Source organism: Neopsephotus bourkii, unplaced genomic scaffold (genome assembly GCF_033783945.1).
Source record: "Neopsephotus bourkii isolate Nb327-2 ecotype Australia unplaced genomic scaffold, CSIRO-AGI_Nbou_v1 NB_909, whole genome shotgun sequence".
Lineage (NCBI taxonomy): Eukaryota > Metazoa > Chordata > Aves > Psittaciformes > Psittacidae > Neopsephotus > Neopsephotus bourkii.
Window position 1 is genome coordinate 80341 of NW_026901403.1, and position 272435 is coordinate 352775.

Sequence of the window (272435 nt, forward strand, 5' to 3'; positions counted from 1 at the left end):
GATGGTTTGGAGCAGGGATATGGAATGATTGCAGCAGGGATATGGGGATGGTTTGGAGCAGGGATATGGAATGATTGCAGCAGGGATATGGGGATGGTTTGGAGCAGGGATATGGAATGATTGCAGCAGGGATATGGGGATGGTTTGGAGCAGGGATATGGAATGATTGCAGCAGGGATATGGGGATGGTTTGGAGCAGGGATATGGAATGATTGCAGCAGGGATATGGGGATGGTTTGGAGCAGGGATATGGAATGATTGCAGCAGGGATATGGGGATGGTTTGGAGCAGGGATATGGAATGATTGCAGCAGGGATATGGGGATGGTTTGGAGCAGGGATATGGAATGATTGCAGCAGGGATATGGGGATGGTTTGGAGCAGGGATATGGAATGATTGCAGCAGGGATATGGGGATGGTTTGGAGCAGGGATATGGAATGATTGCAGCAGGGATATGGGGATGGTTTGGTGTAGAATCATAGAATAGTTAGGGTTGGAAAGGACCTTAAGATCACCAAGTTCCAACCCCTCTGCCATGGGCAGGGACACCTCTCCCTAAACCATAGCAGGCGTATGAAACGATTGCAGCAGGGATATGGGGATGGTTTGGAGCAGGGAAGGTTTGCAATGGGGCAGATTTGCAGTAGAAATGCTAAAAGTTTGCAGCAGGGATGCAGGGCAGGATTGCAGCAAGCATGCTGGGCAGGATGTCAGCAGGACAGGGATGCAGGGCAGGAATGCAGCAGGATGCAGGGCAGGATGGCAACAGGGATGTAGGGCAGGGATGCAGGGCAGCGGGCATGCATGACAACAGGAAAGCAGGGCAGGAGGGCAGCAGGGATGCAGGGCAAGATTGCAGCAAGGCAGGGATGCAGCAGGGGTGCAGGACAGATTCGCAGCGCTGCTGCCGGTACCCAGCGAGTGGCGCTGCCGCCCCGGGGAAGCCGAGGCAACCGGGAGCAGCCGGGAGAGGTCGGGAACAGCAGAGAGCCGCCAGCCCCGGCTCTGCCCCCCCGGCTCTGCCAGCCCTGGCTGCATCAGCCCCGAGCCGGTCTTTGGAAAGACGCTCCCGGTCCGGGGCTGGGGAGGGCCGCTCGGGATGGAAATGAGATGAGAGGCCAAGGGCGAGGGGTCTGAGGTGCTGCGGAGCCGATTCCATCCCCTTCATCGCACGGGCAGGAGATGGGTACCCATGGAGGGGCTTGGTCCCCCGGCTGGTGCAGAGCTGGGGGTGCAGACGGCACCCCACAGCCGGGGCCAGGCTGGTGCCCAGAGCCTGCAGATCCCCCGGGATAAGCCCGATGTGTCCCCATCAAGGACGGTTTCCGGTGACAGCCGCATTGTTCCACTTCCATCCAAAGCAAACCGCCCTCAGAGGAGCAGAGGGTCGGGTGCTGATCCACCCTCACCCTGCCAAGATCCACCCCTTTGGGATGGAGCTGGGTTTGAAGGGGCTCATGGAGGCTCCTGGCGCCCCAAAGGTGCCCACCGCGGGGTGTAACCGGGTGCAGAGCTGCGTGGCTGGGTTAAACCTGGCTGTGACAGCAGAGACGGTACCAGCCCCGCAGCAGGACCTGGAGGCACGGGGAGGGTCACACGAGGCAGCAGCGCTGGCTCCAGCCGCAGGGATATTTCGGGCTCCATGGGCAGGACACATTCTGTTCCCATGAGCTAAGGCAGCAACAAGGGGCAGGTCCCTTCCCTCCCACCTCTCCACCCCACTGAACCCTCACTGGGGTGCCTCTGGGGCTCCAGTGTTGGGATGGGACTGGGAACACAGGGGCTCAGTGTTCAGCCAAGGGTGACGACGGCAGAGTGTTCCCCATGGGGAGATGTGTGATCCCATGGGGTAGAACCTCCACATCCACCTCACCCTCGAAGAGCTGCTTTGTTTCCAGCCCAAATTCACCCATCTCCAGCTGCTGGGCCCTGGGCACCCATGGGCTGATCCCTTGGGTCCATGGGCAGCTTTGTCTCTGCTTTAACACACACAGCCTGAACTAGAGCCTGGTCAGAGGAGAGGAGCAGCAGAGCAGCAAGGATGGGGGGGGATGAAGGGCATGGACCCTGCACATGAGGGATGAGCAGAAACAACAGCAAATAACACAGAAACACGTTGGTCCTTCCATGCGGATGGGTTCCTGGGGAGAAAACCTCGGGTTTGTGACCAGAAACAGCACCTTTAGGCTTCCAGTGGAACAAAACCACCTCCAAGAGAGCCAGAAGGCAGCAGGAGCAGGCCCTCCCCAGAGCTCATCTCCTTGCTGCTGCTTTTCCAACCATTGCCATTGATTTCATTTCCCCAAACGAGGCCATTTCGCCCCTTCCACACACACACACAGAGAACAGGGGGTTCTCTGGTGGCTCGTAAGCATTGTGCTCACCCTTACCTGTGCCTTGCTAAACCTGCCTGCAGCCACTGTACACCCACATCAAACCCTTCCCATGCTGCTGGGGTCTGAGCCACGTCCAGCCCCATGTCCCCATGCCAAGTCCTACCTGTCTGAAGGGGCTGGGATCCAGGTCCTCGGGCTGCAGGGATGGGGCTGGAACAGGGGCACAGGCTGCTCTCTCCTCAAGGATCTTATCGGCAGCTGTCAGGGGCTCCTGCCTGCACCCTGATAAGTGCTGAGCTCCCTGTCACAAGGCTGGGGTGCCCCCAAGTGCTGCTTCACACCCCCCTCCCCCCGCTCCATCCCAGCAGCAGGAATGGAGCATCCCATCGGACACCTACAGTGGGACAAGTGCAGGTACCCCAAACCCTGGTACCCCAACACCAAGGAGATAGGGATGGGCACTACAAGGAGGGGTGCAGGGGAGCCCAACCCCTGACGCAAATGGGACAAATGGGCCTCCCAGGACAGCCTCAGCCCATCATGTGAGGGGAAAAGGAAGCTGCATCTCCCCCCTCCTGCATGGCAGCACATTGGGAAAGAGGAATAAAGAAAACGACCATTTTATTCTCTCAAACAAGGTCTGTACCCGAGGCCCAAAGGCATCACCGTGCCCAGGCAGGAGTAAATCCACCCCAAACCACATAGAAATAACTTAACTGGAGTAAGAGGCCATGGGGCCAACCCAAGAGTGGCTGAGCCAGGAACTGGGATTCATCCCAACAGGCACCTCCCCAGCGACCCGCGCCCTGGGAAGTGCTCTGGATAAAGCTACAGCCACCCCATAGCCCACCCCAGCACCCTCAGAGCAGCCCATTCCCCACCTCAGGCAGAGGGGATGGCCCCAGGCCACAGCAGGGACAAGGCACAGAGGTGATCCCAGCTCGGACATGAACAGCACCAGGGGTGGCTGGATCCTTCCCAACGCTGCTGTGGTGCCTTCCTTGGATGGGGAGGGGGTGCCAGGGCAGCACCCCCATGGCTTCCAGCACAGGATGACCCCAAGAAGCAGGAACAAAGCCGGTGCTATCCATCCTCTGGTGCTCTCTGCCACCTCCTCCCCGGTGACAGTCTTGGTGCCAGGACATGGAACATGGACACCATGACCGTACGGAACACCAGCAGTATTTGATGAAGGCAGCACCCACAGCACCCTGGGTTGGCTTCATTGAGCACCCCCAAGCCCAGGGCAGCATTGCAGCGTCTTCCTAGCACTGATGGCTGTGGGTCCCCTCTCTTGGGATGAGGGATGGGGAAGCCCCAACTCTCCTTCCACAGCTCCTTAAGCAGGGAGACAACGTTCCAACAAAGTCCTTATGGTACCAGCTCCCCCCTTGGCTTCCCCCCAGAAGGAGGAGGAGGAGGAGGGAGCAGATGCTGGTCAGGTCATGTAGCGGGTGACGGCTCTCAGGGCATAGAGCAGAGCCGCCTGCATCCGAGCCTCCAGCAAGAGGAGGTTGATGTGCACCTACACAGGGAGAGCAGGGTCAGGCCATGGAGGGGCTCAGCACCCCCAGGATGAGGAGGGGAAGGGATGGGACAGCACCTTCTCCGAGTGCTTGAAGTGTCTCCAGAACTGTGTGTACACCTGCTTGGTTGTCTTCTCCGGGTAGCAAGCCACCGTCTTGATGTAGATCTTCAAGTTGCGCTCCAGGAGCTGATTCACCTCCCCATAGTCATAGTCATCATAGCTGGGACAAAGAGGAGAGCACGTTACTCCAGGCACAGCCATGGGACCCCCCAGCAGCATCACTTTGCCTTAGCCTAAACAGCAGCACCAAGACCAAGTCCGACCCCTCAGGCTGGAGCCGCACATGGGCTCTACCCAAGGTGGAGGCCAGGCTCATGGACCCACCGGATGCCAAAGACACAGTGGACGTAGTTCCAGATGGCCCTGCGCAGCATGGACGTGTCCACGCCGCAGTGCATGGCGATGGTGTTGTACGTCAGGTTGTAGACGACCTGGAACTTCTCATCCAGGAGCTGCCCCACGTCGGGGTAGAGGCGGTTGATGAGCGAGTAGCCGTGGTCCTCCCAGGTGTAATCCTGCCGGAGAAAGGATGCTGGGGTAGGGAGCTGATGGGGAATCGTGGGGCCATAGGTTCCCAACCTGGTCTGGGTTGGAAGGGACCTTAAAGCTCATTCAGCTCCACAGGCAGGGACCCCTTCCACTGGAGCAGCTTGCTCCAAGCCCCTGTGTCCAACCTGGCCTTGAGCACTGCCAGGGATGGGGCAGCCACAGCTTCTCCATTAGACCCATACCAATGTCCCAGCACCCTCACAGTGGTGGAAAAATTCCTTCCCAAGATCCCATCTCCATTTCCCTCGGGCAGGTTCAAGCCATTCCCCTTGGCCTGTCCCTACAGGCCCTTGTCCCAAGCCCCTCTCCAGGTTTCCTGTAGCCCCTTTGGGCACTGGAGCTGCTCTGGGGTCTCTCCTTAGAGGCTGAACCAGCCCAGCTCCCTTCAAAGCCAGGGACCAGCCCCCTGCATCCCTTCCCTTTGTGCAGGATGGGATGTGAGCACCCACCTGCGCACGGAAGGTGGGGGGTGCCTGCTCCCCCCTCCGGGTGAAGTCCTTGTAGCCGAACTCGGGGTCCTCCACGAAGCAGAGCACGTTGGACTGCAGGGAGTGATCCGCAAGGTCTACAAGACACCACCGCAGCGCCCATGGGTGATGTGGGGTCATCACAGAGTTCATCCTGCTCACCCCTGCACTGTTCCCAGCTCCTTCCCCCTCCCTGCCCCACTTCAGGCCAGCAGCACCCCTGCTCCTCCTCACCCGAGGGAGCCACCAGCAAGCTCTCCGTCTTCTCCATCTCAAAGCGCGTTTCCATCTCCTCCTGCGTGACGCCCTCCTCCTCCTGCTGGCTCTCCTGCAGCAGCTTCATCCTCTCCATCAGCACCTCCACCTCCTGCATGGCGTCTCTGGCCTGGGGAAGCAGAGCCCAGGGTCAAGGCTGCAGAGGGGTTGCAAAGGGGAGCATGGAGCTGCTTGCAGCTCTGAACCAGCCCCAGCCCCCAGGCCTTGCCCAGACCCTGGCTCTTCCCATGCCTCATCCCTGGCACTGGGAAGATGGCTCTAAAGCTGCTCCCAGTGGCAGCCCCATAGGGCACAGTCCATCACCCCACCATGCCCTCCCTCCCCACGCCAGCCCCTGCAGGGCAGAGCCCCCTCTTTTACCCCAGAGCCCCCCATGCTGTCCTCAAAGGCCGGGCTGCTGTCGCTGTGGGTCGGGGGGGGGCAGCAGCCCTGTACCCCCTCCGGATCCTCCTCGGGGTTGATGCCGCAGCCGAAGACGAAGGATGCGAGGGAGTGGTAATGGGTGAGGAGCACCAGGGCCTGCACCAGCTCTGCCAGGGACCAGCTGTTCTCCCCTGTCTTCAGCAGGGCCTGCAAGGGACATGGCATTGGAGAGACCCCCCCATCACACCAGAGCCATGGGGCTGGGAGGCATGAGCAGGTTTGGGATGTGCCTCCATAGACCAGCCATAGGGCACAAGCCACCCGTTCCCATGGCTTCAGGATGTGCCCCCCCCCCCCCCCCCCAGACTGGCTGTGGGGTTTGGGGTGCTCTCACCTCGATGTGCTCCTTGGTGATGAGCCAGGGCCGGTGTGCCAGCAGCTTGTTGATCTCATTGAGGTTCCTGAGCTTCAGGGGGGCACAGTGCAGCCCCTGCAGCCACAGGGGGTTCCCCCCCACCTGCAGGAACTCCCCCATATGCAAGCCCACCAGGTAGGAGCACTGGTGCCGAGCTGCTGCCTGTGGGGAGAGCCAGGGCAGTCAGCACCAACCCTGCGAGAAGGCCTTGGAGAAGCCACAGCAAGGAGCCACCACCTCCCTCCATCCCTCTTGGAGGGTTTTCCTTAGGGATGAGTGTCCAGACAGGAGTCTCTGCCCCCCCCCACCACCATCAGCGCCAGTCTCCACAGACTGGAGGGGAAGGGTGATGGGTACCCAGGGCACCAGTACCAGTACCCCAGGATGCCGGGTACCCAGGATAGGGACCATGCGACCAAGCCTCTGGGACTACAGCTCTGAGAAGGACCCATCACTGAGGTCCCAAAAGCCCAGGAGAGGAACCCAGAGCCCAAAGCAGCTCGATGCTCACCATGATGGCGATGTAGTGGCGCTTGTGGTAGGGCAGGGGCCCATCCATGCGCAGCAGGAGGCACTGGGTCTTCCAGAAGCTGCTGAGATACTGGGGGTGCAGCCCCATGACCATGGTGATGTTGTCCACCCGGCCTGCCGAGACGAAGGCCTCGATGAGGAGCTGGCGCAGGCGGCTCTCCATGCCCTCCTGCAGGATCTGTGGGCATGGGGAGAGGAGGACTTTGTGCTGCAGCCCCCCCTGTCCTATAGAAACTCCCCCTAAACCCAAGCATCAGGATCCAGCAGCCCCCATCCCAACCCCTGAGCACTCACCCCTGCCCGGTACGGACACCGCCTCTGCTCCCCACTGCTCCCAGCTCTGGGGGGCTCCATGGCGGACCCTGCACAGCCCCACCAGTGGGGTTGTTTGGTTGTTTGGGCCCTGGTATGCAATGGGGAGGAGGAGATGGGTCCCGCCCCCCCCCAGCCTCTCCGGGTGACGAAAGCACTCTGTTATCTCCAGTGCAGGAGGAACATCTGGGACACAGGCACCGGGTGCTGAGATAGGGCTGAGGGTGCCCTATGGGGACCACAGGGTGTTATTGGGGGTGGCAGCCCAGGGGGAAGGCGTTTGGATGAATGGGGAAGCTGAGGCACGGCAGGGTGGAACACAACTGCTCCCCCCCACTGCCACAAGGGGGACAGCAGAGTGGGGGCCCTTCCCATCGCACGCCAGCACCAGCAATAGGGGGTGGGAATCCTGCCCTGCTCCCCGCCAGCACCCACCCAGGACCATCGCCATCCTCTCACCTCCTGCAGGGGGATGAAGGCGCTGGGCCCCTTCTCCAGCTCCGGGGGGACCTGGATCCCTGTGTCCTAGGAAGGAAGGAACAACGGTGTCAGCCTGGCCACCGAGTGTCCCAGGGACATGGGTGTCAACGGCAGACAGGGGACACACAGCACCCATGGGTGCCAACTGCAGAGAGGGGACACGCAGCACCCATGGGTGTCAAACGCAGACAGGGAACACACAGCACCCATGGGTGCCAACTGCAGAGAGGGGACACACAGCACCCATGGGTGTCAGCCGCAGTCATGCAGCACCCATGGGTGTCAACTGCAGACAGGGCACATGCAGCACCCATGGGTGTCAACTCAGACCGGGGACACACAGCACCCATGGGTGCCAGCTGCAGTCATGCAGCACCCATGGGTGTCAACTGCAGACAGGGCACATGCAGCACCTCTGGGTGCCAACTGCAGACCGGGGACACACAGCACCCATGGGTGCCAGCTGCAGTCATGCAGCACCCATGGGTGTCAACTGCAGACAGGGCACATGCAGCACCTCTGGGTGCCAACTGCAGACCGGGGACACACAGCACCCATGGGTGCCAGCTGCAGTCATGCAGCACCCATGGGTGTCAACTGCAGACAGGGCACATGCAGCACCTCTGGGTGCCAACCGCAGACCAGGGACACACAGCACCCATGGGTGCCAACCGCAGTCATGCAGCAGCCATGGGTGTCAACTGCAGACAGGGCACATGCAGCACCTCTGGGTGCCAACCGCAGACCGGGGACACACAGCACCCATGGGTGCCAACCGCAGACCGCACACCCCGCTCTCCATGGTGCCCTGTTAAGGACTTTGCCATCACTCCCAGCAGGATGCTGCTGCCCTGAGTCACCACTGAAGAGCCTGGGGAGACACTGGGGTGACAGCGGGTGCTGAGCTGGCTCGGTGCTGACTCACGTCTGGGGGCAAAAGAGCTGCTTTGGTGCTCCAAGAAGCTTCCTTGGGACCCCAGCAATGCAAATCTATGGGGACAGACCGTAGGTTTCCAACCCCGGGTGTCAGGAAGGAGCCTGGAGCCCGGCAATGACAGCTCAGGGTGACCTTGCGAGGTGCGTTTTAATCATCCCTCCGAAGAGGCTCCTTCTGTCCGGCTGCATTAAGCGATGCTCAGCGGTTAACCCGCACTGCACCACCGCTGCCTCCTGCTTCCACTGCTGGGGACACTGAGGCACGGAGGCGAGGCGCTGGCCCAGACCTGCTCCCAACCTCCAGCCTGCCCTGGGGCTCTATGGAGGCGCTGGGGAAGGAGTTAATTCCTCGGGAGCAGGCGCGGGGTGTGCCAAGCAGCGCCGGAGTCAGTGCTTAGTCAGGTGTTGGAAAATCATTCCCGATAAGGGGAGGTTAAGCAAACACCCTGCAGGCAGAGCGGGTCTGCCCCTCGGAACCATCTCCTGCCTGGAATGGGGCTGGAAGCTGCCCCACGGCTGTGCTGGGGGGTGAGAGCAGCGCCAAGGGCACGGTGGATGGGACGGTTCCAGCCCATGGTACCAAGGTCTAGGGCATCCCCACCAGCACCGGCCTCCCCCAGCTGGCTCCAAAGCACCAGGACAACACGGGAGTGTTAAGACTTTACTGTCTTAAACGGATGCAATCCCCAGCTTCCCAGGGAAGTCGGAATGTTGGGGAACCGAAGTTGCAGACTGGCAACAGGGGTATCCCATAAAACCCCACAGGCACCTCAGGGACTCACATTCTACACATTAGCCTCCAAGTCCAAAAGCCATGGGTGATGCCAGGCATGGGGACATGGAAAGAGATCCCATTCCGAGTCGGGAACAGCAGCAATTGGATGAAACCCCCAGAGGCCCCTTGTCTCACCTCCCAGCCCACACCTCCAGGCACAACCTCAGCTCCACAGCATTAAGGACATCCCAAAATCTCCCCTTCCAACTATCCCAATGCCAGCACCCCTGGGTGGGCTCCCGGCAGCACTCTTATCCTTAGGCTGGAGCCGGCCCCGGCTCTTCCACCACATCCCCGCTCCCTACAACCAGTCCCTAAGGGGGAGGCAGCGGATGGATCACCGCATCCCACCCCGGGAGGGCGATGCCAAGCGGGATACCCCCGGCCCTTACCTCGCAGCCCCGCCGGCCCCCACAGCCCCGGTACTGCCGCAGCCCCGCGGGGCCGCACGGAGACCCGGCCACCAGCATGGCGGGGCCGGCCCCGGGGGGGGGGGACACGGGGGGTCCCGGGGTCCCCCCGGCCTCTTGAGCGCTGCAAGCTCCCGATGCCCCGGCGCCCGCCCGGCTTTCATAGCGCGGCGGCGGGCCGGCCACGCCCCTTCTGCGGCTCTGCCAATGGGCAAAGAAGAGGCGTGGCCAAGGCGCGGCCGTCAGCCAATGGGGAGCGGTGGCGGCGCGGGGAGTGCTGGGGGTTGTAGTTCGCGGTGGGTCCCCGCGGGAGGAGCCGGACCGTCACCCGCAGCATTCCCATCCCTGGATACAGGGAGCGGTGGGAAACGACTGCTGGGGCCAGGGGGGAAAGGAACCAGCTAGAATCCCCCTCCTGCCACCCGCAGTCCCCCATGCATCCCTGCAGGACACTGCGATTCACCCAGCGAGGAGGAGCCCCAAGAGTTGCAGCTCCCATCCTCTGGAATAACACCACCCAAAGCCAATAAAAACGGAAAGAAGTCAAAAAATACCCCCCTCATCCCCACCGTGGGCAGCCACCGACGGCTGCACTGATAACAACCTGCTGCTGCTTGACAGCCTGCACATGGCAAAGTCCAGCCGATGGGAACTGCTGCACAAACAACTCCGGATTTGCCTGGAAACAGCTTCCAGCAGCTCCGGGCCCAAGCTCCGGCCCATTAACCCAGCATGGCATGAACCCAATGTGGCGGCACAGCCAAGAGTGTCAGATGCCCCCTGGACGGCTGCTCCTTGTCCTCGTCCCCTTCCTGGCGTGGCTCAGACACCCAACACCCTACTGCTATTTATAGGGGTGTTTTGCTGCCTCTGTTCTCCCCTTTCTGCCCAAAAAGCTCTGGACACGAGGGTGACACGTTGACATGGCCACAGGGACCACGGGGCTGTGCTGAGAGGTGGGCTCACCTCTCCCGGCAGTGATCCAGCTGGAAATGCTGCCAAGTGTCCAATATAAAAATATCCCATCAGAAGACAGCAAAGGCTGTGCCAGGAGGATGTTTTCCCAGGAGCTGGCATGCTGGTGCAGGGAGCAAGAGCAGAGCAGCACACAATTTATCCCATCTGTTCCACAGCCCCAGGTCAGTCCATCCCAGCTGATGAGCACCAGGGTTTGTACCCTGCCATGCGGGTGCCAGAATCCTGGAATGGTTTGGGTTGAAAGGGACCTTAAAGCACACCCAGGGCAGGGACACCTTCCACTAGAGCAGGTTTCTCCAAGCCCCTGTGTCCAACCTGGCCTTGAGCACTTCCAAGGGACGGTGCCTGCAGCCCTGCCCTGAGCAGCCTGGTCCAATGCCTGAGCACCCTTTGGGGAAGGAATTGTCCCCAGTCTCCATCTAAACCTGCCCTGGTGCAGCTTGAGGCTGTTTCCTCTTGTCCCATTCCTTGTTCCTTGGGAGCAGAGACTGATCCCACCTCACTGCAGCCTCCTGTCAGGTACTTATAGAGAGCAATAACGTCCCCCTGAGCCTTCACCAGGTCCCTCAGCAATGCCTCCTCAGACTTGTGCTCCAGGCTCTGTTGCCCACTTGCTCCTCAAGGAAATACAACTGGAGGAGGGTTTCTCCATGCTGGTTGATCCCAGGCACACAGCAGCATTCCAGCGAGGCCCAATGCAACATTCCTTGGAAAAAGGGTGACAAAGGAGACACAACATTTCCTTGAGAGAGGAACCTGAGAGCTGAACCCAACCACCCTGTTCCCAGCACCACCAATCATGGGAAACAAGCGACAGCTCAGCAATTCCTTAGGGACTGACAGTGCTCAAGACGCTGACTGGACAACTCTTGCTTGGGTTGAAGAGCTGCAAGGAAGCTGAGCAGGGAGGCAATGTCTATTGCTCAACATAAGTCACCTTAGAGCAAACAGCAAGGTTGACTGGGGACAACTGTTTGGGACGTCACCAGGTTGGTGGTTTTGGCCAGCCTGGACTCTGAGGACAAAGGGAAGCAGCAGAGACCACGCAGGGACTGTCCATAGGGAGCCCCTGGAGCAGATAAGACACCCATCATTAAGTGTTTCCCTTCCTCACATGCCCCACTCCTGTAGGAAGTTGTAGGAGCTGGATCACCCCCATGGCTGCTCACCCCACACCTCCCCAGGTGAAAACCCACCAGCACCAAGCCTTGGGGAGCTGGAAGAAGGAAGCCCAGCCCATTTGTGGGGAGAAGAAGAGGATTCCTTTGCAGCTGCACCGTTTGGAGCCATAGAGGTCACTGCTAATGTGGTCCTTGGTACTGCAGCACCTCCGAGGCCAACAGGAGCATCCTGCTCCATCTATGTTTCTATACCAAAGGAGGACGCACATGTCTTCTGCAGCATAAATACCTTAGAAACAGTGGTTCCTACTGGCTTGTGATCCTCACTGCTCTGGAAGCTTTGGGAACAACAATAGGAGGGAGCTGCTATCCCCACGTGCTCTGGGAGCAGGGACTGAACACAGTGGAGCTGGTCCAGAACTGGTAAGGACGGGGGTTACAGCCAAAACACCTTTGGACTCCGGGAGCTCTGGAGGTTCCCTTTGGAAGAAGGCAAAGGGCAGCTGAGTTTTCTTCACGGAAATCTTGTGAAAAAGGGGAAAACTTCACCCCAAAGGCACAGGTCTCATTGCCAGTTTGCTCCCTTCATCTCCAGCCCAAGGCTGCTGCTCTCCCCTCCTGGCTCAGCTACAACACATCACTCACTACAGCTTGAAAGGATTTAAAGATCCTCAGTGTTGGGGTTCTTTAGAGCCCATTTTAAAGCCTGTTGCCCCCCCCGTGCTCCCAGGAAAGCCCAGCAATGAGGGAGGAATGGAAGGGAATGTGGTGCTGAGTAATTACAAGGCTGGTTAAGTCAGTTGACTTCTGCTTGAGCAGGTTTAGTTCTGCTGCAGGTACATGCTGCTATTAGGCTGCAAAAGAGTTTCAGATCCTTGCCAGGGGCCCTGCAAGATGGTAAAGGAGATATTCAGGCAAGTAATCACTTAAGACAAACCAGGTTAAAATCTAATCCTCTTGGTTAGGAAGTGCTTTGCAAACCCAAGCACCTTCAGCTCCCCAGCTCAGCACTGCAGAGGCCCTGAGCTTCAGGCAAGGCACAGCCAAAGATCAGCTCAGCTGAAAGGATTGGAATGGGGAAAAAAGCTGGAACTCAGTTTTTACCTGGATTTGGTTACTAGCAAGTGGCTGAGATCAGTGTGTCCTATTTAGGTGTGTTCAGTTACTATGAAAACTGTGTTTTCCTAAGGCTTTGGAATAAAGCAATCACAACCCAAAATGAACTGAATATATCTATATTCCTTCTGCAAGCACTGGATAAACCAGGTAAAGGCAGGAGCCAGCCATTTCTTACCCAATGCCTGGCTGGAAAGTGCAGCAATTCCCTGAATCCAGCTGGAATCTCCCTGCAGCTCCACAAGGCAGACACCAGGAGGTTCTTTGCCTGGCTCCAGCTCTCCCCGCTGCGTCGGAGCTCAGCCTTTGGCACATCAGCTCTCATCTATCTCCTGCCCTGCTGTAAAGCAGGATAATTGGGCCCATTCCCATTGCTGTGCTCAGCAGAGATAAAGCACGGCTGGCACACTCAGGCAGCAGCAGGAAGGTGCCAGCTCACCTTCTCAAGGGGCAGTTTGTCATCCAGGCACCTGAAAGCAAGCATAAGGAGGAGGAAGAGGAGGCATGAGGAGCTGCTGAAAGCTGCAGATTTAAGGCTCAGCTCAGTGACACGCTGTGAAGGACACATTGGATGAAGCACAGTGGTTTGGAACCCTCTCCCTGTGTATCCCCAGGGGGTTCTGCCCTGATCGAAGGCACTAAGCCCTGTTTTTTGGCACAGGTACTTGTAGAAGGCATCCCCCTGCACTGCAGAAACAATGGGAGGCTGCAGGGCTCGAAGCAGGAGAGCTAAGATTGGCCTTCCCCCACCCTGCAATGCAGGGAGCAGCCGTTCAAGGACACAGCAGGTAAACAGACAGGGAAAGCACTCAGTGCTGACCCGCAGCTCCCACAGGACAGAGACATTCCCAAATTGAACTCTCCAGGAGGTTTTCACTCCCGGATTCCTGTTGGGAAAGGAGCAGCTTTAAGAAACAAGCCCCAAAGCCCTGGTCTTCCTCCAGAGTTGGGGCTGGGATAAGGGGAAGACTTCACATGGTGTTTACTCACCTCCATTGCATCCCCCCTTCTCCCCCTGGCTTCTTGTTTCTATGCTCTGCCTTCATTCTTGGGGAAGAAAATACAGCCCAGATCCCGTGGGATGCAGCTGGATGGGTCCTGGGAAGCTGGATGTAACCAAGTAACAAGGAGCCTAGCAACAGCCTTCATCAGCAGGATTTAAAGGGGGAAATGAAAACAGCAAACAACAGAAACCCAGCATCTCAGTCCCACACGCAACCAGACCCCAAAGCAACACTATGGGTGCTGCGACCACCAGGAGCTAAAGCAGCTGTGGGCAGGGGAAAGTGCTTTGGTTTTCCTGCAGGTAAAGAGAAAGTCTGAGACACAGATGAGGCTTTTTGAAAACACTTTTACAGTCGCCAAAGAGTTTTGTACAAATCAAAGCATCCCGTTGAAAATCGCCATTAGTACAAACATACAAAGGAACGATGTTCTGACTACAAATCATCAGCTACTCGGGTGCATGATCCATTCAGCACAGTTAAAAAACCCCCATCGTATATACAACAGGGCCCTTCTCCCTCTTCTTTTACCCTGAGGGAGGTGAAAAAGCAAAGCCCCCAGTTAAAAAAGCCCCACCAATGCACCTCATATCCTAAGAAGGTGTGAAGTAGAAAATCTGGGGTAGTATTTCTCCGCTGGCAAAGGGCAACAGCTTCAGTTTTGTCTTCTTGTTTTCACCTCAAAATAAACCCATACAACCAAAACCAAGCCCATGGTGCTGGGTCGGATGCTCCAGCATGCTCCTACCATGCTGGGAGCCAACATCATCCCAAAAAGTGCCTTCAGTAAAATCATCTTTAATAGGGAAAACCCAATCATCACAAGCTCGAGTGAAGAGCTTCATAAAGCCCTGCATCACAAAGGTTTCTCCTCTCTCTATCCACCTTCAGCACCAGACCATGGTTCCATCTCCCACTCCTCCTCTCTGCATCCGGCCCCACACACCGCTCCTCATGCTCTGACTGGTGCTGGGATGCTGAGGAGCAGCCCTGCCCTCTGAGAGCTGCACCCCAAGAGGCAGAGCATGGGGAGTGCTCACCTCAGAGAGGTCTGTGGTCTCTGGGCTGCTTCTGAGAAGTATGTCCCTGTTCCAGGGAGCTTTCATAGCCCTTTGATTCCGCTGGCTTCTGCTCAGCAGTGAGGAACAGCCCTGGAGAGCCCCACAGAACACTTCCTGAGGAAGCACTGTCCTAATCCAAGCCCTGCTTCTGCAGCTGGAAGGGAGCTCTGGGGAGCTCAACCCATGGAGCAGAGGGAACAGCCAAGCCTTGGATGCTCCTTTTGTAAAGAAACAAAGTGAAAGATGCTTGATCACACCAAGCTGCAGAAGTCATCAGTGCCCCCCCGGTCACCAAGTAACCAGGAGGAAGGGGGGGTGTCTGTATCCTTACACTCTGGCTCCCAACCTGAAATCTATTGGAAGAAAACAAGAAAACACAACCCCAGGCAGTTTGGTTTTTCCATAGAAAAGAAGAAAAACCCCAGAAACAAACCCAAAACCTCCTTCCAAGAGAAATACAATGCCCCCATTTTGGGAGCATCTTCCAGAAAGGCTGGATCAAGCATTCTCAGCAGTGGCACAATGTTCCAGTAACATCTGTCGGGCTGGTGGTTTATCAGCTTCCTTTTGAAAAGGGAAGAGTTGAAGGGAAACCAAGCTCCCACCACATGCAGCTCCCGACTGGCCACGGCTATTGCCTCACAGCAGCAGGTTGGGAACCAAGCAAAGTCTCTAATGCAGCAGGTTCCTCTTTGCTAATAGAAAGGGTTGGCAGTGGTAGGAACTGAAAGAGATATTTAGGATGGCTGGGACCTCTCCCCATGGATCACCGTGGTACTAGGCTGGTATTCAACAGAGATGGACGGGGACCAGCCACGCTCAGGATGCTGTCGAAAGGCAACACACACACACCAGGCGTTTCCATCGAGTCCGCAGCAGGGGGAGAGGGACCACACTGAGGTTTTGGCTTCCAGCAATCAGGCAGGTCTCCCAGAGTCCTTGGCTAATGCTGGAGAAAGCTCCCACACTGGGGGTTTGGTTCTAAGGGGAGGTTATTGCTCCCGACTTCTCAGGCTTTTTGCCCTTCGATAGGGCAGCTGCTTGCTTCAGGAGTTCTCTGTTCTTGGCCTGGAAACACAGTGAAAATGGGGATTTAATGGATCATCATTAGTTCTTGGGCTCCTAGAACTGGCTGGCCACAAGCTGCTGGCTTCAAGCAGGCAGATGAAAAAGGAGGTGAATGTGGCTCTGTGGCACCACAGCACGAGCTCAAGTCTGGCATCTCATCTCTAAGCACCTAGAAAAGGCTCTTCCACCCTTTTCGCCTCATGGCCCACTGCTGCAAGGAAGAAGTGAGAGCCCTGCATTCCTACCAGCTTTCCAAACCCATGAGAGCACCACTGTGTAGTAACTTATTCTGGTTTGCAGTCAATTAAAACTCAGATCAACTTACAAACAAGGCTCTCCAGCCCCTTTTACCAGACTTTGGAGCTCACTCTTCTCTATTCTAGGAAATAAATCATTTTCTAGCCTATGATAAACCATGCTCCAGCTGTAGGATAAGGAGTAAAACCTGTGTGAAGACAGATACAGGTCCTCTGTGTTAGTTCCCAGTGAATGAATGACTGTGTAAAAAGGAATTAAACCATCTGCTCCAGTGCTGCATGCAGTAAAGCAGCTTCTTTTGCCTCCTGCAGATTGGAAGCATACAGGCAACTCCTGCTTCCCCCCATGGAAAGAAAAAGACAAAGCAACAGCATATTCTAACAGTGAATCATAGGAACTCTTCAAGGCACCTTCAGTACACCGAGAGGATGTGAACTTTTATTTGGCATCAGTGAAGAGAAGTTTCCAGAACCTCGGTCAACACCAGCTGAAGGAAAACACTGGGACACAACAAAGAGAATGTATTCCAGGCAGGAAAGCACTGCAAGGAGGGCTCATCTCCCTCTCAGCCCTTGACCTCCTGGCCAAGGCAAGCAAAAAGCGGAGGTCTGTGCTAATGGCAGTGTCTGTTCCAAACTGCAGTGTCTGGACACCCAAAGAAGAGGGAGAGAGCTCAGGGCTGACACAGGCAGTGCAGGATCGCTAAGAGCACGGCTCAGTGGCTCTGTCAGCCCCTCAAACACAACCCACCAGTGCTCACGAGGATGGAAACACATCCAGCCCTCCGCACAGTACACACACACACAGACAGAACCCGTCTTCCACTCTGATCAGTGACTTGGGTGTGTGCTGCTGGAGGAGGGGTTGTTTGCTCCAGGGGAATATGAGCCTTTGGTCTTAGCCCCTCCTATTTCTCATTGCTAGGGCTTGAGATCATTCCATCCCCCAGAGCAATTAAAGGGTGCAAAGTTCATTTCTGTGTCTGATTTCTTCCCTGTAACCAGCTCCCCTTTGACCTGATCTCTTTGGTGGCTCACAGGGTATTCATCCTGATTGTCTGCCTCCTGTTTCCATGGCCATGACAGGAATCCTGCTCTCCCTGTTCCCTCAAACCTGCTTGATTTGGACTCCAGAGATGCAATGCTAAGGAACTGCCAGTTGTTTCTTGAGCTTTTGTTCTCTCTGGTTGCTGGTCCCATAAATCACATTAAAAAGGGGGGGCAGACAAAGGTTCTACTGTCTGGAGAAACGGGTTCAAACCTGATTTTGGCAGTAGCTAAAATGAGTTTGATGGTTCCCCTCAACTTTACAATAGAGTAAGAGGAGAGAGCAGCAAGGTGAACATAAATAGGGGTTACAATGCACTGCAGTCTGCTACAGAACTGGCAGGACAGGGCTGAGGAGCATTAACAGAGCTGTGTGTGCAGCAGCTCACAACTGACTGCTCTCAGTTACTCCTGGGTCCAGCAGAGCTCAGCAAATGAGAACAAAAAAGCTGTCACCTGTAACTGCTCCATGACCTCCTTGTGTGTCTTCTCCATCTGGTTCATCTTTGCCCTCATCTGCGACTCCTGGTACTGCAGGTCAGCTTTCAGCTCGGTGATCTGCAAAGAAACCAGTCAGGAGCAAGTGAGCTGGAAGAAGAGATTAATGCCTTCACCCCCCATGCACCCTGCAGAAACTGTGTGAGACTGGATGAGTTCAGGAACATGCTGGGGGAGTGCAGCCAGAAACTCTCTTCCTCATTCCCAAGATAAAGCCAGACCCCATTGGAGTGTGATCTGTGTGAAGATGTCAGCATCTGACATGGGGGGAAGCAAGGCAAGGGCTGTACCTTCTTCTCCTTCTCCAAAATCATCTGGTCTTTCTGGTGCAGCATCTTCTTTAGAGTAGCCACTTCCTCCTTCAGCTGGGCAATGATAACAAAGTGGTCAGTGCCAGGAGAGTCCAGGGCGAGGTCTGGAGAAAAACTGCAGCAAGAACAGGGAGAGACTCTCATCACAACCCCTCCTCTTCACCAAGGCAGGAACCCCCCCCCCCAGAGGGTACTGAAGGAGAAAAGGAATCATTTAATGACACACTGTGTCCTCCAACTGCTCCTTGAACGCAGGTGGTACCTGTATCCCTGCTCTGGATGACACAGGAACACAAGGAACAGGGATTTCATGTGCTATATCAAGTTGTGTTGTTGCACAATCAGCAGGGATGCAGCACTGCTATGGGTGACCATCAACCAGTGTCTGCAGCAACCATTCCAAGAGTCCAGATCTTTATTCAAACCCAAGAGTTGAGACAGGAATGAAGCTAATGAACTTCCATGCAAACACAGAGGAACTCTCTTTGCTCTTGGATGTACAGCAAAACCTCACTGAGTTCAGAGCAGGAAAGGCTCTCTCCAGGAAGAGAAACAGCTGCACTTACACACCACCAGGCACTCCAACCCTAAGCAACCAGCTGAAAACTTACCTGGCCATGAGTCACCCACCTGCCCTGGTAATCCCTACATTCCCCTACAAGGCAGCCGGTGACCTGGGCAGCCACATAGAGCCTTGCAGTGTGCACTGTTTCACATTGTAAGGTATGATAAGCTGCAGCCACAGGCACAGAGAGCTCACCTGATCTTTGCCTGCTGCCTGCTCCTGACTGCTGTCATGGTAAAGCCAGTTTTTATCTCTTGGTGTGTTAAAAGGGCAGCACCCTCCCAGCCACACACACCTGAAACTGCTGAATTAAACTGGAACAGCAATAAAAGAACAAAGCTTTGCCTAGAAGATTACTTCAAGTCTGGCCCTTATCAGGCCTATATAGATAATATAAAGATCTGCTATAAAGATCAAGAGCCAGGGTTACCTGAAGGCCAGCTCCTTTTAAAGTCTCCAGAGTAAGTCAACACGTTCTAAAGCCTGCATTCAGCTCTAAAGCTGCAGTGGGCTGGGGAAGGCATGGTTTGAACCTCAATCACTGCCTCTGTCAAGACACCTCCAGGCCCCATGTGGCCACCAAGGCCGAGGGGACTGGCTGCTCATCATGTCTGGAAATCACCCATTCTCTGATTAGAAGCACATTGCCTGGACTCAGCAGCAAGGATGGGGCAGAAGGAAAGGCTCTTTCCACCTCTGTGCTGGGGAGCTACAGGGGGAAGCTAAGCAGGGACAGCATCACAGATGCTGAGAGATATGGCAGGTCTCTGGGTCCACCACTGTGCTGCTCACCCTGGGCAGCTCTCAAGTGCACAAGAGGCTCATACATGCAGGGAATCTTTCCATTTCAGAACTATTCCCGAGTTTCCCAAGTGCAGGCTGTGCACAATGACGGTGGGTGCTCCAGAACCTGCCTGTGTGCAAGTCTCTTACTAACAGTAGCTTTCATTTCCCACTCAGTGCAAATATGCTGAGGAGGAGAGAAAGAAAGGATAAATTAAACCCCCAGCCTCCACAGGGAGAAAGCTTCCTCACTGATTCCCTCTTGCTGACACCCAAGCAAGCTTCCCTCCCGCGTGTCCTGGCATGACAAAGAGTGCCAGGAGATGCTCCCATTCCCCTGAGCAGCTCCAGCAGGAAAAGCTCCCTCCTTGGCAGCTCCTGCTGCCAAGCTCCCTGTGGAGCAAGGAAGGGGAGACCCAGCCCTGCCACCCAGCGGGGAGAAGGGACAGGAGGGTCAGCAGCACTCAGGAGCTGTGGGCAGAGCTGGTGCCTGCCCCCAGGGTCTGCACCCATGAGTGGGTGACAGTGGGCTCAGGGTGCCCAGGCAGCATCCCCTCCTGTCACGTATGCGAGCACAGCCCCTTGGAACAGGTCAGGAGGCCACTGCTCTCCATGTCTGAGCAGGATAAAGTGCATGTCTCTGAAGCACATGGATGAACTCCTGTTGCTTCCAGTGGAGGCAGAGGGAAAACTGGAGCAATTCCAAAGACACCTGCGTCTCTATTGAACAAAAAGGGAACCGAATGACTGTTCCATCATGGAATGAGTTGGGCTGGAAGGGACCTTAAAGTTCCAACCCCCTGCCACAGCAGCGACACCTTCCCTAGAGCAGCTTGCTCCAAGCCCTATCCAACCTGCACTGGAAATCTGGCTGGAGCCAGTACGTGCTGTAATCTGATCTCAGCAGTGAAGAGGTGCTGGCTGTGTCTCACCCCACTCCAGGCTATGCTGTGCTGCAGCAGACCCTAACTCCACACACAGGCTGACTCTGGAGAGGACAATCTTCTACATAATGGGGCAAGAAGAGAGAGTTTTGGGGGGTCTCAACCTCACAACCCCCTAACCCAGCAACTCCAAAACACCTCATAATGAACCACCATTCTTGCTGCACTCCAGAAGCAGAGCCCTGGGTCTATTTGAGGCAGCTGCAGCCTGCCTTTCCTACAGCACATTGCTGGAGCTCTTCAGGAGTTGCTAAAATTACCCACAGTTTGTTGCTGGGAGTCATCAAACAGAGTGTGTGGCAAGGAGCAGAGCCTTGGCAGGAGCCAGGCTCACAAGAGCAAAGGAAGGCATTTGATTCCTCTCAGACAGGCTTCTGGTTTGCACATGAATGACTGAGCAATTGATGCCAGAGCTGGGGACCTTTTGCTTCTTGGCTATTTGCAGTAGGGTATTACACAAATGGGCTACTACAATGAGTAGTTAGCCCAGGCTTTAGTGAGCAGATGGCAATACCTGGTGCTGTCCTACAGCCTCAGAAGGCAAGCAGGAGCCCCTCGAGAGGGAAAGCTGCTGCAATACTAACGGGCTGCATGAGTTCTACCAGGGACTTAGCTCCAGTCTCTGCTCTGGCTCCACCAGCACTGAATTCAGATAAGTTCTACTACCCATTGGAGCATTTCAAACATGAACTGACAAGGTGTCAGTGGTATCTATAGGACAGATGCAATCATCTGTGATCTCAAAAAGATGACATTCAAGGCAGGTAGTGATTCATTCATTACCAGTGGTTCTAACAGACCCTTTGGCACTAATGAGCCTATGCTCTGTGCTCCCAAATCACTGCTGTTGGGACAGAGATCCATCAAGAGGGATGGTTTCCATTGATGAGGCAGTTCCCAGGAAAGGAGGGTGGGCAAGAGGGGAGAAAACAACTCATGCTCTCACTTCAGGATGTCAGTGCCTTGAGAAACAGGACAATGGTGGGCACCGAGACTCTGCTGGGAAGCAGCCCACGGCGCCAGCATGGACGGGGCGCTCTGGATAGGGGGACAAAGCATCTCGGGAGAGGAAGGAACGCTGAGAAGCAGAGAGGAAAGGCAGGAATGAAAATCTGCATGTACGAGACCATAAAAAGAAAAAAATCAATCAAAATCCATCTCAACCTTCCTGTTTCTGCTACCTCCCATTCTGCTGCACAGACAGGCAGCATCAATCCAGCACAAACTCTGACATCAGGATGGGATCTGATGCTTTCCAGCCAAGCTTCTTGCTTGGCAGCAGAGGAGGGATACAGGAGGTGAGTTTCCATCCTCTCCTCGAAGGCAGCCCCCCTGCAGACCAGGCTGATAGCCCCAAAAGCACAAAGGCTGCAGAGCTCAAGTCAAGAGCGTAGCCAAGACCCCCCTCTCCCTCTCACTGCGGGGAGAGGCTGGATCTGATCTGGCTCCAGGGAGCTCAGCCAAGGAGCAGGTTCTATTCTAGCAGGTCCAGGCACTAGGTATTAACTTCCTCTTCAAACCCATGTCTAAATGGCAAGGAGCACTGGGCTGCCAGGCTCTGGAGAGCTGCCAATGCAGCCCCTCAATGCCCCAAAACTCAAGCATGAAAGCTTCCTGCTATTCACACAGCACTCTGTCTCATATAAAACTCCACAAATAAGACAGCCCACCCCCAATTTCCCCATGTTCCAGGCTCACCTGTCACCATTGGCAGATATGGCATCAAACTTGGCTTTCTTCTTTGGGATTTCATTCTGAATAGAAGAGGTGGATAAGGTTTTCTGGCTGGAAAAGAAATGAGGAAATAGGATGTCAGAACCTGAATGACTTGCAGTCGAAGAGAGAGAAGCAGATAAATATTCCCACCCACTTTAAGCCCATTAAACCAGTATTTTCTAGCACAAGAATGGTAAAAAATGCTGGAGACTAAAAATAAGCAGGCACCAGTGCGTCAGTCAGAGCAGTAGGCAGGTGAAGAACTGCTGCGCCCAATCTCCATTTCAAATCACGGAATTCCACAAATGCAGTTGAGCTGGAATTCTGTACAAGTTCAGGAAGCTGAAGCACCGGTGGCCTACAGGTCTACTCCAGCACAGTGGGCTTTGCAACTAGCAAAGCCTCACTTAGGCAGAGCCTCCTGAACAACAGCCCAAAACCCATCGCTGCAGGTGGGTGCTTCTCCCAGTTCCTTTAGGAAGTGCACCTAAGGAGCATGGAGCAGCCAGGCCCCCCGGCTGCTCACCCTGTACATGCAGGTTACCTGTTGTAGTGGCTGCCACTGCTGAGCCTGCTGTACTGTTCCTTCTCCTGCAGGCCTGCCCGGGAGGAGCTGCTCAGGTGTTTGCACTGCTCTTTGGTCTTCTGTAGGACCCGTTTGTAGGACAGCGTGCACAACCAGCACAGCAGCTTCCCATCCACCTGCAACGTGAGAGTGGGACAATCTAGGGGCTTGTTTTCAGCCCACAAACCAAACAGGGTGAAGGCAAGAAGCAACTTCAGGCTTCAGATCACATATGAACAAGCAGTGACTCAGGAAGTGCCTGGAAAGGGTTAGCAGTGCATCTGGCATGGCTGGCACAATGCAGACAGGGTTCCTCAAAAGAAGCTTCTCCATCCTAACCACAGCCTCTGCCAGGCTTTGCTTACAGCCCATCTAACAGCACCCATTCACCAGGACAGGCTAACTCAAGTGGGATTTCAAAGCAATGCCAAGGAACAGTATGTGCAGGGTGCTCACCCAAACAGCAAGGGTCTCATCCTGAGGACAGGGATTACCAGTGCATTACCTCAAAGGACAAACAGATGGTTACAGCCTGCAGGAACAAGGCTTCAAGCCTCCTAAGAAGCACTTGTGTTGAAGCAAAGGGTGGCAGAAGCATGGAATGTTTCCTGGCAGAGGTATGACACTTTCAGCTCCTTCAGGCTATGTCCCAGATACTGAAGGAGGTGGACAGACAACCACTGTGAGCAACCCTTTTACCTTTTGGCCTCCTTTTACAGAGATACTGACCTTTTTCCTGTCATCCTTCCTGTCAAAGGCACACTGCTGCTTGCACTGCTCACAGGAGTGTGGAGGGCCATACTTCTTCTCCGAATTTGTGCATCGCTGGCACTTGTTTCCAATAAATGCTGCTATGATGTTGCAGTACTGGCAGGGTTTGGGCTTTAAGAAACAAGAACAGAGAGAAAATATAGCAGTGCTTTCTAATTACACCAATACATTGCCCTTTCTGCTTCTCCCCATCACTTCCAAGCTTGTATTTCCTTGCTCCAATCCAAGACATAATGCAGCTGGACCCCTGGTCTCCAGCTAAGTGTATTTAGCACCCAGACCATTTATCAAGTGCAATAAAATAACTGGAAAATCTATAATACAATCCAAATCTCTTTTTAGATTCCAGACAAGCATGAAAGAAAGATTTAGCACTGCTTCCTACAGCAATCTCAGCTTTGTGTAAGCACAGTCAAAGCTACCCAATAGTTCATTTCCTGGCCTCAAATGATGCAGAGCTGCTCTTTTCCTTGTGAAAGGAGAGAAAAGGTAAAAGCTTCACCCTTGAGGGACCTGCATGTTATTGATCAGTCATGCTATTACAACAGAGCAGCCCATAAACTGCTCTGGGAGGCAGCAGGATAGACGAGGAAGATGAAAGGAACAGAGGCTGCTGCTCACTTACTGTGCCGTAGAGCTTCACATTCTGAGCACACTTCTTGCATATTGTGTTGGTTTTGCTATTAAAAGAGAAGGACAGATCATTCCATTATCACTTCCCAAAAGAACATTAAACCTCCATGGTTTAGGATCCCAGTCTCCCCTATGCTCAGTCTCTAGTGGCGAGACTGTATTCATCTTCACTAGGGAATCAGATATCAAAGTGTATTTCTTATCCCCATCTGGTTGAGGATAATTTGCCCAAAAGTGCTATAACAAAAAGCAGCTTTTAGTTAAGGCATCCCCAGATGCCACCAGGTCCTCCCAAATACAGGAGTCTGAGCACTGTCTGATTGTCAGCAGGCGTGATTCAGCACTGGTGACTGGATGAGGAGGCTAAGGCAGGGCAGGGCAGAGGTGGTTTTGTCCAACACACATAGGAAAGAACATTTCACACAACTGGGGTTACCATTTCTTCCTCTGTAACTTGCACAGCTAAAGGAAACACATTAGGAAATTAGTTTTGGGTACCAGAAATCAGGTAAGAGGGAAGCTGGTGGGAAGGTGCACCCAGCTCCTTCACTGCAAGATGCACCTAAGCACTGGCCAAAAACCAAACCAAGCAAAAAGTGCCCATCTAAAGACACCATAGACGTGCTTAGAAGACCTCTGAAGAAGGCCAAGTCCTCCACAGCAACAACGTGGAGGTTAAGGCTCAGTCACTGAAGGGGTGGAATCATTCTGGTGTGCCTGCTCTATAGAAAACACTGGGCTCCCCCACTTCAGAGGGCGTTTACCTTTCCTGCTGGAATTCAGTCCTGCAGTAAGTGCATTTGACAATGGGATGTGCAATCCGGCATTCCTGCAGGAACAGCAGCATTGGGTGAGAGGCAGCGCTTCCCTCCCACACCAGCTCCCCACGTCCCAGCTCACCCGCTGACCCCATGCACACCCACCCATCAGGCAGGACATTTCCTCCCGGTACCCTCACGCTGCTGACAAGGGCTGAGAGCAGAGGCAGGGTGGCAGGAGCCACGTGTGTCACAGGTAAAGGGAGGATCGTAAGGAGGGCTTATCTGTGCCCAACGCCCACTGGCCTCACCTCCCGGGGCAGGCACAGAGTGCTGCCACACGTACCCACACCTCTGCTCTCCCAGCCAAACTTAGGGGTGCCCCTAAGCTCACCCCTCTCCTTCAACATACCAGAAGATCCCCCCTAAGCATCTCCAGTCCCTTCCAAACGTCCCTGGATCCCCCAATGCTCCAAGCCTCTACCCCGCCAACGCTCCAACCCTCCCTCCTGAAAAGACCTTCCCCCATGAACATCACCCACCTCCCTCCCACTTCCCCCCCAGTGGCCCCATAAATCCCTCTCCAGCACCCCCAAACACCCCTCAATGCCCTCAGCACCGCCTGGCAAACAAGCAGTCTCTCATTACTGCACGCTCCCAGCTCCCTCCACGCCATCAGCCCCTCAACACCTCCCCCATGCCCACCCCGTGCCCTAAGACCCCAAAGAGCCACCCCATTTCCCCTACAATCCCCCCCATAAGCAGACCCCGTCCCTCTATAATCCCCCAGGCCTCTTTAACGACCCTCCCGCCTCCCCTCCCTCACAAACAGCCCCAAGCCGGCGCTGCCCCCCCTCAGCCCGCCCGGCCCCCTCGCCCCGGCCCCGCCGGACCTTGCAGAGCTGCTGGCCCTGGCTGAGCGCCTCGAAGGGGAAGCGCTGGTGGCACTTGGTGCAGGCGTACAGCGCCGCCATCCCGCCGCCCCGCTGACAGGCGCGGCACGGCGCGGCCCGCCCCGCCCGCCGAGCACCGCCCTCTGCCCGCTCCTACTGGTCAACTCAGTCGTCACTCACGCCCATACCGCTTCTGATTGGCTGCTCCTCAGAAGTAGGCGGAGCGATATCGCGTCCGCCTCCCCCGCCCTCTTCCCTCCGCGGGCGGTAGAGAAGGGGCGGCGCTGACGTCACACGGTGACGCAAAGAGGCCACGCCCTGCCCTCCGCCGCGTGACGCGCTCTTCAAGGGGGGGGATGTCCCACAAGGCTTTGCGGGAGGGGACCCGGAAGTGGGGGTTGGTTTGAGGTAAACCGAGCCGAGCCGAGCCGAGCCGAGCCGAGCCGAGCCGAGCCGAGCCCAGCCCAGCCCAGCCCAGCCGGGCCGAACCGGGCCGAACCGAGCCGAGCCGAGCCGAGCCGGCCCTAGCCGAGCGTAGGGAAGGGGCTGGGCTGAACATGGAGAAGGGCCGGGTTGGGCATGGGGAGAGTAGGTGCTAAATCCTCTGAGCTCCCCGGGGGTGCAAAGCCTGCAGCTCTCCCCTGCGTCCCTTCTCCAAAGGGAGCCTCCAGGTGCCGGTTCCGTGGGTGTCAAAGCTCGTTTCATTGGCTGCAGTCAAGAGAAGCTAAGCCGTGGAGTCCCACAGAATAAAGCCCGTTATTCCTGCAGGTTGAGCGTGCCTCTCCCAGACACTGCCTTGGGGTCAGCAGCCCTGGTGAGGATGGTTAAAGCCATCAGTGCAGCAGGGGGTGGAGCAAGGGGAAGGAAACCGGAGGAGCTTTAGGGTCCCCTCCAACCCAAACCATCTATGGAAGGATTCGGACTTACTCCTGCTGCTGGGTGCCAGCACTGAAGCCTGTGCGGTTTGGCCACGTGTAACCCAAGGGGTGAGCACTGGGTGAAACTCCTCACACAGAGGGATGCAGGAGGCAGCCGTGGCAAGGGCTGTGTTTCACATAGGACAGGATAGGACTGGCAGCATGACAGGCAGGATCACTCCTACAGGCTTTTATTGCTGTAATGGTAAATTGCCTCTTCCAGAGGGCTGGGAGCATCCTCTGAGCTAATCCCTCTGCCTCCCAGGGCCCCACGTCCCTCTGCCAGCCCCCATCCCACAGGGACACGGAGGGGATGGGGCACGTGTGTCCCATCAGGCCAGGATGGGGAAGGAGGCAGCAGTGGCCACACCGCAGTTGTTGTCCTTCATGGCCATGAGGATGTAGCCGTCGTTGCCCCAGTAGGTGGACCAGGAGTTCTTGATGAGCCAGTAGCTCTTGCCGTGCAGGACCCCATAGCCCACAGCCAGCACCGCGTGGTCCAGCGCCATTGTCTCATTGCCTGGCCAGGAGAAGACAATGGAGCCACCTCATTCCCCATCCCTTGGAGCTGGAGCTCATTCTCCATCCCATATCCTCTGCCTGGATTCTCCATCCCCAGGGAGTGGGACATGGACATGGGGCTCACCACAGCGGGGCTCCTCATATACCCCATTGGCATAGAAGGCAAAGGACTTGTGTGAGGCATCGATGTTGACAGCCACGGGGCCGTGCTTGACCAGCGCAGCCTTCAGAGCCGTGGCGCTGCCCGGCTCCACGGTGACGTACGCGGCGAGTTGGGCCACCAGCTCCGACTGGTTGCAGTGGCAGTAGCCGTTCTGTGGGGAGGAGGCCGGGGTGGCACTGGGGTCCCTCAGCAGATGGGAGGGGGGCAGCACCCATAAGCCAAAGTGTAGCCTCCATCTGCTGCCAAAGGGATGGTCTGGGGGCGGAAGGCTTGGGAAGGGGGTGGCACTGCACCCTGCCACCCTCACCTGCCCCAGGTAGGGCCCATAGGACTCGGTGCTGGCGATGCCGCCGTGTTTCTTGATCCACTCGTAGGCTCTCCACTCCTCCCCCCCGTCACAGGCGTAGTTCCCGAAGCCCCAGGAGCAGTCGATGAGGACTTGTTGGGACAGGGGGGTCAGCACACCGGTCTGGGGAGGGGACACGCTGCAGGGATGGGGACAGGCACCGTCCCGGCGCCCCGGCCACCCCCATGGAGTGCGGCCCTGCTCCCACCTTGAGGAATAGGGCACCCTCCATCGCACCCGTGGTGGCAAAGCTCCAGCAGGACCCGCAGACGGCCTGGTCCTTCACGGGGGTCACAGCGCCTGGGGACACATTGAGCAGGGCATGATGGTGCTGTCCCCACGCACACCCCGGTGCGCAGAGCTGGGCTGTACCTGGGCACCCCCATGGCACCAGCACCCTCCTCACCGTAGAGCCGCCAGTCGAGGCTCTCGGGCAGGATGAGGCCGGTGTAGAGCTCGCTGGGGAAGCGCTGCCCGGTGTTGGGGGCCCGGCTGCGGCGGCGGCCCCGTAGTGCAGCCAGCTCCTGGGGCGTGCGGTCGGCCAAGTGGTTCAGGGCCAGCGTGTAGGAGAGCGCGGCGCGGTTCCTGGAGTGCACGAACCTGCCCCGTGCGGGGACGGCCTCAGCTGGCACCGGCACCGGCACCGGCACCCGGCCTCCATCCGCTGGGATGCTGCGGGAGGGAAGGAGCATCCCATCCCCTAGCCCCGCTCCCCGTCACCCTGTACCGCATGTTGTGGATGAAGGCGCGCTTGCGGTGCTCGTGCTCCTCCTCGCTGCTGTAGCTCTTGCTGAAGCGCTCCTTGTAGCGGTGGAAGAGGCGGTGGTGGATGTGGTCCATCTCCTGCGGGCGCCCCACGAACTCCTGCATGGGGTTGGCCACGATGCGGTGCTCCGGGCCGGCTGTGGGCCACTGCTTGCATTGCACCCCTGCCATGAGGACACAGCTCATGAGCCCCCCACTCTGAGTGGGGACCCCCAGCCAGAGGGCACAGCGTGAGCACCCCAAATCCAGTGGGGCTGTCCATCCCATATGCCCCACTTGAAGCACTTGAACCACTTGAAACTCTGCTTTTGCCCCTCTACCCTCTCCTGAGGCCCCACTTGGAGCACTGGGTGCAGTTCTGGTTTCTCCAGCATAAGGACTCGGAGCTGGCCAGGTTGGATGGGGCTTGGAGCAACCTGGGCTAGTGGAAGGTGTCCCTGCCTGTGGGACCATGAGCTTTAAGGTCCCTTCCAACCCAAACCGGGCTGGGATTCTCTGATTCTATATGGATGCACCTCCGCATCCACACCCTCTTCCAGAGCCATCTCACCCAGCACCATGCTAGGAAAGCACCCGCATCACCCCAGCTACCCAAGTAATCCCACTTGTCCCTGCTTTTTCCCCACCGAACTAATTCACCCAAATGATGAAGCTGTTGCATGAAGACGAGTGATAGAGCTGCTGCGTTGGCAGTGGATGGGGACACTCACCCTCGGGGAGCTGGAAGACGCTGGGGGGGAAGCAGTGGCTGAAGGAGGAGTAGGCGATCTCGTACTTGTCGTAGTGAGACCCCAGGAGGCTGTTGTAGCCCCGCACCTCGTAGTGCAGGGGCACGGGGCCATGGGCAGAGCTGCCCACCCGCAGCCTGTACACGTTCTTCTTGTGGCCCCAGTAGGAGATGTTCTGCCACACAGCGCAGGGCTGCCCCTGGCACCGCTCGTCCCGCACCCGCTGGGCACAGCACACGAGTTAGAGGCCAGGACCAGAGCAGCACCATGCCCCAGGGGGCACCCCAGCTGCATCCCTTTCACCTCCATCATCACCCGTGGGCCCATCCAGCCCTGTAGGTACCCTGTACTTACCTGCCCTCGGAGGGAGGCAGTCCCCAGACCCCCTGCACCCATGGACCGTGCCCAGGGCTCACCTTGAAGTTCTCCAGGCTGGGGAAGACGCTCTGCGGGGCGATGAGGTCCCCGTCGGTGCCGTTGATGCGGAAACACTTGCGGACGTTCACCTCCGTCTCGGTGGTCTCCGGAGTCACCTTGAAGCTGGCACCAAAGGGCTGGATGGAGCCCAGCTGGTAGGTGACCACTTGGCCTGGGGACAGGGACAGTGCGAAAGCCAAGCCAAACCCCCAGCTCCTGGCTCCCAGGAGGCACCAAAGGCCCTGGGGCAGATGGTGAAGGGTCAGGGGATGAATGGGCCCCTCTCTGCACCCACCACCATAGTACTGGATGCGGCTCTTCCCCCCGGTGAGGTTGTACCAGGCTTCGAAGGGCTCCCTGATCTCCGCATAGGGCAGGCTGATGACTCCTGTGGGGACAGAGGGGCTGAGACCAAGAGGCATCCCCTGTCCCCCTGCCCTGAGCCCTTGGCTGGGAGGAGAGCACTGGGTAAGGATGGAGCCCCCCGGGTGAAGGTGCAGACCCTCTGCTCCCATTGGGGTGCCCCTTCCCCAGGCGGTACCTGTGACATGGTAGATGTCCCCGAACGTGGGGGGCTCCAGGGGAGCTCTGCTTTCTGCTCCTGGAAGAAGAACACATCCATGCCCCAAAGCCCTTTATGCTGCTCATTAACCTCTCTTACAGCAGGGTCTGCTCCCTGGCTCCCTGTGCTGGTGGCAGGGAAGAGAGCAGAGCCCCCCATCCCTGCTGACCCAGAGCCCCCCATCCCTGCTCTCCCTGTGGTGCAGTTCAAGGCATCCTGGAGCCTCCCCCCCACACCATAGGGCATGAGGGGGATAAGTGTGCCCAGTGCCCGTGCCCTGCTCCGGGCATGGGGACAGGGACCGCACAGTGCCCAGGCTAAGGGGCATCACCCTGACCCGCCCCAGGGTGGGTGCTCACTCAGCAGCATGGCAGCACCCAGCACCAGCAGCCACCTCATCCTGCACCCCCCAGCCCAAGCTGCACACATGGGTGCCTTAAATACCACTGCTGGGTGGGCAGGGAGCTGCAGGAAACCAATGGGGAAAGCTTCTGCTGAGGCTAGACCAAGGGGAGGTGTGGCTTTAGGGGTGTGTGTCCCCCATGGGGACCCGTGCCTTTCCCACCCATGCCAGGGTCTCATGAGACTTGGGGTTGGGGCACCCAGACCCCTGTGGGGCTCTGTGGCAGGGTAAAGGTGGGTGCCCCATGGCTGGGTGCTGGGGGTTCCCTGTGCTCCTGCCCACTCTGGGCACTTGGCATCCAGGCATTGCTGCATGCAGGGTGCTGCAGCAACCAGGGGTAGCGAGGTGCAGGGAGACCCTGCCTGGCACCCCAGAGCCCCTCTGGGTGCTCCCTGCTCCCTGGGACATGTCCCCCAGTGTAGCTGTGGGCAGCCATGGGGAGGTGGGGGCTGTGTGCATCCCTGCATCCTTCCGGACACACCGTCAGGGTGGGCTAGGATTGCTCTTAGGGGAAAGGAGAAAGATGGACATGAAATGAAAGGAGCTGCTTGGAAGAACAGACCCGGGGAGGGAGCCATGAGCAGAGTGGCCTTCACCCCTCCTGCCTGCGTGCATCCCGCTGGCCACCAGCCCAGGGCGACAGCAGCCACCGCAGCCCAAAGCAGAGCTGATAAGGGCTCAGTTTAGACTGGCTGCATGTGCTGGCAGGGATGGGGCAGCCACAGCATCTCCATTCAACCCATCCTGGTGTCCCACTGCTCTCACAGGGAAGAATTCCTTCCTAAGATCCCATCCCCATCTCCCCTCGGGCAGGTTAAAGGCATCCCCTTTGTCCTGTGCTTGTGGCATCAGACGCTGCCGGCGCCACATCCGCACCCGTAGCCACAACAGGCAGTGGGGCAGAGGCTGATGCCTTCCCCCTTCCCAACATCCCACGCCAGGAATGTCCCAGCTCAGCAGAAATCCCTGGGCTTGTTTGTGCTCCACCTCAGGAGACAGGGCTGGAAAAGCCGCTCCCCTCGCCTGGGATGTCTGGGAATGGCTCTGCAAAGGGCACGGAGCTGCTGCTGCTGCAGCAGGACCTCTCCTGTAGAAGCAAACCACTGTTATTGCAGGGCCTTTATTGGCAAGTCCACAGCAAGGTCCCCTTGTCCCATGGCCCTGTCCCACCGTGTCCCACAGCGTCCTGCTGCGTGATGGGCTCACACCCAAGGGCTGATTGAGCGATGCTGATCCAGGGATGGGTGATCCAGGGATGCTCATCCAGGGATGAGTGCCAGGAGCATTGCTGAGGGCTCTCCCTGCAGCCCAAAGAGTGGCTCAGGCCAGGATGGGGTAGGTGGCTTCGGTGGCCACACCGCAGTTGTTGTCCTTCATGGCCATGAGGATGTAGCCATCGTTGCCCCAGTAGGTGGACCAGGAGTTCTTGATGAGCCAGTAGGTCTCTCCCTGCAGGACCCCGTAGCCCACGGCCAGCACCGCGTGGTCCAGCTCTCCTGTCTCGTTCGCTGCAGGGGGCAACACAGGAGGTGATGGTAGATGGGGAGAGCATCCTGGCCTGGGGGCATCGCTGCAGCACAGGGGAGGGATGTGGGGCCGGTCCCCTCCTAACCCAAGCTGGAACCGGAGTGTCCTGGCATCTCCTTGGGGACTCCCGTACCCTGGGTCCCCCCTGACTCACCGCACTTGGGCTCATAGTAGATGCCGTTGGAGTAGAAGGAGAAGGTCTTGTGCGAGGCATCGATGCTGACGGCCACAGGGCCGTGCTTGTAGATGGCAGCTTTCACTGCTGTGATGTTGCCCGAGGTGACGTTGACGTAGCCCGTGATCTTGCCCAGCATCTCAGACTGGTTGTAGTGGCACAGACCGTTCTGTGGTACCCAGGGAGGGGACACGGTGTCATCAGGAGCCCCCAGGAGCAGGGTGCACGGAGTGATGTGGGGCAGCATCCTGGCTCTGACCCCTCTGTGCCACCCTACCCCTGTTGTGGGGATGGGAGCTGACTCTGCACCCGAAGCCTGGGGGCAGTTGCATGTGTCCTGCAGCCACCTCCCTGTCCCCAGGCAGCCCTGCTCCATCCCTGCTTCATCCCTGCTCCATCCCTGCTCCATCCCTGCTCCATCCCTGCACCCCGGGGTATGCAGGGACCCACAGCACCACCCATGGGTGGAGAAGCCTTGTCCCTTATTTCACAAGAGGAGAAATCACGGCGTGCAATGATGAAACTGAGCCTGGGGGCTGGCTTTGGACTGCTCTTGGGTCTGCAGGGAGCCTGGGGACAAGGAGACATCCCCGCCTCCAGAGCCCGTTCAGCACCTCTGACCCATCCTGACCAGCCCCACCATGGCTTTACAGCACCCCAAAGGCCTGGGGAAGCCCTCACCTGCCCCTTGTAGGTGCCGTAGGACTCGGTGCTGGCGATGCCGCCGTGTTTCTTGATCCACTCGTAGGCTCTCCACTCCTCCCCCCCGTCGCAGGCGTAGTTCCCGAAGCCCCAGGAGCAGTCGATGAGGACTTGTTGGGACAGGGGGGTCAGCACACCGGTCTGGGGAGGGGACACGCTGCAGGGATGGGGACAGGCACCGTCCCGGCGCCCCGGCCACCCCCATGGAGCGCGGCCCCGCTCCCACCTTGAGGAATAGGGCACCCTCCATCGCACCCGTGGTGGCAAAGCTCCAGCAGGACCCGCAGACGGCCTGGTCCTTCACGGGGGTCACAGCGCCTGGGGACAGCGGGTTGGGGGGTGAGAGGCTGGGGGCACGCCAGGAGATGGGGATAAGTGGAAGGGAAACTGAGGCAGGAGGTGAGGACTTGGTGTACTCCCAGATGGGATGGGTTTAAACTGGAACAGGGGAAGTTCAGGTTGGATATAAGGAAGCTCATTCCTGTGAGGGTGCTGGGACACTGGAATGGGCTGAATGGAGAAGCTGTGACTGCCCCATCCCTGGCAGTGCTCAAGGCCAGGTTGGATGGGGATGGAGCACCAGTCTGGGATGCTGTGATTCTGTGTGAAGCCAGATGTGGCTTTGGATGACGTATTTGTCTGTGGGACACCGGGCTGGATGAGGGCTAAGTGCCAACTGAGCTGCCTTTATCAGATAACCATAGAACACCAGGCAGGTTTGGGTTGAAAGGGACCTTAAAGCTCCTCCAGCTCCAACCCCTGCCACAGGCAGGGACCCCTTCCACTGGAGCAGCTTGCTCCAAGCCCCTGTGTCCAACCTGGCCTTAGAGCACTGCCAGGGATGGGGCAGCCACAACTTCTTGGTTCAACCCATCCCAGTGCCCCTCATAGGGAAGAGCTTCTCCCCTGCTTCCATCTTCCATTTGCGGAACAGAGCCACAGGGAGCCATGGATCCCAAGGGATAACACAGCCCCACAGCACGGTGATGGGGAGCGCGGTGGCTCTCAGGACGCTGCCACCACCACCCCAGCACCGCACCTACCATACATGCGCCAGTCGAGGCTCTCGGGCAGGATGAGGCCGGTGTAGAGCTCGCTGGGGAAGCGCTGCCCGGTGTTGGGGGCCCGGCTGCGGCGGCGGCCCCGCAGTGCAGCCAGCTCCTGGGGCGTGCGGTCGGCCAAGTGGTTCAGGGCCAGCGTGTAGGAGAGCGCGGCGCGGTTCCTGGAGTGCACGAACCTGCCCCGTGCGGGGACGGCCTCAGCTGGCACCGGCACCGGCACCGGCACCGGCGCAGCCCTAACCCTAACCCAGACCCGAGGGCTTCTCCCCGTCCATCCATCCGTCCATCCATCCATCCATCCATCCATCCGTCCATCCGTCCATCCATCCATCCATCCATCCGTCCATCCGTCCATCCATCCATCCATCCATCCGTCCGTCCGTCCATCCATCCATCCATCCGTCCGTCCGTCCATCCATCCATCCGTCCGTCCGTCCGTCCGTCCATCCATCCATCCATCCATCCATCCATCCATCCATCCATCCATCCTCCCGTACCTCATGTTGTGCACGAAGATGCTCTGCCTGTGCTCCAGCTCCCGCACGGATCCGTACCGCCGGCCATGCTGCCTGCGGTAGTGGTGGAAGACCTCATGGGCCCAGGGTTGGTGCTGTCCCACGAGGTCCTCCATGGGGTTGGCCAGCACACGGTGCTCCACCGCGCTCCCCGGCAGGACCCCACACTTCTTCGTCTCTGCAGGGCAAGGAGAGGATGTCGTGAGCATATGGACATGATGGACACCCTATGGACACGATGGACACCCTGTGGACACGATGGACACTCTATGGACACGATGGACACTCTATGGACACGATGGACACCCTATGGACACGATGGATACCCTGTGAACACGATGGATACCCTGTGGACACGATGGACACTCTATGGACACGATGGACACCCTATGGACACGATGGACACCCTGTGGACACGATGGATACCCTATGGACATGATGGATACCCTGTGGACACGATGGATACCCTGTGGACACGATGGATACCCTGTGGACACGATGGACACTCTATGGACACGATGGACACTCTATGGACACGATGGACACCCTATGGACACGATGGATACCCTGTGGACACGATGGATACCCTATGGCAGATGAACCCATGACACATGGACACCCTTGATGGACACCCTATGGACACGATGGACACCCTATGGACACGATGGATACCCTGTGGACACGATGGATACCCTATGGACACGATGGATACCCTGTGAACACGATGGATACCCTATGGACACGATGGATACCCTATGGACACGATGGATACCCTGTGGACACGATGGATACCCTGTGAACACGACGGATACCCTATGGACACGATGGACACTCTATGGACACGATGGAACCTGTGACACATGACACCCTTGGACACATGGACCCTTGGACAGATGGACACCTATGACACATGGAACCCTTGACACATGGACCATATGGACACGATGGACACCCTATGAACACAATGGACACCCTATGGACACAATGGTCACCCTATGGACACGATGGACACCCTATGGACACAATGGACACCCTATGGACACAATGGTCACCATATGGACACAATGGACACCCTATGGACACGATGGACACCCTGTGGACATGATGGACACCCTATGAACACAGTGGACACCCTATGGACACGATGGACACCCTATGGACACGATGGACACCCTATGAACACAATGGACACCCTATGGACACAATGGTCACCCTATGGACACGATGGACACCCTATGGACACGATGGACACCCTGTGGACACGATGGACACTCTGTGGACACGATGGACACCCTATGGACACAATGGACACCCTATGGGCACAATGGACACCCTATGGACACGATGGACACCCTGTGGACACGATGGACACCCTATAGACACGATGGTGGGGTTCCGTCCCTGGCTCACCGTTGATGGGGAGGTCGAAGATGGAAGGTGGGAAGCTGTTGTCGAAGTCGGTGTAGGCGATCTCGTACTTGTCGTAGTGGGAGCCCAGCAGGCTGTTGTAGCCCCGCATCTCGTAGTGGACGGGGGCCACCCCGCAGCTGGAGTTGGTCACCCACAGTGTGTAGACGTTCTTCTTCTGTGCCCAGTGGGTGATGTTCTGCCACACGGCGCAGTACCGGCCCCGGTAGTACTCCTCCCGCAGGAACTGGTGGGGACACAGCATCAGCTCATGTGCCCTCGCCAAGCTCTTGGATCCAGCAGCTATGTGGCCATTAGCAAACAGCCGAGCATGGGGGGGGGAAGCAGGGCAAGGCAGCTCCAGTGCTGGAAACCTGGAGAGGGCCTTTGGACAAGGGATGTAGGGAGAGGACAAAGGGGCAAGGGTCCCTTCCAACCCAAACCAGGCTGGGATTCCATGATTATCCAGCTCAGCAGTGCCCTGGGGACACCCCGTTGCATACAGTGCTGTTTGTGCACACACAGAGGGGTGTCCCTGACTTCACACCCTCTCCTAAAGGGTTTTCCTGTGTGTTTCCAAGCTCTTTCCCTGTGGACACACAGCAGGAGCTGAGCCGCTGCCATGCAGGGACTTGCCCAAACCATCCCAAAACGCTGGCATCCGTGTGGGCTGCGACACGTCCCAACATGGTGTTGGGAAAGGAGGCGGGAGTCCGGCCCCAATCCAGGTGGGAAGTGACCCTCCCTGCGCCCTGGGGCACAGGAACGTGTCCCGGCCTGTCCCTGGGATGGAGGGGAGCAGCCCCGGCTGCCCTGAACCCCAGCCCAGAACGTGAGGATGCTCCGGGCAATGAGTGGGATCCAGGCTCTGGCATCACTCACCTTGAAGCCATCCATGGGGGGGAAGACGCTCTGAGCCTTGACCACGTCCTCCTCGGAGCCAGGCAGCTGGAAGCATTTCTTGGTGTTCACCTCCTTCTCGGTGGTCTCTGGGGTGATCTTGTACCGCATCCCATAGGGCTTCACCGCTGCCAGCTGGTACGTTATCACCTGCCCTGTGCCAGTGGGATGGGGAAACTGAGGCACGGTGCTCCTGACCCTTTGGACCGGGATGGGGCAGGGTGGGCACAGCCTGGAGCAGATGGATTCCTGCTTCCTTATTACCCCCATAATACTGGATGCGGCTCTTGTTCCCTGTCAGGTTGTACCAGGCTTCGAAGGGCTCCTCGATCTCAGCATAGGGCAGGTTAATGACACCTGTGAGAGACATGGCCTCAGCACCCCAACATCCCACCCTTCACCCATAGAGGATGCAGCCCCACAGCCAGCCAAGCTGCTGTCCCCGTGGCTCCTGGGTTAGGACAGCCTGGTCCTGTCGGGTGCTGAGCATCCTCCGCTCCCCCCAGCCAAGGGGTGCTGCAGGGTCCCATTACCTCGGACATGGTAGATGGAGCCGAAGTGAGGGGGTGAGCGGGAGAGCCCAGGGTCCTGTCCTGGAAGGAAGAAGAGGGGCAGGGCTCAGTGGGGCTGAGCCCCACCAAGGCCAAGCTGGGGATGGGGTGGACCAGACACCCAGCTCCAACTCCCTGCCATGGGCAGCAACACCTTCCGCTAGAGCAGCTTGCTCCAAACCCTATCCAACCTGATACAGGCAGCCCCCGCTGCCCCACTGGTGTCACCCAGCCTCTCCTATGGGTGCTCAGCACACCCTGGGTCTGGGCACCCACATCCACTGCCAGCTGCAGGAGGAGCAGTGATGGATGCAGCAACCACCCCAGCTCCCACCTCTGGGTGTCCCAATGGGACAGACTCACCCCGGGTGATGGCGCAGAGCACACAGGCTATGACCCAGTGGAGAGCACCCATCCTCGCCGCCCCGGCTCCCAGCACCACCTCTTCCCTTTAAGCAAGAGCTGGTGATGGTGAAATCAGGCAGGAGCCAATGCAGAAGCTGGGGCCCTCCCTGGAGGAGGGGATGAACCGGCCCTGTCTGGGGTGTGGGGCACCCAGGGGTGCAGGCAGGGCTCAGCATCACCAGGGGTGATGCCCCCCGTGGGGCTGGAGCCTGAGCAGCCCATGTCCCTGCTGTGCCTTGGCCCCTACACAGGGACACTGTGGCAAGGCTGGCTCCATCCCCAACGGGGTCTGAACCCACCTCAGCAAGTCCCGAGGATGGGATGAAGAGGAGCTGTGCTCCCAGGATGTGTGGGGTGGAAGGGACAGTGTGGATCAGTCCCCATCCTGTCCCCCCCATGAGAACAGGAAACACCGGCGCCAGGCTCACCTTCACACAGGAAAGAGGTCAGCCTGCGAGGGCTAACCACGGGCGAGGAGGAGGAGGAGGAGAGGGCAGAGGAAGGCCCTGGCGAGGTGGGGCAGGACCCCCATCCCTGCACCTGCAATCCAGCCTGGTGCTGCAGGGACATGGGGGCTGCAATGTGGCCACAATCCCCTGCCCTCACCGCGCTGGGACGTGGCCCCTGTTCGCAACCCGCTGTCCCTTTGCCACCCTCGGGGGGTGCCGGGGGTGATGGGTGCAGGCAGCCCCCAGCCTGGCGCATCGCTGGGAGCAGGGACGGGTCCCCCAGAGCTGGATCCCGGCGGGCGCTGGTACCGAGAGCCGGGGCTGGGAGCGCTGGGAGGAAGGGGTGGCGAGGGGAGGGGAAGCTCCTTGCTCTGCTGCGAGAGCTGCCGAAGAGACAGGGGAAGCGCTCGCACACGGACCTCGCTGCGCTCCCCACAGCACCCACAGCGCCTCGGCACCCCCCGGCCGGGGCTCGGGGCTCTGCGGTGGTTCCCCAGCCTGAGGTCCCATCCGGAGCAGCGCGGGAGCAGGGGTCCATGCGAGCCGGAGCAGCAGGGCTGGCGGTAGGTGGGATGGGCAGGACGGGGGTGCCTCTCAATCGGTCCCTTTGCTGTGTTCCCCCCCCCCCCGCCATGTGTGGGGCAGCTGTGGGTCTGGGGTGGGATGGGGCACTGAGCCATGGGGATGGAGCTCCACTGAGCCTTGGGGGATGCTATGGGTCCTGCTCTTACTGCTCCCCACTGGGCAACACCGGCTGCTGCAGTGAGACTTGGGGGGGTTGTGTGTGTGAACAGCGGACCCCCAACCTCCCTTGCTGGGGGCAGCAGGTCAGAGGGGGGACATTGCACGGGGCAGGCGCTCACTCTCCCGGCACTAATGGGTGGCAATGGGGAAGCTGTGGGGGGACAGATGGTGCCTTTTGCCTGTGCTGGACCTGGGAGGGGGTCACAGCACTCCAGGGTGCTGGGGGTGATGGGGGAACACCCCTCTGCTCTCCCCAGCCCCCATGATGCCTATGTTGTGGCAGCCCAGTGGGTGCCATGGTGGGATGCTGGGGCAGCTATAGGGGTGTCAGGCCATGGCCAGAGTGGGCGCTCCCCCCGCTCCCCATTGCTCTGCTTGTCCCTGGTCCTTTGGTGTGTCCCAAGGAGGGACAGGAACTCGCCGCTTCCTGCCCTGCACAATTCCCTCCCCACCCCGCTCCTCCCGGGACATTGTATTTGGAGCCCTCCCTCCGCCCCTGCAGCCCCTCGGATCCGGGAATTGCTCTTCTTCCAGCGGAAATCCTGCTTTCCCAGCCAGCGGTGGGGCTGGGAGGCCGGGGCAAGGCGGGGGGGGGAGCTCCTTCTTCCAGGTCAGAGCTGGTTTTGGGGGCCAGGAGCCCCCTTTGAGCCTTGTCCTGCTCATGTGCAGGCAGGGGAAGGGGTGTCCCTGTGGGCATCACTGCTGAAGAGTGGCCAGGAATAGCACTGGACCACCAGCACCCTGCCCATGGTGCTTCCTATCCATTCCACCCAACTAGGGTGGGATGCTCCGGTGGGAAACCCACTCTCAGGGGATCCTCTTATGGTTATCCCCATGCACCATCCTCTTCCTCCTCCTCTGCCATGCTGTGCTCCTGCTGCTTCCTCCTCCTGCTGTGTAGGTGTGGATGGGTTCCCCTGTCACCCAAATGCTTTCTGGGGAGCTGTTGGCACCCCTGAGTGCTGGGGTACCCACCTTCACCCTGCCTTGTCTCCATAGCACTGGGTGCAGGGTGATTCCATATCCCCCTCCATCACCATTATTCCCCAAAGGGGAATGGAGGCAGGGAATGGGGTGATCCCCATGGGGTGGGAGGCACTGGGTGGGCACTGAGCTCGGAGCTGGGGATGGGGCTGAACTGCCCCATATCCCATGGAGCAGATGGACAGACGGACAGGCCCCAGCCATGCCCGGTGGGGGGGTGGCAGTGGCAGGGGTGATGAGTTGGCTGGGGCTCAGTTGGCAGCTTGGCTGGGACCGGTGCCGGTGGAGCCGGTTGCCATCTGCTCCCGTTCCCAAGCAGCCCCTTCCTGGAAAGCCAAGGCCATTGGGTATGGGTCCATCTGCATCCCCCCCCTAAGGATGACACAAGGGGACAGTTTTGGTGCCGCTCTGCCCTGTTGGGAGGGTCAGGAACCAGTTTTATGGGTACCCATGGAAGGGGGATCATGCACGAGCATGGCCCAAGCAGCAGCTGAACCCCGTGGTGCTGCGGGATGTCAGCCTTGTGCCTGCCGGGAGGATGCTCCTCCCGATGTCAGCAACAGGGCGGGTGATTCCCACCGGAGGGGATGGGGTTTGGGAGCGCTGGGCCTGTTTGTCAGCTGAAATAGCCACTTATGGTCAGCAAAACTAGAACCTGAACCAGCCGAGCCGCTGGGGTTGGGCAATGGCTGCGGTGTTGCCACACTGCAGGTGTTGAAAGCAAAGGTGGGAGAGCTGTGAGAGAGGAAACTGAAACCAAGTGATGGGGAAAATGGCTCATCCAGCCCAAAGGCTCCATCTCCTGTGCTCTGGAGCTGGAGCTGGGGTGTCCTGAGGGAGACAGAGCAAAGGGAATGGGGACAGGAACACTGTGAGGGCTCCCTCCCACCCTTAAAGGGATGCATCTCCCCTTGGGGGGCAGTGATGGGGTCGCTGAGGACACAGCAGCAGGAAAACCTGGTTGAGGATGTGGTTTCAGCCTGCACAGGGCTATTGCAGCCCATACAGGGATGCTTTAGCTCATGCAGGGCTATTGCAGCCCATGCAGGGGTGTTGCAGTCTGTGCAGGGGTGTTTCAGCTCATCCAGGCATGCCTTAGCTCATGCAGTGGTGTTGCAGCTTGTGCAGGGCTATTGCAGCCCATGCAGGGATACTTTAGCTCCTGCAGGGCTATTGCAGCCCATACAGGGATGCTTTGGCTCATGCAGGGCTATTGCAGCCCATGCAGGGATACTTTAGCTCATGCAGGGCTATTGCAGCCCATGCAGGGATGCTTTGGCTCATGCAGGGCTATTGCAGCCCATGCAGGGATACTTTAGCTCCTGCAGGGCTATTGCAGCCCATGTAGGGCTGCTTTGGCTCATGCAGGGCTAATGCAGCCCATGCAGGGGTGTTGCAGCCTGTGGATGGGACGGTTTACTCCGTGCAGGGGTGTCTCATAGCCCACCTCAGGGTGTTTCAGCCCATCGAGGGGTGTTGCAGCCCATTGATTGCTGTTTTAGCCCGTGCCCTCCTCTCTGTCCACAGGAGCCTGTTCCCATCCCCGAGGTGACAATGGAGCAGCTGAAGTGACCTGAGGAGCTGTTGCAGTGAGTGGGGTCACCACAGACAGGAGCACCCATGGGTGCCAGGGTCCCTGTGTGCACACGGGTGTGCTGTGTCAGCGGGGCTCACGGTCCCTCTGTCCCGCAGGTCGTGCCCAGGATGGGCTGTGTGCACTGCAAAGAGAAGGGCACCAGCAAAGGGCAAGTGGGGGGTGAGCTGGGTGCCCCCCAGCCCCCTGTGTCCCAGTACGACCCCGACCCCACGCAGCCCGGTGCCATCTTCACCCGCATCCCTGACTTCAACAACTTCCACGGCGCAGGAGTCCCTGCAGCCCCATCCTTGCTGGGGCCAGGGGCCTTCACCTCCAACACGCTGCAGATGCGGAGCGGGGGCATCTCAGGTCAGTGGGGGGGTCGTGGTGCACCCTCGAGGTGATGGGGGTGCATGGGGGTCACTGTGGTCCCCGCCATGTGCTGCAGGGGGAGGTGTGACGCTCTTCATTGCCCTCTATGACTATGAGGCCAGGACGGAGGATGACCTGACCTTCCAGAAAGGGGAGAAATTCCACATCATCAACAACACGTGAGCCCCCCTGCACCCTCCTGCCACCCCCAGTGTCCCCACGCCATGGGTACCCCTGCAGACGCAGACTCAGCTCTATCACTGAGTACCTATGAGAGCCATGTGGGTCACGAGTTGTTGTGGTCTCAGCAGAGACAAGGGCCCCACGGTGGGGCAGAGCAGGACCTGGGGGTGCTGTGTGCAGGGCAGCCATGTCCAACCCTGTCCCTTCCTCTTCCCACAGGGAGGGTGACTGGTGGGAGGCCAGGTCGCTGAGCTCGGGTGCCACCGGCTACATCCCCAGCAACTACGTGGCCCCGGTGGACTCGATCCAGGCAGAAGAGTGAGTAGGTGGGGGGGGCCAGGGATGGAGGGAGGGCATGGGGTGCCCATGGGGTGCCCATGGGATGCTGAGCCCGGCCCCGTTGCAGGTGGTACTTTGGGAAGATCGGGCGCAAGGATGCGGAGCGGCAGCTCCTGTGTCATGGCAACTGCAGGGGCACTTTCCTCATCCGGGAGAGTGAGACAACCAAAGGTATGGGCACAGGGATGGGGACACCGGGGGGCGCACCCCACATCCCCCCCTGAGCCGTGCCCACACCTAGGTGCCTATTCCCTCTCCATCCGGGACTGGGATGAGGCCAAAGGAGACCACGTGAAGCACTATAAGATCCGGAAACTTGACAACGGGGGCTACTACATCACCACCCGTGCGCAGTTCGACACTGTCCAGCAGCTGGTCCAGCACTATATAGGTAGGGTGGGATGGCATTCCAGGAGGGGAAAGGCATGGAGGGGTGATGGCACAGGGTAGGAAAAGCCCAGGAGACCCAGTGGCAAGAGGCAGGCAGCGGGGTTGAGCTGGGGAAGGGGTGGCATTAGGGAGCACCCTGAGTGTCCCCTCTCTTCCATGTCCTCGGAGCAGGCAGCTCCGGGGTAAATAGCCCCTGGGTCTGGATGGGGGGTTTTGGGGTTCAAAAGAGAGGGTGCACCCCATTGCACCCCCTAACATCTCCCTATCCCATTGATGTGTGTGACGTTAAGGGGTGCCTGGGCCATGCGGGTGATGCCCGGGCTTAGGGCTGCGGGTGAGATGCTGTTGGGTGATGCGTGTCCCCTCGCCCGGTGCTGCAGAGCGGGCGGCCGGGCTGTGCTGCCGCCTGGCCGTGCCGTGCCCCAAGGGGACCCCCAGGCTGGCCGACCTCTCTGTTAAGACCAAGGACGTGTGGGAGATCCCCCGCGAGTCCCTCCAGCTCCTCAAGAAGCTGGGCAATGGGCAGTTCGGGGAAGTGTGGATGGGTAGGGCCCGGTGGGCAAGCGGGGGCAAGCGGTGGGGATGGGGTGACAAAGGGGCACCCCCAGGCCTGGTACCCACCCCAAGGGAAAGCGGCACCAATGTGTCCCGTGTCCTGCTCTAGGGTCACAACGGGGATGCCCCATCATGGGCGAGCAGCCCCCCCATTTCAAATGGGAGCACAAATCCAGGCCGGGGGGACCCCTCTCTGTCATCCTCTTCCCGCAGTGCCCCGTGCTCGCTCCGCTTGGCATGCATGCTGTATTCATCCCATCGCATTCCCTCCCTCCTTCCTCCCTTCCCTGCATCCCTCCGCCCCGCAGAGTGTAACGATGGGTTGTGCCATCTGCTCACCTGCGTGTGCCCCACTCTGAAGCCCCAGACCCTGGGATTAGCTAAGGACGCCTGGGAAATAGTGCGGGAATCCATCAGCCTGGACAAGAAACTCGGCATGGGATGCTTTGGAGACGTGTGGATGGGTAAGGCTGGCCTGGCCGGCCGGGGGGGGAGGCAGCAGCATCATGGGGTACCAGGTATAAGCTCCCCATGGAGGGACAGGGAATGGGGTAAGGTTGGTATGAGGAGCTCAGGGGTGTCTTGTCCCCATGAAATGGAATGAGGAGGGCTCCTTGGCCTGGGTGGGGTATGGTGGTGTCAGGCCCCTTCCTTGCCCTGCCCTGATTTCCTTGCTCCTCCATGCACACATCCTTCCCTCCACCCCTTTATCCAGCCATCATCCATCCACCCATCCATCCATCCATCCATCCATCCATCCATCCATCCATCCATCCATCCATCCCAGCCCTGCCAGGGCTGCCTGCCCCCTGTGCTGGTGCTGATGCTGTGATCCCTGGTGCAGGGACATGGAACGGCACCACGAAGGTGGCGGTGAAGACGTTGAAGCCTGGCACCATGTCCCCAGAGGCCTTCCTGGAGGAGGCTCAGATCATGAAGCGCCTGCGGCACGACAAGCTGGTGCAGCTCTATGCCGTGGTGTCGGAGGAGCCCATCTACATCGTCACCGAGTTCATGAGCCAGGGTGAGCAGGGGGCAAGGCTCACCCTGCATGGGCGCTGCTGGGCAGGGAGCAGGTCCTAGGGTGGGAGGTTTGGCCCTCGGATGGGCACTGATGGTTCTCGGATGCTTTGAATGGGACCCTCTGCTTGCAGGCAGCTTGCTGGACTTCCTGAAGGATGGGGATGGCCGCTACCTGAAGCTGCCCCAGCTGGTGGATATGGCTGCCCAGGTACTGGGGATGCTGAAAGGAGGTGGGGGTGCCCCCATGGGGTCCATCCTCACTGTGTCCCCCTCCGCAGATCGCGGCGGGCATGGCTTACATTGAACGGATGAACTACATCCATCGGGACCTTCGTGCTGCCAACATCCTGGTGGGAGACAACCTGGTGTGCAAGATCGCTGACTTTGGCCTCGCTCGCCTCATTGAGGACAACGAGTACACAGCGCGCCAGGGTGAGCTGCTGTGGTGCCACAGTGCTGCTGCAGCCACTGCCCTGTGCCCCGTGCTGCATCCCCACATGGGGCTGGAGCTAGTCACCACCAGTGATGGGTATCCTGGGGGATGGGTACTGCAGGTGATGGGGAAGCAAACTGAAAAGGCTAAAAGGGCTGCCAAGAAAGCTGGAGAGGGGCTTGGGACAAGGGCCTGTAGGGACAGGCCAAGGGGAATGGCTTGAACCTGCCCGAGGGGAGACTGAGCTGAGCTCTTAGGCAGAAGCTCTTCCCTGTGAGGGTGCTGAGGCGCTGGCACAGGGTGCCCAGAGAAGCTGTGGCTGCCCCATCCCTGGCAGTGCTCAAGGCCAGGTTGGACACAGGGGCTTGGAGCAAGCTGCTCCAGTGGAAGGGGTCCCTGCCCGTGGCAGGGTTTGGAACTGGAGGAGCTTTAAGGTCCCTTCAACACAAACCAGGCTGGGATTCTGTGGGTGTTGCAGGGGATGGGTGCCCCAGATGATGGGTATCCCAGATGCAGGATGCCTTGGGTGTCTCAGCGCAGCATCCTCCCACTGCAGGGTACCTTGGATGCAGAACGCCCTCAGTACAGGGTTGTCCCCAGTGCTGGCTGCCCCGATGTGGGGTACCCTGGGTGCAGAGGCCTGCCCCAGCTCACCTCCCTCTGCTTGCAGGTGCCAAGTTCCCCATCAAATGGACTGCTCCAGAGGCTGCTCTCTTTGGGAAATTCACCATCAAGTCGGATGTCTGGTCCTTTGGCATCCTCCTGACAGAGCTGGTGACCAAAGGCCGGGTGCCCTACCCAGGTATGGCTCCCTCGGGGCAGCAGGACCAGCAAGGCTTGCCCTGTGCCTCCCTGTCCGAGCCCCTGGCGGTGCCAATGGGTGTTCCTATCCCGTAGGGATGAACAACCGGGAGGTGCTGGAGCAGGTGGAGCGCGGGTACCGCATGCAGTGCCCCGGGAGCTGCCCCCCGTCCCTGCACGAGGTGATGGTGCAGTGCTGGAAGCGGGAGCCCGAGGAGCGCCCCACCTTCGAGTACCTCCAGTCCTTCCTCGAGGACTACTTCACCGCCACCGAGCCCCAGTACCAGCCGGGGGACAACCAGTGACCCCCGGCCTTGGGGCGGCCTTGGGGGCAGAGGGGGTGTTGCTCCCTTTGGCTGTGACCCCCCCAAAACTCACCCACTGAGAGGTGCTCGGGGTGCCCCATGGAGGACACGGGGCTTTGCACAAGGATACTGGCCCCAGAGAGGGGGCAAAGCAGTGCCCCCCATCCCTTGTTGCCTTCACAGGGAGCTCTGAACCGGAGGAGTGCTTCGGGGACCCCCCCCATAGCCCCCAGACACTCCTGTTATAGCAGTAGAGGCCTCGGGGTTCAGGGGCTCCATCTCTTCTTCCCCAAGCAGCTGGGAGGGGTTCAGCCCCCCCAAATCCTGGCTCTGACCTGGAGAAAGTCACCTCAACTCCCCTTTATATCATCTTTAATTTATAGGATTTCATACCCCTCACCCTCAGGGACCCCTGTATTTGGGGGGATCCCCTCGTGTCCATCCCCCCCCCCCCCCCAGTCTCCTCTCCTTAAAGCCATAAACCTCTGCTTGCTCTGGTGATGGTGATGGACACACACAAACAGGGAGTCTTGGGATCCCAGGGGTTGAGGCTGGGGGCTCAGATCTGCCCCTGGGGCTGTTTCCCATTGCTGGAGGGGGGGGGGGTACAGGATGGGGTCTGCCCCACAGCTCTCTGCAGGGGGTCCTGGCTGCAGCTTGGCTCCAACCCCTGTGGCAAGGCATGACCAGGGGCTGACGGGGGGATTTGGGGTGCAATGTGAATGTGATGGGGAGGGGGATGCCCTGGCTTGGCCCCATGGCCAGCACCCCCCTGCACCCGTAGGGCAGGGCTATGTCAAGGTGGGGGGGATGAGGGAATGGGGGGGTCTTCATTGTTGATGGTTTTATAAATGCAGTCTGTAAATAGAGAGAAATAAAACCTTTCTAACAAGTGTGGGGGGGAGCCTGGGTCCTTCTGCTGACCCCCCCTTTGGGAGAGGGGCTGCCCCATGGTAAGACCATGCAGGGTGGGTTTGGGTTTAAGGGTTTCACAGTGGGATGCAAGCAGGCTCTGCAGGGAGGGTGGCATTGATTTGATGTTAATGCTTGGGCTGCGTGGACCTGGGATGAAGCAACAGTGTCGGGGGGGGGGGGGCACAGCACCACTCAGCACCTAAGGGGAGGGGGTTCCTCCATCCAGAAGCAATGGGGAGGTGGGGAAAGAGCCTGCCCCCCCAAAAGGTGGGCGGGGGGGCGGCAGACCTCAGCATCCAGGCAGGGGGGCTCTGGCCCCTTCCCCTCCCGCCTGCGCGGTCCCTGCAGCACCCCAGAGGATGCAGAGCCGAGCCCTGGCTGCAGCATCTCCTGGGGAGGAGGCAAAGCAGCTCAGCATCACCTCCCCTGCTGCAGCCCAGGGATGGATCCAGCACGGGGATGAGGCATCGAGTCCAGCCCTGTTCCTCCCCAGGCTCCCCCCTCCCCATGATGCCAATCCCTGCCCATGCGGTCCCGCTCCGGCTGGCTGCTCTGCCAAGCCTCCATCCATGCGGGATGGAGGAGCAGGGGGGTTCTGGAGCCAGGATGCCCACCCAGTGCCAAGCACGCGGTGGGCGCAGGTGTGAGACCACTGCAGATGGCCGGCGCTGGCACGTGGTCATTGAGGGACATTTGGGCCCTCAATGGGACCAAAAAGGGGCCATCCCCACCCAAAACAGTGCCTGTCCCTGTCCCATTCAGCCCACACTCTCCAGGGCCTGGTAGAGCCCGTGGAGCTCCTGGGTTGTGGATCAGAGCCACATCCCTGCGGCAGGAATGGCCAAACAACAGTGGAAAGTGGCCAGAAATGGGGGTTTCGGCTTGACCAGGCTTAGGACTGATGGCCCAGGCCTGCAGGGATTGTGTCTCCAAAGGGGAAACTGAGGCAGGGAGGGGTCTATCTGCAGTCACCCAGCAGCTCAGCACCAGTCTCTGGGAGGGGATGCCCTTCACCATGGATAAGCAGCTGATCTTTGGGAAGAGCCATGCACCAGCCCCAGCAGCATCCAGGGAGCAGCAGGATTTGGGAATGGAAGGTTCTTGGCTGATGATGAGGACACCATGCAGACACACATGGACGGGGAGGAGGCACAGCCGGTGTGGTGCTGATGGTGGCTGCTCCGAAATGATTCCACTGAGGAGAAGTTTGGGATGGTTTTGCTGCTGCTCCGGGGCAGCACAGAGCAGGAATTCAGGGTTGGATGAGTCCCTTTACATTTACCAAGGCAAAACCCATCTGGTCCCAATGCCCCACCAATGTCAGAGGGGCAGGATCACCCCAAACCCAAGCGGGGGCCTCTGGACCTCGCTCTTCCCAAACTCCTGCATCCCACCAAAGCATCACTCTCCTTTCACTGTCCTCCTAGGTCCACTGTCCCTGTGCACCCCAGCTCTCCCCTGCTGCACCCCACTGTCCCCAAGCCCCATACACCCACCCCAGGGTGCTGGTGGCTTGCAGGCTGCTGACCACCACCGCTCATCCAAGCCAAGCCGAGCATCCCGGGCAGGTCTGATCCTGGGCAGGGTGCTGAGGAGCTCGTCCTTGCCTCTGGGATGGAGGGGATTGAGGCTGGAGCCCGCAGCGTGCGGGACACGGTGCTGTGAGCAGGGGACAGCGGTGGCCCCGGCTCGGCAAAGCAGCCACTAGATGGTAGCGTAAGTCCACGCCAGCGCTGCTGACACAGCACTGGGCTGGGAGAGGGGACGGGGTGCCCGGGTGACCCGGGTGGCCCTGGGGACCATCCTCCGTCACCCACCATTAAGAGAGCCCGGCGGGGCTGAGCACCCGCCGCGTTGTGACTCGGGTGGTGTTGGGCATGGTTCACCCATCCCAGTGCCCCCTACCCTGTCCCCGAACCCCCTGTGCCCATTGAGAACCAGGGGTGAGGGCAGAATCCACCCCCAGACCCACCACCCGCATCAAACCGAACCCCCTTCTCATCCCCATCTCCCCTTCTGCCCCCCAACACCAAAACACCCCCCGCAGCCGAGCTTGAGAAGGGAACAAGCCCAGGCCTGGGAATAAGTGGAGTGACCCCCATCGCACACAGCTCAGCTTAGGGGTGCTGAGCACCCATGGGAGCCCAGCAGGGCTGGAGGAGAGGTCCCCCTCCACAAGGACCCCACTGCAAAGAGCCTGCCTTTGCTCCTCGTCCCTGCTCCCAGCCCTGCCGAGGGCTCCATGCCAGACTGATATATATATTTTATGATAACTATAGAGATGCACTTCAAACCTGACAAAGGACTTTGACAGTTTTAAGCATCTCTTTGATTAATACATGACCTTTTAATGCTTTGGATTAAATGAATAAATCTTTTACATTCTAACCCATTCTGCTTGCAGCAGAAAGGGTTTCACACAACCTCTTTCTGTCCCTCTGTCCCTCTGTCCTGCTCTCCCACAGCTACACTCAGCCTTGCAGTACCCATTGGGTGCAGAGCCCTGCAAGGCGAGAAGGGAGGGATCCTCCTTGGGTGTTTTGAACCATCCCTAAAAATAGCAGGAAAATTCAAAGCTGACATTCAGGGCGAGGGGACGAGGGAGCAAAGTTGCTCACTCAGCCACCAGCAATTGCAGCGATCCTGTCTGCGTGTGCAGATTCCTCTGCTGACCGGGCTGCAGCCCAGGCCTCCTCTCTGCTCTGCTTCCTGAGTGATGCAGACTGATCCCCATCCTTACCCGGGGTGTGTGGAATCCAACTGGTTCCCAGTCCCTCCCTGCTAATCGCTACAGGGTGCATGGGATGGGATGAAGCTCATGGCTTTTCAGTAGGGCCCCAGTGGAAGACACCACCCCGCATGACCCCAGTTCATCCCAGGGTGGTGGTGAAACTGGGGGTGTCTGGATTCACGCCTTTCTGCCTGTTGATGCAGAAACAGGCACCAAACCCTGACCTGCCCCACGCAGGCGAAGGGGCTGCTGTAGAACCAGGTGCTGTGTCTCTCCCTGCACCCATGTGTTCTTTCATCGATGACTCACGTGTTATTAGCAGCCAAGCAATATTCCCAATTCCCTGGAGTTAACCCTTCAGTCGTCACTCACAAAAACACAATGTCATAACAAACATCACTGGTATTATCTACTTTAATTATATTGGATCTACCTGGCTCTGGGAACATTAACAGCAGCGGAGGCTTGGAGGGAAGGTGGTGGGGAGATGCTCAGGGGAGCCATGGGGTGCTCCAGGTGCTTGGGGAGCAGCTCCCTGCTCTGTCCCAAGGGGGTTTGGTCATTCCTTGGCCTCCTGGAAGACCTGGATAAGAGGGGATCCCAAGGGATGTGGAGGAGCAGGGTGTTAGTGAACAGTGGGGATGCTTCCAGGCACAAGACCTTAAGAAGAAATTCATTAAAAGTAGGAAAAAATAAACCAGAGGGTGCTCCGTAGGGTGCTGAGATGCAGAGGGTGCTGAAGTGATGATGCGCACCCCGGTTTGTGCCAAAGCGGGGGTGCACAGGCTGTGGTGTCCCCAAATCCCATATCCTTAGGGAGGGGGTGCGCAGTGCCCGGGAGAGGGCAGCAATGCCCCGCGCATCCCATTGGAATCACGGGAGGGGGGGGCATCCCGGGGCGGGGGGGCGGCAAACCACCTCCGGTTACCCCCCCCGTTAAAGTATCCCCCTCCCCAAGCAGCGCGCAACGCTTGCGCGCCCGCTTGCGCCCCTCCCTGCGCGCTTCGCAGCGGCGGGGAGGAGAAAGAAGGCGGAGGGGGGGAAGAGGAAAAGAAGGAGGGGAAAAAAAGGAGGGGGGGGGGGGTGGAAGGAAGGGAAAGGAAGGACTACAAGGCCCGGCATGCCCCGGCGGTGCTGCACGGCTCCCCGGGGTGCCGGATGCTGGCCGTGCCGCTGACAGCGGAGCGAAGCGGAGCCGCGGTCCCCGCCGCGCAACGGAGAGGAGCGAGGGGCTGGGCGCGCCGCGCCGCCGGCTGCGCTCCCCCCCTTTTATCCCAGCCCCCACAAAGCCGGGAGCGGCAGAAGGCAAGAGCGAGGGAGGAGGTGGAGGAGGAGGAGGAGGAGGAGGAGGGAAGAGGAGGAGGAGGAAGGGGGGAGGCAGCGGCAAGCCAGGGCTCTGCTGCGCTGTGTCTTTCTTTGCTTTCCGCAGGCGGCGAGCGGCGGAGGCGCAGAGGGGAGGTCGGTTCCCCTCCGCCTCCCGCTCCGCTGCCTTTTGTGTGTGTGAGAGGCGAAGGGGGGGGGGAAGAGGAGGAAAAAATAAAACCCATGGAAAAAAAAAAAGCCAGATGAGCGTTAGAGGGGAGAGAAAAGCCGGAAAAATCATAAAATAGAGGGGTGGGGGGGGGGGGGAGAGAGGGAAGGACGAGAGAGGAGAGGAAAGAGCAGGCAGGGGACGGAGGAGGGGGTGGGCTGGCAGGAGCGGAGTTGCCTGGGGAGAATGTGAGCAGGAGGCGCTGGAAATGCTCTCGTTGAAGGTGGCGAGCGGTGCCGAAGGCTCCGGGACCCCCGCGGCCGGCCAAGAGGCAGCCCCGCCGGACGGCAGGAGCCTCCCCAGGCGGGCGGGCTCCGAGGGGCTTGGAGCGCAGCAGCCGGCGGGTGAGTACCGGGGGACCCCCCGCCTTTGTGTGCGGGGCTGGGAGGCGGGAATGGGGTGGGAGGACGCATGGGATACCCCCTTCGGGAAGAGCTGGAGGGGGGGTATGGGGGGGGGGAGGGAGGAGGAGGCGGCGTGTCCCTGTGTGGTTCCCCCCCCCCCCGCCGTCCCCTCCGCCGAAGTTGCGCGGCGAGTTGGTGCCAAATTGCAGGAGTTTAATGGTACTTGGGGCGGGGAGGGGCGGGCGGGGGGGGGGGAGCTGCGGTCTCCACGAGTTCAGCCGCCGACCCCCCCCTTTTTCCCACCACCACCGCCCCCCCCGGGCTGCGAGCGGTGAGTGACAGCTGTCAGAGCCGGCTCGTCCGCTAGAAGGCAGGGCCGGCGCTGGAGCCTGTCAACAACGGGCTTCCCGGGGGACAGCGGGGACCCCCCCGGGGCTCAGCATCCCGCTCCCCCCCCTTTCCCTCGGCAGCCTGGCCCCGGGGAGCAGCGGGCTGGCGAAGGGAGGGGGGCAATGGGCAGCCCTGGAGATGGGGCGGGGGTGCTGGGGGGTGTTGGGGGCTTCACCCCATCGCCGCCGGTGAAGTTGCGTGGTCGCGGTGCGCGGTTGTCACTTCGGTGCCTGTCATCCCCCTTTGATTTGTTTTTATTGATCAGCTGATATAAATTCCTGCCCCCCAACCCTTTCTCCCCCGCTCTGGCGTGCTTGGGGACCATGGGGGGACTGGTGACTTTGGTTGGTGGCACCCCGCAGGGTCACGCTAACACTGGACCCTCTGGCCGCCCTATGGGGACGTGTTTGGTGTCCCCGAGGCAGGGGGACAGGCGGAGACCCCCGCGTGTTTAGGTGCTGGGGGAAGAGAGGACGTGGCCCAGGCTGCGACCGGGTGGCCTCGTGCCTCCAAGCCCTGGGCCCGTGGTTGCCAGAACGGCCACCGAAAGCCACGGGCTGAGCTCATTGTGTTCCGCCTCCAGCCCCGGCGCGTGGTGGAGTCGCTCCAGATTTATCCTGGCGTGACAGAGAGCAGAAGCGAACCCCCGGGGTGACGGGCACTGATCCTGCCCTCTCGCTTGCCAAGGGGGGGGCTTGTGGTCCGAATCGGGGGGCCCCCCACCCCAGGCCTCCCTTCTCTTCCTCACTCCCCCCCCCAGGTGTCCCCTTACACTGGCTTCTCCTGCTGGTCTGTGGAATTTGCAGGGGAGGGTGTTGGTGGGAAGGGGGGGAAAGAGGAGGGAAGGGGGGGCTGGAGAAGGGATGGCGTGGCGCCAAATTCCGCTCTGCCATGTCTCTGTAACCTGAATAGGCCAGCTCCATCCCCGGTGCGAGTCCCCCGGGGCTCCACCGCGCTCCGATGCAGGCAGGCGGGAGGTGGCCTTCACCCCCCCCCCATTCCCGTTCCATACACCCCATCAACCACGGTCCCGTTCCCTCCCTCCCACTGGGCAGAGCCACCACGCGCCCGCCGGGATCGGATCCGGCAGGAGGCGGCTGGAATGTGGGGAGCACAGGGAGCAGGGAAGGTTGGCACCGTGGCGGCAGGGACGGGGTGGCCAAGGACGTGCCAGGAGCAGGATGGCCGGTGCAGGAGAAGCGATGGAAGCCTATGGAAGGTTATGGGAAGCCTTGAGGAGGGGCCGGCACTGCCCTGGCCTCCTTAGAGGAGGCAGCAGAGACCCGGGCAGGCTATTTCTGCTGAGATCCCGAGGAAAGCTCTGGGAGAATTGTGGGCTGCTATAAATAGTGTGTGTCAGCCGAGTGGAAACAGGGCCTTGAAATGCTCCTGCTATTCTCCCGAGTGCTTGGAACCAGCTCTTGGTAAACAGGGCAGCGCTGGGGAGGGCTGTTTCCTTCTTCCGGGCTCGCTAATGGCAGTGTGGTGGGGGGGAGCGGGAGGGATACGGAGGGGGGGGATGGATTTTCGCCTGGCCATAGGGCAGGGCTCTCCCCATGGGGCCACCCAGTTGGATGCTGGGCTGTGGCCGGGCTGCCCGGATGCGGGATGGCCCCTGCATGCGTCGCAGATGTGCTGTGTCCTGTCACCCCCTCGGTCCCCTCCCCGGCCCTGCTGCTGCCGAGCTCCGGGGCTGGGATGTGCCACACGGGCTGGCTTCAGTCCTTGGGGAGCTGGGGATGCTGGGGTGGTGCTGGGGGTACCAAAGGGACCCCCACTCCCCGCCATGTGTCTGTCCGTCCATCCAGGCTAGGATTGTTGCTGCTCTGCCTCAGGGCACGTGCTGAGCCATGCCTTGGGCTGGTGCATGTGCTGGAGGGTGGATATTTGATGTGGTGGGACCTTCCTGAGGCACCCAGGGCACTGGGGACCTCATCTTTTAGGGTGCTTTGACCTCATGGTGACGAGTGCCCGGGGTGTTCGCTTGGCTCCTGATGGTCCCACACCGCAGGTGAGCGCTCAGCTTCATGTGAGGAGCCGGCATCGTGCGTGGCATCCCCTCCCCTTGCGCCCACCCCCAAAATTCACCTCCAAAGCTGCGTTATGGTGACCTTTCAGTCAAAATAACACAAGGGAAGGAACAAACAGGGTGCTGCTGAGGCCCCCACCATGCGTTTTTAAGGTGATGTACATCAGGCTGCATGGTGAGAGCGATCTGGCGCGCTCGCGGTGGGATTTGGCACAGCAAAGCGAAGCAGGCTGGAGTCCCCAGGGTGCCGCTTGGCTCCATGGGCTGCCTGACCTGCGGGGAGGTTGGGACACGCAGTGCTGCTCCGCATGGGAAGGGGCGAGCGCCACTCCGGGTTTGGGGCTTTTCCCCCCCTCTCCATCTTTTTCTTTCCCTTTCTTTCCTTTATTTTCCTGTTTCTTTTCCCTCCCTCTCTGTGGGTTGAGCGTTGGGGCGACAGACAGGGAAAGTCTGAGCAATGGTCTCCGTGCTGGTGCTGTCTTCAATCACCGTGTCCCAGAATCCCTCGCTCTGGGCCTTCTAGGCACAAGGGCTTACAGGGAAAATCGGCAGCTGCAGCTGCGAGTGAAAGCACAAGAGCCCGGCTGGGTCTTTGGCATCGGCAGGAGAGCAGAGAGCCGGGGGAGGCGAGGAGGGGAGCGGGAATGGAGCGGGGGGAACGTGCCCTGTGGTTTCTTTCCAGCCTTTGCCACCGAGGGTTGTGTTTCAGAGCGCGGGAAGAGGAGGGAGAGGAGAGGAGAGCAGAGCGGGGGGTGCAGAGTGATGCCTCCGGGGAGCTCATTAAAACCCGTCGGCTCCCCCCTTTTCGGCGGCTGGATGCAGGGAAGCGGCGATGGAGGGGAGGAAGGAGGGAGGTGCCGGGAAGGAACATGCCTGCGGAGCGGCTGCCCGGTGGGGACACTCGGGCCCGGGCAGGAACGCTGCCCCGGGGCTCACCTGCCGCAGCACGCCGGCCGCCTGCGCCAGCGAGCCCCGACGGGGCGGGCGCAAGGCACGGACCGGAGCCCCCCGGGACACAGCATGGGATGAGCTTACCCGGGCATGGGGGGACCGGTGGAGGGGGCATGGGGGGCAATGGATGGGGTGAAGGGTTTGTGTGCACAGGGTTCGGTGTGTACAGATAGGGTTTGGTGTGCACAGACAGGGTTTGGTGTGCACAGACAGGGTTTGGTGTGCACAGACAGGGTTTGGTGTACACAGGGTTTGGTGTGCACAGGCAGGATTTGGTGTGCACAGGCAGGATTTGGTGTGCACAGACAGGGTTTGGTGTGCACAGACAGGGTTTGGTGTGCACAGACAGGGTTTGGTGTGCACAGGCAGGATTTGGTGTGCACAGGCAGGATTTGGTGTGCACAGACAGGGTTTGGTGTGCACAGACAGGGTTTGGTGTGCACAGACAGGGTTTGGTGTGCACAGGCAGGATTTGGTGTGCACAGGCAGGATTTGGTGTGCACAGACAGGGTTTGGTGTGCACAGACAGGGTTTGGTGTGCACAGACAGGGTTTGGTGTGCACAGGCAGGATTTGGTGTGCACAGGCAGGATTTGGTGTGCACAGACAGGGTTTGGTGTGCACAGACAGGGTTTGGTGTGCACAGACAGGGTTTGGTGTGCACAGGCAGGATTTGGTGTGCACAGGCAGGATTTGGTGTGCACAGACAGGGTTTGGTGTGCACAGACAGGGTTTGGTGTGCACAGACAGGGTTTGGTGTGCAGACAGGGTTTGGTGTGCACAGACAGGGTTTGGTGTGCGCAGGGTTTGGTGTGCGCAGGGTTTGGTGTGCGCAGGGTTTGGTGTGCGCAGGGTTTGGTGTGCGCAGGGTTTGGTGTGCGCAGGGTTTGGTGTGCGCAGGGTTTGGTGTGCCCAGGATTTGGTGTGCGCAGGGTTTGGTGTGCACAGATAGGGTTTGCTGTGCATAGAGTTTGGTGTGCGCAGGGTTTGGTGTGCGCAGGGTTTGGTGTGCGCAGGGTTTGGTGTGCGCAGGGTTTGGTGTGCGCAGGGTTTGGTGTGCGCAGGATTTGGTGTGCCCAGGCAGGGTTTGGTGTGCCCAGGCAGGGTTTGGTGTGCGCAGGGTTTGGTGTGCGCAGGGTTTGGTGTGCCCAGGGTTTGGTGTGCATGGCAGCAGATCATGGTGAAGGGGACAGGGACAGGCAGCCCTGGGGACCCACTCTGGATGCCAAAGTCCACTTCTTGCCCAGTGCTGTTGATCCAGGCCTGGCTCTGTGCGGTGGGACGGGGGGAAGTGGCTCAATGTGGTATTGATCCTCTCGGAGGGAGAGCAGAGCTGTTCTGGCATCCGCCAGCTCCAACCTCTACCCTTCCCAGCGCTAAACGAGCTCCAGGCGGTGGGAGCCGCATCCCAGCTCCATCCCAGCCCCATCCCAGCCCCGTGCCACCGCCCCCGGGGCCCCGAGCCCCACGCACGGGCTTTGCTCTTCGCCTCCTGCTGACTTCAGCGCATGGGCTCGGGCTCAGCGCCTGAGCATTCCTCACCAAACCTGGGCCTGAAACGTCTGGAGGAGGATGGAGCGCCTTGGGCGAGGGGGATGAGCTCCTCGGCTGCGGGAGAGAGGCAGGCTGCTGGGCTGGAGGCGAGCAGGGCCTCCCCATGGGCCCCCGGGAATGGATCCTGCCTGGCTGACTCGGTGGCTGGGTTTGGGATGGATGTGGATGAGCAGGAGCAGTGGCAGGAGGGGAGCGTGGTCCTCAGTGCGTCACTGGATGGGTGGCATGGGGAGCAGGGTGGCATGAGGAAGGTGCCATGAGTAGGTGAGCATGGGGAGCAGGGTGGCAGGGAGCAATCTGGGGCTGGGTGCCTGAGGAGGGACAATGAGGGCTGGGAGGGAGGCGCTGGGCGGGAGCTGTGTGAGAACCAGTTTGCGAGGTCCAGATTGGCAGCAGATCCTGAACCAGGAGGAGCTGAGCATCCACACGGCCCCTGCCGAGATCAGACGAGACGACAGCGCCTGGGTTTGGGGGAAGAAATTGGAGGCGGGGGAAGCTTTTTTGCTGAGATGAAATTTGAACCCCAAAGTGGGAGGGAAGTGGAGGTGGGGGGCACGGCTCTCTCCACATGGTTATTACTGCTGTTTTCCACCCAGCTGAAAGGAGAATGTAGCTTAATATGGACCCACGGGGAGGAGAAGCGATCGGGAACGGGGATTTGTCAGGAGGGAGCTGGGAAACAGCGAGACAGACCTAGAGGTGAGAGTGGCCAGCACTGCCCAGGGAGGGGAGCCGGGCTGCAACAAGGAGCTATTGTTCTTGGCGAGCCCCCCCCCCGGACCCACAGAGCTGGCGCGGATGCGGGGAAGGGATTTGGGGACCGGTTTTCCCAGCGGATGGTTGGCTGGGGAGTGGGAAGAGCTGGCGGTGCTGAGGCTCACCCACAGGATGGGCTTGGCGGGGATGGGGAGGTGATGGCAGGTGAGCTGGGAGAGGATAGGGATGAGATGGGGGAGTTGGCTGGGGTGTGGGGATGTCACCCGGTGACCCCAGTCCTTGCTGTGAGCCCCTCTTGGCTGTTGGCATCTCCCATCCCATGTCCCCTCATTCAGTCCCTTTCCTCGTGGCTTCCATCAGCATCTTTCTGCCCCCAGCATTGCACATGGAGGTGTTGGCAATGAGCAGTGGCCCCGTCCCACTGCCCCCAGTGCCTGGGGACACCCCGGGGTGCTGACAGGAGGGAATGTGTGGGACCAGCGCGGCGTGCAGGGGGGGATGCGCAGCCCCATGGGATGCGGGGGCTGTGGCTGGGGAGGGGGCGGCGAGGCAAGGATCAGGCTTTGCATGGCTTGGGGTGATGCTGGCCTTGTCCCAGCCCTCCCCGAGCTCCCTGTGCTGCTGCTGGGGGCTGGGCAAGCTGGGAAACAGCCCGACACCCCCCCCCCCTCAGTGCAGCCCTGGCGTGTGCTCCCATCCCCCCCGGTTCCCACCTCCCCGGTGCTTCCAACGCAGCAGCGATGCCCTGAAGGCAGCAGAAGCACCTTAGCAAGTGCACACTCGGCATCAGAGCACGCATGGGTGGCTCTGGGTGCGCTGCTGCTCTCCCTCTCTGGAGCACCCCAGGTCTAGCGGGTACCAGGGGAGCTTCACCCCTCCAAGCCTCAGTCCCTGCTCGGAACGGTTTCCTCTGCTCGGTGCCACCTGGGGGGTGTCATCGCGTGTTGTCCCCCCAGCCCACCAGCCACACGTGGTGGTACCACAGCACCCACGCGACGCCTGCATCCCGCCTTCCCCGTCCTTCATCCCTGCACCCTTCCCTCCTCTTCCTGCCTTCCCCGTCCTTCATCCCTGCACCCTTCCCTCCTCTTCCTGCCTTCCCCATCCTTCATCCCTGCGCCCTTCCCTCCTCTTCCTCCCAGCCTCAGCACCCTGCAGCCGGGCCGGGTGCCCGTTGTTGGAGCAGGGGAAAGGGGGGGGGAATAGCGTTCCCCTCCCCTCCCCAGCATTCCTTGGGAGTGAAACACAAGAGCTGGCAGGGCACTCCTGCTTTCTCTGGCCTCCGCTGCTCCGGTGCCTGAACAAAGCCCTCCTGCCTCCACTGGGAACCCAGGGTTTGAAACAGGAGAGGCGGCTGGTGCGGCGTGGCAAGGGGGAATGTCCTTCATAGCCTGCTCTGGGGGCCTGGGGTGGGTAGGGGACAGCAATGGACATGGGCAGCAGCTCCAATGGGGTATCCAGGCTATCTGGGGACTGTGGGGACCATGCCCACCCCGTGGCATCATCCCCATCCAGGGCTTTGCGTCCCCACCATCTCACTGCCATCACATTGCTATGGAAACTGAGCCCTGGCGAGGCCTGCTTCGACCCCACTTTGCCCCCACTTTGGTCCCACTTTATGCCCAGCTCTCGCGCATGGCAATACAGGTCTGTGCATCCAACCCAGCTTCCCCCCCTTCATCCCAGGAGCTGGGATGATGCATCCCAAAGTGAGCATGCGCTCCAGGCCCCCCAAAGTGGGACCCCCTTTTCCTTGCAGAACAAAGCCCCCCCGCTCTTTTCCCTCCCCACCGCCCCCAGTGAAACAGGCCCCTCTCGGAGCGCAGTCCCCGACAGCGAAGGTTATTTTAATGGATGCATTACTTTAAACGAACCCTCCACCATCTGTTCCACCCCCTAATTACGCATGCAGGAAAAAAGCCCATCTCTCAGCCAGCGCAGGAGAAAGTAAAGATATAAGTGATTTAAATGCATGTTATCCGCAGCTCCGCCGGCAGCTGGGCTCCTCGCCTGCCTCCCGCCTGCCTGCCGATGGAGCCGGGCAACTTGTATGCAAGAAGGGATGGTTCTCCTGGGGCTGGATGCTGCCGACACCTCGGGGTGCTGGGTGCGGGATGCTGCGTGCAGCAGGGATGTGGTGGCTGCAGCTCCCCATGGGTCAGCTCTGCCCGCAGCATGATGGTGGTGGATAAGTGTGGGGCAGGGTTTAGGAGGGGAGCACCCCTGCCTTGGCCCTGATGGTGTTTGGGGGCTCACATGGGCTGGGGCTCCAACAGTGCTGGGGTGGGGTGTGTGCGGCCCCCCCATGGTGAGGGGATGGATGCGCTCAGCGGCCATGGGGCTGTTGCTCGAGCAGTAGCTGTGTTTCCAGGAGCCATCCCCAAAACCCAGGGATCCTGGACTGGGGGTGGATGATGTTCGACCGTGGGGATCTGTCCTTTGGGGCTGTGGAGGCTGAGAGCAGGGTTGGAACAAACCCCCCTTGGAGAGGCAGAGCCCACAAGTGTTTGAAAACCCTGTTTTTAAGTCAACCTCTTGGTATCTGGGGGGATGACAACACATCAGGGTGGGACTCAGTTTCCCCTGTCCCCAGCGCAACCCTTGGGACCGTGCTGGATGCTTTAGGTGACAACCACCATAACCTGTGCGGCGCCGGAGCGATGCTGGATGCCGGTGTCCCCCCCTTCCTTCCCTCCCTCCCTTCCTCCCATCTCCTTCCCCTCCTTGCCTGACTGCAGCAGATGCGCCAGCTCTGCAGGAAGAGGGAATTAAGTTGGGCTGGAGGAATGTGTAAAGAGCGCTGCAGGGCCGGAGGGTCCGGTCCCCCCGCGGGGACGGGCAGTCATGCAGAATTAATCCGCCTGCAGCCGCACCGAGCACCGGGGAGCGCGGGGGGCGCTGCGGGGGGCTGCGGGGCCGGGCCCCCTGCTCCGGTGCCACCGGGAAACTCATCAGGAACAATGGAAAGCCCCAAGTCAGCTCTTTTACCCCCAAATCCCGGCCCTGGGGCGGGGAAGGAGGTGGGAGGATCCTGCGAAGCTGAAGGAAAACCTGTTTGCTGTAGGAAAGGGAAGGACGGGTTCATCCTGCTCTTGGTGATGGTGCTGGGTGCAGTCGGGATTCATCCTGCTCTTGGTGATGGTGCTGGGTGCAGTCGGGATTCATCCTGCTCTTGGTACAGCCAGGATTCATCCTGCTCTTGGTGACAGTGCTGGGTACAGCCCGGGTTCATCCTGCTCTTGGTGATGATGCTGGGTACAGCCCGGGTTCATCCTGCTCTTGGTGATGATGCTGGGTACAGCCCGGGTTCATCCTGCTCTTGGTGATGATGCTGGGTACAGCCCGGGTTCATCCTGCTCTTGGTGATGGTGCTGGGTGCAGTCGGGATTCATCCTGCTCTTGGTACAGCCCGGGTTCATCCTGCTCCTGGTGATGGTGCTGGGTACAGCCCGGGTTCATCCTGCTCCTGGTGATGGTGCTGGGTGCAGCCCGGGTTCATCCTGCTCCTGGTGATGGTGCTGGGTGCAGCCCGGGTTCATCCTGCTATTGCTGATGGTGCTGGGTACAGCAGGGCTGTGCTGTGCGTCATACAGGGTGGGTGTTGGGTATGGGCAGCCCATTGCTGCCATCACCCAACCCCATCTGCAAAGGGCTGATGGCAGGAGGCAGCCTGGGGTGTTGTGCTGGATGTCCCCACGTGCTGCACCCTCCGCATGCCATGACCAAGAGGACACCGGGGTGGCATCAGGGCCCCACAACCCATGCTGCGCCCGACATGGTGCCATCTCCCAGCCCCACAAGCATCCTCATTGCCACGGTCCTGGCTGTGGGGCTGTGGTGCCCCCATGCCCAGTGGCTGCGTGACACGGGGCAGGGCTGCTCATTGAGGACACTGCAGCTGCAGCCGAGCCCTCTGCTCCTCTGGTGTATAAATAATGCAGCCCCGAGGCGCGTTGGCAGCGCCGCGCACGCCTGCAGCCCTGGCACAGCACCGGGTGCTGTCACCAAAGCCACCCCGAGGAGGCAAACCCCTGCACCCCATTGCTCCCCGTGTGCTGTCCATGCAGTGCTGGTGCTGGTGCTGGTGCTGGTGGGGTGCCTGCAGTGACCCCACACGCGGGGACATCCTCGTGGCGCTGGTGGCGCTGGTGGCAGTGCACAGCTTGCATGGTTGCCATGGCAATGTGCTGGCGCTAACGAACCCGAGTAAACATTAACGAGGGAGAGCCCCATGTGGGGCGGTGGGAGGGTGCGGGGACCCTGTGTGGGGCTGGGTGCTGCGGTGGGATCAGGTGCATGGGTTAGGATGCTTGCGTCCCCGTTAGGTGCTGTGTGAGGGTCAATGGTCAGACTGGGAGAGATGGGTGGCTTTGGGGGCAGGATGGCTGCGTTTCCTGGAAGATCCCATCTCTGAGGACCCAAGGGTTCCTGGGTCCATGCAGCACCCATGGGTGCAGGCATATGGGGGGTGACGCAGATCCCCGCATCCCCTGGCCTCACTGGGGTTTGGGTGGGGGTCAGCCCTCGCAGCGTACCCAATGTCCCCTCCAGCGCTGCATGGTACCATAGCTCATTAACCAGAGGTGCAGGTGCCCCGGCTCCCTTCCTCCTCCCCAAGGGCTCCTAATGAAGGGCTGCTAATGAGCGCCTGTGCTCCCTGCTCCATTCCCCGCCTTGGGGAGAGGCTGCCTGGCGAGCAGGCACCTGGGAGCGATGCTTTAAGGGGCTGAGTGAGCCCATGGGTGCTGGGCTGTCCGGGAGCTCGGTGGTGCCTCTCAGAGCCCTCACTGTGCCTCTGCAGCACAGCATCATACCTGGGCACAGGGCTCGGGGCTGTCACCATCCTGCCTGGTGCACAGGATGTGCTTTGTCCCCATGTCCTCGGTGCAGGGCCACTGTGGGCTATGTGCCATGGGGGCCATGTACCTCAGTTTCCCCTCCTGGGGGCTCGGGCTGGGCATGGGGACATGGGTTGGGTGATGCTCATGTTGGCCCCGCCAGCCTCACTCTTGTCCCTGTAGCCCCATCATACAAAGCCACCCAACCCCTGGAAACCCTCTTTGGGTCTGTCTGCATGGGGGTGCTCTGGAGGGGGTCATTCGAGGGTCTGTGGCTCCTCTGCACCCCAAAAGTAACCCAGTGCTACAGATGCAGTTCAGGGATGTGGGGACCCTGGCAGAGATGGGCTGGGGAGGGTCCTTAGGCTTGTCCCCCTATTTCGGAGGCTGCGGGGGGGGGCAGCCCATCCCATACAGAGCCATGGACCCACAGTGGGGCTGTAGGAGCCCTAATCCTTGGTGACACGGGGCCTGCTCCGCAGTGGCTGATTGCAGTGTCCCCAGATGAGGATTAGGGTTTAAAGCAGGGAAGGAGCAGCGGGAGCAGATGAGCTCCTGAGCAACAAAGCTCCCGTTTCCCTGCAAGGCCACTGTTATTCGGGTCTCATTAAAAGCTGACAGGAGACAGTCGGGGTGAGGGCTGTGGTAGGGGATGAAGCCACCCCAAGGCCCCTGTGTCCCTCCATGGTATCCGAACACCAGCCCCTGGCCCCGACCGCAGCGTTTCTGGCAGGGCAGAAGGCAGTGAGGTGCTGGGCTGGCAGAGGAAATCCAAACTGAGCCCCGATGAAAGGGGCTTTGTGTGCCCGGGAAGGAGCAGCCCTCCTCCTCCTCCTCCTCCTCCTCCTCCTCCTCCTCCTCCTCCTCTTCCCACTTGGCTGCCTGGGGGTGGCCTTGCCCTGGGTGCTGAAGGGAAACTGAGGCAGCCCCAGAGCCTCCTGACCTGCTCAGGGCTTTTCTCCATCGCTGGGGCCAAGAGCTGGTCCTTGGGAATGTGCTGGGCTCCTCCATAGGTGCCATCCCCTGTCTGTGGGACCAGCCAAGGAAGTGGGGAGGGAGCCACAGGGACAGAGGAACACGTCCCCCATGGCTCTTCATGCCACCAAGGACCACCCTCTCCCCCAGTGCCACTGCCTGCCTCTGTTTCCCTTTCACCCCTTGTGAGCACTGTGGCTGCCATCCAGCACGGATCACCCTTGAGGGGGGGTTCAACCCCCACTGGTGACCCCAATGGATGTGGCCCCTGGGAAGGGGGCACGTTGCTGTTGCGGGCGGAAGCTGATGGGAACACCGCTCCCATGGTCCCATTGCAGGGAGGAGCGTGGGTGCCCTGCCCCAGTGGGTGGCAGGGGCTTGTTCTCCGCCTGGACAGGAAGATGAATGAATTCCATTACGGGATCGCGGTTTTATTCCACGTGTCAGGGAGCCCGAGATTAACTTGCTCACCAGGCTGTGACAGACCCAGACACCCGCGTGCTCCGGGCATGGAGCTGCCGCAGACCCCACCGTGCCCCCCATGGCCATGCCCATCCTTGCTGCCATCATTGGGAGCCCTCCTAGCACCTAGGGAGGGAGGCATCGGCCAAAGCAGAGGTCCTTTGGCCACCCCAGGGTTCACGTCTTACAGGGCGAGGGGTGAAGCATCATGGAATCATGGAATGTTCTGGGTTGGAAGGGATCCTAAAGCTCATCCATTGGACCACTAAACCAGGCTGCTCCAAGCCCTGTCCAGCCTGGCCTTAAACACAGCACTGTGCTGGCTGCGAGGGAGCTGGGGAGGGGGACAGGGGGGTTTGGGGACCTGTTGTGATGGGGACACAAGAGGGTGACCCTCTCTTGTCTCAAGTGGCTGGGAGAGCGTGTTGGGGATGCATCCCTGTGCATGGAGGCGTGCGGTGCCATGGGGCTGGCTGCTCTCCCCTCGCCGCCCCCCTTGTGCAGGCAGCTGGCTCTGCTTGCTGGAGGCTTTGCACATTCCAGTTCGTGGGTCACTCGCCTTCCAAACCTCTCCAGGGATGGCGCCGGAACAAACAACCCCAGGGCTCCGATGGTGCCCAGCTCTGCCTGCCAGCACCATGGGGGATGCCCACCCCCGATGGCTTTGGGTGCTTTGGGGAGGTCCCAGTGAAGGTAACTGGGAAGGTGAGGATGCGCTGAGGGACGTCTCCATGCAGCGTGTGGAGGGATGGATGTTTGGGGAGCAGTGGGATGCTGTGGTCCCCTCTGCTCATGGGGTGCTGGAATCATCTCGGGAGAACAGTGCAGGCAATAGGGCAACACAGTGAGCTTGGGAAGGCTGGGATGGGGTTTGCTCAGGGTGTCCTGGAATGCGCCTCCGGCCATCCCAGGGAGATGAAGGTTCCATTGGAGCGCTGGGAGCACACCAGGGAGGCTGGGCGGCGTGGGGAAGGTCAGCCTTGGCCAGATGCAGCCACTCCACCCTCCTCCAGTGCTTTGCACATTAATGCAAATGCACTGGCCTGAGTGGTTCATTAGCAGCATGTGGAATGGAATAATGCATCCGCATCCCATTAGCCTAATGAAAAAAAGGGAGCCGGCACCTGGAACAAAGCTGCTGACTCTTGGCTAGTGCTCTGCCTCAGCCATGCTGGGCTGGGGGCCCTTCCTTTCCCCTCCCTTCCCGTCCTTTCCCATCCCTTCCCTCTCCCACCCTATTGCCTGCCCGTCCTCCGAGCATCCTCTCACCCGGTGCCACATCAGGGGGCACCATCATCGTGGCGGGGTGCATCCCCATGGGTCCCAGCACATCACGCCTCTGCATCCCGGGATTTGAGGGGAGGTGGGGGGGAGCCGAGCCGGGAATGCCGCAGAGGCACTGTGGGTGACGAGATGTCCCCGTGTCCCTGGGGCTGGGAGCTGGGAGCCTGAAGGATTAGAGGAAACATTGCCAAACAAACCAGGCTGTGCCGGAACCAATTAGCCTCCAGCAGGCAGAGTTTCAGATGCTGTTATTTCTGCCTCTTCTCTTTGCTCTCCCTCCCTTCTGTCTCCCCCTTTTCCCCCCTTTCCCCGGCCCTCCCCAGCCCCTCCTGCCCGCCCCCAGCATCTCGGCTCTCGCCATTCCTCTCCGTGTCGGAGCTTGTTTTGGGCACTGGCTCTGGAGTGACTCATGCCGCGCGTAGGGGATTTTAAAAGCTTTCTGCTGTCGCTGGGAAGCCGGTTTGGGCTGCTCCGACACTGGGGGTGGAGCGCGATGCCTCGCAGACAGCCCTTGTCTGGAGAGCCCAGCAGCAACCGTACCCCAGACCCCGACCCCTCCAAACCCACCCCCTGCACCGGGGCTCGGGCACCCCAAAGCCGGCGGTTGAGTCACAGCCGAAACTTTCTCGAGCCGTTGGAGCTTCCTCTGCTGGGGCCCCTCTCCGAGGAAGTGGTTCTATGGGGCGTCGCGCCCCAGCCCCGGTGGGTGCCGCACACGCCGCTGGAGGAGGTTGAAGCGTGGGAGATCTATTCTCTTCCCCTCCCCATTCTTCTTCCTTCCCTCCTTCTCCTTCCACCACCCTCAGCTGGCCATGGCTCCCCCCCCCTTCCTTCATCCTCCTCCTCCTCCTCCTCGCCTTGAGCTGTGCTGCTGAGGGACTGCAGCTCCCGTGGATCAGGAGGAGATTTAGGTCAAGCGCTCGACTGAGTCGAAACAGCCATCTGTGTGCGGAGGAGCCCGGGCACCCAGAGCCCCCGGCTTGGCACCGCGGGCACCCTCCGAGCCCCGCGACAGCGCCAACACCACCCAAAGGGTTAATGGATGGGGGGGGGGGAAATCCCCTCTGCCCACCCCCTGCATCGCCCCATTGGCACTGAACGGCTGCGGCACCGCGCCAAGGTCGCCCTGACACACCATGGTGGGTGCTGAGGGCAGAGCGGCGCAGGCAGGAGGCGCAGGCAGGAGGTGCAGGCAGGAGGGAAGCGCTGGCTGCCTGCCCGGAGCCGGGGCTCCTGGGTTCCTGCAGGAACAGGGTGGAGCAGGAGGAGGCCGGGAGCTGGTGTCATCCCGGCCGTGGTGGAGGGAAGCGTTTCCCTCCCCATCGGGGTGTGGGATGCGCACGGAGCCGTGCCTCAGTTTCCCCACAGGCGAGCGGGGAGCCGCGGGTGCCCCCCTGCGCCCCACAGCAGGGAGGGGATGGACGTGGCCCCTCCTGCTCCCCACCTGCAGCTTTTTCTCGCTCTCTCTGCTTCCTTCCGGAGCCTTTTCTCGCTCACGGGTGGCTGTGGCTGTGCAGGGGGAGGAAGCTGGTGCCGGACGGGACTTCCCGCAGTGCTCGCTTTGGTGCTCCCCTGCTGGTGCAGCGAGTTGTGCCTGGCCTCAGGCCGGAGCCTCACCGGGCGTAGGGATGCTCCCGGGTACCTGAGCCCATCCATGCTCTGCCCACGCCACACCAGGCCCCTGGGGACCCCGCGGATCTGCATGTTGTGTTTGGTAAGGAGCTTTGCCCGGCCGGGCAGCATGGTAATCCCGCCTTGGCTGGGGGGGGATTATGTGTGGGGAGCCTGGAGCACCCAGGAGCTGGCAGGCGGCTTTGGGAAGCTGGGGTTTCCCTCTGGTGTTGGCCAGGAGGGTGGCAGGGACGTCCTAACCCTAACCCAGGGACCCTGGTTTGCCCAGGCATGGGGGGAAGCCTGATGTCCCTGCAGCATCACCAGGCAGGGTGCTGGCAGCCCTATGCTGTGCCAGGAGGGACCGCAGCTGAACATCCCTGCATCCTTCCCCTGCATCCCTCCATCCCTGTGGCTGTTGTGGCAGCGTGCATCGAGGCAAGGTGGCTGCAAGCAGGGCCATGCAGGCAGCGTGTGCAGAGGGAACAGGGCTTGGGGACAGCCCCCTGTCAGGGGTCCTATCCTGGCTTCCCTGGTCCCCAAGCGGGCTTCGAGGGGGCTGGTGGATGCCGGGAGCTCGTCGGTTCTTTATGGTCTCAGAGGGCTCCATTAATTCTTTAAATATCCAGGCTTTCCAGGTGGGTTTTGTTGAAAATTAATTTCCGGAGCTATTTTAATTTTGCTGTATTTAATTTGCTGTTTATTTTAATTAATTAACATCGGAAAAATCTCTCCTCCCGAGCATCCTGCAGCCGTCTGGGGTGGCTGTGCATGGGAGGCGAGAGCAAGGGGGTGGCATGGGTGCCTCAGTGGGGAGGGTGCCCAGTGCCTGCAATGCCCTGCACAGACCTTCCTGATGCTGTGGTACCCGCTCCCTGGGATGCAGATTGAGAGGTGTGAGGCAGGGCTCATCCCAGCTCCATCCCTGGCTCCATGGGGTCTGCTGGGATGCTGGTGCATGTCCTGGGTGGGAGATGGCTCAGGTACCACTTGCAGCCACCTTCCTCCTCCTCTTCCCATTGCTGGCTGGGGAGCTGCGGGTCTGGCATCCATAGGGATGCAGTGCTTGCCACGGCAACCAGCAGAGCCCTGATGTAAAAGCCCAGCACGGAGGTATTTTGACCCATTAAGGGATGCAGGGCTGAGCTCAACCCCACACTCCCATCCCTGCATCCCCTCTGGAGCTGCAAGGGTGTCCCTGGGGGGTTAGACAGGAGAAGGGGGAAGGGATGTGGATGGAGCCGCCTTCCTCCAGATGAAGGCCTCTGGTCTCTTGCATGTCTAGACGCTGCCACACACCTAATGTGGTTCTTGGCAGGAGCCGTGCCTGCTCTCTCGAGGTTAATTGTGGTGTGCAGAGCTCTGCAGACAGATAGCCCTGCTCTGTGCTGCCCCCAGAGCCCTGCCTCGCCCAGCCCCTGCCTTGTCTGTGCCCCCCCCAATGATGCTGAGACCCCCTCGGGGATGCTTGGACCCCCTTCAGGGATGGGGATGCAGAAGGGATGCTGCTGTGCCCAGATGTGGTTTGGGGCACAGCACAGTAAGGGGGGCTCCCCTGTTCTGGGGAGCAGCCGTGGTGCTGGGGGTGTTTTGTGAGGGTTGCCAGCAGCTCTGAGGGATTTGGAGGTGGAGGAGAAGGGCCCCTCCGTCGCCAGCTTGTCCTCCTGCCCGCTCTTGGCAAGGCGGCTGGGCTAGATAAGGGGAAGCACAGCGGGGGGAGCCGGACAAAGGCAGAGCCTTATTCAGCCTGCGTGGCCGGATCCAGCCTCCGGAATGGAGCTGGGGTGGGAAGAGCCGGTTCATCCTCCAGACCCAACATCTGGTGGAAAGCAGGGCCAGGGATAGGGAACAACGGGGGTGCTGCAGGGTGAGCCCTGGGGCTCGCATGGATCCGAGCTGCCTGGGATGGGCTGGATGAGGCCATTCCCAGCGGCTGCTCTTGCAAAGGAGCCCAGAGGTGTCTAGGATCCACAGGGAGCAGCCAGAAACCAGCACCTTCCTGGGGACACCGTGAGCAAACACTGCCTCCAGCTCCATGAGCCTGGCCCCATGCACAGGAACCGGCTTTCCCATGGGCAAACCAGTGCCTTGCCAGGCCTGACGCTGGCTCCTGTGTCCCATCGTTGAGCGTGGCTGAGAGATCACGTATCCCAATGTGGGAATGACAGCAGCTTGCCACAGGGATCCCAAAGCATGATGTCCCCTTGCCTCACATGTGGCCATCACCAGTACTGGGGTCCAGGTTCTGTGTCCTGGAGCTGTGTGGGCCCCAGGACCTGCCCCACATGGCATCCCAGGGGAATGGGGCAGAGGCTTCAGTGCGAGCTCTGTTTTGGTTTGGGGTTTCATCATGTTTTCATGGCAGGGAATTTCCGTTCCTAACCAAAGACAAGGAAAAAAAAAAGAGAAAAAAAGAAGTAAAAAAACCAAAACCAAAGAAAAAACCCACCCTGCGCTGATTTTTTGCCAAAAAAATGGGATGTTTCCATTCTTGTTTTGGCTTTTGGCAGCCCCAAACTGCAGCCAATGGAAGAAAATATCTGTGTGGAAACGCTGCCGGCCTCCTCCGCGCAGCGCAATGGCTGGTGCAGGGCTGCGAGCTCCTGTCCCTGGAGCTGGGCGCCTTGGAGGGGGATGTGGGGAGCTTTCGGCACCAGGACCTTCCCCGCACCACGCGGAGGGCATTGCCATGAGAACGGGAGCGTTGGTTTAGTGGGGAGCATCCACACGGAGCAGTGAGCGGCTGCAAGGACACCGGTGGCGAGCGGAGCGGAGCGGAGCCTGCGCTTCCCACTTGTCCTTGCAGCGGGGTCGCTCTCTCCTCCTCCCCAGCTCCCAGCAGAGCCACGTTTGGCTTCCTCATCCTCCCTTCCTGGCATCACCCCAGCCTTCACCTTGCTTCACCCCGTGAGCTTTTGGGGGTCCCTGTGCTGCAGGCGGTGGGGTGGTGCCGCAGTGCTGAAAGGAGGTTGGGGGGTGTTTTTCCACACATCCCTGCTAAGGAAGCATTACAGTCGCCCAGGCATCTGTTCTGGCAGAGTGGAGCTAAAGAGCTTGTCCTGGGCTTGGCAAAGCAGCCGGCAGCTTTTCCAAGGGCAGCCTTGGCGGATGCGGAGCAGCAGGTTGACATTGCAGGGAGAGGAGCCTGGAGGAGGGGGGGTCCTGCAGGGAGGATGCTGCAAACCCGCTCCCCAAAGAGCTGTGTGCGCCCGCAGGTCTTTGTTGGGAGCAGGGAAGTGCTGGTGCCAGTGCATCCCAGGCAGGGAGGATGCTCCGCCATGGAAAGGAGCAGGATTAGCCCCTTGCCTGCCCATGGCAGTGGGTTGCAGTGCCCTGCAGAGGACAACCACCATTAGAACCACTGAGTTTTGAGCTGCTTCTCATGTGTGTGACCCAGAGGGACCCCTTGGTGTCCCCAAGCTGTGCAGCATTCCCTGCCACTGCCACCTCATCACAATGGGTGTTGTGTCCTGCTGTCACCCACCGTCACCGGGCTTGGCACTGCTGTTTGAAGGCACCATTGCTGCCACCCTCCTGTGGCACATCACCGTATCCGTGCCATAGCCCCACTGGTGGCACTGAGCACAGGCTGTATCCGTGCCTCAAGCCATCAGGACCAGGCAGGGGGATGTGATCAGCACGGATGGGCTGTGGGAGCCATGCCGGAGCATTGGGCTCGGAGCTGGAGCGTGTCAGGCACAGATGGGATCGTTAGTGCTGGGAAAAATTAGCCAGCCCCTTTTAAAAACCCAGACCTATGGTGGCAATTCCCCACGGAGCGCTCCATTAGCATCCATCCCGGGCCGGGATACAGACCCACAGCCGCTGTGATGTGCACCGGTCCCCACCGCTGGCTCCTTCCACAGGAACAAGCACCCGTCCCAGCGCTGGGTGACCCCGTCCCCACGGGTGATCCCATCCAATCCATGCCATTTCCTATTCATGCTCTCGAGCCTCCTCTTAGCTTTGTGAACTGCAGTAACCACCAGAGGGAAGTTTGGGAGCGGTACGAGCCCATCTCCAGCATGACAGCATCCCAGCATCGCACCGGGGGCTTCACCAGGGGGTGGTGGCACTTGTGCTCTCCGTCCCTCTACCCCTGCCCTTCATCCCCAGCTTCCGGAGGGATGGATGTGAGGCTGGTTCGGCGTCGCCAAAGGGGCTCGGCCCCCCCCCCCCCCCAGCACCGATCGATGCCTCTGCTCGCTCCCGCTTGCTTCTGTCTCTTTTTTCCCCTGTTTGTTTGCAGCCGCTTGAGGGCTCTTGTGATGAATCCAGCCTGGACACATTTCAACAGCAGCTGAAATGCAGCCCAGGGTGGGGGTGGGAGTGGGAGGGCAGCGGGGCCGGCCAGCACCAGAATGCAAAATGGTGCAGCGGGGCCACGGGGCCCATCAGCACGCAGAGAGGGGTGGGAGGGATGGATGTGATGCCTCGAGCTTCTGGGTTCTGTGGGTCGGCAGTGTGGGGCCTGAGTGGGGCTGAGGATATGGGGTGATGTGTGGGGAGTGGGTTCAGCCTCTGTGCGGGCATGCTGCTGGGAACTGTGGTGGGCTCCATCCAGCCCCTCGCTGCGCTGGTCCCACTGGGCTGTGCTGGGACTTGGGGTCACACATGCAATTGGTCGGGGGTATCTGTGCTGGCTTCACCACCACACTGGGTGCCATCCATCCCCTCATGGCCTTGTGGACCCGCCACCCATCCTTCCCTCACTGTAAAACATTGGCTTTTTGATGAGAAAGGCACCAAACCTGAGCACAAGGAAGAGGACGAGCATCACCTGCACCCAACCCTGGGGGGCGATGGCAGCAAAGCGGGGTGCGAAGGGGGGCAGGTGGAGAACTGGACCCTTGGAGAGCCCCTTGCAATGGGAGAGGTGGCAGCTCTGTGGTGCTGGGCTTGGCTGTGCTGTGGCAGCTGGGGCTGCGGGAAGGAGCGGGACGTGTCTGCGCGCAGATGCGTACGGGTGTGCGCGCAGGCGGGAGGAATAATTAGTTCCTACTCCAGCACTTCTCACTCAAAGTGCTTCTTAAAAGCCTCCATTCATTAGAGCTCACGGCTCCCCCGAGGTGCCGTGTCCTGGTTCTCTTCCCCCCACCGACTCCCCACCTTCCCCGGAGCAATTGGGGATGCTGCGCCAGGGATGGGGAGGGGGATGCTGCTGCAGATGCTGGGTCCTTGTGAGACTCGAGGGTGGCTTTGTGGGGTGTCCCCTGTGCCAATGGGGCTGCTGGGGTGTCATGAGCACCATGGCATGATGTGAGCTCCCACCGAGGCTGAGCCTGGAACACCAAGAGGGAGCGTGGGATGCTGGGAAAACCCGTGGGTGCAGTGGGTGCCACCGGCAGCTGCACCCTGGGGTGAGCAGTGCCCCTCTCTGGGGTGAATGGAGCGCCACAGCCTGTGGTTGCCAAGTACCCCATCATGTGCCAAGCCTGGGGGTCACCAGACGGCAGGACAGAGGATGCTGGCTGGTGCCGGTGCCGCTCAGACCCCAGCCCCAAGCAGGGTGCTGGGTGCCGGACTGGGTGATGGTGCGTGCCCCGCTGGGGCACGGAGCCGGGCAGGCGCTGGTTGAGGGCCTCCTCTGCAAACCCTAACCTTATTTTCCCAGGTCCGACGCCAGTTTCCATGGAAACCGCCAGGAGCAGAAACGGGAACCAGAATCCAGAAACGCGAAGCCTCAAGCTCCCGTTCGCCTTCCTGGATTCCTGCTCCCGGTGGGCCCCGCATGGTGGCTGGGCACAGGCCATGGAGCACCCATGCTCTTGGGGTGCAGGGCTGGGCACCCTGCGGGGTTTGGGTGCTCCTGTGTCCTGGCATGCTGCAGCACCCATGCGTGGTGCATGGTGTATGGGGATATGCATGGTGTGCAGTGCTGTGGGGTACTGCAGGCAGGGGTGCTGCAGGCAGAGCTATTGCAGGCAGCACCATGCACAGGCAGGTTCAGACAACAGCTGTGTCTCGGTGGTGCCCAGGGGTGGGTGTGATGTGACCATGTGCTCCTGCATGGACACACGTACTTTGGGGGTGTCAATAACGGGTGCTGGGGATGTTCAGTGTTAGCTCAGCACTGGGGTCCCGAGGTGTTCCCCACTCCCATCCATGTCCTTATGGCCCCATCCCTGCCCTAATGTGCTCAGGACACAGAGGGGATGCCAGCAGCCTGGAGAGGGGGACATGGGTGCTGGGTGCTGCTAACACAACCATGCTGTGTCCATCCAACCTGTGCCGTGCCGTGTCCATCCAGCCTGCGCCTTCCCCTCTGCCCGCTTGCATGTGCTCACCTTGCACACGCGTGTGCAAGCCTCCCCTTGCTGTCCCTTGAGTGTGCTGCGTCCTGCCTGAGCTTCTAGGACCCCACTGGGGTGGGACATCGCTGTGTCACCGCATCACTTGGTGCCATCCCCATCCTCCCCACAGCATCCCCACACAGACCTCCTCACGCTCCCACTGGGCCATGGCACAGCCAGAGCTGCTCAGGGCGATGGGATCCCAGCACCCGTCCCCACCCCACACCTCGGGGGTGACACCAGCACCGTCACGACGCGTTCCCCCCCCACCCCAGCGCCGCAGCCATTGTGTGCGCCTCCGTAATACATCATTTACAGACGGACAGGTATTAAGATACATTATGGATAACTCACAGAGAGAGACGCTATTAATAATACAGACACATACAGAGGGAAGAAAAGTGCACACTTGATTTCCATGTTGCTACCAGGAGTTGTGAGGCTGGCTCTGGCTGCCTCTTCCCACACGTGACTGCAACACAGTGGGTAGCTGACAGCCCAGAGAGCCTGGCTTAGGGCCAGGAAAAAGCAGAAAACACAATGTCTGTGCATATCCTCTCTCTTAAAATAACACTCCAACACCGTCTGAGACGAATTAAAATAAGATCAGGAGCGGTCTTGCGAAGAGAGGAAGACGAAGAGGGGAAGGCAGGCAGGGAACGGCCGGGGCCGGGCGGCTCCAGCCCTGTGTGCGGAGGGACGGGGCTCGTTGCGCAGCGTTAAGAGCTTGAAACCACAACGGTGGAAGGCGAAAGAGGAGGCGAAGCGAGGGAAAAGCAGCTTCCCAGCGGGAAGGGAGCGATGCCGGAGGTGCTTGGCTTGTCCAGCACATGGCTGTCCTTTGGAGGGGAGCCGCGGCAGGGCGGGGGATGCGAGCTCAGGCTGCAATGATGGAGAGCATCAGGAATTTCCTGCAGCTGAGGAACACACCAAATACCAGAGTGCGAGAGGGAGCGGAGGAGAGCAGGGTGCCGGGAGGGGAGGAGGAGGAGGAGGAGGACGAGGGGGGGGGGGATATGCACAAGGGCTTGAAATAACCCGCGAGGGCAGGGGGCAGCGGGGTGAGGGGCGCCGGGGGGGGTGGGGGGGTGGATTTGGCGCTTTGGGGCTTTTTCCATCTCTTTGGCTTGCTTTTAGTGCTGCCTTTTTGGAAGGAGGTGCCCCACGGTGCTGCCTCTGCCTGCTCCATGCCTGCTCTTTCCTCCCTTCCTTCCCCTGCTTGGGGATGTGGGGCATGGGGATGGATGGGGCTGTGTCCCGCAGCCCCCTGCCTCTCCCATGGGGCTGAGGGAGCCTGGAAAACAGGCACATCCCTGCGGGATGGTGCTGTAGGAGAGCGGGGGCCCTTTGGGGGGGTCCCACCGTGCAGGCAGCTGATGCCCAAGGAACCACGGCAGCGCATCCCACACATGGAACGAGTTTGCCAGGCGCCTTTTGGCCACGCTCCTGCTTCTCCCTGGGCCAGGCTGGGTTAAACACAACAGCCCAAAATCCCCGAGGCCACTTGCATCCAGGTGCAGCCCGACCTCTCCCTCCTCCTCCTCCTTCTCCTCCTCGGCCACCCCCCTGCATCCAGCTCCTGGCTGCATCCAGCCCTGGCTCCCCCGGGGATGCTGGGGGGCCGGAGGGGAGGGGAGATCAGAGGGGGCATCTTGCAGTGCCGGGATCCAGGTAGCCAGAAGGTCGCACTGAAAACCTGGAAATGGAGTTTGGAGCTCAGCAGAGCTGCTGAAATCCAGCTCGGAGGAGGATGGGGGAGAAAGGGGCAGTGGAGGGAGCAGCGGGGAGGGGACTGCGCCCCACACATCTCGGGGTGCTGGGTGTCCCCTCCTAGATGCTGTGTGCCACCGCTGAGCATCGCAGGGAGGCGCTGGGGGGAGCAGAGCGGGGTGAAGCGGAGGCAGCAAGTGCAGTGCCGAAGGCTTTGCAGCCCCCTCATCGGGTGCCTCCCGTTTTCCAGGGATTCCAGGCCGCGGCGTCCCTGCCATCCCACGCGAGCAGTGACCCTCACCTGGACCGGGATGCGGAGTTCATTAACAGGCTCCAGCCTCCCAGCGCAGGGGGTCAGGGAGCAGCAGCCCGAGGTGTGGGGAGCGGCTGGAGGGGCTTTGTTGGGCCCCCCCCCCCCCCCAGCCCTTCAGTCCCCACATCTGGGGATGCAGCATCACTGCACAGGGAGCCGGCAGGCATCGGTGGGGCTTCCAGCACTGCATCCCTGCTTCCCTTCCCTGCTGTAGGTGCAGGGGATGCCCTGGCCCTCCCCAGGCTGGATCTCTTGGGCCATTGCGTGCCAGGAATCCCTTTGATCTCCAGCACGGAGTGGGAAGAGGGGCCCAGAGGTTGCGGAGAGACAGGGCTGCAGCCTGGGGCAGGGGGGTCAGGGGCCCTTGGGCCCCTCCCTGGCTCATGGACGTGGGGCCAAGGGGCTGCCATGCACAGCATCACCCTGCCTGGGCTGGGGTGCTTCTCATTAAGCATCAACTAATTGCCACCTCTGAAAATAGGGGGGGAGGGGGGCTGTCCTTTTGCCTATATGTGTACCTCAGTGCCCGATAGCTGTACACCCCACTCGTGCCTGCCTGGCACGTGGGCAGGGTCCCCCACCGTTTTCAGGGATGCTGGAGCATTGGGGGAATACTGGAGTAATGGGGGAATTGCTCAATGAGGAGTGCTGGAGTATTTAGGGGGTCCTGGAGCATTGGGGGGTGCTGGAGTAATGAGGGGGTGCTGGAGCATTGGGGGGTGCTGGAGTAATGAAGGGGTGCTGGAGTAATGAGGGGGTGCTGGAGCATTGGGGGGTGCTGGAGTAATGAGGGGGTGCTGGAGCATTAGGGGAGTGCTGGAGCATTGGGGGGATGCTGTAGTATTAGTGATGCCTGGTGTAGGTGCCCCATGGGGCTGCTCATAAGGGTCGTGGTGGCACCCTTGCTTGCGCTGAGGGCTGCAGGCTTGTCCATCCTCCCCCCGGAGCACTGCCAGCTGGGGCATTTCACCCTACAGATACCCCCCAGCGGCTCCCACGCTCCCCATGCTCCCTTCCCACCCTGGACCCCCTTCCCTGCCTGCACATGCCTTTGCTCTGGGCCGTCAGAGAGGCCGGGGGGGGGCGATGCTGGCTGGAGCAAGTCTGAACCTGGCATCTGTCGAATGTCACCTTACCCAGACAGTCTGTGCTTCCCTGTCTCCATATCAACCGTTCTGCTCCAGCCACCTGCGGGGGGAGGCAGGGACGCCTTTGGGGAGGAGGAGAACTCAATGTGCTGCGCTCTTGCTGCTCTCTTTGCCTCCCGCACCCCTCCCGGTGCTCCCCGGTGCTCCCCCGTCCAGCGGGATACAGGGGGGAGATGGGAGTGAGCCCACACTGCAGCACCCGGCCCCGCCGTGCCTCAGTTTCCCCTCACGGCAGGCTCTGAGCCCAGGCGCAGCTGCGGTGCAGGAGGGACCCGGGGCCTCTTCCAGCAGCTCCAGCATTCCCGGCGCTGTCCCGCTTCCCTGCGACCAGATGTTCTCACCCTCCGTGCATCCCATGGATGCGGCGGGGAGCTGGGCTCAGCAGGGGGGTGTGGGGCTGCGCATCGGGGGGGGATTGCAGCAACAGGGCTGTGTGTCCGGGGGGGTGCTGCAACACTGAGGAGGTGCTGGAACATTGGGGGGATGCTGGAGTATTTCAGGGGATGCTGAAGTATTTGGGGGGATGCTGGAGCATTGGGGAGATGTTGGAGTATTTGGAGTGCTGCAGCATTTGGGGAGGACTGGACGACTTTGGGACACACTGGAGCATTAGGGAGGCTGATGGAGTATTAAGGAAGATGCTGGAGCATTGGGGGATATTGCTGGAGCTTTTGGGGTGGCGGTGCTGGGGCACTGAGGGGGTTCTGGCCCATCTGGGCGATGTCCGGTGCTCCTCCCCGCTTGACACCTGCAGCCGAATCCCATCTCCAGCGGTGCCCTGGGGGCGGGATGGGGCATGTTTGGGGATGCAGCTGCAAGCACGTGCGCTGCTCCTGCCATGGCGGGAGCACCTCGGGGCCGGCCGGACACACGGCTGGATGGGCTGGGTGCACAGCCAGGCAGGACAGGCACCAACCACATCCTCTCCCTCCTCTCCCAGCCCTGCGCAGCCAGTGTGTAATTTCACCACAGTGCCTAAAGGAGGGACAGAAGTAAATTGACCTTTTCACCCGTTTTCCTACCAGGGGGATTAGAGCCTGTTTCCTGTTAAACCTCTCCAAGAAACTGGCTCCATCCTGCTCCCAGAGCAGGGCGGGGGACACCCCCCAAAGCCGAGGTTCTCCTCTCCCTCCTCAGCCAGCACCAGCTCCCCCAGCCCATCCCGTCTCCCATGGATGGGAAGCACCTTCAGGGTGGTTTCTCCCAAGGCCAGGACAAAAACCCCGATGTGGAAAATCGCTGGGAGGAAGGAACCGAAGGCGGGGAGTGATAAATATTGAAAGGGTGGGATTTCGATGTAGGCTGCAACAGCTGTGCCGGTTCCAGTGTCACACTATCTCTCCACAGGTTTACTGACCCATTTCCATTCACACGGCTGCCAGTATCTTAGCAACTGCAACAGTCCCCCAAGAACAGGCATATTGCCTGCTATTAGTGACTGCTGCAACTGTGTCAAGGTTAGAGCTCTTCCCTCCGAGCCCTGCCGGGTTTGGGTTTGCGCCCAAAGCCATGCACAGGCTGCTCGGTGACATCTCCCCCCCACCTCAAGCAGTATTGGGTGTTGGGTGTGCATCCCTTCCATAGAACATGCTGGTGGGGATGGGGTTGTTGGTGAGGTGATGGTGGGATGCGGGGTTGGGTGATGGGATGGATGGAATGCAGGGTTTGATGGTGGGATGGATGGGATGCAGGAGAACACGGGGTTGGGTGCACCATGGGATGCTGCAGGGTGTTGGTACTGGCTGGGTAGGCGATAGGGATGCTGTCATCGGGATGGGTGGCACCGTCACCCCTCTGCAGCACTGGGGTGTCACAAGCAGGGCCAGACAAAGCTTGTGCCCTTGTGGGAGTGTGGAGCCATGGGCACAGCAAGAGAAGAGACTTGTGCTCCCTCGGAGTCCCTTAAAGCACAGTGATAGTCCTCAGAGCAGGGTGGTGGGATGCAGGGGAACGCAGCAATGGGCGCACCATGGGATGCTGCGGGGCACTGGTACTGGCTGGGTAGGTGATAGGGATGCTGTCATCTGGATGGGTGCACCATCACCCCTCTGCAGCACTGGGAAGGCATCTCAAGGTGGATGGGGCTGTGCTGATCCTGCCTGGGGCCAGGCAAAGCTTGTGCCCTTGAGGGAGCGTGGAGCCATGGGCACAGCAAGAGGAGGGACTTGTGTTGCCTTAAAGCACAGTGATACTGGGGGGGGGCGGACTTAAATCAGGGGGAGAGCAAGCAGGCCATGCAGGGAGGGAAACTGAGGCATGGGCAGGCAGAGCAGCCCATCACCTCTGTTGCTGGGCACAGGGCTGAGGAGCAGCCCGGGCGGTGCTGGGGTGGGCAGGAGGAGCCCCCCCGGGCAGTGCTGCAGACAGCAGGCTCCAGAGCAGAGCGGCCGCGGGGACGCTGCGAGGGAAGCCACAAACATGATTTAAGGGGCTGGAGGGATTGATTTATTAACAGCAATTAAAAGCACTAAATACGCTGAGCTCAGGCAGGGAGAGGGGGGGCAGAGCTGGCTGCTGGCTCCGGGGGGCGAGCCTGGCAGCAGGGGGGGTCTGGGGCGGCTGGGGAAGGAGATGGGTGCTGGGGATGAGAGGTGAGGTAATGGGGTGCAGCGCCCTGCGGCTGGGATCGCAGCCAGGGAGGGGGTTGTACCTGGGATGGGTCTGCACAAGGGGATGGGTTTGGAGTCAGGGGTGGGTTTGTACCAGGGATGGGTTTGGATTCAGGGATGGGTTTGGATTCAGGGATGAGCTTGTACCAGGGATGGGTTTGCATCCAGGGATGGGTTTGGATTAGGGATGAGTTTGTACCAGGGATGGGTTTGCATCCAGGGATGGGGTTGCATCCAGGGATGGGTTTGTACCAGGAATGGGTTTGGATTCAGGGATGGGTTTGTACCAGGGATGGGTTTGGATTCAGGGATGGGTTTGCACCCAGGGGTGGGTTTGTATCAGGGATGGGTTTGCATCTAGGGATGGGTTTGGATTAGGGATGAGTTTGTACCAGGGATGGGTTTGCATCCAGGGATGGGTTTGGATTCAGGGATGGGTTTGTGTCAGCAATGGGCTTGAATTCAGGGATAGGTTTGAATTCAGGAATGAGTTTGTACCAGGGTTGTGTTTGTAGCAGGGATGGGTTTGCATCCAGGGATGACTTTGCTAGCACAGATGGGTTTGGATACAGGGGTGGGTTTGCATCAGGGATGGGTTTGGATTCAGGGATGGGTTTGCACCCAGGGGTGGGTTTGTATCAGGGATGGGTTTGCACCCAGGGATTGGTTTCCATCCAGCGATGCATTTGGATTCAGGGATGAGTTTGCACCCAGCAATGGGTTTGGATTCAGGGATGTGTTTGCCTCCAGGGATGGGTTTCCATCCAGCGATGGGTTTCCATCCAGCGATGGGTTTGCATTCAGGGATGAGTTTGCATCAGAGATGGGTTTGTACCAGGGATAGGTTTGAATTCAGGGATGGGTTTGTAGCAGGGGTGTGTTTGCATCCAGGGACGGGTTTGTAGCACGATGGTTTGGATTCAGGGATGGGTTTGTAGCAGGGGTGTGTTTGCATCCAGGGATGGGTTTGTAGCACGATGGTTTGGATTCAGGGATGGGTTTGCATCCCCAGATGGGTTTGCACCTGGGGATGGGTTTTTGCATCCCTGGAGGAAGGATGGTGGGATGCTGGGGGACAGAAGGCAGCTCCCCATACCCTGGAGGCTCTTGCAGGCCCCAGCTTGGGGCTGGTGCTCACTGAGCACTGAGCAGAGGGACGAGGCTGGTGGCTGATGGGCACCCTCAAGGCTGATGTGTGCGTGGGTCTGAGGAGCTGCTGGAGCAGCAGTGATGGAGCCTTGCAACATCCAACCGGTTCCCGCTTGGGAAATCCCAGCTGAGAGCCCTTGGAGCTGGGGTTGTCCCTGACCTTGTACAGACCTGCCCAGCCCCAGCTCTTCCATGGGGACCTGCTGGGGTCCCCGGTGCTGTCACCCTGTGGGTGGCAGTTCTGTGTCACCAGCAGGGTGCTGGATGCTGGAATGGGGCAGCAGGTTGTGCCCTGTTTCCTCCTAGTCCCTGTGGCTGTCAGCACTGGGAGCACTGGTTCTGTTCCCGTTCCCCAGTGACGTGCAGCATCCATCTCCTCCCCTGGGCTGTGTGCTGGAGCTGGGGACACAGTGATGCTTGGGAACATGGGGGTGCTGCCTTTCTCCCCTCACCCTCTCCCTCCACAGCATCCCAACGCTATCAGGGGTGTTCAGGTTGCAGGTCAGATCCCCCATACAGAGCAGCAACCACACTGGGGAAGGATGCTCCCACATCCCCATCTCTGCACGGGTCCCCTGTGCCCTCATCCCACTGTACCTGGGGGACTGCCCCCCCCACAGAGGAGCCCTGGAGGCTGTGAATGGGAACAAAAGGTCTGTGGGGGCTGGCAGGGGCGAGTGGAGCCGGAGGCTTTGTGCTGACCCCTCTCCAGCGGCCCCGGCCCCAGCCTCCAGCTCCTGCAATGTCAGCGCTTCCCAGCAGCAATCCCAGGTACCGGAGCCAGCCGGAGCTGGGAAGGCCTCCAGCAGCCATGGCAAAACCTCCCGGGGCAGGGGGGGGCTTGTGTCTGGTCCCCAGCGTTCAGCATGGGGCCACGTGCTCTTGTCCATGGGGATGGAGCCGTGGGGAGGTGCAGAGCATGGCATGGGCTGGGTGGTGGCCATGGTGTGGGTGCTGCATCACCCTGTGCCTGCTGGTGGGGACAGTGGCTGTGGATGGAGGGACCAGGATGGAGGAGACCAGGGATGGAGGTGGCCAGGGATGGAGGTGACCAGGATGGAGGTGACCAGGATGGAGGAGACCAGGGATGGAGGTGGCCAGGATGGAGGTGGCCAGGATGGAGGTGACCAGGATGGAGGTGACCAGGATGGAGGTGGCCAGGATGGAGGTGGCCAGGGATGGAGGGGACCAGGGATGGAGGTGACCAGGATGGAGGTGACCAGGATGGAGGTGACCAGGATGGAGGTGGTCAGGGATGGAGGTGACCAGGATGGAGGTGGCCAGGATGGAGGTGACCAGGATGGAGGTGGCCAGGGATGGAGGTGGCCAGGATGGAGGTGGCCAGGATGGAGGTGGTCAGGGATGGAGGTGGCCAGGATGGAGGTGGCCAGGGATGGAGGTGGCCAGGATGGAGGTGGCCAGGGATGGAGGTGGCCAGGGATGGAGGTGGCCAGGATGGAGGTGACCAGGGATGGAGGTGGCCAGGATGGAGGTGACCAGGATGGAGGTGACCAGGATGGAGGTGGCCAGGATGGTGGTGGCCAGGATGGAGGTGGCCAGGATGGAGGTGGTCAGGGATGGAGGTGGCCAGGATGGAGGTGGTCAGGGATGGAGGTGGCCAGGATGGAGGTGGCCAGGGATGGAGGTGGCCAGGATGGAGGTGGCCAGGGATGGAGGTGGCCAGGGATGGAGGTGGCCAGGATGGAGGTGACCAGGGATGGAGGTGGCCAGGATGGAGGTGGCCAGGGATGGAGGTGGCCAGGATGGAGGTGACCAGGGATGGAGGTGGCCAGGATGGAGGTGACCAGGATGGAGGTGACCAGGATGGAGGTGGCCAGGATGGTGGTGGCCAGGATGGAGGTGACCAGGATGGAGGTGGCCAGGATGGAGGTGGTCAGGGATGGAGGTGGCCAGGATGGAGGTGACCAGGATGGAGGTGGTCAGGGATGGAGGTGGCCAGGATGGAGGTGGTCAGGGATGGAGGTGACCAGGATGGAGGTGGCCAGGATGGAGGTGGTCAGGGATGGAGGTGGCCAGGATGGAGGTGACCAGGATGGAGGTGGCCAGGATGGAGGTGGCCAGGATGGAGGTGGTCAGGGATGGAGGTGGCCAGGATGGAGGTGGCCAGGGATGGAGGTGGCCAGGATGGAGGTGGCCAGGGATGGAGGTGGTCAGGGATGGAGGTGGCCAGGATGGAGGTGACCAGGGATGGAGGTGGCCAGGATGGAGGTGACCAGGATGGAGGTGACCAGGATGGAGGTGGCCTGGAGGTGGTCAGGGATGGAGGTGGCCAGGGATGGAGGTGGCCAGGATGGAGGTGGCCAGGATGGAGGTGGTCAGGGATGGAGGTGGCCAGGGATGGAGGTGGCCAGGGATGGAGGTGGTCAGGGATGGAGGTGACCAGGATGGAGGGGACCAGGGATGGAGGTGGCCAGGATGGAGGTGGCCAGGATGGAGGTGGCCAGGATGGAGGTGGTCAGGATGGAGGTGACCAGGGATGGAGGTGGCCAGGATGGAGGTGGCCAGGGATGGAGGTGGCCAGGGATGGAGGTGGCCAGGATGGAGGTGACCAGGGATGGAGGTGGCCAGGATGGAGGTGACCAGGATGGAGGTGACCAGGATGGAGGTGGCCAGGATGGAGGTGGTCAGGGATGGAGGTGGCCAGGGATGGAGGTGGCCAGGATGGAGGTGGCCAGGATGGAGGTGGTCAGGGATGGAGGTGGCCAGGGATGGAGGTGGCCAGGGATGGAGGTGGTCAGGGATGGAGGTGACCAGGATGGAGGGGACCAGGGATGGAGGTGGCCAGGATGGAGGTGGCCAGGATGGAGGTGGCCAGGATGGAGGTGACCAGGGATGGAGGTGGCCAGGGATGGAGGTGGTCAGGGATGGAGGTGACCAGGATGGAGGTGACCAGGGATGGAGGTGGTCAGGGATGGAGGTGACCAGGATGGAGGTGACCAGGGATGGAGGTGGCCAGGGATGGAGGTGGTCAGGGATGGAGGTGGCCAGGGATGGAGGTGGTCAGGGATGGAGGTGACCAGGATGGAGGTGGCCAGGATGGAGGTGGCCAGGATGGAGGGGACCAGGGATGGAGGTGGCCAGGGATGGAGGTGGCCAGGGATGGAGGGGACCAGGGAAGGTGCCAGAAAAGGTTCCTGTGTCCCCTGCATCCTCATCCCCTCCCCTGGCGCCAGCTGCCCAAGGGTTAAGGAGAGTTTGCTGCTCCTGCAGACATCAGTGACATCTCTGCTGACAGCGCCACACTGAGCTGCTCTCTCCTCCCCGGCAGCACCAGCCTGGCCTCCCCCAGCCCCACGCGGCCGCTGCGGCCCCGGCACCTCGCCCCGGCAGCTTTGGCACATTCGCAATCCCGAGCGGAGCAGCCGGCTCCCCTCCTGCCCTCTGACCCGCTGTTGCTGTGGAAACTGCATCCCACACGTAGGATTATGGAGCTGGAAGCCGCAGGCTCCAAACTCCCCTTGCAAATCCAGGCGGCTCCTGGGGTCTCGCGGTGGTGCTGGCCATGGGGTGCTTGCCCCTGCTGGGTGCTCGGGGGGTGGCAGCAGCGCCGCTGGGCCCCCTGGTTTGCACCCACTGGCTGGTGGCACTGCCAAAAGTGGCCCCACGAGGCCACCGGTGCTGCCTGGCACGTCTGCTCCCCTGAGCATCGTTTCCCGCTGTGCCTGCATCCCTGCATCCTGAAGGGCTTGGGTACCACCAACACCCCCCCTTCACCAACCAGCACCCTGGGGAGCTGGGTCCATCCCAAGGACCCATTCCCAACCACATGCATGGGCAGCACCCCCGGCATCCCTAGGGACACGCAGCGTGGGTCCCCAGGCCTGGGTGGGTGCGGGGGAGAGCAGAGCGGTTTGGGGAGCTCTGTGGGCTGGATCTGTCTCGGCATCTCCTCTGCCTGCCACCCGGGGAGGTAGGAGCTGAATTAATCGCGATCAATTAATGCTGCTGCAATCCTCATCTTCCTCCCTGCACCAGCTTTGTGCCGTCGCACCCGGCGAGGGGGGCCTGGTGTGCCCAGCAGCATCCCTCCGGAACCACACAGGCCCCCAGGATGGGGACTGGGGACAAGCAGGGTGCCCCCCAGCCCACGTGGGCACCCGTGCCCATGGTGAGCAGCCGTGCCAGGCAATCTGATGAGTGGGGATGGGGAGGGGACCCAGGAGCCCCTTGAAGTCCCTGTGTGCCAGGGCTGGAGCGGGATGGTGGGGGGTCTGGATCCTGCAGTATACTGCAGCAAATGCCCTGCAATCAGCATCCGAATGAATCCCACCTTCCTTCCTTCCCCCACAACGTGCTGCCCTGGGCTACAGCTAATCTATTGTGCGCTGGGCTGCAGCCAGCACAAGCTGCAATACAGTAAATCCTTCTGCAGTATCCTGCAAGGGGACCGAGCCCAGCTGCAGCCGCTCGCCGCCTGCCACACAAAGCTGGGGGGCTGCAATGGGGATGGGGTGCAGGGGTTGGGGGCACGGGAGGGCAGCAGCGACCCAGGCTCTGTGCATGGAGCTCTGGAGCAAGGTGGGAAGTTCCCCAGGGATCCCCCTCGCCCCCCAGATCCCCACCATGGGGCAAGGGGATGCTCCATCCTCTGTCCCACTGAGCTTGGGGTTGGCCTTAAGCGCTGCCACCACCATGGTCCCCACGAAGGTCCTGGTGCAGGGGTTTGCATCCCCTCCTCTCCCTCCTCATGGTGCAACCTCCCTCGTGCCTCAGTTTCCCCACTGGTACCAGTCCCACCGATGCCTCCTCCCTGCTCCTGCAAGGCAACTCCATCACACGTGAGCCCTGCTGCCCTTCGCTGAGGGATCCCGCTCGGATCCTGTTATTATCCCTATTATTACTATTATTACTCTTATTATTGGGATGCTGGGGGGGGGGCTCTGCGGCTCTGCCGGACCCGTCTTTGGAGAGTGAAGCATCCTTCAAAGGGAAGGCTCTCTGTCACCGCCCCACAGCAGCTGCGTTCTCCTCAATTAGAAGAGGTAATGAAGCAATTTATGGGCATCTCCAAAGTGATGTGTGAGTGACAGGCTGTGCATGAGCCGCGCCGGGGCTCTGCTGCCAACTTGTGTTCTTCCAGTCCTAATGGGAAGCTCCCCGGTGAGGAGGGATGGGGGGGATAGGTGTGTCTATAGGTGTGTGCGCTCTGAGGTTCCTGCGTGGATCAGTGATGCTGGGAGAGCTGCGTGCCCTCGTCCCCCCATTCCTGGAGCCTGGCCCCCCGGGATGCGCCCTGTCACATGGATGTAACCAGAGCCTGGAGGGCAGCTGGGTGGGAGCAGAGTGGGGGGCTGGATGCTTGCATCCATGGGGAGACTTGGCTGCAGCTCCCTGTTTCCATCCACACCACAGGCACTGCCCGCCCTGCTCCCTGCCTCAGTTTCCCCCTCATCCCCACAACCCCAGTGCTTCAACCTTGCAGCTCCTTGGGGGCCACCACAGCCCCAAAACAGGGAAAAGGGTGTTTTGGGGCCATCTCTTCTGAACAGGGCAGAATCCAGTGAGCTGCCAATGGCCTCCTGCATGTACCCATAGGATGGGGGTCCTGGGGGCCTGTGGGTCCCTGGGTACATGGAAGGGAGGGTGCAGGAGCATGGTGGTGCACTGTACCCTGTGTTGGTGTGATCCTGCGTGTGCACATTGCATGTACCTGTGCACACCCGTGTGCACCCACCTGTGTGCACACCAGAGCCTGTGCATGTTCCTGTGGGGACACCCATGTAGGTGTGCGTGTACCTGTACCATGTGCACACATGTGCACCCCTCTGTGCACGCTGCATGTTCCAGTGGGTGCCCCTGCACCCATGTAGGTGTGTGTGTACCTGTACCATGCATGTTCCAGTGGGTGCCCCTGCACCCATGTAGGTGTGCATGTACCTGTACCATGCATGTTCCAGTGGGTGCCCCTGCACCCATGTAGGTGTGCATGTACCTGTACCATGAATGTTCCAGTGGGTGCCCCTGCACCCATGTAGGTGTGTGTGTACCTGTACCATGCATGTTCCAGTGGGTGCCCCTGCACCCATGTAGGTGTGCATGTACCTGTACCATGAATGTTCCAGTGGGTGCCCCTGCACCCATGTAGGTGTGTGTGTACCTGTACCATGCATGTTCCAGTGGGTGCCCCTGCACCCATATAGGTGTGTGTGTACCTGTACCATGCATGTTCCAGTGGGTGCCCCTGCACCCATGTAGGTGTGCGTGTACCTGTACCATGCATGTTCCAGTGGGTGCCCCTGCACCCATGTAGGTGTGCGTGTACCTGTGCACGCACATATGTGCACCCATCTCTGTGCATGCTGCATGCTGCTATACCCATGGGTGCCCCTGCACCCAGGTAGATGCACATGTACCTGTGTGCACACACATGTGCACCCTCTATGTGCATGCTGCATGCCCCTATGCCTACAGGTGCCCCTGCACCCAGGTAGGTGCACACGTGCACATGTACCTGTGCTTGTCTGCACCCATGTGTGTGCCATCCTCCCTCCATGCGTGTGCCTGTGCACACAGCCCGCACCAGTGGGTGCATCCCCTCCCTGCCCACCCCTGTACGCAGGGTGCCAGGGTGCTGCCCCCCCTTTCTTCCCCACACCCCTACCCTGGCGCACCAGCGCTGGCACCATCCCCAGTGGCTCCCACACCCCAGCTCGGCCCCAGCCGGCCCTGCACCACGCTGCATCTCCCAGGAAACAGGATCTGCAGCCAGGAGTTTCCGCTCAACTCGTGTGTGCCTCCCACAAAACGAAAAAACCAGGGGGAAAAGAGAGGAAAAAAGAAAAGGGAATAGAAAAGAACCCATCCACCCAGCCCCCCCGACACCAGTGAATCCTGCCCGGCCCCTTCTGCTCTTCTTGTCTAGCCAGTTACTAAAATTGGCCGAGGGAGGCAACCGGCTGCTCTCCCCCCGCCCAGACCCCCCGGTCCCACCTCGCCACCATCGGGGTGCACTGGGGATGCCGGCCCCCGCTGCGGTGGGGCTGCAAGCAAAGGGGTGCTGACGGGCGCAGGGTGGTCCGGGACCCCCGCTGGGCTCGTGGTCGGCATTCCCGCATCCCGCCGGGAGCCCCTTTGCCGGCCCGGGCAGCCCCCCAGCCCCAGCGCCGGGGGAGCGTGGCTGTGCCTTCGGCATGGGCACGGATCCATCTGGCGCCTTCCAAATGTTACTGGCCTCGCAGGATCCCGGCCCCGCTTGGCGTTAACCCGCACCTCACCGCGGCCCTGCAGCGCCCGCAGGCAGCGGGACCCCAGCACCGCCTCCCGGGGGTGCCCACAGGGTGCCGGGGGGCTGCGGAGCCGCCCTGGGTGCCGCAGGGCTCATCGCGGGTGGCGTTGGCAGCGGACGGAGCCCCCTCCGCGGTGTTCCATGACCCGGCATGGGCAGGGACACACCGGGGCTGTGACTCATGCTGTGGCTATAACAGGGAGCGCGGAGAGGGGGGCCGCGGCCATCTGCGCAGCCTCAGGCCTGCGGCGCGTTGAGGGGGGGGCCTGGGGCGTGCTGGGACCAAGCCACCCTGTGGCAACAGCGGGGAGATGTGGGTGCAGGAGTAGCCGGTCCCCCGAAGAGCGCCTGGTACCCCAAAAGGGGGGTGCTGGGTGTCCCCCCCACCCCTGGCAGGCCCAGGGCAGGGGAGGGGGCCAGGCCGGCTGCTCGCCGGGGCGGGGGAACAAAGCTGGCACCGAGGGAAGCAGCTAAATTTAGCCCTGAACCGCGGCTCCGGGCTCCAGCCGGACGAGGTGCCACCATCTCTGCAGTCCATCTGTCATCCATTCCCCTCCCACAGGCACCCCCCGGGCCCCACAACCACCCCCAGCCACGGAGTGGGGTCACACCGCTGTGGGGTGAAGGGCAGTGGGGTGGAGAGGGGCTGTGTGCGCGCTGGGGGGCATGGAGGGAAGCGCGGTCCCTTTTACCCTGGTAGCTGCAGCCAGGCGGGTCTGTGAGCAGGAGGAGAGGGTCCTGGCACAGGGAGATGGCTTCTTGCAGAGGGAGGTGATTGCAGGGGAGAATTATCACTGCAGGGGAGAGGCTTGTGGCAGGGGACATGGGCACTGCAGGGCAGATGGCTTCTTGCAGGGGAGATGGTCCTTGCCCAGGGATGATTCGTGCAGGGGAGATGGTTCCACTGCATCCCTGCCCACCTCGAGGGCACCGTGACACGTTAGAGGGCTGAGGGTTGGACCCATCCAGGGTCCCACCAGCTCCAGGACCCCCAGCATCCTGGCGGCAGCGGCATCATCCCCAGCAGCACGGGGGCATCAGCATTCCCAGGGATTCTGGAGCTGGTTTGGCACTGAGGTGACATCCCCCCCCCCCTTGTGGGGTGCCAAAACCCACAGGTACCCCCGGCTTTAAAGCCCAGCAGTCCCAGGACCCCCTCCTCAGTGCCAGAGCGGGTGCCTGAGCCCGCCCCTGGGACAATGGCACCCAGGGGTGCTGTGGGAGGGTGGATCCCAGCCCCAGCTCCCCCTGGGGCCATGTTTCCAGATGTGTTCCCCCTCACACCAGCCAAGCCCTTCCCAGCATCTCCATCTCCGCCCACAGCAGCGCCGCATCCCGGCACCACGCTGAGGGGGGAACTGTTCCCACATCAGCTCCTTGCTGGGGATGAGGAACCCCAAAAAGCCTCTGCTCCGGTGACTGGTGGCCCCATGAAGGGAGCTGGTGGCCAAGCAGCAAGGCTGGACCCGTTACCTAAGATGAAACCCAGGCACCATCTCCTCTGTCTCCTAATGACAAGCACAGCACAGGAGGCAGTGGGGGGACATGGTGACACTTGGGGTGGCAACCAAAGGAGGGGAGCTGTGCCCACCCCTCTGTGCAAGGCAGTGGGTGCCCTAGGTGGGATCCCAAATCACCCTGTTGCTGATGGGAGCCGGAGGAGGGCAGGAGCTGCCCAGTGCATGGGGAGGAAGAGGAGGGAGCAGGACACGCATGCACTGATGCTGAGGGCAGGGTGGTGGGGATGAAGGCGGGAGGGGTCCTCCTGCTGCCCGACCCCCCGCATTGGCTCGGGGGGAGGGGGGGCTGGCTGGGGAACACGGAAACCCTTGGAAACCTTGGGAAGCGCCTGCCAGGAAGCTGTCACTGGAGGGGATTTTCCATTGGTGTCAGCAGGACGGGGCCGGGAGGACTCGTGGGGGTGCGGGTGAGCGGGCGAGGGCACCGCGGGGACAGCGGCGGGCGGTGGGGACAGGGAGCCTGCCCCCGGTGCACCCCTTGGTGTGTGTGTGCAGGGGGGAGCCTCACCATGCCCCCGCTGTGTGCAGGGGAGAGGCACTGCCCGGCAGCAAGGGCACACACAAGGCTGGGACACCCCCGGTTGTGTGTGTGTGCGTGCGGGGGGGGCACCCCCGCACCACCCCAGATGTGCTGTGCACACACAGCGACCAGAACAGGGGTGATGGGGGTGTCCAGAGCCCCCCCCTCACACCTACATGGGGGTGTTTAGGGCCACCCCAACCCTTCCTGGCTGCGCTGGGTGATGGGGGGACCCCATCCCCGGTGCTGCGGGCGGGGTGGGAGGCAGCGGGCCAGCGTGTCCCCATCTGTGCGGCGTGTCCCCGCCGCCGGCCTGTCTCCCGATGGCATCTCCGGCTCCACCCCGACGTCTGGGTGGCCTCGGAGCCGGGCACCAAACCACGTCCGTGTCTTGCAGGGCTGTCCCTGCGCCGCCGCGCCGGTGCCAAGCGAGCCCGTCCATGTCCCCCCTCCTCTGTCACCAGCCCTGAGGGGCGCGGCGGGGTGCGGGCAGCCTCGGGGGATATGGGGGTGCCCCAAACCGTCACGGTGCCACCCAAGCAGGAGCCCTGTGCTGGATGGAAGGAGATGGGGGGGTTTGACCACGCTGCTCACCGCCATCAAGCCTGAAACCGTTCAACTAATTAAAGCTCTGCAGCAGCAGGATTAAGCCCGGGCAGGGGAGGGGGTGAGCCCAGGTAGTCGATTAGTTCACCAGGCGAGGATATTGGATTTCTGCGAGGCGAGTCAGCACTCTTTGGGGGCTGTTATCTTTGCAGGGCTGCGGGGTCAGGAGCTGGGAAGTGGAGGTGACTGCAATCTCACCAGCTTCCCCCCTCCTTATTCACCCCCCCAAAGGCCCGTTGCAGTGCCCATCTATCTCTCTCCTCCATCCCTCCTCGCTTGTGTGGTCTCGGCTGGTGTTTTGTAACCACGGAGGAGAGGGAGAAAAAAAAAGGGAAAAAAGGGAGAAAAAAAAAAGGGAAAAAAAAGAGAAGGGAAAAGGCCCTTCCCCTGGTGAACAAGCCAGGAATGGCGAGGGCCGGAGAGCCTAATGCGAAACATGTGGCGCCTGCCTGGGGCTGAGCAGGGAGGTGAAAGTGAGCGCCGTGGCATGGCCAGCATCCTGCCTCCCCCCTGCAGCCCCTATCCTGCACCCCATGGCTTGGGGCTGGGTGCTGGGGAGCGTGGGGATGGTGGGTGCTGCCCATCCCCATGGTGGGGTGCAGGTGGTCCCCAGTGGTGGTGGTTTATGGGGAGGGAGGAGCGTCCCCCGTCTTGGCACCGCACATGTGATGGGGATGGCAGCAGGGATGAGGGCAGGAGCTATTGTGGGGTAAGAGGTGGCTGGATGAGGAGGGCAGGGGGGACTTGCCCACCGCCTCCAGCACCCATGGATGCACGCTGAGGGGTGCCCACTGGAAACGCCATGGACATCCCGTAGGGTTTGCCAGTGCGTCCACATGGGCACATGGGAGGACACCAGCGCAGGGATGCGCCCCACAACGCCCCAGTCCTCCCCACGGAGCTGTGCGCAGCGTGTGCGGCAGGGACCAGCTCCCAGCTCCCAACGGCTGTGCTGGAAAAGCTCCCGTTTGCTTCCTTCCTGCCTTGCCTCCCCTCCAACAGCTCCCCGGGCACACCGAGCAGCTCCATCAGAGACCAGACCGGTCTTTCGAGCGCATATTTTCCTGCTCCACATTGCCCTCGGTGTAACTCTACCCTGCCGGAGAGGTGCCCGCATCTCCTCGGTGCCAGCGCTGCACCCAAGGGCTGGCGGGGAGGCGGGAAGGGGGGATGCGGATGGACTGACAGGTTTGAATTCTCTTTCCCTGCCTTGTTGATAAGTTGTCACGCTAATCCAGACACCGGGAAGAGCCTGGATCACGCCGAGCGGCTGCGTGTGTGTGTCTGCGGGTGTGTGCTGGGGGAGGGAGCCAACAGGCAGGCATTCACATGGCTCGGGGGGGGGGGGGGAGGAACAGGCGGCTGTGCTGGCATGGGGGGAGCTGCGATGGGTTGGGGGGGCTCCGCTGTGCGCCCCAGTTTTGGATGTGTGTGCCTGAGTGCCTGGGGCAGGCAGAGGTGCATGCACATATATGCATGCAGACGCATGGGGAGAAGACCTGCCTTGGATGGGCAGGGAGGAAAGGGGTGTCCTGCAGCAAAACGCCACCCTGTGAGTGGGCATCTCATGATGGTCCCCAAACCGTGGGGTGGAGGGCACAATGTGGTCTTCAGGTCCTTCCTAAGCCTGGTTCTGTGTGGGTCCCCATGGAGCCTTGCGGGCACCCACAGCAGCGCGGGGCAGCGGGTGCCGGGCTGATCCCCGGGGCTCTCTGTGCTTTGCTCAGCAGATGGGAGCTCGGTCGCACTGGAGAACGGTGCCAGCCCGGCAGCAGAGTGGTTCCCGTGCACCCAGGACTCGGGTCCCTGCCAGCCTGGCAGCGACGGCGACAGCAGGAGCTTCAGAGTGAACCTGCACTGCAAGCACCCGCGCACCAGGTACCCCGCAGGGATCCTGCCCCCGGGATCAGGGGCTATACTGGGGATGGAGGGGATTGGCACCAAACCCTGCTGCCCATCCCTGCCTTGATGCGAGTGGGGAGCTGCAGAGCATCCCTAGCGATGGCGGGGGGGTGCGAAGGCAAAGCCCTTGCCCCGCAGGGTGGGGCCGCCCTCTGTAGTGTGTTGGACCCTGTATTGGGTGCCAGGCATTGCTGCCCACCCATAGGACCTCACTTGTACCCCCATTGCCAGCAAGGGGAAACTGAGGCAGGGTGTTCCCGGGGGCTGCAGGCGCTGGGTTGGGTCCCCTCGGGGTTCCGGGGGTGTCACTGGGTGGGAGGGAAGGAGGGAACGAGGGGGGAGGAACGTGTTGAGCCACCTCCATAGGCAAAGACCCGAACCCCCCTATCTCCCCGTGTCCCTTGGCCGGGCGGGAGCGCGGCTCACCGGGGACATCTAGCGGCTGCGCGGCCGTAGGGCCCCCGCCTGTCCCCCCCTCCGGGCCCCCGGAGGGGTTCGTTGTGGTGGTGGAGGGGGGGGGGGGTGGGAAAGGGGATAAGGGGCGGGGTAAACCCGTGCCCTCTGTGCCCCACATCGGAGGCATTTCTCTTCCCCCGCCCGCCTCAACTCCCTTTTCCCCCGGCCCCGCCCCGACGCCGCGGTGATGGGCGGGCACTGCCCTCTGGGAATGCGGGAGGATCGGCCCCTCGCTGTGTCCCTGTGGGGATGGGTGCTGAGAAGGAGCCGTGGGCAGCCAGAGGTGCTGTGTGTGTGTCCCCACCCCGAATGCTCGGGGCTAACCCTCGGCACCCCTTCCTTTGCAGAGAGCTCAAGTGCAATAGGAGGAGCAGCAGCAAAGCCGAGGGTAAGTCCCAGTCCTGGACCCACAGTGATGCCCTCGGACCTCACATCCCTGCCCCATAGGGCAGGATGGGGCAGCCCAGACCCCCGCAGGCACTCCCCCACGTTGGAGGTGCCTGGAGCTGGGGCTGGCAGGGGTGGTCCTGATGCTGAGGAGGGTCCAGACCCCATTTCCCAGTGCTGGTAGGAGCCTGACAGGAGGTTGTAGTGAGGTGAGATCAGTCTCTGCTCCCAAGGAACAAGGGATGGGACAAGAGGAACCGGCCTCAAGCTGCACCAGGGCAGGTTTAGATGGAGCTGAGGAACAATTCCTGCCCCAGAGGGTGCTCAGGCATTGGAACAGGCTGCCCAGGGCAGGGCTGCAGGCACCGTCCCTGCAAGTGCTCACACAGTGTGGAGAGGAGGCCTCAGTGCCATGGGTTAGTGCTGGGGAGTGGTTGGACTGGATGAGCTTAAAGGCCTTTTCCTCCCTATGATGAGCCGGGGGTGAATGAGGGTGGCGGGGATGGACCCTCACTGTTCCCCCTCTCTCTGCCCCACAACAGGTCCCAGTGCCACCATCCCTGACCCCCATGTCAGCAACTGCTCGGCCAAGTGTCCCGCGGGGGAGGAGGAGGTCAGGATGCGTGTGAAGCCCCCGGGCCCAGTGGTAACGACCAGCGTTGTCCGTGGCTCCCCAGACTACGTCCGAGAGCCCAAGTTCTACCCGCCCGGGCACCCTGCGCCGCGGCCCCCGGCGTGCCTGGCGGAGAAGGCCTTATCCTGCAGCGTGCTGAGCTTCCCCGAGGGGTCGTGCCGGGAGCACCAGGCGGGCTCGCTGCTGCACGGAGACCCGGCCGACCGCTGCCAGGGCGTGCACGGAGGCACCAAGGCGGCAGAGGACTTGCTGGGCTGTGCCGGCGAGCCCCGGATCCTGGGAGGGAGCACGGAGGAAGCAGCCGCCCGGGACCAGGCGCCTAAAACCTTCCCCAACGTGACACTGGCCTCGGGCCGCTGCAACGTCGACAGCATCCTCGCCTTGCTGCGGAGCAAGTGCGGCAACGGGCACATCAACCTCCACCCCGTGGTGCAGCTCATCGACATCATGAAGGACCTCAACCGCCTCTCCGAGGACCTCAAGAGCAGCGGGGTGCACCTCGCCTGCGGCAGCATCCGCGGCGGTGGCGGCGGTGGCGGTGGTGGCCATGAGGACAACCGCTTGCTGCCCGCCGACCGCGACCTCCAGTACAGCTTCTTCTCCTCGCCCTCCCTGGCCAACAGCATCCGCAGCCCCGAGGAGCGGGGGGTGCTCTGCAAAACGGAGCCGCCGCGGCACCCCCGGCCCCCGGCCCGCGATGGAGACGCTGATGGTGGGGGGGGGAGCAGCTCGCAGCCCCCCGGTCACAGCGGAGCATCCAAAGCATCCACAGAGGAAGCCGGCTGCTCCCAGCCTGATGCTGGTGATTACTCGGACCTGGCCGAGGCGGACATCCTCAATGAACTGGCTTCCCTGGCGTGCCCGGGGACGCAGCTGCTGGAGGCACAAGCGATGGAGCCGCAGCCCCAGTTGCTGCCAGCCCAAGAGCTGGATTCCCAATCCCGGCTGCTGGATTCCCAGTCCCTGGAGTCGCAGCCGCAGCTGCTGGATTCGCAGAGCCTGGAGCCGCTGCCGGAGTCGCTGGAGCTGCAGAACCTGGAGCCGTTGGGGTTGCAGTCACTGGAGCCGCTCTCCGAGTCCCTGGAGCTGCAGTCACTGGAGCCTTTATCCGAGTCCCTGGAGCTGCAGTCACTGGAGCCGCTGGCGGAGCCGCTGGGGCTGCAGACGCTGGAGCCGCTGCCCGGGGCGCTGGAGCCGCCGCTGCTGGATGCTCGCGCACCGCTGCTGCCCGCGGAGCCCGCGCTGATGGAGACGCAGCCGCTGGGCTCCATGTCCGAGCTGCTGGAGGCGCAGCCGGGCGCCGGGGACCCGCTGCGGCTGCAGCCCCGGCTCGGGGGGTGCCCCCTGGGCAGCGTGGTGAAGCGGGGGCCCTGCGGGGGCCGGGGGGCCGGGCGCTGCGGTGAGGACCACCGCAAGTACGCCCTGCGCCGGACAGACAAGCCAAAGATGTTGTGCCGCCGGAGGAGGGCAGGGCGAGGGCGCCGCGTGGACGTCACCCCCGAGAGCCGCAGCTTGTCCCCGCTCACCCTGCCCGCCGAGGTGCCCCCCGGTGCCGAGGAACCCAGCGCCCCGTTGCTGGCCCCGCCGCCGCCCCCCGCTGCTCTGGACCCCGATGAGGTGCCCAAAGCCCCTGGGATGGGGAAGAAAAGCAAATGCCGGGGGGTGAGGAAGATGGTGGTGAAGATGGCCAAGATCCCCGTGTCCTTGGGGAGGAGGAACAAGACGACCTACAAGGTGTCATCGCTCAGCAGCAACTTGAACCTGGAGGGCAAGGAGCTGGCAGCCAGCAGCTCCATGGAGCCCACGCCGCTGCTCAAGATGAAGAACAACGGGCGCAACGTGGTGGTGGTCTTCCCGCCGGGCGAGATGCCCATCATCTTGAAGCGCAAGCGGGGCAGGCCTCCAAAGAACCTGCTGCTGGGCCAAGCCAAGCCTAAGGAGCCCACCCCGGAGGTGAAGAAGAGGAGGAGGAGGAAGCAGAAGCTCGCCTCCCCCCAGCCCTCCTACATCGCTGACACCAACGACAGCAAAGCCGACTACTCGGACGTGCTGGCCAAGCTGGCCTTCCTCAACCGGCAGAGCCAGTGCTCGGGGCGCTGCTCACCGCCGCGCTGCTGGACCCCGAGCGAGCCCGAGTCCATCCACCAGGCCCCCGACACCCAGAGCATCTCCCACTTCCTGCACCGCGTGCAGGGCTTCCGCCGGCGCGGCGGCAAAGCGGGGGGCTTCGGGGGGCGCGGGGGGGGCCACGCTGCCCGTGCCGCCCGCTGCTCCTTCAGCGATTTCTTTGAGGGCATCGGGAAGAAGAAGAAAGCCCCCAGCGCCCTCCACGCCGACGCCGTGCACCCGCGCAAGCGGGGCCGCCCGGAGCCCGACCCCGTGGGCAAACCCAAGCGGAAGCGCCGGGCTCGCAAGAACGGGGCTTTGTTCCCCGAGCCCAACCCCGGGCAGAGCTTCGGCGATGGCCCCGCTGAGTGGGGAGCCGGGGGGGACAAGGGCAGCCCATGGGCACCCCACCACGGGCACCCCAGCAGCCAGCCCGGCCGCAACGGTGGCTACCACGGGGCCGAGGCGAGACCGTTCCATGGTGCCGGGCTGGAGTCGGGCTCCTCCGGCCGGGCTGGCTTCTATGGTGGGAGCACGGTGTCCTCGCAGGCGGAGGCTGGTCCGGAGCGGCACAGCCTCTTCACCGGGTACTTCCGCTCCCTGCTGGACTCGGATGACTCCTCCGACCTCCTGGACTTCGCCCTCTCGGCTTCGCGCTCCGAGTCCCGCAAGTCCGCAGCTGCCTACACGTCCCCACCGGCGGCTCTGCCGGGGCAGCGGGGCCTGGCCGCGTACCCAGCACGCGGTGGCAAAGTGGCCGCGGCCGCCTCCGGTGCTGAGGCTGCCTTCCATGCGGCCATGCAGGGCCGGCCAGCGTTCCCACCCGGCCGTGCCGCTGCCAGCGCTGGCTATGGCGTAGCCCAAGGGTCATCGGAATGCCGGGGGGCCGAGGCATTCCCAAAGCTGGCGCCACCCTCGGCTGTATCCCGGTCACCCACCGCACACCCAGCGGCCAGCGGCGCTCCAGGTTATTCCCCATACAGCGGCTATGGCGCTGGGCAGAGCGTGGCGCCCGCCAGCGTGTTCCCACCGGGAAAGCAGTACCCGTCAGCGCAGGACTGCCCCAACAGCAAGGACTGCAGCTTCGCCTACGGCAGCGGCAGCAGCCTCCCGTCCTCGCCCAGCAGCGCCCATAGCGCCGGTTACGCGCCGCAGACAGCGGGTCCCAGCCTGCCGCTGGGCAAAGCCGCCTTCTTCAACAGCGCGGAGCAAGGGGGGCAGTTCTCGAGCGCGGCGCACACCCCGCTGCGCTGCGACAGCCGCGCCAGCACCGTGTCCCCCGGCGGCTACATGGTGCCCAAGGGTTCCGCTTCCTTCCAGCCTTCCCCCGAGAACTGCCGGCAGTTCCCCAGCGCCGCGCCGTGGGCTTTCCGGCAGGGCTATGGGGGGTTGGATTGGAGCTCGGAGGCCTTCAGCCAGCTCTACAACCCGGGCTTTGAGTGTCACCTCAACGAGCCCAACGTCATCCTGGACATCTCCAACTACACCCCGCAGAAAGCCAAGCAGCAGACGGTCTCGGAGACCTTCTCCGAGTCCTCCTCCGACAGCACCCAGTTCAACCAACCGGCCAGCTACCGGCGCGCCAACAGCGAGGCGTCCTCCAGCGAGGGCCAGTCCAGCCTCTCCAGCCTGGAGAAGCTGATGATGGACTGGAACGAGGCATCCTCTGCCCCGGGCTACAACTGGAACCAGAGCGTCCTCTTCCAGAGCAACTCCAAGCCCGGGCGAGGCCGGCGGAAGAAGGTGGACATGTTCGACACTTCCCACCTCAACTTCTCCTCCTCCTCCTCCTCCTCCTCCGTGTACCCCTCCAAGAGGAGCACGGGACCCCGGCAGCCCCGGGGCTCCCGGGGGGCTTGTGCCTCCAAGAAGGAGAGGGGCACGGGCAAAGCCAAGTTCCACACCAAGTCACAAGCGGTGAACCCCCTCTTCCAGGAGAGCACGGACCTGGGCTTGGACTACTACAGCGGGGACAGCAGCATGTCCCCCCTGCCCTCCCAGTCCCGCGGCTTCGGGGTGGGCGAGCGGGACCCCTGCGACTACGCCGGCCCCTATTCCATGAACCCCTCCACCCCCTCGGATGGGACCTTTGTGCAGGGGTTCCAGAGCGACTCCCCCGGGCTGGGGCAGCCGGATTTGGAGAGCAAGCACTTCCCTGCCCTGCCGCCCCAGCTGGCGGCCCCGGGCCAGCAGACGGTGTTCGAGGCCGGCTTGCAGAAAGCCTTCTCGCCCAACTGCTCGCCAACGCTGGCCTTCAAGGAGGACCTGCGGGCGGGCTCCCTGCGCAAGCTGCCCGCCTGCGACTCGCTCAAGCACAGCATGCAGGGGGGGGCCCTGCCGCAGGCCCCGCACTTGGCTTGCCGCGATCTCCCCATGCCTCAAGCGCACTACGAGTCCCCCAGTTGCAAAAACCCCCCGTACTGGTATTCGCCCAACGCCAGCACCCGCAGCCCCTCGTACGACGGCAAAGCGGGGGCCGGGATGCTGGTGGACTTCATGGGCAGGACGGACCCCCCGTGCCTGAACCCCCACTTGAGCAGCCCCAGCAGCACCCACCCCTCCAAGGGCGAGAAGGAGCCCTTGGAGATGTCGCGGGCCCATCACCGGGGTCCCTACGCTTGCCCCTTGATCAATGACTTGAACATCTCCCCCGTACCGAGAGACTCAATGCTGCAGCTGCAGGACAACTACAGGTACCCCAGTTTTGCACCCCAAGGGCACCCTGTCATGGCCCCTGCCCAGAAGAGCGGGTTTTTGGGACCCATGGTAGAGCAGCAGCACCCCGAGGACACTTTTACGGTCACCTCATTGTAGTGTCTGCAGACGTGCCAACCGGACGACGAGGTTTTGTTACAGGGTAGGTGGGGGAGAGCCTGGAGGTGATGGTGGGGAGGTGGTGCTGGGGGACACAGGGTCTCCTCATCGTGTGTCCCCCCCCTCCTCTCTCTGTGTTGTGTTTCTTTTGCAGAGGTAATTTAGCCAGCACTTTTTTTCTGGAACACTTTTCAAATTCTGTATTTAACTGGGATTGGAACTGTTTGTTTGTTTTCTATAAAAAAACACCCCAAAAAACACCAAAAAAAATTTAAAAAAAAGGAAAAAAAAAGAAAAAAAAAGAAAAATATTTAAAAAGATCAAAAATAAGTGAAATGAAAGGATAAAAAAACATTAATAACGGACGAAGAGCGAACCCCCCCCGTGTTCTCCCTGCTCCGCACTTAATCCCGCTCCGCCTGCCAACTGCCTGGCTCTGCTTCCCGGCCGTGCCGCCCTCCTCCCGCCCCGCAGCAGGACAATCGCATGGATGGACGGATGGACGGATGGACGGATGGATGGACGGACGGATGGATGGACGGATGGATGGACAGACGGATGGCGCAGCCCCACCGAGCCCAGCGGCGCAGGCAGGGTGCAGGCAGGAGGTGGCCATGGGGGTCAGCAGTGGGTGCCCCCTGCCCGCAGCCTGGCCAGGGGACAAGGGCAGCCCCTTGGCTGCCCCCGGGGGGGCCGCTTTGGGGATCTTCTGTTTCTTGTTTTCCCTCCCCGTCCGCTCCCTCGCCGGGTGCTTTCCGTGCCGGATGGATGCCAATGGGTGCTGGGGAGCGCTGACCCCCACCAGGCTCTGGCAGCTTCGCCAGCGGGGCTCAGAGATGCCACCATCGCCCGGTAAGTGCCAATGCATCCCTGCACCCCCGGAAGGTGGGGTGGGGATGGGTGCTGTGTGCTCGGTGCTTTCCAGTGGGGTTTCCAGTGAGGTTCACCCACTGAGTGCCCCCAACCCCTTTTTGGGCTGCAAGCACTTGACCCGGGTGTTACCCCATGGCCAAACATCAAACTGGGGACCCCGAATGCCCCAGTGTCTGTGGGTGGATGGAGCTGGGATGCAGGGTGCTGGACCATGGGTTGCGGGGTGCTGGGTGCTAGACTGGGATGTGGGGTGCCCCAGAGCCCTGGGTATATGGGTGCCAGATGGGTGGGCAGGACCTCAAACCTCTGTGTATTGTGGGTGCCTGATGAGGGGTGGACAGGACCCGAAATCCTTGGGTACCAGATGGAGGGTGAGCAGGGCCACATGCCCTTGTGTATGTGGGTGCCAAACCCTGGGTATGTGGGTACCAAACCTTTGGGTATGTGGGTGCTGGACAGAGGGTGGGCAGAACCCCATGGATACCTGGGTGCCAACCCCCTGGGTGCATGAATGGGCTCCCTTAACCCCCATTGTCCCCCATCCTCACCGAGCGGGTGCCCCATCACTGTGCCATCCCCATGGCACCCAGGGGGGCACTGACCCATCTCTTCCCTCTCCCCACCAGCCACAGCACCCATCCTGGCTGCCGGAGCAGAGAGGAGAGGAGGGCACTGCTGGGGGGGGTACCCTGGCCCCATCGCCCCCCGCTTGGCCCCCGCCTCGGCCGTGGCGCCGGCGCCGCGTTCTCTCTCGGAGGGGACTCTTTTAACCGTTTCCTTTTGGGGTTTTTATCGGAGGGAATTTTCATTTTCTGCACAAAACCAGCAATTGTAAATACTTTTGAAGAAAAGCTTAAAAAAAACCCACAAAAAAAATGTTTAAGGAGAAAAAAAAAATCCTAAAAAGCTGAAAAGTCACATTAAATACTAAAAGAGCCACGCACCGGAGGGAGAAGCAACGGAGCGGCCGAGAGGTGAATATGCAGGAGAGAAGAGCAAAAACCCACCCGTATGCACTGAGTAAAGATTTATTTACAGCTCAAATCGACCTAAAAAATGAGAAAGACAAAAAAAAAAAAAAGGAACAATAACCTATTTATTGTATATAATGTTTTATTATAAATCGTGTCTTGTATATTGCATTCTGTACCTCTGCTGTGGTTTTGTGGTGTGCAGCTCCCGCATGGGTCCCGTGGCTTTCCGTTGCCTTTTTTTAATGCCCAGGACTTGAGGTCTTATTTTTATGATGCTGATGCTGAAGAAGAAGGGGTTTGGGAGTGGGAGGGGGGGGTTGGGGGGGTTTTTTTGGCAGGATGCACCCAAAGACCCAAATTTGTATGAAAAAAGAAAAAAAAAAAGTTTAACAAAAAAATCATTAGAAAATTAAAAAAAAAAAAAAAGGGAGGAAAAATATCAGGAGAGAACTGGATTCCAGAGCCTTTGGTGGGGAGGTTGGGATGGGGCAATAGGGAGGGCACCGTGGTCCCCAGTGCAGTGATGAGCTCAGGGTGTGGGGGTGTGTGGGTGCCAATGGGGGACTTTGGCCTCCTCTGTCCCCCCTATGTGTGATGTATGTGTGTCCCCACCAAGGGTTTGGCTCTATAGAGCTTTGTGGACTGTGCAAAACCAACCCAACATGAGAAACAGAGGGGGAAATGGCCTTCAGGGCCAAAAATGGACAAAAAAACATGGGGAAAACACCCCAAATCTGGTCAAAAGAGCCCCTAAAACCCAAACCCAACCAAGAAGAGAGGAAAATACCCTGAAATAGCTAAAAGTTTGCAAAAAAACAGAGGTAAAACACCCCATATCCGGTCAAAACAGCCCCATGCTGCCCACCCCCAGCCAGAGAGAACCGCCCCGGTGGCCCCCCCCCGTCCCCTCGCCTGGTTTTTGTGTTCTTTAGGAAGGAATTTTTAATAGGCACTTTTTTTATATTAAAAAGAATCCTCTATATTGAGCCATGGCCGCTGCCTTCTTGCTTTGGGGGAGGGAGGGCAGGGGGCAGGAGGGGGCTGTTCCCACCGGGAATGCCGGAATCCAGCCTGGTTGCAGTGGAATGGGGAGTCCCACTGTGGGTGACCTCAGTGGGGTGGCTCAGGGCTGTGTGTGAACCAGTTACTGCTTGGCTGGGTGGGATGGGTGCCCACCCCCTTTGGCACCCATAGGGCAGCCAAGAGGGGGAGGAATGAGATTCTCCACCGTATGGAGGTGATGGATGGGAACTGTAATGGTGCAAAAATGAGGAAAATAAGCCCACAAAAAGAACACTCACAAATAAATCCAACTTCCAGGACTGGGAAGATGAAGGCTGCAGCATCCTTTGGGAGAGGAGGGGGGGGTTGGAGGGGGGGACCAGCTACCTGTGGGTGGGAGAGGTTGGTGATCCCGGCGGGGTCAGGGCTGCTGCAGTGAAGTGCTTGTGCAGCAATGGGGGGGCCGGGGGGAGGCAGGAGGTTGCTATGGAGAGGAACACACGGTGCATACTGATGGCGGGGGGGGGGCTGCCAGTGCTGCCGCAGCCCAGGGAGATGTCAGTGTTGTGCAAGGAGAGCACTGGGGGGGGGACACCCAATCTCAATGGTGGCCTCGGGGACCAGCAAAGAGAGCCTGGTGCTATGCAGCCCCCCTAAGACCCACTCTCAACGCAGGATGCGGGGTGTGGTGTGTGTGCCAATCCCGGTATCCCAGGTTAAGGTGGCTGGGAATGTGATGGAGGCTCTATTTCCACCCCCACACACACTCCCTCTAAGAGCTCTGTAAGTGCATGATGACACAGGGGCTTGCAGGGGGGCACGTGCACCCCTAATGCCCCATGCTGCAGCTTCACCCAGTGAGCTCCATTGCTCCCATGGGCAGCTTCCCAGCATCCAGGCTGGGATACTGCCCATGGGAGCAGGCACAGGAGCTGTCCCTAGGGATGCTGCTCATGTCTGGCACAAGCGGTGCCTCCCATCCTTTGGAGGGGTCACTTCAGTGTTGTGCTCTCACCCAGGTGGGCACCAAATATCAACCCCACCTTGACATTGCTTATTGGGGAAACTGAGGCAGGTGACTATGGTCCTCATGCCATGGCTGTGCCCATCTTGCACCCACCCTAAATGGTAATGCTACCCCTGGGGGGGGGTCTTCAGGGGTTCATGCCCATTCCCTTCTTGTCTCCAAATAGATGCTTCCCACAACCATCAAATTTAGTCTTTTCCCCCCATTTCAGGTCACAAAAAGCAGTACTAGAGGAGGACAAAACCCACTGCAGCTGCATTAACACCCAGGCAAGGCAGGAACAAACAAGTACTGCACTGGGGTGAACAGGGAAAGGAATCCCACTGAGAGATAGGCAAATCCCACTGGGAGGCATGACCTGGCATGGCCACAGCCTCACCAGGATGTCCAGTGCTTGAAGCACAGCTTGATTTCATTGACTTCATTTAGTTCTTATTCTTTAAGCTTCAGTTCTCCCTCTCGAGCAGTGAGCACCGCTTCAGAGGCTGAAAAGCCTCACGATGGGGCTGATTGCTGGGTTTGGCCAGCAAAGGTTGCTTGGGACAGTGGGAGAAAAGGAGAAAAGCTGTCAAAATCGAGGGGGAAAGTGGTTATTTGGTTATTTCTTTAGCAAAGGCCTCTGAGAGGTGTTTATGGGGACACCCAGGCATGGTGCCACACAGTGCCCAGGGGATATGGGATGAGCAGGACAAGGGAAGCCTGGTCCCCCACATGTGGCTCTACCTGTACACGATGGAGATTATGATGTTAATGAAGCAGGGAGGGGGTTTCTGGCCTCTCATGGTGGTAACAATGCTGGAGCAGACGATGGTGCTGCTCGGAGCCCAGGGGCTGCAAGGACAGTGAGATGAGGGATGCTCCATGTCCCAAGCAAGAGGGGTCCAGGGCTGACCCCAGAGCCATAGGGAACAGAGCTGGAAGGAGGCTCATTGTGCTGCTGCCATGAGCAGGAAGGGCTGCGCCACCATTCCGGCTTTTTCCATCCCCTTGGAAACGAGGCAGGAATTTGCCTGCCCATGGCATGGAGACGAATCCAAGGGTACAAGGCTGGGAAAATGCCCCTATCCTATGAGGAATGTGCCAGGGCAGGGGACGGTGCACATGAATGAACACCCAGACCTGGCTCCACCATCCCTTTGGCACATGGGATGTCATTGCCCATGCCAAACTCACCCCCGTACCAGCACCCAGCACCCAGCTCTGCTGCCATCCGCTGGTACATGGAGCAGGATGAGGGCTGTGCCACCCACCCTGGCCCTGCAGTGGGAGCTGGGGAGGGGGGCAGCAGCAGGACCCTGCCTTCATCCCGCTGCTTGGATCTGACCAGGAGATTTGGCCACCCCCTTCCTCTTCAAATTAATGGCTGTGCCGTGAAGGAAATTGAAGCCATTATTCTTAGCTTGCATCCTTTATACCCACCAACTTCAACCACTTGACATGCTAATCACAAGCTAACGAGGAAGGGAGGCGATTTCCCACGTCAGACCTGCAATCCAGTGCATCTGGCAGCAGGAGTGGGGAGCATCCTGAGCCGGGGGCCACCAGCACCTCAACACCAGCATCCCCAGCCCCTTCCACCCCGCTGTAGCCCCCCAAAGCTGCTGCCGCCCTACGCTGTCCGCATCCAGGACGCTTGTGGAGGGGTGTGGGGTGATGCCGTTGCTCCCCGGGGACATCCCGCGCATCCCTGCTTCACAAGCAGCCTCAGCGCCAGCAGCGCGGATCCCAGCTGGAGGAACCAGACCACCCCTGCTGCTCCCAGAGGAAGGGCAAGGCCCTTGGAAGAGATTTCCACGTCCCCTCCGCCCGCAGCAGCTCCCCTTGAGCCCCGGCGCACTCATCGCACCCGCCGCAGGGCTGCGTCTGCCCGGCCCCATCCATCCCAGCCTGGCCTGAGCCCAGCTGCCAGCCGGCCAGAGAGCTCTGGAGTCCATTAACATTCCCCCCAGAGCGATTTAATCCCCCCTCTCTGTGCCCTGGCTCTGGCTTTTAACTCGGGTTTAATCAAGCCCAGCCTGGCGCCTTCTAAATCACCGGGGCGGATGGCACCCAGCTCGCCGCATGGCACATGGGTGCTGTGGGTGCGCGCAGCAGCGGGAGGCGGGGGCAGCCCGGGGCAGAGCCATTCCAAGAGGTCTCCACTCTCCAGTGACTGGAAAAGGCGTTTTGGAGCCGGAGGAGCTGAGATCAGCAGAGCCGGGGCCAGCAAAGGCAGGGAATCAAAGCAAAGGCTATTGCAGGGGGTGCTGCTAATACCGGCTGCATGAGGATGGCCGCGGGGAGAGCTGGCACCGACGGGGTGGGCTGTGTCCACAGGGCAGGCTGGGGTCCACGGGGAAGGAGGAGGGTTTGGCTGCTGGATGCTTGGATTCCTTCCCAGCACCCATTGATGGGGGGCACAGGGTTTGGGGCCCCACTGGGGTGGGAGGTGATGCTGCCTGCACCCATGTTCCTAAACCGAAGCACTAAGGTGTTTGGGGAGGACCAGAGGGATGCAGGGGGATGCCCCCCCCCCCCCCGGGGTTTCACCACATCCCTGCTGTAAAGGGAGCAGAGTCCCTCCAGCGGTCCTGGATGGGGGCTCTGTGGGGTGATGGGGGCTTTTTCCATCCATGTCCTGTGGGATGGAGGTGGGAACGATGCTGGCTGTGGGGCTGGGTGAGGGGTCTGGGGGTGATGTGCAGGAGCCAAGGGGCAGGACATGACATTTTGGGGGGCAAAGCATGAGCCCAAATGTTTTTTGGGGGTCCCAGCTGTGTGGGTTATCAGCAGTGGCAGAAGCGTGGAGCTTCCCGGCTCCTGGGGGAGGGATTAAGGGGATTATATTATTATTTGTTATCGCTGAGGGGGGAAGAAATAAGGAAGAATCCTTCATCGCTGGGAATTGTGCCTAATCAGAGCTCCCTGCTTCCGCACAGACAGCCTGGGATGGATCCTGATGGATGGATGGATCCTGAGCATGTGCTGGGGCTGTGGGCGCCTGGGGGAGGGCCTTGCATCAGGATGAAGGGGACACCTATTGACAACCCAACATCTCTGCAGGATGGGGACAGACTGGGCTGTGGTCCCCCCTGCTTGCTGGGGCTATGTGCCATGAGGTGATGCGCTAAGGAGCATGCCCAGAGGTGCAGGGGTTAGAGGCATCCTGGCATGTGGGGACATGAATGAGATCAACACCAGCTCTGGTAAGGGGAGCAGGAGGATGAGGAGGGTCCAGCTGAGCCAGGCCCCCATGAACCCAGGTCTGGGGATGGAGATACTGAAGGACACCCATCACAGCTCTTCCTGCAGGGCCTGGGGAACCAAGGACAAGCACATTCGTTACACTGCCCCTTCCAAGTGCACACCTCGAGTTTTGCCTTCAAAGCCCCCCGTTTCCAGCCAAGCCCTGCTCAAATGTGGGGTACAAGCACAGGGCAGCTCCTCTCCAATCCTGCCTTGCCCGTAGCCAGGCTGAAGCCAGCACCACCACCACCACCAAAAGCTCATCATTAGAGCTGCTTCCCCACACCCTTCCTTTAGTCTTTTATTTAGACTTTCTGGCTCTTGTTTTTGCACCGGCGAGCGCTGCTGGAGCGCACAGAAATCCTTCAGATCTCGGCTGGCAGCAGAGCTCTGCCTAATCATAGTCATTATCTGGAAGCAGGTAATGGGCATCTTTCCCATGTTAATGTGAAAACAGAAGCAGCGAGAGCAGGACACTGGGGAGGATGGAGCTCACTCCTGCTCGCTGCTCCTGAGCATGTGTTGGGTGCTGGTGGCTTTCGGGTGGGTGCAGTGAGGGGTCCAATGGCTTGTGCTCAATGCATCAGGCAGGAAGGGGCTGTATCCTGCATGGGCAGAGCCCGTCCTTGCTGCCACCGCAGTGCAAGCACAGGGCCTGTGTTTTGGGCAGCGATGGTGACGTCTCCCTCCTCCCCGCGCCACCGTCGGAGCTTGCCCCCGGCTCGGCCCAGGGTGGCCGGGTCCTCTGCTAACAAGGACTCGTCCCTTTCATCGCCAGGGGCGGGAGGGGCCGGAGCTGGAGGTGAGAGGCGCGGGTGCCTGCCGGGGCCGGGAGGGGAAGGCTCCGTGGCGCTGGAGTTTCGTTTGCTGCGATACCATTAACGAGTGAGCAAAGGTTGCGGAGTCTCCATGGAGACAAGACAGCAAAGCGAGCCCGAGCGGCTCTGCGCCGGGGTTACAGCTGATTAGGAAATGTCAGCGCAACAGCAACTGCCCGGCGCCACGCTGGCCCGGGGACCTGTGCATCCCATCATCCCGGCGGTCCCAGTGCATCCCATCCATCCTGAGGGTCCCAGTGCATCCCATCCATCCTGAGGGTCCCAGTGCATCCCATCCATCCTGAGGGTCCCAGTGCATCCCATCATCCCGGGGGTCCCAGTGCATCCCATCATCCCGGCGGTCCCAGTGCATCCCATCATCCCGGCGGTCCCAGTGCATCCCATCATCCCGGCGGTCCCAGTGCATCCCATCCATCCTGAGGGTCCCAGTGCATCCCATCCATCCTGAGGGTCCCAGTGCATCCCATCATCCCGGGGGTCCCAGTGCATCCCATCATCCCGGCGGTCCCAGTGCATCCCATCATCCCGGCGGTCCCAGTGCATCCCATCATCCCGGCGGTCCCAGTGCATCCCATCCATCCTGAGGGTCCCAGTGCATCCCATCCATCCTGAGGGTCCCAGTGCATCCCATCATCCCGGGGGTCCCAGTGCATCCCATCATCCCGGGGGTCCCAGTGCATCCCATCATCCCGGGGGTCCCAGTGCATCCCATCATCACGGGGGTCCCAGTGCATCCCATCCATCCTGAGGGTCCCAGTGCATCCCGTCCATCCCGGGGCTCCAAGTGCATCCCATCCATCCCAGTGTGCCACTGGACCACCACATCCTGTGTGCATCCCACCCATCCCGGTGATCCCAGTGCATCCCAGGTACCTCATGTGCGTCCCACCCACCCCAGGGTCCCACTGCATTCCATCCGTCCCAGTGTCCCACTGCACCACGGGTACCTGGTGTGCATCCCACCCATCCCAGTGTCCCACTGCATCCCATCCATCCCAGTGTGCCACTGCACCCCAAGCACCTCATGCGTTCTGTGTGTCCCATGTGTCCTGTGCTCCCTGCCCATCCCTGATGCCTCACTGCATCCCAGCTACCTTGTGCATCCCATGCATGTCCCAGGCATACTGTACACCGTGTTCATCCCGTGTGCCCCATTGCATCGCCTGTGTAAGGCTGGCACATGAGCTCTGATAAGGTGCCATGGAGGATGACCCCTCTTCCCATCTCCAAAGGAGGCTGGACAAGCTGGATCCCACCTCATTTCTCCAGGAGCAAAGCCCAGGCTGAGGGAAAAGAATTGGGATGAACCTGGAGGGGGGGAAACAATTTGTGCCAGGGGGTATCAGGGGCTTGGATGTGGCTGGAGCCCCCTTAGGAGGGAGGCAGGAGCAGCCCAACTGCCCTTCCCCATCCCCTAGAGCATCCTTTACCTCCAGCAGGATGCAGGGAGGCACCAGGCAGGCGAGAGCATCCCTCTTGTACAGACACAAGTGTCAAGGGGTACAGGGAGGGGGCTGGCTCCTGCAATTTAGCAGGTATTATTTGGCAGCTATAAACAGAGCCTCTCGCACAGCCGGGGAGAGATAAAGGTTGCAGTGCAGATACAGATTAGGTGGCTCCCTTGAGGCTGTGACACCTTGAGATAGAAGCAGCTCTTCTTCAAGGGAACAGCTTGCTGGCAGCCTGGAAAACCTGGAGCTGAGCAGCCTCCAGCAGCACCTCACCTTTTGCTTTGCACCCATAGGATTGGGATGTGGGGTGCTGGGACAGGATGGGGACCCCGGGGGTGCTGGGAGCACCACGAGGGGCTCAGCATTGCACTGAAAGGGGGTAATGCAAAAAAAATGGGCAAGAAATGGGTGTTTGCAGCACATGTGTGTGCCCAGGAGAGACCAAAGGGAATGGAAGCAGTGATAGAGAGACCCAGGATGACTGTGCCCATCGGTGATGCCCATGGCAGTGATGACATGGATCTGTTGGCGTCTCAATGAGAGCAGCAGTGATTTAATCCCCATGGTTTGGTTTAGTGAGCTCTGAGCATCCAGAGCTTGGTGCCCTGGTAACCTTTATCCTGCTCTGCAGCCATGAGCATCACCTTGGCTCTGCTGAGGACCAGACTGAGCTGCAGGATGCTGCCAAGGACCCCTAAGTGATGCAGTGATGGAGGGATCAGGATGCATGCCCATGTGCAGTGAGTGGGACCCATCCCCATGTCCCACTGCCAGCCCCAGTCTTTAAACCAGGCTCATTTAAGCCATGTCCGTCCACCGCCCCCCCCCCCCCCCGGAAGTCTGGTTTGGGGGCTGGAATCAGATGGGGGTCTCGGGACCCCCTGCCCTGGTTTGGGGGCTGGAGGTGAATGGGGAACCCCCATCCCTTCACCTTCCCTCTTCCGGACCCCCATCCCCGTCCCTTAACCCCCACCCCACACTCCTGCCCCACAGCTCCCAGCCCTGATCCCCAAACTGCCCCCCCCCCGCCCCAGCTCCACTTGCCCCCTCCCACCCTGGAGTGACTCCCCCGTTCCCCCAGGTGGAACTTTCCTCTCAGGGTGTGAGACCATAGAGGCGAAAGGCAATACCAAAAGCGAGCTCTCCCGGGGAGGGCAGAAAAGACAAACTCCTTTCCTCCAAAGCCGCCTGGAAAGATATTCAGCTGTGTCCCCCCCAGAATTAGACGCGTGTTTTAAAGATGTTGTGGCTTTGAGTGGTGAAATTCCCCCTGGAATTTATCCCAAAGCCGCCCGAGGCTCCCCCCGCCTACCTTCCCTAATGGTACATTCCTCCCTGTTTACTCTCTTTGCGCGGCTGCCTTGGGTGGGGTTTTTCCGCTGCTCCGGTTTCGTACGCAAGTAGCGTAGGGCGGCTTTGATGGACAGCCACTGTAGCCAATGGTGTGACAGCATCCTTGGCCAGCTGGCCAATGGCCCGGCGGCCCTGCGGCCGGGCGGAGGCGGGGCCAGGCTCAGGCAGGGCAGGGAGGGGGAGCTGTGGAATGGCGGACGGCCGGGCTGGCCCGCCCTGGTGGTAACGAGTCGAGCGGGCCGAAGGGGACAAGCCGCGGCGAGGGGTGAGTGTGAGCGGGGCCCCCCCCGGGCCTCCCAGCCCTCCTGTTATTGCTGGGAGGTAGGTGGAGGTGCTGGAGGGGCCGCTAGGCCCTTGCCAAATAGTGAGTGCTGCGATAAGCCTGGCGGTGTTTCCTGCCACATAGGGAGCCACGGAGGTGCTGCACCCAGTGCTCCGGTGTGGGGCGGGCCGGGCCCCGGCCTGGGGCCTGGAGCAAGGGCACGGCCTCAGCCGCGGGTTGACACCGGCCCGGCCCCTTCCGGAGCCATGGCTCAGGGCTCCTGAGGGGAGCAGAGCCCGCTGCTGGGGTCATGGCTTGGGGGAGCTGGGGAGAAAGAGGGGTGCTGGGAAACGGGGGTCCCTCCCTGCCTTTGCTGTGTGGTGGGTTTGGTATCAGTGTGTGAGCACAGGCTCATGGCAGTGCCTTCTCCCTCCTCGCTTCCTGCCCTGCACCCTTCACTCTGTCTGGGTGCTCTAAGGAGTTGTGGAAGCCCCTTGGCTATCAACTAAACCCCACAACTACTTGGGGTAAGGCTGTGTGGGATGCTCCGGAAAGCCTTTTTCTCATTAAATCCCTAGGCACTCTGAAAAGAAGCTTTGGAGGGTGTAACGGGATAGGGTTGGGTGGTTTAGTCAAATTCACTGAGCTCCTGGTGTGCTCAGACCATAGAGTCATGGAGTGGTTTGGGTTGGAAGGGACCTGAAATATCACCTAGCTCCAAGCCCCTGCCACAGCATATGTAACAAGAAATAAGTTGTTAAGGAAAATAAGTTGTTAAGGAATGTTCCTGGGGTTGCACCTCATCAGTGATTAGGTTTGTGTTGGGGTTACTCCTTTGAGATACAAATAGCTGATGTCCTATGGAGAAAGGTAAGGGGTTGCAGCTTCTCCCTGTTAGCTGTTATTTGACCTTAAGGACCTTCCTGTTGGAGACGTATTCTTTTCCTGACACAGGTTTCCCATTTGGCATCACTGGTTTACTTCCGTGTGTAGCAACAACAGAATTGGGCGCTTCTGCCTAGATCAGATCAGATGGTGGTGGACATGAGATGATGTTAATGATGGAGTACACTGTGGCACACAGTGCTCCCATAACTGGTGGAACACTGCAGCCCTCACTCGTGTGTCCTTCCCCATGGCTTCTGAGCTGGAAAAGTTGAAAGTGGAAGATGTGAGAAGCCAGCACCATGTGTATGTGCTTCCCTGTGACAGAGCTGGTGTTGCTTTATGGGAAGTACCCGAGCCTCGAAGCTTGGTCACGCGCGGAAGGGGAATAGTTCTGCTTCCCACCATCTGCAGATTGCAGCACTGTGCGTTCTGATGTGCCCCTTAGTGACCTTGAGTGGGGTTTTGTCATAGGAACCCATACAGAGTTGAACCCAAAATTCAGTTATAACCAACCCAAACCTAAAATCTCCCCATTGATACCACCAGCAGTGTGCTGATAGAGTGCCTTTGGAAACCCACGGCGTTGAGAGCCAAGGACAAGCTTTTTCCAGGAGGCTGGGGAGGAGCAGGCCTCTGCTTGCATCTTCATTTAAGAATTCTGCTTGAAAACACCAAGTTTGAATGGGAGAACTTGACACAAGCTTTAAAGCTCCACTTAATGCTGATCTTCGCTCAAGCAGTGGTTGTCACTATTGTCCCTAGGCGGGTCGGGGATCAAACCATGGGCCTCTACCTTCCAAAGCATGTCTTTCTGTTTGGTTAAAAGCAGCCTTCTGTGTTGGGTGAGGAGCAGTTTTACCAGCTCTGGGTAGCCCAGCTGAAGGTGAAGCCTTGCTGGGAAGATCCACCCTTTCCAAGCTGGCTGCTCAGGCTTTTCCAATCCCTACAAAGTATCGGTGGTGTAAGCAGTGATGCCACTGCCTGAGCTTGGGCTCTGAGCTCTGGGCTCACTCCCAGTTCCTCACTTGAGCTTCTCTCTGGTCTGCACTCCTAAACCTTTCAAGCTCTGGTTTTACAAAGCTCTGTAGCTAGGAGGATGCTGGTTTAGAGAATCCTAGAATGGTTTGGGTTGAAAGGGATCTTAAAGCTCATCCAGGTCCATGGACAGGGACACCTTCCACTGGAGCAGCTTGCTCCAAGCCCCGTCCAACCTGGCCTTGAGCACTGCCATGAATGGAGCATCCAGACCTTCTCTGGGCACCCTGTGCCAGCACCTCAGCACCCTCTTCTGCCTAAGAGCTCATCTCAGTTTCCGGCAGGTTAAAGCCATTCTGCCTTGTCCTGTTCCTACATCCCTTCTCCAGAGCCCCTCTCCAGGTTTCTTGTAGCCTCTTTAGGCACTGGGAGACTGTTACAAGCTCTCCCCTTGTTGTACAAGTTCTGTTTTAGTTGTGGAGTGGCTTAGTGAAGAAGAGGCGGGAACTGTAGCCCTAATGTCTTTAGAGTTATCACTCTGGGGTTTGGAGTAATGAGTTAATAGTAAAGTGCTCCTAAGCAAAGGATAAAACTGGTTTCCCGATGAATAACGTGACACGCTAAACAGAAACGGGTATTTTTAAGTTCCAGCTCAGAAGGTATTTGTGAGCAGTGATTCATTAAAAAGAATACCACGTTTCTGGGAACGACCAACCCAGTTTCTCAGCATACTTTGAATACATCTCATTCTTCAGGGCTGGTCTAGGAAAAGTTGATTTCATTCACAAAGGTTAGATAATCATGCAGTGTGGGTGGAGGGGTTAAAACTTCAGCGATTGCCTCATCTGCAATAGAGTTACAGCAGCAAATCCACCTCCTGGCTTGTGTGTTTCAATCTTTTCTGGTGCTGGAAGAACAAAGAAGGTTCTGAGGATTAACGTTTCCCCCAAATCAGGTTTGTTTCCTTTGACAGACTCTAATAAGGAAGATTTCAACAAATGGAAGGCTCAGGTTTAATCCTTCTAGATAGTTTCTGTGGTCTCAGATCTTTAATGTAAGGTTTCTGGTTTGCCTCTGTGAGGTTTGATGATCATACTTAGCCTTTGGTCATTCAGCTGAGCAAAATACATTGCTGTGTGCACTGCATGAGGCGATCCCAAAGCAGGCAAAGGATTGTGTTTGCATGCGTTGGGGCTAAAGTTCCTGCTGTCCCTGCCCACAATGGAACAGCAGCAAAGACACACACTGCCAAAAGCTGCTTCTAAGGGTGAAAGCAGCTCCTTTCTACAGTAACACTGTGCTAAATGTGCAGGAAGCAAAGCAAAAGGGACACTTTCACCTTGTGGAAAGCAAAATGCAGCTCTTTTCCAGCCTGTCTTATGGTGCATTACTGTTTGCAGCAGTGCTCTGGCTTCTAATGGGAGCTGTGGTAAGAAATGGTGTGTTTTGAGTGTTTATTGTCGCTGTGGAAGGGTCAGTATTAGTAAGATTGGGCCCTTACTTACCACAGATGAACGTGTATTGAAATCTGGGAGGTATTTATAAAGAGTGGATGTAAAACAAGGCGTGTGGAAGTGGCTTCTGGGTAATAAGCAAATGAATGCTCAGAACAGAACCACCCCGGTGACATTCACTTCCTTTGGCTTTTTGCAACTCTGTGTAACAAAATGCTCTCTTTTTGAGGAGGGCAGGGACCAGTGCTGCCCATTGCACTCAGAGGGGGTGTTTGCTAAGGGAGCTTCTACAGGAGGTGATCATATTCAGCCCAGTGCGGCACGTTAATCACATTCTCCAGCCCCAGCTCGCCCTCGCTGCAGTAATGGGCTGGGAAATAGTTCCTCTGGATCCTCCCTTAATTCCTGGGATCACAAGAAAGCTTTCCTGGTATTAGGTTGCTACTGGAGAAGTGGTAGAGTGAAGCCTTATCTCAAGTATGCATCTGGCAGGGGCTTTGAGGAGGGAAAATTTAAAGGAGCAGCAATCTCAATTAGTCTCTCCCAGCTGGGCTCAGTGGTGACTTGTTCCATTCCCCCAATGCCTTCTGCACCATCTCGTCTTCTAGAGCAGTATCCCGGACCTGTTTTGGGGTGAAGTGGTGCTTTAAAGGATGCTGTGATGCCGAGAGAAGAAGGGGAGTTGGGGGGGGAGAGATGCCTCTGATGCATCAGCATTGAGCACTGCTTCTCAAGGGCTTACATTTCTGCATGGGAGGCTCTTGCTGTGCCACCACTGCAGAGGAGCTGCTCTGAGCTCACTGGTGACTTGGAGGTTGTGCTTCTCCTGTGTTACTGTTGGAAGCAGTGAGCAGTCTGGGGCAGACAAGACACAAAGAGCTGTCTGCTCCAAATGGTCTGGTCTTGCTGCCATCAATCAAACCTAAACCCTGAGTTTCTTACTTTGGTTTCTGCTGCAAATACTCAGTAAGTATTGAGAAGATCTCATGTGTTGTGTGATTCAGGCAGATAACCTTCTCAAGAGGGCCTTGTTTAATATCAGTGGTGATGCATTTATTTGAGCAACTCCTTTATGAAGCAAAGACACTCATAGATTTGAAATGAAAATCTTCTAATTGTAAAGTGAGGGGTATAAAAGGTGTTTTCACCTTGTGTATGATAAATGGGGGACTTGCTGCCCTGGGATTTTATGGATGAAACTCCTTTAGGGAAGTGAAATCCAGAAAGGACAATGCTGGAGAGGGACTCTTCCTCAGGGACTGTAGCCGTAGGACAAGGGATGATGGGTTCAAACTGAAACGGGAAGTTCAGGTTAGATATGAGGAAGTTCTTTACTATGAGGGTGATGGGACACTGGCACAGGGTGCCCAGAGAAGTTCTGGCTGCCCCATCTCTGGCAATGTTTTGGTGACCCTAGGCCATGTCACCCAAGGGTGGACAGAGCCTTGGGTCACATGATCTCCGGTGAGGTGTCCCTGCCCATGGCAGGGGGTTGGAAATGGATGATCCTAAGGTCCTTTCCGACCCTAACTCTTCTATGGTTATGCTTGTTTCCATGTGGTCTTCAGGTGCAGTGGGATGCTGCAATGTGGAAAAGGACAGCAGGGAGAACTGTTGCTCTGTGCTTACCTTGTTCTCATGCTCTTTCTGCATTGCTGCCTGGGTGCTAATGCATGGAAGCTGCTGGTTTATCTGGAGGCTGGATGACCCAGCATGGTTACTCTGAAGTCCTGTGGCATGGGGTTTCTTGTCTGGTTCATGTGCTGATGTTTCTGATGGTGCTCCAGAGCATCTTGTGAGTCTCCCTTTCTCCCCACTCATAAAACTGGGCTAATGACTCTGACCTTTTGTTTGTAAAGCAAAAGGAAAAGGATTAGCAAAATACTGCAGCTTATTTACTATCATTACTGGAATGATGAGCAATGCCACTCTGTGGTACTTCAAAGCACCTTCACATATAAGATGCTGGAAATCCCTTGAGAGGGAAAATGTTTCAGATGGAAAAGGAGGAGGGGGAACATTCCTCTGGTTCTCATCTAAGTGTAGTGTCCTGCAAGGCACAGAGGTGCTATCTCCAGCCATCTGCCCTCCTGGCTGGGGTATTTAAAGCAATCCTTGCTTTTCCCATGACAGTCAAAGGCTGGTGTCACTGATCACACTTGTGCAGAAGCTGTTCCCATGCAAAGTACTTTCTTGACCTATTGTATTACCATTAATAAGCTTCAGTGTGGTTTTAATTTCTCATTTCCTCTTTCACTGGATGCCTTTTTCCTCCTTCTTAAGAGTCTGTCTTCAAGTTGCTCTATAGGAAAAGTCTCTTTCTGCTGCTCCAGGATTGAGTGATGCTTTGCTTTCAGGTGGCTCCGTGCTGGGGGGCTTGAAGGGGCATTCAGAGGAGTCCATCACCCACAATATCTGATGGATTGGTGTAGCTGCAGTTCATGCATGGATGGGATTTAATTGGGAGGGAGGGGGATCCGCAGCCCTGCCTGAATGGATGGGTGAAAGCTCCCCAACCATTCCTGAGCCCCACAGAGCTGGCTCAGTGCTTGCCAGAGTGGAAGTGAGTTCCCTTTCAGGCACCCTGCTTTTGTGCACATCAGAAAAAGCACAGACTCTCATGGCTTTGGCCTTGCAGCTGCAGAAAGCAACACCCAGCCCAACAAAACAGGCAAGAGAGAGCCGTGCACACACCCAGATCCTGTTCTTTCAATGCCAGCAGCTGCTCAGCCCATCCTTTGCTGGAGGAAGGCATGGAGCTATAAACACAGCTTGTGTCAAACCTTTACCTTCTGGCTAGGGCAGCATGGGATAACTGGCAGTTTCCCTTTGGGAGGCTAAATTAAACCCCTGTGTAATTAACTTACACAAAATAGCCTTTTGGTTGAATATGGTGTTACGGAGGTTACATCTAGGGGCTGGCTTCACATGAGAGGGTTTCATAAAGCAGCTTATTCTAGACCTCGTGGTGAACTTTAATAGAAAGACCTGTGTCTTTAGCATCCCTAATACAGTCTAATCCCTCTTCTCCCAAAAAGTTGGGTTCAATAAAGTGGTTGTTTCAAACACTTGAGCATAGTTCTGGATAGGCCAAACTCCAGAGCCTGGAGTTTGCACTGGGTATGACATAAGGTGAGATCACTGCTGGGCTTGAAACATGCAAAATGGTTAAAAAGCCTCTTTTCCTGCCTGTCCCAAGGAGATTCCACAGGCATCTGTCACCACGTCCAAGCTGGAATCTGGCTCTGCTCTGGCAGACCAGGGAGGCTTTGCTGAAGTCTTTGCCTAGAAGGTTGTGTCCTGCTGGCTGCATGGATGGAGAAAGTGAGGCCAAGGCCTGTCATGCTGTTGAGCAAAAGCAGGAGACTGCTCATTGCAGCTCCCTGCAGCTCTGCCTGCAAATCCCAACTGGATCATGCACCATGCTCTGCACAGGTAGCTTGTGTGTGCACTCAAACCAGAGTGGGTGTTGCTGGGGGCACCTTAAGGAAGAGCTGGGTAATCCCAGCCAGGGGCAGGGCCATCCTCTGCTTCCTCTTCCCACCCTTGGCCAAGCCAAGCCATAGGAGTGGGGAATAACTGCCTGGAAAACCCCAGCTGCCTGTGGCTTTTGGTGCTGGGGGCCTGCCTGTTCTCCCAGCTGCATGGTAATACCCATCTCACTTGAGTCCTGTGATCCAGAAGCCATATCCAGGATCTTATATATGTGTGTGTGTGTGTGTGTGTGTGTGTGTGTGTGTAGATATATATATGTATATATTCAGGATCTTTTATATATATATATACATATACATATATATATGTTCTTTTCCCCCTCCCCAATAGAAACCCCTTATTTTTTATTTTGACTTTATAAAGACCCTGTTCATAAACAGTTTTAATTCAGATGTTCAAGGCCATTCTCTTGGAATTTTTTTTTTTTTTTACAAATCCCAACATATAAAACACTTCTGGAAGATCTCAGGGACTCGGTGTCACTTCTTTTTTTCTACTCCTCATGTCAAAGGTTAACTTAAAATATTAATGCTGCAAAGATTCATTTGAAGATATGAAAAGCGTTCGGGCAAGACTACATGTACATATTGTAATTACTTCCTTTTTCTTACAATTAAAGTAATTGGATTATATTTAATGAGCTATTTACATTTAATAATTAAGGCAAGACTTATCTTTCCAGTATTCCCCAAGTGCAGCAGAAGGGTGGGGGCACTCAGAGCTGTGATATAATTATCCAGGCGTGAGTTGAAACTGAAAGAGCAGTTGAGCTGTATAGAAAACACTTGGAACTGGTTTGTTCCTACTCTTTTCATTAATCAAAATAGTTCAATGTGTGTTTAAGGAGGGGAGGCTGAGCCGAGCTGCAAATGAGACAGAGTTTATCTGCTCAAAAGGAAGGTTAAAATCTGTTCAGGCTTCAGGAATAAGTCATTGAGAAAGAAACCTCCCCCCCCCCTTGCTTTCGTATTAATTACCCAGCTCTGCCCTAGAATGGCAATGTGCTGATGTATTGTGAGGGTTGGGCTTTGCACCCTGCTTTGTCAGTGCTAAGGGCCACAGGCCCTGCCTCTTGCTGGAGGAGGCTGGTGTGAAGGGAGGCAGCAAACAGGCTCCCATTAGCAGGATTCAGCAGGTTTGCGGTAGCAGCCACACACCATTCGTGGGAGGGGGCCTGTGGTTCCATGCAGGATCTCTGCAGCAATGGCACGGGGCTTGGCTACCTGCAGTACCTCCAGAGGAAGCTGCTGGGAATAGTGCTGCTCCTCTTGCTGCCTAACACAGCAGCATCAAGGCCTTTTGGAGTAAATTCAGTGCTTCGAGGTTGTGCCCAGAGAAGCTGTGGCTGCCCCATCCCTGGCGTTCAAGGGGCTTGGGTCAACCTGGTCTAGTGGAAGGTGGCCCTGCCCATGGAACTGGATCATCATTGGAACTGGAGGTCCCTTCCAGCCCAAACCAGGCTGGGATTCTGTGATTCGCCAGAGCTCATTTTGCCTGGATTGGGACAGAAACAACAGGGTGACTTTGCAATGAAAGCTCCTCAGCCTTGACCTCTAAGTGCTGTTTTGGGGGGGCAGAGTAGCAATCCTGCTTTAGTAGACATCTTTCTCTTGGGTTGAGTTATTGCTCAGGGGCTTTGGCTCTGGGGACAGGCTAAGAGTGATGCTTTGAATAGTCTCATTCTCTTTAGGCAGTGGTTTGGGCTCAGACCGAGTGTTATCAAAGACCTCCTGCTGATGGGCTGAGACCTGCCCAGGCCTCTCCCCTATAATGGATTTGAGAATCCTGTAATGATTTGGAGAACCTATAGTGGAATTTCTCTACCTGGGAACACTTTAGGAACACCAAAGCGACCTGTTGATTGAAGCTTGTGCTGCAAGGTCAGTGTCAACAGAGTAGCATGCGTGCCAAAATTATTCATAGGTAGAGGAGAAAGCATTCTGCTCCCTTTGCTGCTCCTGTTTCCTTGGAAGCAACAAAGCCAGAGTGCTGAAGGAGCCCTGCCTCTCTCCTGATGTATATCCTCATGGCAAAGACCTTGAAACCTTTCTGTTCCGGAGCTTTAATTCCAGTGTAATCAATAGTTCTGTATTCTGAGAATCCAATCCCTGTGACAGCTCTCTTTAATTGAGCTAAACTGCCTTTCTCTTGTCACATCTCTTCTAGAGTTGTATTGAAATGCATTTGTTCTGCCTGGCTCCTCGTCAGGCATTGATAGGAACACCAGGTGACCCTCTTTGTTTAACTTGTTTTGCAGCTAAATGAATGGAAACATTAATTAGGGCAATGGGGGGGGGGGGGGTGTTAGGCATAAAACCCCCTCTAGGTCAAAGCATTGGCTGTATTTGCACTCCATCAAGAGCTGGGAGGATCTGCCTGTTCCCTGTTGGTGACACCCCCATCCTTCCACCCCCAGCCTGTTTGTGCCAGCAGCGAGGCCCTCTCCAGGAGAGCTTGATTCCAGCAAGATCCTCTTCAGGAAAGCTGATAACCAAAGTCGAAAGGGAAGAGCCAAATTTCCAGTCACACCTGTGCAATCCCCTCGAGGGCAGTAAATGATGATGATAATGCAGGAGCCAGACACAAAAAACCAGCAGAAAATGGCTTTCTGAGCCTCTTTTGCATTTCTCAGAGCCAGCAGACTGGAGGGGAGGGGGGGAACAGGAGGGGAAGGAAATACAGGAGTATTTCTACTCGGGAACACAGCAGGCTGATGTTTGTTGTCTCAAGGACTCCACACTGTACAATGCGTCCTTATTGTGAGGGATCAGGGCTGTTCCCAGTGTCACAACATCGCTGCGGAAAGGGGCAGTGCTGCTCTTGCCCCATGCTAGTGCTGAAACACCTCTTTTGTAATGCAGATCATACCTGACAGGTCTTGAGTTGGTGATTGAAGCAGAGAATGGTTTGGGTTGAAGGGACCTTAAAGCTCATCCAGCTGCAACCCCTGCCAGGGCAGGGACCCCTTCCACTGGAGCAGCTTGCTCCAAGCCCCTGTGTCCAACCTGGCCTTGAGCACTGCCAGGGCTGGGGCAGCCACAGCTTCTCTGGGCAAAGAAGTGGGTTAATACTGCACAAAGGGGTTGGGGAGGGGTGGTGTTTGTGTTCTCCTGTGTGGCTTTCAGTCGATTCTGCTTTGGGAAAGCTGCTCTGTGGTGCTGTATGAGAGCACAGCGCTGTCTTAGTGCCTGATGAGCAACCCAGGGTGGGTTTTACCCCATGGCTTTGGGGGGGAATAGAGCACTGTGCAAGGAAGCAGCCCTGCAGCTGCCCTTCACTGCTGACTCCTGCTCAGCTGCTGGCAGGTTGGGCTCTTAATGACAGATGAGCCCATGACGTGGTTTTGGGAATGAATACTTGTTACAGCTGGCGGGCTGGAGTAGTATAGGCATCACATGGCAGTTTGCTCTATAATTTCACTCCCTATTGCTCAGATGCAGCACTGATTGCTAGCTCGCTTCCCGAGCATGGAACTGTAGCATTTCTGATTGCTGCATCCCACTTTTCGGTGGCTGCATTGTGAGCTTGGATCGAGCCCTGAGTGCTCAGCAGAGCCTTCCCCTCAGTTCTCCGTGTGTGTGTGTGGCTGCTGCTTCCCTTCCTGCTAGTCTTTTGGGGTTACATAAAAGCCAGTCTCTTCGTGGCCATTACAGCTACATGGGGGAGTAGTTACTGCTGAGAGAAGCTTGGAATTTGAGGCAGAGTTGTCACAGACATTAGAAAGAACAGTCGGGCTGCGTTGGCAAGCGACGGAGTTCACTCTTACTTCATCCTGATGGGAATTTCAGATCTGATTATCTCCTTTCTCCCTCATTCCCAAACCTGCTGCTGTGTTTGGTCCCCTAATGGGGACTCCAAAAGGCAGCTCTCCAAGCTGAGGGCTTCTGCTCCTTCACTATGCTGCTTGTTTGTGGCCAGGCAGAGGGGTTGGTAAGCCCTGCTAAGGGCAGGGGGATTGGTCACCCTGATCAAGCTTAATTCCCATCTCCCTCCAAAATGTCCTCCTTAGGTGCTTTGTGCTGCACCAGACACGATGACAGATGATAGCGCTGCTGGGGTTCAGCTTGATTTGCAGATGGTCCCTGATCTAAGAGGTTGTGTGTCACATTGAGTGGGGTATTACCCAGGTGACTCCCAGTAATGCTATGCTGGTCAGCTGCTAGTGAGAAGACCCTTGCCAGGTCTCTCCCTCCTATTTACAGCTCTTTGTGTATGTCACATACACATCTCACCTTGTAGTGCTGCCTGCCTTCTCCTCTGCACCACCGTGGTGACTGTGCTGTCTGCACACAAAATAAAGGCTGGTTCCTCTCTTGCTGTGCACTGCTGTTCGCTGCTCTGCTCCAAACTGCTTGGTAAGGAGTATTTGCTCCGAGCTGCTGCTTGCAGTTGACAGAGCTTGAGTTTGCCTCGTGCTTTGCTCCAAGTGCTGGATTTGGAAAGGCAGCCTGGAGAGGAGAAGGTTCCTTAAGGGGAGACCTTGGAGCAGCTCCAGTGCCTGAAGGGGCTGCAGGAAACCTGGAGAGGGGCTTTGGAGGCCTGTAGGAGCAGGAGCTGTATGAGCTTTAAGGTCCCTTCCAGCCCAAACCATTCCATGACTCTATGGTGATTCCCTTTTCCTTGGAGAAATACAAGGGGTGTGTGATGGGAAAGCCCAGGAATTGATAGGAAGGGTAATGGGGAGCCAAAGCATGGTGAATCCTGGAAACAAGGTGCCAGCTGTGGCTGGAAGATGGGTAGGAATGTAGGAGTGGTGAGCTCAGCTCGCAGGGATCAGCGTAAGCACTTTGGGAGAGGGGGAATGGTGAGGAATTCTGGCAATGCCCAGCTGGAGGTGGGGGGGAAAGAGCTACAGGGCAAAAGCATGGTTTTTCTCTTAGTCACTGCGACATAACAGGGCTTGGAGCCTTCTCTGATTCAAGCTGTGACTTGGAGACTGCAGAGGAAAAGCTTGCGGGGATCAGGTAGGAAGGTTCTGCTTCAAGTGGGTGAGAAAAGGCATTTGTTACTTAAGAAAAGCCCTTACTACTTGTTGATGAGGAGGTGTGAAGCATGGTGGTTGCACATCCATTACTGCAGCAGTGCTTGGCTTTCCCAGCCAGTGTTATCCTGCAACCAGCAAAGAGCACTCCTCCCTCACATGGTTCAATTCGATGCCTTTGTTTGCCATATTCATTAGGAATCTGTTGCAGGCAGTTTTCTGTTACTTAGAGGCAGTTTCCTTTTACTTTGACAGTACTTGATCTCCTCTCATCTCCTCTCCTGTTGCAGCAGGATGAGGATCCTCTGTGCCCATGGTGTGCCACTTCTGCAGCTTCTTAAAACCAGCCTCTGCACCCCAAACCCTGCTACTCAGACAGCCCCAATCTTCCCCATTAATAAGCAAGTGGAAGCACTTCTCTTTGCCTGCAAGATAAGGATTTTGGGCCTGGCAATTCATTTCACATGCTCCTGAATGGTAGGATTTAGTTCTAATATATAGTCTGCACTGGTTTCCTGACAGAGACTAATGCCTGCTGACCACTCTGGCTAGCTGGGGTGGAAAACTGCTGTGCTGTCATGCCCTGACACAGAAAGTAAAGCGGTTCTGGATGGCCCTTGCTTGGGAGCATACTGTCAATCGCTTCCTTAATGACTTTCTCTTAAAGAATAGAAGCAGGAGCCTGAAAAGCTGCTTTAGGTCTGTCCCTTCCTTGTTTCATTTACTGTGCCTCTTCCCTGTCCCCAGCTTTATACCTTGTGCTGTCTGCCCTGTTTTGCTTCCTCCTTCTCCCTCTGCTGCCATTGTCCCTTCCCCACACTCGATTTTCTGCCCCGAGTGCTGCTTGCAAACTCCACCCCTTGGTTCCCAATCCAGACTGCTGTTAACCTTTGTCCCACCTTCTCGTGAGGCAGGAAGGTTTTACAGGAGCCCATTAGCTGGGATCTATCTCTCTACAGCTGAGGTATAACAGAGAAGTGCCTTCTTGGGGGAGCATCAACTGCTGATGTTGGCACCAGGCTCTGGTTGTAGGTCCCGTATTTCCTATCTTGCCTCCACCCTACCCAAACATCTGAAACCTTTAAGCTCCTTGTCCTTCCGCTCAGAGCTTCCTTTAAACCGCCTCTTACCCCTGAGGCTGCTGTGAGAGCAAAGGCTTCTTGTCCCCAGCCCATCCTGTCCTTGCCCATCTCCACGGGGTCAATCTCCCGAGCCCGCTGCCTGCTGGATCCCGACTGGATTTGGGAGCGAGCTCTCTCTGTCGCCTTGGGGAGAAGCCACTGTCGGAGCCATCACGAGGGTGAAACTCTTGCTGCTGCAGTGGAGTGTGGCAGGGAGGGGGTGGCTGCCAGGATGAGCCAGGCTATAAAGGGAGTGTTTTTCTTAGCCTTTAGCTCTGCTGGCTTGCACCGGTGCAGATTCGCACTGTCCCTGTGCTGACATTGTTGTTCCTCTGCCCAAAAACAAAGCAAGTTCTCCGCTCCTCCTTGGGTTTAGTTTCCAGACCTGCTTTGAAGGCAAACACTGTACAGAGAGAACCTATTCCAGGTCTTTGTTTCTTCATGGGCATTTGGGGCACTGCTCCATGTTCTGTTCCTCGCAGATGAGCGCTACCTGTGCCCATCTCTTCTGGGGGGGTCTCTCTTTCAACATCCATGCTCACATCTCACCCCCTTTCCTGGCTTCTTTCCCCTCGTGCTGTTTTCCTTCTGTCTGTCCTGGTCCTTGGAAGGGATCCAGCCAGGCTTTGGTGGATGAGCTCTGTCCACTCCGGCTCTGCACATCCCACCATGGCTGCTCCCTGCGGAAGCAAAGGGGGGAGAAAAGCTGGATGCAGGCAGCCTGCAAATGCCTGCCTTGTTGATGTGAGCTGCCTGGTGGTGCAGACTGCAGTCTAGGGGGGAGCTGGGCAACTTTGTCTGGCATAAAGCACTGAAGCTGACAAAGGATTGTAGGGCTGGGCTGTGATCGATAAACCACGTATTTGGAAGCGAAGGTCAGAGTCCTTCCTCCATTCACCCTGTGCTTTAAATATCCCAGCAGTGACTGAGGGCTGCTGCAGTGCTTGGGCATGAAGAACAACACAGAGTTCACTGCTTTGTGTTTGGTTCCATGCAGATTTTGCTCCCCTTTTCCACCAGGTGGATGGGTTTGGGACCCCAAATACCTCCAAATTCCCCATAGAGAGTCATTCAACCTGCATCTGTTGGTCTGGGAGCCAGCCCAGTGCTGTGGCTCTTAAACTCCTCTGCCTTAATGGGTCAGATTTAGCAATTCAGAATCTGGCTTGTGAGGTAATTAGGAGGGATAATGCCCACTTCTTCCTCTTAACACCCTGATAGAAAAGCAGCCAGGAAGGCCTCCTGGACCTCAAAGATAAGCTGCCAGCTGCCACCGAGCCTATCAAAGGGTGGCTCAAAGTCAAGAGCAACCAGCTGATTTTTCCTGGTCCTTGGGTTTTTGCTGCTGGTGACAGGAAGCCGTGTTCCCCAAGCTCTTCGCTTCCTGCTTTATTTATACCCCCAGCCCCAGCATGCCCATCACATGGGCACTGCCTGCTTTGCTGGGGTTCTTCTGCCTCCTCTGACCTAGAAAAGAGATTCTTTCCCTTTCTCAGTTAAGGAAGAGCTTGGGATGGAGTTGCTATCACTTCAGGATTGCAGGAGTGCATCGTGCTCCTTGTTGGAGATGCTCAGCCAAGTTTCCTCCTCTCTTTCAGAGGTGGATGATCCCAGAAGAAGCTTCAGTGTTTCGGCCTGTTAGTAAAGGAGATTCTTGTTAGTTCCTGCACATAAAAGCATTTTCTGCCTTCCAGACTCTTGGGCTTTCTGCTTTACTTGCTATTTGTTTTAAAGAGCTGGAACTTCGGCCTGCCTCTTGTCCAGTCCATCTCGACTTCTCTGTGAGCTCCCTTTAGCCCTGCATCCTGATGAGAGCTCCCTCAACTGCTGCAGCAGGAAAACAATGGTCCAGTGTAAACCTCAGCCCCGGGGGATTTCCCAGGGGAAGAGGGGGAGCAGCCTGCAGGATAAGGAAAGTTTCCTGGTCAGCTGCAAGCGCTTCCTGTTGTTTCAGAAGAGCCCAGCCTGTGCTGCTGCAGGAGGGAGGCACCACGCATGCTTTGCTCAGCTAGAAGACACTGGGTGCCGTTCTTTTCCCCCTAACATCTCCTTCCTCTGGGGTTAAACAACCCTATCGATGGCAGGTTGAAGAGAGCTGTGCTTGTGAGACACTCCTGCATGAGGCAGGAGATGGCTCAGCGGCTGGGGAGGAAGGGAACAGCGGCTGCGGTGGTGCCAGCAGCACCCTGCATGGGGGTGAAGATGTGTAGTGATCTGTTCCTGCCTCTCCACCTGAGCTGCTGAGGCTCTGCTCTCGCTGCAACTCATAGAACAGCAGGATCTTTCATTTCTGATCAACCAGTTTTAGAGGGGGTTAGGGGGGAAAGAAGGCTTATAAATAAAGCCATTTGAGAGCAGGCAAACTGAACACCACGGCTCTGGTGTGCCTGGAATTTGTGGTTGAGTAATCCTTTCCTGTTTCTTTTTTGGGTTGTTTTTCATCTTGCAGAACAGTGCCTGAAGCAGGTCCACCATGCCGTTAGTAACGAGGAACATTGAGCCAAGGCACCTGTGCCGTCAGACGTTGCCTAGCGTTCGGAGCGAGCTGGAATGCATGACCAACATCACCCTGGCAAATGTCATTCGACAGCTGGGCAGCCTGAGTGAGTACCCCGGCGAGCCTGCGCGGTGCCCTCAGGAGTCGCTCGTGCTCTTTATTTAGCTCCCTTTCTACTCCAGCGTTCCTATTTCTCCCCCATCTGCCTTCCCTGGGTAATGCTAAAATGCTTTCCGAAAGGAATCTGATGCTAATTTCATATCCCCGGTCCCACTGCCTTCCTAGCTAAGAGAAAATGGGGAGGGGGGGTGTGGATATATGGGTGTGTGTGTGAGAGGTTGCAGGGAAACTGCAGATGGAAGGCTGGAGCACAACTCAGGCTTGTAAAATGGGAGGCTCTCCTAGCAGCCAGGATCTTGTGTCAGAGAATGTGCCTGTAATTGCACACGCTACTAAATGGAGCTTGACTGTGTTGGATATACACTCTGTCAGGAGTCTTAATGAAGCTGCCTCTTTGCCCCTGCTGGTGCTTGCTTTGCAAGACCCAAAGTCCCTACCCTGAGCCAAGTGTTGCCTCTGGGGGGTTTGGGGCTGCTCGCTCAGATGGCAGCAGTGCCTGGCTCAGCTCTGCAGTGGGCTGACCAATGTGTTGTGAAGGCCAGAGGGAAAACACAGGCTTCCATGCAGTAGGAGAAACTAAGAGTTAATTATGGTCCCTGGGGGATGACTCCTTCCTCTGTGGAATGCTCTGGATTCTGATGAGCCACCTTTGCCCTTGAAGCAAGACTTTTGATAATCCGGTGAATGTATTGCTTGGCTTCTCTGTGGTGGTTGCAAATGCTTCTGCTTGCTCTGCAAAGCAAGCTCCTTCGGCCATAGCATGAATGTGACTGGGAAAGTGTGGGTGCAGGCTCTTTACAGCAGTAAAAACCATGGCTGCCACTGACCTCTGGGCCTGTGTTTGCTGCCAGTCGGTGTCACATCCCGTTGGGTTCTAGAAATGTCACTGCACAGGCAAGACCAGTCTCTGCTCACATTCAATTGGCCCTTGTTGCTCGTTGTTAGGTCTGGTAGCCAAGATGGTTGCGGAGGGCAAGTAAAACCCATCTCATGCCTGTGAAATGGAGAGGAGGAAGGCAGTAAAGCTGTGCAAAGCTCAGCTGCAGAGAAGCTAATCCCAGTCCAGAGGCCTGCAGTGGGTTAAGTGTGACAGAGCTGCAGTGAGATCCTCTAGGTTTACACCTTTGCGCAGCTCAAAGCTTCTCCTCTTCTATCTTGTCGGAGAGTGGGTGAAGTGCTGGGAGCCAAATTCCAGCCTGGTTTATTGGGCAAGTGCCTTCCTGGGTGATGTGGGGAGTGAGGTGCGTGGTGCTGGACCCATTACAGGTATGTGGAGGAGAGCACTGGAGGGGTGGCTCTGTTGACACTGTGTAAGGTGGGGAGGAAGTGGTGAGCACCACCTCTTAGCTGCTTCCCTAAGGTCAGCAGGGTTGTAAATGAAGCACTATTTAGACTTAACTGCTCCAGAAAATTCACATCCAGATAGCTAAACTCCTGCTCCCTCCTCCTTTTCTCTCTCTTACTTCAAAACCTAAATCCACTCCTTCCCTATATGTTGGATATTGCAGGAACGGAGCACAGGTTCAGTAGGCTGTGACAGGCCTGTCAAGTGAATAATCAGCCATGCCTAGTGCAGCAGAGTCTCTTTACAAAGATGCAAACATAAATCTTGTCAAACTTTCATATTCCAGTGAGTTTACCCTTCGTTACTATCACAGCTGGTAGCACTTTGTCGAAGTCGGCTATGCACCTCGGTGTGATGTTATAGAATCCAGAAGCTAAAGATGGAAAGCGCTGTTAAATCATGCTGTCTGTCTTCCTGCCAGTGCATGACAGAGAGAATTCGGATTGTGAACTGCACTTTTGCAGTCAAAGGAATTAAACCAAAGAATCAATCCCTGCCTTACCCCATTCACAAGTGTCCATGTTTGGGGTGCTGGGTGATAACCATACAGGTGAACTTATGCAGGGCAGGATTACAGAGCATCCCTTCTGCCTCCAGGGTTAAGACCAGCACATACAATGCTCTTTATGTATTATTTCCTGCTTGAAACAGACCACTTGGCATTGCAAACCAAAGACTCTTTTTTTCCCCTTATGCTTGTTGCAGTTCCTTGTGAGACTCAACACTGAGTTTCAGTTCTCATTAAAGTAGAAACCAAATTACAACTGTTCTTTTGCTGTGCTGTTGCTGGGAGGTAGCAAATTAGCCCGTAGCTAAACATTGGCTGTGTTTGGTTAGAGAGATGTACATGGCGTCTGTATTGTCCAAAGCTTCCCACTGTATTATTGTCCAGTGAACCTCCAGCCTTTGCTTTCTACAAACACTTCAAGCTGGCATTGCCACCAAAAGGTGTGGAGGAGGTTGATTTTTAACCTGGCTGCTTCCCCGTGCTTGGCAGTGTAAGGAGAGCTGCATGGGAGTATGAACGAGTAGCTGATATGCCACTTTAGAGAGCTGAAAGTATTTGTGCAGCTGGGCTTTGGGGGATGTCCTCACGTTGCTTTGGGGAACAGGCTCTTGTCTCTCTGAAGTGACTCATTGCAGACAACCAGCTTTTCCCAAATTGCTGTTCAAGTCAGGCTTCCAACTGGTTATCCTTTCCTGAATGTCGGTGAGGATCTTTCAGAGTAACAGATTCCAGAACAAACTGTTGACCATATGATGATGCACTTCAGAATCAGACTGCTTATTGGGAGCAGCCTTGTACTCACCAGCCGTGGCTGGGAATGTTTCCCATCAGTGGGAATTCCATGGGCCTGTGTCTGCTCTCAGTGCCAAGTCTCTACTGATCAGCATTGTCCTCGCTGTGGTTTGGGCTCCCTGGCTTGGATTGTGCCTGAGAGCAGAACAAAGACACTACTCATTGGAAGCTCTTGGTTTTCTTCCACTTCTCCCGTTTCTGTCTACCTGTGGTCACCTCCTGATGCACACATAGATTTGAAGCTCTTAAGGACAGGACGTAGCTTTTTGTTGTGCTTCTGAGTGATACAGCAAGCTCCTGCTCCAAGCCCTTGGGCACTCTCACAGCCCAAGCGATGGATGATGTTTGTCAGAGCAGCCCACTGAGCAAGCCAAGCTGTTACAGAGAGAATATCCTTCTTCGAGAAGTTCCCCTTTGGGTTTGATGGAGAAGAAACGTGAATGCATCAATTTTTCAGACACTGCCACCTGAAGGAACAAAAGGGTCAGTGCTGTTGGCTGTGGTTAGAGCGCAGGCTTGAGGCTCGAGGTCTGGGGCTGCTCTCTCATTGAGCTTGTAAATAGTGGCAGTTACCCTGGAGGCAGGCCTGCTGGAGACAGGGAGCCTTTGAGCTTCTCCAGAGCAATACAAATCCAACTGCATTGGCTTGTCTAATAAACAGAAGAGCAGAGAATCTTAAAGGAGCTACAAGAGTCATCCAGTTTCAGCCCTCTTTATTCAGTTACTTTAATAATGACTTGGAAGTATGTCTTGGATTGTTTATTGCTTGAAGGTCCCTTGGAAATGTCAGGTTTTGGTGGAACAGGGAGTTTTCTGCCTGGATGTTATGGGTTCAAACTGAAACAGGGGAAGTTTAGGTTAGATATAAGGAAGAAGTTCTTTCCTGTAAGGGTGGTGAGGCACTGGAATGGGTTGTCCAAGGAATTTGTGAATGCTCCATCACTGGCAGTGTTCAAAGCCAGGTTGGATGGAGTCTTGGGTGACGTGGTTTAGTGTGAGGTGTCCCTGCCCATGGCAGGGGGGTTGGAACTGGATGATCTTAAGGTCCTTTCCAACCCAAACCAATCTATGATTCTGTGTTGAGCTCAACTCTTGACAAACTTGAACAGAAGCATGGTTGGTTTGTTCTTGATTTAGAAAACAAGCTGGGAGACTGAATATGGTCTGATGTGGCTCCGGAGGGTAATGTGGACCCTTTGCTCTTCCAGGTAAATTTGCAGAAGACATATTTGGAGAGTTGTTTACTCAAGCCAACACCTTTGCCTCTCGGGTGAGCATTCTAGTCGAGAGAGTTGACCGCTTGCAAGTCAAAGTCACTCAGCTGGATCCCAAAGAGGAGGAAGGTAATAGAGTGGAGCATGGTCTTTTCAGACCAAGCATGGTAAAGGTTCTCCTTGAATCAGCATGGTTGTTTCACAGCCATAAAATGATGCTGCAATGGGTGGTGGGGTGTCTTCTCTGGGACTCAAGAAGGACTGTTCCCTCCCTTCCTGAACAACCACAGTGCTGCTGGTGTGGACAGCTTTTGTGGCCAAGCCTAGATTTGCTCTTTAGCAAGTGTCCATGTGGAAACTCACTTTTTCAGCAACGTGATAGCAGTGTGGTGCTTGAGTCTTGGTCATGGGGGTTCAAAACCACAGCAGCAGCTCTCAAGAGAGCTGTGTCGATACAGCTCGAGCAGTGGATCTTGGCACAGCATCGTCTGAGATTTGCTGGGTTTCCCAAGGGATCTATGGGAAAAGGAACCTGACCTTAAGGAGTGCAAAGCACGCCAAGAACTCCAGCTGAAATCAGATGTTCACTGCTGCAGTGAGCATGGCCTGGGTCAAGCTGTTCTTCACTTGCTCTCTCCTCTTTCTTGCAGTCTCCCTGCAAGGCATTAACACCAGGAAGGCCTTCAAAAGCTCCACTACTCAGGACCAGAAGCTCTTTGACAGGGATTCTCTCCCTGTGCCTGTCCTTGAAACCTATAGGACCTGCAGTACTCCTCCACCTCTCAACATCCTCTCACCTTACAGGTATGGTTGCAACACCTCCTTAGCTCTTTGTTCCCCTGCAGAGAATGAGCTTTGCTTCCCAGTCTGTCAAGGAGGCCATTTCCCATTCTGTCCTGTCCTGAAGTAACTGTTTCCAATGGGAAATTGAGCTGCTAAACTGAGATCCACCAGGAAATCCCATTCTTTGGATTATGTGAAACTTTGCTTTTGGGGCTGCACAAATGAGCATAGATAGAAAATGAGAGATTTGGTTACCTGCTGTCACATTTGTGACTGCCTTGGGGCAAGGCTTGGCTGGCACTGCAGAAACATGCTAGGTGTTGTGCAGATGATGCATTTTCCTTGTGCTTCTCCATAGCCCTGTGGCTCCTTTCCAGAAAGCTGCAGTGCAAACTGCAGAGCATACATCTGTAAATGGCTCTCACCCAGGTGGGTGCAGCAGACTCCTGTAGATCTGGAGATGCTTTCTGTGTTTGGTCTGATACATGGAATGTGACCTACACCGGCTGCGGAACCAGTTCTCTTGAGCACTCTCCCTCTGATTTCATCTTGTAGGTGGTAGAAGGAAAGGGGGTCAGAATCCAGAGGCTTAGCCCACATCCATAAATATCTTTGGAGCAGGTAAAAAGTAATTACAGATAGCTGGAGGCAGCTCTCTTCTGCCAGACATGGCTGCACTGCAGAGGAGGAGGAGAGTGTGTGTGTGTGCTCACTCCTGAGTTTCAAGGACGCTGCTGGTCTGATTTAGGGTTCCTGAGCTGGAGAAGGGTTGGTTGGTTGTTTTTCTACATCAGAAATACAACACAAACAACTGGGAGTTGAAGTGAGAGACCTGCTGCTCTCTTGGTGATTGTTCAGAGCAGTTGAGCTCTTCAGGTGTTGCGTAATGGAGGTATGGTGTGAGGGTAAAAGCAAGGGGGAGAGCCAGGACAAGGAAGGCTGTGGGTCTGAGATGGGGGGTGGAGGTGCGAGCAGGGTGTTTGACCTTCTAAACTGTCCTCTGGGCTTGTGCCTTGTGTTTTCTTTGGGCTTCAAACAAATGTGTGACTTGGTCCTTATTTGTGTGTGCTGGTTTCCCCCCCTGCCTGTTCTAGGGACGATGGCAAGGAGGCGCTTAAATTCTACACTGATCCTTCCTATTTCTTCGACCTTTGGAAAGAGAAAATGCTTCAGGACACGAAGGATATTATGAAAGAGAAGCGGAAACATAGGGTGAGGAAATGGGGGATCTCTGCCAACAGAGGTGTGTCAGGGAAGAACAGGAGGTGGGAAGTGTTAATACAGCTTGGACTTCAAAGCTGCTATCCAAAAGTCAGGTTTGCTTCCTTAAAGACTCCCCTGAATTGAGCTGATCTGGTTTGCTTTAAAGAGCACAAAGATACCCTTCATTTGGTTTTCCAAATGCCACTGTCTTTGTGTGGTTATAAGGGCTTCATCTGTAGTCCTCCAACATAGCACGGGGGAGAAAGTCAGAGTCTTTTCTGCACTTCCCGTGTTGCAGAGGAGGTCTGTCCAGGGGTGAAGCTGTGCAAATCCCACTGCCCCAGCACTGCAGTGTGCTGAGTGCTGTGATACATTCTGCTGTGAAAAAATAAAGAAAGAAGAAAATGTCCCTTCAGGAGCCAAAACCAGGCCCTGATATTAAATGGGGTAAGTGGGAGGCTTACCAAAACCACTTCAGCTGCAAATGCCAGGTAGAAGCTTCTGGTTGGCTTCCCTGGGGATTTGAACCCATGTTTTATCAGCACTGAACCAGTTTGAGCATACTTTGTGTAGCTTTTGAGCAACTGGAGTCTTAAATATCAAAAGAGATGATTTTTCAATGGGAATAACAAAGGAAAGATGTAGGACATGGTAGAACACACAGAGTGAGGCTCGCTGAAGCCCACTTCTTTGTGGGCAAGTGTCCGTATTGCATCCCAAAGCACTTAACACCACCAAGGTGATGGTGAGATTCGGCAGGCTTGACCCAGAGGCCAAAAACTGAATTGCTGTGGGAAGCTGAGCTTTCCCTCTGCCCTCGAGGTGGTGGTGCCAGGGAATAACGATGGCATCATGGCCAGGCTGCACTGGGGAAATCTGATGTTGTCTATCTCATTTTATGCTCCAACCTCTGTGTGTGTGAGATCTTTGGAGCTTGCAGCGATGGGGAAAGTAAATTAAAGATTCCATCCCTCTTTGAGCATATTTTCTTCTTGAAACTGCTGCAGGTTTGTCTTATCCTTCCCTCTTCCTAAGCTTCTGTTTGCTTCCTTCTGCCTTAGAAAGAGAAAAAGGAGAATCCGAACCGAGGGAATGTGAATCCACGAAAAATCAAAACCCGGAAAGAAGAGTGGGAGAAGCTGAAAATGGGACAAGAATTTGTTGAGTCAAAGGACAAACATGGTCCTGCTGGGTAAGCAAGTGTGGGGCTCTCTGGTTCAGCTCCCTGCTGAGGTTGATTGTGATGCAGTTCACCCTGCTCTGCAGCTCCTCCAGATCGGCTGTGCGTTGCGGATCGATACTGCCACTAATCACATTCTCCAAAGTAAATGTGGCTGCTAATTTTAAGATTTGCTAAATAAATCAGGGAGCTGCAGGGTTTGAACAAGGTGGCAGGAACAGCTTTGGTAGCAAGTCTGCTCTCAGCTGCCTGTCTTGTGGGCACAGAAGTGTTGAGAGCTTTGGCTCCCTACCCATCGCCGTGCCCTGGGCCTTACGCTGGGAGCAGGGTGGCATCACGGTGGCATTGTGTGATTGCTTTGTTACATTTCCCAAATGGCTCTTCACACCCTCAACTTGGAGCGGGGGCTGTCCCCATCCAAGTATTTCAAGCTCCAGATCTCTCTTTAGCACTTCTGGCTTGGGAATTCATTTAACTTTTGACACCAGCAAGGCTGGAAGCAGACCGAATTCCCCACAATGCACTGCTCACTTGCTCGCTCCTTGCAGCTTCCTTTCATAGAAGAGAAAAATCTCTCTTTAAATCACACTCTTCCAGCTAAAAATAAAACTTGCTTTTAGTTTAATAGGAGAACAGGTTTGGTTTCTAGCAGAGGAATGGAGCAGCACAACAGCACCATTTCCTTGCTCCTCTTTTCACATGGAAGCATGTTCGTGCCTTTGAATTTGCCTGAGGTCCAGAACCCCAGGAAACGGGGTGGTTTCACCCCCCCACAGTGAAATGAGCTCAGAGAAAGTTGAGCAGGAGAGTCATCTGAAACTGAAGGAAGAGCTTTGGATCCTTGCTTTTAATGGCATCGCTGTTTCTTGGCTTCTTGTTGATATTCTGTTCTCCAGCTTACTTGTGTGGCATCTTTTGAGTATCTCTTTTTGACACTAAGGATGCCCAGTGTCACTGGGAGTCCTTCAAGTCCAGGTTGTTAAGAATGTTAATAGAAATGGCTTTTATTTCAGTGTTTTCTTGCTCTCTGAACTGTATCCTCATGCTGTTGTGCTGTGTGGTAGCAACAAACAGGAGAGCATCTGGGCAAGCTCTAGCCAAAGAATTATGCAGAGCAAACCAATGCAGCTCTGCATAGTTCATCACGTAGGATGCTTTGAGAAACAGAGGCTTTTTTCCCTTATGTTTCTTTAAGGATTTGTGTTGTGTGTCCTGTTGTGGTGGTTGTTAAGGTCCCACCTAAAGGCAGGTCCCACTGTGTTGGAAAAAGCTATTCCTGCTGGAAAAGCTCATTTCTACATCTTGAAGGTTGAGCCATCCATGTGGTTAATACCACTGCTGTTTGGTGGTTGAACTGCTGCATGGTTGGTTATTCTAACCCTTCCAGGAGGCAAACCTCTTGTTAGTGAGGGGGAAAACGAGCTTTAGACATTGCCTTGAACTCTTCCAGCACATTTGCTTGTCTTGCTTCCACCCAGGTACCCCTCTAACATGGTGTATCAGAACGGCAGCATCGGTTCCAACGAAAGCATGGACGTGAACTGCTACCCGCCACCGCCGCAGACTGACTCTATTGTGCCACCACCTCCTTCATTCCCAGATGACAGCCTGCCTCCACCCCCGGTGGAATTTAGGTAAGCCTACGGGATCCCTTCTGTCACCGAGGAGTAGTAGGTGGTGTAAAAGGATGACATGAGACAGGCTGAGATAGTTCAGCATAACTTCCTGACGGGTGTTGTATGGGAATCAGAATGCTCCTGTCTGAGGGGATGTGCAATTGCAGGCAGGGACAGAGGCACAGGCAGCACACCCATAAATCCCAACCACTCTCCTTGTTCCCATAGAGAAGGGAGAATGGGCTTGGGGAGAGCTGGAATAGACTTAGTTCATGTTCTGTAAGACCAGGGTCCCACTCGATCTGGCTCCATTGTGTTGGTTTTCAAGTGCAGTTGTTCCAGACCCTGTAGTTCCTGATAGAGCTTTGCAAATAGGCCTCCTTTCATGTCTGTGTTTTGTTACTGTTTGCCCTGTGATCTTTGACGTGGGCACTGAAGATGTAGATGTGGTTAAATGTAACGGACTCGAGCACACAGCTGACTTCTTCCCAGACACTCTGGTGCAGGTTCAGGGCAACTGCTTTGTGTCAGATGAAATGGTGACTTCCAGTCACCTCTAGAGAGGGGAATCGTGGTCCAGCAGTGGCTCAGGACACAAAGGGTGGAACAAGAGTAAATCTAAGGCAGTAAAACAGTCAAGAGTAGCAGGAAGGGCTATGTCAGGTAGACAGGACTGTTTTAGCTTGTCTCCATCTTATCCAAAGGCAGCAGTGCTGCAGAAAAGGCTCTTCTGATGTGTCAGAGAGACCAAGCAGCGTATTCCTCTAGGGCAGAGCAGAAACAAGCTTTCAGATGCTGCCTTATGCAGTTGCTTAGATCTCTGCCTAGGCACAGAGCTCTCCCTTCCCTGGTTTTGTTTTGGTGCTTGTTTATAAAGAACTCCAGGAGTGAGGTTTGATCCCCAGTAGTCTGTCTCAGATCAGCACTGTTACTGTCTTACTGTGGAAGGAGATGTCAGTTTAGGACTTCCTTTACACATCTATGGGATATTGTAGTGTCTTATGGGCAGTAGCGTTCTTTGGTACTTCCCTAAATGGGAGATTTAGGCACTCCTGCATCGCTTAAGAGCATGTTGGGTTTCCACATCTTCACTCCCCACAGCAAGCTCAGAGTCATGGCTGCTGCACTCGAGCTCTGAGCCATGGAATCCGGTGCGGAGATCTGTTCCCAGCAGGTGCTCAGAGCATATGCTTTCCTGGCATTCCCATCAGGATATTTTGTATGATTTATCATGGTAGACATCCCTGCTCGGGGTGTCAGGAGGCTGACCTCAGCTTCGAAGGGTAGTGCCTTGCATTGCTACAGGAGCTCTTCAGCCAGGAGGCTGCTCTGAGCTCAGCCCTGATGCCTGGCCTTTGGCATGGAGGTGAGATGGCTCATGTTCTTGCCAGCATGGGAGATGAGATGGGTGATAGCATTCCTGCCAGTCTGCAGAAGCCTTCCTTTGTTCTAGTGGTGTAGGCCAAGAGAAACACTGCAAGGGAATTAAAAACAAGGAGTGAGGTCTCCTGGAAACACCACTTAAAGCTGGAACTTGGATATTTCTGTCTGCACTGCAACAAACACACATGATTTGCATTAGCACTGACATTGTACAGTCTACGTAACTAATAGCCTTCTTTTTCTCTGCTCCAACAGCTATCCTATAGACAGCCAAAGAGGTTCTGGTTCTGGAGGGACCAAACGATCCAGCCTGGTCAGCCCCAGTCACCCACCACCAGCTCCTCCCATTGGATCCCCCTCAACCACCAGGCCGGGCTTTGCTCCCCCTCCGGCGCCACCGCCGCCACCACCACTGATGGGCAACGCGCCCCCTCCACCACCTCCCATGGGATTCCCGTCACCAGGAACACCACCCCCCCCCTCACCCCCTTCTTTCCCTCCTCACCCCGAGTTTGCTGCCCCGCCACCACCATCTCCCCCTCCTGCAGTCGAGTATGCCAGCGTGCTCCCGCCTCCGCTGCCGCAGGCGGGCAGTGGGAGTGCGCCGCCTCCCCCTCCACCACCACCGCCTCCTGGCCCACCCCCTCTGTCTTCTGGGGGCCTGGATGGCCCCCCACCTCCCCCTCCACCCTCAGACACCTCCACCTCCAAGCCCAAGTCATCCTTGCCTGCGGTTAGTGATGCCAGGAGTGATCTGCTTTCAGCTATTCGCCAGGGTAAGGTTTTGTTTCAGTGCTTTCTCCTTTGCCTCTGGAAAACCTCACATACCCATGTGAAGAGCCCCTGGGAGCCATCTCCTGAGCAGTGGTGTGAGTGCCTCACTGCTCGAGACCTGTCCCTTGCGGTCTCTCCTTGTCCCACCACCTCGCTAGGTTTCACAACTCCACCTGCACCTTTGGAGACAGCAGTGCTGGGATTGGTGGGGTCCAGTTTTGTGAGTGGATTGGGTAGGGTTAATGGTGATAACCCCCCAGAGGAGCATGGAAACAATTCCCACCTGCCCACCCAGCCTGTCTTGCCTGTCGTTAACCATCAGTGTTACCCCACAGCGTGTCCAAGACAGGCTGCCTTGCCCAGAGGATTGTGTCACAGGGATGGCTGCTTTGGAGATCTCTGTGTGACCAAAGCCTTTGCATGATCCCCTCCGTTGCCTTCTTTCCCAACAGGCTTCCAGCTTCGCAAGGTGGAGGAGCAGCGGGAGCAGGAGAAGCGGGACGTTGTGGGCAATGATGTGGCCACGATCCTGTCGCGCCGCATCGCTGTGGAGTACAGCGACTCTGAGGACGACTCTTCCGAGTTCGATGAGGACGAATGGTCGGATTAACCAGAGCCCACTCCCCTCCTTCCCCTTCTCTCCTGAGCTAACCTCTTCTTAAAGAATCAGGTGGCCAAGCCTTCCACCACTGCCCTTCTCAACCTGTAACCAAAGATGTGCCATGGGTTTCGAGAACCAGCAGCATATCTCCCCTCTCCCTCCCCCTCCGGCTTTGGCAGTGCTTTGTGCTCTGCCTTTTCCAAAGGTCTCCTCATCGACACTGCCACGGTGGTGTTGGGATTTAGCTGGAGGGGGTGTAACGGTTGCTTATTTAAAAGAGAGCTAAACCTCCAGCTTCTCAATGCCACCAGGCAGAGCGCATCTAAACCCTCCATCCAGAGGGATTTTGAAAGTAAAGATGGATGATCCTGGTGCGGCCGGATGGCCTTTCAGATGAAGGACATTTTCAGCTAGTTTTCTCATGGCAACAGCAGATCTGATGGCTCTCCCTTTCCAGTGAACACTGGTAGTGCTGCAAGAAAATGGGCTTGAAATGTCAGTTCTCTGCTGCATCCCACTGTCGAATCATCAGGTTTTGGCAATAGCACATAATTCTTTCCCTTCTGACCCCCTAGTATTAATTCCAGACTGCCCTGCTTGGGATGTGCTTCCTGGCTCCAGGGCTGTGGAGCACTTTGCGTGCAATGTGAGGAGGGAGTTCTTTATTGGCAAAAGCTGCCTTTACCTTCCTCCAGCCTCCTGGCCTGCTTGGCCAAAGGAGGCTTGCCCAAAGGGATGCAAAGCTGGGGCACAACGGTTCCTCAGCTTCCCACTTGTGGGAGAGCAGAGCCACTGTCCCTCTGGGACACATCTGTGGTGAAACTGCTCTGTTGATGCCTCCAATTCACACTTGAGTGTTTAAAAAGGTGCCTTGAGCAGGGTAATGGTGTGGAGAGGAGTTCTCTGAGCAGCAGACACTTGGGCCAGCTTTGGCAATGCTGCAGGCAGTTTGGAGAGGTGCTTTCTAGTGGGGTGACCACGTACACAGGGACATGAGGAGCAGAAAACGCTGGTATTCCCTTGGCTTTCTCTTCCCTTACTCCAAAGGAGGGGGATTTCTGTGCCTAAAAACATCTTGTGTGGGAGCTAAGTTGCCCATCAGACCTAACCCACTTCATTTCCTTCAATTTTGTGATTCTAATTCATTAGCTAATTTTAAGAGGACATTTCTCCTCCTCACTAACTCTGTGAATTCCCAGGCTGCTCACTACAGATCCAGGACTGGCAAGGGGAGAAAACAGTGGGCTTGACCTAGGTTTTGTTCCTGGTCTATATTCCCTTCCATAGCATATAAGCCTATCTTGGAAATGTAGAAACAAATACCCCTGATGCCACAGATGTGTATTGTAATCTGAACGTGACTCTTTCAGTGGAGTTCATGCCAGAAAGCAATTCCAAAGCCTTTTGGAGATCACGGGTCCAGCTGTGGTGGGGTGGGACCAGCTGCATGTTCCTCCAGCCTCTTTGCCTTTCCTACCATCAGGTATTTTGCCAGCCTGTGCCTGTTCCTTCTCCTCTGGTTTAATGGTGTTGCTCATACCTGGAATGCCAGGCCCAGGCAGAGGCTGCCAGCTTGCTGCAAATCCTTCTTGGGCTTTGATTGATGCCTTCAGTTTGTGCCATTGTGTTCCTACTGGTGCCTTGTGTGCGTGTCTTTGCCAGAGCAGGGGATGGGCTTTTCTGGGGTGTGGATCAAGCTGGGATCCAGTGTGACCCTCAGAGATTTACGGGACTGCTAAAGCAGGAGCTTGTGCCTGTCAAGCCAGGCAGGATGCAAAGGGCGTAGACTCCGAGGCATCCCCATGGGCTGGGAACATGTGAGCAGCACCAGTTCCAGGTTCTGGAAGAGAGAACAAACCCCTCGGGTGCTGGTGAGAGAGACTTGGCAATGCAAAGTGCTGATTGCTGCAAGCTGGGTGAGGGGGGGTGAGAGGAGAACCGCTGCCTCTTGTTTCCCTGCTCTTTCCATAAGCATCCTCCTCTGGCTTCCCTCGGAGACAGGTTCCTGGGGAAAACAGACCTTTGAGCTAACCCAGGCTGACAGCATTAGCACACAGGGAAGCGAGGAACTTGCCAGTGCCAAACCTGGCTTCAGTTTAAATTGCCTTAACTAGAGCCCTGATCCCTGTGGAGATAGGGGGAGTGAGTATTCCTGTCGTGGGAAATCCAGGCAAGTGCCATACTCTCCATGCCCCAGATGGATGGTCTGTGAGGCAGGGCCGGGCCTCAGGGTGGTAGGGACACGGTTCCTGTTGCACAAGGCTGCTGTGTGGGCGATCCAGCGGGGAGTTGGCTTCTCTGCCTGCTTCTCTTGCTTGCAGGGCCCTCCTGGCAGCAGGAGGGACACTGCTTTGTCCGTGCAAGCCTGCTGGTTACCACCCTCTGCTCTCAGACTGGCAGAATCAGACCTGCTGGAGCTCAGCTGGGTTGTGGACAGGTAGGGAAGGCTGGGTGCTGGGTTTTAAATCTCCTTTGATTGCACAAGGAGCTCGATGTGGTGATCGCTGAGAAACAACTGCTTTAAAGCAGCTGCCTTTGAGGAGCATTGCAAAATGGGCCACCAAGTAAGCTGAATAGTTCTGAAAGCAGTAGGGGAAGAGGAGAAGTGCCAAAAACAACCTTTGCAAGACACAGCAGCTGTGCTGGAACTGCAGGGCTGCTGCCCCATGTTGACCAAGGGGCTGTGCTGGGCTCCCCTGCAATCCATGTCATTCCATGTGAACTTCCTCCTTCCTTTGCCCGTGGCAGGCAAGCCTCAAGCATTTCACAAAGCCAAAAGCAAGAGCTGGCAGTGGGGACCCTCCCTGCTCTCTGCCTCCCCCCCAGGAGGACCCCCCTGTTCCCATGTCATCCCAGCCTGTATCCGTACGGCTATGCGGAGCCGGAGCAGCCGTTCCCTCCGGCCTGGCTGCTCGGGGTGTGCAGGTCGGGGCAGGCCGCTGCTGCCTTCCCCTTCCCGGCTCCATGCTCCTGGTTAAACATTCTCCCGGTGTCCTCGCCCGCAGTGCTTGGCTGCTGCTCCCAGCAGCCTCTTCCCCCGCCACCCCCCTTCCCAGGGAAAACCTCATCCCGCGGAGCCTCCTCCGCAGCCGGTGACCTTCACTGCCTTCTCCTCTCCTTATCAGGCTCCACGCACCAGAGCAGAGCCAGGAAAGGGGCTCCTGGAGGTCCCACACGGCCCAGGAAGCAGGGAATGTTGGTTCAGGGAAGGGATGTGGTGGTCACCATTATCATTCAAGCCAGGAACTTACTGAAGGTGCCTCTTTGGGAATTACCTGGCCTTGCCGGAGCTGCCTGGCAGGGCTTGGTGGGGGGCAGAGGCCAGCTTTCATTCCTGTTGGATCTGGGGAGGGGAGGGTGTGCTTTCTCCTCTTGCTTTTGAAACAAAGCCTTGAAGTGGGAAGTGGATCCAATGTGTTTATTCCTGTATTAACATTCATTTTAATTCATTTCAGAAACTAACCCTTTTTTCCTTCCCGGTTAGAATGACATAGACTTAGACATAGAGCTGTAACCCTCTTCAAGTGCCTTATTTTCCTACATGATATAAATATATTTATAAGAGTTAATGATTCCACTTGTATCTTAGGGGTTGACTGCTGAGCAGAAGCTAAGGCAGGAGAAGAGATGGGAAGTGCCCTCGGAGGACGCAGCCAGGCTGGGGGTCGGATGCGGTGAGGGATGCTCTCAGGGTGCAGGGGGTTCCTCACATCACACCAGAGGAGTTTCAACCCTAAGCTCTGCTCAGAGAAACCAATCTCCTGAGCAGAACTGTTGGGTTTTCCTACCCCTGCAGACAAACACTGATGCCTGGGCTCTGCTGCCTCATGTGCACAGATGCAGCTGAAAGCTGCTGCGGGAGCAGAGCCCAGCCTGTGTCCATATCTGTATCCTCACTGCCTCCTGGCTTCCCCTGCGCTGTGCTTCTCCCTGTTGGTCGCTGGGTAAGCCAGGCTTTTCCTGCTTCTTTGGTGTCCATAATCAGCTCAGAAACCCCTGGATGAAGATTCCCAATTGCAGATTTTTGTAATGTACATGTAAAAAAAACAAAGAATTTTTGATCCTTTTTTAAAAACTATAAAATTGATAAAACCTTTCGATCCAGCCAGTGCCTGGTGTGTTACTGCGGGCACACAGTGAGGACCCTGCCGTGCTCTTGGGCATGTGGATAGGGGCAGATCCTGGACTGAGGGGCTGCTGCAATTCCATAGAATCCCAGCCTGGTTTGGGTTGGAAGGGACCTTGAAGCTCATCCAGGAACACCTTCCACAAGAGCACGTTGGACAGGCCCTGTCCCAAGCCCCTCTCCAGCTTCCCTGCAGCCCCTTCAGGCACTGGAGCTGCTCTAAGGTCTCCCCTTCAGGAGCCTTCTCTTCTCCAGGCTGCCCCAGCCCAGCTCTCTCAGCCTGGCTCCAGAGCAGAGCTGCTCCAGCCCTCGCAGCAGCTCCATGGCCTCCCTTGGGCAGCCCGGCTGCAATCAGTGCTCCATCAAGCACCCAGCCTGCTTCCTGACCACAGGTGCGGGGACACAGGGATGGAGGCACCAGCAGGTCCCAGAGCTGTTCTGCAAACACCATCCCTGCTGGAGCCTCTTCCAGCACCGTGCCAAGGTGGATGGAGGATTATGGCTGGGGGTACTTAGTGCTGCCCGCAGTGACCAGCGGTGCCAAGGCAGGAGGTCCAGGTTCCCGGGGGTGCTCCCTGTCATAGGGATGAGCCTGGGCTCTGGCCACTGCAGCTGGGGTGGGAGGGAGCTGCTGTTGCTGCTTTCCTGCTTCCCTTTCAGCCTCCCAGGGTCCCTTTGCAGTGAAGCTGCCTGGCCCCAGCCGCAGCAGCGATGGCTCGGGGCCCTGTGTTCAGGTGCCACGTCTGGGCTTGGGTTTGCTTTGCCAGTTGGTGCAGAGCAACAAAAGGCTCCATCCCTGCTGCTCTTCATCCCTGCCTGTGCAGAGCTCTGCTCTGCCAAATTCCCTTGGCTTCCAGGAGCCACCCATGCGCTCGCTCTGCAGTGCTCTGCCTTTCTTGGCTGACAATAGTCCCTGGCTGCAAAACCTCATTAGATTAATTGGCCTTGCCAGCTTCTGAACAAGCAAGCCCTTTAGTCATGCTGGGGCACCGAGGGCAGGGGAAGGAGGCATCTCTTGGGCTTCCATGCTCCGTGGTGCTGCGTATTGCGGCTCTTGGATCCATCTGGAACTGGGGCAGCAGCCGGCACCCTGGCTCCGTTGCCTTCATGGTTGTGGCCAGGGCTAAATCAGTGCTTTTGGGGTACCGGCCTTTGAGACTGGGGGGGATTGGGGAGCGTTGTGCTGGTTTATTCCCCTAAAAGGTAAATCCCAGTCCCAGATCCACCTTCCTTAGCAGCCCATCTGCCCCCAGCTGATGGGGAGAGCTCTCTCCTGCTGCTGCTGCTGCTCCCTGGGTTCAGCTTGGCGCAGGGACCAGGAGCCCAGCAGGGATGCTCTGCGATGAGTTCTGAGCCCGGCACATCCCTGTGGAGGAGCTGCTGCAGCCGGGGGAGCCTCAGCTCTGCTGCACCTTGGGGCCCGGGCCTTGTTCTGGCCCAGGGCTCGGCCGCAGCCCCGTTCCGTGCTCTCCGCCGCGGCGGTGCCAGCCTGGCCCGGGTGCGCTGCGCGTCCTTGCCCCGCTGACGGGGGCCCCGCGGGAGCGCAGCGCTGCCAGCTCGCATCAGCGTTTCCAGCCCGGTGTCACCGCGCGCCCCGCGTGTGGGCGTGCGGGGATGGAGCTCAGCCCGGCAGCAATGGCTGACTCCTTCTCGCTCTTTCTGCCTCCCCCCTTCCCTTCCCTTCCCTTCCTTTCCCTTCCCTTCCCTTCCCTCCTCCCTGCCTTTGCCCGTGCCTACGCGGCTGTGTGGGGAAGGCAGCCGGCTCCCGTGCTGCGGATGGCTTTATCTAGAGCTCTTCCATCTGCTCACAGCAGCTCACAAATAACCACGGGGTGCCAGAGGAATTATGGATTTGGAGCTCGAGCTGCTGCAGGCTGGCAGGGCAGCGGCTCCGCAAAGGCCAGCGATTGCATGGAGACGGCTTCAGGCAGCCAGCACGGGAAGGGGCCCGCAGCCGGGCAGAGCACGCTCCCCACCAGCATCTCCTGCCCCAGCGCGGTGCCAGCGCCGTGCCCGTCCTTGGAGCCCCGCACCCCTGAGCTTGCGGCACCTTCTCCATCCCGTGCTGCTGCAGGGCGCTGACCCGCTTCCCACCCGGAGCAGCGGTGATGCCTCCTGGAGCTCTGCTGGGGGCCGGGAATGATGCTCCAGAGCCCGCACCAGGAAATGCCTCCCGCTGCCTTCGGCATTTGGTAAAGCCCGCCGGAGCGGGGCCGCCTTCCCTTCATTTCCTGCCTGCTCCCGCTTCCAAGGAAACCAAATCCCCCAAAGCCAGGGCTGAGGTTGCTCATTTCAATGGAACCCAGAACCAGAGCTCCCAGCCCAGCATTCCCAGCCTGGCCATGGGGCTTAACTCTGCCCCACATCGCTGCTCCTGACAGGGGGGCAAAGAGCTGTGACCAAGGGGACAAGGGCTGCCCAGAGCCCCCAGCTTGGAGGCAGGAGGCTCCTATGGCTTACAGCATGTGCTGGGCAGGGCTGCCAGATGTGTCTCACAGCTGGGTGATGCCTTTCAGCATCTTTCTCCACCCAAGAGCAGAGCAGGCTGGGCCCTGCTGTGGGCTGTTGGCCCTGCTGCATTCCCCAAAGGCCTGGAGCAGCTGGGAATGGCTCTGGATTCACTGCTGTAACAGGAGAGCACCCAGCACTGTGGCAGGGTCCCGGCCTCATCCAGACTCGGCTTTCCTCATCTGTGCTGGCAGGAGGGATCTGGACACAGGTAGGAGCTGAAGGATGCATTCTCCAGCCAGGACGTGCCCCACAATGGCTGTTGGCAGCAGGGAGCCAAGCGGATGGGTATGAGGGGCCTGGCCCCTCGATCTGATGTGACACGGGGCTGGGATCTGGGGGGGCTTTTGATGCTGGACTGTCCCCCAGGTGAGTCTGGGGAGCCCATCCCACCACCCACCCCGTCCCATCCCACCAGCAGCCCTGCATGGACCTGCCTTCACCCCCAGCACCGGTGTCACCCAGTGCTCAAGGGAGGTGGCAGGCACCAACTGCCTGTGACTAAAGCAGGGCTGGGAATCAATCACAGCACCTCTCACTGCAGAGAGAGGGATGGGGGATGGATGGGTTCATGGATGGATGGATGGGCCAGGACATGGGGGGCTTCAACCCCTGGGCTTTGCCTCTTTCTCCTGGACTCAATCTCAGTGGGGACTATGGGACTCCCAAATTTCCTGTTCCCAGTGCTGAGCCCAGCCCCATCCCCCCATCTCGATGCTTTGCTGCCATAACCCCATCACAGCACTCAGTTCTGCTTCCTGATGGGGTGGCCAGGGGCATGGGGCACAGAGAGGCTGAGCTGCCCTAATTAGCTTTGCCATCGTTAACCTTGTGGCATGGGAGCAGCAATGGGAATCTCACATCTCATCTGAGCTCTGTCTCCTGCAGCATAAGCCATGGGGTACTGGGCAGAGCCTGCACCAGGAGCAGGGCTGGGGTGTGATGGAGGCAGCACTAACAGCCCCAGGCCAGCTGCGGCCCCTCTGCCTGCTGGGTGCCATGAGGATGAGGATGGGGAAGGCTCCCCAGGGGCCGGCTGCTGCTAACAGGATGTGATGGGAGGGGGAAGTGCTGTCGCTTGGGATTTCTGAACCAGGAGCGAGGAAAACAAGGGGGACGTGGAGCTGCTGGAGCCACGGAGCCACTGCGAGGGCTGGAGCATCCCTGCTCTGGAGCCAGGCTGAGAGAGCTGGGCTGGGGCAGCCTGGAGAAGAGAAGGCTCCTGAAGGGGAGACCTTAGAGCAGCTCCAGTGCCTGAAGGGGCTGCAGGAAACCTTCAAGGTCCCTTCATCCCAAACCTATGGCTCTATGAGAAGACTTCCTGGATGTGGGGTGACAACATAGGACCCCAACCCCCATGACACCCCCATCCCATCACCAGCCGCAGCTCCTCGTATCACAAACCGCTTTTATTCCCCCCTTCCCCAATGGCTGTAAACAAGAAGCATCCCCCCCCCCCCCCACTGTGAGCACCCGCCGCAGGGTCCCCATCACCCCCATGTACGAATGCAGCCCCAGTGCAAAGGCATTGGCAGGGGAGCGCTGCGAGGGGGGACCCAAAGGCAGCGAGCACTAGAGGGCAGCAGCCCCCAGCGCTGAGCTGGCAGGAGGGAGGTGCTAGAGTCACATTGGATGCTAATTAAAGCTAATAAATGAGCGGATGGATGGGAGAAGGGGTGGGTTTGAGACCCCCTCCTGCGAGTGCGTGTCCCTAATGTACAAAACAGATTCGTTCTCTGATGTAAAGAACGAGGCTGTAAAACAAGAGGTGAAAGAACGTCCCCCCTTAGAAAAATAAAGCATCATCAGTAGATGTAAAGAAACTATGAGGATTCCCCCACCCCATATACATATCACAGCTAGAAAATATCCTTTTCTTCTTGTCAACTCCAAAAGTGGGGAAATAGAAGAGGAGAAGCCCAAAAGGACGGGGATGGGAAGAGCTGCCTGATTCCAAGGGGATGAGAAGGGGGCTGACGGGGCCGGGCTGCGTCAGACGTCACTGGGGGAGCAGGAGCGGAAGGGCAGGGTGGAGGACAAGCACCCGCAGCACACGGCCCACAGCACTCTCTGGATCTCCTGGTTCCTGAAGGCGTAGATGATGGGGTTGATCATGGAGTTGTAGGTGGCGGGGAGGAGGGTGGCGTAGGTGTAGAGGGCCGGGTAGCTGTGATCCCCCAGCAGGCAGTAGATGGCAAAGGGCAGCCAGCACGAGGCAAAAGTGCCCAGGATGATGGCCAAGGTGGCGATGCCCTTCCGGGTGGTGACATAGTGGGAAGTGGCCAGGAAGTGTCTCTGGAGGGCAATCTGGTGGGCATGGTGGCGGATGAGCCTACAGATCTGCATGTAGAGCTGCAGCATCACCGCAAACACCATGAAGAAGGAGACTGAGAGGATGATGAGGTGGTTCTTCGTCAAGGGCTTGACGATGCTGCAGGCAGAGGGCTCCTTCAGGCAGTTCCAGCCCATGATGGGCAGGAGCCCGTAGCAAATGGAGGCTCCCCAGGTGAGGATCAACATGAGGTAAGTCCTGGTCACTGTCCTCTCTGAGTAGTAGGTCAGGGCATTGTAGAGGGACAGGTAGCGGTCGATGGTGATGGCCAGCAAGCTGCTGACGCTGGCAATGAAGGAGGTGACCAGGAGCCCCATGGTGAGCAGGCTGATCACCTCCGATGGGATGAAGTAGACAAAGGCAAAGTGCAGGATCAAGCCCAACCCAGCCAGAAGGTCTGCTGTGGCCAAGCTGCCAATGAGGAGGAACATGGGAGCCCGGAAAGCCAGGCTGTAGAAGATCACCACCACCACAACGGCGTTCTCGCAGGAGATGATGGTCCCGGAGATGCAGAGGACGACATCCCATGGGTTCAAGGCAAGGGGCTGCACCACCGACTCCAAGTCCAAGGAGCTGCTGCTGCTGTTCCTGGCTGCCGACCAGCTTTGATGGCTGTCGCTGGAGTTGGGGGGCTTTTCCCCCATCATGCTGCTGGAGAACAAGGGCAGCCCTCAGTGCCCACCACCCACACCAGGGCCCATGGGGTCCCCATGTTGTCACCCCACATCCAGGCAGGGTTTTTCATAGAGCCACCCACTTAAAGCTCACCTAGTTCCAACTTCTGGGGGGACACCAGACCCAGGGTGCCCCCCCCCAGTTGTGCCCAGCAAGGGGGCAGAGCGCTGTGTGTTGAGAGATGTTTGCTCCTGGAGGGGGCGTTTGGTTGGTTTTAATTCATTTGCAAGCAAATAAAACCAATATATGAATAAAGGGGGGGGGGGGCACAACACATCCCCCTACCCCCTAGCGCTCTGCCTGCAGGGGCTTGGGCACTGCACGGTTTAGGTGGATAAACACAGCACCTACATCCCTCCACTGCCCATCCCCGGGGCTTCGGGACCCAACTGATGGAAACCCGAGCAGCAGGTGAATGGGATCGGCCCCATCCCAGCACCACCATCAGCCCTCCAACAGGTGGAATCCCCCTTTACTCCCTCCCAGGACACATCAAGGTGCTCTCCCCATCCCGGTGCCCCCCACATCCCGGTGCCGGTCACTCACCTGCCGGGATGCTCAGCCCGGCGCCGGGCGCCGCTGCCATGGGCGCTGCCGATTTATAGTGACCGAGCCCCGCCGGGGGGGGGCGAATTGGGGGTGATGGGGAGGGGGAGAGGGTTGACTCACCGCCCCCCCCCCTCCCCATTCTCCTTCTGTGACGTCAATGACGCGCCGGAGCCAATCAGCGCCCTGTGAGGCGCGCCGCATAGTAATCGCATCGGGGCTGGAGCAGCTCATTCATAAAAACAGAGCCCCCCCGGCCCCCCGCCGCCCCCGCGTCCCTCCTACGTCCACCCTTGTCCCCCACCCGGGGCCCCCCGCACCCCCCATGCAGAGGAGGGGCCGTCCCTTGTGCCTCCCCCCGCGCTGCAGAGGTTTGGGGGTTCCATGGGGTATGAAGGGGGCGGCCCGGGGAGAAACGGGGGTTCCCCCGCCCCAGCACAAAAGGAGGTTCAGCATCACCACCACCGCCCCCCCCCCTCTTCCGCCACGGCTTTCCCATGAGGGGATAAATCATTCAAGGACGGGAGAAGCGGGAAGGGCTGGGGGGGGTTGGTTCGGGAAGGCGGCTGGCAGCGAGGAGGGGGAGGAGGGGAAGAGGCGTCCTCACCCCCGGGACAGTGCCGGGACGCGTCCCCCCTCTTCAGTTCCTCGAAGCCCGGAGCTGAGCATCCCGGGGGGGGGAGGGGGGGGGCTATCCCGGCCCCGCTGCCAAAGCGGGATGGGAGCGGGGCGGGGCCCCGCGGGGGTCGGGAGCCTCCGGAGAGGGACGGGGCTCGGCTCGGGCCGGCCCGGCGGGAGCTGTTCGCGGTGCTGAAGGCGGCCGGTTCCCACCCGCAGCTCGGTGTCCGCGCCCCGGGGGGGAGCGGCGGAGGCACCCCCTGGGGGGGTCGCGGTGCCCCGGGCACGGAGAGAGATGGAGCGGTGAGTGCAGTGCTCGGTCACTGCGCTGAGTGCAGCCTGCAGGCAGTGCGTGCAGTGCCCAGGGTGTGCAGTGCACAGGCAGGGTGCAGGGCAAGCAGTGAGTGCAGTGCGCAGGGTGTGCAGTGCACAGGCAGTGTGCAGGGAATGCAGTGAGTGCAGTGAGCACAGTGCAGTGCACAGGCAGTGTGCAGGGAATGCAGTGAGTGCAGTGAGCACAGCGTAGTGCACAGGCAGTGTGCAGGGAATGCAGTGAGTGCAGTGAGCACAGCGTAGTGCACAGGCAGTGTGCAGGGAATGCAGTGAGTGCAGTGAGCACAGTGCAGTGCACAGGCAGCGTGCAGGGCAAGCAGTGAGTGCAGTGAGCACAGTGCAGTGCACAGGCAGTGTGCAGGGAATGCAGTGAGTGCAGTGTAGTGCACAGGCAGTGTGCAGGGCAAGCAGTGAGTGCAGTGAGCACAGTGCAGTGCACAGGCAGTGTGCAGGGCAAGCAGTGAGTGCAGTGAGCACAGTGCAGTGCACAGGCAGTGTGCAGGGAATGCAGTGAGTGCAGTGAGCACAGCGTAGTGCACAGGCAGTGTGCAGGGAATGCAGTGAGTGCAGTGAGCACAGCGTAGTGCACAGGCAGTGTGCAGGGCAAGCAGTGAGTGCAGTGAGCACAGTGCAGTGCACAGGCAGCGTGCAGGGCAAGCAGTGAGTGCAGTGAGCACAGTGCAGTGCACAGGCAGTGTGCAGTGTGTCTTACGGCGCACCCCACGTGCGGTGAGGGCAGTGCACACACAGTGAGCAGTGTGTGCAGTGCATCCAGTGCAGTGTATGCACTGCGTGTCGAGGGTGCAGCCCCCCCGGGACAGGGGCTTCCCCCCCGTCACTGCAGCGCGCACACGGTGGGACGGTGATGGGAGGATAACGGGGGATAATGGGGGATAAGGGGGGATAACGGGGCAGGCACCGCCGGAGCCCCCCTCGCCGTGCCCGGGCCTCCCGGGGCGGAGCGGGGCGGGACCAGGCGGGACGGGGCCGCCTCTCCCCGCGCTCCCCCCCCCGCGGGGCCGCCTCCCGCGGGCGCGCATCTGCCCGCGGCTCCGCTCCGCTCTCGCTGCGCTCCGCACCCGACACCTCCCGCCGGGCCCGGGCTGAGCCGCGCCGGGCCATGGCCTCGCCGTTGCGCTGCGCGCTGCTGTGCGCGCTGCTATGGGCGCAGCGCCCAGCGCCCTCCCGCGCAGGTACGGCCGGGCCGGGGGGGGGGGGGGGGTGAGCGGGAGGAGTTGGGAGCTTTGGGACAGATGAACTTTTGGGGGGGTCTTCTTTGCTCCCCTCGCTCCTCACCCCCGCGGGACCTCCCCGCATCCGCGATGGGGAGCCCCTTTCCAGCGGTTGGTTCCGGGTTTGGGGAGAGGGAACTCGGGGGGACCGGAACCCCCACAGGGCTTGGGGGTTCCCCCCACTGCGGGACAAGCGGGGTCCGGGGGGGTCAGGTTGGGAGCCGGCGCCCTCCTGCCCCGGGTGCGGGTAACTCCGGGTGGGAATTGTCTTTGACCCCCGCTCCGTCCTCCCGCCCCCCAAGGGCCGGGGCTGTCCCCGGCTGCCCCCGTTTCGTTCTGCTCCCTCCGCACACCTGAGGGCAGGAGCGGGAGCTGCCGGCGTTGGGCTCCAGCGTCTGCTCCTGCGCCTGCCGCGGTAAAAATAACTTCAATCCCAAACCTGCCTGAAACCCTCGTGAACAAAGCCCCACTTCCCCATTGGCTCCCGGCAATGATGGGGGGGGGACACCCGCGCTGTGCCCCCCACGGTGCATTGTGTCCACAGCATCCTGCTCCGTGCCTTATGCCACCAGTGACCCCCTTTGCTTCGGGAGAAGGCAACGGCTTCTATCAGTGGGCATGAGGGGGGGGCCGGACCTGTGCACCCCAAAGGAGTGGTGCGGTGGGAAGCTCACTGCATGGAGGGGATGGGGGGGGAGCAAGAACAAGGTTGGGGTGGTTCCTGCGTGGCAAAAGACCCCTTGGGACGGGGTGCGAGTGCTGGGCAGGGGGGATCGTGTCCAGGGTGGGGATGGATCTCAGCGCAGGCGTGGGATGCAGCGAGGTGCAGGCAGGGCCCGGGCCCAGCTCCCCACTGCAGCCTCCCTGTGAGAGCCCTGTAAATTAATGATGAGCTCAAGGCAGGGCACCTCAGAGCACCCAAGTGACCATGGCCGGGGTGATGGGGCGAGCCCTACGTGGCCGTGGGTGCTGTGGGGTGCATGGTACTCCCTCTATAGAGGTGCTCCAGATGCACCTTCATCCTGGGATGAGTTTAATGGGGTTGGTGCTGCGAGAGGCGTCCTCATCCCTCCTGCTGCATCCTAAGGAGTCTTCCTTCACGGAGCAGAGGGTCCAGCCCTATCCCAGCTGAGGGGGGACGGGTGCTGGCTCTGCCTCACCCCTTCCCCTGGCCTTGGCAGGAGGGTGCAGCGAGCTGGAGCTCTGTGAGACCTGCACGGGCAGCCCCAGCTCACACAACAGCACCGGCTGCGTCTGGGTGCGCTGTGGGACCCCCGAGGAGCCAGGTGAGGGGCTTGGGCTGGGGCTGGGCACTGAGGGGCTCCCCCAGCCCCCGCTACTGGGCTGCTTCCCATGGTCAATGTGCATCTCCTCTGACCCATCCTGGTGGGAGCAGGGGACCCAGTGGCTGTGCTGGGCTCGGGGCAACTCTGGGAACCCTCCATGGAGATGCTGGTGGAGCAGCACCAAGTGATGGAGATGGGGGAAAAGAGCTGTTTACAAAGCCGTTCTGTGGGGCTTTCCCCTATGGGAGGTGACCCCCAGACGGGTGCCCACCCCTGGGAATGAGCTCTCCCCATCCCAAACCCTCACTGGGGGGCTCCTTAGGAAAACCCTGCTCCTCTTCCCACAGAGAAGGGGAGCTGCATGCAGAGAGGGGCGGCTGCGAGGGAAACCTGTGTGCTCTACAACACCAGCACCCAGTGCCGAGGTAACCCCAGCAGCACCCCCAGACCCAGCAGCACCCCCCCCGTGGGGCTGAGATCTCCCCCCGGCACAAGGCAATGGGATGTAGCGGTACCCCCTGACATCCCTTTCCCTCTGCTCCATCCTCGGGCAGTGCTGAGGTCCCCCACTGAAGAGCCTCCACGGTCCCACGGCAAGGAGCCACCAACGACACATGCACCGAGTGAGTGGGGCTGGGGGGTTCGGGTGTCCCTGGGCACAGTGGGGTGGGACAAGCTGCTTCCCTCCATGTGTGAGCAGAGCCACCCTTGGAGCGGCACCCATGGAGCTTCACGCTACCAGCACTGGCCCCGTGTCACAGCGCTGTCCCACACCCCCCTCTGCCCTAAGCAGTGCTGCAGCGATGGCAGGATGGGGCCGGGGGGGTCACACCCTGCAGCCCACCAGGGACCAGCCCTGCGGCCCTCCCCGCTGCAAGAGACATGTCTGGAGCTGGGGCTGGGCATGGAGCAGGAGCCTCTTCCAGGAAATGGGAACTGGAGAGCACTGGGCTCATTACAGCCGGTAACCGGAGCCCGGAGCCCTCTGAATTATTGATCCCATCGGGCTCCTTTTGCTGCTGGCTCCTCTCCCATGCGCTGCTCCAGCATGGGAAGGGCTGAGCCTGTCCCTGCACCCATGTGCTGCTGGGGACATCCAACCCTCCCTCCCCATGGAGCCACGGGGGCCCATGTGGACCCTGAATCCCCTCTCCTTGGCGGGAGCGTGGCTACTCATGGATGCCAACAGCTCCCATAACCCCCCCATCCCTGATGTCCATTAGGGACCACCAGCACCAGCGCCCCATTGACAGGCAGCCCCGAGTTCCACCCTCCTGGCTTCGACACGGCCAGCTTCATCGGTGGCATCGTGCTGGTGCTCAGCATGCAGGCTGTGGTCTTCTTCATCATCAAGTTCATCAAGTCGAAGGACAGCACCTACCAAACACTGTAAGGCCCCCAGGGATGGATGGGGGGTCCCACATGGCCCAAAGTGGGGGTCAGCTGGGGGGGTCTCTGTGGCCGTGTCCTCAGTGGTGTCTCCTGTGGCTGTTTGTGCCCATCCCCCTTGTGTTGGGGGGGGATTTTGGGGGTAGAGGGGCTCCATCCCCCCTTGCCTGTCCCCTCCATGGTGTCCTCAGTTTGTTGCTGCCTGGCCACATCCTGCCTCTGAGCCCCATAGGGAGCGCGGGGACCCCGGCTGAGCCAAGGTGGGGGGCCCACCCCTGTGCCGTGGGGCTCACTGTGTCTAACGGGGGGGGGGCCGTGCCCCATCTCTCTTTCCTTGCACGCTGCCAGAGAGGACAACCAGTAGGTCCTGGGTGCTGGTGGTGATGGGGACCTGCACCCGCAGAGCTTCATCCTTCCCTCACCCCTACCTGGGGGGAAGCCAGGGGGCGTCGCGGGCCCTCTCCTGGTGTGCATGGGGGGTGTTCCCCAACTCGTTTGCTGTTTTCCTGGGAGTTGTTAGTGCAGGCAGGAAAAGGGGGTCCCCCCCTTGTCCCCCCGGGTTGGAGCACCTGGATGGAGCCAAGGCCCAGCCCCTTGACACAGCCGTGTCCCCTCCCCACCCTGGGCATCCCCTGCCCCGTTGCCTCCCCTCAGCCATGGGGCTCCCCCAGAGGGGTCTTGCTGTGTGCTTTTGCTGTGCCTCTGTCTTGCTGTGGGGTGTTTGGGGGGTCCCCCTTGTCTGTGTGCTGTCTGGGGGGGGGCGTGCTGTGTGCTGTGGGGTGACACCTGTAGCTGGGGCTGCCCCAATTAAACTCTGTGAGGTGGCGTCTGTCTCATGTCCGGGGGTGTAGCTGGGGGGGGGGTTCAGTAAGTGCCCCCATCCCTCCTCATCGGTGCAGGACCAGCCCTTCCCCATGGCTTTGCCACTGCACTTGGGCACCCCCCTGCATCCTGCTCCATGGGGGGGCTGCAAAAGGCTGGACCCTCGCCCTGCACCCCCCCCCCCCCCCCGGGCACATCCACCCGGGCCCTTTCTGCTGCCTGCTCTTTGTCCGCTGCACCAGGATCTGAGGCTGCCCTCGTCCTCCATGGGGCAGGCAGAGAAGAGGCCGGTGCATCGCTGCCTGCATCCCTGCCTGCTGCCTGCATCCCTGCCTGCTGCAGGACCGTCCCTGTCCGCGGGCACAGGGCCCACAGGGCTCCACATCACATCTATGCAACTGGCTCTGCCCTGGGGGGCACCAGGGTGGGACTTGTCACCCAGTGGGTGCTCCAGGCTTGCTGGTAGAGGGGTGCAGCCAGGCACAGGGGCCCCATCCAGCCCTAAGACCAAGCCTCGGGGGCATCAGAGGGCGTAGGGCCACGGCTGGCAGCAGCGGGACTCTGGCACAGAGGGGACAGTGACCCAATAAAGGATTTTCCTCCTGTTCCTGGTGTCCGTGTCCTTGTCACCCATTGTCACCCCCAGAGCCCGAGCAGTGGGTGCCAAACCTGTACCTGCCCTGGGGACATTGGAGGGTGCCTCCTCTGCATGTGCCCCCTGCACGCCACCACGGACCGAGCCCTTCCCTTCAGGACCACGGGTCACAGCCCCGGGTCCAGCTCCTGCCTTCCCCCGTGCCCTGGGACCCTTCCCGGCCCGCACCGTGCCCGGGGGTTGCAGTGCCCGGCCCTTCACCCGCCGAGCAGCTGGGACGTGCCCCGGCTGCCACCGCTTCCCCTTCCCCTCGCTCCTGTTTCGCAACCGGTGCCGTTGGGGCGCAGGATGCGGTGAGGCCGGACCCGAGCCCGGCCGTGGGGAAGCGGAGCCCGATGGAAGGGACGGAGCCTCCCGGTGCGAAGCGGCCCCGGTAGGGAGCAACCCGGGAGGGAACGGGGCAGCCCCGTGCGGGTTCTCCCCACAGGGAACGGGGCAGCTCAGCGCAGGGCACCGCCTCTCCCGGTGCTCAGCACCGTTCCGGGGGACACACAGGGGCAGTGATGGAGGGGACAGCCCCCCAGCGGCAGCAGTGGGGCGCGGAGGGGGTGTCTCCAGCCCCACACTGGAGGGGGCAGTGAGGGCCCGGTGCGCACTGCAATAAGGAGCCACCAGATGAGCCCTCCGGTGCCGCTTCATTGCTGCTGACGGGGCACAGAGCCCAGCCCTGCAGGGATGCTCTGGGCTCAGCTCTGCCCCCGCCGTGGGGCTGGAGGCTATGCCCTGGGGACAAGGTTGGTCCGGAGGGGTAGGAGAGCTTCGACCCATTGCCCGGGCTGCTGCAGCAGGCGGCCCCACACTCCCCGCTCCTCCGCTGTGGAGTCCATCCAGCCCACGGGTAGCCCATAGCTGCTCCCTATGGAGAGATCCCCGTGTCAGCCCCTGTCACTGCACGGCGGGCACCCAGAGCTGTGCCCTGCTCACCGGTGCCCAGGCTGAGCCGGATGCCACCAAGCTGCCGCTTGGCAAAGGCTTCATGGTGCCAAAGGGTGAACTCAGCGCACGCCTCGGCCAGGTCCTTGGCTTGGAAGCCGTCGTACACCATGGTGTGGTTAAAGAGCGGGTTGAGGCTCCGCTTCACCACCCGCGTCTTCTGCCGGCTCGCCTTGGAGTCATCTGGCAGCACGTAGCTGGAGTGACAGCAGGGTGAGGGACACCCCCCACCCAGCACCTATGGGTGCCCCCCAAGGGTGCCTTCATCCCCTTACCACTGCACAAAGGCATCCACGGTGCCGCTCTGCAGGGGGACGAGGCTCTGAGCATCCTTCACCCAGATGTGCAGCTCCCCTGTGGGTGGCAGCCCCACGCCTGTGGGAGAGAGGGGTCAGGGACCCCCCTCCGGCCCCAACTGCCCCGAGCACCCATGGGCACCTCTCACCTTCCAAGCCGGCAGGGATGAACTTCAGTGCCAAGTTGAGGCTGCCCCGGCTGGCAAGGCCGTCCAAGGAGACGGGCATCTGGGGAGGATGGGGCTGTTATGGGGTGCTGATGATGGGGCTGTGGGGCTGTGGGTCTGGGGGCTCACCCGTGGCTGGAGGCTGAACCACTCGGGGCCGGTGTTGTCCCAGTCCCAGGTGCCCAAAGCGATTTCCACCTCTCCCAGGAAGAGGTTCCTGCCCAGGCTGTCGTGGTGCCACACCGAGAGGTTCAGGGTCCGGCCCCGCAGGTCCCTCTTCTCCAGCTTGTACTGGTGCAGGGGCACACAGGCAGGGTGAGGTCACCCCCCCGCAGCCACGAACCCCCCTCGAACCAGGGACACCCCAAACCTTGAGGGTCTCATTGAAGATGGGGTCCAGGCTCCTCTTGCGCACCGTGGTCTTGCGCTTGCTGCGGTTGGACTTGTCCGGCAGCAGGTACGTCTTGATGTACCTGGAGCCGAGGGGCGAGGTGAGGATGCAGCAGGGACCCCCGGGGCATCCCTGCCGGGGCTGCCGCAGCACTCACGGGTCCGACCGCTGCTTCTTGGCCTCGGCCAGCTCCCGGCAGCGCAGCACATGGACCTGCAGCTCCCGCCTGCCCGGGTCGTAGCGGAGGGAGAACTGGACCCAGCCCCGCACCGGCACCCGGCCCAGCTCGGCCTCGCTGTACAGGCTCACCAGGCTGCTGCTGAGCTGCGGGGGACAGCGGGACAGGGATGGAGAGGGGACCCCCCAGACCCATACACAGGCACATGCACATGGGCATACACATAAACATACACATGCACATACACATACACATGCACATGGGCATACACATGTGCATACACATACACATGTACATACACATGAACATACACATACACATGTACATACACACGTACATACACACGTGCATACACACATGCACACACATGTGCATACACATACACATGTACATACACATACACATGTACATACACATGCACATGTACGTACACATATACATGCACATACACATACGCATGTACATACAAGTGCACACATACATACACATGTACACATGCATACACATGTACATACACATGCACATGTACATACACATGCACATACACATACACATACACGTGCACATGCACATGCACATACACATGCACATACACATGCACATACACGTGCACATGCACATGCACATACACATGCACATACACATGCACGTGCACATGCACATACACATACACATGCACGTGCACATGCACATACACATACACATGTACATACACATACATATACACATGCACATACCTGTACTCATGCCCATACCCATACCCATACCGACACCCCCCTCCAGCCCCATACCGTGGATGAGCTCAGGCTGGACACGGAGGAGCTGGTGCTCAGGAGGCTGCTTCGGGGCGCGTGCCCGTTCTGTGGGGACACCATCGGGGGGGTCCCCGGCCCCTGCCAATGTGAAGGCAAGAGGGGTGAGCCCCCCTGCAGCCCATCCCCAGTGTGGGCTCCTGAGGGCACCCAGCACTCAGTGCACTGCTGACCTTGCCCCCAGGGACAGCCTCCTCAGCCCCATAGAGACCTATATAGCCCCATAGACACCCTCCCCAGGTCCCGCCATCCCACCTCCCCAGCATCAAGGCCATAGCGTGCAGACTGGGGCTCCTCCTCATCTTCCTCTGTGCTGGATGTGCCCAAGGGTCTCCCATTGACTGTGGCACCTGCAAGGGAGTGGAGTGGGCCAGGGCTCCCCCATGGACAGGAGACCGGGTCCCCTCTTTTGGCAGGAGGGAAGTGAAGAGATGATGTGGGGCTGGGAGGGGTAGGGGGCTGCTGAGCAGCGCTGAGGAGCTCCAACCCCCCCGAGCCCAGCACTGGTGCCCCCATCACAGGTACCTGGCTCCTGCTGCGGTGACCCAGGGGTCCCCTCCGGAGCTGGGGCTGCGGGGCCGGGCTGCGGGAGGCACAGACGTGGTGACCATGGGCACACCTCTGCCCACCTTGCTCCCCTCCGGGGCCCTGAGGACATCCCGTGGGGGACATCCCATGGGGCTCCCCAGCGGCAGCACCCTCCTGGGGGATGCTGCAGCCCCAGGGCTATGGAGTCAGGGTGACCCAGGCACTGACCGAGCCCATCACCAGGGCATCAGGTACCCCCTGCCCCCCAGCCACCAACCTGGGGCGCTGCTGCTGCTGCCTCTGCCTGCACCTCTGTAAGGGGCCTGTTTGGAAAGGCCACCGTCAGCTTCTCTCGTTAAGGAATGAGGGTAAAGAGCTCCCCCCCATCCCACATCCATTGGTAGGGGCCAGCAGGGCCACAGGCACCCCCCTCACGTGGGGGACAGACAGACACCGGGACAGCGGCAGACACCAGAGCCGTGGGCTCTGCTCCCACCTCCAGCCCCCCCAGGGTACCCATAGGAGCTCCCACTCTCACCTCTCCTCCGGCTCCCCCCCCCCATCATCATCCTCCTTCTCCTCCACCAGCGGCTCGGCAATGGCCTCCAGGCTGGGGCCATGCTCCAGCTCCCCTGCTCCAGGTGACAGTGGGGACCTCAGAGGGGTGGACACGGCCCCAGTGTTCCCCCATCCTGTCCCGTCCCACCCCACCCCACCCCATCACATCCCACCCCCATCCCATCACATCCCACCCTATCTCATCTCATCTCATCTCATCCCATCCCATCCCATCCCATTCCATCCCATCCCATCACATCCCACCCCCATTCCATCCCATCCCACCCCATCCCATCCCACCCTGTCTCATCCCATCCCACCTGATGCCATCCCATCCCACCCTATCTATTCCCATCCCACACTGTCTCATCCCATCCCATCCCATCTGATCCCATCCCACCACCATGCCATCCCATCCCACCCTATCTCATCCCATCCCATCCCGTCCCACCCCACCCCATCCCATCCCACACTATCTCATCTCAACCCATCCCACCCCATCCCATCCCATCCCATCCCATCCCACCCCATACCATCCCACCCCACCCTATCTCATCCCACCCCACCCCATCCATCACTGACCTTGGGGCCTCCTCCTGCGCCGGATGGAGGCACGGACGAGGTCGGAGCCCAGGTGATGGTGCCGGTGGCGCTGGGCACGGGCATCACAGAACCAGTCCCCAGTGAGGGTCCACAACTGGGCCAGGTCTGACACTGACCTGCGGAGCTCACTGCTGGCAGAGACAGCGTTGGCCCCCCCCACTGCTGCCATGGACCCCATCCCCACCATCCCCATCCCCACCATCCCCATCCCCACCATCCCCATCCCCGCCATCCCCATCCCCACCATCCCCATCCCCACCATCCCCATCCCCACCATCCCCATCCCCGCCATCCCCATCCCCACCATCCCCATCCCCATCCCCACCATCCCCATCCCCATCCCCGCCATCCCCATCCCCATCCCCGCCATCCCCATCCCCATCCCCGCCATCCCCATCCCCACCATCCCCCATCCCCGCCATCCCCATCCCCACCATCCCCATCCCTGCCATCCCCATCCCCATCCCCATCCCCACCATCCCCATCCCCGCCATCCCCATCCCCACCATCCCCATCCCCATCCCCACCATCCCCATCCCTGCCATCCCCATCCCCATCCCCACCATCCCCATCCCCACCATCCCCATCCCCCTTCTCCCCATCCCCGCCGTCCCCACCCCCACCATCCCCATCCCCACCATCCCCATCCCCATCCCCCATCCCCACCATCCCCATCCCTGCCATCCCCATCCCCATCCCCACCATCCCCATCCCCACCATCCCCATCCCCATCCCCACCATCCCCATCCCCGCCATCCCCATCCCCACCATCCCCATCCCTACCATCCCCATCCCCATCCCCATCCCCACCATCCCCATCCCCGCCATCCCCATCCCCACCATCCCCATCCCCATCCCCACCATCCCCATCCCTGCCATCCCCATCCCCATCCCCATCCCCACCATCCCCATCCCCACCATCCCCATCCCTGCCATCCCCATCCCCATCCCCGCCATCCCCATCCCCACCATCCCCATCCTCATCCCTGCCATCCCCATCCCCGCCATCCCCATCCCCGCCATCCCCTTCCCCACCATCCCCATCCCCATCCCCACCATCCCCATCCCTGCCATCCCCATCCCCATCCCCACCATCCCCATCCCCACCATCCCCATCCCCACCATTCCCATCCCCACCATCCCCATCCCCACCATCCCCATCCCCACCATTCCCATCCCCATCCCCACCATTCCCATCCCCATCCCATACCATCCCCATCCCCATCCCCATCCCCACCATCCCCATCCCCACCATCCCCATCCCCACCATCCCCATCCCCACCATCCCCATCCCCATCCCCATCCCCATCCCCACCATCCCCATCCCCATCCCCATCCCCACCATCCCCATCCCCTCCATCCCCATCCCCACCATCCCCATCACCTGATGGAGCCCCCAGGCCTGGTCCATGGTTGGTGCCCCCAACAGCATCACCTGACAGGATCAGTGGGTGCTCCCCCCCCCAGCCTGGCTGCTCCTGGGGGTTCATGGTGTCCCCAAGGGTGCCACAGGCAGGGAGCCCCCCCTCACCTGATGCGCCCCTCCTCGCGCTGGCGCAGCGCCCAGTCCCGCCGCAGCACCTCGGCGATGGCGCACTGCTCCTCCTCTGTTAGGAAGCTCAGGTCCAGCAGCACCTCAGCACCCAGCTCCATGGTGGGGATGGGGGTACCCCGGGGTGCTGGCCTCGGGGGGTGCTGGGGTACGGGGCACTCAGTGCACTTGGCCTGCACCAGTGATGCCAACATCTGGAGAGAGACCTTGGGGATGCCTTGGGGTGGGAACCATCCTGAGCCTCTGCAGAGAGATGGGGAGGGCCTGGCATGCGCACGCTCACAGTGCCCCCCAACACCCCCAGCGGGGTGCCAGGAGCAGGAGCAATCCCATGGGAAAGCTCAGGGAGCTGCTCCTGCTGCCAGGCCCCGTGCCAGGATCTGCCCGTGTTTGCCAAGGGTGTTTGCTCCGGCCCTGCTGCTTTCCCACGGGTCCCCTCGGGCGCCACAAGGGGTAAAGGGGGCTGGGGCCGAACCGGGCTGAGACCGGACTCAGCTCCCGACAGCTCCCAGGGTGCGGGGGGGGCCGTGCATCACCCCCCTGCTGCCCTTCCTGTCCCCAGCGCTGGGGAAGCGCTGCCCAGTGAGGGCAGGATATTGCAGCAGCACTGGGGCAGGATCAGTCCTGCCTCCCCCCCCCAGCCCAACGGCACCCTGGGGACCCTCCAAGCACCCACGGTCACCGTGGGGCTTGGACACCAGCGGCCGCAGCCCTACAGAGGGTCCTGTCCCAGCCCCACGGGTGCCTTTACTGAGCCCTGTGGGTCCCCAGCCCCATGGGTGCGCCTCCCCCAGCCGCGGGGGGCAGGACTGCCGTGTCTGTACAGGGACACGCAGAGACCCCCCGGACCCCTCCCGGGGCCTTCCCCCCACAGCCCGCGTCTCCCACGGAGCACCCCCGTGTCCCCGTCCACCAAGAGACGCCCCAATCCCACCCCACCACATCCCATTGCGCTGCCAAGGACACCCCGATCCCCCTCCCCACATCCCTGTGTGCCCCCCATGAGCCCCTTCCCCGTCCCAGTGTGCCCGCAGCACCCGTGGGCCCTTCCAGGAGCACCGCCCCACGGCCCTCCCGCACCCCGCACCCCGCACCGGCGGGCTCGGGCACACACACGCACGTTACCGGTGTCACTGCACTGGGACGATGCCGCCGCTGCTCTCCGGTCTCCTCCGGTCTCCGGCCCCGCTCGGGGGTGCTCCCCCCCCGGAACTGAGCGGCACCCACAGTGGGTGCAGGCGGCAGCGCCGGCAGAGGGTGCTGCATCCGGCCCCCCCGCACCAGTCCAACCAGTCCGACCTCCCCGAGAGCCGCGGGGGGGGAGAGGGGACATCCTGCTCTGCAACAGCGAGCTGCGATGGGGGGATGGACCATGGGGGGATCCAGTGCAGCCCCCCCACAGGCAGGGTGAGAGGAGCCAGGTCCCCAACTCCCCCCCCCCCCCCCTCCCCCGCCATGGTGCACTGGGCTGCACTGGGCTGGAATGGGATGAAATGGGCTGCAGTGGGCTGGAATGGGCTAAACTGGGCTGGAATGGGCTAAACTGGGCTGCACTGAGCTGGAATGAGCTAAACTGGGCTGAACTGGGCTGGAATGGGCTAAACTGGGCTGCACTGGGCTGAAATGGGCTAAACTGGGCTGAACTGGGCTGGAATGGGCTAAACTGGGCTGCACTGGGCTGGAATGGGCTAAATTGGGCTGGAATGGGCTAAACTGGGCTGCACTAGGATGAAAGGGGCTGCACTGGGCTGGCCCATGGGTACCCCCAGCCCCACATCTCCTATCCCATGGATACCCCCAGCCCCACATCTCCTATCCCATGGGTACCCCCAGCCCCACATCTCCTATCCCATGGATACCCCCAGCCCCACATCTCCTATCCCATGGGTACCCCCAGCCCCACATCTCCTATCCCATGGATACCCCCAGCCCCACATCTCCTATCCCATGGGTACCCCCAGCCCCACATCTCCTATCCCATGGATACCCCCAGCCCCACATCTCCTATCCCATGGGTACCCCCAGCCCCACATCTCCTATCCCATGGATACCCCCAGCCCCACATCTCCTATCCCATGGGTACCCCCAGCCCCACATCTCCTATCCCATGGATACCCCCAGCCCCACATCTCCTATCCCATGGGTACCCCCAGCCCCACATCTCCTATCCCATGGGTACCCCCAGCCCCGCTCCCTGTGCTAAAGCAGCCCCAGCCCACAGCAGCGGGGGGCTGGTCACGCTGCACCATCGCACGTGGAGGGCACAAGGCTCACACTGATCTGGTTCCCTGCAGCACACTGGGATGGATCCCCCTTCCCGGCCTCCTCCCTGGCTCCCAGCAGTGTCCTCCCAGGCTGGGCCGTAGCAGAGGGACTGAGGAGCAGGATCTCATGTCCCAGGCCCCGGGCACAACCGGGTGCCGAGTGTGCCTGTGCCGGCTGCTCCCATGGAACCCGCAGCGTGGCTCGGGTGGAGGGGGGGGCTGAGCGGGATCGGATCCCGGCGGTGGCTGTGACACGGCTGCTCTGTTCCATCCCATCCCTGAGCCTTATCCACAGCCCCGTTCCCGGCCGCTCTTCCCACCCCGCACGGCCTCGGCTTCTGGCCATGGGATGGAACTGAAACGCGGCTGCAGCAGCAGCGATCAGCGCAGTGCCCCCAGGCCAGGCAGGGGCACCCTGCTGGGAGCAGGGAACACGGGGCTGGAGCTGCACATCCCGCCCGGCTCCTGCTCTGGTGCTGGCAGGGAACCGAACGGAACAGAGGGGCCAGAGCAGAGCCCCTGCTCCTCCCACCCAACCACGGTGGCTCCACGAGATGCTCCTGCACTGGGCCCCTCCTGTCCCCAAACCCACTCCTTGGGGCAGGAGAGGAAGGGGAAAGGGGGAACCCAACCCTGCTCCTGGCTGAGTGCTGGGAGGAGGAAGAGTCTTGGAAGCACTTGGAGACATCACAGAAACGAGTTTATTCCCCCCTCAGGATGCTGAAAGCACAGAAGCAGTTTCAATATTGACAGAGGGCTCCAGCGCCCAGCAGGGAGCAGAACAGAGGAGGAGGGAACGACTGGAGAGCAAGCACAAGGCCAGAGCTCTGCCCCACAGCCACGGGCAGAGGGGGGTGAGGGAAGCTTTGACGTGGCTTGTGCAGGGGGGCTGCACGGAGAGGATGCTCCTCACGCTCCTCCCGCACCAGAGGAAGCAGCACACTCCCCCCAGTCACAGCGACGGGAAGAACCCACCCAGCCCAAACGCTCTGTGGTACCTCGGCTCTGGGCTTTCCCGTGGGATGCCATTCCTGCCATCTCCACTGGTGCAAGCGGGACGGCTGCCGAGCCAGGACATGGGTGAAGCGCTGCCCTCCTCCCCAGCAGCCCCCATCCTGCTCCAAGCCCATCTGCTGCTGCTCGAGGAGTCTCCATTGGAACCCAGCTCTGGTTCAAGCATGAGGAGCAAAGGAGGAGGTGGGGAATGGCACTGAACGCGGCTTTGGGAATGCCAGGAGCAGGGAACGTGGCTGCAGCCCTGGTCTCAGCTCCAGGTCTCAGCTTTGGCAAGGCTCGCATTGATTCCACACTGACCCCACGTGTGAGATGCTGAGACTCGAGGTTATTGCTATGGTGTAAGAGGCTCCAGCCCTGGGGCCAGGGGCTCTGAGCACATCCTTGGCAGGTCACTGAGGAATCAGACTCGCATCAAGAGCAGAGGCAAAGGACCAGCCCCTCCTGTTCGACTGGCTCGTCCTGGGGTGCTTCACCAGCGAGCGAGGCAGCGGAGCTGGGAGACACCTCCACACATCACCCTTCCATCACAAGGTGCTCTCTGATCAAGAGCTTGGCTTCCCCATCAGCACCAGGCCCAGTGCCCTCGGGCTTGCTCTCCACACAGGCTTGGAGTGACTGCACAGAGCAGGCACCAACCTGTGCTTCAGCTCCAGGTCCATGCAGCGAGGTCTGTGCATCTTCACCCGCTCCACAACAGCCAGTTGTGTGTGGTGACACACAGCGGGATGCTGAGGACAAGGGGGTATGTGAAGGTGACTGAGGAAAAGGAGGAAAGGCAGGGATGGAGCAGTCAAAGAGGGGTTCCCATCCCTCCCAGAGGGCTGGAGGAGTTGGGAAAGCCGTTTTCTTCCCTCTGCAGTGGGAGCCCTGCTCAGCTGCACATCACCCTTTAGCCACACGTCTGTAACAGGCTGCCTGGCTCAGAGCCCCCAGAAAGCAGCATCTGAGGCCACAACCTCTCCATAGGAGACCTGGAGCTATCCCCCTACTACCTGTCCTGTCCCATCCAGGGCTTCAAAGGGCCATCAGCCCCTTGGTGCTGCCAGAGCAGCATCTCTCACATCAAAGCCAGTCCTGCAAAGCACTACAGAGCTCATGCACCACCCTGGAACCAGTCACAAGGAACCCAGGGCCCCAGTTTAATGCTACAAAACCCAACCAGAACATGGGTACCTTCCGATCCCTTCACCTCTTCTGTTAAGCTCTGATGGCCCCAGGTCTCAGGATGCTTTCAAACCCCTACACTGAGCCTCCCCGAGACAGGTACCTGCTGCTCCAGCCACCTCTGCAGGCTCAGTAATGCTGCACCACACAAAGGGCAGGGGAGCAAAGGGAAGGAAAGTGGCTGGTGAGCAGTGTAACAACCACCTGAGCTGCTCCGAGCACAGGGAGAAGCAGGGATGCTCTGTGCTCTCTGGCACAAGCTAAAAGGGACTCAGCAGCAGGCTCCCCGCTCTGCAAGAGGCCATTGGAAGCGTGCAGCCTGCCCTGCGCTGCACCAAGCCGGTGGATGGACTTTGCTGCCTTCCTGGGCTCCCCAGCAGGACGGGATGAACTGGCCCTGTCACAGTGTTCCTTAGAGGAGCACCAACACCTTCCTGTCAGCAATGGGGTGCTGTGGCACCCGACACCCCCAGGAGGAACCCCACACCTCCACCTGGAAATGTGCAACAGGGAGACAACAGCTCCTTGGTGGAGACTGAGGAAGCATCCGATGACCTCTGCCTGGAGGAAGCAACCAGAGAGAACCTTACAAGGGGCATCTTGTGCTCCCAAATCAGGAGGCAGGGCTTGCCCTGTGGCTGTATGTGGTGATGAAAGGAAGGTGCCCACACGTCCCTCTCCTCTCCTGGCTGCATCCCTACCTACCAGACTGCAGCAAGAGAGAGAGCAGGCGGCTGTGGAAGCCCTGCCACTGGGAGATGCCACCAACAGAACAAAAACAGGAGGAAAAGAAGCTTCAAGAGGAGCTGTTTACAACGGAGTGGAGCTGCCACCTTCCATGGAAAACTCCTCCCAGAGTGCCAGGCCTCCACCTCGCTGCATCAGTCCCAGTCTCTTCCTTTGGGTGCCCACAGAGCTGCCATCACCGCAAATGAAGAGTGAGAACCACGGTCACAATCACCCCCAGGAAGAGGACAAAGGGCAGCCAGGTCTTCACAAATCCCCCTATGCTGCAAAACAGGACAGAGAAGTGTTTAAACATGGGAAATGAGCAGAGAAAGACAAAAGGGAGCTTCCAGCTTCAGTTCAGGGCAGAGACCAGCACCTTTCAAACCTGCGGACAGGAGCGGGGACAGAAGAGCATCAAACATGAAGCCCTGTTACAAGGCCTGACTGCTGCTGTATTTAACCAAGACAACAGGGGAGAGGAACCAGTAACCCTTGGAGACAAGCTATGCTGTGACCTTGTGTTCTGACCTACCCCAGCCAAGGGACAGCACAAGGGGAAGATCTGCTTTAGTGAGCATTTCCCAAATTCCAAGTGCCATAAATGAGCAGTAGGATACAGTATTTTGGGAGCAGCACCTGGTGCACTCCTACTTCTCCTCCTAAGAACTGGCAGTGACAGCATCACCTACTAGCAACACCCCCACATAGTGTGGGGAGAGATGGTTCTCCCTTCTCCCTGGGACAGGCTGAAGCTTTAGAGGGCTTGGAAGAAGGAAAGAAACAACTCCTGTGACTGCTGAATCAGGCTGCTCCTCCACTCACCTCACATACTTCCCATAGAGCAGGGAGAAGAAGCAGAGTTTCACCATGTTCCAGGAGGTGCTGTTATCGTATCTCATCAGGTTTAAGGCCAGAGCTACGTGAGAATGGCAGTTATCACAACAGAGGTTGTGCTGGAACACAGAAAGGGGCACAGCATTAGAAACCCTGCTCTTGAGGCTTCCCTTCACACACAGCCAGGACATCATCACTTAGAGCCATACCATTCGGTGCTTGTACTCCTCTGAGGCATCGTGGACAGCCGTGTCCCACGCATTGGAACTGGTGGAATATACTTTGCTGGGATCCAGTTTCCAGTACCTGGAAGTATGAGAACAGATCCATTCACATCACTGCTGCACCTTCACAACTTCCTGCTCTTCCCAGCAGGAAGATGCTCAATGAACTTAACAGAAATCCACGGCCTCAAGAGTCATCAAACCCCAGCCTGGTTTGTGTTGAAGGGACCTTAAAGCTCCTTCAGTTCCAACCCCTGCCACGGGCACCCCTTCCACTGGAGCAGCTTGCTCCAAGCCCCTGTGTCCAGCCTGGCCTTGAGCACTGCCAGGGATGGGGCAGCCTCAGCACCCTCACAGGGAAGAGCTTCTGCCTCAGAGCTCATCTCAGTCTCCCCTCTGTCAGGTTCAAGCCATTCCCCTTGTCCCAAGCCCCTCTCCAGGTTTCCCGCAGCCCCTTCAGGCACTGGAGCTGCTCTAAGGTCTCCCCTTCAGGAGCCTTCCCTTCTCCAGGCTGCCCCAGCCCAGCTCTCTCAGCCTGGCTCCAAGCCCCTGGAGCATCTTTGTAGCCAAGAGAAGGTTCAGATCTCTGGGGCACAGACAAAGCCCTGGACTGCTTTCACATCCCAGCACAGGAAACCTGTCTATTCAAAGTGTAAACCTGCTCTGACAGGCACACAAAATCCAGGCACCTCTCCTCCTCCCCCCAAACCCCATTAACTTCTGCAGGTTAGTTGGTTAGTTTGGTAAGAACCAAGAGGAGCACTTACTTCACTGGCTTCCCAAATGCCATGTTGTCTTCCTAGAAAAGAGGAAAACTGTCTCAAGAGGACAGAAGGCAGCACAAGATCCAGCACATGCCTCTTGCTGGGAGCCCATATCCCAGCCCAGCACCAATTAGTGAGCAATCTGCCACGTTGCCTCAGCAGCCTCTCATTTGTGTGTCTGCCTTTAGGTTTCAATTGCTTTCATACTCCTGGGCACAAGTATATTTATACTCTAGACACGGTGACACCATCTAGCTTTGCGGTAGAATGCTTTGTTCCCTAACTTTTCCTTGTTTTCAACTATTAATACTTTGTTAAATGTCCCAAGTTATTCAGAGCATTAATTATCCCAAATTAAAACTCCCTTACTTCTAAAGCCCACTCAACTATAGCCTTACTGGCAAAGCCCACTGGACTACAAAGCAGCTTCGAGGATCAGCGCATACCTGGTGCCAAGCAGCACGCTTGGTACTATGCTGAGGAATTTGGAAGGTGGCTTCTACTCCTCACGTTACTGTAGTTACACCAGTGAGGGTGAGGAGCTGCTCAAGCACAGCTGCCTGAGCACCTGCATCCATCATTTACCCACTGAGCATCTACTCACTGAGACAAAGTACGGCCCCGCAAAGTCCCGAATGACTCCGGTGGATGTGCAGATCCCCATGTGGCCGATGATTGGGAAGAGCCATCTGTGGAGGCAAGAAGCAACCATCACCAGAGGTGTGTGCCCCCACTCACACCGAGGGAGTGCAGCTGCTGCCCAGAGCACACCCACCTGCAGGGACAGGCCCAGTTAACACATTACACACGGCTGAGAGCTCGCACAGCAAGCCAGGTGCAAGCGCCCTGGGCAGAAACCAGGGCTCCTGGCTCCGGGAAGAGCATTCCCTCCCCTCAATGATCCTGTTGTTGCAGACTTTCTCCTCCCCACCTGTGCAAGGGTTCACCAGCCGGAAGGCATGGCTGGGTACAACAGTTACAGCACTCCAGAGGGGACACTTCTGGCTTCTCCTAACTGTCCTCTCAACACTCTTTCAAGTCTCCAAGGATGCCAGGAAGTGCCAGAGGGAGAGAACAGAGCTGTTATTGAGTATAACACGGACATTCCTGCTGCAAAACCATACCAAGAGGAAGATGCCCCTATTCCTCAGGGGATGAACCCACAGATATGATGCCATGTGAATGACAGCAGGACAGCTCTCTTCAGCAGTCCCAGCAGGAGATAAGGATAAAAGCTTTGGAAAAGTAGACCAAGGTGGGAATCTTCAGCCACTGTAAATAGGTAAAACCAAAGCTGGTTTGTGGCCGGATGGGAAACACCCACAGGGAAGCTGCAGCTTGCCCCCACAAGGTTTAACAGTGCCATTCCCAACCTTGACACCCACACTCCGCAGCTCCTACTCGGCCCACACCATCACCTCCCTGGCACCGCGGGGGAGGAGGAAGGACAAACCCGAGCCTGCGCGCTCCCAACGCCGCGGTTTACACCTCGCTTATCCCCCCCCAGCCGCAGCTCTCCCGGGGCTCCGCAAGGCGCCTCCTGACCCATCCCAGAGCGGCCCCAGCAGCCCCGTTACCGGTTACCCCGGTGACGGCCCCCACTCACGTGAGGACGGGGATCGGGGTCCACACCACGCAGTACGGGAAGCGGCCGCGCTCCGCCTCCAGCCCGGCCCCGGCCCCGGCCCCGAACTGCTTCATCTTGGCCTCCGCTTCCGCCATCCCCGGGCGCGGCCCTGCCCGCCGCCCGCCGTCACTTCCTGGAGACCGCGCTCGCTGCCGCGCACGGCCGGTAACCAGGAAGTGCGCGGCCCGGTACGGGCGGGGGGGGCAGCGGCGGGACCCCCCTGCCCCTCGGAGCGGCTCCGCATGGGCCTGCATAGAGCCGAGGGGGGAGGAAGGGGATGAAGGCGCTCAGAGGGCAGGGCGAGCTCTTACAAGGGGAGAGGCGGGTTAGGAAAACGACCTTGCTTTGTTGTTGGATTCAAACTGCGCAGGGGGCGAGGGGGAAATGGGTTCATCCCCAGGGACAACGTGCTGCGGGAGCGGGAAGAGGGAGGATGGTCCCTGCGCTCATCGTGCCCTGCCGCGCGTTCCTTGGCTCATGCCCTCCTCGCACGGAGCCCTGGGGCTGCAGTGCCCATCTCCACCCTGGAGCCAAGGGGTTCTGCTCACCCGCGCCTTGGCTGGTTCCCGCACATGGCCGGGCTCAAGAACTCTCCCTGCTTTCCCGTACCTGCCTTTGCTCAGTGGTGAAACCAAGCCCACCCGTCCCCATTCATCCATCAATGCTCTCGCTGTTCTGAGGCTGCACTAGGTAGCAGTGAAGCTTCCAGCTTGAAAGCCTCAGAGGGGATGCCCCTGTGGGGCTGGGAATGGCAGGAGGAAGGGCTGGCCTGCACGCCCTCAGTACACACTATGCGTTGTAGGAGTACTCAGGCTTCAACCCAACTGGCTTAGCAACGCGCTGCAGATGACATTTCCTAACATCCCACCTTATTTCCTAGTCTAGGCCACGTTTCAGGACAGTGCTTCCAAGAGGGAAGGAGCTGCTGGGTGGAAGCAGAGCCATGAGTGCCCCAGCTCCAGCTGCAGCGTTGGCATCATCGCAGCAGGACCTGTCACTGCATCAAGAATTGATCAAGAGCCTGAGACTGTGCTCCTGGGAATGGGAGCGTGAGGGAATGCACAAACCAGGCCAGTTCCAAAGGAGAGAATGCTGAGGAAAGGCAGGCACTCGAGCACAAAGCCATGCCTGGTGCTTCGGCTCCTAATAGACACTTCCCATTGCGGCACTTGGGCTGGAAGGTGCACACAGAAGTTGTTTGTATTTCAAGTGAACACTTTCTGTTCGGTGAGGAAAAATCCTTACATTGATTTGCTCGGGGCTAACATAAATATCAGAGACTGTTAAAAACCCATGAACGGGGCCAATGTTCACATCAGCTCATGTGGGCCTGGCACGGTCCTCGGATTAGGCAACGGATTTGCTCTTCCTGCTTGTGTTTCGGAGGCTGCTTAGCAGCCTATCACCAGGGAGCAGCTCCCTTGGCAAAGCCATGCAGCAAGGACAATGCCAACAGCCACGGCAGGACACGTCTCCCTGCAGTGCAGCCTCACTGCATGGGCAGGGGCAGTGCAGCTCGTTCCCTCCTCACCCAAGGGCAGGAAGGCAAAGGCAGCTGCTGGAGCGCGGGGAGAACACTTCCTCAGGCTCGAATGACAGGAAATCATACAAATAGCAATAACACAAATCACTGCAGCACTCCTGTACTGCACAGCTTTGTGTTTGTCAGGCGAGCAGAAGGGCTCTCCATCCCCAGCATCGCACTGGCAGAAAAAAGGGGTGAGCTGTAGCTGCCAGCAGGGTCTTCCTAGTGACAACTGGGAAGCTGCCGCTGCTCTGTGCCTATTGATCGAAGCAGAATACAAAACACCTGAAGTCAGCAGGGAAAAATAGCTGCAGTTGGGAAAGGAACTGCGGGGGGCAGGAGGGGGGGGTAGTGGTGGGGGAGTGGACACGACAGGGAGGGGAGAGCAGGTAAGAAGTTCTCCACGCATAAAATGAAAGGTCGGGCTTTTGATTGCAGCTCTCCCGCCTGCCGCCAAGGCTGGATCGATGGAGGGAGCAGGAATGCTGCCATCATTGCCTCTGCAATCTCTCATGTGAGAAACAAAAGGTTTCACTCCCACTTCTGCCAGCAATTTGCCACCGTTGTCTGCCAGGACGCGGCTCTACCTCCCATCGGGCCAGAGCATCCTCAGGACGGACACAGAGGACGTTTGCCTGCTCAGTGCAGGTACCAGCACACCGGAGTCTTTCTGAAGGGGAGTCCATCCACTGCTGCCCAGACCAAACACCCATGTGGGTCTGTGGAAGCCCAACACCACCATGGCTGGAGCTGGAGCTGAGCCTGCCAGGGGGTGCAGTTACCTCCCCTTCCCACCCGAGCTCATCACAGAGCCTGCAAATAGCAGGCACCCAGCCAGCTCCTGTTCAAAGAGCAGCTTCCTTGGGAACCCTCCCTGTTGTGACAGCTCAAACATTGCAGGGACTGCCAGAACCAAACCACTCAAGGAAGAGATCCCCTCCCCCTGCTGACATTGACAGCAGAGGCGGCAGCAGCACCACCGTACAGAGGATGTCACCACCGAGGCGTCCTTCCCTGCGCTGGAGGTGATGCTGGGGTGGGCTGCTGGTTTGTTGTTCCCTTCCTGTGGTCTGTGCCTGCTGCAACCTGACAGCCTCAAATTGCTCAGAAGGAACCAGGAAAGTCACTCGCAGCTGTGTTGATGGGGCTGCTCCTCAACAGGGCGAGAACAGTCACAAGCTCAGCCACCCACCCCAAAAGCATGCCCCCAAGCCATTGCACCCCCCAGCTCTACGCCGCACGGCTTCACTGCTTCCCTGGCACTTGAAAGCTGCATCTCCTCTCCCTCTCCAAGTGACACAGCCCATCCACAGTCAGCTGCTCTGGTTAAAGGAAAACCCACCAGTTTCTCGGGGACAAAGTGGAAGAGCACAAAGAGCCAAATGCAGGTCGTAAGGATTCCTTAGCTACCACATCCAGCTAAAGGCCCATCCTCTCTCTTTACTGGCCCCAGAGGGGGTCCTGAGCAGCCTCACCTCCTGCAGCAGCAAGGCCTGAATCAGCTCCAAGGAGAGGAACAGGCAGAGGCCTGAATTCCTCACTGCAGCAGCAGCAGGCAGCTTCCCGACATCCTGCTCCCATTTTGCTCAGACAGGAACCATCTCGAGCCCTTTGCAGATGTGTTCCTGGCACTGGGAAGTGTTACATCAGAGAAAAGTGACCTCATCAGCATGGCTGGGACTGCTCCTCTCCCCACATCCCAGCATGTGTCCCTCCTTACCCTCCTCAACGCAATTCCTTTACCTAAAGCACAACCAAAACTCCATTTGCTGGGTCCTTCTACCCATTTCCACCCACAAATTAACCACTCGGCTTTCCCTTCCCCACTTCCTCTTTGTCCAACCATTCACTCCACAATCTGACCCAATTAGCTGATTGCCAATTCCAGCTGTGGATGCACATTGCTTTGTTAGGAGCAGAGCTGCCTTTTAAACCCATCATTTCATTCAGACAGGATGGGGAATGAAGAGGCCTCCAAAGACCTACAGCTGAAAGATGTCCAATGGGAATCTTTTAAAGAGAAGAGTTCCAATGGATGCTGAAAACAGCAAAGTGGGTTTTGAACTCTTATTTATGTGGTGATTCAGGTCAGTGACCCACAGCCTAAGTCCCCAGGGCTCTGCTTCTCAGGGCATGAGGCTTTTTGAGATGAGCTACAAGGCAAGATGGGACCACTTTCCCTCCTTGGCTCTTTGCCTCCCCCTTGCTCACCTCTAACTCTTGGGCTCAGCAGGGACTCCATGAGGGTTTGATCAGATGTATCCCCCACCCTGACAAGACATGACTCAGAGAAACCAGCCCCATCTCACACCACTCCTCTCCCTGTCAGACACATGCGTCACTTCTCCCTCCCCAGCAAGCCCCAGCTTGTTCCTCCTCACCCCAACATCCGCAGCTCTGGCTCTGAACCAAGCCAGAGGTGGGTTCTGCTCCTGAACACAGCCCCAGCCTCCTTGCACTCCCAGAGCCAAGCTCCCACACCTGATAAACCGGTATCAGCACTAACCCAGCAGCCACCACAGCTTCCAAACGAGTTCTGGAGCTCCCCATGAAGCCCTTTTGAGTAGACAACACCCAGCCCCCCCGGGCCTCCCTCCTCCCTCCCCATCCACTTCCAGAGAGCAGAAAGGTAGAACAAAGGCAGATCAATCCCCCAAACAAAACGACACCAAGAAAAAACTAGAAGAAAGAATTGTTTAATCTCTTTAACCCTTTCTCTTCCAGGACCAGAGAATCAAGTGTTCTGCTCCTTCTAACGAGGGCAGTAAGGCTTGTGTGTTACTTCTACAACTGCAGGGGCAAGGTTTACGAGATGACTGATCACCTTTAGTACTTGGAAAAGCGAGAAGCAATGGTCATTGCACTACTAAAGAGAATCCTGGGCTCTCCTTACAGAGAGCCCACTGCTAGAGTACAAAAATAGAGGAGGCATCCCTGCATATCCCAGCCTAGAAAGAGTTAACCAGATAGAGCAGGAAGAAGCTTTCCCAAAGAGGGGGTTGAAGTAAACAGCAGAGGTCAATAAAGCAACATCTTCTCCCTACGTCCCCAGCATGGGTTTTATTTCTTCACCAATAAATACAAAGCCCTCATTATCAAGTGACAGAGCAGGTAATCTGCCCAGGACAAGGGGCCAGAGGCAGAAAGGCTGTTCTCTCCCATTATCATTCCTCATCTTTAAACTAAAGCAGCCATTAACAACAAGCAACCCACTGCAGAGGCAGGGAATCTTCCAGCTCTCCCACAGCTCACAAGGGGAAACCCAACAAGAAATAGCTGCCACAGCACAAGGTGAATGGGGAGGGAGAGGCCTGTTCTCTTCAGAGCTCTCCAGTCTTGGTGTCTCTGGTTAGAAATCAGTGTGCAGACACTGTCTCCTGAGAGCTGGGAAAACAAAGTTTGAGTGGGAGGAGAAGAGGAGAAAAAAAAGAGGCTGCATTGAAGAGGGAAGCCTGAAGCAAGGAAAAAAAAAGGCCAGACCATGGCAAAGAGCCACCCAAGTGAGAAGAGGTTTTTTGCTGGCTCTGGGTTGGGAAGAGCACCGAGTGCTGGAGTACACCTGGGACACCTTGTGAACCCCACACAGGTACATGGAGCGAGCAGGCACATCTACACCATGCCCTCAGAGCCAAGTGAGGATCTGGATCTGTCCCAGAAGAGCTCTGCTCCAGCAGTGGACGGCTGGCTCAGCCTTCCTCACAGCTCAGCAGTGCCCAGATGGTAAGGACCATGCTCCCACAAGGCTGGGGGTCACTAGCGCTCAGTGCCACCCGGGACAGAGCAGATGGACATCTTTGTCTAAGGGGTAGAGACCTGGTCCTGGTTAACTCCACTGGGGGATTTCTCTGTGCAGGGAGCAGTGTCCTTGGAGAGCTGCTGCAGCTAGAAGGCTCTGTGGCCTCTTTCCCTCCTGTAAAAGGCTCACTTGTGTCCAAGACTGTTCTGGAAGGGAGAGGAAGCAGTTACCTCGATCAGTCAGAATTGTGCAGTCTCTCTCATCAGTGCTTGGCAGCCAGAGGAGGAAAGGGAGGCCTCTCATCCACAGCAGCAACAGGAAGACCAGGGATTGCACCACATGGAAGAACAGCCCTAATGCAGCACACACACATGCGCACACACTCCCAGACACACATCTCACACCCCTGGGACCAAGGGGTCCATGTTCAGACCTTCAGCAGGAAGAGATATGAGACAGCACAGAGCAGTGAAGATCTCCAGGGGCTCTTTGGTCTTAGTTGATAGTCCTAGAAAAAACAACCTCTTCGGATCCGGTTGTAAGCACAGCTGTGGAAGATCTGTTTGATAGTTAGTGCTTGGCAACTGCAGGAGGGAAGATCAGGGCTGCATGTGACATGACAGAGGAAAGGATGGAAGTGCACTGCTGCATTTCTAGGTGCACTCCTGGCTTTGCAGCCACGTGGGGAGAGAAGGAAGAAGGAGGAGGGTTCCTGAGAGAACCACTAACCCATCAGATGCCAGCCCAATGAGGCCCACCTTGGCCAAGACAGAAGAGCTGACTGCACACAAATGCTGCTGTCTGAAAGCTTGACACTTCAGATACATGTACATGGTGGCAACGTTCTCAGCTCCAGGACGGGCGATGTGGAAAGGAGGTGAACACAGGTACACGTGTTTTAGGCAATGGAGAGACCAGCCCCTTTCCTCAGTAGCTTCAGTTACATGAGTCCTAAGCCTCCACTCAAACCTGCTCTCTTTGCTGTCACCTTTCTCCATGGCAAGCACCCCCTGCCCTGCTGAGCTGCGCATACTCAGTGCCTTCACTGATCCATCAACTAAGACAGATGCCCAGGGACAACACGGGCAACATCTAGTCCTTAACACAACACAGCTACGCCTGGTGACAAAATGTTAAGAGATGGAAGCCAGAAGAAAGATGTTATGGGACATACTAGGTGTCTTATGGCCAACAACCCTAAACCAGGGGCCTCTAGACAGGCTGGTAGCACAAAAGCAGAGTCAAGCTTTCAAGATCAAGCTCACTGCAGTGCATTCATTCCATAAGCCCTGCCCTAGGTTTGTATTTTATTCAGGAATTTCACATTCCCTCTGCAAATGCATGAATGCAGCCAACCCTGTACCAGAACATACAGCAACTCTGGAAAACAACATCACCAGCTTACACTGCTTACAGACAACTCAAAGACCCCTGTTGGGACTAAATTCCACTAAAGGCAAACCCTGGACTGCACTGCCATGCTGCTCAGTAGTGTGAGGGGAGGAGGAGGAGGTGGTGGTGATGGTTTAGAGACGGCCGCTCCTGCCCCTGCCAGCTTGTCCTACTCTGTGCATAGTGCGAAACAGTGCAGTCATTCATCAGAGGAAGTCCAGGACCAAGGAAACTAGGTTCCCTTTCAGCCAGACAGTTAAGAGGAAGGAGAGGCAGTTCTGTTTTAGCTGGGCCGGCACTGGACTTGCCCCTCTGAGCTGTCTTCATCATCTGAGCCTCCAGCCCCACCACTGGTCAGTCCTGTAATCCGGTACCCCATGTTCAGCAACATCACCTCCAGTGGGTCTGCGTTCATGCGCCTCTGGTTTGCTTGGGAAGCACCTTCCATGTCCACCACCACGCGGCCATTCAGGGTTTCACTCTGTGACACAAGAAGGGAGAGAGCTCAGCAAGGCAACGCCAGCACCAAACTGGGGCTGAAGAGGTTACTGCTGCTGCAACTCCTAAGAGATCCCAGTGGGAAAGCCCAGTGTGTGTTACATCTCACGACACCAAGACAGCCTTACTTTAGCAAGCACAGCTCTTACCTCTGGCCTGGGGTTCCACAGTCGTACAACCGGGTCAATGCCGCTGGTAGCCAGGAAGCAGTAACTGGGATGAGGCTGGAGGCAGTTCACGATGGACTCGTCTCCCTGCAGCACTCTAACAAGGTTGGTGGTTTCTTTCTCCCAGATGAAGAAGGAGCCGTCGTCTGACCCACTGACTATGTACTGTGCATTGCTAGGGTGAGAGGAGCAGAGGCTGGAGAACACAGCTTAGAGCCACAGCTAGTCTCTAGCAGACATGAAAATCTCAGCTGGTTTCTATAATCAGCAGGCTGCCATCCCTCACACTCACAGATCCACATAAAGCTTCCTGTGATGGTTCCCTCCATCCCTGGGATTCATGTTTTCAATCCCAAATGGACTGTCTGAAACGCTACCCCAACTCTATGGGTCTGCTACTGAACCTGTTATTCACGCAATCGCACAAAGAGGAGGGTTTCTATCATCTTTCTCAACCCTACAAACCAGTGTCAGCATCACTTTATGAACAGTCACATGGGGCTACACGAGGCTTTATCTGCCTCATTCTGCCGCTGCATCCCTCTCACACACTGCCACATACCTGCCAAAGAAATTGGCCTCTTTGATGTCGGTAGTAGTGTTACAGTGGCCACAGTATCGGAACTTGTAGTCGTAGCTGCGCTCCCTCAGCACCATCTCATCCTCTGAGATGGAATCCTTGCGGCCTGTGGCTCGCAGCCGGATGGGGCCACCCCCTTTCTTGTCTTCAGCTGGAAGGACAACAGATTTCCCTCATCACAACTGGGGGAGGAACGTGTTCAAAGCAAACAGCACTCCAGGAGACCCCAAGAGCTTTAGAGGAGTGTTAAGGACAACTCCAGCAGGGAGCAGGGCTTGGAGCACAAGCTTCCTTCCACATTATCTCCTGGGTACATCAGATTCCTTTTATCACAGTCTTGCTCAAGAGCAAACCAGGCCCAGGCACAAGGAAAGAACAGGCTCAGGCCAGTTTTTGTGCACAAGAACAATCAATCTCTCTCTCCAATTGGAGTTTTACTTCAGAAGGACAGTTTAAGGAGAACATTCCTTGTCCCATCATTAGATTGCAGTATAACCTTGAAGCACCACAGCAGGCATTGGCACTCACCGTTATCGCTCTTGGAGAAGAGGGCTGCATTGATGTCCCTGTCTAGTGCATCACAGGCACTGCTGTGTGCTTGTTCTGGGAACTTCCCTTTAAAGTCATCCAGACACTCCAGTGCTTCTGCCACGTACTTGAGTTCAAAGAGACAGCGGGCAAGGCGGAAATGGGCCTTCAGGTGGCACGGATTCAAGGATATGGCCTTCAGGCAGTCTCTTAAAGCATCGTAATGGTCCCCATCCCTGAAGAAAAGGGAGCATGGATTAGACAGCCCAAGCATTCCCAGCACACATTTCCCACCATTGCTCCCAGCCCTCATTTCACTTCAAAGCTTGTTGTTTCCAGCTCTCTCTATGCGCTCAAACACCCCACAAGCTCTGAGCTAATACCATGTACCGCTTCTCAGAGGCCCCATCTGACCAAGCCCAGATCCTTGACTGCAGTGTGAGCACGCAGGGAGGCCCAGCAAGTCCTGACCTGCCATTTTAGAACCGACTGTGCAGAGCTGACGGATAGAACACATTTCGGGAAGTCCTTTGAAGATGGAGGATGCTCCAGCCCTCTGGCCAAGCAGACACAAGGCCTCTCTGCAAGGAGAGCGGGGCCTCCTCGGAGCACGGCAGCTCACGCGTGCCCCTTTGTGGACACACAGTGTGGTAGCATCTTTTGCTGCCCACACTCCCAATCACTTGTAGGCTTCAAGAAGGAGGCACAGAAGCACACTTCAGCACCCTGACGGAGAAATCTCTATTGCAGCAGTTTTTTCTCACCTTTAGAGGAAAATCTTTAAGTTTTGGAAGTAAGTGTTACAGCAGACTGGGATCATAATGGATATTTATATCCTGGGTACAGTTCCTGGAGGCTATGCTTGATTCCCCTAAGCTGCAGAGCTGTGGGAATAAGAACGCCTCTGCTTGTGCTCTGGAAGCAGGAGAGGCTTGCTGAGTTTTGCATGCTGGCATTCCCTTCAGCTTGACAGAGGCTGAGAAGTCAGGCAGGGCTGCACGCCTGCTGCACCAGCACTGAGCCTCAACTGTCCAGAGGCATCACAGAGAAGACCTTCTCTGAAGAGAATGCCAGGTCGCCACAGGATCTGTTATTGCTGACCAGTGATCACCACTGCTGATGGAATGTTGTTATTCTTAGCCATCATAAGATTGAGATGAGTTCTTAGGCAGAAGAGGGTGCTGAGGCGCTGGCACAGGGTGCCCAGAGAAGCTGTGGCTGCCCCATCCCTGGCAGTGCTCAAGGCCAGGTTGGACACAGGGGCTTGGAGCAAGCTGCTCCAGTGGAAGGGGTCCTTGCCTGTAGCAGGGGTTTGGAACTGGATGACACAGATGGGCGTCTCATCAGTTCAGAGCAGAATGGGCTATTAGCTACTTTGCCACCCCCAAAACCCTTCCAACCTCGAATCCCAGTGTCAGCCAGCGCAAGAGACTGGTGTGGAAACACTGAGATGTAAAGCAAGACCTGACTTCTCCCACTGTTACAGGTTTGAATCAGCTAAGTACTGTCAACTTGGACAGCTAAAAGCAGGGCTGGAGACTGATGGAGCTGGCTCTTAGGAGCAGATTTTAAGAGGACAGCTTTAGAAGTGCTGCAGATACCAGGAGCACCTTAGTGGAGCTGAGCAAGAGGGGAGATGTGTCTCTGTTATTCAGAGAATGAGGCCAAAGCAAGACCTGCAGCATCCTGCACAGCTCCTGCTGCGAACATCAAGCACACCTCAGAGACAGAGGAGTTCAGCATGGGTCACTGTCCAGCTACTCAGCGACATCCCATCACCTTCTGCCATCCAGCAGCAGGAAACTGTCCAGTCTTCCCTATACCTGAGCAGATTCCAGCTCAGGACTATTTAAATTCTAATCACTGCCCACCACAGAAACCCATCGTGCATACATTTTTGCATCTTCCTGCTACTGAAAGCTGTAGCAAAGCAGGGGCTGACACACAGAAAGGTTCAGATCTGCCAACATCCTTTGGGAAAAACGTTTCCTATAAGGAAAACGTCATTCATGAGCTCAGCACTCAGCTTCTGCCTTCCATTCCTTAATCCCAACCTATTGTTCTTCTCCCTCTGAACACCGAGGTCTTTTTGAGGCAGCTCCCAAATCTCTGCTATTGCAAAACAGCTAGTAGGCCAGTTACCAACAGTCACAACAACTGCTGGCTGCTCTTTATCTTGGCAAGAAGAGAGGAGAATTCATCCTGGGGATTTCAGCAGGGAGAGGGGAAGGATATCCTCACAAAGCAAATGGAGATGAAGGACCACAGCTATTTTAACTATGTTCATAGCAAGTCATTCTGCTCAGTCTTCCTCTGCTCAAGGGGACAGATACTAAAACAAGTCAGGTGTACCTTGCAGATGCAGCTCTGCCTGTTGGTCAGAGAAGCCATTACCTCCTGCAGAGGCTAACAGTGTGTCTTGCAACAGTGAAGACAGAACCTCTCCCAGACTCTGAGACACCAGTTGCCACTTCCCACATCCCTCAGAGAGGTTTGCTTTCAGTGAAGGGGAAGGTGGGTTAGCTGGGCTAATACAGGAACCACCAGGTCATGCCTGATTATCTGCAGTACTAGTTACCTGGATAAAGCAGCAAGCAAAGCAACTCCAGGCAGCCCTACAACAAACTTCTATCATGAGAGATGAAGTCAGAAAGCACTGTAACCATTACCTCATCTGTTGCCAGCAGATTTTGAGCCATACTCTAATGCAGATCAGAACTATCCAAAGAAATGCAAACACCCTTGCAGACACTCATAATGCTGTTACTCAGAAGTGGATTTTGGGTTTCTTTTGAAACAGGAAAGGAACAGAACATTACTCAGCATGCCAGCAGGCAAAATGAGGAGCTACTACCAGCTGTGCTTGCCTGTGCAGTATCTGTGGCTGTGTAATCCCCTTGTTCTATGCCAGAGGTGACCCACTTGATCCAAAACCCCCAACCCTGCTCTACACAAATGTTCTGTACAGTGGATAAGGCATCAGTGCTACCCAGATCTTTGTCACCTCTGACACCCTCTGCTTCCTTACCACTTGCGTTTCATGTAGGCAGCAGCTCTGTTTCCATATAGCATGGCATTGTTGGGGGCTTTCTGGACTGCTTTGCTGTAGAGCTGGATGGCTTGAGTCCAGAGCTGGCAAGCAAAGGCCTCGTTGGCTTGCTGCTTGATTCTCTCCAGGTATGGAGGTAACTCCACTTGGGGACTGAAGAGAAAGGAGGAAGGAGCACAGGTAAGTCTCACGTTCTCTGTGAACTCCAGTTAACCGTCTGCAGTGCTTTGTTCTAGCTTAATAAGTCCCAGCAAGCATTAGCTAATACCAGAAATGTCAGACAAAGGCAGAAGATATCCTCTACCTGCATAAACTGGACTTAGGAGGAAGGTTTCTTTTTGACCATCATTTATATGACAAACATATACCCACAATTGAACAGTGGGTATTATAAGCATCTAATCCCTCAGACAGCTCTGCTTTGACTGGATAAACAACACCGCCAATCCCAGATCACCAGTTCAGCAGGAAACCAGGCATCCCAAGCTGCACAAGGCCCATGCTCAGCAGCCCACCATTCCAGCTACATCTCTGCTGCTGTGCTGGAGGGGCCATCTAGAGGAAACAAGCTGAAAACATCGAACAAAGTGACTTTGTAGAACCCAGACTACCCATATATGGTATTAAGCAACTGTGTCTTGACTTTTAACCGTGGCTCATCAGCCGGAGGAAAAGCAGGCAGCAAGATGTGCTTCCAGTCTGCTGCTGCTTCACCCAGCTGCGTTCTGCTCTTAAAAGAGAGCCTCAGGAACAATAGAGGAGGGTTCTCCACCCGTTCCTAGCTCCCATGCAGACTGCAGGAATAATGACTCCAGTGGCATTGGCGTAAAGCAATTCTGGCTGCTTCAGATGCCCCTAAACAATGGCAAAGGCAAGCAAGGCTCTTTGGACCTGACGACCTCTCCCATTTACCAAGACACAGTTTCTGCAGGTCAGAACAACTAAGAACACTCTGATTCCAGGCCTGAAAAGTCATTTCTTCATTTTGTCTGCAGTAATTCATTATAAAGAGGGGAAAAATCCTCATGGACAACATTTCTCCTAGGCCACCCTTGGCTGATCTGACTCTTGTTCACACCAGAAGCAAATACAGCTCTTAGGACAGAGGCAACTTAACAATCAACACACCGAGTAAATCTGCACATCACACTTTGTTTAGCAGCACCTAACCATGGCAAGAGGAAGAACCATAGAATCAAACAGCTCCCTCCAGTACAGGGGGACAAGAACAACCAGTATGGGCTTTCATGCAGGTAGAGCTGTCCCCTTACCTCACATGTGCTCTTCCTTCAGCCAAGCGGAAGCCGTTGCTGTGGAGGTGGATGCCATTGGACACTCCGTTGGTAGAGGTTTTGCCATTCTGCACTTCTGAAGGTTAGGAAAGACACCAAAAATACACAGCCATGCTGCAATCAATGCGGATTATACAAGCTAATGCTTGAAAATAGATGCACATAGAACAAAGTACGCACAGAGAGGGCAGCTTGAACTGAACTGCCTTCAGACTCTCTAGTAAGTAATCACCAAGAGCCTGATATTTAACACTGCAGAACTGTTTATTAACATCAGTAACTTTCTCGTTTAGATTCACTCAGATAAAGAATCACAGAGCTATGTTTAACAGAACAAGGAGGAGCAGAACGACTGGAGGAATTCAGGAAAGGAATTCTATATGCTTTCTTCCTTCCGTTCTTTCCTTACTCCACTGCTCCAGGAGCTGTTACAAGCTGAAGTAACCCTCTGAAGGTCGTGCAGCCACATCATCTGCCATTTCTACCCAAAATACTCATCTTAAATGGCTACAACCTGCATTTCTGTTGCAGCTTCACAGCCTGGGAAACTGGTGCCACTCTCCAAGCCATGCACTGCACTGCTCAGCGACTGCAGTGTGCAGACATGAAGCTCAGCCTTTGTACTCACACTGCCTTTACCTGAACTTTCTGTGCCCAACAGGGAGGAGCATTTGCTGCACCCCTGTGAGCCTGTTCAAACACTGTCCTACCAGTGGAAGCGTGACCTCACCAGATACCACAGTCCAGATCACCCACACGCATTCAAGACATAAGAGAAAGGTAGGGCATGTGTTTGCTACCAGGATGTGAGGGTTAGATTAAGGCCTAAAGCACACTGAGTACACAGATCAAACTGTGCCAGAGTGCTCTGAGCACTGCAGTATCTGTGTGCACGAACAGGCCCTGGAAGAAAAAGGGCCAAGAATAAAAAGGCTTTTGGATACACTTACTCATCAAATAAATGACTTTGATTCAACCAGGAGGGATGTTGGTGCCAGGCCTGATTCAGAGAGTCACAGAATGGTTTGGGTTAGAAGGGACCTTACAGATCACTTAGTTCTAACCCCCAATTCTTAGACTAGGGAAGAAATTGTTTTCTCTCCTTCATAATGGGTGAAGGAGGGGATAACAGACATGAGGGGATAACATTTTACTAGGAAGTTTAAACAATATACCACTTCCCTGCCTGTCCACAAAGCTTCCCCCTGAACTGAAGGCAGGATACCAGGTCTTCAGCCCTCTACGAAGTCTACTTTATTCTTTGTGCACAGCTTTAAGCATTCTCCTTAGTTCACACATGCAACATCTCACTTCTCCCCTCAAGACGCACATTTTGTCACTCTCTAGAAGGGGTTTAGAACCCAGGGTATGAACTGCACTGCAGAAACAACCCAGCAACAGCCAACCCCTGCTTCATTTTCCTTGTACCTGCCCAGACTGGGCTGACCCCTGAAAAGAGTTGTGTAGCACACGATTTCCCTCTGCCTTTCACTCACTTCCACGCTAGCATCATACTCACCCCCTGAAGTGTGGCACTTCTTTGGGAGGAGAAAAGTGTACGGTCGCTGTTTGTATGTTAAATCAAACAAATAGACCTAAGGAATGAAGAAAAAGAATGAGACAAAAGTGAGTGACACATAGCTGCTCAAGCCACAGAAACACAGGGCTGGCTGGGTATTCACTTCCACCCTGCATTCTACTATTTCCAGTTTTCTAACTGGGAACCTTGGTTAAAGATGGGTACACACAGGCTGACAGCAGCACCAGTGGTGTGTCCCACTCCAGCACTGGCTTCAGAAAGTAGAACATTGAAAAACAGGAGCCCTGTCTTACTGAAGAGGTGAGAAAACCCTAAACCAAGGCAAAAGTGTCTCTAAGACGAGACCAGGATTTCCTGAGAAGCTTGGAAAGCAGCCCTGCAAAGCCCTAGTGTAACACTGGGATAGGAGTTGAGAGCTCAACTCAGAGCTGCAACTCATCTAACCCAGCACCTTCTCTCAAAGAGAATGAGTGCACGTGTGAGAAAGATCTGTCGAGGACAAGCCAAGGTCCTACTTCATCCATGTGGATGAATGCTGGCAGGAGGATTTTCTCATTTCACTGATAGGTTTTACGAAGATCCATGAATATCACTTCTAATTAAAGCAATCAAGATTCCAGGTGAAGGCCTTTGCTTCCGTAAGTTCCTTAATTCACTAGGTTCTATTACAGAAGCAGTCTGATGTTTCAGGAATGAGTTATGAAATCTTCTCTAGGACTGCACAGGTCAGTTCCAGAACTGGGGTTTTTTTCCCTCTTTCAGAAGATAAAATGGGAATTGGGAAACCTGAAGAGAATGTGGTTCAAGTCTGATCAGTGGCAGCACAACAAATCAATCCCTAACACCAGGCATTTAGGCTGAATGAATCAGAAAGCAGGTTAAAAATCAATCATAGGACTCACAGAGAAGGGGCTACACCCCTTTTTAAACACACAACAACGTGTGGTGACCCAACACACGCAGCCCCACATGAAGCTTTCCAGCTGCCTCCTTACCTGCTCCCCTCCCATGTTGACCAAAAGCTCAGTGCCATCAGGACTGAAGGTGACGTATGTGGCCACCAGAACTCTCAGCCTGTTGTTGTAGTCTGGAAGCTTTACTGGAAGGTGCCCTGGGGAAAGAAATGGTCCATACACATCAGCTTCACTTGCAACTGTTGTCTTTGTCCCACCCCAGCTGCTCCCTTCTACAGGGGGTTGGTAGGAGAGCAATGTATGATGTGATTTTCCATTTCCTCCTGATGTTTACTGAATCCTTCCATCAGCCACCATATTTAGATCTTCAGAAGAAATCCTCTGCCATGAAGTGGTGGGACACTAGCACAGGGTGCCCAGAGAAGCTGTGGCTGCTCCATCTCTGGCAGTCTTCAAGGCCACGCTAGAGAAACCTAGTCTTGTAGAAGGTGTTCCTGCCCACGGCAGGAGGTTGAAACTGGATGAGCTTTAAAGTCCCTTGAACCCAAACCATCCCATGATTCTATGAAAACACACAAATGTGCATAGCTGCCTTTTCACAAGCTCTAGGTATCAATTCTGCAAGGCCATCTCCATATGAAGACCGGGTTACAACTAGTTTGCTAGCAACAAAGCCTGCAGAACCCAGTAAATCTCAGTTTTAGGGATTCATTTTGGATTTGGCCTCTGTGATTCATGGCCATCTGCAAGCAAATACCTCCATCCTCAACCCTGTCATCAGACTCCCTTCATAGAGCCCTTAGCACAACCAACCCAAAGCTCCTAAATATTCAGCTCACACACAGGTTCTTTTGCTTCAGACAGCAGATGTGTTGCATGACCAATTCAGGAGACCTAAGAAATCCTCTAGCGGGGCTCAGCAGCAGCAAGACTGTCAGAACTGGTCTGCTGAACATGCTGGTCGAAGAGTTTGATAAAAACCAAACATTTTGGGGAAAAAAAGGTAGTAAATAACAAGCACTGGAGAGAATGTCACCTTTGTTGCCCAGATACTGCAGCACTGATGCTTCACGTGCAGAATGAGGGCAAGCCACTGCTCTTCTGTGCCAGAAAGACAATGATGACAATGAACAGCAGCTTTGCTGGGACCAGTTCCAGAAAGAAACCTATAGCCCCCCAGTTATCTAAGAAGTAAGGCCAGCTCACCACCACACACCACTGCCAAATCAGGGAGTGTTATGCAGGTAACATATGCAGGTAACCCGTTATGTAGGTACCATAAGCAAAAATTCACAGCATAGAAGTGAAATAAACTACTATTCCATGGATGATCCCTGTATCAGAGAACTGTTCCAAGCAGTGGTTGCTTCTGTCATGGGTAGAACTCCACTTCTTCAGGCATTAAGTCCCATCAGTGTCCCCCTAGCATAGGTGCCTGTACCTGCCACATAGTACTGCGCCGCGCCATCCGGGAGGGGTTTCTGTCGGTCACAGAACGTGTGTACTCCAGCTGAAGGGCTCTGCTTCATGCTTTTCCTAGCCAGAAAGAAGAACAGCCTTATAACCACAGCATTCAACTGCTGGAAGCCTGGTCTAGACTGACACTTCTTGCTCACACACAAGGGCAAGGCCTCCTGCTTATACAGCTGTGTGCTCACCAGCCTGCTCCACACCACACAGACTGACTGGGCAAAACTTCACAGTGAGCCCCAGACACTGCTCCCTGTCTTTCCCGTTCCCACCAGAGCCTTGACCAGATCCCTGGACCACTCCTGTCTGCCCAGAAGATCCATTACCTGTGGTTGTGGATCATGCGTATGTCGTAGACCCGCACAAAGGGGCCACTTGCCCCCACTGCCAAGTAGTTGTTATCCTGGGGGTTGACCGTCAGGCACTTGGCCTCCACCAGCTGCCCACAGTACTCTGTGAGGTCTATGAGCACCTCTGAACGTTTGCTGTTCTCTCGCAGGTCGTACTGTCTGCAAAGGGAAGAGAGGGTCAATCCGTGCCACCAGGTAACAGAATCAGCACTAATAGAGGGCTTAGCTTGTCTATTGAATAGGGGGAGGCTTAGCTTCCTGTGAACATGCATTTCTCCACGTGTGTTCTTTAGGTCATTTGGTGTATGCTTGTATGAAAAGTGGAACAGTCTCATAGTAACTTTATTCTTTGAAGAGTCTCAATGACTGTGGAGAAAAACATTGCTCAGTGTTGTATCTCCCTTCCACTCAACGTGGCTGCTCCTTTCTTGGCCTCCCTTTGCAGCAGAGGAAAACAGAGGAGCTGAGGAGAGTCTTTTTCAGAGGAGTCTACATTTCGAGATGAATCCAGAAAAGGGAGAAATGAGCTTAAGCTCTTCAGAGACAGATGTGTGCATAACATATACTGCAATGGAGCCTAATCCAGTTCGTTCTGGGGCAGAACAACAAGAGTTTTGTACCTGATGAGCCCATCTTCTGCTGCACTCCAGAAGGTGTTAGGCCACATGGGAGCTGTGGCAATCCGCTTAACTCTGTTGGTGTGATCTCCAAACATGTGGATGGTCTCCTTGACGGTCAAGTCATGGACATGCACCTTGGAATCTGCAGCTCCCGTGATGAGGATCCGATCCCCTGAATGTGGCAAGAACTGTTGGGAGACACATTTGACATTCAAACCTGAAGTGCTGAGCCTGTTCCCACAGGTTTAGGAACACAGGATGACCTGGGGTCTTACCTACGTCGCAACGCACCCACACTCAGGAGGCACCAGCTACAGCAGCACACAAAATAGTCTCTTCATCACACATCCTAATCTGCTACAATCATTCCCTTTGACTTTATAGGGAGCATGAAATAAACGTGGGAGCTGCAAAACCTAAGAAGTGCAGGTATTTTTTCCTAGCATTAGCAATACTGAATCCTGCTTTTGGGGGCGGGGCAATTTGCTTGCAGGCCAATGTTTCCCAGCAAGGATCTGTTCTCTTGCTGCTCAGGTTGATCATTTTGATAGTTGTTCATTCTATCTAATGATATACCTTGACAGAAAAGATGTTTGCAGTATGTCCTGTGTGCATAGAAAGGAGCTTCTTGTGGTGCAGAGGATCCCAGACAATAGTATGTTGGTCATCAGAGCCAGAGGCCAACAAGCTAAAAGAAGCAGAAGAGAAATATGCATCATATATTCTTCTGTTCTAAGCTGTGACAAATTTCTTGCAGTGCTTTGACCACAGGCACCCAGTAAGTTAATTCAGCTCTAAGAAGCCCACTTCTCCTCTCTGTTCTCAGCTGTGTGTTCTTGCTGCTCCCCATGCACCCATCCATTGAGCCAGTTTAGGGAGCTAAACCAGCCAAACAGCAACTCCATGGATAACAAAGTGAGTGGGTTTTGTTGGTTCAGCACAGACTCCAGTGGCACAGCGGAAGACAATAGGAGCATTTGGTCAACAACAAAATGCAGAGCCTCCTTTTTGCTTATTAGCCTGGCTGCATGAACATCATCCCCAAGCCCAAGCCAAGGCATTCATTCCTGGACTTCAGATGGGCCCAAGCAGTCCCAAGCCAGGGCTCATGTAGTGATTCACTAAGTGCAGGGTGTGGCAGTGACATTACAAGGTGCTGTTTGCTTTTACATCTTTGTCAATGAAGCAAAAGCTTTGACATCCCCAACCATCAGCTTGTTTAAACTTACTTCCTTGTAGCCAGATCTCTTTCAAGAACACATTTTTACTGGGAAGTCATTCTAAAGAGCATCAGACTTGGGATCTTGTGAGAGGCATGGCAAGAAATACATGCTCTTCCTTCCACCCAGTCATTTCTCATGCAGATAGTGCTCTTGTATTTAGTTTCCCTCTAAAACTGCAGAGGACTTAGTGCTCTGCCTCACTCCCCTATGTATTTGTCCCCCAGCAGAAGCTTTTAAGAGCATTGGGAAGGGGGTGGGGTCACCACCAGCTGGGCAAATCCTAAAGCTCCATTCTAATCCGTAATAGCACTTAAGAGAAGAGAAGCAGGCTTCAATCTCCACTTCTTAGGCTGACCATTTCTCTTCTGAACTCACCAAAAGGGCATTTCTAATAATATACAGATCTATTTAACAAAATAAAACTGCTTTTGAAGTGTGAGCTCTACTATAGTTCAAAACTTGGAGCTGGAGCTTTACTAGGAATGGGAAGCATCTCACTCTTGGGAGAACCTGCGGTTATCAGTTGGTTGATCCCCTGGGCCACGCCACATACTTACTCTCCTTTTTCATTCCATTCAAGGCAGTTGACACACCCAGAGTGACCCTGAGGAAGAAAACATAATGGGAAGAGAGGATTACACAAACTTCAGACTTCTCAAACAGAGCTGCTCCAAGACAAGGACACAGAGAGCTCCCCACACATAACAGCTTGTTCCAATGTGGAAAAACCCACCCACATAGCAGATAAGCACCTCCAGTCATGCTCTAGCAGTTGGGTTAGAAGAGGCAAAATGAAATAAATAAGCCAAAAATAGGTAGTGTTGAATAAAATGGCAGTTGAATCTCAGAGGCTACAGAGAAATTGCTGCTGCACACATGGAAAGGTGACTTTGCTTCCAAAGCCCTTGGCTAGGCTGACAAATTACATGTACAGGTTCTCTGGGAACGCATGGGAAATGCACTTCTGGTAACTGCTTTAGATGCACCTTGCTGCTGGCTGACTGTATAACCCATCTTCATCCAAACAACTGTCCCAGGGAAGACTAGGGGAGCATTGAGCAGTGTTTAATACAGGAGATGCAACTGAAAAGGGGAACAAAAGAATCTGTCCTCCCCCAAACCAAGAGAATCTTAAGATCTTTTTAAGCTGTGTCAGACTGCAAGACAACAACCTATTCTTTAGGCAACACATTACCCTCTTCAACATTCCAGCTGAGGATCTTGAACAGTTGACAGTTGCCTTCTTCAGGCACCACTATTGGGATTAGCTGCTACACACTCGTTAAAGGCTCCTGTAGGTGTGTGTTAGGTAATGCAGAAAGCTCACACAAGCTCTCACTGAGCTATTCCTGGCTCTAATGCAGTCTAGGGGACTAAGTAATCAGCATCTATCCCATACAAGAGAGAATTTCATATACTCCTGCTGTACAAGTAGCCCTAATTGCTCTTTAAGCACAACCCACTTACCTGCAGCTCTGCTTCTAGGCCCAGGCGTCGAATGAAAGGGTCGGTGACGTGATAGTGTCGCTCAAAGCCCAGCGCACCCCTCTCCTAGGAGGCAAAAAAGCAGCACACTCGCTACAGCAAACAAAACACTCCTTTTGCCCTTTAAAAGAAGGTTCAAATCTCAAGCTGGGACCTTGCCAAGTACTGGGGTGTCCATAGCATCAAGTACCTGTCCAGTAGGAAGGAGATGTCATTTGCATCATCTCCAGATAGGTAGTGTGTAATTCTTGCCCCTGAATTGGTTTAAAGTGACTTTTTTCTCATTGCTAAGCTCCAGCTGGGTGGCCAAGACAAGATTTGATGCCCACACTAGGGCAGAATATTGTGCCTACTTTGGGCTATAACCAGGAGAGACAAAAGAGCTTGGCAATGCCTGTCGTTATCTCTTGGCAAGGATTTCAGCAGCCACTGCAGTACTAGAGCACAGCTGCTCAGGAGATGTCTGTCATTGCACAGATCCTGCCCTGAAGCACCACCACCACCACCACAGGGCAAATACTGGGGCACATCACTGGACAGCATCCTTCAGAGATGGCTTCTTTCAGCAGGACTGGAGTGGGAGCACGTAGCTGCAGTGCCACAGCACAGCCTGTTCTACAGAGAGGAGAGCAGCTGCCACAGGACTGCGTCAGTACAAATGAAGGTGAAGAAAAGCAGGGCAGTTGTTTCCCCTGTGATCTCACAGGCTTTGCAGATGCATGAGCAGATGGCTTCGATGAAAGAAGGCCAACTGCAGAGGCAGGCCTGAGGACCAGGGAATGCAAGTCATATTCTGAATGGAACATATAATGTCCAAGGAGGTTCATTCCTTGGTCTCATCTCGTGCCATGCTACACTCAGGTGAAGATAACTTAAGGCTTCCTTAGCACCATCTAGGGATGGGAGCACCGGTATTAAACATTAGATTAGGTACTAGGAGCATGTTAGCAGTCACAGAGAACTGGCACACCACATTACAGCTCTGCAGCCCCATATGAAGTAATGAACTCCACACAGCAAAAGCTACTGGAAAACAAAATGGAGACAGAAAGAAAGGGGGAAAGGAGAAGCAAAACAGGCTTTTTATAGGACAAATCACTTTTTATATGATAATATTCCCAAAACACTCTTAGGCACAGTGCAAGGTGCAGCAGTTCTAATTGCCTTGTTATGGCAACCCCAGTGGCTTTGAGGTACTGCTTTTCCCACAAGGAAGTGTCAGACTTAGAAATCTTCCCAAGGTCAGGCATTAAAGTCTAAGAGAGCAGAGAGTGTGAAAGAGTGCCAGGCTAAGGCTCTAAGCACAGACCCATCCCTTCCTTGTTAGAACAGCAAAACAAATCTATGTACATGGATTAAATCACAAATTCATACCACAAAGTGTGGTACCAAACTGCAAAGTGGAGAGAGCATTCAAGCTCCTAGTTCCTTATTCTGGCCACTACCAGCCCACTTGCATGAATGCTGATTATCAGCAAAGCTGCAAGTGATTTAAGGCTTCTGAGTCCAAGCAATAATTGTCAATTGTGTCTGATGTAGCTGGTCCTTTCACGTTAAGAGATCTTTCACCAAATGCAGCCATCAGATGACTGATGCGACCACAGGACAAGTTTTTCTCTACACAAAGGAAGCAACACAGCACTTTGTAAAGAAAGAGAGCCAGAAGACTGAGACAGAGATCATTAGCTTTACTGCAGTCAGAAAATACCTCTGATGGCAAGATCACACAAAGAGAACACAGAAAGCAGCAGACAGAAAGCTCATGTGGGGAGCTAGCTAAGGGTCCTTTTTGGTGCTCAAACACAAGTAGCTGTATTCCTCTCTTGATCCTTGTATTCAAAAGGAACAGACCTGCTGATGTCAAACTAGCACAGGGAGCTCCTGCTAGGGAGAAGAGCTGTATTCCTGTTCTGCCATACTTCAGCCCACCTCTTCATTAAGGATAGTAACAGGTCCTATGTATTTGTTCTCTTAAGCTTCTTACACAGCTTATCAATATGCAAGAATCTTTTCCGAAGTAAAGGCAACACCACGAGTATTTCCCAGGCCATGAACACCAATCCTCTATGTGCTGTCCACTCACCAGGAGCAACACTTGGCTAACACATACCTTGATCTGTCTGTGGATGATGTCTCTGGTAATGTTTGCTTTTGCCATCTTGTTGTGATGGGGCAGACAAAAAGAAGCTATCGGAAGAGCTGCTGTACATCCAAGCATGCCACCAGAGCAAAGATCCACACAGAGGACATTTAATTACCTGCAGGACAGAACAGGAAGAAATTAAAGGCAGGCATACAAACCTTAGGCCAGTCATATACAATGTCAAGCACTTCAATAGCAGTGGCTAAGAAGTGAAAAGCTTTGTATAAAGGCTCATTGAAGAAACTCGAGGATGAGAAGGAGCAGTGCAAGACTGAAGAACATCCTGAGTTCGCAGAGGAATTCCCAGCAAGCAGAACTCCAGGATTACCCAGCCCAGAGAAGCCGTGTTTCTGCGCCAAAGACCCTGCCAGTCCAGGGCAGCATCTGGTTCACAGCTTGCCTCCAACCATTCCATGTCCACTCATAGAATCCCAGCCTGGTTTGGGTTGGAAGGGACCTTAAAGCTCATCCAGTTCCAACCCCCTGCCATGGGCAGGGACACCTTCCACTAGGGCAGCTTGCTTCAACCCCTGTCCAGCCTGTGCCAGCGCCTCCACCTCTTACACCATGAGTAAAGAAGTCATCGATATTTGTGGCCACCTCTCCTCTCTCATTTACTACATTTGATTATCAGCCAAAAACCAACCCCCCAAAAAAGGACATTAAGTGTTTCTTTGGAATCAGCCACCCATCAAGTGCCATCACTTGGACACCCAATTACATTAGCACTAGGAAAGGGGTGACTATTGCAAGTTGTATATCCAGGAGGAATGAGAGTTTGCCACCCTCCTAAATATTCCATATTTAATGCACTAAGCTAAAGCCTGTAGAATGAGGTAGACCTGCTGTGCACAGCGAAACCATGAGGTTCCTGCATCCCACGAGCTCCCATGCCCTGGGCTTCAGCTTCCATCTGCTTCCCAAAACCTGGTAGTGTGCATACACAGGCATCTCCCCATGGGTAGGAAGTACCAGGAATTCATTCTTCCTGACAGCAGAGTTTGCTCCAGGTGGAAGTTTCAATTGCTTTCCTAACACAGCTGGCTCCTCCATGAACACAGAAATCTTGTTAGACCTATAGACAGCAAGAATCACCATCCAGACATACAGAAAAGCCAGGTTTCTCGCAGTGGGCTCCCAAGCAGACTTTCAGGGTAGCCATAGGATCAATCCAGTGTAACACAGACAAAAGGCACGCTCCCCCAGAATCCACGGATCAGCCTGAAACTGAGCTACTCCCTACATACTAGTTCATCACAAGTGTATTTAATCCATATTCTTTTTACTCCAGAAGTAGCTCCAAGAAAGACACCAGGAGGACACCTCATGTTTTAAGCACCTCTACCTTCACTCACTCATGTTAAGCAAGAGTTGCTTCCCTCCCACAGTTAACAGCAAGAGGCAGCACCATGACTGTGTCTGATCATCAGTATTTCATGCTAATTCTTGTAGTAAGATGATGAAGTGGTCAGATTTTGATACTTGGCCTCTGGTTTTCCATAGGTATTGTTCTGCTTCTTTATGGAGATGGAGTCTATAAGCAGACACCACCAACTGCCTTCTGAAGAGCTCACAAGCATGGGAGGGAGAGGAAGCAGCAAAGCACCTCAGCACAAGGGCAGGTGGATCCTCTGGACTCTGCAGCAGAGAGGTAAGCACACAGGAGACCCGTTGCTGCTTATGTCCAAGGCCAGATCTACACACACATGCCAGCTGGGCTGGATAAGCTCCATTGCTGGAGACATCCATGAGGATGTGCTTTCCAGGAACAATTCTCTGCCACGTTCTCCAAGACAGAGAACTGCTAATTCAAAAAGCAGCCCCAGGTTTGGATAGACCAAGCATGCAGGGATGTGTCCTGGGATCAGCAGCAGCAGTCATTTTTCTCCTTAGTAGCTGGTGCAGTGCTGTGTTTTCAACTTTCAGCCTGGGAACAGCACTGATAACACCGATGGTTTTAGTTGTTACTCAGTAATGCTTACTCTGACCAAAGACTTTCTGAGTCTCATCCTCTGCCAGGGAGGAGGGGAAGCTGGGAGGAAGCAGAGACAGGACACCTGGCCCAAACTGACCAAAGAGGTATTCCATACCACAGCACGTCATGCCCAGTATAGAAACTGGGGGCAGTTACCCGAAAGGGCTAGATCACTGCTTGGGTCAGGCTGGGTATCGGTCGGTGGGTGGTGAGCGGTTGTATTCTCTTCTCTTGTTATTTCCCTTATCATTATTATTGGTGGCAACAGCAGTGGTTTGTGTTACACCTTAGTTACTGGACTGTTCTTATCTCAACCCAAGGCTGTTTCATTCTGTTGGTTCTCCTCCCCATCCCTCTGGGAGCAGGGGACCGAAGAAGGGGTAGAGTGAGCAAGTGGCTGCATGGTTCTGAGTTACTGGCTGGGCTTAAACCATGACAGTATGAATCCAGATATCCTTCCCAGATAAAAAGCCTCTACCTGCCCTTCTCCTGGGCTAGATCCCCACAGACTGCCCTCCTTACCAAACCCTCCAGTGTACAGAGATGCTCTCTCCATCCATAGCTACAATGGGGCAGAGAGACCCTCTATCACTGTGACACCTCAACAGTTCAGCCCTCAGGCCAGGGGCTCTTAAGAACTTCTTACCTTTAAGCTGATATCCCAAGGCTCCCCTCCTCTCTGTAGGCCTATTAAACACACGAGCCACCCAACCTCACTGCTTGTGACCAGTGGCTAGTGACACTTAACTTTTTCCAGAGAAGTGAATGATCCATTATTACAAAGTACACTGTCAAGAGACACGAGGGACAATATTCCAGCAGATCTCAGTGTCTCACTCTTCTCAGAGCTTCCCTACAACACTCCCAACCACCATCTGCAGTTCCCCTCTCCAGGCAGCATCCAGCTGACTTCCTCCCTGCCAGGGCCTGCTTGTCTTCCTCTGTAAGAGCAGTTTGGGTTTCTTTTGCTCTTTAGACCCCAAAGGGACCTCAAACATTCAACCCCCTCAAAACCTACCGCTCCTGAAGAAAGACTCAAATTCTCTTGCTTATCAACCAAGTCTCCTCTGCCATAGCATTTGATACCTTCTCCCACTGGGCAGGGGAGTGCAGCAAAGCACATGTGAGTGGTTTTAGGGTTACAGATGTGTTGTGGAGCTTCCCAACTCTCTGGACAGGTCATTGTCAGTAACTCAGAGGTGTTCTGAACAGCTCACCAACACATGTTAACTTTATTTCTTAAAGGATACAGATCAAGAAGATCATCCACAAAATAAACCCTGTGCTTAACAAAGTGGAATAAGACAGAGTTTAAAGCAAAACTGACTTTAAAGATGCTAATACCAACATCCAAGGCTGTGTTGTATATGCTTGGCTGAGAAGACTCTTAAGAGCCTTTCTTGCCTTCACAGAGCTGGGGGTTTTTGTTACTCTACAGGTATTCCACTACTGCAAAGACTTTGGCAACCTGAAATGATCATGGAATCACAGACAAAAAGTCCCAAATTGTCTCTTTCCACATCAGACATTGTCCATTAGCTACAAGTGGTCGCAATCCCAGACTCACACACACCATGAATAATGACAGTTACATAGTACTTGAGTTAACACATGTAGAGATCCTGCTATGAAACAAGCATTATAGAATCCTAGAATGGTTTGGGTTGAAGGGACCTTAAGGCTCCTCCAGCTCCAGCCCCTGCAACGGGCAGGGACCCCTTCCACTGGAGCAGCTTGCTCCAAGCCCCTGTGTCCAACCTGGCCTTGAGCACTGCCAGGGATGGGGCAGCCACAGCTTCTCTGGGCACCCTGTGCCAGCGCCTCAGCACCCTCACAGGGAAGAGCTTCTGCCTAAGAGCTCATCTCAGTCTCCCCTCGGGCAGGTTGAAGCCATTCCCCTTGGTCTGTCCCTACAGGCCCTTGTCCCAAGCCCCTCTCCAGGTTTCCTGCAGCCCCTTCAGGCACTGGAGCTGCTCTAAGGTCTCCCCTTCAGGAGCCTTCTCTTCTCCAGGCTGCCCCAGCCCAGCTCTCTCAGCCTGGCTCCAGAGCAGAGCTGCTCCAGCCCTCGCAGCAGCTCCATGGCCTCCTCTGGCCTTGCTCCAACAGCTCCAGGTCCCTCTTGTGCTGCTGCCCCAGAGCTGGATCAGGACTGCAGGAGGGGTCTCTCCAGAGCACAGCAGAGGGGCAGGATCCCCTCCCTGAGCTCCTGCTCACACTGTGCGGGTGCAGCCCAGCACATGGGGGGGGTCCCAGGCTCAAGCCAGACTGATGTGCCCTGGGGAGCTTCTCATCCACCCACACCCCCAAGTGCTTCTCCCAGGGTTGCTCTTAATGCTAAAGGCTATACTAACCACACCACTGTACACGTAGAACAAGTTTCTAATTACATTATGACTTGACCATGGCATAAGGCATAAAATGTCCCAAGATTTGTAGGTCTTCTGGAAAATACATATCAATATTTTGACAAGAATCAACTGCCACTCCAATGTCTCAGCCACCTATAGGCTTCACAAAGCTCCTTTGAAACCTCTGGCCATTTGTTATCAGTAAAGGCATGTAAATTGGTATAGGATGCTCCTCTTTCAGCAACCCCCCTAACTTTTAGACATACTGTTTCCTAACCCATTCATGCAGCTCTCTGTCTTTGAATAAAACTTGCTCAACCAACTCATGCTGAAATGAGAGGATTAAGTCCCAGTGACAAAGAACGATTTTGGATCAATCTGCACTACTGCTACCATTGATGACCCCACAGGGAGCTTCCCTTTGACTACACCTAAGAGATGATGACCCTTAGCTGACACTGGAGCACATTTCTCTCTCCCTCTTCAAGGGCATCTCTGCACTCAGTTCCAAGGCAGGACAACCTTCTGTTATCCCTCACTGTTCCCAACCTGCCTGGAACACCCAGGCAGGACTCAAAACCCAGGCTCTAGCTCCAGCTGTCACCTCAGCCACAGTGCCAGTCTCCTCACACTGCACCCAGAAGCACAGAGAGGTGCAGTCAGCTGTAGGTCACTCCTGGCCTCTTCTGCTCCTGTAACACAAAGCTTCAGAGGCAGAAGAACCTTTCGCAACACTCGGCCTTTAAACCTGCAGTCAAAAATTAACAAGGCAGGGATCTCTGCAGGCTCCAGCTCTGGGCTGACACTGACAGCACCTTCCGAGCCCTTTCAGCTCCTGGAAAAGTCCACTTCCAAATGGACTTCTGGGGATCATTCTTGAATGAGCGACACTAAATGAGCAACCCAACTCCTCCCTGTTTGATGCACCCAAGCTTCCCAGTCTCCAAACTCAAGGTCACTGAAGAAAAAAGCAGCACTCTGCACGCTCCAAGCCTTGCAGATACACAGCTCATCCCAAAGGAAGCTTGCTCTGACCCTGCCCTGAAGCATCTACAAATGACATCACCCATCCAAACACCACCTAGGCCCCAACTTTAGCCTCACCACTTATTTTCCCTTTCCTCTTTACCTTGATTTTCTAAGAGGTCACAGATCAAATGAAGAGAGATACATAGAGACTGGTTTTAACAACCCTCGAGAAACAGGAGGCAAAGGACCTGGTGAGCAGCAGACACCTCAGAACAAGGTTTTGCAATGGCTGAAGGAATCACCAGGAGCAGCAGTCAGTGCTCAGGACAGAGGGAGCCAGCCAACAAAAGAGGAAGCAGCTGCTTACAACAGAGGTGGGCAGGAGAAGAGGTGGGATCCTGGAGCTGACAGAGCCAGCACAAGAGGACAGCCATGTCCAGACAACTGCTATGCCCACGGGGTGGTTATAGCTCAGGCATCCTCTAGCCACCCTTCACCAGCCCAGCCCAAGTAACAGACCAATGGCAAGACCCACATGGCTCAGGAGCTGCAGGAAGGAGTTCAGGCAGCAGACGCTGGCAGAGAAAAAGCTCATCTGCTTCCCAAGGGAAAGGGCTGCAGGACACTCACTGAAAGCTCCACGGGAAGACTTCAGCACGGGAAAGGCAAGCAGGGCAGAGTCAGCCCTTAGTAAAGGGGAGGAGAAAGTGAGGACAGGGCAGCACCAGATGCAGGAGGGGGAATGAGGAGTGAGGAAGTAGAGGCTGAACCTGGCAAGGGGGTAGGACCAGCCAGAAGATGCAGGTATCATCAGAGCTGAAAGGGAAAGAGGTGCTTGTTAGCAGGGGGAGAGGCTGGATAAAGGGGGAGGCTGCATAAAGGGGAGGATAAAGGGGGGGAGAAATAAAGACGGAATGGATAAAGGAGGGGAAGGGTAGAGAAGGAATGGATAAATGGGGGGATAAAAGGGAGGATAATGGGAGGGATGGATAAAGCGGGGGCTTCTCAATTGAGATGGGGTCAGGCTCCTAGAAAAGAGGTGTGGGGAGTGCCTGGGATGGGAGCTGGGGCGGGGGTAACCGCCAGGAAAGAGAGGGATAGCAGTGGGGCACCGTCAGGAAAGGGGCACAAGGGACGCGGGGCCGGTGACCCGCCTGCCCCGGGCACGGGGGCCGCTGACAGGGCGGGGGGGCTGCGCGGGCTCGGGCCGGCCCTGGGACCGTTACCTGTCAGGCCTCCCGGGCGCCGCGGGCACTGGAAGTTGCGAGGCTCCATCCATGCAGGGGGCAGCGCAGGACACGCGGAAGGAACAGCCGGAGGAGCACCGCGAGCCCCGGACCTCGTCCCCCGGAGCCCCCAACGCAGGCCCCGCCGTACCCCGGCCCGGCCCCTGTTTACCCCCTCAGCTGTCCGGGGCTCAGCAGCACCCCCCGCCGCCGCTCGCCCCGCGCCGCTCTGCGCATGCGCCACGCCAACTGCGCCACTACCCCCCTCGCACCAACAGCTAACCAAACTCCGCGCAAATAGAGTAACTCGCGTTCGAGAATACTTCCTACGGCCTGCCCTCCCGGCGGCCGGCCACCTCGTGACTGACAGCTCTGCTAGCCAATAGAAAAGGGCACAGAGTCTCGCTGCGGGCTCTACCAATCATCACGAGGTGGAGGCGGGAGTGCAGTGCCGCGAAAGGGCTGCTGGGAGTTGTAGTCGGAGGAGGAGCCATGGCGGCTGTCGGGCAGGCCGCAGCGCTCCGTGCCTCCAGCAGGGTGCGGAAGAGCCGATCCCTGCCCGCGCGCGGTGGGTTTCCCAGTGGAATTCGGGGCTATGGAGTGCAGCACAGATGGGTTTGGGGGGGATGTAAAGGAGAGCCAGGGGGTGGCAGTGTTTGCAAGGCTTCCCTTCCCATTGACTTTCCAGCCGCCTGGAACAGGGGGTGGCCGTGGTGTCTGTCCAAGGCAAGTGGCATCTCCACCAGTCCCCGTTATCCCAACGCACGCCCCCGAAAACGGGGTGTGTGAAATAAATATAGTTTAAATATAACTTATTTCCACAGTAAACATTCCAAAGTCTATTAATAAAGTGTAATGAATGAAGTTGAATGAAGCTTCATTCCATGGCTCCTTCGTGACAGAAGGAAACTGCTGCCTGCCTGCTGTGTGTTAATAGAAGGAGCAAAAAGCCCCTTAAAGCTGACATTATATGGGCTCTGTGGTCCTTACGTGGTGCACGTTCTGGTCTGTGAATGGTTACTTCCATATGCCCCAGGCTCATAAATGACAGCCCAACCATCAGCTGTAATAATTTGTCTGCCTCTCATAAGCCATGAACTCATTCAGCTCTTGTCAAAGTTCTTTAAGGGACATAATTGTTGCTTCTGCATCTGTCTGGAGTTCTTTAATTGAACAGATAATAAGGGGGATCTGTCACTATCAACCTTCCAGCAGGGTTTATCTTCTTTCCTCAGATGCTGTCCTCATGGGGATCTAAAGCTCCCCACAGAACACCAGGCAGGCTTCCGATGCCCTTGACATGGAAGCTTTATGTGCTGATGCAAAGAAAACTGGGGCACAGGAGCTTGGTCTTTTCTGAGCTGGTGACAGACAGAACAGAGACAGAACAGTGTCTGAAGTTGAGGAGGTACTTGCTGGTTCTGCCTGTCAGGCTCAAAGGGAACTTGGAGGGTGTAAACAGCCTTTACTTGCCACTTTGCTGTGCTGTTTGTTGGAGCCGAGCAGAGACAAAGACTATCATTTGACTGAGAGACAAAGCCAGGCTTGCACGCAGTTTGCACAGGCAAAATGGGGATGGAGGAACTGCAGCAAAGTGGAAGCAGAGAGAGGGAAGTAGTGGTGCTGAGTTCATCTTTAGCAAATAGATGCAGAAAGAAAGAGCTGGGCGTCATATAGAAATGGATTATAAATGTATAGAAACATTCCTGGGGCCAGCAGAGTCTGCAGTCCGTTCTTCTTTGAGCCAATCTGTTGCATGACTCTAGGAAACACTTCCCTTTTGGTCTCTGTGACACGGCTTTGACTCTGTGTGCCATGTGCATGATGTCCTCCTGCTGATGATTAACATCTGCTGGACAGTATTTAGAGCCTCTGACCAAAGCTGCTGTAGAATATCAAAGCTTCCTGGAGGATTCTCACAGTACAAGGGCTGAATTCTGTGGGATTTATATGGAAACACACCTGTGGGCCTGGAGGAACACCACTGTATGAGTCAGAGAAGGTGCCCCACTGCAGAGCTGCTCAGAGGCAGGAGGTGTGAAGTATTTCCAGGAGCCAAGGAAAGCGATTCCAAACTCAGGTATGAACAGTGTCTGATTTTGCACCCCAAGATACAAGAGGATAAACTCTGGTGGATTAGAACTTAAGTGATTTGCTTGATGGCATGTTTCTAAAGCTCCCTCTGCCCATTCATGCAGATACCCTGCTTTCCCTTTGCTAAGAAGCTTAATCCTAATTATGCTCCATCCCAGTGTGAAGATGGTGCAACTTCCATGGATCACAATGGGGATCTCTAGCAGGGCCATGAGAAGCTGGAGGTAACTGGAGCCTAACACAGGAGACACAAATAACTAAAGATGCAAGGCAGCTGGAGCCCCAAGATCCTGGTGGGGATATTTCTACCACCAGAGAGCTGCAGTGCTGATGGATTAACTCAGGAACACAGACAGTGCTCAGCCAAGAGAGTTGGGAACAGATGGTACCAAAGGAGCAAGAAATTCATCTGATGCTGCATCCACCACTGGCAAACATCCAGCAGTGAGCTCCTGCCCAGCTCAGACCCACCAAAGCTGCCAACTGATCCAGGCACGAGGAGCTAAGGAAACCTGACCTGGTTATTTCATAGAACCCCAGCCTGGTTTGGGTTGGAAGGGACCTTAAAGCTCCTCCAGCTCCAACCCCTGCCACGGGCAGGGACCCCTTCCACTGGAGCAGCTTGCTCCAAGCCCCTGTGTCCAACCTGGCCTTGAGCACTGCCAGGGATGGGGCAGCCACAGCTTCTCTGGGCACCCTGTGCCAGCGCCTCAGCACCCTCACAGGGAAGAGCTTCTGCCTAAGAGCTCAGCTCAGTCTCCCCTCGGGCAGGTTCAAGCCATTCCCCTTGGCCTGTCCCTACAGGCCCTTGTCCCAAGCCCCTCTCCAGGTTTCCTGCAGGCCCCTGTTAGGTACAGGAGAATTGTACCCGTTTTCTCCTGAGTCTTTAGCGTCTCCCACAGTGTGGTCCTGCTTCAGCTGAAGCCGTCAGCCAGGATCAGCTTCTCACCCAGATATGACTAAGCCCTTTGAAAGCCAGAAACGCTCAGGATTTCTTGCTTAATTGCTAAACCAGCTCAATTTGAGTGTGCAGAATGTAACCAAGAGAGGAACTGACACACCTACCTGGTTCCTGCTCAGCCTGAGGACTTGCTTTAATGGATGGCTCACGTTGGTTGATGATTTCCACCAAGCAGCAAGGCTGCTGTGCCCCTTGCCTGTAGCAGGGGAGGCAAGGGGCCACGTTCCCTGCAGCCCTCCCCAGGCGACTCCAACCACCTGCGCTTTAGGAGCTGATACCATCTTAAACCAATAACATAGCTGCTGCAAACCAGCAAGTGTAACCTCCAAAGCTCCAGTTTTAGCTGCAGTGTGGCATGTCAAGGGCTCACGTCCTCCCCACACCCTGTGACCCCAAGGATTAAGAGCTGCATCTTTACCAAAAGGGTTCTTAGCCCCTCAAGTTGTGCACATCAATCAGTTCCGAGCTGGTTTTGATCACTCTGGTCACACACATGTGAGGATGGAGCAGAGCCAAGAAACGAGGGTGGCTGATCCCTGCTGCACAGTGTGAGCAATCTCCCCCCCCCTTCCTACTCCAGTGATTTTATTGGAGCCTCATCACATTTCCTGGTGACTCACACTTCGCCGGTGACTGGGACGAAGGGCATGGCGGTACCAACAGGCACCATGTCCTATACCCATGGAAGTCGTCCCTTTGCACCTCCCGCCACTCAGAGCTCTCTCTCCCCTGTGTTAAGGCTCTGTAGCCCATGGCTGGCCCTCTCGAAGCAGCAAACACGGTGGCTTTTCCTCTCCCCATTGGCCCAGGGTACCTGGGCCATGCACCCACCATCTCCCTGCCAGGCCCAGTGCACCCCTCCAGCAGCCAGCACCCACAGGGCCAGTCCATGCATCCTGCAGATCCCATTTTACTCCCTTTCTTTAGGGGTCCTTTGGCTCCTTGCACCCCACTTATCTCCATGCCTGGAATCACATCCTTGTATTTCCCCACAATGCCTCGCTTCGTCCAGCCTTGCATCAGCAGCTTCTGCCTCCATGCACATCCTCTTTGTGTTGCACTCCCCTGTCTCCCTGTACCCCACCTTGCCCTGCATCTCCCTCTGAGGCTTGCACCCTCACCCACTGCTTGCCTCTACTCTGTGCACCCCCTTTCCAGATGCATCTCACCTTGCCTGAGCACCCTCCTGCTTCTCTGCTCCCCTCTGTGCTGTATCCCCTTTGCAGGAGCACCCACCTTGTGTTGTACCTTCCTCCCCTCCCTGCATCACATCCTCCTCCTCCATACACCCCCTTTGCCCTGCACTCCTCCCATTAGTACCCACCGCTCCGTGTTCCCCTTTTCTGCTCCAGCCCCACTTTGCAGTCGCACCTCGCTTGCTCTGCACCCTATCTTCCACAGGAACCCCTACTCACTGCTTTGTACCCCACCTTGTGTCAGCACCTCAAGGTCCCACCCGCCCCCCGTTCCTCTGCAGGACAGAGCACCCCACCATCTCCCTTGCTCTCCACTTCCCATCACATCCAATCCACCGCATCCCCCTTGTATCAGCACCTCAAGGTCCCGCATGCCCCATTCCTACCCCTCCGTTCCTCTGCAGGACACCTGGCTTTTTAAGCAGCCCACCTCCTCCCTTGCACCCCCTTTGCGTTGCACTTCCCCTCCATTGCACCCCTCCTGTGTCAGCACCCCCAGGTCCAGCAGCCCCTGTTCCCATGCAGGGCACCCGGCTTTGTAAGAGCACCCCATCTTCACGCTTGCATCCCCTTTGCACCGCTCCCCTCCTCTATCAGCGCTCCCACTGCTCCTCTGCAGGACCCCGGCTTTACAGAGCACCCCATCTTCACGCTTGCATCCCCTTTGCACCGCTCCCCTCCAGTATCAGCGCTCCCACTGCTCCTCTGCAGGACCCCGGCTTTACAGAGCACCCCGTCCTCACGCTTGCATCCCCTTTGCACCGCTCCCCTCCTCTATCAGCGCTCCCACTGCTCCTCTGCAGGACCCCGGCTTTACAGAGCACCCCGTCCCCCGCTCCCCTCTTGCCCCACTCTCTCCCCGTTCCTGCCCCCTTACCCCGCCGCACCCCCCCTCCATCCCGCTCTCCCCGCCCCGCCGCAGGCGCTGCGCCCGCCCCCTGCCGCCGGTGGGATGTGCCCGGCGCCGCGGCCGCCCCAGCTCGCTCCGGCGCTCGGCGGGGCGGCTCCAGCCCCAGCCGCCGGCGGGCCCAGCGCCCCGCCGACCCCGCGCCCGCCGCCATGGGCGCCGCGGCCCTGCGCGCCCTGCCCTGGGCCCTGCTGCTGCTGGGGCCGCTGCTGCCCGGCCAGGGCTTGCAGGCCAACTCCGAGCCCCCGCAGCGGCACCCGGCCCCTCTGCCCGCGGGCGAGAGCGGCGGCTTCACCACGGCGCCGCCCGGCTCTGCCCAGGAGATCCTGCCGCTGCACCGGCAGCCGGCCAACGCCTCGGCAGAGGAGCACGCCAAGCCCCGCAAAGCCTTCCCCGTCCTGGGCATCGACTACACCCACGTCCGCATCCCCTTCGAGATCTCCCTCTGGATCCTCCTGGCCTGCCTCATGAAGCTGGGTAGGTTGGAAAGGCGCCGGGGAGGGAGCCTCCAGCACCCCAGGAGCGGGCACCCTGAGCATCCCCTGGAGCATTCCAGGGTGGGACCCCCCCCCCCCGGCATCCTGAGGAGGGCTCCCCTGGAGCATCCGAGGGTGGCAGTCACTGGCTGGGCAGCACAGACACCCCAGGGTGGGACTGCCAGAGCATGCCAGGGAGGGACCTGCTGGAGCATCCCCTGTATCCCCGCCGGGCACCCTGAGGCAGGGGTGGGCACTGCTCTCCCCACGACCTTGGGTCTGTCAGGGCCTGGTAGACAGGGCAGCAGCATCCCGGCCTTGCTCAGCACAGCCTTGCGCATTTCACCGGTTGGGAACACGGCTGGAGATGCTCCCCAAGCCTTGAGCATTCCCCTGCTTGGTTTCCTATCCTCCCTTCGGCACTCTGGAGGAAGCATCCGGTTTGTTTCCTGCCTTTCTCAGCCACAGATGCATTTTGTAACCTTGGAGAAGTCACTTCAAAACCTCCTGGCGCCTCCACCTTCTCTTCCTCCCCCTCCATAGCAAAGCAGGGGGGCAGCTGCCCCTGCTGCAGAGCATCCAGAGGGTTCCTGCCTTAAAGCTGAGGAGCGTCAGGGGCCAGAGGGCTGCGAAAGTCACCCTGTGCAATGCCCCTCTCTGGGCAAGCATCCGGCTGTCGGGCTGGGGGTTGTTGACAAAGTGTTTTCCAAACTTGTGCAGCGGAATCGATGGCAACCGAAATATCCCAAAGTGATGTGGCTTCGGGATACAGCTCCAATCTCAGCGGGGAGGCTGGGCTGGCCCCGCTCCCATCAGTGGTCCTACAAAGCCAAGATAGGTGAAACGTTTGCCTGTTGTGCTGTAGCGCGGTGCTGGGAGGGAAGGCAGCTCTGCCTTCATTTTGCCTCTCAATCACCACCAGCGATCTAAGAATGCTAAGGGTAGCTCTGCCCATTGAAATCTCGCTTTGGGAGCTCTTCAGAAGCTGGTGCCTGTTGGAAACCGTGCCCTGGCCTGGCCTGGAGGGGTACGAGAGGCCCCCAGGAGCTTAGTTCTCCCTGCTCAACTTTGCCTCATCCCCTTCCCAGCCCCCTGGGGATGCGGAGGCAGCAAAGCCCTGTTTCCACATCCCTCCTGGGTGGTTTATTTACATGCAGCGGAGCGAACCCTTCAGACCCGGAGGCTTCCTCCTGTCTGCGAGGCAAGGCAGGGGCAGACCCAGGCGGGGTCCGTGGGGTTTCTCCCTTCCCAGCTTCGCCTACGACGATTTAAGGTGCACGTTAACTGGAGGGTGCCTCGCGGGAGACGCAGCCGCCAAATCGATCTGCTTTCCGAGGGCTCTCCCAGCGCGGAGCAAGCGACCTCTGGTAGCTGCTCGGGGCTATTGCACTGCGCTTGCAGTCCTGCCCGGCAGCGCGGGGAGTGATGGAGGCAGAAGCACCAGTGCGGAAGCGGGTGGAGAAAGGAGGGGCCAGCGGCGGTGCCCTGCGCCCTGCTCCGAGGAGCCGCGGAGGGAAAGCGCCAGAATGGGCAGGGGAAAGCGGCTCCGCCGGGGGGGGACACGGAGGGGGACACGGGGGCCATCGCTGCCCGCTGCCTGCCCCCCTCCTGCGGGGACCCTCCGGCCGTGGGGCTGCGGGAGGCGGCTTCTCTCCTGGAGTGAGGGCTCGGGTGTGCTGCACAAGTTATTTCTGGCGGTGAGCTGAGCCCCGCTGGTGCTTCCGTGCTGTGCGCATTACGCAAGGCTGGGGATGAGGGGGTATATTTTAGGAGGAGCTGCCTTGCGAACTTGGCAAGGGGCCTTCGGAGATGGCAGGTGCTCTGCAGCTCTCCGGGATGTGGATTATGCCACAATCCATACCCTGGGTTGCCTGCCCCTTTCACAGGGGCTTCAGCAGCAGTCCTGGAGCATCCTTCTGCTTGGCCTCCTCTCCAGGGTTGCTTGTTCACCTTGTTCTGGTGTGGGGTTCCCAAGCTGCTGGTGCAGCTGAACTGTCGGCCTCGCTCTGCGTGTGTTGCTCACTGTCTAAATACTGGCTCCATCAGTGCCACCTTGGACCAGAGGATGTTGTTTGAGAGCAGCAAAATAGCCTTTTTTCCACCCAGGGATAGCTCCTGTGCCTGTGCAGTACAAGCTGTGAGGGCAGGATGAGACACACAGGTCTCCAGGCTCCCTAAAGCAGGCAGTGTTGGAGCATCCAGCTGCTATTTAGAGAGGAAGGGGGATGGTGAGCAGAAGCAGTGCTTCTTCTCCCCCCTGTCCTGTTAATGTGTATCCATAGATGCAAAGGGGGAACAGCTTTACTCCAAGAGGGGCAATGGGCTGTGCAGCATGGGCTGTGCATGACAGCTTGCCACCGGCCCCAGCTTCTCCCCAACCTCCAGACCCCCCTTTACTGGGTTAGTGCTGGTCATTGAGCCTCATGTTGCTGCAAAAGTGAATCTTCACCCCTGTGAATGGCTTTGGGGTGTCACCCACACACTGCAGACAGTGCAGAGCAACCACTTGGAGCGCAGAAGCCTTTACAGGGCTCTCCTCTGGGCTAGGAGATACAGCCTGACCCTTGTCCTGTTGCTCAGTTTCCCCTCATCACTCTTGACACTTTAGACAGTCCCTTCCAGAGGGTTTATCCTGTCTCCAGCAGCCCTGTCTGTGAGTTAGGTTGGGGAATCAAAGGTGTGAGTAGGGCCCTTCCCTTCTTGACATAGTCTTTGTTGATTCCTGGAGGATTCACACATGAGAGGGGCTGGATTTCTTCAACAGTGGGACTGGTTACCCCCGTGTGTCCTACAGGCATGGGCTCTTTCTGCTTTGCTAATCCCAGATGAGAAGGGGAATGCTGGTGCCGGCTGCTTCACTTCATACTCACACGGTATTTTAAGACTGAGTAGGAGAAGAGGGGGTGAGGGATAGCTCCAGCCATGCCTCTACAGAGCCATATGCGGACCACATCTGGTGGTGGCTTGACTTGGCCAGCAAAGGTGGAGAAGCCTTCCCGGCTGAGGGTTGCAACCGGGCATTATCTTAACCTGTTGCATTGCTGCACAAGGTCAGAACACATAAGCCATAAATGACCCAGGCGAGAAGCCCTCTGTGCCTGTCTGCAAGGGTTTGCAAGGCCATTGTAAGGGTTTCCTTCCCTCTGTGCCCAAGGAGTGGTAGGAAAGGGCCAGGGCACAAGAACCTGGTTTCCTGGCACTGAGGAATTGACGTGGCTCCAGGAGATGTTCAGGGCAATTCAGATCTCTCCGTTTCAGGGGGAAGGGAAGGAGTGAGTCAGGAATGTAAATAACAGATTGTGGTTAGCACGCCTTTGGCTGTGGCCTGCTGGTCAGAGCACCAGCTCCTGGAGAAGAATTGGGGTTACCCGTGTCTCCCAAGGACATCTTCCAAAGCCGCAAAGCATAGCAGTCATATTTCCATAGTGCATTAGGAGCTGCCTTCCTGTTGTCTCTCTGCACCAATTGACTTTTCAGCCTCTTCCCAAACGTCCTCGGAGCATCCTGGCCATTCCACTTTGCCGCTCAAGTGTGTGGTGAAATGTGATGGCTTGGCCTTGGATGGACACCATGTGCTGACCAAGCTGCTCTGTCCCTTCCCTCCTGGCAGGAGAGGGTGGGGAGAAAATGAGATGCAAGAACCTCTTAAAGGCAGGTAAATAAGGAAAACGGGAAGGCCGCACATGGAAGCAAAGGAAAACACAGAAGATTCATTCTCTACTTCCCATCAGCAGGCCATGTCCAGCCACTTCCCAGGAGACAGCAGTGGTTGCTCTGAAAGGCAAGCGTTGTAATAAGGAATGTCCCCGGTCTTCCTCCTTTCTCTTTACTTCTGTTGCTGAGCAGATATCCTGTGGTGTGCAGTGTCCCTTTGGTCAGTTGGGGTCTGCTGTCCTGGCTGTGTCTGCTCCCGGGATCTTGACCAGCTCCAGTTGGAGACAGCCTTGCTGCTGTGGAGTGCTGCTGCAGCCAAATTGGAGTGTTCTCCTCCTGGCCACCAGCACACAGCACCGTGGGGAAAACTAATACATAGAGGACAGCTATGGAGAAAACGAGCTCCATCTCATCCCGGTACGTGAGGACTTGATGTCCTACGTGGCCATGCTGGCTGTTACTGCAGAGGGTCCCCACGAGGCACTGCCTTAGAGCTGAGCTCTTACCCTACTTTTGCTCACTGATGTGCGCTAGATGCGCGCTCGCTGCCTGATGCAGTGCTCCACTTGGGCTTGGAGCCTGGAGCAAGAACTGAGTCATTGCTGTCTCTCCCCCCTTCACAGCACTCAACGTGTGTCTGGGTCAGGCTGTTGTCAGGGTGTTCCCTCTCCTTCCCTCCCTCCCAACCAGCACCAAACTGGTACTTGCAGACTGGCTGTTGTGTGTGATTGTTGGGCTGGGAGAGGCTGTATGGGGCGAGCAGAAAGGGGGCCCAGAGCTGCAGGGAGCTCTGTGGTATGTGGGGATGTGCTGCTGCTTTGGGGGTGTTTGGTGACAGATCCCGGGCATGGGGCATCCCAGCGTCAGGTGGCAGTGGCCTCACCAACTGTCCCCAGTGCTGCTGTCTGGGGAGGAGGAAGATGAAGGAAGTTCCCAGGGCCTGTGGGCTGGTGATAGGAGCTGGGAAAAGAAGAGCAAAACATGATGGGTACAAGTAGGGCTGTGGAGCCTCATGGAGGAGCAGGAACGATTTCAAGCTAGAGAAGTGTGTTGAGGCTGGCAGTGAGATTTGGCTGCTAAAACACTCGGGTGCTTTATGGATGCTTTTAGCAGCCCACATCCCTGAAACCCTGCATTTTGGAAGGGCAAACCCGTAAGTCTCACCGGGACCTGTCGGTTAATGGACTCGAGGGTTGGATTGGCTGAGGGGCTGATAAGCAGGGCAGGAAACATGGCACAGAATGTAGGAATTGAATGTGGGAGACCAGATGTGGAGCAGAGCCACTGGTGTGGGGTGTGGGGACATGGCTGCTGATGCCACCTCCAAGGGTTGGGAAGGGGACAGTAAAGAAACCTCCCAAGATGTGCCCTGGCCCAGCAGGGTCCTCATGCTGGACCTGTGTGTCTGATGGGTGGGATGAGCGCGCTGGGGGTTCTCTTCTGCCACCACAAGATCGGCTTCTTCTGAGCTGTGCTGGGGATGGCCGTGAGCAAAGCCTGGCTGGTGGGAAGGGCTGGAGGTGTCGGGGTTGTTTCAGCTGGACCCATGGCACTGGTTGGTGTGGGGAATGTTTGTTTTAAAGCCATGGCTGATTTCATGTGTGGGTGCAGATACCAAGGTGCTGTGTGGTGAGATCACCCCACATGCTTCCCGGTTTGTGTTGGTGAGCTTGTGCCTGTTCTGCAGGGAACTGAGGCTCGATGAATAGATGTTAGGAAAGGATTTTGAAATACCCATGCAGCTGGTGCTACAGAAGTGTAAATTGTGATGATAATGAAGTTAAACAGCCTCTTCTAATGCAGACTTGTTGCATTCCCACTTCCTTATTGGGGAATGATCCAAACACATGCTCTGGTTTCTCTTTCTCTCTGCTTTACCGTCTCAGAAAGAACAGCCATGGCATGTTCTTCGCCTTCCCTGCTCTGCCCATTGTTGATGCTTGAGCAAAATCCCTCCAAACTCTTCCCTCTATGGATCTGAGAAAGCCATGACGTTAATTAGGGCTGGAAGAGTGAAAGATTCCTGCTGTGAAGTACAGGATGGCGATGGAGTGGGAAAAGCTGAAGACATCTGTAATCACTGCCGCTACCCCCCCCGGTGAGCCCTAGTGCCCATTAAAGCATGATTACGCTGGGTTGAAGCCCTGGCTTTGCACCCCACGGGGACCCTCAGGCCTGCAGGGATGCCTGGATCTGCTTTCTGCACCTTGAGGCCACTCAGGAGCTGAAGCTGTTGTTTCATCCTGTTTAGTAAGGAAGGCTTGGACACGCAGGGCAGGGGTGGCATGGGGGTGCTGGCTTGCAGGTCCTGCAATGGCCAGAGCCCACATGGGTGCTGCTCTGGCTTCCAGGGAGATGCTGTGAAGTTCTCCCTCCAACAGAGCCGGGCTGGTTTGTGGGGTAGGAGCAGAACAGAGCACGGTTTGGGTCATGCCCTCCATCCCACATTGCCCAGGCACCCAGCCACGGCTTACCCACGATAGCCAGAGGTGCTGGAGCTCCCTTGGGAATAAGTGGGGTGGAGAACCAGTCTACCAGTCTTTTGTCTGTAATTAGTGTGGCTACATAGGGATTGGGAATCACACGTGGGAGAAAGGAAAGCCGCACAGTGGTGGAGGGAAGGGGAGAGGGTGGTTCTATGAGTGACAAACCTGTGGCACCAAGGGGCTGGAGCCCTTCTGCAGACATGACAGGCATCTCAGTGCCTCCTGTATAAGCCAGAAGCTCATTAGGCTTCCAAAAGAGTATTTCATTCACATAATCCCTTCCCTTTTCCATCTTGCAAGTCCTGGGATTTGGCTGTACACTGCAAAGATGCTGGGGCTGTAGGAGTCATGCAGGAGTGAGGCCTTTGCTAGAGCAGCATTTGAGTTGTGGATATGAGAGGAAACTTTAAGCAATAATGAGGATGGGTTACTGCAGCTGCCTTGTAAACATCTGATTTTCTGCAATATGTCTCTCTTTTGGCTCCCCAAGGCTTCATTTGTTCAAATAAAAGCTGAAATGCACCCGGAATGCTCTGTGAAAACACAGATGGAGCTGGGTTACACCTCTCCCATGTGCTGGCTTCCTTGCCTTGCCTGGCTTGTCAGCAGTTTCTTCTCACCCATTGGGACTCAAAGCTGCTGGGGTAGGTTTGAGAACAGCCTCAGTGGTTGGAAATCTGGGCTGGCTGCCCTCAAAGGGAAGAGAGGTTGTGGCAAGGGTTGACTTGAACCAAGTATCCATGCTTGGTCCTCTCATTTCATGGTTCTAGGCCAGGTTGGACACGGGCTTGGAGCAAGCTGCTCCAGTGGAAGGGGTCCCTGGCCGTGGCAGGGGCTGGAGCTGGAGGAGCCTTAAGGTCCCTTCCAACCCAAACCAGTCTGGGATTATGTGAGAAAGAGGCAAGCTCTGCATTTGCCATCTCTTCTACATGGCACTTGATGTTTTGCTTTTCTCTCTCATTTCTCCAGTTGTGTGTTAATGGAGGGATGCCTATCTCGGCATGCTTTATTCTCCTGCTCTTTCCTGGGGCAGAACACGTGTTTGTGCTTGGGAAGGAAGACCTGAAATGCAAAGCTCTGCAGGCAGGCATGCACACACACATTGCTGTGTGTTTGGCACAAAAGGTGTGATCCAAGATTGATCAGTGCTTGGAGGGGAGTAGTGAGAATAAATCTGGTGCTGTGATGCCCTTTGGTGACGGATTTGATTGGGGCACGGCCGACCAAAGGCTTGTTTGAAGCTGGGGTGATGTTTTGAGTGGAAGGTTGGAGAACGCAAAGTACTTCTTGTAATGGGAAGAGAACAAAGCGTTTCCTTGGGTTGCCCAGGAGTGACTCATAAATGTCGGAGCATCGATGCTCTTTGTCTCCAGAAAGTCACAACACAACCTTGAGGGACAGCTTTTAAATTCACTTGCTAGTGAACGCTGGCAGGGAAGTCATTCCACTCCCTTTAGCAAGGCTGCAAGATGCAAATCTGCAGAAGCAGACTCCCTTTCCCAGTGCCTGGAATTATGCTGCAGTTTGGAGTCATGACACGCTAATTCTTACTGATAGATATGGAGAGAAGGCAGCTTCCCATCCTGCTGCTGGAGTACAAATGCCACAGGTGCAGACTTAGGCACGCACAGGCCTTTAAAGAGAAGAGCTGGTGTATCCAGCCCTGCTAGTGCCTCAGTTTCCCTTGGGAGCACTTTTCCCACTGCAGCTTTGGTCCCTGGAGGGTGCATTTTGCAAGGTACAGGCTCTTGTCTCTGTGAAGTGCTGCCGAGAGGGGAGAGCATCTGCTCCCAGAGCACTTCTGTTCGCTTGGCTGGGTGTGAAACAGCGTTGCCTGCATCCTGATGGAGAGGGGATGCTGGAAACGGCATCTGATGGGGATGCTTCTCCAGCTCCTGGTCCCACCAGGGTGCCTTAGGCGGTGGGATCTCTGCATGCTGGCAGCTCCTGCCAGGAGCTGGGGGAGAGAAGGTGACTGGGTGCTCCTGCTGGCTCTCAACGCGGTGCTGGCGTGTGCTGCGAGCGGTGTTGCTTTGTCTGGGTTTGCAAAGCCCGGTAGTAATCAGCGCTAATTGCAATTACCTCCTCCCTCCTGGTGGAGGGGGGAGCAACAGGTTGTTTCCTGAAAAGCCTTTGTTTGTCCTTCCTGCCCCTGTTCCCGGTAGGAAATCTGCTCTTCCTGGGAAGGGCGATTGGCACCGCTCTGCCTGGGGAGCTTGACCCGGCTCACCCTGGGCTGGCTCAGCTTTAACGCTTCCCGAGGCTCCAAGGGCCAGCAGGAGCCGTGTGCGTGAGGTCAGGGAGCTGGGGGAGCAATAGAGCCTTACCCTGAGTGAGCAGGGACCATCTCTTCACAAGGCCTGGGGTCATTTCTGCTCCAGAGCAGCTCAGTATTCAGTTAAACAGCGTGCAGTCTTGCTTTGCATCATGCAGAAAGTAACTGGGAGGATCCTGTTTTAGGAGACCCCCAGCTCGAGGCAGATGTGTTGCACTGACCCCTCCTAGCCCAGCTATTCATGGCATCCAGATGAAGCAGCCTGGGAAGAGCTGTGTTTAGCTCCTGGCCCCTTTCCCTTGAGCTGGAGCAGTGTTTCCAGACACTTTTATTAGCTCCAAATGCTCAAGTTGTCGCTGTTCTGATACTTCTGAAGGACATAAAACAGGATGAGGATGCTGTTGCGCCATAGAGAACTGGGTTTTCTGGGGTAAATGAGCTATGGCAGGAAGAACCCAGGCTTGCTGGCTTGGCTCTGGATGGGAGATGGTGGAAGAAAGTTTAAAATGAGCCTTGGAGCCACAGCAGCAGGACTTTTGCATGGCAGTTTGTCCCTGTTTGCCTCCATACCTGTGTGCCCGGTTCCTGCTGCGTGACTGCCAACGGCTGGTAAGGATCCATATGGTCCCGCCTTAGGAAACCTGCATGTGGAGCATGCCTGAGGGCTTCCAACAGGTTTGCTAATCTCAGCCTGTGGCTTGGGAGCAGCCTTGTACCGTGCCCGTTAGAGGAATGCAGTCAGCAGGGAGTGGGGTTACTGGAATCACTGCAGGTTGTTAATGGCCACGTAGCGCCAGACCCTCGACGGGTTTCTCATTGCTGCTCCAGAGGACATTGGGGTTTGCAGCATCTCACTATGGAGCTGGAGAGAGGTGGAGGGTGGAGAGGAGCTGCTGTGCTCAGCACAGCTGGATCTGCAAGAGGCTTCTTCATAATGTGATGGGACCAGCGCTTGCTACGGCAGTATCTCCAGTTGGCTCCAGTTCCTCCTTACTAGATATGGTGTAACTGTGGATGAAGCTGTATGCTTCTCAGTCTTTAATAGGTCTTTCTCAGTATCTCCTTCTCTTGCAGCATGTCCTTGCCTTTTCTTCTGGTTTGAAGGAGAAGCATTATCTAAACATAGGGCTGGAAAGGGGGAGCCGCTGGGTTCTCACGCCAGCTCTCGCGCCGCTCACTTGGGGACTTGGGCAAATCCATTTAATGCCTTTTGTCTCTCATTTCCTTTTACAGCTGGGAGGAAATTAATACCAGCTCTGTAAAAGACTCCCAATTGATCTGTTAATTTCTTGTGAGTGCTTTGGAGGTAAAATGAGGGTGTGTGCTTTGCTGCATTGCTTCTGGAATGAAAGAGAGTATTCAAGTGTTTCCACTCCACCTCTGCCCATGGGTTGCACCACAGCGTGGTACAGGAGCATACAGGTGCCTTCTCCGGGGAGGCTGAGCTCTCAGCCCGGCCTGAGCTGCTCCATGCTGAGTGCCTGGGAGAAGAAAGGGACACAGCCCCTTAGCATGGGGAGGGAAGCTGAGTGGGCAAACAGCTTTGTGCTGGGGGGTGAGCTGGTGCTGTGCCTGCCCTGGGCCCCAAGAAGGGCTCTCTCCCTGTTAGCACTGGAGTCCTGGGGCTCTGTGTAAACAGTGCAGCTCCCTGCAAGGGGCCGCCCATCCTGGCAGGCTGATAGCCAGGCTGCCTGCGGATGATTCAGAGCTCTCCTGGTGCATCCTCCTCCCGCTATGCAGCACTGCCACCGGGGGCCCCCAGCCCCTCAAGCGCAGCAGCCTCCTTCTGTGCCACCTTCGGGCAGAGCAAATGGGTTTTCCCTCTCTAAGGGGAGTGCTTGGCTCCTGGGGGGTGTCAGAGCTGGGCTCATCTGCATGCAGCTCGTCATCCCATCTGCTGCAGCGTGCAGCAATGCCTTTGGTTGTGTTCCCCAGGCTGCTCCTCTTTCTGAGACCTTTCTGCATCCCCACACCCAGCCCTACCGAAAAGGAGCAGCCCCGTGGTTTCCAGATAGTGCCATCACCATCACTGGGTGACGTTGCTCATGCCTGGGAGGGGGCTGCAGTGATGGGGTGTCATGTTTGACACCCCTGCATCCTCCTGGAGCCAGGCAATGACTGCTCTTGGCAGAGCCGGCAGCCCGTGGGGCGCAGGGAGGTGCTCCCAGGGGAAGGCAAGGCTCTGGCACGGTGGTGAGGACGAGAGGCACTTTCCTATGTGATGCTGCTGCAGGCACTGAGTTACCAGAAGAGTCTTTGCCCTGCCTTACATCGCTCTGCCCCCTTGCTCACCTCCTCTCTGAAAGGTTCCAGGCATGGAACAGCAGGGAGTGCACCCCAGACCAGCTCTGAGCTGTCCTCTCCTTGCCCTGGACCTTGCAGAGAGCCAGACCAGCATCACTCCTGCTTATGCCCTGTGTGCACAGGAGCCTTTAGCATCCCCCTGAGGAGGAAGGCTCTGGCTGCAGCTTATTCTCTGCTTATCCTATCCCGGGGCATGGGCTTTGCTCCCAAAAGGGAGAGTGGGAAAGGCAAGTGCCTGCCTGCTCTATCCAGCTGCCTTGGGGGTGTCTGGATTTGTCTCCCCTTCCATCAGAGGGTTTATTCAGGGCCTGCCAGTGGGAGCAGGCTGCAAAATGCTGCTGCAGGAGGATGGTGCAACTGGGAAGGGATCAGACATCGCAGCCCTGCTGCAAACCCTGCCAGCTCCCGGCAGGAATACAGGGTAGGGATGCAGGGATGCTGTCTGCTCTTTGCTTGGGACGGAGGGCTCTTCCCTTATGGTACTGCCCAGCAGGATGCCTTTTTCTAGCATGGCTGTACTTCAAGAGCTTGGCCAGGCTGGCTTGCAGCAGTGCTTGCCAGGTCTGCAGGGCTCAGGCCAATGCACACTCAGTGCTGGGGCTGAGCGGCTCAGCTGCATGCTCGTACCTGACAGTGCCTGCTGCTTGCTCTGTAGCCGTTGGGTTTTGAGTCCCTCGCGGGTTGGCCCCGTGCTGTCGGGGTTGTTCTCTCTGGAAAGCAGGCAGGGTGCAGGCAGGTCACTCCCGTGCACGCTTGCCTTGCCACGGGCGTTGGGGTTGAGTGCGTGAGACTGAGGAGGGGAGGCTGTGCCAGGCGGCTCTGGGTCTATCGCAGGGAACTCCTTCCCTTTGCTCCTGCTTTGTTTGCAGAACGGTGGCAAGAGGGGGAAAACAAGGGCTAATTCCGTACCTGAGGTGGGACGCACTGTTTGAGCAAAGGGGCATGGTGCACCAAGGAAAACAAAGCTGTACCTTTAGCAGTGGGTGTGAATGGCTGTTGACTGCAGCATCCAGCTCAGCACTGAGGTCTGGTCAGGCACCAGCTGAGCCAGGCTGTGCTGGGCACTTTGCATTAGGGCGCACAGACCCTGTGGCTTCGTCTCCCTCCCTCCCTGCCTGCATCCCTGCTCATGGGAGGCTGGGCTGCAGAAGAGGGATCCCCCAGATTAGGCCTGGATGTCTTGCTTTTCCCTTCTCTCCCTGTGCTTGCTTTGCAGCGAGGCCTGGGTGGGTGCTGCCTGCGTGGCCTCTGTGTGGGATCTGCATTAACTCCGTGAGTCACAAAAAAGCAGCTGTAATTAATTCCCTTCCTGCTCCTTGGCTTTGCTTTGCAATTAGTGACAAGAAAATAATGAGGCTTGAATGAAGCATTTGGGTTGATCAGGAGGAAATGGTCGTGCGTAGGAGCTTGTTCTGTACCTGCCTTTGAACCAAACAACAAAACAAGTCAACTTCTAAGAAGGAAATGTCACTTTTGGGGTGGCAAATCAAAGTTATTCCCTTCAGGACATCTGATGTGTCTCTAAGAGGCTGCCCCAACCAAGCCACATTGCTGACACCAGCCCAAAGAGAGCTGCAGGAGAGCACTTGGGAGACTGGGACTTGCTCCATGCTGAACCTGAAGAGAGCTTGGCAAAGCTGGAGCTGCTGCAGGGCCTCACATGTGCCACCCCTGGCTGCCTTGGTGCTCGGTGGCAGGAGGTGACGGTGAAGCTTGTGGGATGCAATGGATGTAATTCAAGTACCCTGGGTTTCCCACCTCCCCTTGCAGGGCGATAGGAGCCTGGCCTCGCTCTAGGTTTAGGTGTAAATCACCAGCTGTTCAGTTCCTCCCCTTCCCTCCAGATGTGCCCATCACATCTGTGCTGGTGCTGGGCGCACACTGCTTCCCTTCTGTGCCCTTCCCCAGGCTCCTTGCCCCCTGTCTGCGCAGGCAGGGCCGTGGATCCAGCTCCATTTGACAAGAGAGGCTGACACACGCTGCCAGCCCCCTGCTAGGGGCTTAGCCCCACATCCTCAACCCCCCAAAACACAGGGCATCAAAGTCAGGCCGTGGTGGTCTCTGTGCTCTGCAGACCCCAGAGCCCATTCCCAGCCCTTCTCCCTGCCTGCTGCTTCTCACTGGAGAAGGAGGAAGGGATGGAGCAGGGGAATGCTTTGCAGACGGCTCGTCCCCATGGCTGGTGGCACCTCAGTGACTCTGGGGCTCATCCAGCAAAGCACTGCTGTGTCCCATGGGAGCATAGCAGGTGTCCATACCCACCTGCATCCCTCACCAAGGGGGTGATGGCTTTGCTGGTGGCACAGAGCATCTCTGTGCAGCCCCCAGACCCTGCCAGCCTGGTGTCCTGAAGGGTTAAAGTGGCCTTTGGAGGGGCCCTGGTGCTGCTGAGCCACGTGTGCCTCCTCCAGCCCCGCTCTCTGCAGTGTCCTTCAGAAGGGCAGCCGTCTGAGCATGCCTGCTCCCCATTCCTGGACTCCGTGCCTTCTCCCAGGGCTTTTCCAGCACCGCAGTGCTCTCTGTACTGAAGCCATGTGGCTGCTCAGTCCCACCCTGCAGCCCTGACGGGCACCCATGGGTGCCTGGGGCTGCAGAGAGCATCACCTGGAGGGCATCCAAAGGTGGAGAAGCTCTAATCCCCTTAACTGTGAATGTGCCAGAGTCTCTCCAGCCATGCCCCATGCTCCTTCCCTCCTTCCTCCCCCTCTTCACCCGGCTCCAGCTCAAGCACTGGGTGGGTTTTCATCCCTCCTCCATCACATTCCTTTTCCTCCTGTGACAGGAGGGGATGTTAATCCCAGCCAAAATCAACCTGCAGCTCTAAGGAGGATGCGATGCTGATCCAAGTGGTGGGCACTGACCCTGCAGTCCCCAGGGCTGGGCCACTGTCTCATGGTTCAGGCTGCCTCCAGCAGCAGCAGGTTATCCCCCCTGGACAGCAGTGTTCGTCAGGGCCATGGGCATTGCAGGGGCTCTCACAATTCCAGCTCCAGCCCTGAGGGGAAGGACTTGTTGGGAGAAGGGGTGTTGGCTGAGGAGAAGCTCCCCATGACCTGGCCTTGAGCAGGGCGGTGTGTGAGGCTTTGCCTCCTTCCTTTCATCCCAAGTGTCTGATTAAACTGTTCTTTCTGTGCTGCTCTGGGAGAGGTCTTTAAAACCAGGGGAGCAGTGCCAGAGCTCTGACTAAGCCTGACCCTGGGTCTCGTGCCATATGGAGCTGTATTGCAGCAGCCAGTGTGATGGGGGGGAGAAGTTCTGCATGGCTGGGACAGGGTAATGCTGTGGAGTGGAGAGGGCAAAGGCCTTGCAGATGCTGCAGGACACGGCGCTTGTTGGCCTTCTGCTGTGGGATGAGGCTGGGCTGAGCAAAGGGGGATGCTCCCTTCTCTGTGTGCAGTGGGTTCCCAGCACCTTGAGAGCTGCTGTTGGGTTGAGAGCTGGAAATCTTCCTCTTGTGGCCTTCGGAGCAGCTCAGGGCATGGGGCCACTGCAAGAACATCACCGCGGGCAAATGCTTGTTGGGACCCAGCTCTTCCAGACAGCAGGGTGGGGATGCAGGAGCTGGGTGCCCAGCAGCCTTCCCTCTGCCTCTCTTACCTCCAGGGCCCTCCTGCCCAGGCTGCGGATGAAAGCAGATCAGATATGGTGAGTCTGGAGTCCTGAGGCAGCAGAGGAGCAGCTGCTGCTGGATGGAGTTTATGTAAAAGGCAGGCACTGCATCCGAGCCGTGCTGCGGGACTGCAGGAACCCACAGAGAGCTGAGGAAGGAGAAATCCACACGTAGGTCAGAGGCTTTCCCAAGCTGCTTGCTTGGGAGTAAGTGTTTACATGGCACAGCATCCGCCTCGGGAAGAGCAGCCTGGCTCGCCCTTCATAGGGGACCTTTCTGTCCTAGCTGAGGAGCAGCAGAGAGCGATTCCCATGCTGGGCACGTGCATGATGAGGACAAGGAGCCATCTTAATAGGAACTCTTCACTTCTGCATCCCCTTTTCCTTGTTTGCTCAAGCTCTCGGTGCTGGTGTTTACTCAACTGGGCTTGCTTTTAATAGTCTGGGAGCTGTGTCATGCTGGTGATGGGGAGCTGCTCCCATGGAGTTTGTTTTCCAGAGGAAGAAGCCTGGGTGCCTGTGCTGGTGATGTGGGGGCTCTGGGGAGCCCTCATGGAAATGGGGTCTCGTGGGACCTCTCTGCCATGAGAAACCAGCCAAAGCCCAGTGGGTGCTTCTCCCAGTTTGCAGCAGGGCCCCATGAGATTTAACCTTTAACCAAAGCAGCCGGAACAGGAGCCTGGGGGTTGTTATGGCTTAGCCATAATAAGGTAAGGCTATTACCTACTCTGCTGTCGTGAGCCCCCCCTGCAGTCCCGATCCAGCTCCCCCACCCCAAAGCAGGATGTTGGCCCAGCACCCGGAGCAGGATCCCAGCAGCAGCTTGGTACCGATCAGCTTCCGAGGGCTCTAAAAATACTGAGCAGAGCACGCAAAGAGCAAAACATGGCTGAGATTCAGCTAAATCCAAGGCATAATTAAAATGCAGCCCGTGTGAGTGTGGTTTTAGGGCTCTACAAGAAGGTTCTAAGCACTGAATTCACATCAGCACGCAAATGTTCCAACGGAATGGGATCCTGGGGCCTGTGGGGACGGAGTGAGAGCTGCTTAATCGGCCCTGTTTGTGTTCTAGTCATGACTGAACGTACTTAGCAAGCAAGAACTGATCTGTGGGCTTCTCCCTGCTTGTGTGGCTCTCAGTCTTACTGTGGCCCAGGGCTGGTGTGTGCTGGGATGGGTGATTGCCCCAGGGTGCTGGAAGGGAACACTTGTTCCTGGTGTTTGCATGAGCTGTGCTTGGAACAGGGTTTATCACTCCCCTCCCATAGGGAGCTCCGTGCCAGGGCTGCTCTGGGGTGCTCAGCACTTGGGTGAGCTGCTGAGGGGTCAGAGACAGGAAGGATGAGGAATCATTTCCAGCCCAGGATGCTGGTGGCTGGACACTGGGAGAGCACTGGGAGAGAGCTTGGATGCTTCCATCTCCCATGGGCTTCCTCTCATGCCCAAACCTGAAGGCCACGGAGCAGTTTGCTTGGAGATTGGTGCTGAGCAGCTCCATACCAGCAGCAGGATGGTGGCTCATTAGGGAGCGGGGGTTAAATCTGTAGTGAACGATGCGCAGATGGCCCAGGCCGGATGGAACACAGGAACACGGGATGCCAAAGCAGGGCTCCTTATTTTAAACTGCTTCCCTTGCCAGGGAGCGAGTGTGCCTCCCTTCCGAATAATCACTATAAAGCCTGGGAGTGGATCCAGGGAACCCGAAATCCTTCTGTGGGCACCGGTGCGTTGGCTGCAGTGCTGCTTCGTGGTTGCCATCACGCAGCGCGCCCACCCCTGCGGGCAGATGCCCGCGTTGCAGAGGGGGAGCTTGGTGGGGGGATGTTGTCCCAATGGGTCATGGCTGGCTCAGAGAGCCGCGTTTGGGGTTGTGCTGTGATTCACAAAGGGGGAAATGAGTTTCCTCTCACCCTCCACCCCAAGGAGCAGCCCTGATGTGTCCTGTCCCTTCTCCACGCCTGGGAGCACCAAGTGGCCATCTAAAACCTCCTGACGCTCCAAGTGCATCCTCAGCCCCACCGAGCACCATCTCCCCTCCATCCCCTGCACCAGGGACGCGTGGGGACGGGCACGGCTGCCTCCTGCCAGCCTGGCACGCTGGGTGCAGCAGCGCTGGTGGGCAGGCTGCTGTCTGACAGCAGGGGAGTGCCAGAGCCCACGTGTGCCAGCGATGAGGAGCTGGGGTGGAAGAGCTGGAGCCAGCAACAGCTTGTGCTGGGAGAACTGCCTGTGCTGCACACAGCTGCCAGTGGAGTCTGGAGGGGCACTGGGCATGGGTGCCACAGGGTTGCTGCCGCCTGGTAAACTCTGGTGCCAGGTCTCACTTTCTGGTCTGAGATCAAGCAGCGCCAGGCGATGTGGGTCTGGTGAAGCTGCAGTTTCCACTTTACAGCATGAAGAAGAAGGGGGTTGGAAGAGGAAACTGAGGCACACAAAGGACCCTGAAGAGCGCAGGGAGGGCTGGGACTGGTCCCTGACTCTTGCAGGGGTGTCCTCCCACAGAGAGTATGCCCCATTCATGTGTTGTGTCTTGCTCTCTCCTCCTCCCCAGGCTTCCATGTGATCCCTTCAGTGTCCAGCATCGTTCCTGAGAGCTGCCTGCTCATCGTGGTGGGCCTTTTGGTTGGGGGCCTCATCAAAGGGGTGGGTGAAAAGCCCCCCATCCTCAAGTCAGACATCTTCTTCCTCTTCCTCCTCCCACCCATCATCTTGGATGCCGGCTATTTCCTCCCCTTGCGCCAGTTCACCGAGAACCTGGGCACCATCCTCATCTTCGCCGTGGTGGGGACACTCTGGAATGCCTTCTTCTTGGGTGGCTTGATGTATGCCGTGTGCCAGCTCGGTGGCCCTGGCCTCAACCACATCGGCCTCTTGGCCAACCTGCTTTTCGGCAGCATCATCTCGGCTGTGGACCCGGTGGCCGTGCTTGCTGTCTTTGAGGAGATCCACATCAATGAGCTGCTCCACATCCTGGTCTTCGGGGAGTCCCTGCTCAATGATGCTGTCACGGTGGTGAGTGCAGGAGGGGCATCGGCCAAGGGGATGGCCTTTGCTTTGGTGGAGCCTCCCTGGGTGCTGGCACCAGGTTGGCAGCTCTCAGTCAGTCCCTGTAGGCAGAGCCATAGACTGGGTCACTCCCAGCCTCCAGGTGCCTCCTGCCAGCCAAACTGCAGCAGCTCGTCTTGCTCCTAACCCTCTGCAGATGCAAAGCTAAATATAGTGGCTTAAAGCACTGCAGAGGTTGGTTGAGGTGAAGCATTTCGCTGGGTGGGTTGGGTTGACCAGGAGCACGCGCTCAGGCAGCGCACAGCAAGGCTGCTCCTGGCGCCTTCCTCTCCTGGGAGTCTGTTCTCCCCCTTTGAATGGCACTGCTGACGTGCCGGTGCCTGGGGAGGTGAGCAGGAACCTGGGCTGGTGCTGGTGCTGGTGCTGGCTTGGGCAGCACTGCCACAGAGCTGCTGCCCCCTCCTGTTTCCCTCCTTCCTCCCTGTCCTCCGGTTGCAGCACCAAGGAGGTGGGAGGGGAGGACATGGCCCAGCCGTGCCAAGGGCTCCTGCCCCAGGGGCTGTGGCCAGGCTGGATCCCACCCAGGTCACCCACAGCCCCAGCCCTGGAGCTGCAGCTTAGCAGGGACCTGTCGAAGGTTTGGGGGCCAGGCCGCTTGCGAAGGACGTCTGTGTGCAGGTGCTGCCTTGGCCGTTCTCCTCCTGCAGAGCTGACCTCTGCATTCACTTTGAGCCCACAGCTTTTTCCTGGCTCTTCTCCCATATCCCAGCTGTCCGTTCCAGAGCTGGCTGCTGGCGGGGAACACGCTGTCCCACCACAGGGCTTTTCCCAGACAATTCCCCCCCTTTTCACCAGAGGGGCTGCCTGCCGGGTCTGTGTCCCTGCTCCCATCCCTAGGGAATGCTTTTGCCTTCTGCTCTCATGTCTGTCCCTGCTCATGTACCAGGACCCATGTACCCTACCCTGGTAGGCAGGAGCTGGCACTTGGGCCTCTCCCTGCTTGCCAGCACTGCCATCCCTTAGGATGCCCTAAAGCTGCATGAAGGGTTTGGGCTGTCCTCTGGGCTGAACAGGGCAGATGTTGGCTTTGTCAAGTGTCCCCCAGCCTGGATCTGTCCTCATCTACTCACTGGGAAACAGGAGCAGGCTCTGACTGGTTCGGACTTTGACTGAAGCCTCCCTGGGACAGTGGTTGGAGCTGTGTTGGGGAGCAGACCTGTCCCAGACACTTCTCCAATGGCACCGTGTCCCTGTGAGCCCTGTGGGCCTATATATGGGCCCTATGCAGTGTTCCCATGCAGGTCTCCTCTGAGGTGAGGCTGTCTCTTGGCAGCGGGACCGTTGGAACCCTCATCTCCCTTCTCCTGCCCAGGTCCTCTACCACCTCTTTGAGGAGTTTGCCAACTTCGAGCAGGTGACCATCATCGACATCATCCTCGGCTTCCTCAGCTTCTTCGTGGTGTCGCTGGGCGGCGTCTTCGTGGGTGTCATTTATGGGGTGATCGCTGCCTTCACGTCCCGCTTCACCTCCCACATCCGAGTCATCGAGCCCCTCTTCGTCTTCCTCTACAGCTACATGGCCTATCTCTCTGCTGAGCTCTTCCACCTCTCCGGCATCATGGCGTGAGTTGGACACGGGTGGGATGTGGTGCCCTCCTGTCCCCAGGACCATTTGGAGGTGGTGTAAGCAGAGCCCTCTGGCTGTGCCAGCATGGCCAGTACATGCCCAGTAAGGGCCAGAGGTGTGTTTGAGCTAGGAAGTGCAGGGAGACACACGAGGGAAGCGACTCTCTTGAGTTGTCCCACAGATCCTGGGGTGCTGGCAGCCCAATGCCCTTTCTCCTGGGCACACAGTGGTGGTGAGTGCTCAAGGCAATGTGGTTTTGAGCTCCAGTGCTCACTCCTGCCCTACCAGAGGGAAGGAGAAACCTCCTGTTGCCTTCTCTGGAGGCTTTGAATTGATGTTGGTGTCTTGCAAGCCCTGTCCTGCTCTGGGTTTTGGTATAGGAGCTGCAGGGCCAGGGGTCAGGGCTGTCCCCCTGTTCCGATGGCTGCTGAGGGCCTCAATCTTGCCCCTAGGCTCATCGCCTCTGGTGTGGTCATGCGGCCCTATGTGGAAGCCAACATCTCCCACAAGTCCCACACCACTATCAAGTACTTCCTCAAGATGTGGAGCAGTGTGAGCGAGACCCTCATCTTCATCTTCCTGGGTGTCTCCACTGTGGCTGGCCACCACTACTGGAACTGGACCTTTGTCATCAGCACACTGCTCTTCTGCCTCATTGCAAGGGTTCTAGGTGAGTGTCAGTGTGGTGTCAAAGGCCTTTGGGACGGTCCTGGGTGATGGGCAGCTCTGGGGGCCATGGGACCCTAGTTTGCCTTTTCAGAGGAGACTGGAGGGCATCCTTCACCATCCTGTCCCACTCCTCAGGTGTCCTGGTCCTCACCTGGTTCATCAACAAGTTCCGAATCGTGAAGCTGACGCCAAAAGACCAGTTCATCATCGCCTACGGGGGCCTGCGGGGAGCCATCGCCTTCTCCCTCGGGTACCTCCTGGACTACAGGCATTTTGGCATGAGGGACATGTTCCTCACAGCCATCATCACAGTCATCTTCTTTACCGTTTTCGTGCAGGTTGGTGGCATGCAGTGGTCACAGTGTGCTTTCAGAGGGCAAGAGGATTGTTCCTCCTATCACAGAGTCATAGAATGGTTTGGGTTGGAAAGGACCTTAAGATCATCCAGTTTCAACCCCCTGCCATGGGCAGGAACACCTCACACCAGGCTCCGTCCAACCTGGCCTTGAACACTGCCAGGGATGGGGCAGCCACAGCTTCTCTGGGCACCCTGTGCCAGCGCCTCAGCACCCTCCCAGGGAAGAGCTCCTGCCTCACATCTAACCTGCACTTCCCCTGTTTCAGTTTCCTCCCAGGCACTCTCACTGTCCCTTTCTCCAAAAGCCCATGGGGCTGCCAGGCGACACCGGCAGCATGGAGGCCGGTGGTTTGGCTTTGCTGAACCCATCCCGCTCCCACTGGTGTGCCTTGGGGAGAGGTCTAACCACCATCCCTGATCCTTAGGGCATGACCATCCGGCCCTTGGTGGACCTGCTGGCTGTAAAGAAGAAGCAGGAGACAAAGCGCTCCATCAATGAAGAGATCCACACGCAGGTAACCCATGGGCTGGGCCTTCTCTTCACCACCTTAGTCCTCTCCTCTCTCTGCTTTGGCCACCTCCACCGCTGTAACCAGGCAGGTTTACAGAGCGGGACCTGCCCCTAAATCAGTGCCCAAGGTAAGGGGGATGGAGAAAGGGCTATTCCCTGTGTTACCCAGTGCCTGCTCTGACCCAGAACCTCCCTTGGACCCGGTAGAGCAGCAGCCCGGTTATGTAGGACTGTGCTGCCCTCCTGAGGCCGGCCCAGCCTGGACCCACAACCCTGAGTGCCCTCACCCCTGTGTCAGCATGGGTCTTGGGATGGGGAGCGAGCGAGCGGCAGCCCCGCAAGCTTCCTACACCTTGGAACTTCTCTTTCAGTTCTTGGATCACCTTCTGACAGGGATCGAAGATATCTGTGGTCACTACGGGCATCACCACTGGAAGGACAAGTGAGGGACCTGCGGGGGATATGGGGAAGGGTTGGGATCACCGCCTGGCCAGGCTTTTTCTGGGCTGTAATCATCGAATCCCAGCATGGCTTGGAAAGAACTTTAAAGCTCCTCCAGCTCCAGCCCCTGCCACAGGCAGGGACACCTTCCACTAGACCAGGTTGCTCCAAGCCCCATCCAACCTGGCCTTGTGCATCCACATCCACACCCCCCTTGATCAATTGCTCCACCTGGGGTGTGCAGGCGGGGCTGCAGGGCTGCACCCCTTCACCATGGCACCTCCACAGCAGTGTGGGAGCTGCCAATGGCCAGCACCTGCAGGAGCTCAGGACCATCCATTGTGGGTGCAAGCTGGTGCTGGGTGTTCTGGAGGCTGCCCAGGGAAGCCTGGCCTGGCCTGTGCTGGTGGGCACTGAAACATCTTGTGCTGGGCTGAGGCAGGGCTGGGGAGCAGGCAGGGGGTGCTGGGTCAGGGGAGCTCTGATGTCTCTGCTCCTCCTTTCCCCTTGTCCTTGGGAAGGCTGAATCGCTTCAACAAGAAGTACGTGAAGAAGTGCCTGATCGCGGGGGAGCGCTCCAAGGAGCCCCAGCTCATCGCGTTCTACCATAAGATGGAGATGAAGCAGGCAATCGAGCTGGTGGAGAGCGGGGGCATAGGCAAGATCCCCTCTGCTGTCTCCACTGTGTCCATCCAGTGAGTTCCTCAGGCCTGGCTGCCCTGGGCCCCCCTGCAGGCTGCAGGGCAAGCAGCCGCCCGTGCTGCCACGGCCGTGGCGGTGTCACCGACTCCTGTCTGTCCACCCAGGAACATCAACCCCAAGACGCTCCCTGTGGAGCGCGCCCTTCCCGCCCTCTCCAAGGACAAGGAGGAGGAAATCCGGAAAATCCTCCGCAACAACCTGCAGAAGACCCGGCAGAGGGTGAGGGGCTCCTTTGCTTCCCCGCGGGTGCCCCCAGCCACTTCCCACCTGGAGCTCCTGGGGCCCTTCACCCTGTGCCCTGCTGCCCTGTGTGCTCCTGTCTGCCTTTTCCTCCTGGAATGGTGCTGCAGGGGATACTGCCTTGGTTCGTGTCCTAAACACTTGCTGGGCCAAGGTGGGTGAATCGGGCATGCAAAGGACGAGGTTCCATGGACGCACTCCACCCACTGGTGGCTGTTTGAGCCATCGCCAAGGGGACCCTGCCTTGCCTTCCCATGTGTTCTTTTTTAACCCTTCTCCTTTTCTTGGGGCCTTTTCCCAGTTGAGATCCTACAACCGGCACACGCTGGTGGCTGACCCCTACGAGGAGGCCTGGAATCAGATGCTGCTGCGGAGGCAGAAGGTCCGGCAGCTGGAACAGAAGGTGCCGAGGGGATGCTGGGGCAGGGATGCCAGCACAAGGGGTGGAGGTCGGGGAGCTGAGGGGGGCTTCCCACCCTGGGAAGGGCACTGGGGTCAATTCCCCACTTCCCCTTTCCCATTGACCTTGGCCACCCCACTGGACACATCCCTGTGCTCTGCTTGCAGATGAACAACTACCTGACGGTGCCGGCTCACAGGCTGGATTCACCCACCATGTCCCGGGCTCGCATAGGCTCAGGTAGGTGAGGGGGGGTCACCACTGCCAGTGCCTTGCTGCGTACCCCAGTACTTGGGTGCTGAAGCACTCAGAGATTGTATTGTCCTGCACCTACTCAGTTCCTCTGCATCATCCCCATCCCACTCCCCTGGGGCAGTGCAACCAGGCTGGGGGACTGAAGCACCCCACTTGCTTCCTGGCATGTATCCCACTGGGAATTCAGCTTGTCTGGTTGGTAGCTCTGTCCAGAGCTCAGCTGGCTCCATCCACAGCCACATTCCTGGCCATGCTTTGGAGACGAGACCAGGAGTGCTCAGCCCCAAGTCCTGGACTCACAGCTTCTCCATCACCCATTTTCGCTTTGCCATCTTTGGTTCCTCCTGTCCCGTGTGTCCTCTCCTGCTCTGGGGACAGCGTGATGGGTTGTGATGGGTTGTGATGGGTTGTGATGGGGTGTGATGGGGTGTGATGGGGTGTGATGGGGTATGGCAGAGTGTGATGCTGGTGCTTGTAGAACCGGTGGTTCATCAGCAGAGGGCAGCTTCAGCCCTCACCAGTGGTGCGCGGGGCTGCCTGGGACCGCTCCATATGGACTGTAGAAGTCAGGCATCCCTGCCCCAGGCATCCCGGCTCCTGGGTTATCCTGGCTCCCTTTGTCTGTAACACCCCTCTCTGCCTCCCCAGACCCTCTGGCCTATGAACCCAAGGCAGACTCTGAGAACCTGCCCATCATCACCATCGACCCAGCCTCGCCGCAGTCCCCGGAATCCGTGGACCTGATGAATGAGGAGCCCAAGGGCTGCAGTGGGCTCCCTCCCTCGCCGGAGGAGGATGAGGAGGGGCTGGTGATGCAGGTGAAGGAGCCTTCCTCACCGGGCACTGACGATGTCTTCACCCCGGGCACCGGTGACAGCCCCAGCAACCAGCGGATGCTGCGATGCCTCAGTGACCCGGGGCCTCGGCCAGAGCCTGAGGAAGGGGAGCCCTTCATCCCCAAGGGGCAGTAGCCAGCGTGCAAAGCCTCACGCGCCTCCAGACCATTTCTCTCTCTTCATTTCTTCTTTCTCTGCTCTCCCTTTTGGTTTCCTCTATCACTACACACCGGCTTCGGGAAGGGGAGACTGTCCTGGATGGGCTGGGATCGCCAGGACAGCTTTGCCTAGCGCGCCCTGGGCTGGCCCCGAGGAGCGGGGAAGGAGCCCCCGGGATGCACTGAGCTCCTCAGCCTGGGGGGGACGGACAATTCACCCCCAGGGCTGGGCTTTGGGATTTGCAGGTGCCCCGGAGGGGCTTCCCTGGAGGCTGCCCACAGGGTGGGCTCTGGCCAGGGAGCTGGGGGTGTCCGTGACGGCTGCCCCATGGCACTGGTTCACCTCTCCCTGGCTTGTGCTTTCCCTGCTTCGGAGCAGAGGTAGGAGGACAGGAGCCAGGCTCCGCACCAGGGACCCTCCCGGGGACCTCAGGCTCACGTCGCTACTCCCGCCTTGGCCACTTCCCCCCCGGAGCCCCTCTGGCCCCGCATTCCACGCCAGGTCTTGTTCAATAGATATCCTAGAGCCATGCAAGGGGGAGCCGGGGCCCCTCGCTCCGAGTGGCCTTGCAAGCCTGGGCCTTTCCATCCCTCCTGGAACCGCTGCCACCCGTCCCCATGGGACCCTCTGCCCCTCGCCCCGTGCCTGCGCGGCACCGGCTGCTCCTTAACCAAAGATGGGTCCAGGCTCCCCGGTGTGGGGAGGGGGCATGTGGGGGTTCAGCTGACTACATGGGGGGGGGGCTGTATCGCTCCCTGCAGCCACGAGATGCTGGGGAAGAGACATGGGGCCACTGGGGAGGGTGGCAGGAGGGAGGGGTCACTGGGGGGGTTGGGGGTCCTGAGCTTGGAAGGCCCCATCGCTCCGCATGGCTTGGCCGGGTGTTGGCAGTGCTCCCCTTCGCCATGGGGCTGCCTGTGCCATGCCGTGGGGTGCTCACCAGCCCTCCCCACGCTGTGCCTTGCCACGTGTCATCGCTGCCCCGGTGGGCAGCGGGGGCCTGATGTCCATGTGGCTCTGTCACACCAGGGCGAGAGCCCCCCTGCTGCCTGCGCTGCTGCTGCCCTGCTCTGTGTCCAGGAGGGAAACAAAGCAATGCGGATTCTCTGGTATCTAAAGGAAAGACAAACACGTATAAAGAGAATCTGGGTTTTTATCATGAATATTCTAATAAATTAATGGTAATTTTTAGCGGAGGTTTCCCCAGCTCTTTGGGATCCAACCCCTGCCATGGCATCCTGGGAGGCCTCATTCCCACTGGGATGTTCAGTGCTGGCCCTTCGCCTTCCCACTGTGGCTGAAGGGGCAGGGTCCTGCTGCAGCAGCACTGGGGTCCCTGCCTACACTGCAGACAGGTTTGGGGGCTGTGTGCCCAGGGGAGGGGGCTCATCTGACCCCTTGGTTAAAGCCAAGCCCTCTCTCATCACCCCCCCAGGCTGGAGTGCCCTTAAGCTCTTTGCTGTCACTTGCGGTGGGAGGCGTCTCATCGCTGCACGTTAAAGCTCTGACTCCAGAGGCTGTGACTCAGGCCCTCGCCATCCAGCTCCAGCATCAGCGCCGGTGTTGCTCATGTGCTTCACATACCTGAGGCCCAGGGTTCCCCGTGGTCCTGGGCTGGAACGTGGCCACCCCAGCACAGGGCTTCCCCCCTTGCCAAGGGGTCCCTGGGCAGGATGAGGTGGAGTGTGGGGTAGGCGATGCCATAGGGCCCATGGTGGGGCTGGGCATCCCTACACCCGCTCATCCCCAGGGCATGGGGGACCCAAACCAGGAAGATTTGTCAGGAATGGGCCTCGGCTCTGTCCTCACTGCATCCCAGTGCCAGGAGCACCAAGAGGTGCCGGTGCAGCCCAGAGGCAGGGGATGGCCCCTGTGCAGGCACAGAGGCTGCTGCCTGAGCATCCCCCACGTGCCAGCAAGCATCACGTGCAGCCCCCCTTGGCCCCAGTCACACCTTTACTGCCAGAACCCACAAACTGAGGCATTTCCAGGATACTCTTGTCTCTGTCTCAAAGGGTGAATAACTCCTTGTAATGAGGGAGGAGTAATGATCCCCGCGGGGCTGGGCTGTCACTGCTGAGCAACTGCCAGCACACACGCAGGAGGGATGGACCGGGCCCAGCCTATGCTGGTGATGCCCTTCCCCTCTGTACCCCTTGGCTCCCTCTGCTCCCCCCCCCCCGAGCATGTCAGGGTCCTGGTGGTGCCAAGTGCAGGGAGAGCCCGTGCCCGGCTCAGGTGAGTGGTGCTGGGATGGTCACCTCCCGCCACGGGTTTCAGAGCACAAATCCGGTGTCACTGGGAAGCCACCGAGGGCCGGACACAGGAGCAGGGAATGGGAGCGGTGACACCATGGACAGCTTGGAGGGGACAGCGCGGTCCCTGCCCTGCTCTGGGGACAGGGGTCCCTGTCCCTGTGCCCCAGCAGTGCTTGTTGCCCCCAGCTCCCCAGGCAGCAGCCCAGGGAGGTGATGGGGCCATTCCCCAGCCCTGTGTCACCTCCAGTAATGACACCCTGCGCTCCCTTTCATCTCAGTGCCTCCTCTCCAGGGCAAGGGTGTCCCAACAGCATCGCTTGTCATTAGCTCCAGATAGGGAATGGAGCCCGCGGGTCCTGAACAGGGGCACCCCTCATGCTGGGCAGGAAACACCAGTGCTCACCATGGGGAAGCCTGTTCTTTAGGCAGCTGTGACCACTGGGGCCATGGAGGCAGCCGGTGGCACCGAGCCAGGGCCATGGGGGCCTCGTCAGTGAGGGTGTGGGGACAGTGAGCAGCGGTGGCACCTCTGGGACAGGCTGCGTGCGAGCAAGTGGGGCTGCGGGGTGGGTGGGCAGCGGAGGTGCCCAGGAGCAGGGTTTGGATGTGGCCATGGAGGAGGGCTCCACCTCCTCAACCCACAGTGGGCATGGGGAGGCAGGGATGTGCGCAGGGGTGCATGGGGACAGCCTGGCCATGCACAGAGGTGGCTGGTGCAGGTGTGGGGACAGCAGCCATGGGCATGGGGACAGCCTGGGGTGTGCAGGGTGGCGATGCCATGGGAATAGGGCAGGAGGATGGCACCACCCCATCCTGCTGCTCTCTCAGGTGCTCTGGGCAACGGTGGTGGCTCTGGGAGAAGGGCTCAGTCCCTCTGCTTGCTCCCGGAGCTGGCTCACGCCCTGCTTAATGGAGGGTGGGACAGAGCCAGGGAGTCCCTGAGGTCCCTCCTCACCCCCAGGTTGGGTTTCACCCCCTGCCCCTCTCCAGACCCCTGCCAGAGCTGCCCCTTCCTCCCCACACACGTCCCAGCTCACCCCACTGATGTCCCAGGAGGTGATGCCAGCATCAGGATGCTACCCTGCATCCCTGGATCAAGCAGGACCACAGCCCCCCTGCTCCCCTCCAACAGCCCCAAAGGGGCTTTGCAATCCTTGTGCCACCACCCCAGGGGCAGGATCCTCCCGAGTGTCACCCCCAGACAATGATCATTCCTTAATTGCCACCAAAACAAAGGAAGCCTGGATCAGCCCTTGCTGAGCTGGGAGGAAGCAGCCTCAGTGCCATTCCCAGCTCCGGTGGCTCCTTGGGAGAATGGTTGGTGATGGATGTTAAGGAGCAGTTCTTTTAATGGGCCATCAGCACTCCAGTCCCTCTTAGCCCAGCTCATCACCAGCCTCCTGCACCCCAGTCCTTCCAGGATGGGCTGGTAGATCCCTAAAGCCATTTGCCCTCTCTCAGTGTCTTGGGAAGCTCTTCCTGGTCCAGCTCTTGCTGCCAGGACCAAAACCAGTTTGCAACAGGAGGCAGCCTTCCTGGTTTTTTAAGTTCCTTGGAAAATCACTTTCCAAGAGGGATCCTCTCCTCTTGCACCCCAGTCTGGAGCCTTGCTGGGAGTGACCAGAAGCAGAATTTAATCCTGGTGGAGGTTTTGAATTGATCCCCACAATGATGCCAGAGAGCAAACCATGGTGGCACAAGGAACACCCTCACATGGGGACCACTCGGGCAGCTGGGATGGAGAGGATCTCAGAAGGGACCAGGGCTTGGGGCACCCTTTTGCCTTCTCAATCCCCAATCCCAGTTGTGGGTGCTCCTGAACACCCCATTTCCCCCCAAACCCAAATGCCCCATCACTGAAGTTACTCTTCCTGCAGCTTCCAGCGGCAGACCCTTGGGATATGGAAGGGGAGAAACCTGCCTGGGCTTTGGAGACAGCTTGGAAGAGCTCTGCAACAGCCTCCCCGAGGGCAGCAGCGCGGCAGGGAGGTGCCTCCTGGAGCTGTCTGTTAACTGCTGAGGAGAAATGAGCTCTTTAAAGGGATGGGAATTGTTGGGATAAAAGGAAATGGGTGGCAGAGAACACGGATGGCCTGAGGAGGAGGTGGGGGCTCCACCCGCAGCAGGGCCATGGGGTGAGGTTTAGGGGCTGGGGCTACTCAGCATCCCGAGCTGGTGGGTCCCATCATCAGGGGATGCCACCCTGTGTGTCCTGGGTACCACAGCCCCTTGCATGCAGCTGCTGCAGTGAGTCCTTGGGGGCACTGCTGGGGTGAGGGGGGTGGGGGGTCAGGCCAGGGGGCACTGGGCTTTGGGGGTACTAGGCCATGGTGTAGCAATGGGGTTTCAGACCTTGGAGCATCAATGGGCATCAATGGGCATCAATGGGCATCAACGGGCATCAATGGGATGTCAATGTGTATCAACAGGTATCAACAGGCATCAGTAGGCATCCATGGCTATCAACGGGGCATTAATGGGCTTCAATGGGTATCAAAGGGCATCAGTGGGGCATCAGTGGGCATCAACGGGCATCAGTGGGGAATCAGTGGGCATCAACGGGCATCAGTGGGGAATCAGTGGGGTATCAGTGGGTATCAGTGGTTATCAATAGGCATCAACGGGGCATCAGTGAGGTATCAATGGGTGTCAAAGGGCATCAACAGACATCAACAGACATCCGCGAGGTATCAATGGGTGTCAATCAGTATCAATGGCACGAGTGAGGTGTCCCTTTAACCCGCGCTCCGTCTCAAGCCCCACCGCTCTGCCCCGTCCCCTCCTTATTTGCCCCTCCTCTTTCCTCTTTCCTCTCCTCTAATTGGCCATCACCTCACCCCCACCCTTCCCTCTGGACCTATGGGAGCTCGGGAGAGGCGGCGCTGAAGGGCGGCCATTGGCGGCGGGGCCGGGCCAATGGGTGCTGCGCCGGCGGGGCTATGTAAAGCGGCGGCGCGGAACGGGCCCCGCAGTGCTGGGGCAGGGGGCGGCGGGGCGGGCGCTGCGGCTGCACCGGGCTCTGAGGGCGCCTGCAGGCCCCGCTGTGCTCCGCGCGGGGCTCCCGATTCGCTCCCCGCTGTGCTCCGGCGCCGCTTCCGGGTGATCGGCGCGGCTCTTCCGGCGGGGCTGGGCCATGCTGGCGGCGGCGGCGGCGGCGGGGCCCGCTCCGGGCGGCGCGGAGCAGCCCGGCGGGAACCGCTTCAGCGTCCTGTCCTGGGAGCAGGTGCAGCGGCTGGACCAGATCCTGGGCGAGGCCGTGCCCATCCACGGCCGCGGCAACTTCCCCACGCTGTCGGTGCGGCCCCGCACCATCGTGCAGGTGAGCGCGGGGCTGCGGGGGGAGGAGGAGCCGCTCTCCCGCTGGACTCTGCCCCGGTCCCGCGGGGGCCAGGAGGGAGCCAGAGTGCTGAGGCAGCGGTTACCGGGCTCCGGGCCCTAGGCTAGCCCCGCTCCCCCGCGGGCTGAAGGCCGGGCTCCCGGTGCGGGAGGGCTGGAGCCGGGGGGCGGTGGTCCCGCTTCCCGGTGCCGTTGGTGTCGGTGGGACCGCTGCTGTCCCCTCCCCGGTAATGCCTAAACCTAGGAAACCCGACCTTGAAATAGCCTTGTATAGGAAACTGAATGCGTTCCCAGTGCCTGATCCTGCTCGGCTTGCTCCCACCCTGCACCCCTCCTGTTCTTGAGCTGTTCTGGTGGCGTAAGAGCAGGGCAGTGCTGGTGGCTGAGGCAGAGTGGGTTCTCCAGAGCTGCTCCCATAGGATTGCTTCATGCTGGTAGGCATGTTGGGCTGGTGTCTTGGAGCAGTTACTGCTTGCCATGTTAGATCGAGTGTCAGTGGCCTTTCGGTTGTCATCTACATCCTCCAGGGCCTGCCCAAGACTCTGTCTTGCTAAAGAGTTCCTGTTAGTTTAACCATAAGGTAATAACTGTGTTTAATGTTGAACTAACGATGTAGTTCAAATGAGCTGATGCATATTCATATTTGGGAGGCAACTTCATGCCTCAGTAATGACTCATCAAATGTAAAATCGGGCATGTTGGTTTCTAATTAAAAGGGCTTTTCACAAAGCTCGGCCCAGCCTGGCTTTCACAAGAAACCCATTGCTGGGATTCTGAAGCCTTGAGAAATATTCCTGCTGGAGTGTGGAAAATGGGAAGGTGACATTTGAAACACTGCCCTGTGATCCCAATGCCTTCAGTTCCTGCTGCATCTGGTGGGGGCAGAAGTGCTAAATCTTGGCTGCTGACGCTTTAAAGTGAGTGTGAGAGCTCCTGTCAGGACATTGCCCGCAGGTTGTGCAAGGCCAGCGAAGCCTGGCGTGGTGCAGCATCAGATGTTCCACAATGTCTTACTGCTTAATTCCACCAAACTAAAGGCATCTGCTGTCAGAGCTGCTGAAAAGGATGTTGCTACTGGCAACTTCGGGCACCACATAACTGAGGGCTGTCATTGGGACCTGCCACACCGGCAGACCCTGTATTTAGGGCTGACTAATGTGAAACGAGTAACCTAAAAGGCAGTTCTTTATTGCGCGCTGTTGTTGTTGTGGGAGGTGGGAAGCGGCCGGTCAGGATGCAGGCGGGCTTTGCTCCTGCCTGCCTGTCAGAGTCAATTATGTGAACCACACACAACGTGAGGTGCTGTTTTGGGAAGCAGGTCAGCAGCTGCCTAACCCTCTAAATATCCAGCCCTCTGGGGAAGGCACATACCTGAGCCCACTGCCTGCAGCCAGGGAGATGTGCTCCGGCTGGAGAGCTGGGGGCAGTGGTGAGGCTGCAGGCTGGAGCTGCCTTGGGGTGATTTGGGACAAAGCAAGTTTGAGCAGATGGGGGGGTTCCCCCTTTTCTGAGTACATCTCTCATAGGTGTGCTATGAGTCTGAAGCTTATGGGTCTGTGGTGCTGTTGGTCCTGAGCTGTGCCCAGAAAGGGCTTGAGCAGATGGTCTTTGGCTCTAGGAAGTTAATGTGGGTTGAGATCCCCTCAAAGCACGGGCCCTAGTTCTGCAGCAGGCACTTTTGTGACTTCTGTCTTCTCTCTCTAAGCCTAATAGCACAACACTCAACTCCACAAGTAGTGCTGGAGCTGTGCCTTGCGTGAGCAGCTCCAGCGGCTGATCACTTGGCACCAGACACGCACCAGGAGCTGCCTCAGTGGCCTGTGTGATGTTTGTTCTATAGGGGGGAATAACCCTGTGTCTCTTCTAGGGGTAAATTCAGTTTCCAGATTCTCTGCCTTTAAAAACAGCCCTTTTTATGGCTGGATTGGATGTGCTGATGGGGACTTGGGAGCTTGCTGGTTAACTGTTGCCTGGCATGTGGCTGTCACCATTGGGCTGGCAAAGAGCCTGGGTGCACTTCTGGACTGAGCAGCAGTGGCTCATGACAGGGAGCAATGGGGAAACACCAGTGGAGAAGCTGCATCATGAGATTTAACCAAGTCCCTGTTGAAAACCATTCCGCAGTTTGTACCAAGAGGTCTGCTGTTTGTTGAGGGGCAGTTTGATACCTGCTGAGACCCATGGAGCTGTAACCCTTTGATGACCCCCAGACTGTCTGCTCAGGGCTGTGTCCACCAAGCAGGTTCCCAGCTTTGATTCTCAGTGGGGCCTCTCAAAGTAGGACAGCCTGGCAGAGCTCGCCTGGTCACACTGGCTCCCAGTGATATCATTTGTCCATCTGTATCCCAAGCTTGGCTCTTTCAAGCTCCAGCCTTGCTTTGGGCACTGGGGGAGCCAGCTGGCTCGCTGGGGCTCCCAGGGCAGTGGGTAATTGTTGGAGAGGAACATGAAAGGATGAGAGATGGGAAGAGGTGAACTTAATCTTCTTGGGATCTTTGAGCTTAGTTAAACTCAAATTATAAGCTGGTGTCTAGATAGTTTATTTTATGGTCTTGGGGTTATTTCAGCCTCTTGTGTGTTAAGTAATCGGGCAAGTGATTCAGCTTTGCTCCGAAGGAACAAAGCTTTGGAGGTACTGGTGGGTGTGCCAGGACTGAGCAGGCAGCATTAAAATCACCGGAGTAACACCCGTAAGATGAAAGCTGCCTCTTGTGCTTGATAGCATGCCAAGTACAGGACGAAGCTCTGACACACTGGAAATTGTTAGGATACACTTACTAGTTAGGACATGAACTTGCATATGCCTGGCTGGGGCTTTGGAGCAGTTCTGGAAGCTTGATTTGCCTTTAATGAATCTTGACAGGCAGAGGGGATGGCTGAAAGGGGTGAGCCACCCTCATTAAATCACCAGGGGCAGCTGCAGACTTTGCTGCTGCCTTCTGGTTGGAATCCTTGTTGGCATGTCTGCTCTTGGCTTGATGCTTGGAAAGGCTGCAACCTGGGGAGGGGGGGATGAAGGGAGCAGAGACCACCCCAAAGATGAGTGCAGGTAACCCAGCTTTGGTGGGGGAAGGAGGGGAAGAGCAAAGAGCCACTTGTGCAGTAGGAGACCTCTACTGCAAGGGAAAAAGTAAAGGAGAGCCACCCCTGGCTGCTGGCAAAACTCTGGATGCTTTCCAAAGTGACCTATTTCTGATGGATTAGCTCTTTATTTCACTGTCTTGCACTGGAGTGACCCATATAAGTGCTGGGAGTGAATCCTGCTGCTGTAACCAGGCTGCTCCAGGAATGTTTCCTTGCTTCTCACTGACTCTCTCCATATCTCAGGTTGTCCGTAGTCGCCTGGAGAAGAAAGGAATTGCAGTCCATAATGTCAGGTTGAATGGTTCAGCAGCTAGTCACGTTCTACATCAAGACAGTGGCTTGGGGTACAAAGACCTGGATCTCATCTTTGGCGTGGATCTGAAGACCGAGGATGTCTTCCAGCTTGTTAAAGATGTGGTCATGGACTGCCTGCTTGACTTCCTCCCCGAAGGTGTCAACAAAGACAAGATCACCCCCATGACGCTGAAGGAGGCGTACGTGCAGAAGCTGGTGAAGGTGTGCAATGAGACGGACCGCTGGAGCCTCATATCCCTCTCCAACAACAGCGGCAAGAACGTGGAGCTTAAGTTCGTGGACTCCCTGAGGCGGCAGTTCGAGTTCAGCGTGGATTCCTTCCAGATCATCCTGGATTCCCTTCTGCTCTTTGGAGAGTGCTCGGAGAACCCCATGGCCGAGAACTTCCACCCAACGGTCACCGGGGAGAGCATGTATGGGGACTTTGAGGAGGCAATGGACCATCTCCGGAACAGGGTCATCGCCACGAGGAACCCAGAGGAGATCAGAGGCGGGGGGCTTCTGAAATACTGCAACCTCTTGGTGAGGGGATTTAAGCCCAAATCGGAAGTGGATATGAAGGCGCTACAGAGATACATGTGCTCCAGGTTTTTCATAGACTTCTCTGACATCAGTGAGCAGCAGAGGAAGCTGGAGTGCTACCTTCAGAGCCACTTTGTGGGGATGGAGAGCAAACGATATGACTATTTGATGACCCTCCACAGGGTGGTCAATGAAAGCACAGTCTGTCTTATGGGACACGAAAGGAGGCAGACCCTGAACCTCATTGCCATGCTGGCTGTGAGAGTCCTGGCTGAGCAGAACATCATCCCCACGGTCACGAATGTTACCTGCTACTACCAGCCAGCTCCTTATGTCAGTGAAATAAACTTCAACTACTACGTCACCCATGTGCAGCCCTTCCTGCCTTGCAATCAGTCTTACCCAAGGTGGCTTCCCTGTAACTGAGCCAGGACAGACTTCAGGGGCTTTCCTCCAAGGTAACTTTGTGCCTTGGGGGGAATGGGGAGGGTGGGGGCAAGAAAAAGAGACAAAGCAACCAACCTTCCTAGAACTGCAATGAAAAGAAGCTTCCTGGACTCGAGTGCCTCGTTCCTGGGTTTGTTGGAATGAGGCCTGTCCGCTGCTGTACACTGTGATGGGAAGTGCAGTGCTATGGAAACCAGATGACCTGGACGTTTACAGGAAGACTCAATTGCTTATTGAATTGTGGAGGTCATGGGGGTGGGTGGGGGTGTGTGAGGGGAGATTGTGGAATTACACTAAGGTAGAGCTGCACTGCCCTGGAATGGCTCTGAATGGGGCTGGTTTTTAGTGTGGGAGGCATTAGGGGTGTGCAGACTTGTGGCTTCTGAAGGTAGGAGCCAGAGTGGCGAATTCCTTTGAAGGACCAAAGAATCCTGTTTAAGTGCCTGTAACCATACAAACACAACTGTACTGTAAACCTCTGCAGGGGCTGACATCCCAGGAGCTCGAGTGGGGGTGTCTGAAGAGGCAAATGTTTCTGCTGGGGAGGGAGGGGGGTCATAAGATCATTTCTAGTAACCTTGCTGAAGCATGACTGGGGCTGCAGGTTACGTGTTGCTGAGGTTTTCTGGCATGGCTTCTGCCTGTAAAGGGCCAGCTGGAGCAAAGAGCTCTCCAAGTGGAGTTGTTTTAACAGGGGTGGGCTTGGATTCCATGTAAATGCCAAAATAGAAGTGGGGTAGGGGGAGTGCCTGGTGGCCAATGCTGTGCAGAGCTGTCTGGAGAGGAGGCAGCAGGGAGATACATAGGAATTGACTTCAAGTCTGCAGTGCCAAAGTGTAATCATGTACAGGAACGATGAGGCAGATCTGTCCAGGAGCCTGCCCCGGGCTCCTCTACCTAATCTGTGTTTTGTAGGGGAATTTGAAATGCTGCTGATTTGTCTTGGTTTTTGGTGTGCAGTGTGGTGTTCATGCACAAAGCCAGAGACCAGCTGGGTTATCTGGGGAGATGAGGCTTGTCCTTTGAAGCACAAACCAGCTCGTTCACTCGTCAGGTATCTCCAGCTGTTGCTGTGATGGGGGCTGAAGCCTGTGGTGTTCTAGGAGATAGGGAGACCTCTTCCAGCCTCCTGTGGTGGGGATCTTCCCTCTAGCAGGGCCTATCTCCAGAAGCAGCCTATTTCCAGCGATGTGATTCCACATGTGAGCTACTGATAGCATTTGAAATTCATTCCCTAGCTAGAAATGGAGCTTGGGGGGGTGGGTGAGCATGCGAAGGTCAGTTGGCCTTAGGGGAAAAAGTATGTCTTAACAAACCCTCTTGTGTGTTCAGGGTTTGGCTCTCTCAGCCAAACGTGGCTTTGAAGTAGTCAGGTGTCTGGAGCATCAAACAGTCTTTCACTGCAGTGCCTGCATTGCCATGCCCATTCTTTGGAATCATCATCTCAGCTTTAACTATGCATGGAGGGAGAGGTGGGCCAGCAAAGCAGGTGCTTCCTAGAGATGCTGCTCTGGGAACACCGTGACTCCATGGTGCTTCCTCCGAGGTGCTTGAGTATCTTTATCTTGGGGTTTGTTTTGTTGTGACACGACTGTACTAGCTGGGCAGATTGAATGCTCTAATAAAGACTAGATCCTTGGAATGTCTATAGCCAGATTGCTACCTTCTTTGGGGATTGGGCATAAGGGGTTGGGGGGAGCGATCTGGGGGCTCTTGCACTTACCATGAGCTAATGTGTTTGGAATTGGTCCAGCTTTGCTTCCAATCCAGTTAGAGCTGAAGAAGTGTCGCTAACAATGTTGTTATTACATGTTTAACTGCCTTCCTGTGGAACAGCTTTGCCTTCATGGGCCAGGCTGGTGTGTGGGCTCTGCCACAGCCTAGGAACTTCCCAGTGCCCAGAGCCTGGTCCCTGTGGTGAGAGCTTGAGGTTTGTCCAGTGTGAGGTAAAATTGGTTTAAGGGCTGCTTTTGAGATCCAAAGGATGCAGCCTTCACAGCTGCAAGGGGAGATAGCTTTTGCTTTCATTTGAAATCTCAGTTGAGCTTGTAGCATGCTTATTTTTTACAGGCTGCTTTACCTGCAGGCACATGGGCACACTGAACAGATTCCCTCCTTCCCTTGAAGATGTCAGAAAGATTCCCTAAAGGACAACTTATGTTGAGATTGCACTTTTGATTTACAGCGTGTGTGTGGTGGGACTCTTGTGAGTGGGTTGAACCCGAGTGTTTCTAGACCTTGCAGTGATCCTGAGCTGCCTCCTGCGAGGGAGCAAGTGGAAGATTCCAGTAGCTTGAATGGCGCTTGGGTTTTGTTTTAAATGTCTTTTCCCCTACACCTGTATCACTTGTCCTGCAATGGGCTTGACATAAACTCACTAGATTCTTTAGAATCTGTTGCAAATAAATACAGTGTATTCAAACCTGTTGGGTTTTTATTTGCTTGTCCATGGGGGCAGTGTGGTGTGAGATGCTGACCCTCCTCCCACCGAGAACCAACTGGTTGCCTCAAGAGGAGCAAGCCTGGTTCTGGCCCTGTCCAAGTGGTTGGGGTTGCTTAGTCCCTCCAAGTGAAGGAACCGGAGCCTGGGAAGTGTGTCGCTGTTGGCAGGTCACTGCCATGGTGAGGAAGGTTTCTATTTATAAGGGTGTTCTTTAGTGTTCTGCATCTTCCCTTTTCCTGGAAGCTCCTCAAGTTGCTGCTGGGGGAGGGAGTCTGACATGGAGCCTGCTTGGTGCTGGTGGTGACCTGTGGGCCCTGCTGCTGGGGATGGTACTGGGAGACTTGTGTTTCCTATGGTTTTGTTCTCAAGCACGTGGCTTGAGTGATTGAGAGTTGCTTATTCCTGTGCACCTGACCCACCTGCAAGGTGGTTCCTCTTGGAAAGGGGAGGCTTTCAAAGGTTTGTCTCCCACAGGAGTTTGGATCTGCTGATGGTCAGGCCAGTGTCTTGTGTGATGGCTGGAAGCTGCCAGCCTGTAGCTGGGTGCAAGCTCTTCCAGCTCTGGCTGCCCTCCAGCCTCAGATGAAGTTTCACTTCCCCTTGTCAAGCTACAGGCAGTTCTGGTTCCACTGCAGCAATCACTGCTGATGTGCCAGTCCTTCTCTGGAACAAACTTGCTGGCTCTGCATCTCCCGATGGTTACTGTTGAGGGCTGAGCTTGGCTCTGATGACAGGTCTGGGTCGTTCTGCTGGGGCTGACACCACGTAAGACCGTGTCTCTGTTGCCTGCTTGAGTAGCACTCTGCTTTGGACAAGCTGATTCCTCTCTCAACCTGCTCGCAGTGAGAGGGGATTCTTACAACACAGCACGAAGCTGCTGCCTTCCCTGAGCTTGGCTCTAAAGCATCAGCTTAAGTCTTTCAGTTGTCTTCTCAGTGCCAATGGTCGGTGCTGCTGATGCTCATAAACTGCCTCTGGATTTGTGACCCTGAGCAGAGCAGCAAAAGCCCTGACAGAGTCGGCTTCTCATTGTTGGAGTGGATCAGGCGCTACAAAAGGACACTGGTGGAAAGTACTAGTAGTGATCAGAAAGGAGGTGTCAATGTTTACAACGGGGAGTTGGATCCCTCTTTTGTTAATTGCCAATTAAAAACAAACCCAAACCAAGCCAACATCTCTCTCCTCACCGCCTGTAGCCTGTCACTGTTGTTTTCTCTTTGAACAGAGGCTGATGGACAAGTTGGGATGTGCCTGAGTATCTGGTGGAGGAGATCTGGGCTCCAGTGCTGGGTGTGTTGGTGTGTGCTGCTCTCAGCCTTGGATCTGGAGCTTTGCTCTGAGGAAAGGCATGTGTTGGGATAGACCATGGTGTTGTGCCTGTAGGAGTATGGTCTGTTACATTGGCAGTGTCCAGCTTGGATAACAAGCCCATAGTGTAGCCTGTGTGTGAGCACAGCATGTTCCTTGCAGCACCCCTGCAAAGGGCTGCTGGGGTGATGCCTTGAAATGCAGCCAAAACCATTTGGTGTTGGATCAGCAGGATCATTTCCAGGGTTTGCAGTGCAGATTTTACAGCTGCGGCCCTGCCCATGGTTGCTTTCCTCCTGGAAGGACACTGAGCCATGCTGCAGGATCACTGAAACAGGAGTAGTTTGTCTTGGATCTGTGGAACTCAAGGAGCATCTTGCTCCAACCTCCCTCAATCTGCTCAAAGGGTGGCACCATCTCTATGCAGGCACGGTGCTAGACCCAGCCTTGGTGTCCACGTTGTGTCTCAGTGTGTGTATTTAGCCTCTCTGTTGGAGTCCACCTGCTTTTTCTCCTCCTCCCCAGGAGCTGCAGGGGTAGTGCAGGTGCTCGCTCTGCTATTTGAGATGATGCAGGGTGAGAGAACAGTCTGTCTGCAGCTTCTCTTTCCATTTATAGCTGTGTTGGCCGATCCAGCACACGGACCCTTGTGCTCGGGTGCCTGGTGCCAAGCATGAGACAAATGCTTCATTGATATGGACATACCAGGAGGGCTGTGGCAGAGCTGGGCTGCTGGAGGATGGCACCAACTTGGTCCCTTTTGCTGTAGTCCTCAGCCCTGGGGAGGTGAAGGTTGATGGGAAGAGCCCTGCAGCTTGCTCTCTCATTGAGCTCTCCTGGCCGCTGTCTGCTGAAGGTTCTGGTTCAGGCTCTTGTATTACAAACAGGCTTTCAGCTCATGTTGGAGAAGGAGGAAGAGGGTTTAAAAGGCTTTTTTTCCCCACTCCGTGCACGGGGCATTGGCAGTGTTCAGCTCCAAAGGCTGTTTGCTGCAGACCTGTTGGCTGGTGGCAAGGAGGCACAGGGGGAAGCTCCATGAGCCCCCTTCATCAGCCGCCTTCTCCCATCTGTGACCTTGTGCATCCAGGCTCACACTGGAAGCTCAGGTGTTCCTTTCCCTCCTGAGCCACCACCAGAGGCTTGTGCCCAGGGCAGCAGCGCAGCTCCCCCCAGAACTCCCGTGTGCTTCTGCAGAAGCCAACACCAGCTCCCTGCTCCTCCCTGCTCCTCCTCTTCTGGAGCTCCGGCTCTGAGGAGCTCGATGCAGCACTGGTGGTAACGGCTGCACGCCCAGCATCCAGCTCCTGCTACCTCCCCTGGGTGCATCCCGGTGCTTGGCCGCCCATTTTAGCTTGTAGAGACTTGGTGGCTCTGACAAATGTGATGGAAATCATCTCTGGCATCCCAAGGTATTACTGGGGATGACTGACCACTGGAGCAGAGGGATGCCTTCTTAGGGAAGGAGGGAAACAAGTCAGTCGGCGCATCTGAGCCGTGAGATCAGTCAAGGATGAGGTGTTCCTGCACCCCCTCCCCTGACCCACTGCGCGTTCCTTTGGTGATGCCAAGGGCATTTCCAGGAAAGAACGCCTCTTGTAGGTGGGACCATAGTTTGGAGACAGGCGTTAGGCTGGAGCAGCGCCAGGGGAGGTGCAGGTGATGTGGAATGTGTTATCTCTCTCGGTGTACAAGCAAGAACACGCATTCTCCATCCTAACAGCTCGCAGCATTCCTTCAGAGCCGTTCCCACCTCTCCTTCCCAGCCAGAAGCTTTGGTGATGGATGGAGATGGGGCAGCTCTCAGCTGGCAGCACTGCAGTGGTTGATCATTGCCCTCTCCTGCCACCACAGCATATTCACCCTGCTTATCACGCTGCTATCGGCTCCCAGTGTCAGCAGGAGCAGTGTCACCCTCCCTTCAAAGGGAAAGCCACTAAGCATCGCATTCCCTGGGGTGTTTGCATGCCCTATATTTTTGCCTTGTAATCCAAGGAGGGGCTGGATGCAGGACACCCCTCCAGCCCTCCTCCCTTCCCCCCCATAGCCATGGGGCTGGCACGGCTGGAACAGCTGATTACTTTAAGCATTCCTCTACTACTATGCAATTAGAGGTCGCTTGGGCTTGAAATCCTGGTTAAATCCGCATGTCCGCAGCCTGACTCACCTAACTACTGCTGCCTGGTGAATCCTGGATGCATTCCTTAAAGACTGGACATAATGTTAACATAGCACTTACCACCCTTTCCAAACATCACCAGTGTAACGAGTTCAGCCAGTTTCTGCTCCTGCTCCTCCTCCTTCCCTGCAGCCCTACACATTCCCTGCATGCTCTGGTGGAGCAGTGAGGGAGGAATCCCCCCTTCACAGAAGGGTTTGCTTAACCACAATGGAGCTCAAGAGGAATCAGTCTCTGAAACGGTGATCATCTGCCTGGGTGAGATGAGCAGCGCTGCCATCCTTGGAAGGCTAAGACCCAACTCTAATGGTGCCTGGTGCGAAGGCAGGAGGGGATGCAGCCCTTCCCTATGGTGACACCCACCTGCGAGGGATGTGGAGCACCAACGTCCTCTGCAGCATCGAGGTTGCTCCTACCACAAGCAGTTCAGGAGTGTTGAAACGCGCCCTCCCAAAGGCAGGAGCCTTTGAACCCATCTGGGGCTGGATGCTGCTCTTCCAGCTCATGCTCGGTAGGTGCCCGTGATGGAGAGCGCAGGGAGACCTGAGTAAGAGCATCCCTGCCCCCATCCCACGTCATGGGTGACCTAACCCTGGGAGGGGCCGGGTGCCCTCCACCTCTCATTAATGCCCAGGGAATTGAAGGTGGTCAGCATTGCTAATGGCAGTAATTGCCTGGTGGTTATTTAGTTGATGATTTGTTTGATCCAGGCGGGTTGCTTGACGCCCAACCTCAACCCATCTGCCCAAGGCCATCCCGGGCTGTGCAGGGGAGTGAGGAGAGTGCAGGGACCAGCACAAGCATAGGATGGAGCTCCCCATGGCCCATGACTGTGTGCTTGGGCCCAGATTCCTCCCCCCCACCATGTCCTGGGCTGCACCCCCACAGTGTGAGCAGGAGCTCAGGGAGGGGATCCTGCCCCTCTGCTGTGCTCTGGAGAGAGCCCTCCTGCAGCCCTGATCCAGCTCTGGGGCAGCAGCACAAGAGGCCAACAAGGAAGCTGGACAAGGGCCTGTAGGGACAGGCCAAGGGGAATGGCTTGAACCTGCCCGAGGGGAGACTGAGCTGAGCTCTTAGGCAGAAGCTCTTCCCTGTGAGGGTGCTGAGGCGCTGGCACAGGGTGCCCAGAGAAGCTGTGGCTGCCCCATCCCTGGCAGTGCTCAAGGCCAGGTTGGACACAGGGGCTTGGAGCAAGCTGCTCCAGTGGAAGGGGTCCCTGCCCGTGGCAGGGGCTGGAGCCGGATGAGGTTTAAGATCCTTTCCAACCCAAACGAGTCGGTGATTCTATGATTAATCTCTCTTTTCCCAGTAGCTCCCAGCTGGATGAACATGATTTATCCAGTGCCAAAACCAAGCCTCATCTCTGAGCCATCCACGCAACTTCTTATCACCAAGCACCTCTTTCTTTGCTGCTAGGGCTGGGAAGAATAAAAGAGATAGCCGGGGCTTTTGTGGGAGATCAGGGGGCTGCAGTGGGGGAAAACAGCTTCAAACCTGGCTCCACAAGTGCTCCTCGAGCTCTGTCCCACTATCCTGCCCCAGCAATAGGGATGGTGTATTCTTGACTGGACTAAAGGGAATGCATCCACCTCCTAGGGCATACTGCTCTTCCCCATGCAACAGCCTCAGCAGCTCCATGCAGCACAAGGTAAGTGCAAAAGCTGGTGGCCAGGAGCTGCCAGGATGGGCTGGAGGGTCCCTCTGCCCTGGGCAGTTGATGCTTCATAGCTGATAGCAAGGGTGCTGGTGTTTGTGGGCAGGCAAGGAGCTGCTCTGCTCCCTGGCACTGCAAAGGATCCAGGCTCCTTGGCCATCCTGTGGGTGGGAGGGAGCCAGGCTCGTCCCACTGGAGCTGTCACTTGCCTGAGCCTTGGAAAGCCAGGATCGCTGGCGTTATCCCATCACCGAGGAATTCAGGCTCGCATGAGCCCCGTGGCTGCCTGCTGCATCATTCCCTTTCCTCCTTGCTTCTAGAGCGGGTGCCCCCTGCTCCCTCAGCCCCTGCACAGGACCGGGGAGCCTGGCAGGCTGCTCTGTGGCCGCAGGCGCTGCACTGAGGCTGCGGCATCCCCGGGGCTGGGCTGGGTTTGGTTTGGTTTGGTTCTCTCTGCTCTCACTGCAGCTGCCTGCCTTTGCCTTTGGGGTAAAGATCAATTGTTTGCACAAAGCCTTCTCCTCGGGAGCTGCCAGCTCCTCCCTGCAGCCTTCCAAAGGGAGCGTGGACACTGATGAGCTCCTGCATTCCAGCCTGGGACATCCCTTGGTGAGCAATGAGCATTGGCTGTCCCAGGCTGTGGGCATGCCTGTAACGGGACTTGGGTCTGAATCCACCTTCACCAGCGTGGTCCAGGTGTGGCACAGCTGCCTATGAGGAAAACAGCGCTGAGGTCTCCTGGGAACCTCGATCCTCCTGCCTTATGGCAAGGGAAATGGAATCCTGCCTGATCTCAGCCAAGCGGCTGGGAGCTGGTCAAGCTCCATCACCCATGCACGGCTGGGCTGGGCCAGTGCTCCCAGGGCCATTCCCAGGGAGGACTTGGCTGTGGGATGAGGCAGCAGGAGAGACGGATGTGCTGGTTCCAGCCAGCATGGCTGGACACTCCCCAGGGTCTCCCCAGTGATCTGAGCCCGCAGCTGGGCTTCCCAGCACAGGCATGTGAATGCACTGGGCAGACCCATCAGGAAGGATGGAGAGGTGAGTTCAGGCAGGAGCACCTGTGTGAGAACTGGAGAATGATTTCAAGCTGCACTATTGATGGAGAGGGCATTGGGCACCCAGAGCTGCCCTGAGGCTGACTTCAGGTCACACGGGAGCTCAGGTGTTTGAAGCATTGGGGCTGGTTGTTCATGTCATAAAGGGGTGCAGAAGTTGCCATAGGCAGAGCTGAAGTGCCAGCATGAGGTTATGGGTGTTGGGAAGGGCTGGAGTGGCCCAGGGACCCTCCTGCTGCCACAGCCAGGGCAGGATGAGGGCCCCACAGTGGGGTGCTGCTGGCAGGGTGGGGGTGTCAGGGGAGCATCACGCTCCTGAACCGGACCGAGCAGTTCTGGGAGTCCCCACGCCGTGTGTCACATCAAGGGAAGACCTTTCAGTTGTGCCCTCGTAGGACATGGGCTGGAAAGAGGTGGTGATGAGGTGCTTTGTGACACCCGTCTGCCTGGCTCCTCCGCAGGCAGTGCCGCAGGGGCTGGAGCTGTGCGCAGGCAGCGTGTGCCTGTCCCCCACGTGGTGGTTGGCACCCGTACCCAGCCAGGGTAAGGACTGGGTGTCCGCATGCTGAATGCAGGCTGGGGGGGGTAATCCAGCCTTTCCCTTCCTGGGAGAGGGGAGGAGCGTTCCAGCTGCACACGCGTGTGAGTTGTGTCCTACCCCAGGAGCAAACGAGCCCACCCAAGGAGAGATGTGGGTCCCCAGCATCACCCCACTTGTCTGTCTGGCGTGTACATGTGCATGCTGGAGAGGGTGGGTCCTGCTGTCCCCAGTGCTGGTGACCCTGCCACCAGCATCAGCTCCATCCCACGAAGCACGGTAAGATGAGGTGAGCCTAGAAAATCCCCTTCTTATCTCTCTGAGGTCAAGCCCAGCAATGCAGCATCATCTGCACCACCACCACAGCACTGAAGCCACAGCAGGGATGGGTTATTTGCTATCAGAGGTGCTGTTTGTATTCATTCCAATGACCCCGTGGCTTGGGCAGGCCTGACTGGAGCACAGCAAGGCAGCAGGTAAGAAATTCCCCTCATGATGCCCTGCTGTTCAGGTCTTTCAAGATCACAGCCCCCTTTGTGTCCTGATGCTTTCTCGCAGTGTGGGCTTTTGTGTGCAGTCTGGGATATCACAGCTGTTTAGTGTTAAATGTGTGTGTGTGTATATACATATATATGTACACACATACATACATATATATATATATATAACTTTGGGGTTATCTCTCGGAGAGAGAGAGCAATGTTAAAATAACTTTGGGTTATAACGCAATTACAAGGCTAAATTGGGTTCCTAAAGAGCATCAGCTGCAGCGAGTGTGAATACCGTGCTTCGCCCAGGATCATCCAACCTTGTGTCAGGCAAAGCTAAGTGAGGCTGTTACCTTTTTACTTGTTTCATCCTGCTTTGACAAGCCAGGAGGAAAACAACGTGGCTGTTTCCCTGTGCATCGCAGGATCCATGGACACCGCAGACAGGAGGTTTTCTCCCCAGAGCCCTCGGCAGCTCTTCCTCAGTGGGAATACAGCTTCACGCTGGTGGAACTGTTGGCAGCAGGTAGGAATTTGTGTTAGAATCCTTGGCTGGAAGCACAGCAGGTGATGGGAGCTCAAAGGGTTGTGGCCCTGGAGCTTACCTTGAAGCTGTTTCCAGGCTTTGGGCTGGTCTGTGCTTCAGCAGCCATACCTCAAATGTTCATTTCCAGAAGTAGGAAGGACTGAAGAGCTTTCAGAAGGAAGGGAGGAGGGGAAAGCACAACTCCATGATGCATTTCAGAAGGGCTTCAAAAGGATGGACAGAGTGTTTTGGGGTTCTCACAGCAGCTTTGCCAGAAGCAAACAGCAGGAACCAGATTCAAAACCCTCGCTGGGAGTTATTCCATCTGCTGTGCTGGGCTGTAGATCAAAGCTCGGGTGAGCTGCAGGGCTGACAGAGAGAGAATGGGCTCTTGGGGTTTGTTTAATGTCCCCAGAGCTGGGAAGGGACATTCCTCCCTTTGTTCCTGGGTTAGGCATAGTGGCACGGAGCCCCAGCTGCGGGTGCACTGCCCCAGGCTTTCTGCTTGGGCTCTGCTCAGCTGGATTAAAGCTGGTTTGGTGCTCACAAGGCTTTGCAGTGGGGTTTAGGGCTATGCAACATGGCAACGGTCTGCTCTTGGGCGTTCTACAGAGAAGGGGCAGGAGGATGCTGTGCTCTGAGGTGGGAGTGGAGAGCACTGTGCCAAAGGAAGGATGGAGCAGGATTTGCTCCATGTGTCATAGAGCCCCAGTCCAGCACGGGCAGGAGGTGGTGGCTAGGCCAGGGGTTGGTAGAACCTAAATTCCTCCATCAGGGCCTCCCCTGTACATGGGTGCAGGAGGAGGGTGCTGGTGCCTCCCCCCACTGGTGGGTTTCAGTTTCAAGTTTTCCACTGGCAGCAGCAAGAAATGAAAGAGGAATGGCCACCACCAGGCTGGAGGTGCTGAGCCACAGGAGCCCCCCAGTCTGGCAGCTCCCTCATCCTTTCCCAGCAAAACCAGGCTGCCAAACCAAACCTGTCCACAGGGCAGGGCCGTGGAATCCCACTGGCATCACCATAAGTGATAATGCTTTCTGGCTGGGACACGCTGGAGGTGACGTACCTTGTCCCCATGTCCACCACTTGCTGTTTGGTCACCCGAGGAGCCACAGGTTACCCATCATGCTGAAGGGATGGATTATTGCTATCCCAGGATGGGTTACTCAGTGACCCGCACTGGGAGCAGGATCTTACGGGATGCGAAAGAGGCACCACCTCAGAGGCAGGGGGAGATGCCCATCCCAGGGAAGGCACCGTGGTGCTGCCAGCCCCCGTCCCTTCGCATCCCTCTGGTGCATGTTTTGCTTGGCAGCCCCCAGGCAGGAACGTTTCCCGCTGCCGAGCGAGTGGAGGCAGGAATTGCTGGAATAGCGACGGGCTGAGTAACAGCACTAACTTTATTCTCTGAAACAAAGGGCAGTGTCCCAGGCGCCCAGGGCTGCTCCAGCTCCCAGCACTGCGGAGGCCAGGGCCGGGGAGCATGGGCAGAGCGAGAACCACCACTGCTGCAGGGGCTCCTGCCCTGAGCTCCTGCCCAGCCATGCCCAGTTCCCACCACCTGCCCTCTGCCAGCCAAAAGTGAATTTCTAGGGGTTGAAAACCAGCAATGGCTGGGATTGGTCTCCAGGCAGCTTCCCAGTGCTCTTCCTTCTGCAGGTCTGTCTCCAGCCCTTCCCCTAGGGTTTCTGGGAGGTCCAAACCCAGCATGGACGCCCAGTACCCGTGAGCACCCTGCATGCCTCTCCTGTGCTCCTAGCACCCCAGGGTGCTGCTGACCTCATGTCTGCCTTCCCTGGATGATTTCCTGGCCATGGAGGTGGCCAAGGAGGGGATGAAGGAGGAAGAGTGTCCCCTCCCCAGAGCTCACAAGCTCCATGGGCTGTGGCAGCACCTCCCCATCCCACGCTGAGGAGGCTCCCACGTTCCTGCAGAGCATCCCTGGAGCTCAAGGCCAGCTCCAGGCTGACTGCTTCCCTTCGATAAGGAGCGTGGTTTGTATGTGAGCAGGATTCCGCCTTGCTGCCTGGTGTGAGCAGCTCTCCTGCCAGCGCTGGCCTTGGCTGCAGGGCTCGGGGCAAGGCAGCACTTCCCAAAGCAAATATTTGCCCAGTGCAGTACCAGATGGGAAAGAGGAGCACTTGTTTCCCTGGCACCAGGGGGAGGTTCCCAGGGACCTGCACTTGATCTGGGGGGGGTTCAGCCGTGCCTTGACCTGTCACTGTGCTGAGCTGCTCAGGTCCTGAACCTCTTCATGCTCTGCAGCTTTGCACAAAGAGGCTTTTACCACGTACTACAGCAAAGGGGCATCGCGCCCAGCTGGCCCTGGGAAACCTCACTTGGTGTTCAAGGTGGACCTGCGCTGCACCAGGACCCTGCTCCTGTGCCAAAGACACACGAAGTCTCCAAGGACCCAAAATCCTTCCTGAAATTGAGCACTATTTGGTGGTGGCAGCATCAAGCTGTTGAGATGGGCCTTTGCACACTGGATGCTGGATGCTCATCCTTGCTGGTGCCCCCAGGCCCTCACCCCTGTGCCTGGGGGTTCCCACTCACTCTTTAGGCTCTCCAGGGTTCACATTTTTAGGCTTTTCCCTGTGGCTGCACAGGGATAATGGGGAATGGTACTTGAAAGCATCATTTTCTATTGCTTATGAGGCAAGACTGTCCTGCAGCTGAGGCCCAAAAACCCCTCCTGCCCCTCACTGCCAGTGCAGTGCCATTGGCCCAATGCTGCTCCCTCCCCACAGCCATTTCCCACCCACTCCGTTTGTCTTGGAAACAACGTGGGAATTGGGGAATGAATCCGCACAAAAGGCAAAGGCTGAAGCACCAGCACTGGCCCCAGCCCCCCGGGGCACCCAGCAGCACGGGGCCCCCCTGGAGCACCCACAAGGGCCTTGGCAGAGGCTAGCTGACCCCAAGCATCAAGGGTCGGTGCTAATGGGGATTAGGAGCATGGAAAACCCCAGATTAATGGCCTGGCTGTTCCCAGCCAAGCCACCAGCACCCGCTGTGAGCTCTTCCTCCTTTTCCTCCTCTCCAGCAGGAAGGTGAAGGTGCCAGCCCTCCCTGTGCTCCTGCTGGTTTGAAATCTCTGCGTGCTTTAGTGCAACAAGTCTGTCTGCTCATGCACAGGGATCCTAAACCCGGGGGGGGGGAATTAGTGCCTCTCCAGGGGAAACCAACCTCCCCTGACAGCCGTGGTGGGGACACAACCTCCTGTCCCACCATGGTAGGGCAGCTCCGAGCTGTCTCCGGGCTGTCCCCATGGCGTGTTCCAGGCATGTTCTCCCCTCCCCGTGTCCTAGCAGGGCCCCACTGCATGCCCGTGGGAGCCAGGGCTTCCCCAGGGCTTCTCCATAACGGGAGCTGCTCCTGGTCCCTCTTCCCTCCTGCTCCTCTCCATAAGAGGCGAGGCGAGGCGAGGCGAGGCGGCCGGGAGCTCCGAGAGGAGCTGCACTTGGCTTCCCTCCACGCATTCCTTTCCTGCCTGTCACTGACTGATATAGACCCAGCGTCAGCCCGGCCTCACGTCAGCAGGGCTGGGGCCAGCAGCAGGCACTGGCCAGGGGCACCCTGGGCACGTCACTGGGTCTCAGGGGTGCCCGGGAGCTCCATGCAGGGCAGTGGCTGTTCCCATCTGAGGATGGGAGTCCTGGTGTCAGCAACCCCACAGCATGGGCTGTGCTCGCTGGTGCTGCAGGGCCACTACCCCTGCAGGCTGAGAGGGAAGAGAAAGATGACTGTAGATTGCTTTTCTTTCCCCTTCCTTCCTCCCTTCCCATTCTTGCTGCCTGCAGCTCAGCTCTGCCATCACACACCCAGGAGATGGATCCTTCCCCAGAGCCGAGCAGCAGCAGCTATGTGCTCCTGCGCTGGGACTGCCCAAATCCCCAAGCCCACCCTGTCTTTAGCCCTGCTGCTTGGACAAAACCCCTGCAAACAACAGAGGCCTGCAGAAGTCTGGGGCTTTTATTTCCTTAAATACCCCCTCCTGGACTCATGGCATCGTGGAAGCCTTAGCCCAGAGATGCCGAGGTCAGGGTGTTCCACAGACACAAACCAGCACAGCAAGAACAAGCACCACACACAGGAACCAGGACGTGCGACCATGTCCTGGAGCTGTTCCTGCTTCACAACCACTGGAAAGGGGAACCCAAACCCTCCATGCTGGGAAGCCTCTCCTTGCAGCCTCGCAAGCAGTAGTGGTGCTTCTGGCAGTTCATCTCTTTAAGCTCCCCTATGGGCTGTGATAAGGTTACAGGTCTCCCATCACGTTGGATTGCTGAGGACTAGCAGGGACAGGCAAACCAAATGTGCAGGGGAGGGGTTGTCTCCTTTCGTGTCTCTGCATCCCTGCTGCAGGATGGGGTGCTGGGTTTAATGTACATACATATTACATTTCATATGTCTATGTATATATACAGCTTGGGTTGCAGAGGGGCCTGTTCCCACCTCCTTCAGCCCAGCCAGTGTGAGATGGGACGGTGAGCAAGGCAAAACCACTCCCCTGCACCTTGCCCTTATGTGCACCTTATGTAGCTATTTTGGGGGCAGCCCCTCTCTCCATCACCCTTTCCTGGGTCGGAGTGGAGGGAAACCCTGGTGCTGTTGGGAAGGGGCTTGGGCAGGTGCTGGGAAGCTCGGGATCAGCTCTGCAGAGGAGCAGAAGGATAACTCCCCTCTGGTTCTCCGTGGCCCTTGGAGCAGCCGCCAGATCGGGCCCAAGCCGGTGACGTGAGGCATCTGTGAGCTTGGGAAGGAGCTGGCTATGCCACAGGTAGAGGCGTGCTTTCAGATTAGGGCAGCCAGGGCTGGAAATAGAGATGCTGCTCTGTGACTAGAGCCTCATGGGGTACTTCAGCCAAGGTTGGGACAGAAGCAAGAGGCAGGGCTATTTGAACACTGATAAATCACAGCTTGGACAGTCCTGGCTGTTGCCCAGTGACCTCCTCCAGCCTGGCCTTTCTGGAAGGAGAAAGGCCATGAGAAACCACAGCCCTAAGCCCACATGCAGCGGGGTTAATCACCCACTTTCACTTCAAGGATTCCCTTAAAAAAGGGTTCAAATGCCTGGAGAAAACCTTTCTTAACACCCAAACACTTGGAAAGCATGAGGAGGGCATGAGGAGGAGCAAGCCACTTTCTGCTGTCCCCACCCGCAAGCAACAAGGCTGTGGGGGGACACCAGAAGAGCACCACCAACATGGCCAAACACCCTTGCTCTGCCACCTAAAGCTCCCTCTGTGTGCTGCCTCTTGGGCAGTGCTCTGAGGCATCCCACAAACCAGCTCCCAAAGTGCAAACATCCGGCCACTGCTCCCACACACAAGGGACCAGGACAGAAAGCTGGTGCTGGGCATTGCCTATACACATGGTGCCCCCCATGGTGACCTGCACACGGTAGCTTGTGTTCCATGGGGCAGTTGTCCTCTTCTGTTGCCTCCAATGACGGGTTCTGAGGCCTCGCACACCTGAACATGGGGTGTTCCAGAATCAGCCATCCCTATGGTCCCCGTGGTCATTGCGATGCCCGAGTCCCCATGTGCAGGGATATTGGCTGTGCCCCATGGCCTCAAGCAGATCAGGGTCTTGCTCCATGGTAAGGAAGGGAATAAAGCTGGGATAAGGCAAGGCCAGGCCAGGAGGAGCCCCGTGGCCTCAGCATCTGTGCTGCAGCAGGTCCGTTCCTGGTTCAAGGCACGCAGAGAGGCAGCTCTGCCCGCATTTACCACTGACTTAATGGAGACTTGCTGGGAAAGAGAGAAATTCTGTTCAAAAGGGTCAGGGCTGAGGAAATGCTCCCTGCTTGGGGCAAGATGGGAATAAAGAACCCCATTAACCCCCAGTTTGTTGGATGTTGGCTATGGAGAAGCCTGAAGCGGCGCTGGTCACACCGGTGCTCCTGGGCAGCCCAGCTCCTCAACAGCCCAGTTCCAAACTGGTTGGGCTGGAAAGGAGGCTCCACTTGGGGCTGGCACAAGCAGGGGTAGGCAGGGCTCAGCACCTGCATTAGGCGTGTTCCATAGGATTGACCAGGCCTCTCGAGTTCTCGGTTGTCCCCATGGTCTCCCAAAGGCTCTCAAGGGGTGCCCCGTTAACCCCAGTTGCCACCAGAGGCTCTTGAGACATTCCCAGTTACTCCCAGTTGCCCCCAGCAGGGTTCTGGGTTGCCCTCAGTGGTTCCCAGCAGCCCCCCCCGGCTCTCAAGAGGCTCACACGGGGTTCCCGGTTACTCCCCGCTGCCCCAGAAACGTTCCCAGTCACTCCCAGCTACCCCGGGTGCTCCCAAGCTGTTCCCAGCTGCCCCACAAGGGCTCTGGGCTGTGCTCAGGGCTCCCGAGTTCCCCCACAAGGCCCCGGGATGTTCCGGGCGGGTCCGTTCCCACCGCCGTACTGCCCGGCAGCTCCGGCCCCGCCCCCCGCCCGGCCCCGCCCCCCGCCGCGTCCGGCCCCGCCCTCCGGGCTCTGCAGCGCCCCCCCCAGCCCCGCGCCGCGCCGTGCCCGCTCACCCTCCCTCTGCTAGCTCTACCGCCGCCGCAGCCAATCAGCGCGCGGCTCCCCCCGCGCGGGGCACGCCGGGAGCTGTAGTCCGGGCTCCGGCGTTGGAGCACGCTCAGCGCGCCGGGGAGGGGCCTGGCGGGGCCCCGAACCCGAGTCCCTGCGTGCGCAGGCGCGGAGGCTGAGGCTCGGCGCTGCCGTGGGCACGGGCGCGGACCGAGCCCTCTGGCAGCATTACTGCGCGCCCGGCGGCACCGAAGGCATGGGGGGGCCGAGCAAAGGCCGGGGGCTCTGCTCAGCTCCAGCAGAAGAGCAGGGAGCCCGGAGCCTCGGGGACCGACCCCTGGGTTTCAGCCTTGGGCACAGAGTCCGTGGGGAGCAGGGAGAGGGCACAGGAGGGGCATGGGGGGCACGGCTCCAAAGGCAGCAGCGGTGCTGTCACAGAAGGCACCCACACAAACTCTTCTGGTCAACCATTAAAGCAGAGTTAAACACGGAGCCCTTCTTGTGTGCCCCGTGGGGACAGGGACGCCCTGGCCCCCACTGTGGGCAGACAGAACTGGAGGAGCTTTAAGGTCCCTTCAACCCAAACACTGCCATGGTTCTGTGGTAATGACAGGACAGATGTCACTGGAGCCCCCCGAGGGGGATCAACAGGATGCCAGCAAAGTCTGCAGGTGCTGTGGGGTTCTGGAGAGTGCACATCCAAAATCAGTCTGTTGTAAGCCCTCTCTGCCAAGTGACCAGAGAACGGTTTCAGATGGAGCCTTCAATGAAGCCTTTGAACAAACTAAACAGGACATTGGTCCAGTGCGGACCAGGCAAGATGTGACAGATGTGCTCTGCATCACAGCCGGCAAGGATGGTCCTACCGGGAGCCACTGGCAGAAAGCTCCAGGGGAAACTCGAGGGCCTTGCTCTTCCCAGGCAAACAGAACACTGTTCCACTCAGCTCGGAATACTTTAGGGAAGTGATGTGCAAATTTCATCCCTGCACCCCTGAGCACCACAAATTCTCCCTTCCCCTGCATTTCAACAAGAAATGGAGCACAAGGTCAAGCTCATAACAAAAGGCAATTGGGACCTCTTCAGGTCTACAGGCAGGGATTTGTCTGCTGGGAAAGGGTTTTGAATGGCCTTTTATGACATCCTCAGCTCTGCCAGTAGTAAGGCACCGGGCCCATAAATTCGGAGTCAGGGGTACATTCCAGCCAGGGTACAGAATGCAGGAGCAGCAAAGTGAAACAGAATCCATGTCCTGGACAAGAGAGCCCCCTTTAGTACAGCTGGGGGCAATGGTCTGCAAAAGCTGCCAGTGACACACTAACCTGTCGTCGTGTTTGGCCACCCCTAGGAGAACCAAACTCAACAGCCTTCATTGCCATGAAATAGTAAGCAATTCAAAGTCATTCATGTTTTAATTCATGGGGTTTGCTTGCTTTTGGATGTTGCTAAGGGTACTGAGGATAGCTGCCCTCCGCTTATGACACTCTCCTGGACACTAGAAATCCGTTCATTTTCTTGCATCAAGTGCACACAGATGGTGAGAGCCATGGATAAGTGGAGGGGTTTCTTTTAAAGCCTGATGCTCTTCAGATAAAGCAGCACAATCTCCTCCCGTAGCAGTGTGCCTGCTCTCAAATACCCCTGCAGCCAGTCTGCCGTGTCTTTAAATGCACCCAGGAGCCTCAATACAGGTAACAGCTGCTCCTGCCTCTGAAGAGCTTTGACTGCAGTCCTCAGGCAAACCAGCTCCTGTCCCAGTGAACTCCCAAGAGAATCTGCAGCAACTGGGAACCGACAGAGTGCAGCGGATCTGAACAGCAGGGTGCCTTCATCTCACACCCTGGTGGTGAGGGGAATTCGTGTCGTCTAATCTCAGGCACTGTGCCATGTCTAGGTTAAAGCCAAGGCTTTCTGGGCAGTTGGTCACTTGTGTCTAAACTGCGTGAGCCCAAGCAGAGCACGCCTAAGTAAGAAGCAGCCTCCAGAGCACACAACAACCGGGTTCCTGCAGCACCGTCCATGCACACCCTCCAAACCTGATGTCATGCCCAAGAGGAAGGAGCCAGCAGCTCCTGCACGCAGAAGGCTCCTGCCTGCTTTGCCCCCAGCGCCTCTGCAGGCAGAGCTGAGCTCCAAGCACATGAACAAGCCCAGTGCCTCCTCCTCACCCATGCGCGCTCCTACAGCTGGGATGGCACCAGCACATCTCCTGACAGCTTCTCCTCCCTTCACAGCACGCACTCACGATGTGTTTCAAGCCAACACCAAAACAGCATTGCAAAGTCAAAGAACACGGACCTGGATGCACAGGGCAGCCACGGGAGATGCAGCCTCCCGAGGGAGGGCTCTCCTCTGCACTGGTTACTGCAGGGCTCTGGCTCCTTCAATAGCCCACGCTCACCGGGGGTCCCTGTCACAATGGGCAAATCCACAGCGACCACCATGGCTTTGTGATGGCGGCAGCATTGAGCCCATGGCCTGGTGCTGCAGGAGTCGCCGCGCCATTTTATTCCCCCAAACTGAATCTCCTGTGCAGGTCCCTTGACCTTACTCCGTTTTCTGGCAAAACAGCTTTCAGCAGGATTTGGATTATTTTCCTCCCTTTCTCAAAGACTTCTTCCACTGTATCACCCCACACAATAATGTCATCAATGTATTGCAGGTGTTCTGGAGCTTGCTCCTGTTCCAGTGCAGTCTGGATCAGTCCATGGCAGATGGTAGGGCTGTGTTTCCACCCCTGGGGCAGTTGGTTCCAAGTGTACTGAATGCCCCTGCAAGTAAAAGCAAACTGTGGCCTGCACTCTGCTGCCAAAGAAACTGAGAAAAATGCATTGGCAATATCAGCTGTGGCATGCCACTTGGCTGCCTTTGACTCCAGTTCATACTGAAGTTCTAGTATGTCCGGTACGGCAGCACTCAATGGTGGTGTGACTTCATTCAGGCCACAATACTCTACTGTTAGTCTCCACTCTCTGTTAGGTTTTCGTGCTGGCCATATGGGGCTATTAAAGGGTGAGTGGGTCCGGCTGAGCACTCCTGGCCTCTCCAATCAATGGATCAGCTCATGGATGGGAATCAGGGAGTCCCTGTCCTGCACATAGCTGGAGGCAGGGCCCCTCTAGTCCTGCTCCACTTCCTTCTTGTAAAATGCTCTGCTTCCTTTTTTGCAAAAACAGACCAGGATTCATTCCCATCGCATCATGTGTGAGGTCACCCTCCCACTCTGTCTGGAAAGCTGCCACTTCAGGTGCTGCTGCCATCCTGGTTGTAGGAGCAGGAGATAGTTGAGGAGGAGGCTCTGGCAGGTTCTGCGGTGACCACAGAAGTCCTGTCACCAGGGTTCACCCCCTTTCTCCCTGTCCCCTTACAAGAGGTGGTAGTCTTCCCATTTGGGAAAGAGTCCACCCAACTGGCTGGCAAGGCATGGCACTGGCAGGGTTTGGCAGTAATGCCATGGCAGCTCCCCAGGGGCTCCCCACCCAGCATCTGAAGCATCTCCAGCTGACCTTGCAGGAGCTCCAGAAGGGCTGGAGGCAGTTGATAAGTAAGACTGAAGCTTTCTGTAAGCAACGTGGCTGAGGAGTGCCTGAAGCTGGAAAGAGGAGGGGAAGGAGACAGCACTGCAAACCTTCACAGGGCACTTCCTCCACCTGCCCTCAGCAGTTGGGTGGAAGCAGATATTGGTGGCCAGCAGAGTTCTGGAGGAGAGGAAGTTGGTCTTGGGGTTGATTTGCGCTCTGATGTTGTGTATCGTGATTGCTCCTGTCCTGAGAAAGGCATGGACGTTAAGCAAGTGACTGTAAATGGGAGAAAGGAAGAGTCTGGAGAGAGGCAAGAAGGAGTTGACATGGGCAGAGCAGTGGATTAGAGCTGGATGCAGCTGGGGAGTTGATATCCCTCTGTCCTCTGGTTTCTGCTTGGCCCTGCTTGCCTTTTCCCTGTGCCAAATAGTAGAGTGTCACTTCCCTGACTGGGAGGCACCTTTACAGTCACCAAGAAGGGCTGCGTGAGGCAGGTGGGAACCAGCAAAATAGGTAGGTCAGGTACTGAGCCCTGGCAGTACCTGGTGGGACAACCTGGCCTGTACATGATGTGCAGCCCTGCTCTCTGCAAGGTCTGGTACCGTTGTTATAGCATCAAGGCCACAGTTCACTTGGGAGTCCTCTTGGCTTTTTGCTGTGTGTACGTGGTGAGCTCAGTGAGGAGAAGTGATAGCAGAATAGACTCCACAACTTGGTTAAAGTTGTAAAGTAGGTATGCTTTATTCAGCTGAAGACGCACGGGGGATTGGTCCTCCAAAAGGCATGCGTGCCTCAGTGCCGTTTTCCTTTTACATTTATCCTGTAAAGTCATACATAGGTATTAGGTCGCACAATACGCCGATACATATTCATATTCTATCCCCGCTCCGTATTATAATGAGCTAAAAGGCGCTCCACGCATGCGCAGTGCCTCCTGCTGGTCTTGGGCAGGGGTCTTCAGATGAAGTAAGTAGTCTTCCTCTTGTGGGTAGGGGTCTTCAAGATGAAGTAAACGAGTCTTCCTCAGGCTTGAACTTTTTACCTCTGGTCCTCTCGCATGCTCTTTAGGAGCTGGATGGGTCTGGTCTATGTCCAACTGGTTTAATGAGCTATTCCCTTTGTTAGGAAGCTTTATCTTAGTACTGCCTGATAAGGCATCTGCTGAGCTTGTCAAGCCAGCTATGACTTAAGCAGTACTCCTTGTACAACCCCCCCTATTCTCCTCATTAGGAGGCTCTGTCCTGGTACTGCCTGATAAGACATCTGCTGAGCTCGTTAAACCAGCTATGACTTAAGCAGTACCCCCCTGTACATTTTGTCTAACCCCCTTGTACAACCCCCCTGTACACAATAGGCCACATCAGTTTCAATTCCCCCCTTTTCTATAACATAAGTAAATTCTTTTACTTAAGAGATACCCAGGTGCCTTCAATGGATTTGCGAAACATATTCGATACACATTGGATTAAGCATGGAATTGTCATTAAGACTAAAAGAACTACAGCCAGAATCCAAATCCCTTGTTTGATTACCTCCTTAGTCCACCCTGTAATCCCAAATCCATTCAACCAATCATCCAACCCTCCATCAACTTGCAATTTCTTCATGTTTTCCTGTAGCTCTTGTAATTTGGCATAGATAGATTTTGAATGGTCTGTTAAGTTCATACAACACATACCTTCAAAATCTTCGCATCCATGACCATGGGCTAGTAAGAGAAAGTCTATAGCTGCCCTATTTTGTAAGGAGGCGTGTCGTACACTATCTACATCTGTAGCAGCTGTTGTGCTGTCCAACATGCGAGGCGGTGAATATCTGCCAATGCTTTTCCAACTGCTACATTTGGTAAAAGCAGTGCAGCAAAGAATCGCTTTGTATGGCCCCAAATCTTTAATGTGGGGTCACATTTAGGGCCTAATTGGTGAACAGATCTTTTATTCCTATGAAGGTCTTCTCGTAGGGCTTTGATTATATGTTTTTTGGAAGCTGCAAACAAGGACAATTTTCCTAAATAGCATGGTCCCCCATGCGGCTTAGAGGGTATTCCTGGCCATGCACGGTCTCCGCATATCAAGAAGTAACCTGGGGGTAGTGCCTTAGGGGTGATAACATCATATGGGAGTGAAGGAGAAGACCCAAGACAATATGAGGTAACATTATGATACCAATCTTTCCTACTAGTCACTTTAGTTTCTGGAGTTTCATCTGACCAAGAATTGAATGTTATACAGCTCTGATTACTTTGGTCAGACCCCAGAAGTCGGAGTTCCTGAATTGGGATGGTTGAACGATTTAGTCCTTTTATAATTCCTCTTGTCTGAACAGATGCAGCTGTCCAATCGCCTGAAGTTCTCTTAACTACTCTGGTTACTATTGTAAGGTTCAAGACTGAATCATTCTTCACCCATCCATACTTAGATAAGGAACTCCGATTACACACGTTTGGAATGGGTTTCCTACTTGTGTGAGTGATAAACAAAAATCAGTAACACCAGTTCTATTTGCCCAAGTAAGCTAAACATTTGTCTCTGTTCCTAATAGTGGTAACATTTTGTCAAGACTTTGTGTGACCCCTAGAATCACAGTTAATCCTGTAATTATTTTCATCATTCTTCGACCTCTCGCTGGTTATAATTGCAAACAAGAGAAAAGTATTAAAGCTTTAAACAAGAAGGTTAAAAATATCATCAATACAGTCTTATCAATTTGCAGTGTTACTTGTTACGAATTAGCTTTAGTTTCAGTTCATTTTCAGTTTGGATCGCTCTCCAGGGTGTCTTCGGGGCTTTCTTAACTCGAGTATGATGAATCCAGGTGTTCTGTTCCTTAATCTTGATAGCTGTGAATGTAGTTAACAACACCTGGAATGGCCCTTTCCACCTTGGCTCGAGATCATCATCTCCTGTAGGTTTGAAAGACTTTACATACACATAATCTCCAGGCTGTATATTGTGTACCGAGCTGTCCAACCCTCTGCTTCGAGTTCCAGCCACATGTTTTTCAATTCTAGTAAGCTGCTTTCCTAACTCTATTATATAGGTGTTCATGGTTTCTTCTCCCGCTTGGGGAGACATTCCCTGTTGAACCCCATATGGCCTTCCATATAAAATTTCGAAAGGACTCAGTCCTTCTCGTGCTCTTGGTTTAGTTCGAATTCTCAACAAGGCCAATGGAAGGGACTGGGGCCAAGGTAGCCTGGCCTCCTGGCCCAATTTCACAATTTGTTGTTTGATTAAATGATTTATCTTTTCTACTTGTCCACTTGATTGTGGATGATAAGGGATATGAAGTTGCCAATCAATTTCAAGATATTTGCTTACTTGCTGTACCACATTTGAAATAAAATGTGGCCCTCTGTCTGAAGATATTATGGCTGGAACTCCAAAGCGTGGTATTATCTCCTGTAACAATATTTTGGTCACTTCTCGTGCCTTTGCACTCCTAGTTGGAAAGGCTTCTGGCCAACCTGAAAAGGTGTCTGTTAATACTAACAAGTATCTGTACCCCCCTTTTCTCGGCAGTTCCGTGAAATCGATCTGCCATTGCTGTCCTGGTCCATTACCCTTTCCAGTTTGACCCATTTTGAGCTTGGGTATAATTTTGGGATTTGTCCTAAGGCAAAGATCACACTGGCTAGTTACCTGTTGAATGGTGGCATATAACTTTCTAGCCCTAATCTTGCCTATTAAATGTTTATGTAAGGTCTCGGCTCCCCAGTGTGTTTTCTGATGTTCATTCTTTACTAAAGACCATAACATTGATAAGGGAACAATTACCCTTCCTTGTGGTGTGCTGGCCCACCCTTCTTCACTGAATATTCCATTTGGATCTGCAATCAATTTTTGATCTTCCTTATTATAATTTGGCTTACCTTCTAAGGAAACTTTCCCATCAGGGATCAATGCTCCTTCAGTTGGTACCTCACCTTCTGCTGCTTCTTTTGCCTCTCTGTCCGCCAGCTCATTTCCTTCTTCTAATTCAGAGCTCACCTTCTGGTGTGCCTTGATGTGCATAATTGCCACCTTCTCAGGCAATTGGACTGCTTTCAATAGTCTCAATACTTCCTGTGCATGTTTGATGTTTTTCCCTTGTGAATTTAACAGTCCTCTCTCCTTCCAAATAGCACCATGCACATGTACAACTCCGAATGCATATTTGGAGTCTGTGTAGATGTTTACAGTTCAATTCCAGGGCTCTGGTCAGAGCAATCAATTCCGCTTCCTGTGCAGAAGTGTTTATAGGCAAAGGTCCAGATTCTGTTACCTCTCTGCAGGTGGTAACTGCATATCCAGCATATCGTTTTCTGCTGATGACATAACTGCTCCCGTGAACCAGGTTTCTGTGTTATCCAAAGGGGTATCCCTCAAATCTGGGCGACTAGAATATGCAGCCTCAATGGTTTCCAGGCAATCATGGTGTACAGGTTCTCCTTCATTACCACTGAGGAAAGAGGCTGGATTGATAATGTTAGTTACCACAATCTCAACATCATCCTGCTCTATCATGATGGATTGATACTTCAGAAATCTCTGAGGAGAAAGTCAGTGTCCACCTTTTACTTCCAGTACGGCAGACATTGTATGAGATATCCCTGGAGGCCCAAGAAATTTAAGAGGCTTACCGTCCAAGCCACACAAGTTTCTTCTGTCCGGGTGGCAATTAGGATGTCGTCCACATACTTTTCCTTCCTCTGGTGGGGCTTCCCAAGATTCCAAGTCTTTGGCAAGTTGTTCTTCAAACAAAGTGGGACTGTTCTTAAATCCCTGAGGCAGCACCGTCCATGTGAGCTGAGTTTTGCGTCCACTTTTGGGGTTTTCCCATTCAAATGCAAAAATTTTCTGACTGGCTTCATGGAGAGGGAGGCAAAAGAAGGCATCTTTTAGATCTAAAACAGTAAACCAAGTTAGTTCTGGAATTAAGCAAGTCAGTAAAGTGTATGGATTTGCTACCACTGGGTAAAGATCTTCAGTGATCTTGTTGACAGCTCTCAAGTCCTGTACCACCCGATATGATCCATCAGGCTTACAGACTGGTAAGATAGGAGTATTAAAATCAGATTGACATTCTTTTAATAATCCTAACTGTAAAAAGTTTTCAACTGTTGGACAAATTCCCTCCCTATCTTCTTTTCTTAGAGGGTATTGTTTAATCCTGACTGGTTGTTTTCCCTCCTTGAGCTTAATCTGTATCAGGGGTGCATTTCTGGCTTTCCCGGCTATGTTTGTAGCCCATACTCCCGGGAATACTTGATCAAATATATCTTCCCTAACCTTCTCTTCTGTCTGGTGTGTGATCAGTTCTAAGCTTAACATTTCTATGTATTGTTGATCCTTTACTTTCAAGGTGATCTCGCCTTCTTTGAAGGTAATAGTGACCCCAGTTGTTCCAACAAATCTCTCCCCAGGAGAGCCTTTGGGGCATTAGGCATATATAAAAATTTATGAATGTCCCATTGCTTTCCCAATTGATATTTCAGTGGCTTACAAAAATATGCCTTTTCACTTTGGCCAGTTGCCCCTTTTACAGTAACATAGTCTCCCCCTACAGGTATCAATGCCTTATTCGAAGCCGAATATGTTGCCCTGGTGTCTACTAAAAATTCCACTTTATTTCCTCTAGTCCATAGTTTTAATGTAACCAGTGGATCCGCTAGGGAGGATTCCCTAGGTCCCTTGTCAGCCTAGTTCCAATTCAGCCACCGGAGCCACCCCATGGCACTCTCTCCCCACAGGGCAGTCTCACTTCCAACGTTCAAAACTCCCCACAGCACACACACACCGATCTGGTCCCATAGGAGAAGAATCCACTTCCCCCACCTTTGCCCGACATTCCTCCTCCATCAGTTTCAAAGCACTTCTGTCCACATTTATTCAACAACCCCTCAGTCCCGTCTGTCAACATGTCTGTTCCCACTTGTTTACCTGCCCCAGCACCCATCCCGTGCTCAAACACAGGAGCTGCGCGAGCTCCCCTCCTTTCCACTTGGTTTCCTTTTTTTTTCCTCACAGTTGCTCCCCCTGCTCTGCAGAGGTTTCAGATGCCTGCCGCTGCAGCAGCACTTCCAGTTTAACCCTTTCTTAACTCTGAATGTGAATGTGCTGCTTGTCGCAGGTGACAGCAATCTCCTCCTCCTTATCAATATCTGATAGGACAGATACAGAGGGTGCTCCTCTCAGAGGTATGTGATACATCATTTTCCTATTTATAACTTTCAATCATCATTCCCCAATATCCCAGGCCGAACAACATCTCTCCAGCTTAGCTTCCAGTTTTTCCTTGTCCTTTTCCAGAGCCAGAATTAGGGATCTGGCAGAGCTATATTAATTTCACATTCTGCCTGCCACTCCGGGTGATCTCCCACAGTGAAAAACATATCTGTATACAGCACTTAATCCCATTTTCCTGGCAACCTCAAAACCAACATTCATTGTAACAATGTATTATAATTCAGAGTTCCATTTTTAGGCCATTTCTCCTGATCTTCCAAAGCATATAAAGGCCACCATTGGTTCCAATATTTTATCAATGTTTTCTTGTTTACCGAGCCCCCAGAAGACCCTCCCAGTTCTTTCCAGTGTGCCAAAATGTAACCCAATGGGCTTTTCTTCAGAATTCCCTTGTTTTGACCGGCTCCCATTTCAAACAATCTTTTACAAATCTCTGCAGCTTCTCTTTCCCAGTGCTCTGCAAATGCACTTGAAAAATATGAGAGCACCTACACACGAATTTTATGACATTCTCAGGGGGTTCAGTAAAATGATACCTTTGGGCTCTGCAGATCAACTCCCCTGTTGTTAGATCACAGTTTCGGTTCCATCAAAATTTACACTGTCCTAGTGTCCAGGGCAGGTTCCCTATTCAAAAGTTATTATGCACCCATATGTGAGGCTACAAGCCTCTGGTACCGAGTGTAAAGTTCAGGTCTCAAGAGTAGGATTATAGACATTAGAGGCTATACTTCTGTTATACAGCCACTGGGGCGCAGAGGGAACTCTTCTTAACGCACACCCCCAACAGCAACAGTTTACTCTTGTCTACTGCTCCCCCACCGCTTAAGCACTGTAATCTTTAACACTAACCACAGACATATTCGCACACAAACATTTAGACACAACACAGAAGACACTTTGTCCGTCCCCGCCCGCTCTCCTCGCGGAGGACACGGAACTGCGGATCGGGACTCCGCACTCGCTTCGTAGCTACGCTACGTCTCAGTCACACAAACACAAACCACTTGCACTCGGGATCCCCCACACTTACACCAGTTTACTCACCAGTTTACTCACCTGGAGCCTGGGGGGAAGAAAGCTGGAATTTGGTACATTGTAATGATTTCTGGTTGTATGAATTACACAGAAAGTGATTGTGGAGAGTTGTCCTGCTGGGTTTGGTACAGGTTGGGATCATTCAGTGACAGCTCATCCCCTGGTAGACCTGTGTGCTCTTTTGACACTGTTCTGCTGTTCCAGAGCCGAATCGTCCAATAGATGAAGTGATAAACACTCAAGGAGTGGTGGACAGATTTGTGGGATTCCTGAAGAGGAGTGAGAACTGCACGCTACAGGTAAAGGAGATGCTGCTGGGGAATCATCGTGGCAGGGAGCTGTGGAACCTTCACAGCTCAGCAACCCGAACCCACAGGGGCTATCAGGGAAGAGTGGTGTCTTGAACCTGAAAGGTGCAGGCTCTGTGATGGATGGGAGAAGGCAAAGGGAGCCTGTAATGCTTAGGCAAGAAATGAAATAAATGGCTCTGAATTGAATTCTTGGAAGAATGCTGGCAAAAATACCATAGTTGAGCCATATGAGAATATTGCATCAGGAACTTCCCAACAAACAAAAATAGTAATTGAAGCTGGGGCAGTTCCTATATTCATAGAGCTGCTAAACTCTGACTTTGAGGATGTTCAAGAACAGGTAAGGTTCACTTCTTACTTTGGGGTTAGGGAGAGAACCACAGTGGGGTTGCCTGTGATGAAAATGTGGTGTTAAAGCTGCGTGGCCAGTGTCTAAGAACTGGCTTCAGTTCCAGCTTGCCTGGAATTACAGGGAAATGCTTTCGTAGCACACTGCCCTCTTCTTGCTCTGTTCAGAAACTGTGTGAATCCTAAAACTGTTGCTGTTTCCTTTCAGGCTGTCTGGGCATTGGGGAACATTGCTGGAGACAGCTCTCTGTGTAGAGATTATGTCCTTAACTGCGCTATTCTTCCTCCCTTATTAATGTGAGTAGCCATGAATACTTGCCAATCCAGTTGCTGATGGTTCGACTTCCTTAAAATCACACTGGTTCTTTTCCTCTTGATTCCCTTGCTGGCTTCCACATGAAGGATGATAATTCCTGTACTTGTCTCTTTAGGCTCCTTACGAAGTCCACCAGGTTGACAATGAGACGAAATGCTGTCTGGGCCTTGTCAAACTTGTGCAGAGGAAAGAGTCCACCACCTGAATTTGATAAGGTGAGAGGAAATGCTTTGTTGGCAGAGAGGGGATGGGGAGACACCCAGGGTCCATGGTTGTCTCAATTCTTTTTGACTGCTGGACTTCTCTAAGTCACTCTGGGAGGGATGAGGGTGAGGTTCTCCCTGCTGAGACTCATCCTGCTGCTCAGCAGGTGCTTATGTACCCATTCATTTTCTGCCCAGCTCCGGTGGCAGCCCATCAGCTGGAGCCCTCGAGGAAGGGGCAGGCACGGGTTTCCCTGTGAGGCAGCCTATGCTGTGGGCTTCCCTAAACCTTTTTAATCCACACTGGAATGTTGAGACTTCACTCAAATTGTGACTGAAAACTTGATTCTGAGACCTTTAAATGCTACAAAACAGGACTCCTGGGGCGGTGGGAGCTTTCCCCCTTTCCTGGTGTGCTGCTGGCACTAACAAAAGGGTCTGCTGGCTTTTCAGCTGTCTCATCCTTCTTTGGTAGAAGAAAACCATTCAGATCAATGTTTTCACCCTCAAAGCCTGAGAGCTGACACTCTGTTCAGATTCCATCTCTCACCTTGGGATGAAATCTCAATGGAGTGTCATATAAAATCACTTAGAAATGATCAAAGTACTCAGAGGTGGAGCTGTTGGTGGTTGCTGCTCTGAATACAGAGCTATTTGGGGTTATCAGGAATAAGAACTTGAGCAGTGCTCTTCCACAAGATGTGTAAGGAGCTTCCAAATGGTAGCCTGCACGGTAGCGCTTATCCCAGGAGTCCAGACTTGGTCCTAGAGGAAGGGATGTAATTTCACTTTAGCAATAACACTGCTGAAGTAACTTCAGACCCTGATGATAAGCTGTGTGAACTAACAAGGAAGCTGCTGACTCTAGGAGAGGAAACAGTGGACATCCAAGCCTTGTTATCTTGCTGGTCAGCACAAGCACGTGGTGCTTTGCATGCAAACGTGGTGGTCCTGGCCACAGTGTGACTAACCTGGGGTGGTGGCTGTTGTTGTAGGTGTCTCCCTGCCTGCCAGTGTTGTCCGGTTGTTGTTCAACAGTGACTCTGACCTGCTGGCAGATGCCTGCTGGGCTCTTTCCTACCTATCAGATGGTCCCAATGAGAAAATCCAAGCAGTTATTGACTCGGGAGTGTGTCGGCAACTGGTGGAGCTCTTAATGTGTGTATCTTGTCTTGCTGCTTCAGCCCAGTGAGAATGGGAAGCGTGTGCCTGAACCTCAGTTCATGTCAAAGCCCATCAGAGCACCCTTCACACTTCTTGTGTGCTTAGGATCCAGGTAGTGGGTGCTGTAGCTGACTTCAGAGCAGTGATGACATAGGAGGGTCTGAAGCAGGTTGAGAGCTGTAGTCTCCTGTCTTTGCTTTCTGCCAACAGAGCTAAGAAAAGCTTTTAATGGTTCCAACAAAGACTGGCCTGAAATGAGTGCCACAGGTTGGATCATTGGAGCAGGAGCAGATTCAGCCCCTGCATCTCCCTGCTCTGTTAGAGGTACCCCTCTGAAAAGCTGGATCTTGTTGAGTTGTAATTTATCCTTTTCATGCCCTACATAAAGGCAGATGAGTGATGGGAGCGCTGCTACAATACTGCTGCAGTAATAGGGGTTGTCTGCTGTGGGCTGGTTGTGGGACCGACTGTCTTGTGGTAATAGGATTTGGCTGAGGAATTGCTGAAGAGCACAGCTTGGAAAGCTCTTTTGCATTGACAAATGGAGGTGGAGGTTTCTCTCACGTTGCCAACTCAAGCCCTTCTCGCTGCTCTCTCCCCAGGCAGTCATAGGTGCAAACATCTTCCCAGTCCTGATAGAGATCTTGCAGAAAGCAGAATTCCGCACGAGGAAGGAGGCAGCGTGGGCTATCACCAGCGCGACGTCAGGAGGAACCCCTGAGCAGATCAGGTATTCCCTGTGGCTCCTCCTGGGGGACAGCTGTCAGTGTATGGAAGCTTTATCTTTGTGGGACCGGTGAGACAAGGCCAAGGGGGTGATGTGGAGAACCTCTGGGAGGGTACCTGGGGCAGAGCTGGATCTGGATCCTGCCCTGAGCTGGGAATTGCAGCTTCCTTCTGCATCAGGAGAAGCAAATCCAGTCTGCTTCCCCCTCCCTCTCCAGAGAGCTCAGAGCAGGCTAAATGTCCAAACCCAATGACAGATTGAATTCCACATCCTGAGCAGTGTGTGTTCCCGTGCTCTCTCTTCAGATACTTGGTAAACTTGGGTTGTATCAAGCCTCTTTGTGACCTGCTGACTGTCATGGACTCCAAGATTGTGCAGGTGGCCTTGAACGGACTGGAGAACATCCTGAGGCTTGGAGAGCAGGAAGCCAACCAGAGTGGGACAGGCATCAACCCGTACTGCAGTCTGATTGAGGAGGCCTGGTGTAGGTTGTGGCCTTGGTGCTGTTGGCTTTGAACAACACAAGGTGTCTGTTAGTTCTGTTGTTGCTTTTCTGCTGTGCTAAAGGATTTAGTATACCCCAAACTAGCCAAGATTTGTTCCAGTGGTGTCTTCAGACTCTTAGGGTTTGGGCATAGGACAAAATAGTTGGAAGTAAAAACTATCCTACTTCTGGTCTATGCTTCCTAGCCCTGCAGCCGAGCTGGTAACTGTGGCTTGTAGCAGAATTAATCGGAAACGAGCTGAGCTGAGTAAAAAGTGACACTTCTAGGTCTAAAATTGCTCTAACGGGACCCAGTTATACACGGTGGATGTTCCATGGAAATCCAGAGAGGCTTCGCTTTTCCCTGGAGCAGCTTAATTTGGTGGGTTTAGTTAGGACATGGAAAGCTGCTGCGGCCCTTCCACTGGAGGCTACTGGGGCAGGCACTGCTTCCTTCCCCTCCAGACCCCCAGCAACTGCTTGTGCCACTTTGTTTAACCTCACTGAAATGTGGGTTTGTCCCCGGCAGAGCTGGGGGTGCAGCTGCTTTAGCTGTGTCAGCGAAACAGGCTATTTAAGAGACATGAATGCTGCCTGATAGGAAAGCCACAAGGAGCTCTGGAATAGTTTTAGATGTCGGTGCTGCTCACCAGGCCCAGATGTAACACAGACAGAGGTCTTGCAGTGAACGGGGGAAGGGCGGAGGATGGATGTGGGGTTGCAAATACCAGGATCCCCTCCTTTCATCACATTCCATTTCTCTTTCCCTCCAACGTTTGGATAAGATAGAGTTCCTCCAGAGCCATGAGAACCAAGAGATCTACCAGAAGGCCTTTGACCTGATTGAGCACTACTTTGGAGTAGAGGATGACTCTGCTTTGGCTCCCCAGGTAGATGAGGGGTGAGGTGCTGCTTTGCAATGCCCCATCCCTGGCAGTGCTCAAGGCCAGGTTGGACACAGGGGCTTGGAGGAAGCTGCTCCAGTGGAAGGGGTCCCTGTCTGTGCAGGGCTTGGAGCTGGAGGAGCTTTAAGGTTCCTCCCAACCCAAAGCAGGCTGGGATTCTGTGATTTCCTGCCTGTGACAGCAGTGCTTATGTTAATTATATGCAAAACTTGGAACAAAGCTCTTCCTAACATGTCTTTTCGCATTCTTAATTTAATCCTCCTCCATCATGTGTTGGACATGCAGGTTCCTGTTGTTATTCAGGTTATTGCAGTCTTACCCATTGCAGGTGTTGGGCTAAAGGCACTTCAATCTGTGTGACATGACTGGTGTTCCCAGAGCAACTGTGGCTTTGCTGGAGCACAGAAGGATTACACAATCTCTGTTGTCTTGCAGTCCACGGAAGCTTTGGAGTTCATGAAGCGGGACTTGGCTGAGTTCACTCAAGTGGTGCAGCATGAAGCAGCCTGCACGATCGCTGCTACAGCCAGCGTGGTCAAGGACAAGCTGGCAGTGAGTAGGGGTGTAAGAGCTGGGATTCCTGTTGCAGAAAGCAAAGTGGGGGGCAATAGGATGTACCCACCTCCAAGGTCAAGGTCCTCTGAGTAAGTCCCACCATATAACCATGAGCTTCAAGTTTCAGATGTTCTCCCTGGTGCAGGTTTGGTGCTGAGCACTGCGTGGGATTTCCTTGCTGTAGTGGTGAGGAACATCTGGAGATGAGCGGAGGAAGGTTCCCTGTGCTTTCCCTTCCTCTGTGCACCACATAAGCAGGATAGTGGCAGCATCACTCTAGCACAGCAGCAGACCTCCACACAGGCTGCTGCCGTTAGCCCTGCCCAGCCGCCACAGTGACAAACCAGTCCCCAGACCTGCCTGATCCTTCCTGCAAAACCCAGGCTTGGTTCCCCACATACCTATTTTAAGGCCTGCCTGCCCCTCTCCCTCCCCAACCTTTTAGCCCAGCCCTGGCCACAGGTCACCTTGTCAGCAAGTTTTTGACAGGAGGAACACCCTCCTCCCTTAAAGGAAGCTACCCAGGGGAGAGCAAGACTCGCCCTGCTGCTGCAGGCACTGTTATGCGGATGGTTGGGGGCTGGAGCAGCTCCTGTATGGAACCAGGCTGAGAATATTGGGGCTGTTCAGCCTGGAGAAGAGAAGCTGCGTGGAGACCTCAGAGCAGCTTCCAGTGTCTGAAGGGGGTACAAGGGTGCTGGAGAGGGGCTCTTCATCAGGGACTGGAGTGACAGGACAAGGGGTGATGGCTTCAAACTGAAATGGGAAGCTCAGGTTGGATATAAGGAGAAGCTCTTTACTGTGAGGGTACTGAAACATTGGCACAGGGTGCCCAGAGAAGCTGAGGCTGCCCCATCCCTGGCGGTGTTCAAGGCCTTGGGTGACCTGGTTTAGTGTGAGGTGTCCCTGCTCATGCAGGGGGTTGGAACTGGATGATTTTAAGGCCCTTTCCAACCCAAACCATTCTATGATTCTGTATACTTACCCTGTGCTGCCTTTTCTTTTCAAGACGACAGAAGGTTCCTCAGGTGCAACTGAAAAGGTGAGGAAGGGGATCTCTGGCTTCCTGGGTGTCATCTCAAACACATTTGCTCCCTCACCGGATAAGACCATTGACTGCCATGTCATAACATTGATGGCAACCCCCTCGGGCACCACCGAGCCCTGTGACAGTGCCAAGGTGAGTGCCCCATTCCCAGAGCTTCCCTCTGGGATGTGGAGTCCCAACCCTTGTCCTCGGGGGGCTCATCTACAACCCCAGCATTGCTGACAGCTCTGCTCTGTGCCTCTTCTCCTCCAGGCTCGCCTCTACAGCCTCCAGTCAGACCCAGCCACCTACTGCAATGAACCTGACGGTATGACAGGGCTGCTCAGAGCCTTTCTCAGTGCCTGGACAGGGAGCACTGCTTATGGAGGGCAGATGTGTCTGTTGCACTGGGGACTAGCTTAGACTGAGAGTTTGCTGGGTCACTGCATGGCCTCTTGCTGGCACAGGACCCACGGCAGTGAACGGGCTCAGAGACCCACATCTCCCTCCTCCTTTTTCCCTTGCTCACTCCCATCTAGTCTGGTCTGTAGCATCTTCCCAGTGAAACTTCCCAAAGCTGTTCCTGCCCTGTCCATGCCAAGGTTCATATCTCTGTGCTTGCCCTTTGCAGGCCCTGCTGAGCTCCTTGAGGCCTGGCTCTCTCAGTTTAACCTGGAGGAGAAAAAAGGGGAGATCGTGGAGCTGCTGGCAACCAGCCCTTCCATCCGGGCTCTCTACACCAAAATGTTACGGGCCCTGCCTGGCTTCTTGCTTGGGTGCAGGGAAGCAGGGAAGGTTTCCTGCTGGTTTAGGGTAGCGTTAACCCAGGTACTCTTGGAAGAGTCGGGGTTTTGGGGTTGGTTTGGGGTTTTTTTCTCCCCTTTAGGGTTGATTCTGAGGCGCAGCTGCCCGAAGGATTGCATCGGTGGCAGCAGTGCCTTTGGGCACTTAGATGAGAGCACGTTTGTCCTGCAGACCCTTTGAGGGCTGGAGCTGAGCTACATGGGCTGGCAGTGCCTGTGGTGCCTGGCCCCAAATGTGTCTGCAGCAGGAAAACTGCCCATGGGTGGGTGCCAGCAGTGGGTGCAGGCTCAGGCCTCTGCTCCCCGGGTTTGATGTGAGTGGTGGCTGCATCCCTGCCCTGCAGCAGGGCTCTGAGCGGGCCGTGCTCTCTGTGTCACTTCTGGTTTGCTCTTCTTTAGTCCAATTAACCATTGGGTTGTCTGTGCAATATTCTCTGTTATCACGTATCCCACCTCTCCCTGAGCCTTTTGTAGCTGGGGTGAGAGCCAGGAGCAATTCTAACAGCTGGTAGTTTTGTAACGATGACTTTCTCCAAACCTTTTGCAGTTAACAGCAATTAAAGGAATTCTACAGAGCCTCTGCCTGTGCTGAGAGCTTCCTTTGCCTTCGGGATGGGAATGGGATGGGGACGAGATAGGTACAGCTGCCCCGGGAGGGTCTGTGGGTTGCTGCTTTAAAGCTCCCTTGCCACCACGGTTGTGGCAGTACCGAATGGCCTCCACCAGCTGCAGGAAGAGCGCCCTGGCGCGGGGCTCGGGCAGGGGCCCCTCCTGCACCAGGTAGTCAAAGAGGTCCCTGTCCTCTGCCAGCTCCATCACCATGCACAGCTTCCCTCCCGCCCACTGCAGCACCTCGTGCACACAGATGATATTCCTGTGCTCCAAGTGGGTGGTGATCTGGAGCTCCCAGGGCAGGAATCTGTGGATAAACTCTGGCAAGAGAAGCATGGGATCAACCAGGTTGGAAAAGACCTTAAAGGGCACCAAGTCATAGAATCATAGAAGCATAGAATGGTTAGGGTTGGAAAGGACCTTAAGATTATCCAGTTCCAACCCCCTGCCATGGGCAGGGACACCTCACTCTAAACCATCTCACCCAAGGCCTCGTCCAACCTGGCCTTGAACACTGCCAGGGATGGAGCATTCACAACCTCCTTGGGCAACCCATTCCAGTGCCTCACCACCCTAACAGGAAAGAGTTTCCTCCTTATATCCAATCTAAACTTCCCCTATTTAAGTTTTAACCCATTACCCCTTGTCCTATCACTACAGTCCCTAATGAAGAGTCCATCCCCACCATCCCTATGGCCCCCTTCAGATACTGGAAGCTGCTCTGAGGTCTCCACGCAGCCTTCTCTTCTCCAGGCTGAACAGCCCCAGCTTTCTCAGTCTGTCTTCATACAGGAGCTGCTCCAGCCCCTGAGCATCCTCGTGGCCTCCTCTGGACTTGTTCCAACAGATCCATGTCCTTCTTATGTTGAGGACACCAGAACTGCACACAATGCTCCAGGGGAGGTCTCACGAGAGCAGAGCAAAGGGGCAGGATCACCTCCTCCGACCTGCTGGTCACGCTCCTTTTGATGCAGCCCAGGATACGGTTGCTTTCTGGGCTGCAAGTGCACACTGAACCTGGCTCATGTTCATTTTCTCATCGACCAGCACCCCCAAGTCCTTCTCCGCAGGCTGCTCTGAATCTCTTCTCTGCCCAGCCTGTAGCTGTGTCTGGGATTGCCCCGACCCAGGTGTAGGACCTTGCGCTTGGCATGGTTAAACTTTATGAGGTTGGCATCAGCCCAGCTCACAAGCATGTCAAGGTCCCTCTGGATGGTTGCCCAACCGCTGTCCGGTGGCAAGCGTGGGAAACTAGGTTTTTGCTGGGAATTCAAAGCCCCTGAGGACGGACAGTGCCTCTTTGGAGCCCTTTCGGGGTCACCTCTTACCTTCTGGCACATCCTTCTTATCAATTATTTTAATGGCCACTTTCTGGCGGTGCCTTTGGGAAAAGGCCTCCTTCACTTTGGAGTACGTCCCCTCGCCAATGGTCAGCGAGGTGGGTGCAGGCTGGGACGTCCTCACCCGGAGCCCAGGGCTGGGCAGGGCGATGCTGCGGGGCTGGCGAGGGTCCCAACGCTTGCTGCTCTCCCCCAGCCATGAGCTCCCGGCGCGCGCTGCAGGCTCGGAGGTTCCCCATCGAGGCCGGTCATTGCCCCAGCTCAGAGGTGCCCCCCGAGGTGCAGGAGCCCCCGGGCCCTGAGCTGTCAGTGGGGAGGTAAGGAGGGGGCAGGATGTGCTGCGGGAGCAGGGTTTGGCCCTGGCACAGCCCCTCTGTGGCCCCATTGCCAGCAGCACCGCCTTGCTTTGCTTTGCTTTGCTGGGTGCGTTGAGCCCCTCCGTGTCTGGGATGGGGGGGTTGAGCCCTGCTCCCCTGCCTGCTGCTGCCCACGGGCTTTGCTGGGGCAGGCAGGGGCCTCTGATGTGTTGTGCTGAGCTGTACTGTGCCAGGGCTGCACTGTGCAAGGGCAGGCCAGGCGGCGCTGTGCTGGCTCATGTCAGACCATGCCGTGCCATGTGAGACAATGCCATGCTGTGCCAGAACGGTGGGATCCCAGCCTGGCTTGGGTTGGAAGGGGCCTTCAAGCTCCTCCAGCTCCAAGCCCTGCCACAGGCAGGGACCCCTCACACTGGAGCAGCTTTCTCCAAGCCCCTGTGTCCAACCTGGCCTTGAACACTGCCAGGGATGGGGCAGCCACAGCTTCTCTGGGCACCCTGTGCCAGCGCCTCAGCACCCTCACAGGGAGGAGCTTCTGCTTTATCTCCAACCTGAACTTCCCCTGTTTCAGCTGGAACCCATCACCTCTTGTCCTATCACTCCAGTCCCTAATGAAGAGTCCCTCTCCAGCATCCTTGTATCCCTCTTCAGACACTGGAAGCTGCTCTCAGGTCTCCACACAGCTTCTCTTCTCCAGGCTGAACAGCCCCAACTTTCTCAGCCTGGCTCCATACAGGAGCTGCTCCAGCCCCTGAGCATCCTCACGTCCCTCCTCTGGACTTGCTCGAACAGCTCCATGCCCTTGTGCTGAAGACACCAGAACTGCACCAAGTGCTGCAAGTGGGGTCTCATGAGAGCAAAGTTAGAGGGGCACATAGTGCTGTGCTGTACCATGTTGTACCATGTTGTACCATGCTGTACCATGCCAGCTGTGCCGTAGCAGCCTGCACCGTGCATTGCCCCCCGCCTCACTCCACTCTCTCCCGCAGGCAGCTGCGGCGATGCCCCGGCAGCCACTGCCTGACGCTGCCCAGCGTCCCCGTTGACCTGTTCATCGCGATGGGCGGCAGGGGGCGGCCCCGCACTTCC

At 57.0% G+C, this 272435-nt stretch overlaps 16 protein-coding genes and 2 long non-coding RNA genes across 36 annotated transcripts; 9 read left to right on the plus strand and 9 right to left on the minus strand.

Annotated features, from left to right (window-relative positions):
* Positions 1-2941: 2941 nt before the first annotated feature.
* Positions 2942-9603, minus strand: SESN2 (sestrin 2). Its single transcript, XM_061357671.1, is given in 12 exon segments — positions 2942-3862; positions 3941-4085; positions 4250-4440; positions 4924-5039; positions 5176-5326; positions 5578-5787; positions 5975-6157; positions 6507-6704; positions 7298-7363; positions 9422-9530; positions 9532-9581; positions 9583-9603. Coding segments are annotated over 12 exon segments (1527 nt in total). The 3' UTR covers positions 2942-3775.
* Positions 7675-8479, minus strand: LOC133214617 (uncharacterized). Its single transcript, XR_009726173.1, has 2 exons — positions 8081-8479; positions 7675-8043 (listed from the first exon to the last, which is right to left on the minus strand). It is a non-coding gene; the product is annotated as an uncharacterized LOC133214617 (long non-coding RNA).
* A 4382-nt stretch (positions 9604-13985) lies between the features above and the next one.
* FAM76A (family with sequence similarity 76 member A) lies at positions 13986-25645 on the minus strand. Of its 3 annotated transcripts, none has more exons than XM_061357642.1 (10): positions 25529-25645; positions 24642-24706; positions 23870-23924; positions 23203-23355; positions 22453-22610; positions 21891-21977; positions 21139-21270; positions 17880-18015; positions 17548-17649; positions 13986-14937 (listed from the first exon to the last, which is right to left on the minus strand). In XM_061357642.1, the coding sequence occupies exons 1-10, from the start codon at positions 25607-25609 to the stop codon at positions 14896-14898; spliced, it is 1011 nt and encodes a 336-aa protein (XP_061213626.1). In that variant the 5' UTR covers positions 25610-25645; the 3' UTR covers positions 13986-14895. The 3 variants fall into 3 exon arrangements, with proteins under 3 accessions (XP_061213626.1, XP_061213625.1, XP_061213627.1); XM_061357641.1 differs by having other exon boundaries at positions 13986-15787; XM_061357643.1 differs by lacking the exon at positions 21139-21270 and having other exon boundaries at positions 13986-15787.
* A 1099-nt stretch (positions 25646-26744) lies between these two features.
* LOC133214619 (digestive cysteine proteinase 1-like) lies at positions 26745-30369 on the minus strand. The gene is made up of 11 exons (XM_061357674.1): positions 30308-30369; positions 29928-29987; positions 29682-29774; positions 29386-29558; positions 28952-29192; positions 28204-28405; positions 27883-28076; positions 27685-27776; positions 27438-27599; positions 27092-27281; positions 26745-26965 (listed from the first exon to the last, which is right to left on the minus strand). Exons 1-11 carry the CDS (start codon positions 30345-30347, stop codon positions 26778-26780), a joined length of 1635 nt encoding a protein of 544 aa, XP_061213658.1. The 5' UTR covers positions 30348-30369; the 3' UTR covers positions 26745-26777.
* Positions 30370-31446: 1077 nt separating this feature from the next.
* On the minus strand, positions 31447-37654 carry LOC133214606 (digestive cysteine proteinase 1-like). 2 transcript variants are annotated; one of them, XM_061357644.1, is made up of 11 exons: positions 37553-37654; positions 37172-37231; positions 36903-36995; positions 36621-36793; positions 35742-35985; positions 34314-34509; positions 33799-33992; positions 32982-33073; positions 32735-32896; positions 32033-32222; positions 31448-31859 (listed from the first exon to the last, which is right to left on the minus strand). In XM_061357644.1, the coding sequence occupies exons 1-11, from the start codon at positions 37602-37604 to the stop codon at positions 31672-31674; spliced, it is 1644 nt and encodes a 547-aa protein (XP_061213628.1). In that variant the 5' UTR covers positions 37605-37654; the 3' UTR covers positions 31448-31671. The 2 variants fall into 2 exon arrangements, with proteins under 2 accessions (XP_061213629.1, XP_061213628.1); XM_061357645.1 differs by lacking the exons at positions 36903-36995; positions 37172-37231 and having other exon boundaries at positions 31447-31859; positions 37553-37619.
* Positions 37655-38478: 824 nt separating this feature from the next.
* Positions 38479-45773, plus strand: FGR (FGR proto-oncogene, Src family tyrosine kinase). 3 transcript variants are annotated; one of them, XM_061357648.1, is made up of 13 exons: positions 38479-38606; positions 41299-41360; positions 41464-41716; positions 41796-41898; positions 42122-42220; positions 42309-42412; positions 42483-42632; positions 43495-43650; positions 44031-44210; positions 44341-44417; positions 44488-44641; positions 45313-45444; positions 45540-45773. In XM_061357648.1, the coding sequence occupies exons 3-13, from the start codon at positions 41476-41478 to the stop codon at positions 45746-45748; spliced, it is 1605 nt and encodes a 534-aa protein (XP_061213632.1). In that variant the 5' UTR covers positions 38479-38606; positions 41299-41360; positions 41464-41475; the 3' UTR covers positions 45749-45773. The 3 variants fall into 3 exon arrangements, with proteins under 3 accessions (XP_061213632.1, XP_061213633.1, XP_061213631.1); XM_061357647.1 differs by lacking the exon at positions 43495-43650 and adding an exon at positions 43012-43176 and having other exon boundaries at positions 38481-38606; positions 45540-45772; XM_061357649.1 differs by lacking the exon at positions 43495-43650 and having other exon boundaries at positions 38480-38606; positions 45540-45772.
* A 4708-nt stretch (positions 45774-50481) lies between these two features.
* AHDC1 (AT-hook DNA binding motif containing 1) lies at positions 50482-98017 on the plus strand. Of its 8 annotated transcripts, none has more exons than XM_061357662.1 (6): positions 50482-50699; positions 51149-51269; positions 90921-91071; positions 91899-91939; positions 92481-97535; positions 97647-98017. In XM_061357662.1, the coding sequence occupies exons 1-5, from the start codon at positions 50553-50555 to the stop codon at positions 97490-97492; spliced, it is 5472 nt and encodes a 1823-aa protein (XP_061213646.1). In that variant the 5' UTR covers positions 50482-50552; the 3' UTR covers positions 97493-97535; positions 97647-98017. The 8 variants fall into 8 exon arrangements, with proteins under 8 accessions (XP_061213646.1, XP_061213647.1, XP_061213652.1 ...); XM_061357663.1 differs by having other exon boundaries at positions 90924-91071; XM_061357668.1 differs by lacking the exon at positions 50482-50699 and adding an exon at positions 50732-50852.
* A 10341-nt stretch (positions 98018-108358) lies between these two features.
* On the plus strand, positions 108359-136117 carry WASF2 (WASP family member 2). 5 transcript variants are annotated; one of them, XM_061357650.1, is made up of 9 exons: positions 108359-108501; positions 123862-124015; positions 127883-128017; positions 128539-128692; positions 129766-129883; positions 130936-131066; positions 132533-132688; positions 134309-134829; positions 135280-136117. In XM_061357650.1, the coding sequence occupies exons 2-9, from the start codon at positions 123886-123888 to the stop codon at positions 135435-135437; spliced, it is 1503 nt and encodes a 500-aa protein (XP_061213634.1). In that variant the 5' UTR covers positions 108359-108501; positions 123862-123885; the 3' UTR covers positions 135438-136117. The 5 variants fall into 5 exon arrangements, with proteins under 5 accessions (XP_061213634.1, XP_061213635.1, XP_061213638.1 ...); XM_061357651.1 differs by having other exon boundaries at positions 108408-108557; XM_061357654.1 differs by lacking the exon at positions 108359-108501 and adding an exon at positions 109003-109025.
* A 7829-nt stretch (positions 136118-143946) lies between these two features.
* GPR3 (G protein-coupled receptor 3) lies at positions 143947-145914 on the minus strand. Its single transcript, XM_061357656.1, has 2 exons — positions 145616-145914; positions 143947-145042 (listed from the first exon to the last, which is right to left on the minus strand). The coding sequence occupies exon 2, from the start codon at positions 145039-145041 to the stop codon at positions 144055-144057; it is 987 nt and encodes a 328-aa protein (XP_061213640.1). The 5' UTR covers position 145042; positions 145616-145914; the 3' UTR covers positions 143947-144054.
* A 1658-nt stretch (positions 145915-147572) lies between these two features.
* Positions 147573-151412, plus strand: CD164L2 (CD164 molecule like 2). The gene is made up of 6 exons (XM_061357676.1): positions 147573-147759; positions 148980-149084; positions 149432-149509; positions 149639-149707; positions 150308-150473; positions 150822-151412. Exons 1-6 carry the CDS (start codon positions 147687-147689, stop codon positions 150835-150837), a joined length of 507 nt encoding a protein of 168 aa, XP_061213660.1. The 5' UTR covers positions 147573-147686; the 3' UTR covers positions 150838-151412.
* Positions 151413-152589: 1177 nt separating this feature from the next.
* On the minus strand, positions 152590-158239 carry SYTL1 (synaptotagmin like 1). The gene is made up of 14 exons (XM_061357677.1): positions 157948-158239; positions 156396-156544; positions 155794-155887; positions 155533-155578; positions 155258-155310; positions 154983-155133; positions 154707-154808; positions 153895-154061; positions 153717-153819; positions 153476-153637; positions 153329-153407; positions 153159-153258; positions 152875-153080; positions 152590-152806 (listed from the first exon to the last, which is right to left on the minus strand). The coding sequence occupies exons 1-14, from the start codon at positions 158160-158162 to the stop codon at positions 152667-152669; spliced, it is 1767 nt and encodes a 588-aa protein (XP_061213661.1). The 5' UTR covers positions 158163-158239; the 3' UTR covers positions 152590-152666.
* A 4969-nt stretch (positions 158240-163208) lies between these two features.
* Positions 163209-166740, minus strand: TMEM222 (transmembrane protein 222). Its single transcript, XM_061357657.1, has 6 exons — positions 166571-166740; positions 165569-165653; positions 164968-164999; positions 164186-164282; positions 163965-164095; positions 163209-163423 (listed from the first exon to the last, which is right to left on the minus strand). Exons 1-6 carry the CDS (start codon positions 166684-166686, stop codon positions 163336-163338), a joined length of 549 nt encoding a protein of 182 aa, XP_061213641.1. The 5' UTR covers positions 166687-166740; the 3' UTR covers positions 163209-163335.
* A 4056-nt stretch (positions 166741-170796) lies between these two features.
* Positions 170797-196016, minus strand: WDTC1 (WD and tetratricopeptide repeats 1). Of its 2 annotated transcripts, none has more exons than XM_061357659.1 (16): positions 195894-196016; positions 189071-189218; positions 186943-187026; positions 186033-186079; positions 184829-184940; positions 184253-184440; positions 183609-183791; positions 183254-183348; positions 181894-182009; positions 180878-180953; positions 179338-179434; positions 178046-178219; positions 175018-175253; positions 174472-174640; positions 173892-174084; positions 170797-173725 (listed from the first exon to the last, which is right to left on the minus strand). In XM_061357659.1, exons 2-16 carry the CDS (start codon positions 189176-189178, stop codon positions 173528-173530), a joined length of 2076 nt encoding a protein of 691 aa, XP_061213643.1. In that variant the 5' UTR covers positions 189179-189218; positions 195894-196016; the 3' UTR covers positions 170797-173527. The 2 variants fall into 2 exon arrangements, with proteins under 2 accessions (XP_061213643.1, XP_061213642.1); XM_061357658.1 differs by lacking the exon at positions 195894-196016 and adding an exon at positions 195622-195849.
* A 435-nt stretch (positions 196017-196451) lies between these two features.
* On the plus strand, positions 196452-199520 carry LOC133214622 (uncharacterized). The gene is made up of 3 exons (XR_009726174.1): positions 196452-197029; positions 197489-197701; positions 197874-199520. It is a non-coding gene; the product is annotated as an uncharacterized LOC133214622 (long non-coding RNA).
* A 1385-nt stretch (positions 199521-200905) lies between these two features.
* On the plus strand, positions 200906-225507 carry SLC9A1 (solute carrier family 9 member A1). 2 transcript variants are annotated; one of them, XM_061357661.1, is made up of 12 exons: positions 200906-201256; positions 218135-218595; positions 219962-220212; positions 220669-220886; positions 221021-221223; positions 221669-221758; positions 222126-222196; positions 222717-222890; positions 223002-223116; positions 223439-223519; positions 223705-223777; positions 224441-225507. In XM_061357661.1, exons 1-12 carry the CDS (start codon positions 200932-200934, stop codon positions 224761-224763), a joined length of 2385 nt encoding a protein of 794 aa, XP_061213645.1. In that variant the 5' UTR covers positions 200906-200931; the 3' UTR covers positions 224764-225507. The 2 variants fall into 2 exon arrangements, with proteins under 2 accessions (XP_061213645.1, XP_061213644.1); XM_061357660.1 differs by having other exon boundaries at positions 200907-201256; positions 223439-223540.
* A 4596-nt stretch (positions 225508-230103) lies between these two features.
* Positions 230104-236399, plus strand: TENT5B (terminal nucleotidyltransferase 5B). The gene is made up of 2 exons (XM_061357672.1): positions 230104-230364; positions 233709-236399. Exons 1-2 carry the CDS (start codon positions 230179-230181, stop codon positions 234726-234728), a joined length of 1206 nt encoding a protein of 401 aa, XP_061213656.1. The 5' UTR covers positions 230104-230178; the 3' UTR covers positions 234729-236399.
* A 4649-nt stretch (positions 236400-241048) lies between these two features.
* LOC133214602 (importin subunit alpha-7-like) lies at positions 241049-266066 on the plus strand. Its single transcript, XM_061357633.1, is given in 12 exon segments — positions 241049-241187; positions 242845-243026; positions 243850-243931; positions 262439-262533; positions 262742-262885; positions 263102-263190; positions 263325-263424; positions 264408-264429; positions 264432-264600; positions 265085-265306; positions 265609-265787; positions 266002-266066. Coding segments are annotated over 12 exon segments (1488 nt in total).
* A 49-nt stretch (positions 266067-266115) lies between these two features.
* LOC133214603 (BSD domain-containing protein 1-like) lies at positions 266116-269258 on the plus strand. Its single transcript, XM_061357634.1, has 7 exons — positions 266116-266169; positions 266573-266688; positions 267064-267244; positions 268257-268427; positions 268548-268602; positions 268906-269050; positions 269180-269258. Exons 1-7 carry the CDS (start codon positions 266116-266118, stop codon positions 269256-269258), a joined length of 801 nt encoding a protein of 266 aa, XP_061213618.1.
* The last annotated feature ends 3177 nt before the right edge of the window (positions 269259-272435 follow it).

Excerpts from the sequence above, each read along its gene's own strand:
- CD164L2 (XM_061357676.1), top strand. The coding sequence starts at position 147,687 with ATGGCCTCGCCGTTGCGCTGCGCGCTGCTGTGCGCGCTGCTATGGGCG. Across the intron at positions 147,760-148,979 it reads CCCAGCGCCCTCCCGCGCAG|GAGGGTGCAGCGAGCTGGAG; the intron begins GTACGGCCGGGC and ends TGGCCTTGGCAG. Across the intron at positions 149,085-149,431 it reads TGGGACCCCCGAGGAGCCAG|AGAAGGGGAGCTGCATGCAG; the intron begins GTGAGGGGCTTG and ends CTCTTCCCACAG.
- FAM76A (XM_061357641.1), bottom strand. The coding sequence starts at position 25,609 with ATGGCGGCGCTGTACGCCTGCACCAAGTGCCACCAGCGCTTCCCCTTC. Across the intron at positions 23,925-24,641 it reads ACTGAATTCCAGCAGGAAAG|CAAAACCAACACAATATGCA; the intron begins GTAAACGCCCTC and ends CTCTTTTAATAG. Across the intron at positions 21,978-22,452 it reads AGTGGCAGCCACTACAACAG|CCAGAAAACCTTATCCACCT; the intron begins GTAACCTGCATG and ends TTTCTTTTCCAG.
- LOC133214619 (XM_061357674.1), bottom strand. The coding sequence starts at position 30,347 with ATGAGGTGGCTGCTGGTGCTGGGTGCTGCCATGCTGCTGA. Across the intron at positions 29,559-29,681 it reads CCGCATCCAGTACTATGGTG|GCCAAGTGGTCACCTACCAG; the intron begins GTGGGTGCAGAG and ends CCCTGTCCCCAG. Across the intron at positions 28,406-28,951 it reads CGTCTTCCAGCTCCCCGAGG|GGGTGCAATGCAAGCAGTGG; the intron begins GTGAGTGTCCCC and ends TCCTCATGGCAG.
- SLC9A1 (XM_061357660.1), top strand. The coding sequence starts at position 200,932 with ATGGGCGCCGCGGCCCTGCGCGCCCTGCCCTGGGCCCTGCTGCTGCTG. Across the intron at positions 218,596-219,961 it reads TCAATGATGCTGTCACGGTG|GTCCTCTACCACCTCTTTGA; the intron begins GTGAGTGCAGGA and ends TCTCCTGCCCAG. Across the intron at positions 220,887-221,020 it reads CCTCATTGCAAGGGTTCTAG|GTGTCCTGGTCCTCACCTGG; the intron begins GTGAGTGTCAGT and ends CCCACTCCTCAG.
- AHDC1 (XM_061357662.1), top strand. The coding sequence starts at position 50,553 with ATGCTGGCCGTGCCGCTGACAGCGGAGCGAAGCGGAGCCGCGGTCCCC. Across the intron at positions 50,700-51,148 it reads AAAGCCGGGAGCGGCAGAAG|GTGGCGAGCGGTGCCGAAGG; the intron begins GCAAGAGCGAGG and ends CTCTCGTTGAAG. Across the intron at positions 91,940-92,480 it reads GAGCAGCAGCAAAGCCGAGG|GTCCCAGTGCCACCATCCCT; the intron begins GTAAGTCCCAGT and ends GCCCCACAACAG.
- TENT5B (XM_061357672.1), top strand. The coding sequence starts at position 230,179 with ATGCTGGCGGCGGCGGCGGCGGCGGGGCCCGCTCCGGGCGGCGCGGAG. Across the intron at positions 230,365-233,708 it reads GGCCCCGCACCATCGTGCAG|GTTGTCCGTAGTCGCCTGGA; the intron begins GTGAGCGCGGGG and ends TCCATATCTCAG.
- WDTC1 (XM_061357659.1), bottom strand. The coding sequence starts at position 189,178 with ATGCTTGGATGTACAGCAGCTCTTCCGATAGCTTCTTTTTGTCTGCCC. Across the intron at positions 180,954-181,893 it reads TCAACATGGGAGGGGAGCAG|GTCTATTTGTTTGATTTAAC; the intron begins GTAAGGAGGCAG and ends TTCATTCCTTAG. Across the intron at positions 178,220-179,337 it reads GAAGGAAGAGCACATGTGAG|TCCCCAAGTGGAGTTACCTC; the intron begins GTAAGGGGACAG and ends CTTTCTCTTCAG.
- GPR3 (XM_061357656.1), bottom strand. The coding sequence starts at position 145,041 with ATGATGGGGGAAAAGCCCCCCAACTCCAGCGACAGCCATCAAAGCTGG.
- FGR (XM_061357647.1), top strand. The coding sequence starts at position 41,476 with ATGGGCTGTGTGCACTGCAAAGAGAAGGGCACCAGCAAAGGGCAAGTG. Across the intron at positions 41,899-42,121 it reads TTCCACATCATCAACAACAC|GGAGGGTGACTGGTGGGAGG; the intron begins GTGAGCCCCCCT and ends CTCTTCCCACAG. Across the intron at positions 42,413-42,482 it reads GGAGAGTGAGACAACCAAAG|GTGCCTATTCCCTCTCCATC; the intron begins GTATGGGCACAG and ends GCCCACACCTAG.
- LOC133214606 (XM_061357644.1), bottom strand. The coding sequence starts at position 37,604 with ATGGGTGCTCTCCACTGGGTCATAGCCTGTGTGCTCTGCGCCATCACC. Across the intron at positions 37,232-37,552 it reads GCTCTGCGCCATCACCCGGG|GACAGGACCCTGGGCTCTCC; the intron begins GTGAGTCTGTCC and ends TCTTCCTTCCAG. Across the intron at positions 32,223-32,734 it reads ACGGCACCTACAAGGGGCAG|AACGGTCTGTGCCACTACAA; the intron begins GTGAGGGCTTCC and ends TGGGTACCACAG.
- WASF2 (XM_061357650.1), top strand. The coding sequence starts at position 123,886 with ATGCCGTTAGTAACGAGGAACATTGAGCCAAGGCACCTGTGCCGTCAG. Across the intron at positions 129,884-130,935 it reads AAGAGAAGCGGAAACATAGG|AAAGAGAAAAAGGAGAATCC; the intron begins GTGAGGAAATGG and ends CTTCTGCCTTAG. Across the intron at positions 132,689-134,308 it reads CCACCCCCGGTGGAATTTAG|CTATCCTATAGACAGCCAAA; the intron begins GTAAGCCTACGG and ends CTGCTCCAACAG.
- LOC133214603 (XM_061357634.1), top strand. The coding sequence starts at position 266,116 with ATGTTCCATGGAAATCCAGAGAGGCTTCGCTTTTCCCTGGAGCAGCTT. Across the intron at positions 267,245-268,256 it reads TGGTCAAGGACAAGCTGGCA|ACGACAGAAGGTTCCTCAGG; the intron begins GTGAGTAGGGGT and ends TTTCTTTTCAAG. Across the intron at positions 269,051-269,179 it reads CTGCCTGGCTTCTTGCTTGG|CTGCCCGAAGGATTGCATCG; the intron begins GTGCAGGGAAGC and ends TCTGAGGCGCAG.
- TMEM222 (XM_061357657.1), bottom strand. The coding sequence starts at position 166,686 with ATGGCGGAAGCGGAGGCCAAGATGAAGCAGTTCGGGGCCGGGGCCGGG. Across the intron at positions 165,654-166,570 it reads ACCCCGATCCCCGTCCTCAC|ATGGCTCTTCCCAATCATCG; the intron begins GTGAGTGGGGGC and ends TTGCCTCCACAG. Across the intron at positions 163,424-163,964 it reads CTCTATGGGAAGTATGTGAG|CATAGGGGGATTTGTGAAGA; the intron begins GTGAGTGGAGGA and ends CCTGTTTTGCAG.
- SYTL1 (XM_061357677.1), bottom strand. The coding sequence starts at position 158,162 with ATGTTGGCATCACTGGTGCAGGCCAAGTGCACTGAGTGCCCCGTACCC. Across the intron at positions 155,311-155,532 it reads CAGCAGCAGCAGCGCCCCAG|CCCGGCCCCGCAGCCCCAGC; the intron begins GTTGGTGGCTGG and ends TGCCTCCCGCAG. Across the intron at positions 153,408-153,475 it reads GGTTCAGCCTCCAGCCACGG|ATGCCCGTCTCCTTGGACGG; the intron begins GTGAGCCCCCAG and ends CATCCTCCCCAG.